Source organism: Poecilia reticulata, chromosome 6 (genome assembly GCF_904066995.2).
Source record: "Poecilia reticulata chromosome 6, P_reticulata-male-v2, whole genome shotgun sequence".
NCBI lineage: Eukaryota > Metazoa > Chordata > Actinopteri > Cyprinodontiformes > Poeciliidae > Poecilia > Poecilia reticulata.
This window is the reverse complement of record NC_088835.1, coordinates 22,209,905-22,453,697: the sequence shown is the minus strand read 5'-3', so window position 1 is coordinate 22,453,697 and position 243,793 is coordinate 22,209,905. Positions and strand designations below refer to the sequence as shown.

Below are 243,793 nucleotides of genomic sequence, written 5' to 3'. Positions count from 1 at the left end.
TTCCTATTATCAACAGCAAACCATGGACACCAATAGAAACATATATTTCCACGCGCAAGTGACAAAAAAATAGCATTTTCTTTTTTATCCATCACTTTTTAATTGTTGTAGTCCTATGGGTAACTGTCCGTATTGCCCATATTAAAAACTTCTCAGCAGAACTGTCTGGGCACCAATGGGGCTGAATGTCTGGTAACGCCCCTGGTAGATCCACAACATTCAGTGAATACAGCCATCCATTGTTGCTATGCCTCAAGTCAACACTAAAACAGTCCTTTAACAGCGGTCGAAAACACACTGGAGGATTTTTGGACAGTTCTATATTTTTCCCTAAAGATCAGAGCTGAAGATGCTGCACAGCGCCCCTAGCGCAGGGTTGGTGCTACAGACAGACCGAGGGAGGAGAGCAGAGACAGGAGGTAGGGAAGCAGACGCTCAGCAGCCGCTGCGGGTGAATGTCCCCGTCAGTCCTCCGCCGCCGGAGTTAGGAGAACCTTCACCGGCCGCTACAACCCACAAAACTCTGCGGCCCAAGCATGCGACGTGGCGGAGGTTTTTATGCCGGCGGTTCACTCGTGCCTTTGGAAAGCTCACATGTTTCTGCGCGGTGTCGACGAGGTAGCAATGTTTAGCCGCGGAGCAGCGACAGAGCCCCGCGGAGTTTGGATTTGCGCTCCCAAGCTTGTCAGATGAAAAAGCCTTACAATTTGTTGACTTAACGAGACGCGGCGCCAAGTAGAAACCCTCGGATGTAGCCTCCACGGGTGGAAGACAAAAACGAAACCCTGAAGCTGCCGGCCGGTGTCTTCCTCCGGTGAACATTCTCCACCTCTTCCTCCTCCCCCCCGGCGAGTGTTTCGGGGAGTCCTAGGCGGCGGGGATGCAGGTGAAGAAGCACCGGGACCCGGGGAGCAGCAGTGGCGGCGACATGCTGGAAAGCGACGCTCTCCGCAAAAACTCATCATGCTTCTCCAACATCAAGATTTTCCTCATATCGGAGTGCGCTCTCATGTTGGCACAGGGCACAGTGGGAGCGTACCTGGTGAGTACCGCACAGCCGGGGCTTCATGCAGCCAGGAGTCGGTCCTGTTACTGTACAACACAGTGAAAGGCTGCAGCTGCAGATTTTCTGCTCCACTCTGGGCTTTTTATGAAAGGGTTGCAGTGACAGAACCCAGAAACCGGCTGCTGGACAGATGTTTGGCTTCTGGTTCTTGTCACGTGGGTAAAGAAAAACTTCAAAATCATTTACAGTTCTGATATTAGGCTAATTAGTTCAGAGGAAAAACACCAATTGGCTAAATTGACCAAAAATGTCATTCAAGGTCAAGACCCCAATCCTTCTTTTTCCTTATTTCTTCCAATCTTCCACACGTGCTCACTCTTTCATTTTCACATTTACTCACACTGATTACAGACAAACGTATTTTCCTGTCTCTCTACACATTGTGCCAGTTGAATTAAAAAGTCAAAAAAAAAAGAGAAGAAACACACAAAGGCATGCGGAACGTTCTTATTTTTTGGAATTGGTGGAAGAAAAACTCCCTCAAATGCTCCACATTATTTATCAAAGCATCTCAGATGAGATTCACAGCCTCAGGCAGCCGCTGTGAACGTTTAGGCTCAACATTAGCAATGTTTATTCTCTTGAGGAAAGGCAGCGTTGTCTCTGCTTGTTCCTAATTAATACACCCAAACCCAAAATGCCTCAGCCATATTTGGACTGGAACATCTTATCTTCTCTGTAAGTGAACCTGCTGAGCATCTTAGAGCTTGAGGATGGTGGTGCCACACTGTGATAACTCTGACAGCAAGAAAGAGAGTGAATCCTCCTTTGCTTCTCAGATAGGACAGGACTGGCGGCCGTTTTTAAAAAATAATTTATGGCACATTAGTTCTGGACACCTGTTCAAACAGTGAGTGAACTGTAAAACTATAGCAGACAGTGAGATTTGCAGTCACCTCATTGGATAAACACAAGCGCTTTTAATTTCCATGAAGTTTCCTTTCCATGCACAGGACATTGGGTACCTGGCAAGATGTCAAGCTGAAAAGCTGGTGTTGACTTAAATGTTCAACTATGGCATCTCTGATTGGATCATTGTGCTTACAGTAAGAGAGTTTGCTGGCACCAGAGAGGGAAAGTTCAACATTTATGGCTCCTTGCCTTCCTGTGAGCTCCTAAAGACAATCAGCAACGTCCTAAGTATCCCGATATAGCAACTCGAGTGCAATAGTGACACAAAACAGACAAAAAAGCAAAAATGTTTTTGAGCTTTTTTATATATATAAAAAAATATATATATTGAAAGTAAGCTGGCAATCAACTCCTGGGACTTTAGATTGTAAGTAGTGAATCATTTTGAGTTGGTAAACACATTGTGTTGGCCAATACAATGATAACGCATATCACAAGTATCTGACACCATTAATGTTGTTTCATTCCTGATCGCCTCTACACCAAAGCATATCCCCATTTCACACTGCGCACGGCCACTTCGTCTTCATCACTTCCTCATTTTTTTGCAGGTGTTTTCTTGAAATATTGAAGCAAGTGGTATAAGAGAGTAGGCTACCAACATTTGAATGTATACTTTATTTTTAATTATTTATTCTAAAAAGTAAACGTTGTATTTAACCTTATTTCCATAAATTTTTGTTCTGGTGCTTGTTTGGACCTAAGTAGATCGATCCAGAATAACTCAAAACTACCCCTTGTTAGGTGATAATAAATGTATCATTAAAATAACCAGTGTTTCTTACATTAGATTGAGTAAATGACCGAAAATTACTTTAATTTGTATGTACTGAGATATATCATTTCTCCACGGCATGGTTGTTATTTTAACATCTAATGGCTGACCCTTTCGCACCTGAAGAAGTTGTGTACAAAACAACTTAAACTACAGGTCCGTAATGGTGACGGGGACAAAAGATGTGCAGCCATAAAGATGACTGTCCTCATATTGGAGAAAATTGTGCAGTACAGTCTGTAAATGCATCAACAAACCTGATGTTCACTGACTAACTTTGTTTTGAGTTTAGTAAAAAAAAAAACAAATCTGATGAAGATTAGGGAAATACTATTGGTTGGGGATTTTCGGATGGATTTATGATAACTACCTTTATCAAGAAACCAGCAGCACATTTAGTCTTTTTCAGTCAAAGTTTCTGACATTTATTTGCTGAATTAACACAAAGATTCCACAGAAAAACTTCTTAGAAAGCACTCGCTTGAAAACACCTAATTAATATCAAGTCAGTAAAAAAAATAAACTTTTATCAGTGCATGTATGGATAAGTTATTTTGAATTTATGCATTATCAATTTAAATGATTGAAACTGTGAGAAAAGCTCGGGTGCATTAAAAATGTTTGCAGCAATATCACAGCATCTTATCTTCAATCAATTACAGGCAGAAATTTATATAGTCTACTAAAGTAAAATTAGAAATGAGGACGTTTTAAACGGATCTAGATGATGGGCATTAGCCAACACTAACAAACGAAGTGTTGTTGAATAGAACATTACAATTCATATAAACTGACTGGGGATGTTGAGCAACTCATCTGTACAGTTTAACAAGAGGGTATGGGTACATTCAACATTTTACATAGATTTAAGACAAGACAAGATCTGAGCTTAAACATTTGTGAAAATTTATTTTAGATTTTTATAAAACTAAACTAAAACAGAAACAACACAGCACTTCTCAACGAAACGTTTGCTTCAGTGAGAAATAGTCTTTTTTTTTTTTTTTTGTACAAGAACATTTTGTATCACCCATAGTATTTATGCCTAACTTTGACTAAATAAAATTTCTGATCTCGGTTCATTTAGTTAAGTGCAGTTTCTTTATAATACTTAAAAGTAGTATGCGGTGCTAATTTCTCTGTATGACTCATGTCCTGACATAGCTGCTGAGAATATCTGGTGTGTTGGGCGTAGCTGCACCTCTGTGACGACAGTCAGATCTGACACTTAAGAGCTCAAGTTGGAAAGCCAAACTAACACCTGGACCTCAACTGTTATGTCCGCAGTGACGTGTCACACCGAGGCAGCCTTCAACCCACTGGGCGCTGAAAGGGGATGTGGAAGCTATTCACTGCCTAACAAAACCCTGTTTATCATTTCCAGCTATCCACTACTCTGCCATTGTCAGCTTATTTGTTATGTTAGTTTGTATTGGGTATATTGGATAATCATGTCAATTGGTTCTCTAGGGAGTAAATATTTAGGTTTGAGATAATGAGGACATAAAAAATAAAAATACAACACCACACCTCAGTAACCTATTACTGCGATTAGCATCTGGCCTTTTTTTTTTATTAGTTCAGCTATTAACAGAGGACTTGACAACAGGCAATAATAACAAAGCTTTAAATGTAAAAAAAAAAAAAAAAAACAACTAAATGGACAACTGGTTGTACTTATGAGTTCAGTCAGAATTATTTTTTATATGTAAACAACGCTATTTGTGTTTTATTTTTTTAAAGCATATTCACAGGATTATTGTTCTTTTTACTTGTGTGCTCATGCTAACGAATGCTCGTAACTAATTCTTAACCTGATTGTTCTCTGCCGTTGGAGTAAAGGAAACCAACAGTCAGTAAGTTCCACCTCATAAAACAGAGAGGAAATTATTCTAAATAGTCTCAGCTCCAGTTAAACACAGCTGCTCAACCATTGCAAATAGCATCATTTTAGCATCTCTGCCTTAGAGCTAAAACATAATGTTATACAGGGGATGTCAGCTGCAGGAGGCCTTGTTTTCTTTATGTATATTAAACCCATTCCGGTTAATTCTGAAAAACGTCTCTACAGGGAAAAGTGTCTTGTTTTTCAGATGAGACACACTGCTCAGTGTTACGAAGTTTACTTGTTGCTGTGCAGCAGATTAAACATTTCCACTGTAATCTGGGCAAAACATGGCTGGGACCACTGACGGAATGGTTTCCATTTGCTTACTTTTTCCTGTATACTTCACGGTGGTTTAACTCCTCCTGGAAAGCGGCCTATTGAGGTCAGAGCTGAAGAGACGAACATGTTGAACCTATCGTACTCAGAACGGGTTTCCCTGCATAGCTAGACTCGCATTTACTCAGATCTTCCATAGCAACTACGGCTCTAATTGGATTTTTTTTTTCTTTCTAAACGTGGGATGAGACTCGACGGGAGGAGCCAGTCCTGCCTGTTCTGTTTACTTTAATTTATGACAAATAGCCACCCAAGGGGCCAAAGTTTTCCATTCCCTAAATTCAGTGGAAGACTCTGGACGCTCCCTACAGTCATTCTCCGTTTGCTTTGAACTTCTGGGAGGGGCATGCTGCACTTAGACTGAGAGCAGCTGCAACACTGACCTGTATGCATCACTTGTGACATCTGCATATCAAAGAAGAAAAAATATTTTAAACTCCTATTTAAAAAAAAAGCCTTACTGTATTATTTGTGACAGTCGTATCACCTGCTGATCTTTTCTGCCTTCAGTAGTGGGCCAGCTGTCATGCTTCTGCAGTTTTAAATCTTTGCTTTGTTTACCTAAGACCCTCGGCCCTGTATCATTATGTAACAAGACAAACATCCTTCACATTCCAAAGGACTTAGTTAAAACTTAGACTGTTATTTTTAGATGCTGTCTGTTGCCTATATAAGTAGCTAAAATGCTCAGCTGAACACAGAACTGCTAATGTAAGAGTTTATTTCACAATGTTCTTCAGAGAAGATTTTGGCATTTAACGTGAAACAGAATCCCTGTTTTTTTTTTCTTTAGATGTAGTGTTTGATCTGTTTCCAATAAGGCTTGATATGAAGCATAATAAGATACTGAATTTTAAGTCAACTATATAAGGATGTCAAGTGGTGTAACGGTTGAACAGTTACTCCATATACTCAATGTGGCGGTTATGTGTTTGATTCCTGACTTTGATTCCTGCATTTATTCTACTGTGCCCATTTGCTGTCCGGTAACTGTCAATATAGGCTACAAGTGCCAAAAATATTTTTTTTAAATTGATATATGATCCAAGATCATCTGTGTTTTGTTTTTTTTGTTGTTGTTTTTCACGTCCAGATGAAAAATTATGTTGAAATGAAAAATGATAGGGTTTGATTTCTTACCATTATCATTCGCAAAAAACATTTTTTTAGTCTACTTGTTATTTCTAGGAAATATCCCAAAATGTTTTGCTGTTGAGTTTTGTGGGAAGGTAAAAAAAATAGCGAACGTAGCGGAACTAGTTGGTATCTGTCACATCTCCTGATGCTGAAGTAGCACTCCACTGTTGATTGCCGTTTTAGATCATAGTTGTACCAGAAATCTGTTACTCAGATAAACATGTTGTGAGTTGACATAAATAATCTGTCCTGTTATCTTTGGAACAAACACTAAGCAGGAATGGACAAAGGGGACAGTTGACTTTGTGCCCCATTAGCTGAAATAACTGCACTGTGCTCCTAACTGGAGGTCTTTCATCTATGTCACCCAATACATTTGTTTTCAATCCCTTCATTCTGTCTCAGCCTAGTTACATTTGTAAACACAAAAAGCAGAATTTTGGGGTGTGCCTTAAAAATCAACTCTGCTATGACAAGCCCCATGCTGTTTATTATATTGGGATGGATTAATAAAAAATATCTGTTAAAATAGGAATGAAGTCTCTAAACATTAGGATGCCATATAAAAATAATGTCTCAGTTAAACACCTGTGCAGTATATTTCTTGTCTCAAATTATAACTTAAAAATTACTATGTACCACTCTGGATGTCAGCTGCTCAGTCAGCTACTCTGTTAGCTCACTCTTCCTGGTAGTGGAGTATTTGTAGGCACTGGTCATTTTGTCATCAGAGTGAAGCAATTAAAGAAAAAGTTGATTGAAAAATACTGAAAACATTTTTTATGTACAGCCATATGTTGTATGTTCTAATATAGGTGAAGAGAAGTTATGTTTAAATGCTGAGTTAGATCTCTCCTTTGAGTTTACAGAAACACAAGAGTTAAAAAGTTCAATCAAATATAAGAATAGGTTAGCATAAGAGCTGTAATCAAAGCCAGGATTAGCGCCTTGCTGCTTTGTTAAATGTTAAAGAAGTAAAAGTGGAATTCCCCTAAATTTTCAACATTTAAAAACATGCTGGGATGGCTTTACTGACACTGTTGCAAACAACCAGTCTGCTGTTTTTTTTTTTCCCTGTTTCTGATAAGTTTCTACTTGGTTTTAAATTGGAGTGTGGATGACAGCTGGTGAAAGACAGAAGCTGGTGGTGAAAGTAAATGAGTAGAACAAAGGTCCAACCTCTTTGTTAGCTTAAATTTGATTCCCTGTGCTCAGATTTGTCGTTTTGTCTTTCAGGTGAGTGTGCTGACCACCCTGGAACGGCGGTTCAACCTGCAAAGCGCCGACGTTGGAGTGATAGCCAGCAGCTTCGAAATCGGCAATTTGGCACTGATTCTGTTCGTAAGCTACTTTGGGGCCAAAGCACACCGGCCCCGTCTGATTGGCTGCGGGGGCATAGTGATGGCCTTGGGAGCTCTCCTCTCAGCTCTTCCCGAATTCTTGACAAAGCAGTATGAGATAGAGAAAATTCACAGGACCAACTTGGGTCGGGATGTTTGTTCCAATACTAGCTCTGGTGAGTCTGAAGATGAGATTCTCTGCTCCAACAAGGCCAACACCAACATGATGTACCTGCTGCTCATCGGGGCCCAGGTCCTGCTGGGGATTGGGGCCACTCCGGTGCAGCCCCTTGGAGTTTCCTACATTGATGATCATGTGAAGAAGAAAGATTCCTCACTCTATATAGGTGAGAAACTTTTTTCATCCTATTAAAAAAAAAAAAAACGGAGATTCAAAGTCTTTTTGCCATTTCAAAATATATAATCTGGTTCAGGTAAACTGACGTGCAGAAAAACGGCATAATTATCACTGTAAAAGTTAAAAATAGCTATCCGCAATTTCTCAAACATCCAACGTGGCTGTGTTTGGTCACCGCTATCAGACGCAATTTCTGCACAGTTTCAGTCAAGCAGGGACACCTGCAAGCTATTCCTTTGTGGCAAGTCGGGGCCTGTTGATGCTTGTGCCAGGTGAGCATTTCTCTGAGCTTTTAATCTCCATTTAAGAGGCGAGGAGGCAAAAAAGGCGGGGGCCTACTTTGTCCGATACTCTCTTAAAGGGAAAATGCTGCCGATGTCAATTTTCAAGGTGCTTTTCAAAGTGCTTCCTGTGCAACATTCAGATTATACAATGCTGGGTTTTTTAATACTTTGTGGTTATGTAGGTATTTTTCAATATTGGTATTGTCAAGGCACTTTGACTACTTTACCCAGTGCACAAGGGACAAGGGAACTAAAAAAACTCTTACTTGGATACTTGTGAAACTGAATGGTTTAGATATGAATTATTGTCTATATACAGTATATGTATATATAAATATGACAGTTTCCAGATGTATTTAGATCCTTTAACTTTTACACCCCTAGATAAAATCCAATACAACCCATTGTAAACCATCACAAGTTCTCCTTGTCAGATTCAAACGTAGATATTCTGGGAAGGACCCCGTAAGGTTTCTGTAGACAACATAGTGTTATAAAGATCAAGGAACACAAGTGCAGAAAAGGTTTTAAAGGTTTGAACATTGCAGTCATGACATCATTCCAACCTAACAAAACTACAAACCTACCAAGACATGACCATGAGCCTGTGCTGATAGACAGAGAAGTGACAGAGGAGTAACTCTAGAGGAACTAAAGAGATCCACACCACCAACTATTCCACTGCACATACACTCAGAGCTACAGTGGAATGGCCTAGGTTAAAGCATATTCATATGCTTGAATGGCCCAGTCAAACTCCTGACTTTAATCTAATAAAAGAAAATTGATAAGACTTGAAAACTGCTGTTCAAAGATCAGATCCAATCAATTAGGGATACATTTGTTGTATTTTCCTTTTCTGTCACACCAGTCCCTCTGAAATGCATCAAAGTTTATGTTTTTGCAAGGTACCGTATTACGATTACTACATCCATCATAAGTCCTTGTTAATGTTTTTCGTTAAACCACACAACCCTAGAATGAAGTTCTGATAGTGCCAATAATTTAGTGTCCAGACTGTCGCGTCCACCTGTGATGGAGTAGGTGTGTGAACAGTGCGGGATGTTTGCTATCGGTGTCGAGCAGAGACAATGAGTGCTGGCACACACCCTTCCTGATCCGTTCTACAGCTGCCTTTTGTCACCCAGATGCAGATGTCACCTGTAAACAATGGCAGATCTGTACTCTGTTATCTAAAGCGTAGCGCAGATTAACCTAACTGCCCGTCTTTGTGTTATTTTATTTTTTTTTGTACCAAATATGAGGGGTTTTTCTAGAGCAACGAGTCCACATTCGAAACCACATCGATCCTTCAAAAAGCACAGCGGAAGGCTTTGACTTTTTTTGTACCGTTTTTTTTGTGGCTTAACAGTTTTATGTTTGGATGTGGGCTGTAGGTGATTAAAGTTTGGCAGGCATAAGTGGGGAGAGATTTGGGTCTGGCTCCTCTGATAAGCTGCAGGGAGAGTTGGAGGGGGAAAAAACAAGCGGTGAACTGTGAGGAACAATGTGGTATTGAGTCTTGCTCAGCTGATCGTCCTAATCCTTCTGCTGCAGGCCTGTCATGTGCCCCCGACTGCATGAATGGTGCAGATTGTCTGAACTTATGAGAGATTCTCTTTCATATGCAATTGATGTGTTCTGATTGTTGAACTTTTGTCATGGCTAAATATTTACATATTTCTTGCAAATTTTGCTTTGGGCTTGGTTTCATTTTCCATGTGAAACACAGCCAGGTGGCAAAAAGTCATCCCGACCTATGACCTATAAGAGTTTGTGTTGGAAATGTGGTCAGAAAATGCTTAGCGGTCTGGAAATTGTGTCAAACAGGAGTTATAGAAATTAACACCTTTCAAGCCGAACACTTCATCATAAACCACATTTGTTACAAAAAGTAGTAGACGGCATGAGTAATTTCCTCTGTTATCATTGAACATTTGCATCAACATGCTTTGACCCACGTAGATTTCTCCACTTCGCCATGTGCTATACAAAAAAATTAGGCATTTCTTTAAACTGCATCTCATCTCACTTTCAGTGCTTCCATTTCAAAGAGGTTGATGCTTCTAGCTTCTAACAACTATATGTCCAAAATACATGAAAGAAATGAGTACAACACAGCCACAAGTTTCCTGAGAGTAAAAGTTTTAAACAGCAGTACTCGGCACCATACTGGTTGCTATGACAATTTGGCCCACAATTAGAGGGAAGTTCAAAGAAAAGCTTTCTTAACGCCAAAGGTTGGAGATCTGACAAATCAGCACAGAGAATTAAAAACCCTGTGTTGCCAGTTTAGTCTATCTGTAATTCACCACAAGGCAGAATGGTTACTTTGTGACAGAAAATGTATTTAAAAAGCAAACAAACTACATTTTCATCTAAAATGATCACTTTTCTGCACCACTTCTGACCAGCATTGCTACTCTGATGTGCACAGGCAATCACCAGCATTTAATTCTTTTCCTATTATCACAAGAATGTTTCAAAGAATGAAACACAAGGGAGTTAAAGTCAAACAAACTGTCAGCATTTGTTTAGACAAACAAACCCTTCATTAGACTCTTGTAGTCTGTATGCAAACTTTAAAATCAAAGTTGTTCCTTCATGTTGGAAAGGAATGTTTCCAAAATCTCTATAGTAGTACAAAGCTTTAAGAATACCAAAACAAAAGATATAAAGTTCTGTCGTGTTATTATATAAAAAATTGATTAATTTTGCATGTAAACACGTGGTACACTTTAGCAGCATTTGTCACATTTACAAGGTTTTAAAAAGTACCTTGTTGAAGATTTAGTGGACTCGGGTGTATTGGTGTCAAAACAGAAACATTCGTTTTTCAAGTTTCACATCATTTTATCTTTTAAAAATTAAGTTAGAAACATCACTATTACCTCTGATTTTTGATGCACGACGCCGAGTGCAACGGTGGGATGCTTTTTATCTGCTGGCCATATTTACCAAACTAATTGTATTCTAAGCTAAATGTCCAGGAGAATCGTTGGTGGCTAATTGCTGTAAGTGTGCATTGGCGGTGGTTGGGGAAAGATCGGATCAGAGAATAGCAAAGCAGTCTGGAGAAGAGCCATAATTACAGAGCGGGCCAGGAATGCCAACCAGCCAGCCACGAGGTGGGCCGGAGTGGGTTGAGGCGCACATGCATACCACACAGGCCTGTGAAAAACAACTCCTCCCGAGGCCTTGGCTGCCTGTTTTTACTGCATATTCTTTAGCGAGCATGTCTCACACACTCCAGCGAGGTCTGCTGTGGCTCCTCACCGGAACCTCATTAAGCTTACTGTCATTGCTTGAGTGGATTTTGGACCTTCTATTCTAGAAGTGGTACGTTTTCTCCTTTGAGGGAACCTCTGCCCTGTTGCACTTTAAAAGCAGGAGCCCACCTTCAGCGTTGTTTGGGTTTGTCTCCCACTTCTAGCTATGCTGACACTAAATCGCAGGATAAAAGGAAATAAATATTATTGGACATGTTGCGTCAACAGGATCTGGCCCTGCTAAGTGACCTATTACTACCCTCAGCTAATTCCGGCTCTTCCCACCAGACCCCCTGACTACATAAATACACAAGCCAGGACGCACATCCCAGGTTTTAGAGCTGCACACTGTATTTCAGAGCACAGACCTCACCCAGCTGCCTCTCTTGGTTTTAAAAGCTTTTAAAACAGCTTGGGATTCCCTCATCAAACTGTAATGTAAAGCATGTACTGCCTGCAGCATCAGACGTGTATGACATAAATCTATTAACACAATTTGAGGACCTCTTATGTAAAATCACACACGTTTTGTACACGTGAAAGCTTTTTTTGTGTGTGTGTGTGCATAATCGATGTAGTGTACAGAAGTGGTTAGAGGGCATATGTTTCCGTTTTCTCAACTTGTTTCTCCTCATGGAGAAAAAAATAAGAATGGTTGGTAACCCATTCTTAAATGACCTTACATATGCTGACAAATATTATTCATTGCAAATTTTAAATATTCAGCATGAAAATAGCCATAATGTTGTTACATAATGTGATTTTGAGCGTCTTCATTCTGCATAGTCTTTGTTTACTTCTCTCCTACACACTGTGCTCTCATGAATTCAGCAAAACTACCCAAAAAGCTTCCATGATTTGCATATATTTATCCCTCTGCTGTCAGATACAATAATGAAATACGGGCTTATAGCAAGCTGCAAAGTATTCAAAGTCATCAAGTCATCCTGAGAATTGTAGGGGGGAAAAAAACAGTTTAGCCTTAGTTTCTAAGACTTGTGTGTTAGGATATTTGGCAGCTGATATGTCCTGGACAATGCTTGCAAAGCAAAAAAGCTTTATTGTTTGAATCATGTTAGTGAAAGTGCAAAAAGGTCCATTCACCTGGTGGTTTGACCAAACCCCTTGAACTTTTTTGCATATTTTTGCTACATCTCAATGGACTTCATTTGGATTTTATGAAATAGACCAACACAAACCACTCCAGCAGTGAAACAGGGAGGTGACATTGTCACAGTTACAAAATAATTTTCTACATTCATTGTAGACACATTCATAAGTTTCATTGAATCCATCAAGAGTGTGCAAGGGTGGTCCTAGCCTGTTTGACACCCTGGGCGAACAGCATTCAAGGCGGCCCCCCCAGTCAAAGTCGTGACATAATTCCATGTGAGAATCTGAATCAAAATTTGAAAACTGATTCACACATATTCTCTCCATCCAATCTGTCTGAACTTGAGCTATTTGCAAAGAAGAATGAAGAAACAACTTTGGCTCTAGATGTGATAAGCTGGCTGAGAAATCATTAAAAACACTTGCATCTGAGGATTACCAAGATTCATTTGAGCTAAATACAAATACATATCACACTTTTCAGACTGAGTTAATTTTTTTAATGGAAAACAATGAATAATATATCCCTTTCATTCCACACTTGGAAGTGTTGCTTTACTACATAAAATCTCAATAAAATGCATTACAATCTGAGGTTGTAACTTTTTAACATGCTAACTTAAAAAGGATTGAAACAAACTGCCACATTTAGGCTATTTATTGTTCTCAGAAATAGAATTGACAAAAGTTGTATTTATTTGACAAAGCACCCTCAAAATCATGACTTTGCATGTAAAAATCTGGGGTCGTTAAAGCCAGGCTTCGAGGGCAGGTCTCCTGCAACTTTTAGATTTTTCTGTTTCAGCATACCTGAATCAAATGATGGGAGTTTTTTTTGCATAGCTCCAGAGAACTGGCTGCATACCGAGGAGGTAATTAAGTCATTTGATTCAAGTGTGTTAGAGCAGGAACATCTAAAGCTTGCAGGACACCAGCCCTTGAGGATTCAATTTAAAGACCCCTGGTATAAATTATCCCTTGGAGGAAAAGTTGGTCCAAACATGCACAGTGTTGCTTTCAGGCCAAATAAATTTGCTGCTATCTCTCATTACTGAGACGGGATACAGAAGGATGGGGAAACTATGTTGAACTGGTAAAACAGCATGACGGAAAACACCCGCTAGACAAGTATTTCCTGGATATACAGATCAAACTCTTGAAAGACTGAGAAAATTCTATGCGATTAAACCTGGAAAGCTTCAGCCTATGTTAACCGATGATAATGATATACATTTACACTGAATTATTTGAAAACACAGTTTATATTCAGTTCTCATCCACATTATGTAATGCATGTGTCATAAATTCACCCAAACTTTCCTTGCCTTATCCCTGAAGGGCGCTTGGCATATTGTAGCAATTTAGATAAATCTGAAATCTTCATCTGTGAAGTCACCATCTGAGCTTTGGTCCTTAAATTTTAAAAGTTAGCTTTTTTTTTTTCCTTACAAACCTCTGCTAACTGACATATCTTCATTAACTTCTAAACACATTTTCTCTCCAATTCAGCTGTCAGTCAAATGACTAAAGCAGTTCGCCCACTTATGGGCTGCTATGCTGCAGGAGTGTTTTCAGTGCCAAACCATCTACTTTATTTAATAAGTGCACAATGACATGGTTTATATAAAAACACACTGCCTTTATAGTTTTTGACAAACAATATAATAAGTAAGCAATTATGATTATAGCCCCCTTGCCAGGAAAAGACAACACTCTACGCAACATGACGGCAGGAGCGAACAAATTTCCTCAAGCACTGGGGAACTGAACAATAATGGCAGGCTTCAGCTTTTTAAGACCTTATCACCTTTCACTGAAAGCAGTGTCAGAGAATTCACTGAGCAAATTCTCTGATGCGTTTCTCCATTTCTTGTTGCTCTTATCTCGGCAGCCTCAGGTTTGTCGGGAAAACCGACGCCATCCTTGAGAGTCTTGTCAACATTCCTGCTGAAGCTCTCTGACTCCAAGGGAATGCTGCAGCAGGTCCTTAATATAAGCTACTTAAACTCGAAGCATGTTAATGTCATCTTGAAGGATTAGATCCTAAATGGGTTTTTCCAGCCCCGCCATAAGCTGCATGCTGAGTTTGCCTAGCAACGGTAGTATGGGTTATCTTAAGATGATAAATGGGAATGCAGCAAATGCTCATCAAACACCCGCAGCTCTTGTGCATCGCTGTAAAGCACAGTACAGTGTGAGCTTGGTGTTTCCACCGCAGCTTACTGTTCTGCAAGCTGCGTGACCCTCGCTCAGCTTGGTTACCTTTTCCGGAAGATGTCTTGAGTGTGAGAAGGCAGGGAACATCAGCTTGTTAAAGAAAATGTTGTAGAGGATGGGGAAATACTGGTATGTACTCCACACAGTGAGGTCATCTACGCAGTTTGGAGTCTTCTCATATGGTGAACTGGTGAAAGATTCATTAAATCTAAACACAAGGAAGTGGAATGTTGTGATCATTGTCTTATCAGTATTACTGATGAATGGAAAATTATGGTTTTGTTTTGTTTTTTGAGCTGAGGATGTCAGATACTTTTTAGTAGTCTGTATATTGTATAAATACAAATAAGCTATTTGTTTTGTGTTGTTTTTGTGGCTCTAAACAAGTTTCATATAGCTAGACCAAAGACAAAAATGGCAGTAAGGGGTTGTAAAGGCTGCCGATCCCTGTGCTAATTTGAGAAAAGTCAATAGCCTCCAGCAGTGTTTTGCTCCTGAAAGCTTTGGCCGATCTGAATACTCAAGCTTTGCTCGTCCATATAATGTGGTTTTTTTTAAATGTGTTTTTTTTTTTGTTTGTTTGTTTGTTTTTAAGCCTTTCTAATTCTGAGGTGGAAAATGCTCCTTTTTTATCTTTGCCTACATTTAAGTTTTCATTCATTTTAAACTGTGTTTTAAAAAGTTTGTTTGAAATTATCCAGTTCAGGTTGAATCAGTCTTAGTGTTTTCTATTTTCAGCTATGATCAAATGCAGACCTACTGAAAATATGTGAAATGGTCCTTTCGTTCAAAGACAATAGGAACATGTCACTCTGTCACAGTTGGTTTTGTCTGCTGCTGCTGACCCAGAATCTACCACCCAAACAAATTAGCATTGGTAGGACTTCTTCGGTTCTTTTGTGGCCGAATGTTGTCAGTAGGCGTGGGGCATATGGTCATGTGAGATAAAATATATTACAATACTGTAATTAAGCAGCCGGCTTTCATTGATTATTCAGATCATTGTGCTGTGTTTTAGTCTAAGTAACTGCTTGCTACACAGAGCCTGCTTATTTAGTGTGACAAGTCTTTGATCCTTAGTTGGATCATCAGGACACTGAAAAAGTGTGTGAGCGCTAAATAGGTCAAACCCCTGTATGATCTGGATCATCACAGATGACAATTATGACACCCTCTGGTCATATCATCACAGCCTATTAAACTAGATGTGAAAGCTTCTGGCCTTTGCCAAGATTAATAATCAGTGTTCCATCTGCTACTGTCAGTACAGGCTGAAATGACTGCTGTGTTTAGCTTCCTTTTTTTTTTCTTTTCTTTTCTTTTGCCCAAGCATGCCTTTGACACCTTTTAGTCTTTATCGTAAATTCAAGTAGCCTATGCAAACCTTACTGTGGTGCCAGACAGTCTACTTGAATCAATCTGGGTCAGGCTCTGTCACTGCTGATTAAAAAGGGGATTTTTTTTATGTCATCCATTGAAGGAGGAGCCCGGGGATAAGGGTGGGAGGAAACGAATCATAAACCCAGTGGCATCAGGAAACTGTAACCACAGAAACAGACTGTTATTTGGCTGTTGCAACTGTCAAGGATACGTCCATCACTCTGCTTTTCAGGTCTTCACTGTTTAAAACAAACAAAGACTTATCTAATGTGCTTGTGACCTTCCATGGATGCAACTGCTCATTAAAAAAAAGCCCTTGATCTTAGCAAGTGAACATGTAAGCAGTATTTATACATCCACCGCCAAGCCCCGGGCCTAATTGATTGGATGGTCTCTAAGAGCTTTGTGGACCTCTTGGATTACTGGCAGCATGGTCAGTACTTAACCCCCATATCAGTAATAGTATTGTGTTCAACATAGCTGTACCTTATCAAATGGACTCTGATCAGTAGGTGATATCAGACATAAATGGCTGAGTGCCATATTTTATTTTCTCCATTGAAAAATAACAAACATATTTTATGATTTCCAATATGTACTTAAATGTTCTCCACTTGTTGAGTGTCTGCTTACAATTGTGACAATTCAGTTCAGATTTTGAAATTGAATTGACCATGTGGAGATGGGTAATATTAAAAAATATATATTTACACTGGAATAGTATTTTGATGATTCTGCAACCTTAGCTTGACTGATTGCATTGCATTAATTGCTTTAATTTTTGGACATTTTGCTTAATTAGAGAATAATTCCTTCCTCTTTATAATGTGAATATATTCAATGTGAATATTTTTTTTCTTCTTTTGTTATAATAATTGTTTTCCCACAAAATATATGTGATAATCATAATTTCCTGCAAACAACTAACCAAAATAGATGAGTTAATTCCTTGGTGTTCACCTGGACAACAGACTGGACTAAAGTTGCTACAGTAAAATTTTAAATTGTAACTTAAACTGTAAAAAAATTCAAGTAGAAAGTGTACTTTTGTAAAGCACCTACAGCTACTGCTCTAAACCCACTAGCTATAGGTTTGTTTGTTTTCTGTTGTTGTTTTTTTTCCTTCAAAAACACCTATTTTCTGCTCTTCAGCACCGATTCCATTTAGAATCCATTTCCTCAGCATGTAGCACAGTTTTTGCAGCATTTTATTTGAGCCAGACATGTTGGTGTACAATCAGTTGCATTTTATGAGCCCACTTCTCTCGTTTTCCTGGGAAAAGAGGGGGAAAAAAACTGGCTGCTGGCATCTCTGTCCTGATAATTAGGCCAAACCACCTGCAGAGGAAGCTGTTACCAGCTGCTGTCAAACAGTCTCAAACCTCTTCCTGCTCTCTGTCTTCAATGGAGCAGCTGCAGCTCTCCACCAGTGTTCTGTTCTGATGCTTTAGCCTCTGCCTCCTTCCCACCAACATAGCCACCCAACAATGGAGGCTGTGTGAGGCTCCATACCACTTCCAGCATCTGAAGATGGTTACAAACATCTCACTGTGTGGCCGGCCCTTGCTCTGTCACGTTAACTTTCTCACACTGACCCTCCATCACCGTCCCCTTCTGTTGCTTTCTGTTTCTTTTCCTCATTTGACCCGGCGCCAACACGGTTGGCTGTCTGGCCAAGACCTCGGAGCGTCCAGTATCACACCGCTGCTCAGTTTGGAAACATGCCCAGCCTTAGCGTGTAATCTTATGACTCAGGGAAGTCATCAGCATTGTTATGACTGGAGTCGATGCTTGCACCACATATCAGTTAAAAATCTCTTGATGACCACCTTGCAAGTGAAGCGAATACTTGTAGCGATGATTTGTAGAGGCAATGAGCTGTACTTATATCTGCAAGTAATGTCTGGTTAAAATGACAGTTGTTACATTAATTATGAGTTTGTGTTGCGATTCAGGCAACAAAAACTAATCGACTTAGGTCAGTGGAATCTAATGCTGGATCCGTTTAGGTTATTGAGCACTCTGAGCAGTTCCTAGACTAATTTTATGTCTCAAAGCTATTTGGAATTAGAGATTAGGGTACTCCATGTCAGATTAAAGTGCCCGATTGGCATTGACCTTCAAGGTGAGAGGAGAAAGCAATTACAAACATGAGATTTGACTCATTCTTGTCATTTTGAGCTGCAACAAGTGTTCACCGCATTGAATGAAAACTCCAGGACTCACTTCGTTCTGCACTGTTTTATCAGAACACAAAACCTCCATCTACAGATGACTGCCTCAGTTTTGTGGTTTAAGTTTTGTTGTTGTTTTAAGTCACAAAACGGAAGCATAGCAATGTTGAAAGCATTTTGAAGCCATACAAGTGTTAAAATAAATGTTAATAATTTTTCAAGTAATAGTTTTTGCTCAAATTCCTTTTTTAAATGTAAGTCATTTCAGAATTTTGAGAACGAACAACTAGGATATATACAGACTTGGTAAGAAAGTGTGCCCCAACCAGATTTTCTTTCCTGTAAAATATCTACTATCTCTATAGTCTACTTCATAAATGTTTTAGGGCCAGATGTTGATTTTTAGATTACAAAATCATTTATATCTGTGAAAGGCCCTTTGTTTCTCTTTTTCCATCCCACCACAGGGTGCTTTGGCAAAAATCATTTTTTCTCTTCATTGTCATCTAAAGGACTTAGGCAGCTCTGCTGTCGCAGCCAATGAGTTATAAACTAGGACAAAGATCTGTGAGGCACAGAGGATTGCTTTTATTTTGTTTATTTATTTTTTGCTTCTTAGAGCTACTTCATCGTTTCCTTAGATGGACTGCAAGGCTTTTGTGACATAAATATCATCATGTGTACCAATCCTTGTGGATCGTTTGGACAAACTGAATGTGCGGATTACATAGGACTGCAACTTCTGAACAAAAGCATGATGCATACATACAAAGTTAAACACTATCAGCAATATAAGAATTTCTTGTCTTAATTCTAAAGCCGCAGAACTTTATATATTTTCTGAAATTTATATTTTTAGGTTCTATTATAGTCTCTTATTTTTCTTGGGGTTAGCAAATGCATTGTGCTTTCAAATCTATTGTGTAATCATTGAGTAATAATAGTGAGGCCAAAAACTTCAGAAATGGTGTTTACAGTGTCTTTCTATGTTTCCATCCATATGTTCATCATCGAACCATCTAATCATTCATTCATTCATTCATATTTTGTTTGTCATCAATCAATTCTCTTCCCTACACTCTGGAAATTTAACAAGCACCATTCATTTCTCTGAGTTAGTTGACCGGCTAATTAACCAACTAACACCCGCATGTTAAACTATAAATGGGTATTTCACAATGTAAAGTTTGTAAAGCATGGATGCTGGAAGTCCTGGGCTGTCTTTTGGATCCTTAAAGTTGGAGAGTGGTTGTAAAAAAAAATAGAGAAGCAGATATTTGTTTAATTTTGACAAAAGGACTGAGTTTCACAAAAGATTGCAGAAGAATATTGACTGTTGAAGTAACGTGAAACAAAAATCAAGCTCATATTTCAAAACGGCCCACCAGCAGGATTCTTATTGGTTCCCATCAGGAACCGGCTGCAAGGTGTTGCTAAAATGCACTAATGACATAATCTTGGTTGTCCTTAAATTGAGACAAAATTCAGTCTACCATCAGTTTGTTTAGGAAAAAGGGCTTGCTAAAAGCCTGCGCATAAGCCAAGTCCATGACGGACTTTGTTCTGCAGTAACCTCACTGCTCATCCTCAGAGGGTCAAAAGGCTAATAGCATTAAACATGTCCTCAGGCTGCAGTTTTTATTCAGCAACCATATGGCATCAGTGAAACTGTTTGTACCCTTATCTGCTGTGGTTGAGATGGGAATGTCAAACTGTTTTTTTACTGTCCGATTATGTCTCCCTGTGTGCCAATGGCCAGTTTGAAATTTTAGATGATTTGACGTAAGCGGAAGTTAATGTCGGATGATCCTGACGTAATGGCATTTGAATGTGAGTTGAGAGCCGGCGATAAGCTTTGGCATGTTATATAGGTCATGACTGTGTGCACTCAACAGGGTTACCACAGGATACGGCAAACCTGTGTACCTCTGTTTGTATTTTTGTTATTTTGGATATTCCAATCTCATAATCAATTAAAGCCTCATTTTAAAAAAAAAAAACTCATTTAAAGAACTTATTTGAAAATTTTACTGCAAAGATGAAGATACGTTGTTGTTTTTTTTTTGTTTACCAGTATAAATACCTTTACTGTTATGGTGGGGCTTAAAGTTTTCAGGTTACAAAGAAGCTCTTGCGTGTTTTTAAAATGTCCAGATGGTGAAGATTTTTTTTACTTTTTTATGAGAGATTTTAACCTTGATTCTTAAAGCCTCTAAGGTGGGTCGAGGCTTTACTTTCCTTGGAGAAAGCTGCTGTCTAATGCTGTTAGCTCTGAAATTTGGGAGACTGTTAATCTCTTCTGTACTTCATCAAAATAAACCTTGCCTTAGAAAAGAAAAGGGTACAACTTTTATCTGCTCATGTTCTGACAGCATGAGTTTACAAGCTGGATGTCCCGTTCTGATTTGTTTAAATTAATTATTTTTGATCAACCTTTTTTGTGGATTTAGATGGATGCTTGGTCTCATTGTGATCCTTAAAAATATTTTCTGTCGTCTTCTTGAAATTCCTGTAGATTTGATCTAGATCTAGGTTTTATCGGAGCCTATTTTTTTGTCGGGAAAAATCTAAAACTTCTGTTCTAGAAAGCCCACTCTGTTTTCAAGATATAACCGGTGTTCTTACATTCTTTTAAACTATCTATACCGTTATCTATCAGATGCAAATTTGCTAATCTCAAGAAGATTTGTTGATATCAAATCAAAATGTGCTTCAGAAATGCTTGGTGTATATGCTTGTGCAATTAGACACAATTTAATAAACAACAAACAGAACATACATTACATTAACTATGATAAACAAGTTTTAAAATAATTAATCATTGTCTTATTTTCTAACATAACAAAAACCCTGTTACATTAACATGGGAGTGAACACTTTTGAAAGCCACTCCACATATTAAAAAGGGACTTTTTACTCAGTTTAGTCTGTACTGTCGCATATCCTGTCGGGTAGTTTCATGTTTCCTGTCGTTCAGTGGTAGTCACTCTTGGTGTTAAATAAAAGCATCTTGTGTTGTCAAAACATGTTTGCGGCTCCTGAATAGTCTTAGAGAAATGTGAGATCAGAATGTTTTCATTCCTGTCAGAGTGAATGAGGGGACAGTAACTTTGAGTCTAGATGGTTAGATGGAAAACAATAGACGTGTCTGAAACGTCTTCCTGTGGTGGATCAAAACCACTTTTGATCTTTTGCAAAATACGGTGTATTTCAAGACTATGGTAATATCTATTTATATAATTTTTAGAGAGTAGGTATTTCTATTATTATGTTTGAGAGACAATAAAATGAATGCAGGTAAGACTGGGAAATGGTGAACTAGTTTCTATGTATTATAAAGTCCACATCCATTTTCTCACATACATCCTGCAAAATAAGGATTATACAATTACAATATTTATGTAGTCTTTCCATTTCTGCCCCTCATCAAGTTAAAGAAATACCTTTTAAGGAGAAATGGGTTTTCTATTTGCAGCAAATTACTCTCTGCAGCATTTAGTCATTATACAGTCAGTCAGTTTCTTCCATATATGATGACTTCTTTCACAATTTAACTGACAAAGGAAATTACATCAACAGATTGTTTGATACAATTGTCTACTTCTCACTTCTTCCTCTTTAGGTCAGTCTAGTTGACTCTTATGAGTCCACACATTATTCATTTATAAGTTGTGGTATGTGTTTTATATAGACCAGAAGTAGTGACATATTTAAGACCTTTCATCCTTCTTGATGGGGTTCTTTTGTGAGAAACCATGCAAAGGTTGAGAAAGTGGCTATTTAAGGCATTCAGAGTGAAGCATGTCACCAGTTTCTCACATTTATTGTAACCGTTCAAAGCAAGTCAGTTATACAGAAACAGCTGATGTCACTGGCTGAAAGCTGAGATGGCACTGCTTCACCAAGAAGCCAAAACTTTTTTTTTGCTACCTTTTAGATTTCAGTGAGAATTAATAAATAAGCCACTTTCTTTAACATCACCAGAAAACATCAAAGATTGACGTTGAGTTTGCATGGATAGAAAGTCATTAAATGTACATGTTCACCAAAATAATTTAAGATATGAAAAATACAACTTGTTGTAGCCAATTAGAGCACAAATATATGTATAAACAGAATCAACGCTTCTATTACTCACGTGACAGTTTATTCTGCTGACGCCTCGTAGAACTTTATAGTAATTTTGATGATATGTTTGGTTTAACAGAGGAATGGCTATTTTTGCTAACACCAGTTAACAAGTAGCATGTCCCATATGTACACGTGTTAATGTACGTCTGTATGAAAACTATACATGGACTGTGACTAAATTAGTTTATTCTTATGTTTTGACTGTAACCAGCCAATGACATTCACTTGTTGAAAAGATAAATGCTGCAGAGACTCACTAAAAACTGACATTCTGAGTCAAATTCGTGCTTGGACATGTTTGAGTTAGGAATCTACATTTCGTGAACCTTCCAATCAGGAGGGTAGGTTGATGCTTTGAAAAGCCTGTGAGATGTAAAGGGACACATGTCATTATCAGGAAGACATATTCAGGGATAGCAATTAATGGAAATGAGCACAGATAGTTTTTTTAAACTAATCAATCAAATTTGTAAATTAAGGCACTGTAGTAAAAACATTGTTTATTACAGCAACAGAGGTGAAAGACTTGATTGTTGCTGCTTGAGTTTTTGGCCACTATGACATTATTGTACTGGAAATGGCAGCAATGCTTTCCCCTCGTCTTACTACTGGTTGTGGCTTCTCAGCTTTAGGACTTAATTCTTGGAGACAGTAGTTTTCATGAACTGCTATTAAGCAGAAAAATTTCATAGTATTTACTGCTAAAAGTCAGTCTATCTGAAAGTAGCTGTATTCAGTCATTCTAACCCAGGAGACCCATCTCCTGCTGCCTATTATTGATTATGTGACAAAACTCGTGTTCAGATGAAACACTGGCTCCTGGCTTATCTTCAGTAATCATCTAGCTCAGCCTCAGTTTCTTAAACTGGTCCCGGTTGTGAAAGTGACACGAGCTGCTGTCTGGCCATCCACATTACTCCATCCCTTGGCTCCTATTTAGCTCAGAGGATTACTGAGCCAACTTGAGTAGGATTAACAGAGGAGAAGGAGGAATACCCTTTGTGCCCTGAGAGCAGGAAATTAACTGAGAGTTAAGTTGCATTTCAATCCTGAACTTGGATAAAAAGATAGAAATGTATAAATGCGGGTTGTTATGGGGAGATCCTTCCATAAACGCAATAAATTGGCCTCTCTGGGCTGTCGTCTGACAAAGTTATCTTTTCTTACATCTCAATCCTTGCTTTAATGATCTGGGCGAATGATTAAAGCCTGATGGAGTTACTTGAATGTGAATGTTTAATGTTTACTCTAAACTCCCTTTTCAGCTGCAGTGCAGGGGCTCTGCGATCCATCTGCTGGTTAATTAATATCTTGGAGAGGACAGGCCTCATGCACAGTGGCTCTGCAGCCCTTTCCAGCGGTTTCTAAGTAAATTAGTGAGAGACAAAAACTCTAGATGCAAGCTTTGTTATTGAATTACTTCTGACATCCTCCCCTGAGACCATAATTCACAGCGTACTAAAAGGCTTAGGCAAAGTACAGCATGAACAAATTAGTTTGTTTTGTTCTTATCTTGTAGTGGGACTGCTGGAAGGGGGAAAAGGGGGCTTGGAAGTTGTTTGGAAAGCAAGTGTATTGCGAAGATTACAGCCAGCTCCGTGTTGTTCCTCACGGAGAGTTAATGGGCTTAATTTAGATTTTCTTATTTCCTGCTTAATCCTGCTTTGAAATACGCAAAATGTGTCCCTTTGCAACATGTGCAGACAGGTTGTAGTCTTATTGGTAAAGTGCGGACAAAAACAAGGGTGGCTTTTGTGGAGAAAAACATCTGAAGCACTAGGATGACGGGGTAGAGAGAGTTGGGGAAGGTGAAAGGGCAGTTGTCAAACAGAGGCTGTTTTACAACTCAGAGAAAATTAGTTTATAGTTAGCAGCAAACTATAAATAGTTTGATGGGAATCTTCAGTTAGGCATGGTAGTTTCCAAATCTTAGCTGAGTTTTTACTAAAAACGAATAAAACAGTTTACCTATTGTATCGGGGAGTCAGCATCAAGTCCAAAACATGTAGATCTGTTGACAGTGAGATTCCGATCATTTACCAGTTACACAAATGTAAATCTCTCTCTACAGTTCAGAAGATAGATAAACATGACAGAGAAACAATGAAAGAGTCTGTTTATTGTGTCTAACTCTGTTATGAGACTTCTGTAATTGGTTTAGCTCCATGTAAAACTACAGCTTCTCAGCAAATTTGAACTTAAGGCATCTAACAAGACAAACCGGTCCAGTTTATACAGGTTACAATTCGGTTGAAATTCAGATTAATCAATTTAATTCCAAGAGAACTTTGTCATATAATCAATTCAGATCCAGTGATGTGCATTTACATTTATTCCTTTTGATAATACAATTGAAACGCATTTAATCATTAAGTACCGATAGGTAAAAAGTTATTCTTCTACAGAAGTCCAGGACAGCATGAGCAAGCATGTGGTGACTGTGGAAAGGAACCATTATTTCTAAATGGGAAGAAAACTGCCAACAAAACCAGGCTCAGTATGCGGAGATCTCAGTCATCCCAGCTTGAAGTTTAAAAGGCAGAGAGAGAAAATTGAAAATCAAGAAGACACTGATCCAAGAGAAGGTGAAGCAGAGTAAAAAAAAGGTTGGACACTAAAAGTTCTGTTAATGACTCTTCCAAGAATGTGTCAATTAAACACAGAATCATTGCCTTGGAGGTCTGTTCTATGTCAAAAACAGCATGAAAAGTACAGCAAATTAATGGGAACAGTTCCTCAGTGAATGGTTCCATTCAGGAAAGATGCACAGCTAGACAAGGAAACTGGAAGCCAATAGTGGTTTCTGCAGCAAAGGAGGAATGGGAGCTTGCAAAAATCTTATAATATCTTTACCAATGAACCGCTCTGGGCAAGAAACAAACACAAAACCACAGGGCCAGGAGTACCACCTAGAGAAAGAAAAAAGTGTTGAAGCAACACAAAGTTAATAGCGCCAATAGATCTGTTTATGGCTCTGCCTAGGAATGAGGCACAACTAAACAAAGAAGCATGAGATGGGAGAAAAAAACAGAGTTACCAAAATTAATTGCCACTATAGCTCCATGAAGGGTATTTTTGGAAAAAAAGATCAAACTAAACAAAGGTGCACTTACAAGATGTGTACCATGTACTTATCAAAAAAGAGAGAGAGAATCAAGACTAATGACTTTTTTGCTCTATTCCGCTGGGCAATGAGTACCCTTTATGGAAATAAAAACATTGATACCACACAAAGTACATGGCAAAAATGGTTTTGTTTCTCTTTTACAGAGAACATTCTTTGTCAAAAAAAAAAGGGAAAAAGAAAGTACACAAAAATAATAGTAGCCTTATTCCACTAATGGGTCACAGGCAGACGCACCGGGCCATGTGTAGTATCAATGGAAAAAACAGAGGCTGAGAGAGTGCAATGTTAATGGCAGCAGTAAATGAGTAGTCCAAATTACCTCCAGTAGCTGAAAACGGTTTCAGCATAACTACAAAGACAGCTCAGGCTAATCTAAGCCAATCAAACTGTAAGTTTATCTAAAACGAAAGTCTGCTGTTAAAAGCAAGCAGAGTTTCTGTCTTACAGACAAAGACTGGAAGAAACTTCAGAACTTCAGAATCAGACTGCACTCTTAATTTAGGTGCCTTCACTAAATCAATGCAGTTTTACAACGTTTGGGCAACATTTCAGTTTGGTTGGATTAGGAGAGCAGGAAGAACACGTGATCCAATCTTGCCTTCTATCTTGCATGAACATTGAATTCATAAGATGAAGATGAGCACCGCCAATTTCAAAATCGCGGGACTCTGTTGTATTCTGGCAAAAAGCGTCAAACTGTTATTATGGGGGATAATGTTATCACCTAGTCAACCGTAAAGCAACCGTGTGTCAGAACGAATCTCAGTGGAAACATTTCTCCTCACAGTGGTCGCTGACTTGCGGTTTAGCTGGGCCATCACCTCCCTGAAGGTGATTTTTTTTTTTTTTCTAACTCAATTTCCTCCTTTACATTTCCCATGGTGCAAGCGATTGTGATGTTGTCAGCACAAGAAGACAACACTTGGTTTCTAAGGAAACTGAGCACACCAACCTCATTTGCAACACCACAGGCAAATGTGGTCGTCACATTGTGGGTGCAGTGCCCTTATTGAGTTTTTTTTTTTTTTTGTCTTCTCTGGAAGCGCTGCTAAACTGCATTTCCTGTGTTTTTCAGTGAAAACTCTTCTTTTGTCCCGCTGCCACAACAATACTTTCTTGTTCATCAGTTTGCTTTCGGACTTCAGTGTCTTTCGGGGCTGTTGACCGGTTTGTTTTTTTGTACTTCTTGTCGTTGTGTCTTGTCCATGTAACAGAATCTCAGAAGCCACCGTGTTGAGGAAGGAGGTTGAGATGTGTACGTGTGCTCTGGCGCCTCGTGGATGCATCTGTGTGTACTCGTTTCCGTGCTGGTTTTGCTGTCGACATCAAACGTGTTTCAGTTGTGGTTGTGCGAGTGTTGGACGAGTGTTCCCATCCCATTTCTTTTTCCACTCGAAGGAGCTGTCTGTAGCACGTGTGTTGCTACCGAGCTCCTCCTCGTGAATTTGTGAGTCATTTCCTTCATGTGAAAAATAAACTATGATGTGATTGAGGGCGCGTTTATGTGACTGCGTCGCCTCCCTTCCTAAGTGGGTGGTCAGGGCAGGAAGCAGACCATTGAGTTTACTCTCGGCACCAGGAGAGCAACACAAAGCTTAGTCACAGTTTCCGTGCTTCATTAAGTGGCTGCTTCTGGAATCAGATGCTAAGAACAGCGATCAGCAGCCAACTTGAGGCCAGTGAAATGAATTTGTTTTGGCTTCTGCGCAGCCATCGATTGTCTCCGTTTGCTAGACCCTCTAAAGGAAAGTCTTATATTGCCACACATCAGAGGAGTTAAAAGCCCGGGAGGAAAATTTGCCTCCCAAATTGAGCTTGGGCTCTTCATTATCTTCCTGCAGTCTGAGTCACAGGTTCACGCTCGCGGCCCGCTCTAATTAGAATTTCGTATCAAGCTCAGAGATTCCATCTTCGACTGCCCGCTGGAGAAGATAGGGGACCTTGTCTGCCGCTATGTGTCTTTCTCTTCCTGTCTGTGGTTTAATTCTGAGTGCTCAGTGCAGTTTTTGAAGGGGATAAAAGCATGCGAGCATCACCGACAGCACCTCTCATGCTACACTTGCCTCTTGGTTTTTACACCAGCTGATTTGATCTTTGCTGACAGCCGAAACAGTTCCCTGTTTGCAGTATTGCTTCTCACTTTACTTTTTCTAAACAAGGGTATTTTAAAGTTGAACGCAACACGTTATCAGCAAATTCATAATTCTGGCTTGAGGACGTGACGAGTTGAGTTCAGTCTGTTTGTTGGACCTGCATGCATTATGCGGGCTGTTTATGTAGTCAAATGATGACGAGTTAGGCCCTCGAGAGTTTGATAGCCAGCTTAGCCCTACGTCCTGAATGCTAACATTAACCTAGTAGTTAGCAGTTTCTTGGCAGATTTTGTAATATTGTGGGGTTCTGTTTTATTGCTGTACGATATTACAAAATCTTGCAATGATAATATCAGTTGAGAGATTTGCCTGTTTTCTTCTTTCCGCTTCTTGTCATCTGTGCTTCTGACTCTGTGAAAATTGACATTTGTGTCCACTGCATCTGCTGCCGTGAAACTCGGCCCAACAGGCAAAATTTTACATTAGCATGAGAAATGCAAGTTCATAACACTTAGAATATAATAGTCAAGAATTTTTGCACCTTGAGCTAGCCCTACTCTATATTTTGTGCAGCTGCATATGAATAAATGAGAGTACAATTGAAAAGTTAATTTTACTTCAGTTGTTCACTTCAAAAGGTTGAACTCAAATATTGCACACACAATGTGATGTATTTCAAATATTTATTTCTCTAAACTTGAATGAACATTTCTGAAAGTTAGAATGTTGTGTAACACTAATGTCTACTCTGTAATAGAAATGTTGTGTCTACAGTATATGCACTCCAGACTTGATGTGGGCTGCATTTGCATGGATCATGACATCAGTGGGGCGAGGCATGGAGGTGATCAGCCTGTGGCACTGCTGAGGTGCCACAGGCTGAGGAGAGGTGTCCACTTCCTGTGGTATTCAGGAAGTGGACAATACTTGTCCACTTCACAGACAAGTATTGTCTATGAAGTTGACTATACTTGAAGCGCAGTGATGCTGTGGTCAGTAAACCAAGTGATGGCACTTGTGCGAATGGGGCCACAATAAAATCAACATCAACAGAAAGCTTGTCAGCATAGGGAAGCATGCAGAGCTTTAAAATGTGTTGATGGAAAGCTACTATGTCTTTAGACTTGTTAAAATTGCAGAAATTTCACCCTGGACCCTTCTTGTGTCAGCTCTGGCTCAGTAGCATGTTAATACAAGTTTGTGAATCTCTGAACTCCTGAATGGCGTCTGCTTCTCTATCCTCTCCAGGCAGTGCTTATCCATGTTGCTTGTCCAATTTTTTCAACTGTCTTATTTCTTCCATGTAACTTTCTTTGACCAAACACTGTGTGATCATTTAACTTCTTTTGCAGTGACCTTTTGTGTTTTGACCTCCTTTTGGAGAGGGTCAGTGACTTTCAGTTCAGCAGATTTCTCCGTAATTGTATTAAAAATCCGTCCTTTTCATGTAAAGAAAAGAAACGTATTTTTGAACTGTTCTTGCTTGTATGTTTTAATTATCACAGTGTGCAGAAACACACGCTTGACATATACTCTGCCATGAACATAATGAATTTAATTTTAAACCGAATCAGTGAAATAAATCACACTTTTGATGAAGCCATATACGTCATAACAGATCTGACTAATGTGAATAATTTAAAAAGTTGTTTAAGTAATCAAAGTCTGTGCTTCTCCCTTTGCAGGAATCCTCTTCTCTACGCTGGTGTTCGGACCCGCGTGTGGCTTCATCCTCGGATCCGTCTGCACTAAATTCTATGTGGACTTCATCTTCATAGACACTAGTGAGTTCAGTGGTCCAGAGGTTTTTTGTGTTTTTCTTTTTTTTTTTCTGTTTTTTTCTGTTTCTCTCATACAGCTCATTGACTTGTTACGTGCTTTTTATCACAGGTAAGCTGGGCATCACTCCAGATGACCCGCGGTGGATCGGGGCCTGGTGGGGAGGCTTCCTGCTGTGCGGTGCCTTATTGTTCTTCTCAGCTATCCTGATGTTCGGCTTTCCTCACTCACTGCCAACCAGGGAGAGAGACGAGGGAGCTGAGAGCGAGCAGGTTATGCTGCCTCCTTCTCTCAGCCAAGAGTATGACACTCCGAAGCCCAGCAACGGAGTAATGCTCAGCCATGAGCCTGCCAACAGCCCCACCTGCTGTCAGCAGCTGAGAGGTGAGCATTGGCTTTAAACCAGTGGTTCTTAACCTTTTCTGAGGTACCGAACCCACCAGTTTCATATGCGCATTCACTGAACCCTTCTGTAGTGATACATTTTTTATTCATTTTTTTCTCCAAATTCAAGACATGTGGTGACCCAACTAGGCTCTAGTTGGGTCACCCCAAGATCACTAAGTCTTCTTAAAAGGTAGAGTCTCTGAGAACAGTTCTTCAAAATATAGTCGGTGTTTTCAGCAAAGTTGAGCTGACTGTCCAGGAACGACCCAAGGTATTTAAAATTTGCCACAGTTTCAACAGGTTGGCCATCGAGAGAAACTGGAACTATTTTAAGGTCTTGTTTAGATCATTTAATTAGCTCCACATTCTTAAGAGAATGAAAAATTAATAATAAATAATAAAGACTTTGTGGTATTCTGATTTAGTAATGTAATTATATTAGTTGTGTTACCACCCCCACGGCACTAGAGGCAGTAGCAACCCCGAAAAGATGCGACTAAGGAGCAGATTTAGAGACACAAGTTCAAATCCATGCCAAGAGTGGAACTCCTTCAATCAGTGCTCCTCCGCAGCTCTGATTGGCTAAGCAATGTAACGTGATCCTCTGCAGCAAGTGATGGCAAAGCGGGGGGCGTCATCATGACTTTACACAAGTGTGTCTTTACCTCTGCAGCAGAAGCTCAGCCAAACCCCTGAGACCGACTCATCGAACCCCAGGGGTTCAATCGAACCCAGGTTAAGAACCACTGCTTTAAACCATGTGAAATGCATATGCTACAACAAAGTCTTCAAACTGGCCTGGCATTTTGTGAGAGCACATTGACGTTTTGTTTTTTTGGTTGTGCTTTAGAAATGAAGTGGAAGGCAAAATGTGCATGGTTTTAATTTTATTTTCAAAATAAACAAAATAAAAAATTGCATGCATTATATTCAGCCCCTGAGGAAAGACTTTCTAGAATCACTTTTTTTGCAGCTTTCACCAGTAGAGGTGATAATTTTGTGAATTTGTTTTTACCAAGTTAGGTCAAAATCTAAAGAATGAACGACAGTTTTTAAGTCGTGCCACAAATCCTTTCTTGGATTTAGGTCTGAACTTCGACTGGGTCTTTGTAACACATGCATATTATTTATCCTAAACCATGCCATTGTATCTCCGGCTGTATGTTTATGATTATTGTTTTGCTGCCCTACTCTCAAGTCTTTTTCAGCCTTTAACATACTTTGTTTAAAGTGTCCCTTCTATTTATCTTCATCCATCCATCCTCCCATCAACTCTGACTAGCTTCCTTATCCCTATTGAAGAAAGCATTCCCAAAGCATGATGTCTCCTCTGCCTTGCGTCATCATTCGGATGTTATATTCAGGGTGATGTCAGCTAGATAATTAAATTTCTGTCTTATCTCTCCAGAACATCGTCACGTTTGCCATGTCCTTTTTATGACTTGGGGCACATTCAATGATCTATTTTTAGTTAGCATTGTCTCTTCATTTAGGTGAACAGCCACATGTTGGTAGGTATAAAGTTGTGCCCTGCCCTTTCTTTTTAGATGATGGAGCACTCTGCTGTTTTATAGCAAAACTCTCCTTTAAACATTAAAATGTATATTTATTATCTAAGTACTTCTGGGTTATAAATCCTGTGAGTTGCTTGTTCAAACCACAGCAAATCAAGAGTGCATGTCCCATTAACTAGTTTGTCATGATATTAACGCTCATGCTGTCTATTGTGTTTTACCTCCAGTGATCCCCAAGGTGACGAAGCACCTGCTGTCAAACCCCGTCTTCACCTGCATCATCCTCGCTGCCTGCATGGAGATAGCAGTCGTGGCTGGCTTCGCAGCTTTTCTGGGAAAATACCTTGAGCAGCAGTTCAACCTCACCACCTCCTCCGCAAACCAGCTGTTAGGTCTGTTCACTGACAGCAAATGTGACGTGCGTAACTCAAGCATGCATGAATAGCTGTGACGTAAACATTGTATCACCTTTTTGTTGTTAAGGCATGACGGCCATTCCATGTGCCTGTCTGGGAATCTTCATGGGTGGCCTGCTGGTGAAGAAGCTGAACCTCTCAGCGCTGGGAGCCATCCGCATGGCCATGCTGGTCAACCTGATCTCCACTGCCTGCTATGTCTCCTTCCTGTTTCTGGGCTGCGACACGGGCCTCGTCGCTGGAGTCACTGTACCATACGGCAACGAGTAAGAGGGCATTTAGTGATCACGGCAGGCTGGCCGGCTGTATTTGGAGTTAGACGTGTTCATTAACTTGGTTGGTCAGTCAGTCACAATGGCAGCTATTCCATAACACTTTGGAATATCAGCTAACCAGTACTTATTTATTTGCTTTGACTTGATCAAAGCTGCAGACATCCTACTGAAACCAGTAGGAAAACAATGAAATCTTTGCCCATTCTTAGCCCTAGCTTTTTAGCTAATTTTAGCTTTTACATGGGTTTTTATAACAACAAACGTCTGAGGCCTTTACAGAAAGTTGTATATTATACTTGGATTGCATACAGAGTCCACATAGCTGCACTCCATTTACTATTTTATTCCACTGAACTTCTGTGTATCAAACTAAATTTAAATGTCAAACCAATCAGAACATTTTCAGATCACTCATCTGTGACACTTTGTGGCTAATGTGAGGTTATTTCTTTTGGCTTACAGGAAAGCCTAGCTATTGACAGACCTTTTATTTCTGATTTGACAACCCATAAACTTAGTTATGCAATTCTTTAACCCATTACATGGGGCCTTCGATTGACAGGAGCACAAGATGTGTCCGATAAGAAAGACCAGATGCCACAGATGAGCAATGAATATTTACGATTTCCTCAATGTAATCGTTGAGATTAAATAGGTTTTGTGTCGAATGATCAATTCACTGAAATGACTGTTGACCGTAAAAGCAGGTAACAACATAAAGCCTTCTACCTTGGATAGCTAGACTTTATTAAAGGTGACCTGCACAGTAAAAATGCAATTCACCTCTGTCTGTTAGGGTGCAGTGGGCTTTCCATTTATATAAACAAATCTGCATCACCTCATTTCATCTATAAACAGGATTTCTATTCAGCATGGCTTTACACTCCAGAGGGCTGCATGGACTGAATGCAAAGGCGTTATTGAGGCAGTAATCCCATAAAAAAGAAAAACTTTGATGGAAAAAAAAATGCGCTGACTTTCATAGAAGACTCTGATACAGTGATTGTCAGGTTCTTCCAGGCACACAATGTTTCATTCTAGTTTTAAATAAATCCTTCTGAGACTCTCAGTTCTCCTGCTACCTGTTGTTTTTTCTGCTTTCTGTAGTGGCTTCACTGGTACATAGGAACAAGCAATAGAGATATGTTAATGTAGTAAAATGTTATATTCCTATATTTTAAAATCTATGAGGAAGTAATTTATATATTTATTAGTCAGTCTCATGTGAATGTAAGGTGAGAAATACAGAGGATTGTCGCAGAAATGTACTTTACAAGGGATCAAATATTTTACTTGCTGAAACAAAACAAACTGAGCTTTATGACCCAGTTGTAATTTCTGCTTTTCATCGTGAAAAGGACTGCATCAAACTGTTATTGGTAATACATCTTCATTCTAATACATCTACACATACTTTTCTGTACATCAGCTTCAGAATAAAACATTTCTTCTAACTACATCTAATTTTTGCTTTTGGATGTAGACGGATAGGCTTCCCCAGAGGGAAATAGTTGCATTACAACGGCATCAGCAAAGACATTTAAAGCAGACAGAAGACAACTAACAATAAAATAATTTGCATGTATTCATATGGAAATAATGTGTATGTATTCAAGTTCAGTTGTTACCGTTTCCTTCTTGCAGTCAGCATTCTTTAGACACACTGTGCTTGTTCCTCTAAGGTAACTCTATCTTGCCTTTTTGATTTTACAACCTAGACTCAACGTGTTAAAAATAAAGAATAAATCTGCTCATAACAGGGTTTGGGCTGTACCTTCACTTTGGACAGATGTTATCTGTTAAACACTGAGGTAAAAAGTTGTTTAGATCTCCTGTGTTTCTGTTCAGGACACTAAATGTGGGTGAGAAACCGGAGGCTCAGTGCATCAGCCACTGCAGCTGCTTCACCTCGTCCATCAGCCCCGTGTGCGGCTCCAACGAGGTGACCTACCTGTCTGCCTGCTTCGCCGGCTGCACGGGGACAGGAGCGTCTCAGTCCGCATCAAACATTTCGCAGGTATTCACCACTGCTGTACAAGTTAAACACATTCCCATGTGCTGCTGTATTTATGAAGGCGGGTTTGTGGAGCAAGAAGTAGGCATATCATTTTTATGTGCTCTTGTTCTGAATATGGAATGTCTATTGGGAACTTGAGTGTGGAAATCCCACACTATTTTGTTCTGCTAAATTTGCCACGGCTTCACAGTCTTGTTTTATTCACACATTCCTTCATGTTTAAGCATCAGTTGACTGTTCTTGAGTGCCCACAAGTGGTTAGATAGTTGTTAGGCAATTTAATCAAAATCTGGGTCGAGCTGTGAGTTTCTTTTTTTTTTTGTTCCAAGCATCCTGAATACCTGAAGTGAAAATCTGTGGGGCTCTGGCTATTTTTGTGAAAAAAATTTATATATGTATTTATAACTATTGCAAGTTTATCATGACAGGTTGGCTACAACAAAGTAAACTGGGGTATAAAGAATGCACCTCGCTATTATCAATACCCAGACCTCACAAACATAGATATGTAACCTGAACATCACCTCCACACACACACACACACACACACACACCCAGCAGTTAGCAGGCTTTTACATTGGAGGTTAAATGTCATATCCTTTTTCTGTTTGTAGTGGCCAAGATTTGCTCTCCCCCAAAAAGTTAAGCTATGATAAATTATAATGTGCCTCAGGAGAATTGAGAATTGTGGGCAATGCTCCAAAGTTGATTAAATGATGCAATTTCCTTCTTCCAACCAGCTTAGCATTCTTTGTACTCAGTATATTACATAGTTATGTCATCACCGTGCTCATATTAGCCAGTCAAGTACTTATTTAAAGCTTTTACTGTCAATGACTGTCAATTTAAGAGAACTGCTAAATGAAATGTCCTGATTCCTTTGGTTATGAGTTTTTTTTTTACTTTATTTCCAAACATGGATGTAAATCTACAGCCCTGTGCTGTTTACAAATTAATTGTTTTTCTTTTTTCCATATTTACAGAACCTGACTGGCTGCACCTGTATATCTTCCAAAAATGGTCCTGGCACTGCTACTCCCGGGAAATGTCCGTTGCCGGGTTGCCAGGAGGTTTTCCTCATCTTCCTGTGTGTGATATGTGTCTGCAGCCTTGTGGGAGCCATGGCCCAGACTCCCTCTGTCATCGTGCTGATCAGGTAAAATTTGCTGTTCAATTCGATGTGTTGGCTGAATGCATCAATCAAAAGCACCTTTGAGAAATTAACATGTTATCTTTTTTTTTTGTCTGCTTCCCTTCTAGGACCGTGAGTCCTGAACTGAAATCGTACGCTCTAGGAGTGTTGTTCCTTTTGTTACGACTCCTCGGTAAGAATTGACAGCAGAAGAATTGATCAGACCGTCTTTCCCTGGCTTCCTTCCTTTTCTGTTTTTATATTAAGAGAGGGAATCAAGTCAAGTCAAGTAGTTTTCCCAAAGGGAACAACTGTTAATATTGTTGAGGTCCAAAATATGATGACATTTACTTTGTGTAATTCAACTAAAGAACATACAAATTTGTAAGAAGTATAAAAAAGAAAAATGGTTGAATAATCTTGTTGCATTATCTGATTTGTAGCTGCTGATATTTCTCATGTCACCAGATTTCATGACGCTGTTTGGTGTTTCTGTTTGCCAGGATTCATCCCGCCTCCTCTGATCTTTGGCGCCGGGATCGACTCCACCTGCCTCTTCTGGAGCTCCGACTGCGGCGACAAGGGCGCCTGCCTTCTTTACGACAACGTGCAGTACAGGCGCCTCTACGTGAGCCTTGCCATCATCCTCAAGGGTGTGGCCTTCCTGCTCTACACCACCACGTGGTACTGCCTGCGGAGGAACTACAAGAAATACATCAAAGGAAACGAGGGCAACCTGACGGCGACCGAGTTTTACCCGTCCCTCAGCGACGGGCCCAAACCCGTGGACAGGACAAAGTTTATATACAACCTGGAGGACCACGAGTTCTGTGAAAATATGGAGTCTGTTTTGTAAGAATTTTTGCTTCGTCTGTTGAAACGATAAAAGGCCATACGGGTCTGAGGTGCACTCCATGAGCTTTTTCAGAGGGTCCATTCTAGTTCTTTGAAACCGTGAGGTGTTGTCAGTGAATTCCTGCGGCGACTCTGTGGTAGAAGACGACTCCACAGCCCTCGCTGGGTCAGTTCTGGTTGTTTACTAGTGCATGGATGAGACGCTACTACGGCTATAGTTGCCATATTGTTTAGGTCTTTCATGACCAAACTAATCTGTGTTGGTAAATGACAGGCTTCCTTCAGTCAGCACTGTGTTCTGTCTTACTCTAAAAAAAAAAAAAAAAAATTTTTCTTCAGATGTTTAAAAGTTGCCAAGTGTTTACAAACTAATAGCTGATGAGTCACTGTACTTTACTTCAAAACAGGAGAGACCAGATGCACCTGGACCAGACTGGACCGGGTTATTTTAGTGGCCTGATAGAACTTTGGTTTTCGTTTTTCTTGCTGGATCAATAAAATAAACAATTTTTAATACTTGCTTGGACTAGACTGTAAAGTCTTGCCACATAGGTGCAATTCAGATCCAATTTATGTGTTAACTTTTTTTTTTTTTTTTTTGAGGACTGCAGGGTTTTTTTCACTGTAGCAGTTTTTCATATCAATTTGCAGAGTGTATTCAGCCCAATTTGTCTTAAAAGGGATTCAACATATATATTGTTTTCTGCACCCATTGGAGATGCAGAGAAGAAAATCTATAGTAAATATTTTATGTGGTTCAGAATTTGTGTTAAGATTAGGAATCACATGATTGGTTCATTAGGCTCAGGATGTTTTATTGGATCATATGTGAGCTAAGAGCTAATAATTACATTTTTGTGGTGTGTCTGTCTTATGTCACAAATGATTTATGAATATTTATATTGAGGATTAAAGTATGGTTCACTATTGTGAACAAAAGGTGTTCACAAAATGAATGGTGTGCTTATTCCTGTATTTAAACCTAACACAGCACTTCAGTTCACTCCACTAGCAGTTACTGTTTTGTCCCTTTCTTACACTTTTTGTATGGCAACATATCATTTATTTTACTCTGGAAATAAATTATTTTTCAGAAAATTCAATCAAACTTGAATCTTTGGTTTATTTATTAAAAAAAAGCAGCCAGCGTTGATGTGTTGTGTTTTACTGAACCAAGTCGTTTTTGAAAAACAACATTTATAAAGATCTTCTAAGAACCCTTGTGGTAATAAAAAGAGGTAACAAATCATTATAAAGATCCATTGCACAGGGAGTAAGTGTGCTTGTGTCACTTGAATTCAGAGTGTGGCGGTTGTCTGGTAAACCGCCTTGTCACCTGAAAATGAACCTTGCTTTCCCTTTAGTATTCAACCTTTTCTAGAAGCCAGTCAATGTGGCTTTCAACTTTAACGCCTGTCATTTTGTTATTAACTGAGTCTTTGCCTCTGTGGTCACTCTTTGACCGATTGGTTTACACCGTGTTTGGGCACTTTATGTGCATTGAATCTAAAGATTTGTCTGAGAATGTTTAACTTTAAATTTTAAAGAAATGACATCCCTGAAGTATTATGATGTCTGTATATTCCCAAATATTACAGACATCCCTGTAATATTTGGGAATGACATCCCAAATATTGCACAGCAAAATCTAAGCTATTCCTTGTGGGGCATTGCGGGGGAGCAGGGGTTTTAGTCACTGATGTTTATGAGAATATGATCAAGATGACAAAATGAAATGCAAAAAAAAATGTGACTTAAGTAAAACTACCACATCAGTTAATAATCAGTGTAGCCTATGTCATTTATTCATTCATCTAAAAAAGACTCCCGTTAAAACAACATCTTGTAATAAATACTATAATTTCTGGGCCTTTCCGAGTGTAAATAGAAGATGCTTTAAAGTGCAGTGTGATTCCATTCGTATATCTGTGTCTGTTTTGTCCTCGGCAGCTTGTGAAGTCTAATTATAGACCAATGACACTCTTCATGAAGACAAAAGAAGCATCCCCAGTCTGCTGACAATACTCTGTGATACACACGCACAGAACGCAGCTTTGAGGTGTCCTTGTTGAAAGTCAAAAACGCACAAAATAAATCCACCAGTCCAAACAGAAACAGCTGCAGTCACGGCTCGAAAGCTGTCAATTAGCCTAAAGAGTGCTTTATTGAGATAAATTGTGACACAAGCAGAGCAGGAGAATACGAAGCAGTAAATCGACTCTGGGGTCCATTGACTGCTGTCTCGCCGGGTGCCGTTTGTTTGTCCCCACGTTTCAGCGACTGTTGAAGAAAAATAAAATGGTGACAAACTGAGAATTTAACATCCTTCACACAAATCAGAAACTTTAAAGAGGATATAAATGTGAGCTGCAAATTTAGGCAAAATTCCAGAAGCGAGTTGACACAAATTTACATATAATGCATGAGAAGGATGATAGTTTCAGATTTTCTCACCTGGATGCAGCTCATTATGTGTCTTGCCAGCTGCACTTTTCAGTTTATGTAAATCAGACCTTTACCCCGGCTGCCTGCTCAATTGAACTCATCAGATAATGTATGCATGGATGGTGAAAGCAGGGAACACTGTCACTGTAGATTTGTTTTGACCAAAAATGTATTCCTTTTCCCTGAATAACCATGGACAAATGTCTGCCATGTGTCTATGTGAATATGGTTTTAGGATGAGACAGACCAATGGTGTTAACAAGGATGCTGGGTCAATATTGGAAGATACTGTTTAAGATTTTTGATCTATTTCTAAACACAATTTGCTCTCCACTACAGACGGTTAATTATATTGACTATAATTAGTCAATGTAATAATATATTGAGGTTAGGCAGATTCATTTTGCATGGCTAAATAAAAACTTTAGCTAAACAGTTAGCTAAACTTTAGCTAAACATCATGTTTTGTTATTTAACTTTAAGTGAAACAGTCACAGTCACTGACACATTTTCGACCTCTTATGCAAAAAGCTGGAGGTGTGAATGGAGAGGTTTATATATCTGCTTGTATTTTTTTTATTTTTATATATATTTTTATTTATTTTTTGTCCGTCCTCTGCGCCTTTAAGGCTGCATGTGGTCTCGCAGCTCCGGCTGAGAGCTGTGTAGGTGCACGCTTTCAAAGTTTCACTGGGGGAATTGAGACAACGGGAGACTGCAGCGGCACATCGCCCCGTCGGAAGACAGAAGCGCACAACATCCGAGGAGGAAGAGGAGGATCGGAGGAGAGAGGAGGACCACGTCTCACTCAGGGGAGTGTCCGATAAGAACAAAGAGAGAGAGAGAGAGAGAGAGAGAGAGAGAGAGAGAGAGGGGAAAAAATATGACAGAGAGGGTCCTGGGTTAACAAATGGGAACTAAACGGAGGTGGATGTAACGCGGAGCTCGCTGGAAGGAAGGAAGGAAGGAAGGAAAGAAGGAGAGGAAGAGGGACTCCCGGGCCGGCGGCTGCAGCCCACCTCCCCTCAGTCATGCCGCCTGTATTCCGCTCTCTGCTGTTCGGCTTTCTAACGCTGCTGGTTGTGCTTTTGATAATTGATGATATTGCAGAAGTGGAAAAAGAAAGCGCGTAAGTAACCCGGCGTAATTCATCCAATCAGCGTATCCCCTCTCTGTGTGTGTGTGTGTGTGTGTGCCTATTGTTTGCAGTCCGTCAGGTTAGATTTAATCCATCTGGGATGCATGGAGGAAGAATCAATGAGAGGAGAAAAGCGAGTGGTATTAGATGGGGGAGAAAAAAATCAACAACACTCACAAAGCGAGTTACTTTCACGAACTGACTGAAGTTTGGAGTTAAATTTTGAGCTTCCCCCCCTCGTCCCCCCAGATTTGTAACAGTGGTGTGCAGCTGCTCCTACAGCAGCCCGCCCCCTGCCTGCCTGATCGGGTCTCCTAGGATTTGGCTATTTGTCTTGCAGCACGCGGGATGTAGGATACATTTCCACTATACGAGTGTGCATAGAGGCTTTGAAATTGAGAAACTGCATGTGTGCGGGCGTGTGTGTGTGTGTGTGTGTGTGTGTGTGTGTGTGTGTGCGTGCGTGTGTGTGTGTGTGTGTATGTGTGTGTGTGTGTGTGTGTGTGTGTGTGTGTGGGTGTGTGTGTGTGTGTGTGTGTGTGTGTGTGTGTGTGTGTGTGTGTGTATGAGAGAGAGAGAGACGTTGAAGAGGAAGGAAAACCAGACTGCAAAATATAAAAAAACGTTTTCTTATTTTCTTTTCACTGTTAGACTTTGAAATTCTGAGCAGTGCAGTATAATCATTCCAGATCACATCCATGTTTTCCCCCCATGCACTTGGCCTGCAAGAAATCTTTTTCTATTATTGTTTTGGTGGTCATAAATAATAATAATAATAATAATAATAATAATAATAATAATAATAATAATAATAATAATAATAACAAAAACCCTTGTGCAACACTTGACCAAAAATTATTTATCCCATTTACTTTCTGTGTGACACTTTCTATTCCTCACATTTTCTTTTCCCTTCAGCAAGAGCATTTCTTGTTTATAACATAATTACCCGGCTGTGGCTCATTTTGTAATGAGGTCACATTGGTCTGTGATTCACTGAGGGAGAAGAACCAGAACCAGCTCTGCATAAATTCAGCTTAATAGTAGATCGTTTATAGGCCACCAGGACTGGAAAAAACGATCAGGGAGTTCATCACTCCTGCATTTAGACTGATTCTGTCAGACTGACATGAATTTGTCAGACGTGATCAAGGTCATGGTTTTCAGAAGTGCCTGATGGTGGAAAACCTGAGTGCACATGCTGCATATTTACAGTAAATGCATGATGGAGGATGTGTTTAGGGTCCCTGGAGAAAGCCTGCTCACTTCCCTGTGAAAAGAAAACCTCCCCTCAACTCTAATAAGGCTCCATTAAGGCCAGATTTCTCCTTATTACATCAGCAAATGGGCTCACAGTGGGTTTCTCAAAGTGAAATGAAACCCAGAAGAGTTCTTTTCACTTTCACTCTCACTTCAGAAGCAGTAAATGCTGAATCCAGTCAAGACCTTGGATGTAAAAGTGTGAATATGAGCTGCCTGGAGTGAATTGTTATTCAGTCTGAATCTCTTTCCCACCCTCAGAAATATTGGGCTCACGAAGAAAACCAACGTATACCAGCTCGTCCCAAAACCTCACAGGTCAGAAATATTATCTTTTTACATTATTTATCTTTACTTGAATGATGACAACTTACAGCCAAAGAAAACCCAAAATGTTGTTTCTTGGTTAATGTGAAGATTATATGAGGTCAAATGTATTTTTTGTGCAGAAACATGTTATAGCTAACAGAAAATTTGGGTGAAAACTAACCAGCACCCACCACTATGAAAGTTAAGCCACAAAAGTTCATTGCCAAAGAAGCTGACTACGTGTCAGCATACCCGTGAAAGTTTAGTGGAAGGTAAAACGTGTGGTAGAAAAGGTGCACAAGCAGCAGAGACAGCTGCAAGCTTGAGAGGATTGTAAAGCAAAGTCACCTCATGTGTTCAGGATATATTCACAAAGCAAGAACTATAGTTGGAGAGACACACAAACATATCCAGAACATGGGCCACAATTATTACATTATTTGCGTTACTGAACCACAGACAACAAAACATCTTTTTTGAGTCAAGGGAGAAAAATCATTTTTACTGTCGCATTTTCGATTTATCTATTTTGATATATTTAAATTTGATGAGAAACAGAATTTTAGGTTTTCATTTGCTATGAATGATACCCACCAACATAAGAGCAAATAAAAGCTTGAATATGTGTGTCTCTTTCTGAACTGATCTAAATCATTTAATTTTTAAAGGATATTCTAGTTTATTGAACTGCAGATGCTCACATACCAGTTGACCACCAGCTGGGAGCCAAATGGTCTGTGTGTGTGCGTGTGTGCGTGCATGCGTGTGTGTGTGTGTGTGTCTGTGCGTGTGTGCGTGTGTGTGTGCGTGTGTGCGTGCGTGTGTGTGTGTGTGTGCGTGCTGGTGTGTGTGTGTGTGTGTGTGTGTGTGCGTGTGTGTGCGTGCGCGCGCTCGTGTGCGTGTGTGTGATGTTTAAGAGTCCTTTGCAGCCTTGATAACACGGTGAGTCATTGACAGTGGGTGTGTCGTAAGTTTTTAAGGCAGCTGATAAAAATATCCAGCTATGTGTCACGCAGCACTGTCAATGAGATACATCTGCAGGAAGAATAATGCTGAATAAACTCTGCAGCGTTTCATACAGCAACACTTCAGTGTTAGTTACACAGCTGAATTAAAATCAATATCTCCACGAATGTGTTAGGGCCACATAAACTGACTGCTATCAATATTCAGACATATTAAGTGGTAGAAATTCCAAGAATAAACTAAACAAATATGCTTGAACTTTATGAATCTCCTCAAAGGAGCTAAAAGAAAAATTCCCAAATGCTTATTTGAAAAAAAAAAAACATACTGCATACCAGATATCCCGCTGTGGCAGCTTCTCTGAATGTGATTGTGCTTCATTTAAAGTAAGGTCTGTTTTAAACAAAACGATGACTAAGCCTACTCATGGCACAACAAGAGAGAAAGAGCCTCAGATTTGGGTTAATATTTCTGCACTCTATAAAAGCTATAAAACCAAAGCAAGAAGGAGATTTCAAGAAAATACAGGGTACGCAAAAATATATTTTATCACTATTTAATGTTTTGTCCAACACGAAGACCTGTTTTGGGCCTGTGACGATAAAGAACAGCTGCATAATTTGGACAGAATAACCAGACTCAGTTATCAGACTTAAAGGTCATTGTTCTCCTTTCTTCCTTTAACTTAGAAAGGCGGCGGCACACACGGATCCGACTGCGACAACAGCAATCGCCAAATATCCTCATGCTCCAACCTGTAACGCCACCACCAAACACTCATCAAACAGCTGGGCCTTCAACAAGACGCTCTCCAACCTCATCAGGTAGGTTCTGGTCCCGCGTCACGACTTGCCTCTTCAAGGTCCTCTGAGACTTTTAGCCTTTCAAGCAAGGAAGGCCTTGTATTCTCCCATTCGCAGAAAGAATATCCTCAGATTCCTCGACCCAGAGAGAGACATCTCAATTCTAAAGGGCACGCTGAAGCCAGGAGACATCATCCACTACGTGTTTGATCGTCAAAGCACCACAAACATCTCGGAGAATCTCTATCGTCTGTTGCCAACCGCATCGCCGATGAAAAACCAGTATCACAGGCGCTGCGCCATCGTGGGGAACTCTGGGATCCTGCTGAACAGCAGCTGCGGATCAGAAATCGACTCTCATGATTTCGTTATCAGGTGGGTAGATCGTGTTTTTTTGTTGGTTTTTTTTAAGCTAAAATGACATTAACTCAAATATGGATAAAATACACTTGTTAAATAGTTTTCAGTCCTCCAGTCGCACAATGTGCTTCTCTGGGAAACTCTTATGACTCTTTCCTGCTTCTTTTCCTGCTCTGATTTCCAATCAGGGCTGTGTTTGTGAAGCCATCAGCCTGTTGTGTGTTTGTGTGATTTATGTATCACCATTCCCAGCTGCCTCTGGAAGAAAAATACACCTGTTTTCAGCTTTGCTGCAACAGCAGATACAAAAAAGAAAAAGTGATTCTGGACAGAGTTAGATCGGATCTAACGGAACATGCGGAGGTAGCAAAAAACTCCCTCTCATAAATCAGCCACTTATAATGATGGTGCATAAATAGAGAAGCGAGCAGAAATGACCGCTTCGGATTCTGAGTGCACGTTTTCCGTGTGCAGAAACTGGCTCCGCTGCCTGTATATGCGTGCTGATGTGGATGGGTCATGGTTATTCTCCAGCTGCATGATAATAATATCAAATCTCTGCAGTAATCATTGGCTGAAAGCGGCGAACAGGAAACGTGTCATTTTGAAGAGCTTAGGAATTTGGTTTGGCACTCACACATGAGATGACAAGATAATGTCTCAGCTAAATATAGGTCTCTGCCTTCGCTTGGTTTCCACAAAGTAGGTTGATGGTTGAGGTATCAGGTACAGAGCAGCAACAGTGTTTGCATACAAATTTCTCACTCAACAAGATGCCTGGTTGAATGCTAAGCAGGCTTGAAACGGTACAAGACTACCTAAATGTTTGCTGTTAAAAAACATTTTATTTATTTAAAATCTCTTGTTTTTGAATATTTCTGCATAAATCTTAATGCTTCTCCTACATGTCGATACGTTTTACAGTTGCTACATTGTAGAGTAAGAAGATGAAAACAAATCATAGATTGGTTAAATTGAAATAAATCAAAATTAAAATATTTGAACTGTGATGAGACTTCCAAAATCTCAATTTTAGGACTGTGAGAATATTTCCTGTGCAAACCCTCCTCAGCCCACCATGGGTTAGGGTTACGATTGGATATCGACTGGAGAGCTTTGTGTAGTCATCTTGCATAGTTATGGTTATAGTTACTCCGAAAAACCTGCTTGCATTTGCAAAAGCAACTGACTCCTCAAAGCAAGCCCATCAGGAGAAACATTATACAAACCAAGATATGAAACCGTTTTATTTGAATCTAAATGATGTGAGCCTGTAAGTGTCTGTTTGCTTAGACTTGCTTTTGATTTAATCTGGTCATTTCTGCAGTTTCCTCGCTCCCTGTTGACGCGATGTAACGTTTCCCGCTGTCAGACTCGGCTGCACACAGATACGCACAGAAACATTTATGCTCAAATGACTACCTTGTGTCAGTTTTTGCCACAGTAGGTGTCACCTGGAGCACATTTTGCTATGATTGCACACCACGGAAATCAAAAGGTGAGAAAAACACCAGCCTCAGAGTTGTGGCTGGCAGCTACGACTAATTACATCATTTACCCACTGAGATAATAACCAGTTTAGAGTTCTGGCATTTTCCTCAGAGAAGACGCCAGCTCGTTTGCTCTTCTGTAGCACAAATTGGAGGGAAATGAGCAAAAAATAAAAAATAAAAAAAGCTTTCACTATAACCTTGAAAAGCTTTTTGAGTCTGACTCCATTTACAGTCAAAGAGAATCAGCTTTTTGCTTCTTGTTTTAAGGTGCAACCTGGCCCCCGTGGAGGAGTATTCTCAGGACGTGGGCCGGCGGACCAACCTGGTGACCATGAACCCCTCGGTGGTGCAGCGGGCCTTCCAGGACCTGGTCAGCGACGAGTGGAAGGACCGCTTCCTGCGGCGCCTGCAGAACCTCAGCGGCAGCGTTCTGTGGATCCCGGCCTTCATGGCGAAGGGCGGGGAGGAGCGTGTGGAGTGGGCCCTCCGCCTCATCCTGGTGCATACTGTGGACGTGCGCACGGCGTTCCCGTCGCTGCGTCTGCTCCACGCTGTCCGAGGGTAAGATGAGATGCGAGCACAGCTGCTGCGTTTCGCGGGAGCACCTGTGAGCAGCATAATCAGGGGTGTTGGCAAACTCTTAATCTGCAGGCCCAGGTGGCTATTTTTAAGCTCACAGCTCATCATCAGAGACACTCAGAGAGGAAGCCGTCTCTTTTCTTTATCTTGGCTCCAACTCCTCTGGTTATATTTGTTTCCTATAAAATCAGTCTTCTGTTTGTCGTTGTTAATGTCCCTGTTGTTCAAAGACGTTTGACATTTGGTGCAGCATGCCTATTTTCTGTACCCTTGAAGAAATTGATTTTTCTGCTTATGGTGTGTTTCAATCCGGAACTTGCAGGCAGTCAACAGACAAAACCTGTCATTTGGAACATAAGTTTTTTTTTACCATCACCACTAGTTTAACTCACAAAAATATTCAAATTATTTTCTCATGCCACAACCATAAACCTCCGTATATTTTAATGGGATTATATGCAATAGGAAGGTGCAGTATTGTGAAACATAAAGAAAATAATTCATGATTTAAAGTTTTTTTTTTACATTGAATATCTGAAAAGTGTGGCATACATGTGTACACACCCTTCATTCTCGCCACGCTAACAGCTGTGCACCTACCGCTGGCAAACTCGCCCACATACTCAACACAAACGCACTTATTTCCAAACAAACGCTCACCCACCTCATACACACACCGACACCAATAATCCAAACGGTCGAAGGTCATACAAACGCAGGTTACTATTACAGAACTGAGGTTGAAATGTTGGATGCAGATTTGATGTCATTTTGTCTTAAGACCTCAGTTTTCTTGTGGCACATGAAGGTGACCAACTTCTCTATGTGCCATACCTGAAATACCTAGACAAGACACATGGAAAATAAACAGAAATACTCCAAATGTCTAATTCCCTTGAAGCAATAATCTGTTAGATTTAGTGACACCCAGTGGTCAAATAACAGATGGCAGCTAACTGAATACCCATCAAATCTGTACTGCTTCTCCAAAACATCCTCAAGAGCCAGAACTTGATTTGTCACAAACAAAAATTTTGGCTGACGGCACAATTACAAACCACCATCAAGGTGGAGGAGTTTGTCCAACCTATCGTGAAAGTCCACTGTACGGAAAATGCTTTCAGAGTTGCACATTTTCACTCATAAACCCAAAATCTTGATTGAGCTTGAAAGATTCAATCTAGGCAGTCTAAATCAAAGCATAAATATGCGCCTTGCTGTGTTAAAGTTGGGTCAGGTTTTGTGAAATGCGGGCTGAAGCGCAGCACCGGTGATTTCCACAGAGGCAAAGCACTCAGATGCTCTGACTTTATCTTGGTGGAAAAAAAAACAGCAGGATGCAGTGGGTCCTGTCGTCACTGGGAGATTGCCAGGCAACCGGCAAGAGATGCGGGATGAAAGCTTTTGACAGATAGACCTCATGTTGTCTGTCCAGTTCACACCGAGGAAGCAAGCAGCAGACAGTTGGCTTTTCACGTTCCTGTTTCACTGAGCTGCAGCTGCAATCCGTTTTTCAGCCCTATTGCTTTGTGTTTGTGTATGTGTTGCTTCTAAAAAGATTAGTTTTAAGTTATTAATGAATTAGTGTTTTTTTCTGTTAGCAGTAGCTTTCGGAGGGATTAGAATGGACATTTTAAATCCAGTTAAGCTTTTCTTAGCCCATCAATTTAATCAATTAATTCATAGCTGCCATTTGAGTGCAGACCCTTTTTTCTACACCTGTTTGTTTCCTGGTTTGTTTCCCCCGCAGCAATTGTTTTCTTCCGCTCTTGGCTCTTTTATTCGGCAAGACTCTGCTCTGAATCAATCCAGCCTTGTTAAATGCCTAACCTCCTCTGCTGGTCAGTGACCAAATGATGCCATTTTGTCTGCTCCAACTAACTCTCTGTATTGCAAAAGCATAAAAAAAAAAAAAAACAAGCCGGGGCTTTCTGCTCCCTGCTCTTACAGCGAAATTCGTTTTTTTGCTGCAACATTTGGCCTCCTCACATCTCAGCATTAAAATGAGTTGCTGTTAACTTCACCAACTTGTTCACTAAAAGTAAATTTTTTCTGAGTAATTATGGTGCAAAAGCAATTAACTATTCTGAATATTAACATTTTAAAATTGTGTGGAGAGACTTCTGGGAGAGCTTAAGAGGGCGATGATAGCATCAAGGCTAGACGAATGGGCTTTTTCATTTAAAGAAGGGAAAATGAAGGTAAAGGCCACGGGACCTTCTGTCGTTAAAGCTGCTGCCGCAGAGGGAAGGATGTAGAATATCACTATCAGAGCGAAGCTCGTCTAATGATGGAATCAGCAGTGGTGCAAAACACCTCCAATGTTTATTTTATAGAGAAAAGAAATGCAAACAAAAAATTTTTGAATTAAAAATTATTAAGTGAAATCACCTCAGAATTCCCCTTCAATAACTCACCATTTGCACTAATGAAATTCATTAGGCATTACTTCAGGCTTGTTAAAAAACAATACATGTCACTTTCAAAAGGTCTGCAATAAACCAGAAAAGCCTTGTTTCGAGTTGCTTTTTTAAAACAAAGCCCCTTCTACATGGCAGACAGAGAGCTGCAGCAGCCGAAATGGTCTCTATTTTGAGAGTCTGAAGGCTCAATAGCAACACAAACTCACAGTAGCAGTGATGGAGTCAGCGGGGGAAAACCCAGACTCTTTATGAGTGATGTACAAACGTTTTACCACTTGAACTAAAACCTTCAAGTTTAATCTGGATTTTTTTGTTTAACTGTTTAAATATGAACTAGGCACACAATATTTCAATGGGTCTCTTAGAAAATACTTGCTTTCCGTAGCCAAGCTTAAAGAACAAGTGTACCAAAATGACTAAAGGTTTGTGGTCTAATTTGTCATGCAAAAAAGCTAAATACTTTATGAGGTACATAAGAGTTTTTATTTAAATGTTTTAATTTGTCTGCAGACATGAAATCACAGATGTTCAAAAAACCAAGCATTATGTGTTGAGTTTCATTAGTATTTTTTTTCTATTGGAACATCCGTAGTTAAAAGAAAAACAAAAGGCTTAAAATACTGTAAGTTTTAGCAGTTTAACCTTTTATCTTTAAATTTATCTTAACATCCATGGAGCAGCGATTACAAATATCAAAATGTACGTTTGGAGACCTTTGTGCTAACTTTCAAGCAGATAAGTTAAACTCGAATGAATACTCCGTTTTTCCTTTTGCTTCCCGCAACTAACGGCCGCTCATGTTAACAGGTACTGGCTCACCAACAACGTCCACATCAAGCGTCCCACCACCGGCCTCCTCATGTACACGATGGCCACCCGCTTCTGTGAGGAGATCCACCTCTACGGCTTCTGGCCATTTCCTCTCGGCCCACAGGGCAGGCCAGTCAAATACCACTACTACGATACTCTGAAGTACGAGTACACATCCAGCTCCAGTCCTCACACCATGCCCCTGGAGTTCAGGACCTTGAGCACTTTGCACAGACAGGGGGCGCTGCGGCTCCACACGGGAAGCTGTGATCTGGACCAAGGAGCACAGAAAGATCTCAGCTGAAGCCATGATTCTGACTGGGCAAAATGTTAACTGCTTTTTTTCTGATAAAACTTGAAGGAAGAATTGAATGGGAACACTGTCAATTACAGCCTTTTGTATTGGCTCATTAAGCGTATTTTACCTTTAATGAGATTTCTATGGCAACCGATATCTCTTGGGGGTTTATTTGTGAGCTTCCACAAAATGCAGCAGATGGTTTGTGTTTTATACCTGGGGCTACAGGTTCGGAGAAGACACAAAAATGGGCTATTTTCCTGCTGTTTCCAAGAAAAATGACTCTAATTCCATTTTAAAGTCAACTGTTTGTATTGTAACACAGCAGGTACCTGCACACAGGGAAAATCTGTCACTTGTACCCTGCGGTGCTGAATTTATACAACACTGTTTGTAAAATAGATATTTAAAGAAAAAAAATGAAAGCAGAGGCATGACAGAATTACTAAGGGGTCATTTTAATGCCAAGTAGTTCATAATCTGATGGGCTCCATTAAATCTGTGATCTTAACTCTGGCATGTTCGCCGCATGATGAGTGGCTGCTTGGTGGCTCTTGCGATGTCTCGTTGGGCCACAAGATGGAAGCACTGAATAATCAGGGACAAGAATGTACAAAGTTCCAATCTGAGCTGCTTTGTTTCTATCATTCTTAAAGAAGTGAAATGACTTTGAGATTCTTTTTTTTGTGCTTTTCTAACTTCACATAAAGCACCTTAAATTCCAGTGACCCCCAGTGAACTGGAGCCGACATTTGTCGAGGTTGCCTTGAGAACCAAACGACTGAATGGAAGCATGCGGTGTTGTGTGCACCGCCCGTGAGGATAAAGTAGCGGTGTGCCAGCTGTTCACATATGAATGTTTGCTCAGCCAGCACTAAACTCATTTTGCAGAGTTCCCTCGAAGTTTCTGCACTGGACATGTGAGATGTGCGAGTACAGGAAGTTGTTTGCTGTTAAGAAGGAAGCGCTCAGCATTTTAAAAATGAATGTATCAGTGACTTTCTGACAGTAAGTGAGCCACAAGAATGTGCTTTAAATTAAGCTGTAACTGAAGATGTTCAGTGCAATAACACTCAAACAAGGTAGAGCATTGTGATCTTGAGGTAGTGTTTTTTTCTTTTTTTTTTTAAATGGATGTGACTTTTTCTTGTATAGGGACTTTTGATTAATATTAAACCAGTATTTATAGAGAATGATAGATTTATTAGCATATTTAATTGTAGCTGACACTGTTCTGTGCCTATAATCAAAAAAATGCCAGTGTATTAAAAGGACCACCTACCTACATGTTTGTAAATACAAAGTTTCAGGATCAGAAAGGGTCTTACATACAGCCTTGGCCAGAAGCTAATAGGGTAACACTTTATTTGAAGGGGGTGAATAAGACTGACACGACACTTTCATAAACATGGCATAACTCCTGTCATGAACATGAATAAGCCTTCATGAATATTTATGACTGTTGTCATAAAGCGTCATTTGGTAAATTATGACACTTTTAATACAAAGTTGACATTATTCAAAATGTTTTTGTTATGACAACTTGACATTAACCAAGATATCATTACTGATATAAATTTGTTATAAAAGTATTATTGATTGCACTTTAAAAATTAGGTAACTTTTTTACCTAATAAATCTTATTAAAGGTTTATTACCTTTAATAAGGTAATAAACTTTACCTTATTAAAGGTAAAGTTTAAACAGTAATGATTTCTTGGTTAATGTCAAGTTGTCATAACAAAGACATTTTGAATAATGTCAACTTTGTATTAAAAGTGTCATAATTTACCGAATTATGCTTTATGACAACAGTCATAAATATTCATGAAGGCTTATTCATGTTCATGACAGGTGTTTATGACAGTGTCATGTCAGTCTTATTCACCCCCCTTCAAATAAAACGTTACTGCTAATAGAAACTGATAGTTTTCAAGAACGTCAGATTATTATTATTTAAACAGTTATTTTCAGGGTGGAGTGATTATACATCATCCAACTATGATAAAATATAATTAGGTGCACACCTTATTTTGTTTATGGATTTTCTATAATTGATACATGGTCATAAGTATACATACTGGCTCAAATATATACACCCACTACTATATCAAGAATAACCCACCAATCTGAAATCCCAACAAGGTACTGAATGACCAAATTCCTTTTTTTTAGCCATCAGGAAACTTTTAGAGTAGCTTAGCAGAAATAAGAAATTTATCTAACAAATTCAGAAATGTTAGATAAACAATTTAGAATTGTTTATATAAAACTAATCAATTGTAAAATAAGTTACATTTTAAATCAACTAATTGGCTGAAGTTTAAGTCATTCCATAAGCTTAATTTTAGCCAATTTTATTCATTCCAATACCAGTTTTGATGTGTGCTTGGTCACTGTAGTATTTGTGTACATGACCGTCCAAGTTTTTACCACTTATAGTTGGTGATTTGACATTAATGTCCCTTACTCTGACTGAAGAGAATTCACAGTAAAGTGGTGTGGAAAAATTCTTTTTTTTTTTTTTTTGACCTTATCAAAATTGTGTTGTATAAATGTTTCACCCTGCAAAAAGAGCTCTTTAAATAAATCAATAGTCCAGAATTAATGGAAATCAAGACCAATGTGAGGGATGTACACTCCCCACTGCATCTATAATTGTCTTGAGATTTCTATAAAGAAGTAAACAGACTGTATACACACAAATACGCAAAAAAGTTCTGAATTGAGGGCTGACACGTTCTTTACGTCACCAAGTATTTATTGTAACGGCTGTAAAGCCAAGACAACATTTTGTGGCTTGATTAATACTTTTGTACTTCCCCTGATGTTCCGCTTCAGCAAAAGGTTTCTAGGAGCTGTTTTTTTGTATTCCCGGTAATCAATTTGTGTATTTTGCTGCAACAAAAATGCTCCCATTAAAAAGAATTAGCGGAAGCATCTGAAATATTCCGGGATCTTCTCTGCAGCCCAACAAGATGCCTCTCATGCGCTCGCAGTCATGTGATTTTTTTCTCTGTAAAAAAAAAAACAACTGTTTTTTAGAGGGTTTTTGACGAGATGCGACAGCTCGCTCGCATGTTGGCCTTATTACCCCGCCAATTAAGTTAAGAATAGACATGAAAGTTGCACCAGAGACGTCAGCAGACTGGAGCAATGAAAGGTTTATTTGTTAGAGGCTGTCTGAGGTTGGCAAATATAGAAACATTCTGTAACCAACGCTATTAGGGTTAATTAACCCAGAATCTGCAGCTTGCCACAGTTTGAACACTTTCTAACATGTTGCTATTCCTTGAATGATGTGGAGATTCTGTTTTGAATGTACAGTGTCTGTCATTTTGCATTACTGTGTGAATCTCAGCAAATACTATCTTTTGCATGGTCGTCTTGCCTCGTGCACATTTTAATCTTTGTAATCTATTTCGTAGGACTCATGGACACTTGGACTGCTCAGTTGTGACAGTGTGAATGTAACAAAAGATCCAGACTAGGAAATATTCGAGCCTCTCTCCCTTTAAAGAGTCAACACTTCAAAAAAGGTTTTATTCCAGTAGGGTTGTAAAGACATGGAAACTGAGGAAACCGACCGTTTTACACACAACATCTGTGTCAAACTTGTTTTCCAGAAACTTATAAAACTATTTAAACAGCTTTTTTTTTTTAAGTCTTCACAGCTACAACTGATTTGTTTTAACAAGAGTAACTTTGTGTAGCAGATGACTCAAAACTAATAAATGTCTATAATTAAGATCTCTGCATGAGGAGGATTTTTCCACAGTTTTACACACATGATATACTGTATATATGAAAAAGAAAAGACTATGTGACAATAGCAGTGGTACAAGCCTGAGAGAAATTTAGCTGTTCGCCAGATTTCTGGTCATGGAGGAGAAGAGTATGATTCAAAACAAAAAAAAAACAACAACATATAAAGTGGTCATGCACATTGTCGGAAAACAAGAAATTATAATATGCAGTTTACAAAAGATAGACTAAAGAAGTAATTCAGCATAGTTCTGCATACATTTTTGGTCCTATGTGGATTAAGACAGAATAAATTTTCTCTGAACATGTCAACAATTTTCTTGAAGGAAAAATAAATAAGATTAGAGTGGGGCTAAGCAGAATTTGATTTAGGCCCCTCATTCCAGTTCACTTTGCTTAAGTAAATCAATTGTGTTAGAAGGAACAGCAACATTAAACTTTGACTTACGATAATCATCAAACTACTATTTTTCTTTATGTAATTATTTAAATCCTGAAGAAATGCAACTTCAAAAAGAAGCTCTTTTTTGTTTTTTTCACTCTCAAAAGGTTTTAGCATTTAAACCAAGGCTTCGTCCAAATAAAACATTTGCTTAGATCTAGGAATTATGTCAAAGTCAAGTTGAGGGCTTTGTTGTTGCCAATTGTAAGAGCAGTGGGAAACCAGTTGTGATGCTGTAGCTTCTATTACCAGTATAAATCTCCATTTGAAGCATTCAAACACTAACTATATGTTGGCAATTAGAAATTGTACCCTCCAACCAAACACTTTATACCTGCAATTTTTAGCATATCTCATATGCATGGCAGCCATATTGGATAATGGATGTCTAGTTTTGAGATCAATTTTCACTTTAGAGGGCCCCCTACTGGTTTAGGAGCAGCTAAGCAGAAGCTGAGCCTCCCGTTGCCAAAGGCTGGTTCTGGTGTTCTTTGTATTAGACCAAAATTCTGAAGCGGTGCAGTTATGTTAGATGTGAAATGTTGGTGGCTGAGTGGTGTGCTATCAAGTAACAGCTTGAATTAAAACAGAAGGTCACCTACACTCACGTCAGCTGTAGAAACGTATCCAAAGTCAGTCTTGTTGAATATTGTGCAAAGAGGAGAAAGATTTTGGTGTATTTTGCACATTTGGATTAAACATATACAAGGATTTTAACTCGAGGAGGTTACTTGTTAAAGGTGTATTTTTGTTTCTAAAAGCATTTTGGATAAATGGAAATTTTATAAGCAAGTGTAGCTAGCAGCTTCAGCTGGTTTGTGTTTCTGTAAGCTGTAACTGATCAAACAGCCCATTAATTATGGACGAGAACAAACCCATCGCATTAAACTCAAGTAATAGCTATCAAAGGAGGGAGACACTTCATTTTTGATCAGATATTTGCAGCAACCTTTATAATTATCAGTGAAGCCTTAAAACGAAGTCACATTTTCTTGCAGTAGCATAATCTTGAACCCTCTTGACGGGAAAAAATAAAACATCTTGTAGGAATTTGTCCACTTATGACAATCAAAACCCATTTGCCTGATTTGAAACGTATGCTGTCTTGTCTTTCTAGTCATGAGGAAAATTAAACCCATGTTTTGTCATATTTACACCCAACTGAAGCTTAAAGTTTCTGATAACCATTTAAAAGTTCCACTCTGACTGATTTCAAGTCACACATGGCACAAGACCCATTTAAAAAAAAAAGGGCGCCAGCTGATTGGCTTTAATCGTGCGCCTTGTGTGATGTCTCCGACCCAAATACATAAAGAAGAATTAGCAGCTTTTTAATTGTGTGAAATTCTGCAAGGGAGATCCATAACTACTCTGTAGTGCTATGAATTTTACTCTCAGTACATTTAACGTTTTTTTTTTTCTGCTAAATTATTAAAGTATACCCAAACTGAAGAATTTTAGTTTGAGAGGATTTTTATTTTCTAAAGTGATTATTATGCTGCTGCAGAACAAGATCCAATCATTTTCAGGCTTTTTTTTTTTTTTTTGCATCCCTATGATTGATGCTAACAGGAGTGGAGAGAACCTTTTTTGCAATCTCATACTAAACATGACAGATTTTAGGATCATAAAGAAAACTTCATCTTGGTTTGGCTCCGTAACACTGGCGACATGTTGTCATGGTGTTTAATCGCTGAACCTGCTGCATTTCCCGCACGCTTCATGACAACGTACTCCATTCACATTTATAGCAAACAGATTTAAAGAAACATCCTGAGAGTATTCTTAAGTTAAAATTGACAACACTGACTGACATCAGCTTCATAGCAGCAAAATTAAAACTGAATCTGAAACAACACAAACACTGCAGACAGAAAAAGTTAGTAAGCCTTTAACAGTACATATGCACAATAAAGTGGTTAGTCGGTAGAAATAAATGTGATACTAAAACTCACAAAACTCTTATGAGGTTTATAGACAAAGCAACTATCCTGCCTTATATTTTGTGCTTCTGATCTTTTTAAAACGTTAACTGATAATGAATAAACTTTTCCTCCAGTTACAGCAAGCCATGCTTAAAAACGTTGGTTCCTTCGACCTCCACCTTAGTTTAACATGTCGTACTTCAGGTTTTAAAAAGAACGTCCAAGGATTAAATTCAAAATTAAGAATTTTGTTTGTCCAGACCACTTAAAGTTTGGTGGATATGTGACGTGTCTTATTTTAGAAACACTGAGCATGTTATCTAGAATCCTTGCACGACAGCAAACAAATGACATCTGTTCATTTTCAACGCAGGTAAAACACGAGTGAATCGCTGGCGTGACGACACTTGGATGGCAAAATCGCTGAAGTTTAGTTGAGGTGGAGGAAAAAAAAAAAAAAAAGGAGTTACCAAAACAACAGTTGTCCGACGTGGGATTCACCTGAAATGAGAGGAGAAACTGTTCTTAGTCTGGGAGGTTTGATTCATTGTAACACATGAACGCATGATGAGAAGGAAGTAGGCTCCCGTCTGATTTGGAAGTCAGGAATGTCAGGTAAACAGGACGTCATATCTTCCTTTAAGGAAGTGAATTTGTGTGTGCTAGCTGAGGAACAATTGAAAGCGCGGAAGGGTGAAACCTAAAGTCAACAGCAGAGCTGAACCAAAACTTCAAAAGAAGCATGTTTATTTGAGTGCATGTTAAAAAGCGCTGACTTTAATTGTTGCCGGGGGCTATATTACTTTTCCAAACGTCCTCGGCGTAATTAAAATGATCCAGAGTAACAAAAGGAGGCGGTAGAGGTGTTTCAGTATGCCAGGAATTTTATCTGCAAACTTTCACAGTCAAAGCAGAAGTACGAGTTGCTTTACATGTAGGCAAACTCCACCTTATACAGTGATAAGACAACAAGAGAACTATTAGTAAAAAGTAAGTAAGTGCAAAAAGTAATACAGCTTCAGTTTATTCTGGGTTTGTCTTCAGGTTTACTTTGTAGGAGCATGATGTGTTTTTTTTTTTTTGGGGGGGGGGGGCGTTCTCACATTTTTGTTGGGGAAAAAAAGATTGTGACTTCTAAAACTCCTCAGTTGTGACAAACTTTTCTTTCATTGTTTACTCGTTTACTTAAATTAGCAGAACAACTCACTTAGCTTTGCATGTCTTCAGAAAATTGCTAATTTGTACTTAACTGAAACTTGGAGTGTGCATTTAAAAGCTAGGGAATTTTTCTGCCTAGTTTTTTTTTTTTTTTATGTTGAAACAATGCATGTGTCCTATCATCTGCACGGAACCGACCTGTATTTGACATCAAAGAGGGTCGAGTCGTCTTCGTCATCATTCTCCTCGTTCAGAGGGGCCATCTCCACCCGCTCCGCCGGTGTGGTAATGATGTCGTATTTTCTCGTTTTCCTGATTTTTCGGCCAGACCTATGTGACAGAAAACATGTGAGAGGGACTTAGAGCACTAAAGGTAGTCAGAGCATCTGTTTATATAAAACCAGATAATCACCTTCTTACCCAACCATTCAGTTTCCTAAGCCGGCATTAGCAAATTGTAGTAGCAAGTTATGAACCAAAAAAATCTATTGACCTTTTTAAGAAATCTCAAAGTATAGAGGGGTACAGTTTTAAAACTGCTTAAAATTTGATTCATCCTGTTCCGTGAATCATTTAGGTTTCAGACTTTAGAGTAGTCTGTATGTTTTAGTATCTCTGGTGTTTATCTCAGATTTTTGTTTGTTTGTTTACTTATAGTTTGATCACCTTTATTGCGTCTTTATGAGAGTTTATCTGTTTTTAACCTCTGCAGAGCTCTTTGTCTTACACTCATTGAAAAGTCCAAATTAAGTTTGGTTGACTGACTGATTAAAGTAAACTGTCTGCTGCAGGATCTAACCAGCTTAATATCAGTCTGTTTATTCTTATATTAATGCAGAACCACACAAATCTACATTATCTGCAATATGAAATTGGAAATTATTACTATTCAATGTTTATTACATATTTTTGTTCATTTGTATGTAAAGAGAAAAACGGTTTATTGATTGCATTATTATACTTTCACTTTAATTACTAATTTTATGTTGTGTTTTATTACTTTAGAATTGTTTTTCCTTTATTACCGTTTACATAACACAGTGCAAATATCCTAATGACTACAAACGTATGAATTTGCAAGAGCTGCATGTTAAGCAACAGTGTACTCCATTACATGACAAACAGTTCTCTGTCATGCTTTTCTTTTGATTTAACAATTGATTTAAAAATCCCCCGTTCCTCATCCACATTATATCCCAGAGGATATAAAACAGTCACAATAATACCAGGTTATCACAATGAAAACAATCCCTCTAAGCCTCAGAAATGGTTTGGGAGAAGCTTACCTTATCACTTTGATGACCAGGCATGTGATGAGGACAGCTGTCAACACGCAGATGAAAATAACCACGTTTTTCAGAGTTGGCAGGTAAGTCATCAGAGGTGAGATCCGGGATCCCACGGCACCGTGCGTGTCGTTTTTACTCGTCAGTTCATCGTGACCGAGGATGATGGACGTGGATGTTGAATTCTGCGTCGCAGATGAAGAATTCGGCTCGCCACTGATCAGACAGAGAGCCGCCGCAATAAAAGTTAAAGCAAGACTGTGCGTCACAAACATGCTGCCGAAATGATTAATATTTATATGCGTAGCAGAGGCTTCAATAGTTTGTTTTTGGTTTTTCCCCCCGCAAGCAGCAGCTGCTACATTATACACTCATCAGATTATCTATATACACCAAAACGCGCAAGGTGAGACGCAAAAATCCATTTGTGCGCAGGTCCAGGCTTCTCTCTAAGTCGTAACTTGCATGAGCTTCCGGAAGGTGTCTTCCTGTAGGTGAGTTATAGCAAATCCCTTCTCGAACTGCGAGTAGAGATGAGGGGATTATCCGCCTCCGGAAGAGCTCTGCGGGCTGGCCCTCTGCTCCCGGTGCTGAAGAGGAGAGTTATGTGGGCTGGTGCTGCCTTCAGGTCGGTCACGTACATCCCAACTCCTGCTTAGCCACACAGAGCAGAGTTTTGGTTGATTTAAAGCCTAAAACAACAAATAACACTTGGAAATTTCTATATTTACAAAAGGTTGAATGCTTTTAAGAAAACATTTCTTAAAATAGGACCTGGATTTTCCCATTTTGGATCAAACCTGATACAATGAGACAATATTCATTATTTTCTAGCTTTTCCCACTCCAAATGTTCTTTCAAGCTTAAAATGCTCTAACTAAAACAAAACTTTTTTTTAAAACTGTTGGCATAGGTATTCACCTGCAGATGAGAACCTGAAATAGAGCTGTTGTCATGTCTTTCAAAACAGTTGATCCTGATACAAACCAAGAGATTATTGTTTGGTTTTTTGCGCTTTCCCTGTCATCTTGCTTTCTGTGTGGTGACAAGATAAATGTTAAGTCTTCAACCAGCTGTAATTTCTGATTGATAAAATTAACAGGCCTCTTAACATGCCATGTTTATAGTTCGGGTAAACAGATAGTTGTAGATTACCAATTATAAATTCCAACAAACTTTATTCAACTGAAAGAAGTAAAGTTATATTAATTTCAAATGGATTCTGAGGGACAGCTGAAATAATTTCAACATCATTTTGTTAAAAATGTGTGGTTCCTCGCACTTAAACAAAACAAAGCAATGTTTCTCAACCCTGGTCCTCACATATATATATATATATATATATATATATATATATATATATATATATATATATATATATATATATATATATATATATATATATATATATATATATATATATCAATCAGTGTTGCTTCCTAAGTGGACAGTATGATTTCACAGAAGTTTGATTTACTTGGAGTTATATTGTGTTGTTTAAGTGTTCCCTTTATTTCTTTGAGCAGTGTATAAAAAAGGTTGACAGGCCTTTTAGAAATTTCCGACAGCATTTGAATGCACCAACAGTGTAACCATTAGCGAGCAGAGAGCAACACTGCTTCCCAGGGAAGACTTTCAGTTCACGATAGTGAAATCCTTTTATTAAATTAGAGGAAATCATAGACCGGTGTCTACAAAAGACCGATACAGGTCTAACAATTGACCTGCGACTATTGGTAAACAGTGATAGAGGAGACATATTTTGTATTTATTACACTTACACTTGCATCTCACTTTTCAGTAACATTCCCGTTAATACTAACCGTCACAGCTTGTTGGATAAGATGTTTTGTCTTATCCAAACTATCTATGCAATTTTCAGATTAGCGTAACGTGCTTCTTGCTTAATTCCAAATAAGCAAGAAGCTTATTTGGAGTTCTATTTGGATCGCTATTTAATCCAAATGGAGTTTTTTTAACCAAGGCCACCAGGTGGCAGCACAAAATAATAATACAACCTGTATACATGGACTTTGAACATTTATAAGGAAGTTGACCTTCCAAAACTGCAATAATGAAAAATAACAATAAATTTGCTAAAGTTGCAGTTTTCTGAAAGGCTTTAATATTATTAATTCTTTAGATTTTAGAATAAAACCCCTGCAAATATACACATCCATCATCTTTGATAATGGTTCCTATTTATTTATTTACTTGTTTTTAATTTATAAAAAAGTTCTATAAATATTAGGATTTCAAAGTACAGTGTATAGATATCAGGTCTACATCACAGTTAATTTGTTTCCAACAACCTGTTCAATAAATAATGACATTTCTTCTGATACTTCTAAAGGCAGCCCAAAAACCACAAGCAGAGGTACTTGTTACCCCTAGTTAAAGACCCCTTATCTTAAGCCATTTGTATAAGCCATTGTCATTGTTGTGGTGATATTTGATTCAGTTTTATCCAATATACACTGATTAACACTATAACTAATAATAGGTGAGGTAAATGATAACGATCTTTTTATCGCATCACCTTTTAGTGGGCGGGTTATGTAGACAGAACAAGTGTGAGGATCATAGCATCTCCAAAACTACAGCTCTTTTGTTCTCCACTTGTCAGTTCCTATCACAAAAAGACTAGTGGTGAACAGAGAGGGTCATGGAGGGGGGAAGGAGGTCAAGATTACTCATGCATTTTTTTTATTAAATGAAGTATGGCCTTTAGTCATAAGACAAGAAGTTAATGCTGCTTCTGACAGAAAGGAGTCAAATTACATACTGCATCACACTTTGTTCCAATTAGGACTGAAGACCCATCAGGTTGCAGCCCTTAACCCTGTGCACCACTGAAAGCGCTATCAATGAGTGTACGAGCATCAGAGCTAGAGCACAGGGCGATGGAAGAAGGTGGGGTGAAATGATTATTCGCAATTTATTTTATACCACATGAATAGCCAGGTATGGGAAGAATGTTGGGTGGCAGAAGTAGCGCGATGCTTATAACAAACATCGGATGTTGGTTTGACACATACCTGTGTATCGTTGCAGAACATCCACACCCTTTCACGTAAACAGTATTTCCTGATGACGGTGGCCTGCCCCTTACTTTAAAAAGTAGCTCAATGGTTGTACAAGGGGCACAACCAAAAATATAACCTGCTGTTTTTACCTCCAAAGTTTCCATATCATAATGCAATGAAGCATCAGTTGGATGTGAGTCTGATCCATGAAGACCCAAACTAACATCTTGGTGCCATGTCCTACCGTACACTTTCACAGGTATAAAAGAGTACTAGCCTCACAAGGTCAGGGTGTTTTTTTACACACACTACTGAGCAGGTTGTCACAAAGCTGTGCCTCATCAGGACAAATGTAGCTGGTGGTGTCTTGCTTTGTTCACTTTAGTTGGCTTATACTTGGTTGTAAAGGCACCGATCCTGTCGTAGTTGAGCAGTAAAGCCAGTAATAGCTCAGTTCAACATTACTCAGTACATTAAATAACACAGACGTTTTGATTTTGTTCATTTTGACACTCTTGTTTTAAATCAGTTAAAAAAAAAATCTAAAGATGTTTTATGACTTCAATGGCTTATTGAAAAAAAAATTAGTCATGCATGTTTTGAGACGGCAAGAAATGTTTGCAGGGTGAAACAGTCAACCTAAACGCCCAAGAAAGCAAACCTTCCTGTTGTCTTTCGTATTTTCAGCAGGCTATGCAAGGCACGCCCTTTTGCAACCGAGTTCAGAGCTGTAGTAGAGATAAAACGACTGCAGTTCCGCCATCCTTTCCAGTAAAAAAAAAAAAAAAAAAAGTGTTTCCCTGTAAGTAGCAGCATGTGCTGCTGAGCCACGTGAATACCAAGGTTCACACAGTGGTTGTAAAGCTGAAGTCCACAAAGTTTCTTTTGTGGCAATGATCAGATTAAGTCTATTTCTTCAAAAGATTGAATGTACAAGCTTCCACTATATGACTTTAAGAGCTGCATCAACTGCACAGTAGAAAATGTGTCCATCCAGAAACATCCATCCACACAAAAATGCAGCATAATGTCCCTCAGGACTCATAACAACCCTGAATTAAAATCAAAACATGTTCCTAAGAAGAAACATTGCTTTACTATCAGGTAGTTCAATTTTATATCTCCAACATAACAATTTCAGATGTTCTTGTAGACAAGTTGGTGAAACCTGAAGTCACTTTATACATCCAAGCTCTCAGTTAGTAGCAGTACTCATATAACTAATGGTGTCAGGATTTGTTCTGATTTTGCAGGGTGCTGCTGTTGCTAGGCTGTGGATCTTTTTAAAGAAATCTTCCACCGTGAGGAGCATGCGCTCTGATTCATGTGACTCTCATTGGCCAGTGATGGGGGAGGAGTACATTCCTGGGGCCTTCATAGACTGCTGAACAAAGGCTGCACTGACTGATCAGCCAAAGTTAACCAAGTTTTGGGTTTTTCTTTTTTATAGGACAGTGCAGAGTTTCTCCCTGAAAGGCTAAGATTGATGAAGTCTGCCATAACACAAGAAGAGAGAATTTTATCCTTTGTGTGATTTATTGATTTTCTTTATAGCACACAACTCTTAATTCTACTTTCACAGATTATGCACCTGCAAATATGAACATGTATTTCAAAACAACAGCTTTAATATTTCCCTAAATAAAATGTTGATGCTGCATCTTCTTCCAAGCACCGGATGGCATCAACAATGCCATCCCAGAGAGCCACTAGGAACTGGTGTTACATTGGTTTTGAAATCTGTATGGTGGCAAAACTATTCAAAAAGAAATCATAAAGTAAGGCCCAGGATCACCTTAGTCAAACTTGTCAACATTTCAGCTTGGACAGCTCATGCAGTCATGAGACTGAGAAGTAAAATACAACCTGAAACTGGAATAAAGATGTAAAAAAAAAAAATCCCAAAGGTGGCTTAGTAAATCATAGTTGATATTGTCAATACTTTGTTTTAAAAACAGCTGAATATATATTACATGGTTTTACTGAAGAGACAAATGTCAGTGTTAAGGTGCATATTTTCATTTGCTCTTTAAAAATCACAATTTTTCTGGGTCACCACATACCAAAAGGTGTCCTCTCAAATTTAAATGACCGTGGAAAACCTCATCCTATATAACTCAATATAACTCGAGTGAGTCACTAATAAGAAGCATATAGAAGTAAGAAATCTAGTGAGCAAATCTCTCTTTACCCCCAATAAAACAAAAGACATGGTTATGGCCAAGAAGACATGCAGGACACAATACCCTAACAACTAAAGGGCTGGGATAGTTTTAAAGAGAGAGCAAAATCTGAATCCATTCTACTGCTGCAGCATCTAGAGATACCTGACTAAATTCATCACTATGTAGGTAGAACTGAGGCTCATTACCAAAATAGTAGTCTGGACTGTCCAAGTACCACCCCTCCAAATCCGTGACTGCCCTGGATATCGATTGCATGGCTATTTTCAGGTTCTCTAGCCCTCTTTTTTATTCAGTCAGGAAAAAACAGCCCCTAGTTCCTGCATATTCAGTTCAAACAAAGTTACTGAAAGCAAGTTCTGATCAGCCCCAAACAGGTTTCAACTAAAACATTTAGAATTCATTTTCTTGTGAATGCAATCTCCCCTATTTACTTTGGATCACAGTTTCATGTTCATGTGGAAGGAAGTTTAATCTTTTTATATCTATTAAATTAAAATTTGCATAAGGAGATTGTTTACAAAATCCCATACAAAAAAATTATTAATTTCTGTCTTTTCTTAAATCTCTGTTTTGTATCATTCCATGCAATTTCTTTCCATCCATACATCCATTCCGTACTTAGAAACAAAAATATTTTATAACAATGTACTTAAACAAGTGATATATGGAATTATTTTTTTGTTGTGGTTAAATATTGTTATGATTCTGGGTGAAAAATTGTAATAATTCAATTGGACATTACCATTTGAAAGCAAAATTTGAAACTCTCCTTCCATTCTTCCATTTGTTTTAGTTCTGATCCCTGTTCAGAAAAAAGGACTGATATCAAACATGAGAGATTATGACTCCCACTCATAAATCATTATGTGTCAATGTGTGTGTGTTTTTTTACTTTGGCATGAACAAACTAAGTCATGGTAGGTGTTCGACAACCCACAGAGGACCATACCATTTTATACCTGAAAAATGTTAGAAAGGTATTAAGGTACAAAACAACCAAAACTGCAAAGTTTGAGTGCAAGCCACTTATTGATTTGTCATGAGAATTACCTAGGCAGAGCAAAAGAGTGAGATAGAGGTAGTTGGCAACCTTGGGCAAGGTTGCCAACTGCAGTGAACTCACTCACTGACCATGAGTGAGTTCACTGCATTTCTGACTTTTTTAAATTCATCAGTCAAATTATTGTACTGGTCCTATATTAAAAATGCAATTAAAATATTGACTCTCACATATATTTTTTAACCACAAAACAATACCATATAAAACAAAAATATTAATTATTATGGTAAGTAAAGTCTTTTTTATTATGATGTGTTCAGAGTATCAGTAAGCACCCATCCAGCCACAAATGAGCAGTGATGTCATTTGCTATAGTGCAAATTCAGATGTGGAAGGTCTCAGAATATCTGAAAATGGGCCAAATTTCTGCTTACTCCTTACAGATTTTATATTTACACCTATGTGAAAAGAATGTTACACCAAATTCAAATTTATTATACTCTGGTTATGACCAAAAGACTAAAATGAGTTGCACTTTAATTTAATACTTTACTATTTTTGGTTTATCTTTTCTTTATTGGCCTCTGGTGAGAAAATCAATTTACTCAAACCCAGTTAAACTTAATTTTGCCTTTACAGTTTGGGTGCGAAGAGATTTTTCGACAAAAAAAAAAAAAATCAAACAGAAAAAAAACAACATATTCGTTGTTATAGGTTTTCATGTTAGTACGAATGTTTCTAAAGAAAATATTAAACTTGTCCATGGTCATTAAATGCTAGTTTTTCTGGCCTTTCTCCGGTTACTTGGGTTGCCCCAGCTGTCTGGATGGGGCTGTAGAGGAAGTGAAGTTTGGCTTACGTTGAGAGGAAAGTGGGCAGAGCCGTTGAAGGATATGATCGCAGGCAGAGGCGGAGAGGACAGACACAGCAGAGAAGCGAGGTGCGAAGGACGGGCAACATGAAGAGGGCGACGGCGCAGGTCAAAACCCCACCAAAACGACGAAAATCTCCCCTAAATGCGACGGTGGCGGCGTTAGACGATGGGGGGTAGCCACGGATGATGAAATTGGTAAGAAACTGCGAGAAATCCTGTATTATTAGCCGTAAAATATGAATCAGGCGCGCATGGCAATATGGTGGATAGAACGACAGTTAGGCGCAGTGTTGTAAAAATGGCCATGGTGTGTTGTCCTCGAAGAATGGAGAAAACCTTTAGCATACTGTAAAAAGCTTACAATTATGTTTTAGTTTACAAATTTTGCATGTTTGCTATCTGTGTTTTGAGCTAACTCGGTTCATGTGTGGAGAAGTGCATTTATTCTTGATGTATTTGGAGTTATTTTAACCTACGCATTTAAAATTTGCTTTGTCCTTGAGAGGGCAAAATACTCTTCTCTGGTTTTACTCGACAAAAACAGGACAATTGCCTTCATCTTTCGTTTTTTAAACGTTTTATTGACATCAGTTGGAAACAACACAACAGCCTTAAGTACATTTTTGTTTATTTTCAGTTTATTCCGTTTTTGAGCTTTTTCATCGGATTGGAAATAACAAAAAATAAATAAAATCTTTCTTTTTTCGGTATAATCATTTCATAAAGATTGCAAATGTAGTTTGCAGCAGATTTTCTGGAAAAGGGTTTTTCAAAATGCTTAGTCATTTTAAACAATAGTAACAGATAGTGAGAACTTGTTAAAACGTTAAAAATATAACTTTTGACAATAATTCTGTACTTTTGAACCCCACACATTACTATGTTTGACCTGATTGCTAACTAAAGGTTCTTTATGTTATAAAAGCTTAGATATATGTCGAAATACAAAATAGGGTGTTGGCTTTTAACCCTTTGAGGTACTGAATAGAGAAGTAATATGGATATTTATCATAAGTCTTTCTTTTTTTGGGACATTCCTGCTTTAGTTTATGTCAGTAAAGAATTTTAAGTTAGAAATTCTAACCAAACTTGTTAATATGAAGAAAATCTATTTGATATATAATAAATAAATAAATTATTTTCTCTTAATAATGGTTTCTCTGTCTCACAAATAGGGATATTGAGACATTTGCTTTTAAAGTCAAACAGTGAAATAGATTATATCAAGTCTTAAATTAGTTATTTGAATCAGGCACTACTTTAAAATCCAAGGGATTAGTATCACCCAGCACATAGACAAAATGTCGACTGAAGGCTGTTCTGAAATGGATGCCACGGTTTAAGGCAGATTTACTTGGGATTTTGAACCACTAAGTACATCAAAAATCAAACCTTTCATTGACTAAATAAACAAATACTTTATCACTATTCAATAAACCATTTACCAGTTAAAATGTATGTATGGTAGGCATGAAAATCGGTTACTGGTTTTATTGGTAATAAGAATTTGCAAATTTGTTTGGCATGACTAATCACAATTATGCTTTTTTTTTTTTTTTTTTTTACAGAAATTCCGATTGATGTTTTGCAGAGCGTCAAATTGAAGATTGCTTTGAACATGTAGAATGGTATGTTTTATTTTATGTAATTCAAGCTGTCCTGTGCAGTTACAATTTTCTGTCTTTACTTCAATACATTTATATGTGTAACCAGTAGGGTGTGCTGTTTTCTCTTTGTCTTTTCTGAATCGTTATGTTTCTGTTTTAAAGGTTAGGCGCCGCAAATTGAAGAACTTTGACGGATTCATTCTGCATTGGAAATCTGTAAGTATTATTCTTGACACAAATTGAAAAATGTTGTTAGATGACCAAATGTATGTTATTTGTGTCATATGTTTCGTATTATCTTAATACGAAAGATAAATCAGCTCCTGATTTATCTGTCGTATTATCTTAAAGAAATGTAAGCTCTGGCAAACGAGTACTTGTAAGTGGTTTTATGTGTGACAAACTATGTATTTCTGGCAGGCTCAGGTACTGGCTAGCTTGAAACTAGGTTACCCTGACTACGTCTTTTTTAGTATAAGTATTTATATTACAAAACATACGTTTTGCATGGTTCCAGCCATAGAAACGGAAACGTCATATCAATAACCTCTTGTCAAAATACAGTTTCGCGATAAATTTGCGAATTTAAACAAACTTTTACAACTATCGATAACTCGTGGTGAACCACTTGGCATATCTCAAAACAATTTGCTACTAAAGTTGTGTAGCCAATGAATGACTGAACTACCATTTATTATAATGTATTGATGCCCCTCACTTCACGATTTCAGGCAACCTCAACTATGTGACTGCCTCCTTTGGCAGGTCCAAGGCATAACAACAAAGAGTCAACTTCAGCACCCTATTCCATGTCAAAAATCAACATCTGATCTCATTTCAATTAATTGAGAATGTATTATAAATAGCTAGCCTGCCATGCACATATATTTATTAAAATCAAATTTGACATTACTGATAAACTGGTTCAACACTTACTTACATTGAACATGTTTCACAATAGAAAGTGACACTCAAGTAAGATGTATGTTGCTTTAATAAATCCAGGCTACCTATGGCCAAACCAAAAGTAGTGGGGCATGGCTTTACTTAACTGGGGATTTTTTAGTTTGTTATGAATGCTCTCGCCTTAAAATACATAAACCGCTGTGTTACACAAAACCCTTTTAACACAATTTTCATTCGTTAATTTGGAACTCCACTCTGCTACAGATGATAAATTCGGCTATTTATTTTCATCCAGCTGTGTTGCTTTTTCACAATGACGTAATATGCTTTCAATTAGCAAGTTAGCTTAACAAACCCTTTACAAAGACAAGAGTACTCTTATCAGGCAAAATTTCACTTGCCCATTATTTAATTATCCCTGCAAATGTATGACTACCAACTTATCTATCAAGATAATTGGACTAAAAAAAAGCCAACCCCTCTGCTGACTACAAATATCACTGATTCAAAGCAGCTACTGTAGCTTTGTTGACTATAACATCCCAACCCCCAGTCACACTTACTGACCAACTCTGCTCTGTGACTACTTTACCAACTTAAAGGCATAGCAGTGATTGACCTAGATTGGTTACTGTCAATTCACACATTACATTAAGGTAGGAAAAATTATGGCTAGCCCTGGCTTAAAAAGTGTTTAAGTTTGATTGCCCCCTAGTGGTGGCTTTAAAGTCCCAACAACCTATGCTCCCAATTTTGTTTTTCACCTTAACTCATATCCATATTTATAATGTAGTACAAAAAATAGTTGTTGTTGATCATTTTCCGATCATACTGAGCTCCCGTCTTCTTCAGTTCACCTGTTGGCGGAAACGGGGATTTTCATAGTACAAAAATGTTTGGAAATGTTAAATTGGCTGGTTACAATTTAGTAAACAATAGTTTTGCACTTAAATGAATACAATCGGTTGTCAAAACAGAAGTACACGTGATGGAAATGTTAAACGTGTACCAAACGTGTATTTCATCAAATGACCGCCATGCTGTAAATTCTGTGTTCCGTGGAAATTGTTTTAATATCGTCAAAACAATAATAAAAAAAAAATTAAAAAAAAGGTTTTACTACTGCATTAATAGTTTGTAATTAATTCAGTAACCAATTTACTTCAGTTTCTCAGTTGATCATGGATGAGTTCCATTTGTCTTCAGTATCGTTGAGTCAGTCTTTAAGACCAGTGGTTACAATTTTCCTTACAAAATGACACTCCTTTTGAAAGCCTATGCCATACTCACATGGCTTCGAATATCCGAATGGTTTTTTAACATGTTAACACCTACTTGTGTACAAGAGTATGTTTTTGTGCTGATTAAACACCTATCAAAAATGGATCAAACATAAAATTGTTTGTCATTTGAATTAACTTTGCCCAAACAGTAACATTACGACTACAGGGTGTTTGGGAAAACACTCAGTATGTGATTTTGGTTTTTACATCATTATCACAAAATCTCTTATGATAAATAAAAAATAAGTAAATGGTGTTTATGTCTTTCTACTTTGAACTCAAGCCATACATCAGGGGCCTTCAACTCCATTCCTCAAGGACTGGTGTCATGCAACTTTTAGATATGGCCTTGGTCCAACACACCTGAATTAAATGTTTGAGTGGCCTCCTCAGTATGCAGTCAAGTTCTCCAGAATCCTGCTAATGATATACCTATTTGACTCAGGTGTGTTGAAGTAGAGACGCAAATGATTTCTACCAAAAATTAAAGTTCTGTTGAAGAAGTTGCTTCTTGTTGACTTCTGATTTTTTGGCAATTCAAAAACTACCATCTTGGCAACTCTACAACCTCTAAAATACCTGGTGTCAATGGATAGATTGCAAACACAGAAAAGTCTGAATTCATACTACTTAATTAACTAACATTAACTTCAAGCAGTTCTTTGCAATAGGTATAATGCAAACTGTAACAAGAAATTTGCAATTTATCATGTAGCCCCACCCAGTCCATCCACCTTTTGGACAGAAATGGTATAATGTTTATATCATAAAGTTATAAAAATGTATTGGCAATGTGGAAAACTGATACATAAAACGCAATATTTTCTGATTAAGTCAAAATGTCAAGACAAACAAAACTTGTTTAAAGAAGTTTTGGTTTTGTTTGCTTGTGTTTTAAAAAATATATATATATATATTAAGTGGGAATTTTTACAAGAAGTAACCCCAGTATGCCCCTTGACTCAAAATTTCTTCACCATGGTTTCTTTAAATTGTTCAGAAATTTTGTTGACCTTGTAATGCAGAGCATAGGAAAGAAGAACAAATGGAACTAGTTTTAAATGTTGATTGGCAGCTAGGTGTATTTTAATGTAAACTGGAGTCTCAAGACAGTCCAATGGGAAACCTCATAGTTGTTTCTGCCTTAGGATGTAATATTTTTTTTATCTGAAGCCACACTATTGATTCAAATATACATCTGACATATTCTTTATCAATTAAGACGCAACTGTGGCACTTGTATTTATCACGTTGACTAGAATCCTTTTTGATTTTTTTTATTGTGAACCTAAAAAGGGAAATGTTGCAGACCTCATGTAGGTTAATGGTTATCATTAATTGTTTCTTTTTTCAATTCCACAGCAAACAAAGAAGACTTGCAAGAAGATGTCCCAAATCTGAATAGAAAGAAGACAACTTTGTAAGTTCCTCCCATTTCAATATTGAAATATGAGGAAGTTTGAATACCTATGCCATTCTATTTTAATAGAGTTAGGAAATCTGGCCCAGTTATTTTATATTAACTGTGTCTTGGCCACATTGAGTTGTAGATATACAGGCTTGACCAAGCAGTACATATGAACTGGGGGAGGCATTCTAAAACCATGTGTTGTTTATCAGTGTATGCAAAATGCAGCTAGCTCAACTGGTTTAACTTTTGATAAAAGTTAAGTTTTTTTCTTGGATATTAAGATTGTATCCTTGTGGCACTCGTAAGAAAAAGTTAATTTTTTTCTTGAGCTGCCATTATTTTGCTGAATAGTCAAGTAGTTAGTTGTGTCTTAAGCAAGGCTTGAATACATAAATTCTTTGTTTCTTAAAATGTCTTCCAAAACAACAACACACTCGTTCTGATGTTAAGGCATACATTAGGTTTTCCACACTCAGAACAACATCTTTATCGAGCGTGCTAATGTGTTGGTGGTCGGAACTTGGTTGTTTGAAAGTTAACCCTGATCCATTAAAACAATAGATTTTATTTTGGTTTTAATGTGTGTTGTTTGCTAATCTGCTGAGTTTATATTTTGTGTAATTGTAATTTGATTACAACTGTTGCTCAACCAACGTTTCCCACAAAACAAAAATGTTTTTGGTGTAAAATGCTTTGATGCATTTGCCCCTAGTGGCCACTTAATTACTTCTTTTTTATTTTTTTTTTATTTTGCTTTTTTTTGGTTTTTACTTAATGAGAACTATTCAAAACTTTTCATGGCCCACCAAATGTAGCAAAGTAAACAGTGACACATGCATATTGTTGCATTATACTTTAACCTAATGCTAACAAGTCCCATGTGCAAGTCTTAATTTGTTAGTTCTTATAAAATTTTGTGTTGTACTGGAATTTAAACGTCTGCTAAAATTTATGCGCGCATGAATCAAAATAAGTTACTACAAAACTCTACAAACCCACTTGTACATTCACTACATTGTCATACTGACTGTTAATTACGGTTAATGACAAAAAAATTTTACTTGACATTTTACTTTATACATTTATATTCTATTACAGAACACCAACAACTTTTGCTAACACAACTCAAACCTAGCCAAGTAGTTCATTTGTTTTTACTGTAGTTTTTTCATGCGTTATCTGTTAGCAAGTCAGTCAATCATATCTTTTTAGTTCCACTGTGGGCTTACAATTCTTCTGTTGTTTTTTTATCCTATCAAGACACCAATCAACTGGATATTGCTGCAGTGGAGACAGCGTTGTTTAACGTGAAGATGGCAAGCGATTTGGCAGTTAGCCAAATATTGTCAAGATGAAACCTTTTTTCTAAATGGATTTTGGGAGTGGAATTATTTTTTTTTTTTTTTACATTTTTAAATTATTTTTGTACCACAACATGGACACTATGGATCGCCGATGCTAGGAGGAAATCGGAATTGTTTCGAAAATCAATCTTTGTACATTTAACATTCAAATGTTGTTTTTAAATAAAGTGTGTACTCGTATGTATGTACATCAATGGCCTTGTTTCATTAGTTGAACAGTTGGAAAATCAAAAGTTTACCCGGCACGTTTTGATTCTGACATCGCATAAAACTCGGAAGCAGATTATAGTGTTGCGTTTTAAATGCAATTAAGGTGGTTTCCCTTTCTTTTGTGTCCAATGTTGATGGATTATTATAATTTAGTCTTTTCAAGTTTTGATGTTTAATTGGTAAATTATGTTATGGTGCTGTTTATTTTTGAAGCTTTCTTATTAATTAATAAACGTACATAATTAATCAAAGAGCTTTTTTCGCAATTCATATGGTTTCCTAAGCACATAGTGAAAGACGTTATAAAATGGCTACTGCTTGTCCTTCTTCCTGGCTGAACAGGAAGTGATGTAATTGCTGCAAAATATATAGTTTTTACAGTCTAGTATAACCTTTTGGCAATTGTGAATAAAGGGTTTCATTTTGGGGTTTGTTTGCCAAGTTTTAAATCATCTGTTAGTTTATATAAAGTAAAATTTAAACATAATAAAAGGGGTGGGACTTAGGCATCACCTGAGTGTGGGGTAAATGGAAATAACGTCAATCAAGAGCAAAGCTTTCAGAGCAGGGAAGGAGCTCTAGATGGCGGCTGAGCCTTGGGAAGGCTGCGCTGGGTTTTGTCAGACATATTCTCTTGCTCGTCCTCGATCGATGCCGGCTAGTTTTCATGTAAATTTGTGCTCCGTGTTCACGCGGTCGCTTTTTAGGGGGATTTTGTGCGTTTTGTGTCTCTTTTTGGCTGATTTTGAGAGCTGGAGGAGCCGTCTGTTCTGGCCGTGTGCTTGTCGTTGTTTTCCATACTGGGCTCCGGCAGCCATGGCGCGCCTCCATTTTTAGTGTGCTGCTGCTCTTCGCCTCTGTCGCGTTGTCGGGCATTGCAGACTTCAAAGGCCTGAAAGCTTTTCGAAACAAACTCGTTTTTGTTATTTGTAAAGTTATAATTTATACTTCTTATTTTTTTTCTTTATCCGAGTCGGATAAATATTTAATCTGCGACCAGGCGGAAAAAAAAGAAACTATTAGATGTCTTGTTGGTTAGCACGTTTTCTCATTGATTTGATTTGTTTACATTTTGTAAGGGATAAGTGAGCGATTTTGTAGTCTGTATATTTTCTTTTTGTAATGCTTCATGCGATGACGCAGTTAAAATTCACGGCATGCGGCTGTATCTGTGGACTATTTTGGAGAATATACGCATAATACTTGATTTGTTATAACGGTATCTATCACTATTGTTACCTTTAAATTAATGATGTAAATTATGATTTTCAAATCAGTCGATTTATTATTTTCTCATTTCGTGTCGCACCGTCTGGGTTTTATCTGCCACCTGAGAAAAGGCAGTCTGATGGGACTTCTATGATAGTTGATGCTACCTTGAACTTTTTGACAGTAAATACAAGGACAAATCATCACCATCGAGTCTTAAGGATATTATCATGATGAAGAATAAAAATAAAAAACAAGAGGACGAAGGATCGACCCAGAGTAATGCTTCAAGGTATGATCCATTATACTTTACACTACATTTTTCCCCCAAATCTGGTTTGTTTACCTTTTCAAGCATGGTTGATCATCTGTGTTACATTTGCAACTTTGCTTTTTAAAGAAGATCACTACTGTCATGAATGACCTTGCTATTGTTTAATAGCCACACCCTGATTTTTCCTGCCATTTCTTACTCTCGGTACTGAGGTTTTTAGGCCTGTGTTCAGACATCATTGCCCACAAGATGTTGATGTTTGACCACAGGAAATCTTATATATCCTATACTATAGTCCAAATTAAATTATGTAATTTAACATATAACATGACCTTGTCTTAAAAGTCGGTACTGCAATGCACCAATTTATAAATATTTAGATTCCTTTTATTTTTCAAACCTTGCATTACCTGTGAACACGTTTTTAAAATGCAGTATTGTGGATGTTGTACTGGTTGTTTTAACAAGGTACTTTTTTAGAGTGTATTTTTTTATTTTAAGTGTATTTCAACAAATATATAAGTTTCAGATATTCACGTCTGATTATTAAAATCTATTTTTGTACGGATTAGAGGCTTTACTGAACAGTACATATTTTAATTATTTTAATTTATCTGCTGTTTTAAATACATGCTGTTTGCAATATTTGACATTAAGTTTCAGCTTTACATCTGTGTCCAGTCAGATGTAACTTATACATGTAATTTTTTTTTTTTTTTTTATTCAACTTTTTCCTCTCAGGTAGTGGTCATTCATGTTTGTTGTGCTAAAAAGAAGTGTCAAGAAATTTAACAAGGAAGATAATTTTGCATACAAGATTATCTGCAACCTTTGCTGTAAGATTCTGCCTTTGATATTTTAAGGGTAACGTTTTAGTTGAAGCCTTTTCTGCAAATGTTTTTTTTTTTTTTTTTTTTTTTTTTTTTTAGCTCTGTAGCCAAATAAATGTTTTGTTCTTTATTAAATATTTACCATCATACCAAACTGTACACTTTATATGGTGACATTTGTTTTTTTTACTGTAAAATTCCTTTATGTCTAGATATCGTGACTAAAAGTTTCAAAAGAAGTGGAAACATACTTTAATCAATAAAGTTTTTGTTTGATCATTCTATGGTGTCAGGACAATGCAGTAAAAGTGTGTCAGACCTGATCAGCCATTACCCCACCCACAAATAACTAGTTTCTTTATTCTGACCTTTTGTCAGAATAAATAACTATATACTTGCCTTTAGAATCTGCTTGCTTTGCATGCCTGTCACTTTGCTACTGATTTTTACAAAATAATTTCAGTTTTTCCCCCCATGGAGGGACAATAAAGAATATTTATATTCCACTGTAAATGAAGACACCACACATTTGTAAGCTAAATGCAGCTAATTTTCCTCTGTCTTTCACTGACTATGCACTGCAGCAAGTTACATCACCCTTGTAGTCTTCTGCGTGATCTTCAGGCAGCCATTTTAGTATTTTTAAGATGAGAGTAAAATGGTGTCCTGTGATTTCAGCTCTGCATCTTTACACAATTATAGATCAGAACAGTGTGCTATCAGATAAATTGAGGCAGCAAAACAAAACTGAATGGATTTGTGTTTTATAAAACAAAAAGCACAGCTTACAAATACTCATAGGTCACAAAATGGCCCTTTGTGTGGCTACTTTGCTCACTTGTCTGTATTAAAACTGGGCTCAGAACTACACAGAAGGAACAGGAAGTACCATTGCTTAAAGGAGCCTGCGTTCAGTTCTGTGATTGGCTTGACGTCACACAACAGCTCACTAGCCAATAGTAATTCAGGAAGAAAGCCATGTCCCACCCTCTTCATCTAGCTCTTAAAGGGGCAGTAGGAATTGAGGCAAAGGCTTGACTACCGCCACATTATTGCATTTTCTATCGTATTATTTCGTAGTTTTTTTATTATTATTGTTGATCCCCTCTTGTAATTTCATAAAGGGAAAAGATTCAAACATTTTGTTTCTTTAAATTATGCTCAGATATTCTATATTCTATATATTCTATACTTAGATTTATTCACTGTGGCCGATAGTGACTCCATGTGAGCAAAAGAGGTACTGCATGCAGAGAAGGATACGGGCAAAAGCTAAATAGAGCTAGACCTTCGATGTACAACTCTTACTCCTATGTCTACTGTTGAGGAATTTATGTGCAAGGAGACCCAAATAACCCTGACATATTCCCTAAGAGGTTTCGTGTACAGTTTTCTTGTTGATGCTGAATTCAAAGGTGTATTAATGTATCTCTAAACCTAAACAAAAAGGCTTAAGTTACCCTCCTCCCAATTAAGGACAACTTGGAAGTCATGTGATAAAGGGTCATAAGTGTGTCAGTTTAAAGAGTGATAAGAAAATATGTTTAAGAAAGACAAATGGTTAATACCTCTACTTCAGAATTTTTCAGGATCATTTCTAAAACTGCTCCTGTAAACAAAAGGCATCAGGCTTACTAAGAGCACAGGCTGAACTGCTTACAGAGCCAATTAATCTTTTTTTTGTTCACAATAATTGAATGCACAAGTTTGAATTTAAAGTGGATTTGATCAATTCAGCCATCAATAATTAAAATAAAGGCTCTAATATTTACTAATATTTGCGATGGCATCTCTCAATAAATTACAGAAAAGTCGCACACATATTTTATAGCAATCAAGCTTATGGATTAATTTTTCACTGTATGTTTGACCAGTCCACTTATGAGAAATAGTTCTGTTTATTTAAATTGAATGGCTTCTCTTATTGACTTCCATTTTAAGAATAATTCACACATTTTTGATAGGACTGAGTGCAGGGCCATTGCAGAAGCTTTATGATTGCCTCATTAATTCAAAAACTAGTTTTGAATGGAGATGTATTTTATCATTTAGTCATGTTTTGCTGAAATGTGTTGTATTACGAGTTCACCCTAAAACCAGAATGGTTCAAATGGAACATTGAGGAAGTAAAATCTGAATCATCCATTATTAGGGTGTGTGATCTTTACACCTTGAGTTTATGTAGAAAAATTGATGTTGGCAATTGTAAGAAATATAGGAAGAGGGGCACTACATGCTCAGATGATCAGTTTGCACAAAGTTTGTGAGAATGCATCCATTTGATCCACTTTGTTGGAAATATAAAACACACTTGCATCACACAAGCAAAGAATCAATATATTTTGTTTTTCTATAGCAATTCGGCTTCAGAGGAGTCCAACCGTTCGGCGTCCGAGTCTGGAAGTCAGTCAGAAAGCGAGCATGGCAGTGTGAGGCGGCGATCGCACAACTCTGAGTCAAACAGCTCCTCTGAGTCGGAGAGCCGCTCCGAGTCAGAGAGCGAGTCCGCCGGGTCCAAATCTCAGCAAGCCACTTCCGAGGCCAAAGACAAGCCAGTCAGGAAGAAGGAGCGCCTGGCTGATGTGAAGAAGGTAAAGGTCATTTGATTAGAACTCCTGGTGACGGGTGAGGATGATGGGAAGGAAGGATCAGTGTTTCTGAATCAGATTACAGGTCCAGCTTTCAGGAAGCGAAGGTTGACCTCTCTCGAATTAGGTAGTTGGGCTCTTAATACAATCAAGGTTGGATTTGCAGGACTCGTATGGTTTAACTCTTTCACAGGAACGGTTTCTTTTATTGTAAGCCAGTTTTGTGAGTTTTGGCCTGGAGCTGTGTCTGAAGCTGACCGTCCCAGATTGGTCTTGAATATGTTGGAAGATTGAATAGTTAAAGGCCAAAAGAAGGGATCCACAGGACACTTAAGTTTATCCCCCACAAACAGGATAAGACAGTAGCATTTCCATTTTTAGGCTTCTCTCACCTTGGTACAAAATAAAAGGTCCATTTGTTTCAAAGGCATGCAATTAGTCATTTCTTAATGTTTATTGGTCACTGACTAACTGACTATGATGTCATTTTACAACAACAAAACAGTTGAAGTTGACAAATGTCACTTAATAATTTAGTTTGAGATTTAGGAATACATTAACGGTGACACAAAACAGAAGTGTTGCCAATCTTTGGGAATTAGTCATGCTTTTTTTTTTCTTTTTTTACAAATGCCAGATACGTTATATCCTATCAAAAACTTTAAGTATTAGTCAGACAGACATTCAGTCAGCAGTAAATGAGAAGTGTAGAATTAAAGCATTTTTATTTTCCATTACCATTTCTGCCTTCAAGCATCAGATTTGTTTACAGATGTGGGAAGAACACCCAGATGTGTACGGCGTCAGGAGGTCGAATCGCAGCAGACAGGAGCCGGCTCGTCTCAACATCGGAGCTGAGGTAAGCAGATGTGAAAGAGACTAAAGGGAGAACAATGGAACCTGAAATGTAATACTTCATCTACTCATCAGCTCACCGTCATCGGTCACTTGTGCCATCTAGTGAACATTTTGTGCAACAACTCATTTTAGATGGGTTGTTTACTGACATGTTGGCTTCCTCTCCAGGGCAGCAGCGACTCTGAGAGCGAGAGCCCTAAAAGAAAATCTTCTCGAACAAAGAAAAAGGAGTAAGTAGGAAGGTCTGGAATATGTTTTCTGTTTCTTTAATATTCTGTCATAGTCATATTATTTTAACATCAATTTTGCCAGTGAGGTTTTTTTTTTTTTTAAGCATTTCATCCTTACAGTAGTCTTTTGTTTTCACGTCTGTGTCATTCCCCAGCCAATTTGACTCCATATTGTGATGCTTGTCACGTAAATGCTTACTTTATAAATGGGTATCTGTTTGTCTCAGAATGGGCTCGGTTTGTGCCCATCAGCCAGGTTGTGTTCTACATTTAAGTCAAATTTGATTGGTTGAATCAGCGACTCATCCCTGATTAAATTTGGTCACACTGAACACTTTGTGGCCGCCATTTAAGCATAATTTGGTCTGCGAGCATAAACAGCTATGACGGGCCTGGAGGGTGAACTTGTGGCATTTCTTTGTTATAAGAAATATCTGGAAAGATGATGACTCAATTGATGAAGAGGAGGAGGAGAAGGAGGAGACATCCGACAGTTCAGACAGTGAGCAGGAAGAGAAAAAAGTTAGATCCAGACGACTTCCTGCTAGAAGGTAAGAGTGTAACAAAGCCTGGCCCTCAGACAGCTACCCAACGGTTATCCCAAAATCCTTCTCTGTCACTCAATCATTTACTATTTATTCATCCTTTGATTTGAAAAATAGCAACAACAACCAGACTGCTGCATCTCGATGTATTGTGCCTTGAAAAAGTTTTCATATCCCAACCACAAACGATGTTGTATTTTATACAGACTTCAAGGGAAAGATCATCAAAATGTAGGTTTTTATTTTATGTTTTTAATCAGTCATTCAGCATCTTTTACTCTAATATCCCTAAGTTAAAAAAAACAAAACAAAAGTGGAATCAAATTGGTCACTTAATTGGTAAAACGTATTCATTCAGACCTAAATCCAATTCACCATTTGCTACAAGAGTTTAAATTGATTTGCGTCATCCAATATGACTGACCTTGACTTATTTTCTAAAGTTTGGGTAAAAAGTCTTAGTGTGCAAAGTTAGTAGAGAAATAACCCAAACTCTATTTTTTCCTTCCTCGTCACAATTATTCATCAAATCCCAGAAAATTGGGTCAAAGTTCAGTTTTAACTGAAAAGAAAAGGAAAGTCAGAGGGGTGTGAATACTTTTTAAAGGCACCTTGATTGCCTTGTTGTGTGTTTCTTAAGGCTTTTGTTTCTATGCTTATTTTTCTCCCACAGGCCTCAGACCAAATCATCAAAAAAGCAGCAGTCTCAAAAAGGAAGGAAGTTGAGAAAACAGGAATCATCAGCTGAAGACGACGATGATGACGATGATGATGATGACGACGACGATGACGACGAAGAAGACACTCCAAAGAGACAGACTCGAAGAAGAGGGGCCACAAAAATTAAGAGGTGACTTTATGGGTTTTTTCCCCCTAAAGACAAAGTTCAGTCAGAGATTTTAGGCATTTCACAACCAGCACACCTAAACTAATTTTAAAATATAAACAATCTGTACTTTTTCTTTCCTCCACACTTATCGATTCTAGTTGTAAGAAATTCAAGATGAACTGAAATCTCCCTTCATACTGTGTTATTTAGCTATAAAGAAGATCAGCATGACTTCGAAACTGACTCTGACGACCTGATCGAAATGACCGGAGACGCCGGTGAGGAGCAGCAGGACGACGACAGCGAGACCATCGAGAGGGTTCTCGATTGCAGGACCGGCAGCAAAGGAGGTGATTCCCTTTTGTTTGCTTCCTGAACAAAGTTGAAGTAAAAATAAAAAAAATTTTAAAAGAAAGCTTCAGATCAGTTTTCAAACTCAATGTTTGGCCGTTTTCAGTCACTGGTGCTTCCACCACTGTGTACGCCGTGGAGGAGAACGGGGACCCGTGTGAAGGTTTTGATCCCGAGAAAGATGAAGGAGAGACTCAGTATCTGATCAAGTGGAAGGGCTGGTCCTACATCCACAACACCTGGGAGAGCATCGACTCGCTAACGCAGCAAAAGGTCAAGGGGCTGAAGAAACTGGACAACTTTAAGAAGAAAAACGATGAGTTGAATGCTTGGTGAGAGCGTTTGTCTTTATGTTACTGTTGTTTATTTCACAAATCGTCTTTCCAGACCTGCCGCTTAAACCTAATCGAATCCGTTTTCAGGTTAAGTAAAGCGTCTCCAGAGGATGTGGAGTTTCATAACTGCCAGCAGGAGCTCACATCTGACCTGACGAAGCAGTTTCAAGTTGTGGAGCGAGTCATTGGTAAGAAGTTAGCAACAGCTCCTCAGGATGGGTCCTGCTACTTTCTGATTTAAGTTTAGTATTAGCACAGATCCTGTATAAACTGAAGAAAAAAAAAAATCAAACATTGATTATTTACTTAGTAGAGTGTGTTGGAATCCTGTCTTACAGACATGAGAAATACTTGACAAGATATTAATAAATGAAAATAAGGGTGATTACATTATCTGTTGTTTTTCATTTTCTTTTTTTTTTTTCTTTTTTTAAATAAATTATTACTGTAATGAGGCCAAAGCTAGTGATGATTTCAAAGTAATTTAAATATGTATTTGCATAAACTCAGGGACTGCTCGGGGTGCAAGAATGCAGACATTTTGTTTTTAGAAGTGGGGTTGCTCTCAATGTGCCCCCAAAAGCAAGGCATCTACCAGCAGTACATTTTAACACATAATAATGTCTTTTAAAGTCTGCAAATCTTTTTACCAGTCGTCTAAAATCCTGTTATCTGGCTGAACTCCTGCTGCATATCGGTTTACTCTGCAGCTTAAAGCTGCTTCTGTTCATGATTTATCAACTGTAGGTTCAATATTTAGAGCAAAGATGGCACCTGGTGTGACTTGATGAGGGTATTTATATATTTAAGCTGTAAATCTCACCAATGGCAGAGATGAGAGGCTGCTGTGTAGGCGTCAGCTTTATAGAACTAGTCTAAGAGTTTTGGGAGTTGATTGAAGGTTTTGGGTCAGGTTACACAGTAGCTAGGCACAGGCTTGAGTTAAAGTACTGTGGTTCATGGTATTTAAAAAAAAATCAAATTGCTTTTACATAAAATGTAACTATATTTAGGGCTGTAATAAATCCTCGAGTGATTCGAGTGCCTCGATTAATACAATTTCTCATGGAAAATTTATCAGACAGAGGCTTTTCTGAGTGTTCGATTTACTAAAATATTTGTTTACAACAGCTCTAATTGTATTAAGTGAATGAACTGTGCCTTTGGCTAAGTCTGCCTCGACACGTGGGGGAGGGGCAGCACTGACTCTCTCTTAGCTTCATCCAGCTGGTGGAAACTCTGGCAAGTCTGACATTTAGCAGAAACGACTCTGGACTGTAGGAACAGTACGATGGGTAATCTGAGAAAATTTAACCAGTCAGGTGAAGCTTGGTACATTTACTTAGCTCAGTCCTGATGTTTATGAACTGTTTGAGATTATGTTTGAAGTTCCTCTCTAACTCAAAGTTTCCCAGTTTAATGAAACACTTGATTCTGGAGATGTTTTTCAGCTGTAGCATCCAGTCGTTCAGCATCGTTGCTCAATCTATCGCTATCTATTCCTTGTTCAACTAGAACTTTTTTTTTTTCTTACCTACAGCAACCAAATCAGGAAAGACTCCAGGTTCCTCTGATTTTCCCTGTGCGTACCTCCTCAATTTCTGAATTTTAACTAAATTAACTTTAAAAAGGTTGCAAACTTGTTAACTTTAGTTTGATTGTTTCCTGTGTTTTCAAACAGCCCACAGTCACAAGACTCCGTCCTCGAACGAGCCGGAGTATCTGTGCAAGTGGATGGGCTTGCCGTACTCCGAGTGCAGCTGGGAGGACGGCGCCTTGGTCAGGAAGAAGTTTCAGCACTGCATCGACGGCTTCATGAGCCGCAACTCCAGTAAAACCATCCCGTCCAAGGACTGCAAGGTAGGAGGTTAAGCAGAGCTAACAAAACATGGCTTCGTCTCGGAAGTACAATTTTTAAGTCATATATATATATTTTTTTTGCAATCTCAGGTATTAAAGCAAAGGCCGAGGTTTGTCGCCTTAAAGAAACAGCCATCGTATATTGGCGATGAGAACCTTGAGCTAAGAGATTACCAGCTGGACGGGTTGAACTGGCTGGCTCACTCCTGGTGCAGGTAGTTTACCGACAGGGTTGATGGTTTTGTGTTTTAACAACAAGTTCTGATCCCAGTAAAAAAATCCGCTCTCCACTCGCAGGTGCAACAGCGTCATCCTGGCCGACGAGATGGGGCTGGGGAAGACCATCCAGACCATCTCCTTCCTGTCCTACCTGTTCCACCAGCATCAGCTCTACGGACCCTTTCTGGTGGTGGTGCCTCTGTCCACGCTGACCTCCTGGCAGAGGGAGTTTGACACCTGGGCTCCGGACATGAACGTGGTGGTGTACTTGGGCGACGTCATGAGCAGGAAAACGGTTCGTTTGACTTTGACTCCGACTGTTTTTTTTTTTTCTTAAGCATCTCGTGGCTCACATGTTGGTTCGTGTTTTAGATCCGGGACTACGAGTGGGTGAACCATCAAACCAAAAGAATCCGTTTCAACGCCCTCTTAACTACCTATGAGATTCTGCTTAAAGACAAGGTTGGAACATTATTTTTGATGGGTCTCTGTTTTGATTCTGTAACGTTGTAAAAGATTCTTAAAATGTGGCGATCTTTGACTCCAGGGCGTCCTGGGGAATATTAACTGGGCCTTCCTGGGTGTGGATGAAGCTCACAGGCTGAAGAATGATGACTCCCTGCTCTACAAATCCTTAATGGAGTTCAGATCCAACCATAGGCTCCTCATTACCGGCACTCCGCTTCAGAACTCCCTCAAGGAGCTCTGGTCTCTGTTGCACTTCCTCATGCCCGACAAGTACGTCCTGCTTCGCACGCTTTAAAATAAACAGACAGAAGGGAGACTTGTTTAATATCTGTTGTCACTTCAGGTTTGACTCCTGGGAGGATTTTGAGGATGTTCACGGAAAAGGGAGGGACAACGGCTATCAGAGTCTCCACAAAGTCCTGGAGCCGTTCCTGCTCCGAAGGGTCAAGAAAGACGTAGAGAAATCTCTACCTGCCAAGGTGGAGCAAATCCTCCGCGTTGACATGTCGGCACAGCAGAAACAGTTCTACAAGTAGGATTTTTTTTTTCCTCTCTAACCTTAATTGCATGAATCATTTTTTTTATAAATCACGTCTTACTTAATGTGCCGTCCTTGTTCTCCAGGTGGATTTTAACAAGGAATTACAAAGCCCTCTCCAAAGGCACCCGCGGCAGCTCCAGTGGCTTCCTAAACATTGTGATGGAGCTTAAAAAGTGCTGCAACCACAGTTTCCTCATTAAGCAGCCTGAGGAGGGAGACGGCGAAACGCAGCTGGAAACCCTGCAGGTTTGTCTCATCCTGAGCTTCCTTCAGCTCCAGGCGTCTCCTCAGGACGCCTCTGCTGCAGATGCTGGGTGTTATCTATAATACACAGTCAGAATGCATGGAGAAGTCTGAAGTGTTTTCCAGATTGGCACGAACATTGAAAAATTATAAATGTATTTCCTTTCTAATACTTGCCCCAACATCTAATTGTTAAATCCATTTGTCCTTCCGTTAAAACTTTAAATTCTTCCTTTAAGCTTCCTTTCGTTCAATCCCTTCTTGATCAAATCTGTCTTTTCTTGAATCAGATTTTTGTTCTTTTTCCTTTTCTGTTCCTTTAAACTTCTCTGTCTCCCTTCAGCATATTTTATTAATTCCTTTCTGTCTTTCTTCAGTCCTTCATTTGATCATTGCCGGGTTTTCTTTCCTTCCTTTCCTCCACTCTACTTCCTTCAGTGGTTTAAAACTTCCTTTCAGTCCTTTCTCCTTTCCTTCATTCCCTTTTCTCCGACCTGTTCTTCTTTTTTTCTTTTTTTCCCCTTCAGTCTCTCATCCCTTTTTAAGCCTTGTTTTCTGCAGGTCCTCTAAAATTTAAAGCTTAACCTGTGTAAGAATATCACTAAATGAGCTTTTATATTTATCCTCAAAAATTGATAAAAAATCTGTAAATGTAATTATTAGAGAAGTATGTTGAATTTTGACATAAATTCTTTCAAAACTTTATAGAAGAAATGTTCTTCATGTGTTTTTTTTTTTTTTTCTCATTTCTTTTCTTCCAGGCTTTGGTGAGGGGCAGTGGAAAACTGGTCCTGCTGGACAAGCTGCTGACCCGACTCCGCGAACGAGGCAACAGAGTCCTGATCTTCTCCCAGATGGTCAGGATGTTGGACATACTGGCCGAATATCTCACAAAGAAGCGATACCCTTTTCAGGTGAGATTTGAACGTTTCATCCATACTCTGCTCAAACGAGCTTTGACACAATATGGGAACCTCTATTCAATCAGTGAGACGTAAAAACAGAAGATACTGAATTTGAAACGTTGCCGTCTCTCTGTCCTGTTTAAAGTGAAGCTTCTTTTAGTGTCCCTAAACAAAAGCAAATGGCTTCTTTCTGAAAACAGATTTCGGTTTTTGACCCTTGCTTGTATGCATGTTTACACTGAAGGGTCCTTCAGAGGTTGCACTCAGCAGGATTAGTCTCAGATGTCAGCGTTGTTGGACACGGGCTTCGGTTTATTTATATCAACAAGTTATTTGCTGCTGCAGACCAGCAGGAGGTTCTGCAAGTCACCCGACTTAGATTGTTTCCTCTGACTCGGTCGCTGTGTTACTCTGTTGTGGTCGGTCTGCAGAAAATAACCAGAGCATATTTAAAATGCGAATCTCACTGTTTGCAGCGGCTGGACGGTTCCATAAAGGGAGAAATCCGAAAGCAGGCGCTCGACCACTTTAACGCAGAGGGATCAGAGGTACGCCTACTTTGAATTGCTGTTGATGAAAGTTGCAATTTCTCTCAGAATATTATAATATTCTGTCAAATCTTGACTTTAGACTCTAATAACACCATTACCTGCAGTGGAGTCTGACCCTGAATGTTTTGTCCAGAAATACTGATGTTTTTTTTTTGTTTTTTTTTGCGTTGCCTTTGTTTTGCAGGACTTCTGCTTCCTGTTATCCACCAGAGCTGGTGGTTTGGGTATTAACTTGGCCTCGGCGGACACTGTCGTTATATTTGACTCGGACTGGAACCCTCAGAACGACCTGCAGGCCCAGGCCAGAGCCCACAGGATTGGACAGAAGAAGCAGGTAATTTAAAGTCCTACATTTATCCGGCCTTTCCGTCATCGGTCTTAAATTTTATTATGTCGTGTTAAATTTGTGTGTGCATCGCTTCTTCTATTGGCTAGTTTTATTCCTTTTTACTCCATCTATTCACGTTTTGTGGATAAAATGATTGAAGTCATTTGTTTTGTGGTTTGGAGTTGATGCTAGCGCGGTAGCGTGCTTCACGCTGTGAGAAAACTGTAAGACTCATGAGTAAAGATGCACCAATCAGGTTTTTATTGGCCGATTCAGATTGCAGGGTGATTATCCCCACATATGCATGAAAGCATAAATCCTCCCAACCTTTTCTTTGATTTAATAAATTCACAAAAGTTGGCACAAGTTGTTTTGTCTGAAATGATAAAGGTATTAAATATAACCTTCTGAAATGGCTGTCGTACCAAGAGGAGTTAAGAGGATTGTTTTATTGTAACATTGTGTTTCCTCGCAGGTGAATATATATCGGCTCGTCACCAAAGGGACGGTGGAAGAGGACATCATCGAGAGGGCAAAGAAGAAGATGGTTTTGGACCATCTGGTCATTCAAAGAATGGACACGACAGGTCGAACGGTTCTGGATAACAACTCAGGAAACTCAAAGTGAGACTTGCAGTAATTGCAGCTACTCAGCTCTTGTTTTATATGTTGTTGTTTTTTTGGGGTTTTTTTTTTTTACATTTTTATCTTGGTTTTTTTTCAACAGTTCAAACCCCTTCAATAAAGAAGAGCTGACCGCTATTCTCAAGTTTGGTGCTGAAGATCTGTTCAAAGAGGCAGAGGGAGAGGAGTCCGAACCACAGGTAGGACAGTAAGGGGTTACTATGATTTGGACTGGAATGTTCTGCTACGTTTTTGACTGTTAAAACACATTTTCTCATTTTCAGGAGATGGATATAGATGAGATCTTGAGGTTGGCAGAAACAAGAGAAACGGATCAAGGCTCCAACGCTACAGATGAGCTTCTGTCACAGTTTAAGGTGCCTGCATTGGCTAGTTTTTCTTTTTTTTTGTTGCATAAAGCTAAAATGTATTAGGGCTGAAATTATAAATAGTGATTAATCTATTAATCAACTCAATTTAATTCAGAAATCAATTATTAACTTGAGTATACAAACTCCAAACAAGGCTATTTGCTGGAAGAACGGCACAGTCAGATTTAATTAAGCCAAAACTGTGCAAAAAATATAAACATTTTCCTTCTTCAGATCTGTTCTACTCAGAACTCCTCAAGTGGCATTTTTCTTTCACCTGGTTCAAATGATGTTAAAAAAAAAGTATATTAAACAAACTTTGCTATCCATTCATTAATTGGTTAATCCAAAAATAATCAACAGAATTAGTAGGCAGATTGTTTGTAGCTGCAGATGGATCTTTTGCTACAAATGATTTGAAAAAAACGTAATTGAATTATTTGCATATTTACATGTCAAAATCTGTTTCTACTATTGCATAAAAAAGGTTCGAGTGGTTAAATGGAAAATCTGCAGAATGTGCCTGTTTTGTTACTTAATTAATCGTCCGAATAATTGATAACATAGTCGATTACTAGAACAATCATTAGTTGCAGTCCTAAAATATATTTCTTAAACTCTCCTCCTTCCTTTCAGGTCGCCAACTTCTCCAGTATGGAAGACACCACTCCGGAGTTTGAGGAGAAGCCCATACGGGAATGGGACGACATCATTCCCGAGGAGCACCGGCGTAAAATTGAGGAGGAGGAGAAGCAGCGGGAGATGGAAGACATCTTCATGCTGCCCAGGAGCAGGAGCTCCAACAAGAGGGTAGGCCTGAGAGGCAATTTAGTCTTGTGTTCTTAGAATCAAGTAGTTATACTATTTTCACTCAATCATTTCAGAAATAAGGACAATTGTGCATAGTCATAAAGATCTCCTGCAGATATCTCATTTGGCTCAAAGCCAGTTTGACTCTTAACAACGCTGCTTTTTCTTTGTTTTTTTGTTTTTTCAGGCTCAAGCCAATGACAGCGACAGCGATGTGGGCTCGAAGCTCAAGCAGCGCTCGTCTGGCTCGGACAGCGAGACGGACGACAGCGACGACGACAAGAAGCCGAAAAAACGAGGCAGACCACGAGCTCGCAAAAACAACGTGGAGGGCTTCACCGACGCAGAAATCCGCAGGTACATCATTCAGCTGTCTTACATAAAATCAAAACGGAATCAGATGCACTTTGGAGGCTGATATAAATCTAACCCTTATCCCTTTAACAGATTCATTAAAGCCTATAAGAAGTTTGGATCTCCACTGGAGAGGTAAATTTAATGAGAAATCACTCATCGCTGGAGCTTCGCCAACTTTAGATTTGACAAACACGCTTCCTGTTTCCAGACTGGAAGCCATCGCCCGAGACTCTGAGTTGGTGGACAAATCCATCGCGGACCTGAAGAGGCTGGGCGAACTGATTCACTCCAGCTGTGTGACGGCCGTGCAGGAGCACGAGGAACAGCTCAAAGAGAACCCAGTTGAAGGTTTGTAGTTTGTGTTTATTTTGAAAATAAAACTTTGATTTTTTTTTTCCCCCACTTATCAGCCAAAAGAATTACAAAAAAAATGTTTTTCTTTCAGCCAAAGGTCCTGGGAAACGCAGAGGAATCAACATCAAAATTTCAGGAGTTCAGGTCAATGCCAAGTCAATCATTCAGCACGAGGAGGAGTTTGAGCCGCTTCACAAAGTCGTGCCGCTTATCCCCGCTGAGAGGAACAAGTGAGAAACTTTTGTCTTTATCTGCTCTGCCACATTGTAGTGTTTCTGAAGAGTTTATCTCTGTTCAGTTTAACGTAAATGCGCCCCCCCACCTCCCCGTCCCCCTTCTTTAGGTTCAAGCTGACTTGCAGGGTTAAAGTCGCCCACTTCGACGTGGAGTGGGATCTGCAGGACGACACTCAGCTTCTACTGGGCATTTACGAGCACGGCTTTGGAAACTGGGATCTGATAAAGACGGATCCTGACCTGCAACTGGCTGATAAGGCAGGTTTAATTATCTTCCACTGCTTTGAAGTCCCAGCACTTTCATGAAGAGTTTTATTCAATGATTAATTAGCTTCTTAATATTTAAAAAACTGAAATTGCGTTCTACCGTGACTAAAATAACGGGAAATGAATTATTACGCTCATAATTAAGCCTGTCACAATAAGCAATAAATCAATTTAATGATAAATTAACTGCCAAGACAATAGTTAATTTTAACTGTTGTTAAAGAGATTAATATCATTGAAAAGTCGACATTTTGAGAAATGCTGCAAACATTTGACTCTTGGTACAAAGCAGTTTGCACTACCTGCCACTTTTTCTGTTTTCCATGTCAAAACTGAATGATTTTTTTTTTTTTTTAAGTGCAATTTTGTTTACGGTCTCCATAATTCTTTTTATTTGTTGTTTTGTTTGTTTATTTTGGATATTTAAAATGCTTTCCAGTTCCAGTGTCGATGTTCTTTAGAAATGAAAGACAAAATGTGAATTGTAGTCCAGAAAATATGGTAGATGGGTTTTATTTTTAGATGTAAAAAAAAAAAAAATTGAAGAAGTAGCAATTTATTTATTTTTAATTAGTTTTCAAGCAAATGTCTCCTGTTTGTAGACTAACACTGAGAATATAATTAGCTGATATTAGCCGGTTAATTAGTTGATTTCCGTTCCCACTCCACTCATAACCTCCCTGCTCTGATTTTAAAACATTGACATCTGACCTGTTTGGTCAGTAGCTCTTTTAAAAAAACAAACGGGAATCGTAAAATCTAACATCTCTTGTCCTTCTGCACAGATTCTTCCAGACGACCCAAACAAGAAGCCTCAGGGCAAGCAGTTGCAGGCGAGAGCCGAGTATCTGCTCAAGCTGCTTAAGAAAGAGCAAGACAACGCGATTCTGTCTAAATCCGGAGAGGAGGTGAGCTGCCGGTCGTCAAATAGCAGTTTCTCCTGAGCGTGATTAACGTTTTCGTTTACGCCGCTTTGCTGTTCTGGTCTCTTCTTCCAAGGTTAAAGTGAGGAAGAGGAAGCCCCGAGCTAAGAAGGAAGCCAAGGTTCTCAAAGACGAGCAGGGCAACGAGATCTCGTCCCCCCGGCTGTCCGATAACCCGTCAGAGGAAGGAGAGGTCAAGGTCAGTCAGCTCCTCAGAGGCTCAACTAACTGATTTTTAATTTTTCTCACATTTGGAGTAGAACTTTAAATTCATTTTCTTTTGGGGTTAAAATTTGATTTTCATACGTAGAGTCATACTACATATGGATTTCAATAAGCTGCCTTTTATTTGTGCAAAGACAATAACTCACCTTTATATCTAAAATGCTGAGCGATTACAACCACAGTGATAGTTTTATGATGGGTTTTAAGCGCTGTAAACCTTTTTACTTAATGTCTGCATCGGCACACTAAAGAGCAGTTTAAAGTAGAGTTTAATTTCTTAATAATATTTGCATTCCTTGACCTTCCACTCATTGTTTTTCCTCGTGGCTTTGTGCTTTGAGCAGGAAGAGGGAGCGGAGAAGTCTCCTGTGAAGAAGAGGCAAAAGAAAAAGGATAACAAGGAAAACAAAGAAAAACAGGGAACACCTAAAAAAGAGAAAGACGGAGACAAGGAAAAGAAAACTGCCAAACCCAGAAAGGAGAAGGTATCTTAGAACATTACCTCTAGAATTCAGTGGCTTTTATGGAATAAGTCTACATATACATACCAGATAAATGATCTAGAAACATCCAAAGTGGCTTGTCAGCGTAATCACTTGCTGTTGTGTATTTTTGTTCGCCAGGCTAAGGGAGCCAAAGGGAAGAAGACTCAAGGTCCAGTTCACATCACGGCCGGTTCCGAGCCCGTTCCCATCGAAGGAAAGGAGGACGACGAGCTCGACCAGGAAACTTTTAGCATTGTGAGTTGAGCAACGATGCAGTGAGACGGGTTTTGTTTTCGTTCCCCCAGCGCAGGCATTAGTGTGTGACGTTCTCGTTTGCAGTGTAAGGAGCGCATGCGGCCGGTGAAGAAGGCCCTCAAGCAGCTGGACAAACCCGATGAAGGACTGTCTGACCAGGAGCAGCTCCAGCACACACGCACATGCCTGCTGAAGATCGGAGACCGAATCACAGAGTGCCTTAAAGCGTACAGCGACCCCGAACATGTCAAGATGTGGCGCAGGTAAAAAAAAAGTGATATCTTGGTTGAATTAAACGTCAGACTCCTATGGTCAGCTAATCGTTTTCTGTCCTTTGTTGTTTAGGAATCTCTGGATTTTTGTGTCAAAGTTTACAGAGTTCAGTGCCAGAAAGCTCCACAAGCTTTACAAAATGGCTCAGAAGAAGCGATCGCACGATGAAGAGGTAAGTTGGAGTATCTTGGTGGGAACACGAGCTGCCATGTGTTATCGCCACTAAATACATCGTGACGTTTTCAGAAGGAGCACAAGAAGAAGGACGATACCTCAGGGAGGATGAAATCTTTTAGACCAGAACCTTCGGGGTCCAGCCGAGACTCCACAGGGACGCCGTCCTCCAAAACCGGGCCTCTCCCGAGCCAATCAGGAACACACGGACACCACAGGGAACCGTACAACGCTGCTAACAAACGACACTTTGGCAACAACGGTGCGTGTGGACCAGCTGCCTTGCTTCAAGGCCCAAACGATTCTTTTTAAATTCCAAACAAGCAAAACTGTCGCTATTCAACTGTTTAATGTATTTTTTTTCCCACAGATCGGGGAGACTGGTCGAGGGACCGTAAATACGGTTACCAAGGAAACAGCAATCAGCCTTGGCAGGGAGACCGCCACCATCCATACGACCCTCATCGTTACAAGGATCACTACGGAGATCGACGTCCCCACGGAGATGCATATCGAAGCTCAGGAGGTTACCGTAACAACACCTCTCCTCGAAAAAGGCCGTATGAGCAGTACGGCAACGACAGGGACCACCGGGGACATCGGCCCTATTACGACAGGTGAGATGAGACCTTTTCATCTCACTTTTACTACATGATGGCTACATAGAGGAAATATATATGACAGCGGCCCAGGGTGGCATTCCATCAGGGGGTAGCATGAGCAAGTGATTTAAAAAATAAAAATAAAAAAAAAGGAATCTGGATACTCATCGTTGGTTCAAAATTAGAAACGCATTTGAAATATAGGAATGAAATATATTTATAAAAATATAGCATGCAAAAAATTACAGGCAGCTTACCCATGAACTAAAGATTACGTACTGATCAGGTTGTTTAAAACACTTTTTTTATTTCTGAATGTCAAAACATATTATTTTGTTTATGAGAACAAAAACTACATATGGACAAAAAAAAAAAGAGGGACTCGTGCAGGGCATGGTTGTATCTGTGAGGGAAGGAGGGATAAGGGGAAAAAATGGCAAACATTTTACTGGTTTAAACAAAACCGAGAAAATTTGATTAAATTTAGAGGCTTGGAAAAACTTAAAATGGAAATGTCCAAGTTTGGTATGAATGTGCTTCCTAAGATCACCAGCGTTCATCATCATTTAAAATTTCCACCCTTTTTGGCTGCTCAACAACAAAAACAGGAAAGTCGATTTTTTTTCCCTCAAGAAGCATCTGAAAAGTTGTTTAGCTGACTTTCTAAAACGTTGCGCTGTAACCTCCAGAGGTCACCAACACGCTTCACCATCAGAAGCCAGAAAAGGTCGATGCTGAAGGAACTTTCTGTTCAGAGTGCTCTATGTAACAATATTAGAGTTGAGTGGAAGAACTCTAATATTTTTCCTCTATGTAAAAGTGTGGTAGAAAAGACATTTAAACTATAGGAACATTTTATTGGTCTTTTGTAATGCTCAAATTTTATGAAGACAGAATTTTGATTTTTGTTTGCTATAAGCCATTTGGATCAATATGAAGAGGAATAACGTCTTGAAATATATCACCAATAATTCTAATTGTAACTCCATATGATATTTTAAACACATGGACGTGGAATCCGCAATCATGCGATCTTTTGGGGGTTTTTTACAGTTTAAAAAACCTGAATCCTGAATCATGTCTTTCAGGCACCCGGACCCCAAACGGAGACGTCCCGATGAGTTCCACCCCAGCTACCACCAGGGCAGGGACGGCCCTCCTCAGGACTTCAGGAGGATGCCGGATCACAGAGCACAGGGTCCGCCGGGGCCGGATCACTACAACCGGCCCTTCCACCCGGACAAACCCCTCCCGCTGATGGACCCCCGCTCCCCGCAGGCCCAGAAGTCTCCGCAGGACTCCCGCTCCCCGCTGGAGCGCCCCATGGATCCCGGCCTTATGCCGGACCCAAACTGGAACAGCAGGAAAACATAAAGCCTCCAGAGCCTCTAGGGGTCTCCATTGATTAGCTGACTGTTGAAGAAAGGGAATCAACATGTACTGTCTTTACCAGCAAACTTTCTCCCAGTGTTTGTGATTGTAAAACGGAAGAAAATGAACTAAATTGTGCATCTTTATTTAAATGAACTGCCTCCTCAGTTGATCATGAAGCAACTGAGTGGAATGACTGCAGAAGCTTAGTCCTATGGACTATTAGAAGGGAGATTTGGATCCATAAACTGATGAATGATCTCAATCCTAAAAGTGCCTGAAAGTGTTGGCCTTCTGAAGGGTAAATGTACGGGAATGTTCCCGCAGCAACCATGGACACTTGTTTTTTTTTTGTTTAGTTTTTTTCCCTGTGCTTAGCTTTAAGTATTGCAAAAAGATGTCACCAGAAGTTGAATGTGTTAATCATTTGCACCTTGGAAACATGTTGACCATGTAGCTGAAGAGAATCACGGAGTTTTCACTGTGCAGATGAAGAGGATTTCATCTGAGGTTGCTGGAAATTTGATTAAATAAGCCGGCATCACTCAGGAGAACTTTTGATTATTTTTTTTTTCTTCTTCTTTTAAATCCAATTCACATTTCTCATGTGTACCATTATGTACCATATCTGTAACTATGTATCTATTCAAATCATTGCCATCCCTTCCGCTCTGTTCACTTTAAAGTCTTTCCTTGCCAATATTGAAGCTATCAAAGCAGTATTTATTATGACTTTTTCAGGAGTTCATAACACTATAAATCCAAACAATCCTTTATTATGCCTTGCAGTATTATGACGGCTTAGAAATGGTACTTTGCTCCTTTAAGTAATTCACCTTTTCTTTCCTAATCAGGCGTTCTGTTTCTACCCACAGATGGTTGTACACTGCCGTTATTTGCTACTCCTCCTGTGCCAAATCTGCTTTCATCCCACCTTTATTCTGGTCTCTTTAAGCTACTTTAAGTACCATTTCTGTTTCCAGGATCAAACTGCAGAACGGTTGATGAATAGTGCTGGCAGAATATGAAAGTGCTGCTCTTAGCTAAATTATAAATCGATTAAAAGCTCCAAAAAGGATAACATATTCTGGTAATTTCATGTAGATTTCTGGTAGAAGTGATGATTTTAGGGGGAAAAGTGTAAAAACTATGGTATGCTTTTTTTTTTTAAATGTTTTATTTTTGGAGGGGGGCACTTACAGTCAGCTTCTTACAGTGAACAACCAGCTGTTGTTTTTCTCCCACTCAAAACAAACTACAGTTCCTGTATTATGTTCTGTAAGAAAGTTTAAATAATTTATATTTGTGATAAAACCACTCTTCATGAAAAACTTTGCTGTACATATGTTTGGACATATGTAATAAACTTTGTTACACAACAAATGTCTATTGTTGATACCAGGTTCAAACTAAAATCACATTTGGAACAACAATGTTTTTGATGCTCCTTAACAATTTTTTTTAACTTAAGTAGTAGACAAAATTAAAAAAATCAAAATTTTATTCAGATTTATTATTTCTCCAGCTGAAAACCAACTAAACGGTAGTTTTGCACCGTTGCCTTTTTCTATTTTCTGGGTCTAGAAAATGTTTTAGTTCATTTTTGCTGACATGAACAAGAAAATTACAGATCTTTCAAAACACTTGGTACATTATTGTGTTTAGCCAAGTTTAATGAGTGATCTAATGCTGAATAAAGGTGTTGGTGTTTGTGGTCCTATTTACCAGCAATAGTCTAAAAGAAGCCAAATTCTTTGTTTTCTACTTAAGTTGACTCATTGTTTTTCCGCTTTGGTTTAGAAATTGATGTTTGTTGCTTTCTATGCTCTACCCATGCTATCATGTTTCAAACACAAGTATCTTAAACTTTGTTTTTGTTGAGATGCTTAAACCAGCTGTTGGTTAGTTCAGCTAGTACACACGCCATAAGTGATTCCTAATTATTAACTGCTTTTGAGTCAGTTTTCCCTGAAAATGATCTCAAAAGAGCTTCTTGTGTGCCTTGTCCAACAAACAGCTGATCACGGTTAAACCTGGACTCAGTTAGGGATCAAATTTCATTAAGTAAACCTAATTTAAGGGGGAACAAAAAGACGAGTGAAGGAGGACAAAAAGTAGGACACAAAAAGAAGACTGAGTGTTCGAAAGAAGCAAGGAGTGACTAAATGAAGGAAAAAAGGATAAGTGGCAGAGGAAGGGGGGAAAAAGGAGTGACAAAGAAAGGATGGGAAGGACATCAAATTTAGATAATAGTGATGTGAAACTGGAAAAAATGTTTCTCCATACTCCAATACTCTGTTTTCAGGTAAAAAAAAAAAAAAAGGTGAAATCAAAAATAACTTGAGTGACATCATTTCCTACTGCAGCAGTAATATGCATGCTTATTTAATCTATTGTTCTCCACTGAATTTAAAAGTTTTGCTTATTTTGTAAAGCTACAGTCAGAGGTTTTACTAAAAAAACAAAAAAAAAGGTGGTAAGAGATTGGTATACCAATCATATAATCATATAATCATATAATAAGACATCTAGTAGCTCCATGTTTGAACAGGAGGGGGCAGTCAAACGCTAGAAATTATTAATAGAAGGTGATTTTTACTGGAACAGAACTGAGACAAAGGAAGGCAGCTCATTGACAAGACTTTGTCTTTTATTCAATAAATAACTTACATTATCAACAGCTGGCATGTGGGACCACATCAGATTTACATTAGAACACAGTTTGATCTTTCTGGCCTATCCCGGTCAGCTAGTTTGTACAATCTATTTTAAGCATCAGAATGAAAAGAAAAACCAAACATAAAGTGCATCAAACTCAAACACACAAACGCCACAGAACATTTTCCTACATTCTCTTTTTCAGAAAGGTGGGCTGCGTTAAAACATCTGCGGTAAACAAGAGATATTCTCATTCTGTCAACGTGTGTGCTGTCTTGAAAACTGTTCTATGGCGTTCGTGTTGCTGAAAAATAATTTTTAAAAATCCTCCTCTTTCTTTCTTTCTTTTTTTTTTTTTTTTTTTTAAGAATTAGAGGCTCACATTCACCGAAAACATTGTGTACAAATCTGAAGGGATAAATTCAAAAACACAACGGGTGATATACAAATCTAAACACAACAATGCACAAAACCTATGTACAATTCTCACAGAATACAAGTCGAACCAGATACTGTAACACACACAGTTACATCCATTAACACAAGGTTTAACACCACTACTACTTTGTTGTTGGAGTGTATTTAGAACGCATTTTCAGAACAGCAGTGAGAAGGGCCTGCCGCACACTTTCGGAGTAAACGATAAACGACTGTAAAGCCGAAAATCTAGTAAGAACATGGAGCAGATGCTGCAGCTGAAAGTCGTCCTCCAGCGAGAAGCATGTATTGACATGAACACACCAAAAAAAAAAAAAAAGCAACTATTTTCTCACTGTATGGCAAACACGAGTTATATACAACGAAGGTTCCCGTAAGAGCTTGAGGCTGAGAGATGAAAATTCAGTTAGGAGGCAAACGGCACAGGAAGGCGTTCTTTGGCAACAACTTCAGCCATGAGATCACCTTTTTTTTCTCTCTCTCTCTCTCTCTCTCTCTCTTTCGTACAGGACGTGCTTATTGTTTAGCCGGTGTGACTCAGTCAAGTCTCGGTCTGTAAATGCTTAAAACCAAACAGAGGTGACGTCTCCTGAGCACGAACAGCCGCCATCTTTACTGTCGTTAAAACGGAGCTGACACAGTCCTATCGGTTGATCGACCTCCTTCCAAAGCGCCAGTAAAGTTGCTTCTCTCTGCTGCGTTCACACAACAGGCTTAAAAAAAAACAAAAAACGAACAGTGTGTCAGCTTAAACAATAGCGGGGCCGCCTGTGTGTCACTGACAAATGACGCGTTTCTATTGATTCCAGTTGGTGATTTGGCAGAAGGAGACTATTTTGTCTTTTATTTCTCCAAAATATTCTGGGAGCAACACAAAGCCATGAGAAAGATTTCCCTCTGGAGATTTTTTTCCCCCTTTTATATATATATATATATATATATATATATGGAAAATCCTGCTCTTACAAACACACCAAATTAACCACAGATGCTGAATTCTTCACACACATTGTACTAATGCACACACGCACACATGCATGCACGCACGCATACATACAAAACCTAACAATATGACTCATTAATCTCCACAGCAGACAACTGGAGACATTGCTCTGACATCCTTTTGGCTGGGAGCTTCCTTCGAAAATCTCAGGCTTTCCCAAAGCTGGAAACTAATCAAACGTGGAGCTGCCTCTGGCCTTAGGTTAACAAAAGCCCCTGTCAGGTCCCAATCCCCACCCACTCCAATCCCCTACTCAGCCACATGAGCCATGGCTGGACCTGGCACCGATGTGTGGATCAGAGGAGGGAGGATCAGCAGACCCCTCTTTCTGCAGAAGATCATCTTGGGGGTTAGTCAGACGTTTTAATCCCAGGTGGACATCCTGAGATCTGGGCTCTCTTCAAAGAGTAAAAGCAGCTAAATGCACGTGATGACAGGCGGGCGAGGGAGTGGTGAGCGTCATCCTGTCATCAGGCAGATGTCAGAACCACCGAAATGAGCTGCTGGAGAGGCAGATATATACGACACAGCGATTGTACTTCCACATTCACTGACAGACACGACATGAGGAGAGCATGTCAGACAAACTACAGAAGAGCTGCGCTCCACAGTAAGACGGCCAGCAGGCTCAGGACCGAAGCCAAAAGTACATTTTTTCCCCGCCGTGTCGCGCTGTTTAGAGCATCCTTTTCATAGATGTGATATCTGTTGCTGTTTGAGTGGAGCATTTTCACATCCTCAAAAGCGTAGTACGCCGCCATGGTGAAGTTAATGTCTCCGGAGGAGAGGAGGTCAAACACGCAGGATTGAAAGTACAGATCTTCCACCGGAAGCCGCTCTTTGCACTTGACCTTTGCCGACTTGAAGGTGAAGCCATGTGTCCCGACGCCGCCCCTCGTCCTACCGGCGCCCTGAGTCGCCTCCGCCGCCCGGGCTCTGAAGTTCCGGAAGTCAATGCGCTGGTTGGCCGGACAACCGTGGAGACACAAATACAGGTCCTGGGTGTCGCCTTCCTCCACCGAATGAGCAACCTCCTCGGGCATGCGCACGGCGAAGGTCAGGTAGCGGCCCACCTGCCGGACCACGATGGTTGTTCCGATGTACTTGGCCTGGATCTCCACGTGCTGCCCGGGAACCTTCTCCACCACGCGCAGAGTGTTGGCCCCGTAGCGGTCGCCGCCATTCTTGGAGCCGTCGGCGAACGCTGCCGGCAGGTCGTCCGTCTCTGCGTGGTACATCTTCTGCTCAACGCATTCCTGGTAATTTCTGAAGATGATTGTCAGCTGCAAGAATAAAGAAAAAAATAAGCCATTGTCAGCAAAAAGAAATATTCTGTTTGAAGCTGGTGAAAGTAACTGCTTTTAGTAGCAGATTGTATAATCAGTGATAACAATCTGTGATAAATGTATAGCGCATTAAAACATTTTTTACACCCTTCCCATTTTTAGATTATGTCATATTATAATTTTAAAGTTTAATGTTTTTATTGGGATTTTAAGTGATTGACTAACAGAAAATAGAAAGTAACTGTGGAAAAAGATGCATACATGGTTTCCATTTTTCTTTCATTTGTTAAATCTGAAAAGTGCGGCATGGATCTACATCTAACCTCTCTGACTCAGTAGCACTAGCTCTATGGTTAGAGTTTGTGTTTTGCTTCAAAGTTGAACCTACAACCTTTCAAGCTCTAAATGTTTTTTCCCCCCCAGGATTGCCTTGCATTTAATTTCAACCACTTTTCAATGCTGAAGAAATGCATCCCCACAAAATGATAGTGTCACATCCATGATTTACAGTGTGGATTGTGAGCAAAGCGTACATCATTTGTTTTCCATCACGCATCCATTTTGTATGTAGATGAAAAGCTTCAGTTTTGGTACAATACATAAAATCCAGCATAATAAATACAATTATTTGCAATGTATCACAGTGTCTGTGGTTGTAATGTGCATGAGGAAATGTCCAAGAGGGATAAAGGCTTTTTGTGAGGTTGTGAACATCACAATTAAAAATGGAAAGGTTTTATAATTTTGCACCGAGGATAAGTTTGTACCACATCGACTCCCTTCTGCTCCAGCAAAGTGTCACATTTCAGTGCTGGCTCAACAAGGGGGGAGGCCAAGGTAAACGCCCTCCAAAAACACAAGTTCCTGGCCATGTAAAAATCAGGCCTCAGTTTGCAGACACAAAGACGATCTATTCATAGCGCTGAAAAACCTGCCTGTGAACCCCCACAACTATGCTCCGGGGAGTGGCGTCGGGCCAGAACACGGCGATAGACTCTGCAGCTAATTAAGCGAGGCCGGTCAGAACTCTCCAGGCTCCGTTTCATGGGACACCAATGGGGCATTGTCCGAGCAATGGTACGAGGACAGCCAAATGCTCTGTTGTCTGTTTCTGACAGGGGGGTCTACACAACACTCTATTAGCCTAACAATTAACGTGCTGCGGCCGCCCTGCACCCACCGTCCTACGGCTCATTTCTTAAACGTTTCGCTGAGGCAGTCAAAAGACATAAGCCTCTATCCGTGCTCCCTTTGAATGAAGACAGTTTTATTTGCTGCTGTGTGAACAGTGTTACTACCAACATGGCGCTCTTCTATTTAAAGCAGATCTTTCACCAGAAGGCTCTTGTTTGCACAGGTGGCACTTGCTGCTGCTTTGTTTCCCCTTTTATCCAGAACCGAGCACTCTTAAAAAGCTGTCTCCGTTTACTTCCAAGAATAGCAGCACAAAAATGTAATTCACTTAAAAGCTAAATAAGCCGCAAATGCTTAATAAGTGTCATTAAGAAGCCCTGATTACAGAAAATTACAGTTCCTACAAATGTGAGCCCTTCTATTCCTCCATCTAAGTACTTCAGTTTTGGGCCTCAATTACAATTGCTCCTAAGGCTCTAAGAAATCTGGGCCAACTCCATCATGATGCTAGAAGACAATTTTGCAGCAGCTATCCAAATTATCCACTGTGCCTTTAAGCAAACTAATAATCATGGGTGTTCTGCAGATAAAGACATGAGAAAAACCAAGTATGCACACAATAGCTAACTCCACCCCGAGCAGCAGAAACATCAGACTGAGCTGAAGTGAAAATAAATCCTTGTGTTAACATCTGATTCTGCTCTGCTGCAACATGTCGTTTAGGGGGCTTATCAAGATTTCAGCGATTGCAGACCGGGCTTGGACTTCTCGATGTGTTACTATGGAGCTAGTTCCAAACACTAGTCAGACGCCACGGTTTGACAGAAAGAAGAGAAGCCGCTCCGCAGCACTAACAGTCAGACAGCATCAAACAGTAGACGCATGCGAAAAAATCAATACACCCAGCGGCTTCACTGGACGTTTGGTTCAGCTCGGCCTATAAAAACGTGATTAAATGAAGGTATTCAGTGCTTCTGATTGATAAAATTGCACTACTCAGACTACTTTAGTGTTGTAAAGTAATTTATACAATAATTATGTTGTTCTTTGAGGGACTGTCTGTCTGTTTTTTAAATTATATAATTTTGTCAGTCTTTATCTGGAGTAATCTGCAATCACAGCCATATAATCTATTGCCAAAAACAACTGCAATGGATTTCTACAATTAATTTTTATCATTTGGAGTTAAGATTGTTTACCTCGTTGGGTTTGTTATCCATAAACCACAAAGCTGTATTTATTTCCATTGTGATAAAGGGTTATTTTTTAAGTTTTTTTGGCATCTAGGCCAACTTTGTTTGATTATCTTTAATACTCAGGCTTGTCAAATCTAAAATGCATTATTGTAGAGTAGACTAAATATCATTTTTTTAAGAACGGCTTGTAATACTTACTAAAACAGTTGATTGTTTTAGTAAAAAAATGTCGTGCTATGTTTGAAATCTCAATTTGACTCAGTTTATAAATCGCAAGACTGTTTTAAAACCCTGAACTAAATAGGTCTAGAGGCCCGAAACCTTTTTTCTGAAATTCGTCTTTTTAATCCTGATAATGGAATGGGCAGTAACGTCTTGAAACGTTTATCCTCAGTTGTGTTTCTGTTGCCCACCAAGAATTTAAACATGGCTAAAATCCAATTTCAAACTTTTTCCAAGACCATGAACCCAGTTACCTTTTGTACAGCTCATCAAACATTAACTGGCACCAAGTACACAACATATAATACCATTTTAGCCTTTTGTAATGCCTGAATAAAAAAACTGCACATTTGATTAGAATAACATGAACTCCAGAAGAAAAATAAGGCTAAATCAAAAACAGTCAAATTAACATTAAAATCACATTCTAGAACATGACACCTTTCTCTGTTTGACCTAGCTGTTTTTGTGCAAAAAGATTAAAGAAATTATGACATCAAAAACAATGTCAATCAGATGCAAAACTTGCTAAAAAGAAATCCCTGACTATGACATGAAACCTCTGTACAGTCCTTATGTCCATTTTGTAAAACCTTTTTTTTCTGCATAAAAGTTCATCAAAAGCTGTACTAACACACATAAACCGGGCTGTACTCAGTCATACATTTAATCCTCACCTTGCTTGTGGCGGTTGCCATAGACCCTGGAAGCACAGGCGAGTTGGTCACCTGGACCGACAGGAATTTGTTATGGATGAGGGGCCAGGCTCCTTCCACCTTGCACGTCTGAAAGTCATCGCCGAAGGTCCTGAGGTGAGGGTCTCCGAAGAAGCCACAGTGGGTGTAGTTAGGCGGGGCCGAGTTACGCGTCAGACTGCGCTCGTAGTGGCACACCTCCGGCCCGTCGGAACGCTCCTGGCTGTCGGTCACGACTGGGGGAGGCGGAGGAGGAGGAGGCGGGGTTCTGGCTCGCGGCTGGAACGTCGGCCCCTCCTTGGAGCAGTTCTTTTGGTTCATTAGGTCCTCTATGCCATGCTGGACGGAGTGATAGGCCAGGTCGCCCCTGCAGCTCCGCGCCAGTCGGCCCACGCAGCTTTTATACGCCCGCAGAGCCGTGCAGTACTCCTCCTCCCCGAGTCCAGAGTTTGAGGTGATCGCCAGATATTCAGTGGTGCACTTGATTACCTTGCACTGCAGACTCGCTGTCAGGAAGATAAACGGAATCAGAAAGGTATGCAGTCTAGAAATATGACGTTGACACACTAAGCTGTAAATTAAAAGTGAGTGGGTTTTGGGTTTTTTTTCTCTAAAACTAATCCATAATGCTCAGACAACAAATAAAACATTACTTTCTATGCACTTAGGAGGAAAGAAGTTTACTTGGCCTACACTTACATGCTGGAAGTTAAAAACACATTTTTGACCATCTACCTAATGCAAAAATAGATCCAAGTTTCTTGGTATAGCACAGGACTGGATTTCCTTAGCTTGAAAGTTTTAAGTTAAAACCCTTCTTTTGGTTCTAATCTCCAGGCTTACTGATGATTAATCACTCCTGTCCCAGAGATTGTTGAACTGTTTCACTGTTCAAACATAACTCAGGAAGCCTTATTGCAACACCTTGTCTGACGAGCATTACCTTGGGCTAATAAAGCATTTGTGTTTTATAAGGCTGTTTCACCAAATGTTACAAAGCAGAAGTCACAGCAAAACTTTTTAAAGGCGCAATTTAGACATTTGTGGAAAAGCTTTGCCACGGCTCCTCACTCAGCACTTAACAACCATCTGACATTATACAACAATCTTGATTTCAGCCATCATCTGTTTTGGTCGCTGCATTCCTTATCACCATTGTTGCTAAATGGTAAGTGATTTAGGTGGGAAGTTGATAACACTAAGAAACTTGTAAAGTAAACCGACCGAGGTATTTTCACCAGAATAGTTCAGTTTAGTTTATTCAGTTCAATTTGATCCTAATGTATTAACTCTTTATCAGTCCCATCAGTTACAAACTTCTACTACGCTTAGAGGTTGTAGTAACTCTCATTAACTAAAGAATAATTATAGATGGTAAAAGCTGTGACTCTAAAGGAAGTTAGGTTAGATTAGGTGAATTAAATCATTTCCAGGTATGGATGAAATATCCACAACTTGAGCACTGACAAACTGATTCTGACTCTTACAAGAGTTTATATTTAAATGCATGCTTTAACTTTTACATCGACGTCACGCATTCTGCCTCGATTTTTATCACTTTACCTTTCCTTATTTTAGTTTTGTGAAATACTAAATATACTCATTTGAAAGTTAAAACAGCCATTACACTATTTTTGTGGACTCTCGACAACTTTAATTGGGTTGAACGGGACATGCAGAACATAAAATAGGTCTACTTAAGACGCCAAACAAAGCACAGGCACTGTGGCTATTAGAAATTTTTACAAAGTGAATAAAGTTAACAAACATCATAAAGTGGACTTTACAGAACTTACATTCAGTGTAGGATAAACCATTGAAAAATCCAACATAAAGATTAGAAAATGGAGATGATTTATCTGAAGTGAGTCCAGATGCAAAAAAAAGGTTAGTCTCAGTGTTGTTGAACATTTTGTACACAAATGTCAAAGATATTAAAAAGAAGCAAAAGCGAAGAACAAACAAACAAAAACAAAGAAAAGGAAACAAATCTAGACATTTCAGGCTGGAAAGCTGTGGGAATTTGAAAAATGAAGAAGAGAAGAATCCTTAATCTAACATAGACAATAGCAGATCTGAATCTATGCAATCTGAAACTAAAATCAGAGACTATGTTAAACTCAAATTAGTAAAAAAAAAAAAAAAAAGCAATGCAAATACACTGATACAGATAATAAAAGAAGTAGTGCAAAAAGTTTTTCATCACCCGATGAAAATGAACAATAATGTATCTGTGCTGGTCTGCACTTAAAGACTTAACACCCAACACTGAGTTTCTTACCGGAGGGGAAAACAGCAAACAACACAGCGAGGACTCTGCACACGTCAAGCGCCGAGGGTCTTCCTCTTTCCCCCATAACCATCCATCCAGCTCGGGGTCGCGCTTCGCTCCTCTCCCTGGTCACATGGGATTAAACAGGGGAGAAAAGTTAGCGGCAGCGCCGCAGTGTTCCCACTGAGAAGACAGTCCACAAAACTGGTCTGTAGCCGGGCGCCGTCCTTCTCTCATCACTGCCAAGTTAGCAGAAGCTGCTTTTACTGCCTTTTCTTTTTTTTTTTTGTTTTCTTTCTGTATCCCAGTTAACAGACAGCGGCTCCTTCAGCCAACAAGTATGCGGTACAGAAGTCTCTAAAGCGCGGCGGGCTGCAGGGCTCTACTCTAGAGAGCGGAGAAGGTACAACCTCCCTCCGGAGACCGAGCGGACACACTCAGCCAATCACGACCGTCCGCACGCGGCCCTCAACCCTCCTTCTGCATCAGGGTCTCATGTTACACCTCAGTGTGCAGACTTGTTCGACTTTTAACGACCCACGAAGCTGCAGCCCGCAACGGCATGAGCAAGACACCTTTGTTTTAAAGCAAAAACCACAAGAAATAAAGACTTCAGTGTGAAAAGCTGATTGATATCAACAGAAATGGAGGGAAACCACTATCCAGCATGCAGGTACTGACTATGGTAAACAAACATTTATTTTCGTTTTGGTCACTTCATACAGACCCTCTGTGCCAGTGGTTCCCAACACGTTCTAATTCAGTACATATTAGTTGCTCTTGTGATCAATACTAGTGCAACAACTGCAGTTTTTCATTTTTATTGTGTTGTGAAACGGATATAAATAAATTGCCACTCTTTTAAGTGGTTGGAGAATATAGGTGTGTTACATCTTAATTCAGAAGCATAAGATTTAAACACTGAAGTGGAAAATTAACCATGCTCAGTAGAAGTTGAAATTACAAGTGAAAAGTCAGAAGATTCGCACTTTGATCTAATTTTCTGATGCGCCTTTCTCTTAAGGGTAGCTTCAGCAAAAACAAACAGAAAACCGTTTTAAGTCGCCCAATTAAACTTGGCCCCAGATTCCACCAAATCTGTCTTGCAGAGCTTTTAATGACGAAGATGTTCTTAAAGGGAACTGAGGCCCCAGATCAAATTCTGCTTAAAGCCCTTTGCAACCTCTTGCCAACCCTGTTACTGAGTACGTCAATTTCCAAATCTCAACTGCTTCTCAGTTGTGGAACATGAACACTTAATTTAGGCCTGATGTTATTAATTCCAACTATAGAAGTGAATGAAGCACAGCATGAGTATCCCTGTGCACTTATTTCTCCTTCATGGTCATCCGCTTCAGTTCATACTGGGAGTTCTTCAAGAACTAGTAACGGTACCCTAAATACCCCATTTTTGAGAACCATGGTTCCATGCCAGTGTCATTCAAAGTAGATATTACCTGAGTGAACACTAAGTTTTTTCCAAGTACCTCCTCCATGGTTTACTCGGTTGTGTTTTGTATTTTTTTAAAAAGAAAATCGTATCAATGGTTGAAGGAAATATAACATGTACGGTATTACAGTCTTGATCAAAGTTTATTGATGGAAAAACTAAAAAAATAGGTCCCTAGAAAGTGGAAATTTCTCACCAACCCCGACCTTAAAATCCCCATATGGCTGCTTTGCCTATAAAACTTAAGAGTGAGCCGTCATAAAAATGGATTTACTTGAACATTGGCCTAGATCTGCTGATTTCTTCTTTATTCAATAAGTAACCTCTGTGTGGTTCTACCCATAACAATTAGCTGCAGCAGGGGCTTGTCTCTTCATCGTCAGAGCTGAATTAACAGCATCGTATGTCACTATTATGACTTTACTCTTATCCGCCACATGTATGTCATTAGTTTGAAAAGACTTTTTAGGATCAAACATGTTACTGTGAGAAAACTAATGGTAGACGGACTTACAGAGTTCAAGTAGTGGGACAGATGGTGCCGTAACAAGAACATTTTGATAACCACATTACTGTTGAGCAGCTAAATCCACATACGTAAAACTTAAGCCCAATGTTTGGGGAAAAAAAAAATATTTTTACTTTTTCCATTCACTGAAGCTGTTTTTTTAAAGATTTTAGACCAAGTACCAATCTTGTAAATATTTATTTTTTCCAGTCAATATATTGAAAACAGTATTTCAGTGAGACTTTTTTTTAAGTTTGTTGTTACCACAAATGTTGGTTGAAGTAAGAATTTTAAATGGGAATATTTGGAGGTTTCTTACCAACCCCTAACCCTACGACCTCCTTGCATGTCAAACATTGTGACAGCGGCCAATGAAACGGCTTATTTGTACTTTGGAACATTTATAAGTTATTTGATCTTTTAGAAGCATACAATAATACATATGAGGATAGTTGAAATTACAAAATGCCTTGATACACATTGTTAATGACTTACATTGCTAGTAGTTCCTCGCTTTATCACTGAGCCTATCCGTTAGCAAAGCAGCTTATTGTACTTGACTAACATGAGTTAGTTGTCATTTCCAGATTCGACCTCACTTGGAAATACCAACTACCATCACTTGTTCCTGGTTCACTGTTGTCTGCCTCAGGTTGTGCTGTGAGTTCTCAAAGTTTTCTACATTGCACTTCTCTTTTGTGAGTTTCAAAATATTGTTGAAGTCTATTCGCCGCTTTGTGTGCTATAAGTTGAAATCAGCGGCTCTGTGCCACAGATATAGTTCATCAATCTTAATTTGTGTTTACAAGCCAAATTAAAATCTTCTTTACCCTCAAAGACTCACTGGCAGACCGGCCCTGTGAACCATGTGTGTGTGTGCAAGCTGATATTTTCATTTAATTAAAAACATCCATAAACATCTTCATGTCCAAGTGTTTCACACATTCTTCAATGAAGTGTTGGCACAAGATAACTCAAAATACAAATGAATCCCACTGAATATATAATTTTACATCAATGTCCTGGTTGTATTATCAATTAGTCACTTTGGTTGTGATGAGTTTCAGCCCCCCCTAGGACTGGTTTTTAGTTTATCAAAAAGCATAACAAATAAAAGAAAACAGGCCAGGCTCTTGGGTAATATAATGTAATATTTTAAGCTGGGTCATATTATGATAATGGTGCAGGCCTTAAAGTGTTGAAACAAAATTGTATGTATTAACTTAGAAATATCCAATAAACTGTACCGTGTACTGATCACCAGTATACCTCTTTACCTTTTCTCGATACCTTTTAAGTGTACCCTCCTGTTGTCCTCATTTTCTGTGTTGTCATTTTGACCCGAGGACAACAGGAGGGTTAAGTGGTGTTTAAGTGCATTTGGTTGAACTGCTATTGAAGCAACACATCATCAATGCAGAGAAAACTAACTTGACTACTGACAAGTGCAATCACTTTGAAAACTTTCCTCAGATAACCATTTCCAACTCCACGTCTACTATAGACATCTTCTTGATTAGCTTTCATTTTTCACCAATGGTTGCACTGGTGCTGCCTTTCATTGCCATTTAAGCTGAAACCCCACCTGATGGATGACTGCATGTACGCTCAGGTTGTGGCTGGCCGTACAGTACTTTTCCACAGGAGTGGAGAACGTCTGTGTGGTTGCTGTCCCCTCTTGCGGGTGATGGATATGTTCCCATACAATGAGGTCTGAGCCTACACATGTTTTTCAACAAGGGTGGCCCTGTGCAGAGGCTTACATCCAACACTAATATGCCGAGCGCTCACATCTGAAATGAATGAGAGCAGCTGAAAGCTCTAAGCTGCTGCACGCTGAAAATGTTTTGGTATATCATGGAATGATTTTTGGGGGGCTAGTGGCAGAAAGGCTGTGGCTGCTGCACAACCTGGGAGTTAAATTGTTGTTTAACACCCTGAAGGCTTTGATGTGAATATTTTTATGATGTGTTACTGGTGGACTGCTGGCTGGAAAAGCCCCAGAGCAAACCAAGTGATCATGTGTGTTCCAATTTTTTTAAGTCCATTGACATATAGTTTACTTGGACTCATTATTAGTTAACAAATTATTTTGTTAGAGCTCCTATGGATGACATAAATGTCAGTAAATGATTATAAGAAGATTCAAAGGGAATGCTGGTTGTGGAAAAGGCATAGAAGTTAAAGTTAAACATATCTTCTTGCTATTATCTTGAATGATATTAGTCCCAATTACTATAAACACTTTTTTTTTTTGCTTTCAGCTTTTATTTTGTAGTTTCACTTTATAAACTGATCTTTTTTTTGTTGTTGTTTTTTGCATTATCTGTTGTTTAACTAAAAGGGAATCACAGTTTCAGATAATCGCCAGTATCAGATACTCTGTTTCAAAACCGCTGATATTTTCCATCATATCATTCCTTGCAGATGGGAGTCATTTATGCCAGGGAATAAAGTTTTTATTAACTGTATATGGAGGAGCATAATAGACCAGTGTGGCCCCTCCTCTGCCCACTTGCTGCACACTGCCCTGTATCTGACTCAATGAAGGTTCCTACACATTTCCCTTGCTTACAAAAAAATAATAACAATAATAAAAAAACTTTAGGTGTTTGGAAATAAACACCATCAATATGTGATAATGTTGTTCAATGCTTATGTTTTACAAGAACTAAACAACCATGTTACTGAAGAGTGCTGATGTCAAGCTGGTTTAAATTCGAAGCTTTGACTTTGCTATATTGATCTTGAGCACAGTGATACACGGACGACGATAGATTCATTGTGCAGCCCTAGTGTGGAGGCTGAAGGAGCATTACACACATTTACAAGATATCACTGTTTTCAAACTACTACATATCTTTTCAGCAACCAAACAGAGCAGATAACCAACCTATACAACTGTTGTAATCTCATTGTTTCCTTTATAAGGGGTAAAAAGCACAATTCTGGTCAATAAACATGTAAAACTTGGCTATAAAATAGTAAATGTTGGGCAGAGTTTACATAATGTTAATTAGTCATTAAAAATATTATGTTGATCTAATTCGAGAAAACTACTTTGTAAATGTAATGCTATTTGTTGAATTTTGATCTTATTAACTGCTTGTTCTTATAAGAAGTTGTGCTTAAAAATGCATAATTCTAATTTAACTCAAGATGGTGGCTCAGACAAATGTTTTTCCCACTCTTTATTGGTTTCCAGCTGAGAACAGCATGATGTATATGATTATACTGGTTCCAGCATGAATTAAAATAACAAATAAAAAAAAAAATAAAGAACTGCCATGAGATTTGTGGTTGGGTAAATTAAGAATCTCTGTTTGCATCTTGCTTTTACAAGTTCAGCAACAGCACTAACGCTGAAGTCAGACTTTCTAGTTAACTTAACATCTCAGTGCTATAAGGTAGTAAGCAAATAAATGACATGTCAGGAAAATTCCACCTTGTTAAAAAAAGATGTTAATGTTTATTACTATTTTAATAACTCTTTTACTCCTTTCACAAGGAATTTTTTTTATTTTTGTATCGTTCTTAACAATGGAATGCAACCCAAATGACTTTATATAAAATCTCCAACTAAGTGGCCTTAGTTGTAGATAATTTGTGCGCAACAATAACTTCAATTTTAAAATTGTTACTCAAGCTGAGCCTGTTGGTTTCATCTTTTCTTGAAAAAAGACGAATTTTGGTTCAATAATTTTCTAATTTAAATCAGATTTCTTAAGTACATGCTATTATTCTATTGCTGAGGGTGACTGATTTGTTAAGTCCTTCAGAAATATGTTAGCATTAAAATATTCATGAAAAGAATGTTGAAACGCAACAAATTTTCGAGTGTATTTGATCATAAGTGATCATAAGTTTTTGAGTGATTTCCACTCAAAAATACTGAATAATATCTACCCAAATAAAATGTACACAAAATTTTTCACATTTTTTCATAGTGTAAAAAACATACAAGGTAAGTCTAAGCACTAAAAAAAAATCCAAATAAGAGTTAAATACTGTCACAAATAACATCAGTGTTATATTATTTACCAGTTGGAATAATAATAGCAATTTTTGAAAAGCAACAAATAAAATTAAAGCAAATCAGATTAAAATCGTGGTAGCTGGGGTTATCATGCCTCTAATGTTATACCATCCAGAAAGCACAATTGAATAACACAAGTCCAACTCTATTTAAACACCTTCTGCTTCCAGCATTTACAATCTCAGCTGAATGTCTACATAAATGGAGTATTTCACTGCTACATGTTATCAGTAAAGCCCACGCTCACAAAGGCAGTTTTAAATGTTGTGGTGGAATATTAAAGATCGATAAATCAACCTTAGTCAAACTAAATCAATATCCACAGCCCTAATTCCTGCCATGCCACCAGTCAGCTGAAGGTTAGAAACCTTCACACCAGCTGCCACCTCTTATCAAGTCATGTGTCACTTTAAGAAATAAAAATAGGTGACATGCTAATCATCTTAGTTTGATTCACTGATTTGATTTCGACAGTGATGTTTCACACCTTGATCCATTGCTGTATTTATATCCTATACAATATAAATAGAGATGCACCAATTAATTGATCTGACATTGAAATCACCCAATTTTTTTTTTTCTTGATTGGTATTACACCACATGCCACAAACAGACAGAAATTCCTTCCATTTATCAAAACTAAGAGCTGCCACCGTTTCTGGTCTTAGAGCCCATCATAAATGTACTTCATTGCTTAAAAGAATACATTCAATAAAAATGATAATGATTTTTAGAGACATGCTTTAATCCAGAAGCGGAGAGGATTTCGTACTTGTTTCACTTTCTTTTGAATTCACATCAGTGAACCTGCACCACGTTTTTATCGCTCTTCAGTGACGTAGCCACTAGAATAAGAAAATAATAATAATCTGCAGGTCAGACCTTATAGAAACCATTACAATCAGTAGTGGCCAGTTAATGCATGATGGGTGCATCTCTCTTTTTAAATATGGGCAGGAAAAAAAAACAGCATTTCAATAAATCTGTTGGTTTTATGCATAGGGCCACATACTATTTTTTATTTAAATTTTTTTGTAAAAACCATTCTTTGGCATTACGATACACTTTAAAATGAAAATCAAACATTAGTGAGCTGTTGCATTTTTTTATTAATAGAAGCCTGATCTACCTCGACAGCCTCTTCTCCCCAACAGATGGCGCTTGTTAGATCTGATCTGAAAGCAGGAATCTTGACACAAACGCACATGGCTTTTACGAGGGCAAGCAAACCTGTCATTAACTGTGAGCTGCACGGACAGCCCAGTTATTGTGCTAATTGGAGCTGTCAGACATTAAAAAGGAGAAAACCTGCATCCAGCGGGCGCATTTTTTAAAAACCTGTTACAGGCTAAAAGATCATCCTTTAATTCGTGTCCCATTAAAGTGGCTGTTACTGATATAAATGTTGCCACTCTAAAAGAAAGAAAGAAAAAAAAAAGCTCTAGGTGATATTTAGTAGAAGTAAACCTGAATTATTTAGATTTTACTAGAAGTTCCGTTTGTGTCTTGGCTCAAACTGAAGAATCCAAGGTTGCAGAAATTCACCTTTCTGGGTTGAGAACCCGGATTTTAAGGACAAAAATCGTAAAAGATCAATATGCAAAGGGACGTTTTTAGTGGTTAGCGTGTAAAACAAACGGAGGACATAGACCAACCTTTGCGGCTGCATGGGCTCTCCGCGAGTCAGGAGTTCTGCAGGAACCCGGAGGACAGCGAACAGAGAGAAAGCAGATTCCTGACCAAATAAATAAATGAAAAAGGACAAAATATTTCTTCAGACACCAGGCTGTCACACTAATCCTACATCACACACAGTCAGTGGCCCTCTGAGTGTAAAATCCTCTGCCCCTTGCATGGTGGTGTCCGTCGGATCAATTTCTCCCGAATCCGCTCTGCAGCCAAATCAAAGTGTCTCTTAATCTCAAGCAGACACCTCTCGCACCCGGCGGACTCGGATCTCCCCAGCCATCGCTTAACTCACTCCACATCAGTCGATCGGAAAGGAGACGTTATGAGAGATTAAGTCCAAGTAATTGGCCTCATCCAGGTTGTTAGTTATGGTCGAAGACGAAGGAGGAGGAGGAGGAGGAGGAAGAGGGGGAAAAGAGCCCCGAGGGCAAAGCTGCTGCCGTCTCTGCCGCTGCTGCGCACAGCCCGATCCGCTGTCTGGATGTTGTGAAATGGCTTGTTAGAAAGTGTGAGAGAGACAATGATGAGCTCTGCGTGACGCCGCACGAAGCCCCCCCAAAACCCGAGACCCCCCCCCCCCCCCCCCCCTCCTGCTGTTGTAGTTTTGCACTGGAGAGAAGTGGGCTTCACATCAGGTCGCAGCTGTTGAAGAGAAGCTGGGAAATGTCTCTAGCAGTAATATACTATATATATATTTTTTATAAACCGAGTGAAACTAAATCCACCCAGTCCTATCACCGACGGTGACACTTCAATTACACGTCTTCTGACGTGCGATGAGGCTTGGTGCCTCATATTTTCTACCCTATTTACTTTTCGCACCTTTAACAGAGTTGAAATTGATGCCTTAGTTTGATTGCCAACAAATAGCCCCGACTGTCAGATCCATTTGCGGGATGACCTCCATCAGGCTCGTCTTTGCAAATCACAGGTTTGGGAAAAGACAAATCCATAATAATCAGGATTTAACAGAGGATCAGATGGACAAACACTCTGCAGCTGGGGGAGAGGGGGTGAGGGGTGGGCTGCAGCTCAGGAGGAAGGCAGCACCTGTGTTTTAGGATCAGACTGCAACCACAACCTCCCCCTCCCTGCTTTAAAAGCTTTCCCAGCTTCAACAACTCAACGGATTCTCCCTATTCGCTCTAGTTTCCCTCTAACCCTCTGTGGCTGAATAAAGCAGCAGAAAAAAAAAATCAGGATTCTTGCAGCCCGCCCGGAGGTTGTCTGACTCTGATGCAACACAAACTTGGAGCTGTTCAAAACCTGACTTTGTCAAATGAGCCCATGCCTTCAGCTCCCATTAGAGGCGATGCTGCTGCTGTATCTGCCTAAAACTACAAAGTATTCATACCCTGTGCTTCATTTTGGAAGGGAAAAGAATTCCTATTATTTAAGAAATGTTTGCAAATAGAAGTCTGAAACGTGTATTTATGTGCTGCCCCTCTGAATTCACAGCTGCAAGTGTATTGGCTTCGCTTGTCAAGAGACTAAAATGGTCGAGTTCAGCTATTCTTACTTGCTAAGTAGCTTTAATCCTGTCCAGCTGGATGGAGAGGATTTGTGAACAGTTATTTTCAAATATTACCACAGATTCTGATTTAGGTTTAGGTTCTGACTTGTTAAACTTTATCGTACGGTGGGGGTCATCCACCGGGTCCGAGTCGTTTTTAGCCTCTAACAGGTTGTCCTGTAGGATTTGCCCTGTATTTAACTCCATTCATCTTCCTGTGAACTAACAAAAGCTCTGGCAGAGAAAAGTGTTCCCTCAGCATGATGCTGCCGCCATCATGTTTGACTGTGGGTGTGATGTGTCGACAATGTTGGGTTTTCTGCATGGAGCCCAAATGTTTAAGTCTTCTCTGATACTACCTCTTTCTTCAACATGGTGTTTTCTGTCTCTTTCATGATTTACGGCAAATTTTAAATTGGACCTTATACGACTTTCTTAGAAAAATGTCATTGATGTTGCAGTTCAAGCACAAAGTTGTCAACCTTTTCTCTTATCTGAGCCACAGATCTCTGTACATGTACGAGTATCCTTCAGTGTTACCCTTGTTTCTAGGCTTTATTTCCTCTGAGTTCCTCACAGAACGTCTGTATTTACACTGACATTAAATGACAATGTATTAATAATTAGTTGACTACTATGGGCAACTGCTTTAGGAGTATTACTGAGCAACGACAGTTAATTTGCCCTGGCCTGTTTTAAAAAATAAAATAAATGGAAGTTTGCGATTGTAGTGTGACAAAACTTTCATTAGACAAGAATACAAAGCATTCCTTATACTTAAAGCCAGAAAATCACCACTATGATCTACTTCTTCACTAAATGTCCTTCTCTCTCCCGTACGGCCGCTGACAGACTCTGAATTGTACACTGATGTAAGAGCAGAACATGAAAGAGCGACACCCCGGAGTGAAAAGAATGGCTTTAAAGGTGCAGGATGCTGGCTCCCATCTCAAACACAGCTGGTGCACATGCTGCCTTTCCAAAGGCATTACAGCCAAGTTAACATAACAGATGTGCTTAACGTGCCACTTGACTGATAAAATGTTCCTTCTGTATGCATGCGTCAGATTTTGGTTTATAGGTAGTTTTATAGAGAATCAATGACAATCGTCCATGTGCTGTAACAATTATAGCAACGTACGCTTTCAGTTATGCCTACACCCTTGGGAGCTCCTGAGTTCTTGATTATATAGCTGTGATTTGCCTCCGTATTGTCTTAGAATAAAAATCTGCAGAGCAGAGAATACCCAGGAGGCAATGTGTGGCAGAGATTACAAGCTACTTGAATCTACAGAAAAGTTTATTGTGTCAAAGCTTTTTATATGAAGATACATGTGCTGTATTCCAACACAAAGATTAACTTATTACCTTTGTCAAGGGTGGCATAGAGTTTTGACATTCTTCAGCTATATTCCAGCAGTTTAGTTATTCATAACCCAGTTCAGTAAATTGAAGGAAGAAGGATTACGTGAACAAACCTTAAAGCTGCCTTTCGTAAAAAATTAAGTATGATGACATAAAAACATCAACGCTGGTTGTATTTAAACAGGTTTATCAGATTTGTTCCTCTTTAAAGCATTCTTGGATCTAACGTCTGCATGTTGAGCTTCAAGTGAAGATGTTGCTCACTTGTGTTTTGTTGCAGTGCTTCTGAGCCGTTCCTGCTTCAGTAACATCATATACTCAGACTGACCTTTCTGTGGCTTTTTGAGCTCCAGGTGCATAACAATTAGCCCATCACAGTGTGTTGTGCTTTTCTTGTCAGAGGTGTCACACTGCATTGTGTTCACACCCACCTGGGATCACCACATCGCCTTAAAGAAATTCCCTCTAATTGCTCTTCCTATGTGGCGCTGATTAAGATCTCATGATCAAGAGCTGAATGATTTGTTAAATAATCCTTTAAAGCATCTGTAGGGTTTTGCAGCTCAATTATCTGCTTAAATAGCAATGTTTGCATGTTGAAGTCAGAAAACTTCCAAATCTTAGAGCATTTAAGCATAAACAGATCAAAAGCAGCATTTTCTTTGTCAAATCAGAGAAGTGATTTTAATGTACTTTTCTGACAGTCATGTCAGTGAAATCTTGCTTGGGGCTGCCTATAGTAATAAATGATTATTTTCTTCTCAGAATACATCTTTCAAATAGGCATATATAGAATGCTGGTCAGAACCAGTATTTCTGTTCACCTGAATGCTGTCAGAAATTTATTTTTGTAGTTATAGATTTTGTCACTATTTACCCTCAAACACAATGGGGAAGTACAGCACAATGGGTTCTGGTAAGAGGTTCCCAAAGAATGCTTTTAAGTGCAGAAGTAAGGTGCTGGTTTGTTACATCTCCAAGCTAGTGCTTATTGAACAATATTTCTTCTTATCTTCAAGTTCAGACTGAGCAAATCACTGTTTAAAATTTTGACCTACGAACTCACATTCTAACAAGAAACTTTGCTGTCGTTACTTTTGTTGTCATTGGTGTTTGTGTCATGCATGGATTCCTGAGTGTGATGTTTATATCTCAAATTAGGCTGGACTGCCTTTTTTTCTGTTTTTTTTTTTTTTTTTTTTTCATTTTCACCCCGTTTTCGATTTCATAAAAATGAGTAACCATCACATGACCAGTCAGACTTGAAAGTAAAAAAAAGTTGAAAAAACTTGGGCACATATTCCATTTTGCACTTCCCAAGCAGCTTAGAGAGTAAAAAACAAACAGTTTCCATTGAAGGAACAACAATTAATTGCAGCTCCAAACCTCCAGTAATTACACAGAAAATGAACGGTGCCACAGACTAGATGTCACTGGTTAGAAAAATGACTGAAACCCAAATGCACTTATTAGCTTAAAATGGATGTTTCAGAGCTTTTAGAAGCTTGTGCCTCTCCTCTGACAACTTGAATTATTGTCGCAAACGACTCCAACAATATTGCCAGTTACAATCTGTTTTGTAAAATTACACAAACCTCCCATTGTTCTCTGGTGGACTTCAACAATGGATACAATCCATCTATGTTAGAAACACAGACAAAATGATGTCTTCTGAGCTACATAGCGTTAGCGGTTTTGTATTTGCTCATAAAAAAAATATTTTTAGACTGCTTGTATGCAACAGACTGATGACCTGTCCAGGGTGAACCCGCCTCTCACCTGGAACGTTAACTGGAGATAGGCACCAGCAACCCTCCCGACCCCACTAAGGGACAAGGGTGTATAGAAAATGGATGGATGGATGGATGGATGGATGGATGGATGGATGGATGGATGGATGGATGGATGGATGGATGGATGGATGGATGGATGGATGGATGGATGGATGGATGGATGCTTGTATGCATTAGAAATGACCAAGGAATATGTTTATATTAAATTAAAATCTGAGAATTTATGAATTTTTCAAAAAATATTTTGGTATTATTGCAAATGAGAGTCCATTTGATACTCTGAAATATGATGAGATTTATGCTTCTTGTACATGACTGGCATTTGGAAAGCTATGTTTGTTCACCAGCATCACCCTCTTTGGTAATAAGGTGTGAGTATGAATCCACAAAATTCTATTAACCCAGATATTGTAGAGAATTACAGTCACCGTCTGCAACAGAAACAATGCTGGAAGGCTTGTAAATCGTCTGCTCATGCAGGCTGAGGCATAGACTTGAATGTGTAAACTCTCATTAAGAAATCCTTATTTTTCATTTTGAGCAGGGGAAGCATGCATTCCTCCTCCGCCCCATTTATTCCCCTTTCTAAAACCAGACTGAAATCCAGTGGAGAATTACTGCTATACGTAGAAAAAACATTGCAGCCTGCTTGGACCTCCTGACAAATAATTAGCAAGCGCTGTCTAGGTCTTAATTGAATGCACACTTGATCAAGCTTAATTTTAGAAACCATAGAAAAGATATGACTGACTCAGATTTGGGATTGATTCTCACAATTTACCACCTGACAGGATTTAAGGGAAGGGAGGATAACATACAGTAGAGCTTCCACAACTTGATTTGCATGCGAGATGGCATAAACGGGAGGAAAAAAAGAGAGGCTTATCTCAACAAAACAGCTGCCTTTTTAATTTCCGGCATCCAAGATTATGTGGAAAAAGTGAAGGATAATCTATATATTCATCCTATGAATGTAAGATTAGATGAGCTTTTACTCCTCACTACGAAAACAATGACAATGTTGGCTTTATTTGTCTCTCTAGTCATTACAGTCATTGTCTTACCTTGAGTTACATTGTACACAGAAAATAGGTGCAAAGTTTAGCAACAGTTGATTAGCTGAAATTCAAATTATAAAATATATGGCACATAGTGACTATTCAGACAAAATGAAGTAGCTGTGTCAACTTTTTAATTATATTTTTGGCTGTCACTAATGGTTTTACAGCATTGGTTTTATGCTTCTTGTCTGTTGCTGTGACAAATACAGTGCAACTAGTAAAAAGTCTACATAGGTCACATCTATGTTTTTCTCAGTTTTGACTTTATATATTTTAACCATCCTGTTTATAAACTAGATTGATGGCACAAGATTCAATTTTAACGACAAAAGTAAAACCATTAAAAAAAACGGTTGGTTTCATGGGAAGGCTCCATCCTTTGAGCACAGTTCACAAAATCAATAAAATGTAATTCTGTTTACTTGTGTAGCACCAATTTACAACACATCACCTCAAGACAAAAAAAAGGTTATTTCAATCTAATTATACATAGATTCCAACTGATCCGAGTTACTAAGCAATGCAGGCAAGTTCAGTTTATTACCCAAATTGGTTAAGACAGTTTTCTACATCAAGTCATAGACTTGCAGAATTTACCCCTCTTGATGAACATGTAGCACCAGTGGACAATCGTTTGCTTTGTGCCATTGACTTTGCAGCAATTCCTCATACGGGGCATGTGTGTTGAGACAGCAGAAAGGAAAAATTCCAGAAGCCTATTGTTTTTTTGTTTGTTTTTTTGAGTTTTGAAGTATTCATCTTTAGGAACTCCCAACTTGCATCCATGTCTCTACTATCTAACCAAAGCTGACATCCTCAATCAAAAGGAAGCACTGGTTAGGATGTTTAAGAACAATCCAGGACAACCGAGGCGCCACCCTGCTGTGAACTGGAAGCTATTGGAACACCAATATCACGGTTCACATTGAAGTAAATTTCACATCAATATGAACAACGAAAGCAAGCCTAGGAAGTAGACTGCTCCAAAAACTGTCACCTCCAAGCTTGACTGAAATTTGTTGCCTTCTGGGCAAACATTTTGTAGGCAGATGACTAAAACATTGAACTGTTTGTGTCAAAAATGACAAATATGTTTAAAAGAATCCAGATGAGGCCTTTTTGCATCTAACAACACTCTATTAATGTTCAAGAGAGCATCATGAGCAGAGTGTGTTTCACTGCAAAGCGTGCTTTCCAATAGTTCTCTCATCTAAACTCAACAGACAGTGCTGTAAAAGCAGACCGACAACGCTAAAACACGTGCGCAGAGAGAATGAACACTTTACTGTGGACCTAACAGGGAGTCGTAAATAAAAGCTACCAACTCTGTGGGGGGATTCTCTCTTTTTTTTTTTCTTTCTGAAAATAAGCAGCCCAGACCTGAATTCCTTACATCTCTTTTATGTTTTGGCTGCTTCTGCTTGACTGTTGAACTTTACTAGTTTCCTGCAGTGTGGTGATGTGTGCACAGCTGCAGGGGCTTCATTCGGACCTCGCTTTTTGTCACGTCTTGTTACAAAAGCTGTAGTGGTAAAGCCAGCGCAGGTGGACACCAGTTGTCGGCAGCCAGGAGTGAATTTGCCTTTGTCGCAAGTTGTCAGGAATTAATTTTAATTAAAGCAATATGAGCGGGAAAAGTTGTAGCGCTTAATTTGAACCCAGCTCAAACAGAAAAAGTTCATTATTACAGGATGGTTTTGCATAGATCACCTTTGGCCCAAGCAGCTCTGCAGCTCCTTCTTGTTTTCACTCTGACCACACACAGTGTCTTTACGTTTCTCCTGCCAAGATAGCAGCTCCCACTAATCCCACATCTTATTCTATTTCACATTTTATTACTCCAGTTCCTCTTTATTATTAAAGAAAATATGACCATCGTCAAATTTAGTATCTTGACAGTGTTCCCACTCCTAAACTTTATGTTAAGATGGATATTCTTCCGGTCTCTTCATCTATAAAATGAGGCTGAGTTTGACATACATTTACAAACCCATTTGAGTGAGAGAAAAAAAAAAAAAGCATTATCACAGGTCAGTAAAATCCTGCCACAATCTAGCCAAGAGCATAATTTCATCCGTAAGGAAAGTCCTGAAGAGGAAAGTGAATTTGCAATTCTAAGCCTAGAAATAGATCATTTCCAAGCTGAAACATTTATAGTCTCCTTTAAAATGCCGAAGAGTGGAATTCAGCCCTAACTAAAGGAACGGATTAATTTGAAGCTCATTAGGATGGATGTTATCCCCTCAGCAGCCTGGAAAAAAAAGAGCTATTTTGCATCCAGAATACCTCTATTGTCAGTGAAGATAGAAAGGTTGTATCACCCGAACTACATATCTGCATGTAGACTTGTCCACTTCATCTCAGTTAAGTGTGTTGTGGTTCTTAATGAGAAGTGGAAATGTCAGCGCCATGGGTTTTGAGTAATTGAAGAGCTTGTGGATGTTTAATTACAGGAGAAAAGATTCAGGGAGAAATATGATCTCTCTGAGACAGTAGGCTTCACCTCCAGGCTAAATGGTGTTGTTATTGACTGTGGATGTGTTACGTGATACAATACTGTAGGTGTCTACCATGGCCATAGCTGAGGAAGGTTAATTAAATCAGACCTATAGAAAGGATCTACATAAAGGACGGTGTTTTGGGGATTTATTTGTTGCATGCTTGAGACTGAGCTGGATCAGAAATGAGGTTACAAAAATATGTGTGGAACTAAAGATAGTAGCTGATAAGATTTGATCGGCTATTGGGTAAAGACTGGTGTACACAGCTGCTTTTCTTCAAGTCTCCTCACAGGTCATAGTAGAGCTATAGATCTGGGCAAAATAAACTCTGTTGTAGAATCTCCAAAATATGAGCAGATGATACTACTAAATGGTCGTGGCCAAAAATCGTTTGCATGAATCCCTGTCATTATGTCAAAGACTTACTTATACATACAAATAATCTCATTTGGCTAATGTTAGAAATTCAGATAGTTTTTCAATTACAATATCTGTTGTCAATATGTCCAAATTCAAATAAGAACCTGTCTTTTTTTATCCTCAATGAAATGACTACATGTTTGAAAAAAAAAAGCAAGGTGGGAAACTTTAGCTTAGAGAAATTTCTCTGACATATAAAGAAGCTGTTTTGGAGAAAAGTGAAGTCAACTCATGTATTTACCGAGCCTGGCCCTGAAGGCATGTTGTCCAGCATGATTTAGATGTTCCCACTCTTCAACACACCCGATTCAGACGACTGCAGTTCAGCAAAAGCTTGTTAATCAACTGAAATCATTTTTGTGCTGAAGCAGGGAAACATCTAAGACATGCATGGTGGTGTGCAATGAAAATCAGGGTTGAAATACACAGCTGGTCACACAGCAATGTGACCAGCTGTTACATTGCCCTTGCTTCACATTGGTTCTGATTAGCTGATCTGTCCCTGGTGATGGCTCCTACCTTAGCTGCTCATCAGTGTGAATTTCAGATTTTTCCACCATAGATGTTTGACCCGTGTTTGACTTAGTAACTTTCTTTAAGGCTTTTACCATTCATGTCCAACATACCATTCATGTCCCTCTGCCAGTGAGCCAGAATGGGAATTTAGGGACATCCAAAGCTCAGTACCAGCATTCACAGGTCAGGGCTGCATCCTAATCTGGGTTTTTCCTCTCATTTCCCCCTTTTGTATAAAAATAGATATTAGAAATCAGAATTTGAACATTAAAGAAATCAGTTTAGATAACATTACTGTAAAAGATTAATTCCTAGTCATACAATAGACGTGTAGAGCAGAAAATGTTTGTTGTTTGGGTTTCACTTGTCTGTACTTAGTTAGTCCTTAATGAATATATATTATTTTGATTACATATTTAATTTTTTATTCTGTTAGTAACATTGATATTTAATTGATTCCAAATAAATTCCAATCATGGGATGTATGCTGAAACCATTCATCTTTGATGTATAAGACAGATTGTTTAATGGAAAGCTTTTCCTTCTAGACGATTTCTGATAGATTACATGACCGGTTTATGTATTTATGATAATATAATGTAACAGAGCTTAAAATCACTATGATGGAATACTTGTTAATGTGTTACTGACATTTTTAAAACCACACCTTAAACACAGTGAAGCTCTCCTAAACAGTGTAGAGAAAAAGTGGGAGCTCACATCATAAAAAAGAAAGAAAAAAAATCAATATACTGTTGCCAAAATGGCAATTGAGTCATTCGTGCCTTTGGGCCACATTTACTTTAGCTATTCTGTCTCAACTTGCATGGAGGTTTTCCTACTGGTAACTTTAACTCAAGCTCAGACATCTCCTCATATCTAACCTCATCCTAATAGGTATCATAATAGATGTTTTCAGAAGTTGTAAAAGTGAAAAATACACTTTTTCTTTTTCTTGTTGACTATAATTAGAGGCTTAAAGAGAAACATTAGACAATTGTCAATATGCTTGATAGTATATAGGAGCAAAAGGTCAAAAAACAAGACAAAAAAGTCCAGAAACTTTGTAGTGAAGCATCCAAATTTCACTTCAGCTTTACTGAGAGTGTGGGGATCTGGGGTGAGTCTTAAAATAGCTTCTCACATTTGGACCGGCATTTATGTTATTTTCTATGTTACATTGTAAGTGGTATTGCAATGTAAAACACCCCAACTTTATGTAATTTAAATGTTGTTTTAGAAAAGGATGATAGCTTAATGACATAAAAGAGGCTGAATGGCGAAGGCTGAAAGCTTCAAAAATACTTTCAGTAAATGACACAGTAATTTCAGCATTATGAGCAAATATATTCAGCATTCCTCTTTCAGTGTTTTCACAAACACCGACAATCAACATGTTTTGCAGTTTTAAATCTGATTATATTGTCCATCCATCCATCCATCCATCCATCCATCCATCCATCCATCCATCCATCCATCCATCCATCCATCCATCCATCCATCCATCCATCCATCCATCCATCCATCCATCCATCCATCCATCCATCCATCCATCCATCCATCCATCCATCCATCCATCCATCCATTTTCTTCCGCTTTATCCAGGGTCGGGTCGCGGGGGCAGCTCTTCAGCTTATATTGTCATGATGATATCTAAAAAGAAAAGTAGTCATGCACATTTGAAAGTGACACAACATTGAATTTTGCAAAACTTAAAACTCTGGCTTTTGTGGCGACAGATTAAATATTATTTTGCAGAATTTTTCACTTAAAAGAAGAGTTTTCTAGATCAAGAGGTTCAGGATGAGAGGTTTAGTTTCACTGCATGCAAAGTAATTTTCTAGTAGACTAAATAAGCAAGGTTTTTTGCTTATTTAGCTATATTCAAAGTTCTCTCGTTATTCTCGTTTCTCCAAATAATCACCTTTTCTGTACAAATATATTATTTACAGCTGATTAAATTAAGTAACTTCGAATATCACTTCAACTTTCGCACTTGTTAGAAGCAAAACTAAATGCAATGAACACTTGCTTTTAGTCCAGGTGTAAAAGCCTCGCTTTTGTTCATGAATTGAATCAAATGCGTTTTCCACTATGAGTCAGCAAGTCAGGAGAAATAACTAAATAAATGTATCTCTTTCACAAGGGAGACTGCTTGCAATAATTTACAATGCCAATTGCCGTGGGGTGAAAAGACCCGAGGTTCCTAATCTAGTGACAAAGCAGGGTCTTTCAGATTTCTCTGAACGTCAGTCTGTACTTGGATGCATGTGAAAGGAAGACCAAGAGTGGCTTAATTTCACCTCTTCAGGGTTTTTCTTCTGTGATATTATTTCTGGCAAAGCACACCACCTTCTTCATTTATTTTAATGAGACCACTGAAATCGGCGGAAAGTGTGTCGACAAATGGAGAAATGCTGATGCAAAACGAAATGGCTGAGTGCTGCAAGGCTCATTGTTTTTGCCATTAAGGTGAGTGGGATAATGATAGCCTCTTTGCAATGTTTTGGCATTCCATAAACTTTGTATTTTCAGATTTCATTTTGTACTGGTGGCCCACAGCCAAATTCGTCATTCATTTTTCTGCTTCGGTTGTGCTGTCTTGGGTGGAAAAGCGACACTTAAACCTGTGACGTCTGCCCAGGGTGGCAGAGGGTGTGGGGCGGAGTGGTTGGATCAACTAGAATGTAAAAATAACTGTTGATTTCCCCAGAAACAGCCTTTTGATTACTTATTTGCATACTAGTCAACATGATTGCATTCCACTTCTATGTTGTGCACAGTGTAAGGGTTGCAGAAAAAATACCATTGTACCTTGTGGGTGTCTGGTGAAGCTGGAGGTGATGTTTAATTAGGATTCTGTGCTACATTTTTACTGGAATCTAGACTTTGACCATCTTCAGGACATACACTTCTTCTACATAGAAAAGAGATTCTTTAGAACCCAATCTGAAAAATGTCTTCTATAATAGAACGTTTTCATTGCTTTCTTGGCATTAGGACCACCTTAAATAAAAGCAAAAACAAAATTGCACATTATATAGACAGGTCAAAAATGTACAGGTGTATTCTGTATTACTTACAGATGCCTGAAAACAAAGCTTGTGATTATCTGTATAACAAAATGAGACTTTTAGTTTTATTAAAAAAGGTTGAAAATCTGGCTATCAGGCTGCTTAGCTATTTTATATCTGAAGTTGTGAAGATAAAAGTGCTTTTACTGCCAATGGGTTTTGCTAAGTTGTGTGTTTGGTTGTGTGTTGGGTGGCAGAAAGACGGGACATCATGCAAGAACTGTACTTATGGATGCAACTGTACTTATTGATGAAGATATTTTCAAACAACTTCCACATGGACAGATATAAAATACACTGGCAACATACTGTATCTAGACAACCAGTAAGCAAAATGAGGAGAGAGGACAGGAGGCAAGAGACGCAGTAAATTTATCATTGCAAACGAGAAAGTAAGATAAAAAAATAGAGTTTTCTGTTGGCTAAGAGACTGCGTATTCACACTGAATATTTCTCACATTGGTCACTGGCAGTGTCCCACGGTGGCCAATTGTCCACCTCAGAGAGGCCTGAGAAAGAAACAATGACAGGGTAAAGAAAAGATGATGCCAGAAGGTGGTGACATGGATGCAGAGTGTGAATAATATTTGCTTTGGAGTGATGAGCAAGAGATGCAATTGTTTAAAGCTGGCAGGGCAAGCATGGACTATAGAGACTAAAGAAATTTATTCAGAACCAAGCCAAGCCAGAGCCAACTGAGGGACAATGGAGGCTGTAAAAAGGCCCAAGGTAATAAAAGAAGCATTAATTCAGTTCCCTCAACGGAATCAGACAGATGCAAACTGAAGACAGGCGTTAGCATTGTAAACAGAATCCTTAACGTATTAAAAGGTGCACACACTCATAGAGGTACGGGACGATCAAAGAACTTGAAAACAGACGCAACAAAGAGAAGTGGTGTTAAAGGTTCAAAGTGGAACATTCAGAGCAACTTAAAGAATATGCACATAAATATCAGTGATCAAATCTCCCAAACGGTTTACAATTTCTGAAAAAGTAAAAGAGAATCTGCATAATCCCCAATCATAATACACAATAATGAAGACTCTCCAGAAAAATGTTTATATGTTTAGAAAGTGCCACAATAAACTGCAGTGTTGACAAAAGCAAAGTTAAAAAGTCTTTATCACTTTTCACCTAATTATTTACAACATAATTAACTAACTCAATGGATGTAAAAACATTTTTTTACGATCTGTGTTACATTCTGTGTTTCCATTATTTGGCTTGTTCTTATTTCTTATTTAGCTCAGTTGTTTTGTGGTTACTTGTGTTTAGTTATTGTTCCATTTCCCTCAGTGTTTCATATCAGTGTAATCAATGTTCTACTAATCCCACTACTTAGGATTTATTTTTCAGATTTACTCTCAGTTTTGCAATCCTCTGTCTCACCAGTTTACCTCTTGATTTTTTCCCCCCTTTGTGCCAATTACTCCTTAATAAATATCTATATATATTTGTAACTACTTTAAAATGATTGTGTATGTCTGTCCTGTCAAAACAGTGTTTTAAAGAATAATAATATGTCTAATGCTTCATTATGTATTTATGTTCTTAAGTTTAGTTCTGTTCTACACAATGCCACAGTTTTTAGCACTATTGCTTCACAGCATGAAGGTTTACGTTTAAGTTCACAGCCCTCTCACGCAGTTAGCTTAATCTATAATACAAATAAAAATGGAAAATGCTAAGGTTAAGCAAAGATGTTTGACGTAGTGCTCAAAATGCATAGCAGTCTGTGAGAGTTTTACAGATGATTGGATTATATTTATCTACCTCCCAGTTTCTGTTACTCTTGTTTTCCATGGTAAGGTGATCTGAACTTGTAATCTGAGCTGCATCTTTGCAGTAAATCCTGAGGTATTGGCTCCAAAAAGCACAGTGTGTCTTATCTAAAGAGACATGCAACAGAGAGCTGAATAGTGCAGGCTGGGTGGCATATATATTTATATATATAAAAAATCTTAAGCAAAAAATATAAAAGTATTATAAATGAAAACACTGGCAAGTTTTCAAATTGAAGCATCTTTTACTATAGCTTGCCTGATGGTGTGTTTATGAACTCGGAACATAAAATTTACAGAAGCCACAGCCAATGCAGGGAAACGCTGACGTCTCTCTGCCATTTCAGATAAGAAACTCAATTTCTGTCAGATCACAGAGCCAAGAAATCTGCTAGGAGATTCTGTCAAAACTTGCCCATGTGCATGTAGACGCTATCTGAATAACGCAAACCATTCACTTATTTCACCTTGAAATTAAAACACATGCATCGCTTTGCACAAGTGAAAACCGAACATCTTCATATTCTTATGTTTTTTTTTTCTGACAACCACAAAATGAAAAGTATTTATTATGCTTTATGTCACAGACCAGCACAAAGGAACTCAACAAAAATTATACACAGCCTAGATTTAGAAATAATATCTGAAATGTATGGCATGAATTTGCATCCAGTCCCTTTTACCTCCAATATCACTAAATAATAACCAACCAGAGAGTTTAAAAATCACCTAGTAGGTAAAGAAAACCTCTACTCTGTTTTGTTTAATCTAAGTATAAATAGAGAGAATCCTCAGTTCAGGGGGGAACATCTGTTAAAAAGACAACCTTTAGTTGTCCATTGCACCAATGTGGCCTTTATGCAAAAATAGCAACAAACAAAATAGCGCTGCTTGGCTTGTGTTGTACTATACTGTGACCATAATGATTTTTGATCACCTGTTGGTCACTCGATCTTAAAGGTTATCAGTGTTGTTTCTATTTTACCTTCATGTGTCTCTGTCACACCAGAGCAGATTGTTTCCAAAGCCTTTAATAGAGAGACTGTGTTTATCACACAACCTAAGGCCCAGTGTCACCTATAAATTTAGCCATAAATTAAAGTTTTATTACTTTGAAAACGGTGGGAGTGTTTTTTTCTACAGATAGTTTTTGTAAATATTTTCCCTACAATCATTATCTGCATGTTGCACTTGCTGGGGAAATAAAAATCAAGCCACCAGCTGAAGTCTTGAGCTCTCCTTCCAGCTTCTGGCCAAATCCTACAAATCCCTTTTGAGGAATTCCCCAAGACCATGTGGGAGAAGACTCTCGAGTGTCTTGGTCAGATGCCAAATGTTTTGTGTTGTGGAACAGTAACACCTGGTACAAACCACTTCTCTGCTGAAACACTGTGGTTGCAGAACGATGCTGTGGGAATTTACTTTAAGAAAGCACAAGTCCCTTTTGCAGTTTCATGGAGGGCGTGCAAAACAAATGTGGAAGAAAGTGCTCTGGGTCAGATGAGACAGAACGTTAATGCTTAGAGCTGCACGTAAAACACCATGTGGGAAAATACAGTTGCCATGAATGCACCACTCACACTGTGAAACATGGTGGTGGCAGCATCATGCTGAGAGGATGCACTTCCTTATGAAAGATGGGAGCTAAATACAAAGCAACTGTGAAATCAAACCCTATAAAAGACTTGAGACTTGGGACATAGGATCACCTTCCAGCAGGACATGGATCCTAAAACATTCAGCCATATCTACAATAAAAATATTTAGATTAAGTATATATTTGTATATTAGATTATCTCTCCATTCAGTCCAGATGGGTTTGAGCTACTTTCCAAATTAAAATGGGTAAAAAAAAATCATCTGGATGTGCAAAGACTTGCAGCAGTAATCGTAGTGAAAGGTTTCTTGATACTATAAAGTATTTATTCAGGGCTGAATGTATATGCCTGATACATATTTCAGATTTCTGAACATTCCACTTTGTGTTAGTACAGTGAAGTTTCACCACAGTGAAAGATTTTAGTGTGCCAAAGTTAAAGGGGATGTGCGTGTGTCTTACAACAAACACACTGTGATGAAGTTGTTCGTTTTATTTTAATAATTGATTATTTTTTCTTTCTCCCTGCCGTCTAAAAACTTTCCACAAAGTATTTTCTATTCATTAGCTTAATTCTACTTTTTACACCCGAGAGTCTTCTGCCACATTGGAACAGCCTGAAAAAGAACTGAAGCTGCTCGGTTTCTCACAAGCAGCTGTCAGACATTCCCTCCCCACACAATGACCTGAATAAAAAAAAAAAAAAAAACTCAGGCGTCCAACTGGATCTGCAAAGGCAAATGGTTCAAATAAAACCAGACTCAGAAGACAGACAGAAATGGAAAGCATGAAGGGTGCATGAAAAGAAGGGAGCTGAAGGATCCAGAGATGAGCACAGACAGGCCCAACAGCCCTGCTGACATCCATGCAGTTGGAGTCTTGCTTTTAATAGAACAAAAGAAAACACAGCAAACATTTCAGAGAGGAAGGTTTATTTAGTGTAGACATTAAAAATCATCCATTATATTGACAGTCACGCAGGCAGTGACAATAGTCTTAACTCTTGCCTAATCAGTACTTTCATGCCGCGTTTTAAGTCCTTTCAAAGTTCGACTTTCTGAAGCTTTTCTTGCAAACACACATCAGAGATTGATATATGATCAAGCAGAGGATAAAGCATCCTCCATAAAACTGTTTATTTAGCGAGTAAATGAAAGCTCAGAGAAAACAATGAGCGGGACTAAAGCACTAATCAGTTCCAAAAGATGGTCGGATTCTGAATAAAGAGCTTTTTAACTCACTACAGTAATTTTTTTTTTCTTCATTCTGCCTTCCTTCAGAGACCCTTAATCCTTCCCTGCTGCTCTCAGTTTGGCATTCTGAACTGCTGGGTCGCAGCATAAGTGTGCAACACTAATTGAACCTGATGGCTCGTGCTGTTCTTTGGTCAGAAAACCAGCTAGAAACGAGCAGAGGCCTTTTGTGCCGCACGGCACTGAGCTAAAACTCTCTAACATGTCAAGCTAGTTAAATTATTTCCTGATACTGCAGATTATCTCTTAAAGCACTCTCTATTTTTTATGTCGCTCTCTGCTACTGGAGTCTTCAAGCCTGTTGGGTGCTGCGGATACTTTCGCTGCATATCTGTGTCACGCTGTCAGGAATCCACTGTTCGCTTTAGCGGCGAGGGTATGTGGGAAAAACGGAAGCGGCAAGTTTCGATGCGTGTCTCTTTGTGGCTGCAGAGTATCTGCTCCTCTAATCCTTGACACAAAGCCTGGATGTGCAGCACCTTTATGTGTGTCAGAACAGCGGGCTTAGGAAGCAGGCCCTGACATGCTGTGCTGCTCACGGAGCTGCAAAACTGTAGAAAACTTAGCTGACACTTAGAAGATGCATGCTGAAATGGACGGTTAATGTTGGCGAGGGTGAGAACACACCCACAAGGCAAACACGGACTGTGTGTTTTATTTCTATGGCTGTATGGATAGGTTTTTTTGTTTTTTTTGTTTGTATATTTAGGCATGTTTCAAAAACTTTCCAACCTCTGTTTGACCCATCTGTGGACACTACAGTTTGAAAAAAAAAAAGAAAAGGGTAAAGGTTGATTCATAGCTGCTGCAGGCAGGTCATACTTTTTATTCAACATGAAATCATGAAGGCATTGTTTGGGTCAGGATAGAACTTTGTTGTTCATTTTTCGTTTTCTGTCTCAATCAATCAAACCTGCAGCAGTTATTTAAAATCTGAAAGGCATTCAGCAACTTTTCATTTTCAGTTTTGTTTCAGGGTGTGGGTTCTGCATAGGTTTTCTGCTGGTACTCCAGCTTCCTGCCTCAGTCCAAAAACATGACTGTTAGGTTAATTGGTCTCTCTAAATAACTCATAGATATACATTTGTGGATGTACAGTTGTATATGTCACTTTGTTGCCCTGAGATTTGACTGGCAACATGTTCAGGGTGTACTCTACCTCTTGATGGCTGCAGATAGACTGAAACAAAAAACAAACAAAAAAAAAACTAAATCTGCCAAAGGCATGAATAATGGTTATTTATGCACTTTAATGACAACTTGTCTGCAAAACTCATACAAACTCAGTCTGAAATGACACATTGCTTTGTTCAGAAACAGAAGTAGGCTATAATAAAATCACAATGCTGGGGTATGAATTGACCTTGAGCAAAGCATGTGCGATAATTACCAAGTAGAGAAGACATAATTGATAACACCCTGTTTCATGTTGAGACAATTAAAAACAGTCTGTGGTTCTATTTTTGTGGATTCACCTATTTGCAAGCTTTCCTGTGGAGCATAATTATAAATTACTTTGTGGAAAATTCTGAATTTTTGAATTTTTTCTAACATATATATGCAAAAAAAGTGGCTTTGGAAGCTGAAATACCTAGATGCAATGTTAGTCGACTTTTATCTGGAATTTGCAAAACAGTCGATCCAAGAGCCCCCCTTATTTTTGCTTGGTGCTGATTGACTTTAACCAGTTAAAAATAATAGTCATTAGTTAGTAGAGACATTATGGTTATGTGTTAATGTTAAGACAGTTCTATTGTGCATTTTATTGCATATATTGCACCTTAAAAGCATTTCTCTAGAGGGGGGTCTCAAGTATTTGCAGATTTTATCTATTCTAGAAAAATCTGGAACCTAACTCCCTCTATAATGGAAACTCTGAATAAAAAAAAAAAAAAAGATAATAAATAGGTCTTAATAACTGCTGCGATTCAAATAAGGATTTCCTCTTAAGGCTTTGTTGGCCACCTGTTTATCATTTTCCAGTGCTTAGAAAGAAAAACCAACGTTAGGTCAAATCCTGAGCACAAATTTAAAGCAAATGTCTTTGTCCCCCTAAAATAAACCCCAGATTTTACACTTTAACACTGTACTTCTGCGCATACAGTTCTTATTGTACAGCTACTTCTCTGCATCTACCTCCCATGCTGTTGTGAAAAGCATACAAAGTGTGACATCTGACTCCACGGAAGCTTAAAAAAGGCCAATCCTTAAAAAAGAAATTCCTTGCATGTTTCCACGCTGGCATCTGAGTCACACAGTTGTGTTGTTGCACCTGGGGGTGTGTGCTTCTGCTTCCTGGAGGTTGTGAGGTATTTAGAGCAGATCTCACTGTGACCCAACAGCACAAAGAGAATCTCACATTGTTGGTGATGGTTGGAAAGCTGCATTGCTGATCCACAAGCTTTTGCTTTTTTTTTTTGATGGTTAGACAAGCTTTACCCTATTCAACAGATAAAACATATGATGTAAAATTTTCAGAAGTAAAACTACTTGCATGTTGAATACTTTTGCTAAAACATCCCACTTATTGAATTCAGAAATATTTCAGGCTACAAATATCCAATTTTACTTTCTCTAACCTTTAGATATGTTCCTGTGGGCTGAAACATTTTTAAACGCTGCCTTTTTCATTAACGCTGGCTTGTTTCCACAGCAATCCCAAAAGGAAACTCATTTTGGCAACCAGAACGTTGGATCAGGCCACCTGTCAACTTATTTCTGCACATGGCTTCCTCTGTCAAACACTCGCTGACATTGCTCTCTGTGCCACATGCAGCACCTGTGATTGGCCTGTCTGTTGCCATCACAGCTGTCAGGCTCACCCTCAGTGTTAATTAAAGTGACAGACCTCCCAAAAAGCTGTTTGTTCCATCAACTCGCAGCTTTCAGCCGCAATGTATTACAACAAGATGGCCAAGTGTGAAGGACTATAAAAATGGAATGCGTGGAGTATGAAGCTAATCATTTAGGTTGATAGTATTTTTTTTATTAATTTTTTTTTTTTTACCAATAAATAATTAAAGTTGTAACTTTAATTAAATTATCTTCATATTGTATAAAAATAAGTTCTCCCAATTCATGTTAAAAGACAAAATGCATAAAAAAAATCTATATTTGACCTGAAAACATTCATGTCACTACCTTCACTATTTTATCATCATTTTGTATCAGATCAAGCTCCCATTGGACCTTTTATTGTAACAATGCGTCACTTGTAAACATTCTATCTTTTCATAAAGGTAAACAGGATCATAATCTGTTATACTAGGATGGAGTGCAAAAAGCCTTAGAAAATAGTGTACAATTAAATTGAACTAAGATTGAAGTATTTATTGGTTAATTGGTTCACAACTCATCAACCAAATTAAAATGTGTTACTTGATTATATTTAAAAGTTGCAAATTCATCCAATATCTGGTAGATTTTACAAAAGGTGCACTGACATTATGCCTGCACCATTAGGACCTGAACGTATAAGTTTAGATAAAAAAAAAAGAAGAAAAGGTAAAGATCAGCAAGTAAAAACCCAATATGTCTGCTGAGCTAAAATAGTCTGCAGTTAAATCAAACCACCCACATGTGTGCCTGTCTGTGCATTAATTCACCTTATGCATAGGTTTCACCAAAGTGTTATTGGATCCATCTCATTATGCAGCTTCAGCAATGGCTGTGCAAATGTCATCCTTTGATCTATTTTGTTGCGCTAAATCCTTAGTTAACACACAACTGTGTGGCCAGAAGAATACTCCTCTTCTTCCTTTCATTTTAAAGAGGGAGCATTATGCATTTTTCAGGCACGCAGTTCCATTTTATGCCACAATGAAAGTAACCGTGCTACCTTCAGTTTTTATGAAAATTCTGTCAAAAACAACTTTAAAAGAAATTTGACTTTGCATCATCTGACACCTTGAAATTGGGCCTCTGTCTCTTTAAAAGGCTCCTGTCCTTTCTGGTACTCCCCCTTCAGCATGTCATTACTACAGTGTTTCTCCATACTGCCCATTGATGATGTTTGCATCATAGTTTGTATGATGAGCTTTGCAGATGCTCAGTTCCACCAGGTGTTTGCTAGTTGCTGCTGGTCTGGTGGTTCGGTGGGGGACCAGCAGGGGCTCTCTGCAGGGCGGCAGCTTGGCTGGGGACTGAAGATTCAAGGTGGAGCTTTGGGTAAATAGGTGGCGCATTGCATGAGCAACTGTTAAGTCAACCTGAATTGGCTGCCAAGTGAAATTCAAGGATTTCTCAGACATTCTTGAAAAAATTCCAAACAGCACTCGCATGTATTTGACAAGGGAATGACTTTACAGCATGATACGAAGCTAAAAAAAAGTAAAATTTACATAATATTCATGTTTTGAGAGACAAATGCAACAGAAGATAGGGATGGAATGTTTGATGAAACAAAATGGATTGCTTGTATTTATTTGCAAAATGCAAGCATTGGTGAATTATATGCATGGATATGTAAAGCTTTGTACCAGTAACCTCATAAGGAGGCAGAGAGCAATTCCCAGAACCAGAGCTAGGTGACCGGTCAGAAGCAACATCGTTCTGGTTAGAAAATTGTAGCTCAAGGACTTGAACAGACAATATGAGTTTTCCCATTTGCACAAACCATATATAGTTGTAATAGCCACCTCAAGTATTGCATAAACAGGTTAAGGTTTATTTGAAAAAAGTACTTCCTCCCTACCAGGTCTGTTTTCTTGGATATCTATCTACCTACCGTGGAAACTGGATTTGGCTCTGTTGCTCACTGCCCCAAGGGTTTCTGCAGTGAAAACACACTTTCAGTTGATCAAAAGCTGAAAACTATAAAATGTTGTCACATAAATATACTGGATCTTAAAAATACTGTCTTAGCACTCAGTTAAACCAAAAATTCTATGAATGTAAAGAAGTGTGTATTGTTGCAAACTTCAAAGAAAATCCTTTGTGTTTCTGTTTGTTTCATTTTGATTATATTTCTCTGTTATTCATCTCTGACTCTTAGTACTTAGAGTTCAGTGAGTTAGGTATCAGTGTGTGACCCACTTCTGTTTTTAACCTTTGAACATATAAGGACGAAACAGCTGATCTCCCCTCCAGACATGGCATGACGTGGTTGTTACAGTTATTATTCTCATCTGTCACAATAAAAACAACAGGAGGCAGGGAAGCTTTAAAGAAGACCATCTTTTTATACTGGTGATGCTTCGTCAAGCTGCCTACTAATGAAGTTTGGCTTCTCTTGAGAGCCTGCAGGGTTTTGTTCATCCAAGACTATTGCTTAGAGTTCCTGAAAAAATGTCCGGTTTTTGAAATGCCTCCATTCATGTCTAAGGAAAGGACTTTTTTTTCCTACCCCCCCTCAGTCCACTTTTCACACACTTGTGCTTCCATCTCAAATAAACCTCCTATGGATTCCTCAGTTCACAGACTGGCAGCAGGGGGAGGGGAACTGGGGGTATTTTGAGCGAAGAGGACCAAAGAGGGGTTGGTAAGTATATGCCAGAAAAAAAAAAGAGCGAGAGTTTTATTTAGATGCTGATTTTGTATTCACTGCTCATCTGCAAGAACAGAAACCCAGAGGAATGCACGCTGAAAGCAACAGTTCTCATTCAAAGGGCCAGAATCCATCCAACGTATGTGAGCTGAAACAGAGTTTCTGTGGTGGGAAAAGCGTGACCCCCCGAACCGGGTGAAAAGATAGCTGCAGTTTAGGGGAGGTGGGAAGGCGGGGGCTCACAGAGGAGAGGTGAATTGTAGAGTGAGCCCACTGTTGTTTCTCACCTGCGCTGAAAGAGAGAGAAAGGCCTGTCAAGGTGTTTATACCAAGCCCGCATCTGCCTTCCCAGTCGAGCAAAGAAATAACAACATCAGTCAGGGCTGAAAGTGCGGAAACGCGTTCTTGGGAGATTATAATCGTGCCATTCACTAGAGGTGAGACTAGAACTTTGTTCCCTCTTATTTTATTTTTTGTGGACGATATCTTCCTTATGATTACTGTATTTTTTTTTTAACTTCGCGGTAGATTATTTCCAAGACAATGTGAAGCATGAAGATCGTCACAACAAAGAGCTGTCACACCCGATAAGCATCATAAAAACAGCATCCATATCAAGGCTGTGAATACAGGCTGAGGAAACACAAAAAGCAGATGAACCTTTTTAAACGTGTTGAGTGTCTTCCACAAACATTTCTACGACATCTGAGACTGCAGAGCCTTACAACTCCATAAAATTAAACCTGAGGAAAAAAAAACAAAAACATTTTTACGTATAAGTTAAATATGAACTCACTTGGTGATATTTTACAGGACTGAAAGCATGCAAAACAGTACCTTTCAAATGGAACCACGTTAATACACAGATGTATTTATTATCTTCCATCCATCCATCCATTTTCTAACACTCTTGTCCCTTAATGGGGTCGGGAGGGGTGCTGGTGCCTATCTCCAGCTAAAGTTCCGGACGAGAGGCAGGGTACACCCTGGACAGGTCGCCAGTCTGTTGCAGGGCACATTTATTATCTTACAATCCCATATTTGAATGCAAACTGGTGGGACATTTGGAAAAGATAGAGATTATTCCCTGTTCCAGCCAACAGCCGCTGTTAAACGGATGATAAACAAAAGACAGATATTCTCTGTGGAATGAATCCAAGAAGTGGATCTACACACTGTTCTGATGGGCACATGTATTCAGTATGTGCGTGAGAGGAAATATATGGTGCATGTTTTACATGAGAACAAAGCTGCTTGACAATAAGCCTGTGAATGCAGTGGACCAGCTGAAGAGTAATGACAGCATATTGGCAGCTCCACAGAGAATGAGTTTCCTGGGTGATATCAGTATTTGTGTTGGGATGCGCGTGTCACTCACATTAGCAATGCTCTTTATATGAAACCTCTGAAGAGCCTCAGCTCAATGGGTCCACAGTCTGGGGACTTCTTTGTGGAGAGTCAAAGGTCAGGGCTTTTTGCTACGGCCCCCTTTCTTACAGATTGTGAGGTTTTGCTGCTAAAGCTGCATGTTGCATCGCAGCTTCAGAGTCTCCATATTGCCTGTGTCACACACAGTCAAATGTTTTCATATGTGTGATTTTAGATATCTACTATTATACAGCAACAGCTTTAACCAGGGGTGTCAAACACATTTTCATTTTGGGCCACATCAAAGTTCACAAATGAACTCAAAAGGCAGAATGTATTGCTAAACCTACCCACTAATAAACTGCTAAAATATGAATAAACGTCTTTTTCTGCATTCAACAAGTACTTCTTGAAGTTAAACATGGTTTCATAATTAGGTATTCACTATACAATGAAAAAAAGAGCTTTGATTTGATTGATAAAAATTGTATTTAAGCTCAACTGTTATCTTGAAGGTCCTACTTATGCGTCCCACTGGAGTCTAGATGGCTACATAAAAAGTTATGGCGGACTGGATTTGCCCGGGCCTTGAGTTTGACACATGTGGCTTAGACTGAAAGTTTTACTTTTGCCCACAGAATACGATAGGCTGCTTGGAGATTTGGTTACCATTATGATTAACACAACCAGCATTGCTGTCTTCCTCTCCGCTACGACTTTCTCCATTTTACACTTAACCGTTTTACTGCTGCTGATTAGATTTGCAGACTTGAGAGCTTTATTCCAAAATGTAAACAGTACAGAGACAGCAAGCTCTATTCTACTCCTGACACTGGTGATTTATGGTTTGAGTATTGACTGAGGCTCAAGTTTTTGTCACAGCATCTTTCCATATGGGCTGATGTATTAGAAAAAGATATTCGTTTGGTCGAAACATGAGGAAATTCAGGGTATTTTGTGGACCAACAAGTCATGTCACGTGCTTGAACCATGTATGTTGTGTCGCTGTTCTGAATTGTGTGTGTGTGTGTTATACATGTATTGTATATTAAAACAAATCTTTTGTAACATTCCTTTCATTTCTGAAAGGTGGAACAGCATCACTTCATCATTCTATTTTAGTAATTTATCAGAAATTTAAAAAAAGCATAGCAAAAATAAAAATTCATGGATTTCTCAAAAATAAAATTAAAAGTATGGACAAAATTCTTACATGTCCTGGTGTTGGTAATTAATGAAATCAACACTTAGTTCTGCTACTGAATACATTGAGAAAATTGAGTTTTAGTCTAGATTTTAGGGCAAATATCTTAATACACTTGAAACAAGACAAAACTAACTTACAAGTAACTTTCCAGCAAGAGGTAGGAACGTGTTCTAGCCAATATTTCTTTAATATTGATGAAAAGTACTGAAAAATTGTTTCACTTACTACATGCGAAAAATGTCTAGTTATTAGTGAAATAATACATTTAGTGATGAACTTAACATATTTAATTTAATTTCCCTGTGGGATTAACAAAGTCATTTTGAATTGAACTGAATTTGCACTCATATATCACTGTCCAGTTCTAGATGCACTAAAGCTTCATTAAAAGGACTATTGGGATAGAGTTTGTCCTTTTATTGTGTTGCTATGTTGCAAACATCTTGACAGCAGCTGAGTCAGCTCCGCATTATGTATTTCAGTTAGTTTTGGAACAAAAAAAAAAAAATCTGATTTTGCAAGAGTGAAAGAGCTGTCTGTGTGGTCTTGCGTCACAAACGCTAACTGGAGAAGAACCAGAAGACAGAGCACTTGAGCTGTCTTCTGTTACTGAAACTGGTTTTATCACGAGCAGAGGAGGGTCCTTTTATATTTTTACCTCTTTTATAGTCTGTGAGGATTCATCTTGTATACAATCAGTAGTAGTATTCAGTAGTATTACTGATGATTTAGGGGTGGACAAAAATGTTTAAAATCTACTCACAGGAATAAATAATGTGTGTTAAACAGAAAAGGAACATATAGTTCCTGCAAATATTTAGAGCTTTTCCTGCCATGTCGTTCTTTCCTTCTCTTAAAATGATGCAATTTTTTTAAGTAAAAACTAAAATTTATACATGCATTGTATATTAAGACAAATCTTTTGTAACATTCCTTTCATTTCTGAAATACAAATGTAGATTTTTCTCCCTCTCATATAATGGGCAGAATTGCAACAATATTTTGGTTTAATTGCTTTTTTCATGTCTTGTGATTACTTTGACCTAATAATAATAGTGTATATTATGAGCTATGGAACCATGTGGATGTTTATATATATATTTCTTTTAGCAACATTGTTAGGCTACCATTCAAAGATCATGTATGCTGTGCCATATTCAGCCGCATATGTGACACCATAAAAATGGAAACCTTTAGTCCTATACTGAGAAAGAAGAGGGGAAAATGTGTGTGCTTAAAGATTTCAACCATAAGCTAACATGGTTCAAATACAACAAACTGTTGGTGTTAATTCAAGCGAGTACAGGAAACATACACAGACTATCTCACTCTAATGAGGCTTTTGACAAGTTGTTTTAGACTTATCTCTTGTTTTCTTTGTGGTATTTACAGCTTCCAATGATCTCCCGGTCTTAGTCTGTGCAGGTAAAAAAAAAAAACAAAGAGGAAGAACAACAGATGGTTTCAGAGAAAACTTGTCAGCAAGCATGAAGGAGAGCAGCAAGCGCTGCACACAGAGCTTCTCCCTGGTATGTTTGGGCTGGGAAAGTCATTAGCAAAGAATGCTGGTGCCATTTTGGTAAACTGACACATATGTGATACCAACAGGTGCTCAGATGGATTTCACAGCATGCAACCATGAAACTGTTCACATTTTACAGTAATAGGCGAAGCACATGGATTGCCTCTTTAAAAATATTTTAATACTTTTATGATGATTGCTATATTTGAATCTGTTTGCCATTTGTTTCTTGCTGAAAATGTTGTATGGGAAATATTTTGAGTATTAATCATTTGATAATCTACTTCATAAACTAATTCAAATATATTAAAATTTTTTAAACCAGTGACCTGTATTATTTTGTTTTCCAAAGCGTAATTTCCATTATTGTGGAAGCGTAGATTTTTCTGCTTTCTTTTCATTTCTATAGAAGCTCCAATACAGGTTTTTAGGTTCCAACCCAATGTTTGAATCTAAAGAGAAGTCAATACAGATATCTTTCAATCCATAGCTCTTCCAGCTATGGATTGATTTACTAAAGTTTGTTTTGGTACTGGTGTTTGAATGATTAAAATTGTGCCAAATGCTTAAAAAGGGCTTTGGAATATTTTTGACTTGCATATCTAGTTGAAAAATATATATATATGCTGCAAAATGAACATGTTGGTACTTTGAAAGACTTTATTTTACAAACGATCAACTCTTTGCTGCTTTTGAAGCCGGTGAATCGTTCCCTCACTCTTTCCCCGACACCATGCCGCGTTTGGTGCTTGTTTAACTGGATGAGTGAGGCTGCACAGTGAAGTGAAAAATACGGCAAATATTCAATCAAAACACAAAGGGAAACCTTTAGAAATTGTTTGTTTAACATTGCTCTGACTTCAACATACCTGACATTACTCTGATGAGGCATGAAGAGTCCTGACACCTCGCTTTTTTCCCCCTCCCAACCCCCTGCCTTTTCAGCTCTTGTCAGTCTCAGGAGTTGATGGATGCAACAAAAGGAGGCGGGGAGGTGGCAGACCAGAGGCACAAGCCTCAGGTGCGAACAGGTGTGTGGGTTCACTGCCATGCTGGAATGGGAGCAGTTCCAGGTGCACAGCTGCGGGGTGTGGCTCTCGCTCACACACACACACACACACGCACACACACACACACACACACACACACACACACACACACACACACACACACACACACACACACACACGCACACGCACACGCACACACACACACACATGTATATATATATATATATATATATATATATATATATATATATATATATATATATGTTTATACATCCAGCCTCCTGGGTTGTGTTGAAATACTGAGTCCCTGGGAAGGAAGGAGAAGCGGGTGGGGCGGGGTTTCTGTGCAAACTCAAGCCTGCATTGCTGTAACTTTAAATAGGACGTCTGAGAAAGTAAAGAGAGGGTCTGTTTGAAGATGAGGGTCAGAAGTCATGGAAGCGAAATCAAAGTTTTTTTATGCTTCTTAGTCAAGTGTAGACTCTCTTGGTGAGTCTCTATGTCTAAGGGTGAGTGATGTATGTATGTTTAAGAAACAGTTGGAACCAAAGCAAACAGCGTGACAAAGAATGACGTCGCGGAGTTTGCTTGTCTGGGCGGTAAATGTGTGTTAGTCAGGTTTCCCCGAGTAACTATTGTTCTTATCAATCCATGATTAAACAGCTTTGGTTATTTGCAGTCCTGCTGCAACACATCCTGGTGGAACCTCTGTCGAAAGGACAAGTCTGAGTCAAGCACTTCTGAGTCCAGGACAACATCGAGCTCAGTGTCAGGACAGATTAGCTGTCTTTTTTTTTTACACAGGCTGTATGATCTTTCAACCTCCTCTATCAAAGACAGGAGCAGCAAAGTGAGGAAGAGAATCTGGGAGGTGGATGGCTTACAATTTTCAAAGGGGAGATGAGTCAGTGGCTACAGCGGGTGGGTTTGCAAATCTAGGTGACCACACATTATCTGTCTAGCAGATTAATGCTGACAAAAACTAACTGAAAATACACTGCGGTGTATGTTGAACCAACCTTTGGATTCTTAGGTTTCATCTCCAGAGACTCTTTGTCTTCCAGCCCACTTCTGCTAGCCAGCTGGATTTTATGATTTAGTCATAACAAAGTTTAGAGAGGCAGCTTTCTGGAAAAAAAAAGTGTTTGTGGATTCTGAACTGTTGCATCATTTTATCACGTGATTGTCACTAATGTCATTGTTTAAATTCTGTTTTGCATAAATTGTCTCTCGGTTGTCATAAGGAAAGATACATTTTTGTAATGCAAAACCTTTTTGAATACCAGATTCTTGATTTTTGCTAAGCAATAACACATTAATGTCACTTAAAGTAGCTGCCATTCACTGCAACATGTCATATTTGTGGATTTAGAATGTGACATTCTGCAGTTCTACATCCCATCTTCTCTTGTACAGCGCGTACAGATGAGCTCCATGACCTTTCCTGTCCTTGCAACCACTGATGCTTTGTAATGTATTCTGAAGTTGATGCCATTTTTTTTAAGTCTATGAATGTTAACAGCTTTTTCTTGCTCTCCTCAGGTCACTGAGTCTTTCACTCCATGTCCCTGCACTGCTGGATATTACTCCTTCTATTACCTTTCAAAACCCCAATCATCACACATTCTGTGGCAATACGAAACTGCGAGACGCTGTCAAAAATGGAAGCTATATAAAGAATGTCAATTTCCTCCAATTGGCTCAGAAGATAGTGGCTTTTATTTTATTTTTTGGTTAATTTCTAATTTAAGATCAAAAGAGCTAAAAGTGTGTCAAAGACATTTGTTGAGGTGTGCACAGAAAAAAAAATGCACAGAATTATTCATATTTTAACCAACCTACTATCCCACAATGCCAATTCATTTCTTATTCTCAGTTGCCACTGATATTCCTTTTAACATCAAGTGAGCCGACAATAAGTCAAAGGAAGCCAAGAGTTTCCATTAGTCGTCTGTCACTAATTACCACTGACTCCGGGGTTGATTAAAAGAAATCACCAAGCAGCAGCACACACCATTATGCTAATGAAAACTCATTTGGCGAGGCAAAGAGGGGGCGCAGCCAAGTATTTGGATGACTTTACAGTGCAGCCAGGCTGGCTGGAGTAAATGGCTTCTTGGACAGCATGTCATTACAATACTATGTATAAAAGAAACCATGTGATAATGACAACGACGACGAGGATGATGATGTGGATGATGACAGAATTTTAATCGAGTGTATCTTTCCAACTCTCATGGGCTTATTAAATAGTGACTTTTTCTCTCGTCCTGCTTTTCATTTGCACATACATTTTTAGCCTTCATTTGCCCCATAGCACAAACAACCAAATATCTCACTGGCTGGAGAAGATAAGAGACGTAGCTTGTAATTTAATCGTAATTGATTTTCTCAACTAATTAAAAACCCTTTAGGGGGGGACAAGAAGTTTGAAATTACCAAATGGTGACAGCCAGTTTCGTTTGATGTCAGGAGCTCCAGTCAAATCTAATAAGTATTCATTATTATAGGAGCAAAATGAAAGTCTACATTCCCCTTTACACAACTAGATGCAACCTGAGGATGTATGATACCATATATCATTAAAAAAAAATACAAAAATGAAATGATAGTGACATCTTTTACAGTGATTTAGAAACTATATACGAGATGACAATGTTTCACTCAAAAGCAGAACTGTTATAATGCAAACCATAGAAGACACCTGCTGCTGTTTTTTTTCATATCCTACTTTGCTTGAGAATGGATTATTCTGACATCAGCAAGATAAACAACTAAAAATAAACTAAAAAGTCAACCAGGCAGCTGTATCTGGTCCATAATGTTGCTGCTGAAAAGTGTGGCATGCAACTGTAAATAGTCCAACTGAATTAGCACTTCAAAGAATATGTTTCAGTGACACTCAGCAGTATTTTTGGAATATGTGTCCACCAACTGTGCACATCTAGAGACTAAATGTATTATAATTTCCTCTTTCTTTAAAAGTTGCTCAGTTTAAGTTGATATCGATCCACCACGGCGATATTTTATTTTATTTGGTCTTCATTTTATGTCGGCTAACAAAAGTTTGGCAGTTACTGGCTAATTCAAACTAAGAGCTAAACAGCTAAGGCAACTTCTTAAAAAAAATAATAAAATTTTCAATTGAATCTTGATAATAAAATATATTTTCTAAATAATTTAAGAAAGTTAATCATTGTTTTTTCTGTTTTAAAAACAACATGGGAAATCAGCTTCTCCAAGCAAAATGTTTGGCTCTAAACTGATTTCACAAGCTATTAGCTTTGTGTCTCTTTAGTCTCAGAAGTTGTCCTTTCTCCTAATTTATTTAAGAAACTTCTAATATTCAGTTGAATTATGTGCAATTATTATTGCAACTTAATTAGCCCATCACTTTTTGTAATCAGTTTTATTTTCCACTGTGTCTTCCAAAAGCTCACTCCTCTGTTATATTTTCTAACATCTAGCAAGAAAGTCAGTTTGTTTATAACTCTCTCAATCCTCCACTTCCTTTTGTAGATAAAAAAAATAGCCCGGAGCTAAACAGGAGTTCATCCTCCTGATGTCCAGCAGATTCAGCCCTCACCCCCCTCAGCACCTGTTAAAGGCCGCCTCTCTTCTGCATTTCACAAACCACCCCAACTCTTGATCCTCACACATTTTGTGAAGGCCACATTTCGTCCTTCACATCTGTGATTCCTTGAGAATTTCCGAAAAGCAAAAAAAAATTCCCCTTGGCAGTTTAGTGATCTTTCTCAGCTGTTAAGAGTGCCCTCAGGCCATGGAAGCCTTGCTGTGTGCTCCAGCTGCAGGCTTTGCTGTGGTCATGGGGCCCGAGTGAAGGGCACTATTGTCCATTCATGGGGTTTACTGTGTGAAAGGTCAGATGAGGGAGAGCCTGTGCCGGGCCGTGGCAGGAAATGAAGTTGGAGTGGCAGTTTAGGTGATAGTTTGGAGATGGTGACTGAAAACACAAAACAACTGTCCAAAATGCCCCGATTAAATCAGGTGACTTTAAGTGTGTATGAAATTAACGCTATTTTGATCAAAATATGAAAATCATAATGTTCAAGTGTTTGTGCATGGACGTAATGTGAAAATGTGCGATTTCTGCAGCTGGAAGAGTTTTGACTATGTGAAGGGATAAAATACACAGCGTGACTAAGGACCCATTGCGCCTCACATATGTGCAGATAAATCTTCGTTTCTCACGCAGTTAGGTGATTCAGTGAGCTTCAGAGGCGGCTTGGCTTTAAACCAAAGGCACCTTACGGGGTCCAGACAAACTGCAGAACAAATTTGGGAATAAATAGACACACTGGGTCATTCACATTACGCTCAGCAGGCGACCTGGCTAAACCTAGAGGAGAACGCTCCCTGTTGAGCCTGAAAAAGGGAATTTTCGCCTTGAATCTTTTATGGGTCTTAATCTGCATTCTCCATTTTAAAGCAGCTAAACAGCTTTAATGAGGGGAAAACAAGTGATCAAAAACAGATAAAAAAAACAACAAACTCTAGTCTGCTGAATACATATCTGCTTCTTCATATAAAAATAATAATTTAAATGTGTGTTTGCAAAAATGAATAGCCAGTTGTTCTATGTTCATCATGTATGTTTAGTAGGTAAATCTTGGTAAATGGTAACAATATTGTAAAAAAATTGACATCATATTGTCATATTCAAACTAAGCATCAACATTAGTGATGTAGTCATCTCTAAACTATCGTCACAATTACCATTGCTAACTGTCGACAGCAGCCCCCCAATCCCTTTCTAGATTATAAAAACTCCTACCTCATTTCAAAGCCTTCCTTGTTTGTTATTTGATAACAATTGAAACATTACCCTCTTTCAAAATAAACTCATAAAAAAACAGAATATAATATTTTAAATCAACTGTTCAGCACACGCAGGAAAGCCACGAAAACAAGAGCAAAGATAACATCACAGAACCAAATTCAGAAACAAATAAGTAACAAAACTGTGGACATGATAAGAGGACAAAGAATCAATAACCACAAACCCAAAGCAGCATGACTTTGGGCAAATACTGTTGTCAGTATTAGCCTTTAATGACGTAAGATTAACAAAAACAATTTCACCTCTGGAGGGGGACAGGTCCGATTAAAAGAGGAAAACTTGCATCAAAGGGGAGAAGCTGAGTAAGCCTGGGGAAATTTGTTAAAGCTCTATGAAGGTTAGGAGGCTAAAACTGGAAAAAAAAAAGAATAAAACATACATAGAGGAAACCATGGTTTTCAGACAACGCCCCTCTGCTGAGGCTATTCGATTATGATGCCAAACATAGATAACGTATCTAAAGCGCAAGATAAGGAATGTAAGGATCTGTATTCTAAGGAGATACCTCAGCAGATTTGTTTCTACTTTTACTCTCCATTGATCAGTTAAGTGAAAACAGGAACAATTAGGATCCTGGCATCAACAGAGAGGAATAATGCCTCCACATTGCTCTGGCAGAGGTGTAGATGGGGGAGGGGATAAGAGCCTTCACAGGCTGCAGAGGGATTATGGGCCAAAGGGGTGTCTGAATGGCAGACTGACTGACCTTTCTTTGCTCTGAAATGGTGAGTGGTAATCAGGGACAATTATAAAGGGCCTCTTGGCCAACAATAACCTAATCCTGTTGTGGCAGTGAGAGCCAAATGTAATTACAGCTCTCTGGTACGCTGACCCATGTGCGTAGCAGAACTAAGCCCAGGAAGCAACCAGAACAACCTTTCAACCATGGCCCCATCCAGGGCAGACTAGTGTGCTCTCATTAAATCAGAACTATGGACCTTAGTTTTTATTTTGTATTTTTATTATAGATTCTGTATGGTCTTGTCATGTAAAAATATTACAAGCCCATAGAAGCATAGTTCTGCATAGTGTGTTTATTACAAAGATGGTTCAATAAGTTCATCACCATTGAATCACGTTTTAATTATAGATGACGCCATGGTTTTCTTGTTTATGAACCGAAAACACAAATTTCTTCATACAGGCATTTTAATGCTGATTTTCTCATACACAAAGTAATTCCTGAGGGTTGGGCTTACCAGACCAGCCAGTAATTGTTCAGTGATAAAACAACAGTCAGCAGCATTTTCACATGGAGTACTTGAATGCAGACTTTCAACTGTGCTGAACTTTAACATGCCTGTTGTGCCACTTTCTAATTGGAAACCTCTCCATCATCTTTAATAATGACTTATTACTGCTGTTAACATTACTTATAGAAGATTAACCGTAACCTTGTTGTTCTTGCCCTTAGCAATGACCTTTACGGCTAAAGAAAAAAAACAAGTCTCAAACTGAAGAAAATGACTGTGTTGACTGTAAACTTGAGATTATTTTCAAACTGTTGTTTGACCAGATATTGAAAGAGTATTTTTACATTGACAAAATAAAGAAATAACGAGTTAAAAAAATATAAAAAACACATTTTAACACCTAAACATTTTATTGTTATTGTTACTAAAACATGTCTGAAAAACTTTAAAAATGCAGTAAGTAGCCGCATTGATGCATTATTTCCAACAATAACCTAATCCTGTTGTGGGAGAGAGACTCTCTGATAAGCTGACCCAGCAGGCATTGAGATTATCTATTGGAAATATTTTGTAGAATATACACCCCTTGATAGCAATGTGACATAATCTTAGGCAAAAATTAAAAGGATTTTGTGCACATATCAAAACAGTAGACTGGTCCACAGCGAGTTCCACTATATTTTAAATAAAGTCCATTAAACACTGCTTTATGGCAACCCCTTTTTGATAGAGATATTGTGAAAAAATATATATCACAGTGAATATCCATCCATCCATCCATCCATTTTCTGCCGCTTGTCCGGGGTCGGGTCGAGGGACCAGCAGCTTCAGAAGGGAGGCCCAGACTTCCCTCTCCCCAGCCACTTCTTCCAGTTCCTCTGGGGGAATCCCAAGGCGTTCCCAGGCCAGCCGAGAGACATAGTTCCTCCAGCGTGTCCTGGGTCTTCCCCGATGCCTCCTCCCGGTGGGACGTGCCCGGAACACCTCACCAGGGAGGCGTCCAGGAGGCATCCTGACCAGATGCCCGTGCCACCTCAACTGGCTCCTCTTGACGTGGAGGAGCAGCGGCTCTACTCTGAGTCCCTCCCGGATGACCGAGCTTCTCACCCTATGTCTAAGGGAGAGCCCAGCCACCCTGCGGAGGAAACCCATTTCAGCCGCTTGTATCAGTGATCTTGTTCTTTCGGTCATGACCCAAAGCTCATGACCATAGATGAGGGTGGGAACATAGATTGACCGGTAAAACGATCTATGTTCGTAAATCGAGAGCTTCACTTTTTGACTCAGCTCTCTCTTCACCACGACGGACCGGTACAGCGCCCGCTTCACAGCAGACGCTGCCCCAATCCGCCTGTCAATCTCCCGCTCCCTTCTTCAGGATTCAAACTATGCTGACCTACCAAAATGTGTGTCTTTAAACTTATGAACTCGTGTGTAATCAAGTTTTTAAAAACCAATTATATTTTTTACTTTACTAATTGAACAACCATTTACTTGCACTCAGTCACATTTCTAGTGTCAGAAACCTCAGAAATTTTCCACATATTAATGGAAAAAGCAAAAAAAACAACAACTGTTGTCTCTTACATGGCTCGCATTTTAATATTACATTTTCAGAGCTGTGTTTTCCGTTTATAACAAATCTTTGACAATTTAACCGCATCTCTGTTTAGTCAAAATGATGGTGTAAGACGCACACAGAATCATTGAAACTCAATTTTCTGTGTACCATTAGCAAATCGGTGCAACTCAATCTGACTGCTGGCTAGAAAAATTGCGACTCCATTATACAACAACCAGCTATACGCCAGCAATCAACTGAGCAATTTGCATGTTGAAGCCCAACAGAATCTATTCCTATATAAATGGCTTTATTTTTAATTTCATTCAATGCATCAACACAGTCAACAGCAGTGTGTGTGAAAATAATTATTTTCTCAGTAAAGCCATTCTTCTATTATTCATAGAAGATCACAGTGGGTGCAGAAAAATCTGCTTATTTCCCTGAAAGTCTATGATCAGGATAAACAAAAAAGACCCTTGTCAGATTAGATTAGTGCTAATTCCATCAGCTCTCTTAACACCTTCTATTAAATTCACCTTTGACTCAACAACATAATTTATTTAGGAAAGCATTGATTTTACTTCACAGCACAATCACTTGATGGATGTGTTTGGTAGTCCACCTGGGTGGACATGAAACGACCACAGCCGAAGCCCACAGAGGTAAATCACTCCTGAGCTCCTCATAAATATCATCACATTGATCATCATGCAGCACTTAAACATTATTTCTGCTGAGTTCTGTGACTCTCCCCTGTGTGGCACAGAGAAACCAGTCGGTTTGTCAAGTAATTGCAGGCTGTCACACACAACGGTTATTAAATGAGCAGAAAAAGACCCGAATATAACAGCTGAAAAACAACCATTTACTCTACGAGAACTCGGGCATTAATTTGTGGGTTCTGGTTGATTTAATTATTTCCTCTGACAGAATTCTGTTTTTTGGAAGTGACACAATAATAGCAAATTGTCTGTCAGTTAAAATAATGTCGAGGTATTAAATGTCACTCAAACTGTGATGCCGTGTACCCGGTATTCAACACCCCACGCACACAATGGAAGCTTCCACCCACACTTGGTTTGTCTGTTCTATAACCTGACTCCAAAATGAAATAGAAATGGCAATCAATCATCATGCTGCAGGTGAAAGCCTCCAGGCACAGAAGCTCTGAAAAGAGGAACAGGTACTGCTGTCACTGGGGCAATTACACATAATGTATTTAATCAGATGTAACCAAAACCTTTTAGAGGACCAACAATTGATTTATTTTTCTTTTTTGTGAATTTTAGTTTTCCTGGTTTTAAACTCTTGGGCTGAATAAGTTTTATATTTCTGAATCAAACATGCTAAACTGAGTCATCTTTGCTCTTTAGTAACCAACACTTTATAGTAAGCCACACGAATCTTTTTCTTTTCCTTTTGACACCAGAAATTTACCTACACTATTTTAAACACATAACCTTACTTTTCTTCACTGTCTGGCATTAACTCAGTCTAAACATTTCCAAGAAGAGAAAAAAAAAAGATCTAAATGATGTCAGTTAAAGACTATTTACAGACAGTGAGAAAAAGATGGTTATATGATGTATGTTTTTATGGAGTGTATGAAAATATCTGGCTTTAACTGTAAGCTATTGTAGGTGAACTAAATCCTCACATCAATAAATGCAAATATGTAAACTACAAACTTCTACTTCATAAGGTTCTTTTCCTTAAACATAATCTTAAAGTGATTTTTTTTGTTTTTTACTCCTAATGGTATTTGAATGTTGACTCAGTTTTTATTGCTACAATTATTAAAATGTCACCAAATTAAATTGTGTGCATGAATATTTATGTCAGACTCATAACTTTCATAAGCTTCCTTAGCGGGACAACCTGCACCATCTGTTGTACATTAAAATATGAAAAAAATAAATAAATAAATAAAAAATCCTCCAATTTGCCATCAGACGGAGGTTTAAGTATGCACTAATGCTTTTTTGGATCATTTTCACACCAATGGGATGTAGCTGTGAAAAATCACTAATACCATATCGAATAGTGCAAACTATAGTCAGCTGGATAAAATCAGAACTCATATCTACATTTTGCTTTGTAGCATACACCAATTTACTATTTACATTTAACTATACAGTTAAAATGTAAAAATATGATAAAAAACAACAACAATTAAATTAGAATTACTGAAAGATAATGAAGGCAGATGTTAAAAACAAAGATGCTACTCGCAGTTTACGATCATTCAAGATGGGACCATCCTATTAAAAGTGATTTGATTGATCTTGATTGGAACCAATTATGTAATTATAATAATTACATCCAATCAAGCCTACAGAAGATTGTAACTCATTTGCATTTGGCTCAACAATTAAGAGAGAAAAAAAAAATCTGGAAAGTTAATCAAAATGTCAGCCCTTTACGCTTCACAGCTCATTGTATGATACGATGAAGAGTTAAAAGTCCCTCTTAGATCGCTGCATCTATTGGTTGCAGAAAAAGGTCTTTGAGGAATAAAGTAATGAAGGGTGAAGATGCAGTGGATGCATATAGCGTTACAGAGAAGTGCTCCCCTGAGCAACCGTGTGGATGTGTAGTCAGAGGGCAAACAGTGAGCTAATGACTGCAGGAAAACCATGATCATGCTTCCAGGCTCACTCATTCAAAGCATGTTTAAGTTCGAATCGCCAAAGGTCAGGATATATATCTGAAGACGGTCTGTGCATAATAAGACAATCACTCAGGAACATTACAGGTGCAGCTCTTAATCTTTGCATTTCAAGGAAAATAACCACAACATGTCACTGAGCCCCGCCGTCTTCATTTGGTGCTGGAGACACAAAGATTTGCTACATTCATAATCAGGTATACTAAAATCCTTTCACCTCTGGGGAAATCAGAGGCTTTTTGTTCTCGCTGTCTCTGTAAAAGGATTTTGTATAAGCTCTCCTGTAAGGGAACGTGAAGGTTATCGGATGACTGCAGTGATCCTCCTGTGAGAATTTCCAGCCAAGTGACTCCTAATAAGTTCTCAGCAGAAACAATTAGATACCAGCCATGCAAGACGCAAGGAAGTGGGCATCATGCAAATTTAATTTGGTGCAACGATGTGTAGCCATTACATTTCTGATGTCTTCTCATTCTGTTTCATTCTGATGAACTGGGAAACAGTTTAAAATACTCAATTTCTTTATCCATGACAAAAAGCACATGGGGTTTCCTCAAATAATGACTGACATTTATGTGACCACACATTTGTTCACTGATTTAATATGGAAATGTAACATCTTTGTCAGATGCCAAAATCCACTTGTTCTTTTCACTATTTTGGACACTGTGACGTTGGTCTGATACTCCTTTCGATCTGGTTATGGACACCAATTAAATTTGTACGGTGACCGTCATTTAAGTATTTATCTTTACTCCTACTGACACTAAAAGGCGTTTAACAACACTGTCGCAAAGTGTCAACAATTTCTATCACTGAAAGAAAAGAATTAGAAGAAACTACCAGCTGGACTCTCCACTGTTACTGCAGAAAATGTTCTCCTTGCTCTACATAAATCCATTGGACTTAAAAAAAATACCAAATGTGTTGCAGCATATCCATTCATTGTCTTCTGCTTATCCAAGATCAGGTCACGTGTGCAACAGGTCAGAGAGAGAAATCCAGACGTACCTTTCTCCAGTGACACTTTCCAGTTCATTCTTTAAGCTTTTCCAAGCAAGAAAGGATAAATAGTTCCTTCAGTGGATTCTAAAGCTCCTCCTGATGTGCTGAGAAAACCTGCAAACTGAAGTGTTTTGGAGGGATTCCAATCAGATAACTAATAATTATAAACAATAATGTAAAAGAAAGGAAAAGTTGCATTGCGAGTTATTCTTAAATAAAATTACGTCTTTGCTCAGAATGCCAATATCTAAAATGTGCAGACTTTTTCTTTAATGATTTCCCCCATCGTCCATGCAGCTTGTATCCATAAAAAATTATCTGAAATAACTCTCGTGCTTGTTTCTGAAACAAATGGCATGTTCGTCACAGGAGAGGCATCTATGAAACTTGTCTGCAGGTTTCAGTTGGCTATCTTATTGTAGAAAAAAAAACAAACATTTTGAAACAATCGTACAATAAAGAGGAAGATTTTCAAAGTATCCAAATGCAGCATGTGTAGAAGATGAGCTTTATCCATTTTGTTGAGGTGCATAAATCAAGTTATCATGGTGAACACTTTGTCACTTTCAGTCGAATCAATAATCTCTGACATTTGCCATGAGGTGAGGGGCAGCGGGGGTGAAACTGAAGCACAGTATGCACAAAGGATGAGCTTCAGAGAAGGCTGACAGACCCCAGAGTGACCATTAGCTTTTTGAGAGACCCTGCAGTGCTCTCTGATTGGGAAGCTGGCGAGGCGCTGCAGGCTTTTTATTTAGAAAAGACGACAGGAGGCTCAGATGAATAACTCAACCAGGGAACTGAGCATAATAGCAGGTTTCACTCAGAGCAAAAGCTCAGTGGGGATAAACAACACGGGTCTTACTGGAGCCCTTTGAATTGGGGCGGGGGGCAAATACGCATATTTTCTGCACCATTTTCAGCTTGTGTACTTCCACCTATGATGATTCATTCTTAGTAAATATATGAATACATCAGTGTGATAGATTTATGCTCTATTTTTTTTTTTTAAATCAAAAATCCATAAATAAAAAAACAAAAACAAGAACATACCAATTGAACCTATGCGGTAAATGCCAAATAAACATTTTAGTTTAGTTTATTAATGCAATTACTTGGGAGAATGAACAGCTGTGTAAATGGACCAGTCAAATGTTGTCCCTGGATAGGTGTCACAGAGTCAACCTGAAAATACAAGTGATGAGCAAAATGATTAAATAAAACAAGATTTTAATTCATATAATTTACCATTTGCAATATGAAACACTACATTTAAATAATAAATGTTTGTTAAAAAAATGATCTTCACCTTTTATTGTTTTGTTGTTTGCTTGATTTGTGGTGTAATTGGGCCAGTTCCATTGCAGTCCAATTACAATATTTCCTGGATTAACATGAATTAGTAATTATCTGAAAGAAGCAACAAGAACACTGAAGTTTGGCTTAGATTAGACAAAAATAGCAATTAGAATCACAAAAGCTCTAAAATTGACTTTTTTCACTTAAGCAAAAGGTGACAAGTCAAAATATTGAAATGTTTGCCCATTTCATACCTTTATATGTTTTCAAATTATCAATACTTTTTTGTGACCAGGTCATTAAACAGAAAAATGCATGTGAATGTATCTTGGAGTGCAAATACATCTTTTCTGATTCTATTTATATCCATTTTCTTTATGGATTTGAAATTTGAAAGGTAAAATCGGAACCTCTTTTCACATCGTAATGTAGAATCAACTGCATCTCACGATTAGTGTCATTCCAAAATGAGTTGTCTTTCTCATGATACAAAAATCATTATGCAAAAGATGCAGAAACACAATCAGCATAGGAAACTGTAAAAAAATAAAAATCAGACTGCTTTAAACACATGCAAGCAGCTCTACTCTAACGATGAGATCGTTTGCATCCTCAATAATACTTGTACAATGTTTGAAAGTTATAGTAGCATCTTCATACATTTGTTACCATTACAACATATATATGTAAAATGATTATTGGTCTTGATCAATTAGAGAAACAGGTCTGTCCATCTGTGTGCCAATCCATTTAGCTGCATGCAAAGACGACAGCTAATATGGCTTTGAATATTGATGGGTTTTTAAAAAATTCTTTAGAGGCTACATTTTTACTTGATTTGTCTTGTAATTGGGCCCAAGCCTTTGTTTTGGTCAAATTAAAATTCATAGAAAACTATGATTTTGTAATTAGTCCTAATCAACATCAGGAACTCCAACATTTTGCCTAATTAGATTAAACAAAAATGAAAAAAAAAAAATATTATTATTTTTTTTTAAAAGCTGTGTTGAAGGGCTAAAGTGCGATTTATTCAAATTTCCATTTTAGAGAAAGGTCACTTTCATCAGATTGTATTTTCTGATGCAACAGGATGATATTCAGAAAACTCTTTGTTCTCAGCCAGACTGATTGCATCTCAGGAAAAAGGACATTTTCTCTCAGTGACTGCTGTGTCTAATTCAAGAGACGGAGTAGCAGAAGTGACTCGTGGCTCAGAATATTGATTTTAGCTGAACAGGGACTTCATCATCGTTACCATGAGCGACAGAGCTCTGTGAACACAGAGCCGCCCTGCCATAAAGACTCTGCTGTGCCGTCTTCAGAGATGGCTTTTCAACAGTTGCTATAAAATATTGAGGATTTGAGCTTGCAGATTAAAGATGGAACATTGTTCCTAGTGTGCCGTCTTTGTTGGACTGTAAAATGTTACTGTATTAACATATTGCAGCAACGCGTGTGCCACTTTAACTCTACCAATAAAATGCTGTGCAAAAACACGGGGGATAAGATGGTGTAGGGATTCACCAGCACTCCGTCTGTAAATCTGCTGCTTCTTGTCCTGGCATTTAATATCAGTGCTTACGACTATTTGCTATTTATTCACACCAGACAGCACAAAACAATGGATGCAGTCTAAACAGACTGCTTGTATCGGTTTGCAAAAGTCTTGCAAATTGCTTGAAAACGCATCCAACTCTTTGTGCGCAACGCTGTTGAGGCTACAATATTTCACTCTCTGCTGAAACCCAGGAGATAATCGATACGACACGCCAAACAATAGAACACAATTATTTGAGTTTAATACCCCTGCCTTGAGAATCACTAATGTTCCTGTTGGCGAAAATTGATCTTCTCCACACCGGAGTGAATCTTACTGAAATTCAGTAAATGACAAGCAGTGAAAGCACATCACTTTAGACGTGCTTACGGCATAGCTTCAGCACATTTATATTTAATACGACTGTAATGTCTAGTTTTAATAAATTCCCGATGAACGCTTGCTAGAATAGTTAGGTTGTTAATATTATGCCTCGTTCTCAGATGTTATAATATTAAAATTTCTTTTCAAACACGAAGATCAGCTCCATTGTATGTGTGCAACGTCTGTTTAATGAAGTGATTTCTGTCTGAGCTCCCCATCTTAAGAGGTTTAGTGCATGCACGCCAGCTGTGCGAAACGCCATGTTAGGTCCTAATCGACGCTGCGTTCACGCTGAAACATCTGGAGTTTCGCCATGTTTCTAATTATTCAGATGTGAGGTAAGCATCTGGAAACCCTGTTCTCAGCAAAAATACTCGACTAGAACAATAGTTAGTCATCATCTTTGTTCCATCTTTCATCTATATCAGCAGCAATACACTTGAGACAGTTTTCTTAGTGGTAGGTTTTCTAAGACATTTAACATAATAGAAAGGTTACTTGCAAGGAAGATTTGCATGGTATTAATCATGTTTTTCCTCCCTTTTTTAACCAACAAATGGTTAGAATGCTAAACTGGTGCTAGAGATTGCTTAGCACCAGCGGATATGCGCATAAAAGAGTGCACAGCTTTCACAGTTGGCGTGGGGACAAATATTGAAAAGTGTGGCGCTTAAAAATATTCACATGTACAAAACTGTGTATGCACCTTTCCTACATACATCCCAATATGCATAAAATAGAGCGCAGCAACAGGTGCTACATGGATCGACCTGTCCTGCCCATAAGTAAATATGCAAATTAGTATATTACGTGACAAAGGAACAACATTCTGTTTGGCAAAACATACTAGTTGGTCATAAAGAAATAACTTTGGACATTAAGTAGCAGTTTGGTAAGTTTCAAAATGGTAAACTGTGTGTTTGATTTCAGCTCTGACCTGGGGGGAAAATCACAGCTCATGAACATGCTATTCACACACTATTGTTATTGGTTTTGACCAGTAAGAATAAAAAGTTGGAAAGAAACATGTGGCTACTCAACATCGCCACCACATCAGTCTAACCCACACCAGTAATGGGCAATTTGAAAAAAAAAAAAAAAAAGACCCCCTGTCTTGATCCAGTTATGGGTTCGGGAACAAATACTCACTTGTGAATCAGCTCTCAGATCTTCACTTTTCAAAAACCTGAATCATGCATTGCACAAGGCTGTCTGTAAACAAGTATAAACACAATTTTAAGATGTTGCATATATTCACACTTTACGGCTTATACAAAGTGTGCACCTCAACAACCACCGAACCATTGCTTTGGAACCGTTTTTAAATATTTGCTGTCCTCAAAGAATAAACCCTCATGCAAATGAACCCTTATGTTTTCCAAATTTGATACTAAAAACATAATTCTTAGCAAGTATTGACTGAAATATTTTTGAAAGGACAATCTAATCCACACAAAAGAATCATTAATGGCTTATGATAGTGGTGGCATTGCCTTTCATAGACAACTCCCACCGTTATCAATTTAGACACATAACCAATTTAGATAAAGATTAGGGACATATACTTTCATGCATAAACAAGGATACTCTTCTATTTAAAACATTTTTTTGATGTAAAAATACTACCTCTACCCATTAAACCCATTAAAGTTTTTTTCTTCTTCTTCCTTGTGTTGTAGTCTTAGAAATTGGTATTGACAAGGTTTAATCAGTGCAACTCTGCAAAAACTATTCCAGAAATGGACAAGATAAAAATCAAAAAAGTTCCTCTTTGCTTCAAGTAATTGTTGGCATCAGGTTTTGTATCCCTGAACTTATTCAAAGGTATTTTGCACTGTCAGCTCTCTAATTTATATCAACAGTACCACAGAAGAACACGCTGTACTTGGCTGAGAGTTGGATAAATCTGCTCCCTGTGTTCTGGCTACATTTCATATTCTTTCAGATAAACGCACACAGCTCTGTGACCGTATTGCTACAGAAACCCGTCCCCCATCCCCTCCAAAAAAAAAAAACTAGTTGAAATAAACTTGTGAAATAATTTGCAATGGTTTGCTCAAAGCTTTATCGCCAACATGTAATTAATTAACCATGTCCCAGAGGCTGATAATGACAGGCACATTTTAGGGCTTCTATTACCGGGTGTTGAATTGCATCCCTCAAGGGGAGAGGAGGCAGCCACATCCCAGGAATCTCTCTCCGTCAAATCAGATACGTGATAAATATTCAATGACACTTGGGCTTATGGGTAGCAGTAAGCTCCGTTTCCCTTCACTTGAAGGAAGCGGGTCTGGACTAGGGCAACTAAATACAGATCCTCAAACCAAAGTCTGCATTAACACCCCCGCGGGATTCTTCCTCTGATCTCCAAAACCATAGACGCCAGTGTCAGTAAATAATCCCTGCAGCACACTCCTCTCCTTACAGGTAAAAGTAACGTGAATGAGCCGTAATTCACACAGCGAGACAGATGTGTGATGTTAGCGAAAGCAGATGCTAAATATTGTAAAGATGTACACCACCCTCAGGTTATGAGATCATTTGATATCCTTTGTTTGTCTTTTAGGCCGAGAGTGAAGGGTTAATGTTTGCTGCGTTTTCTTGTGAAGCCACTGAAGTGTCTTTAATGATCAAGAGAGCAGATTAGTCAACACTGTCAGCGATCACCTCTCTCTCCTGGTGCTTCAGCTCAACGGCTGATTGAGGAAACTGCTGTAAGTGTTGTTTGGGGGCAAACAAGCCACAATGAAAGCTCCTTTTGGCATCGTAAAACAAAAACTATCTGCTTTGATAACATTTCACGAGAGCTCTTCTTAAACACAAATCGCATGATGAGAGGTGCAAGACCACGACGCTGATCAACTGCTTCACTGCAGAATATTGAATAAAGAAGAATGCTAATGAGACAAAGGAGGGATAGTCTGAGCTCCCACTCTGTGACCTCAATTAATTCACCACACTGAGCTACTTGACCACTGGTCACCCTGTCCTGCAGCTCAGACAGGACACAAAAACAGCTTTTACCAATGAGGATCACATAGTGTCTACGCAAATATAACCACTATAAGTTTCAAAAATAACTTTATGTCACTCCATGTCAGCTATGATGCAAAGGAAGCTGATTTCATCCATCCATCCATCTTTGTGGCACTGGTGATATTTATTTGGAAGTAACTTGACAGGAAGAATCCCAGGGAGAGAATGAGACGACTTTTCGCAAATGGTTTGGGGTTTGAAGTCGAGCCTGTAGCTTCCTTTTATGTTGTATTTGCTCTACCACTGAGCCATGTCACACTACATCAATATGTTTTATGTTTTTGTTTTTACACAAGCTTAATGAATCATCTGGTAAAAACAAAGCTTTTGCCAAACGACTCACCCTTATCAATGTAAATATAAATCCACCAAAGATATTTGCTGTTTATAGTGCCATGGAAATCTATGTCCCTGACGGATTGATTCAGGTTATCTTGTGTGATATAAAAATTTGTTTGATGAAACATTTAAGCGTGATTAAAACCAAAATAAAAATAAACAATCTCCTTAACATCTGTTAAAATTGCTTCATGAACATATTACAGATATGTTTTACTTTATTTAACATACCTCAATATGCAATTGTAAAAATTTGGGTTAAAGAAGGAATATATTCCTGTAATATGCTTTTTGTATTATTCTTTCGTAAACTCAAGGTTAGTCAAGTATCCTTTCATGTACATATTGACATTGTTCTTGTGAGAGGAAGAATTTGACTCACCACAGGAATAATTTGTCTCACCATTCATATTTGAAGATGAGTACCAAGATTAAAACTGTTAAAATAAGACGCAGTTCACAGTGAGAGAATTTAGACAAATATACCTTAAAATGGTTAAGAATTTGTCATTTGTCTTCTTTGTGTTCTGCAGGACAGTTTTCTCTCACGTAATTAGTCTTTGTGGAAGGTCCTTTTTCAAATTTACCTTGTTTTCCAAACAAACGTCCTTTTCATTCATCCATTTATTGTATCATTTAATGTCATGAGGGCTGGGAATCAGGGAGAAATGGGCAGGTTTTATTTACATCAAAGTGCTTACTCAGGGACATGCAAGATTATTTAGTATTGATACATGCAGAAACTAAGGGATATTTAACAGAACCTCTAGGCACACTTATATCCGTGTTTAAAATTAGTTCTGATTCAAATGGTAATTGAAGCATTTACCCTTTTTTTCATTGGAGATAACAAGCTGTGTCTTTTAAAGAGTCAGTATTTGATATGGCTTAATCCAAACTAGATTTTACATGATCATTTTTAAGAAGTTTGAATTAATTTGTGCATCATTCAGCAAAGGGTTGTGCAACATTCAGCTGGTGGTGAGCAGGCAGTGTTGGTGATAAAAGTTACTCATGAAAATGAAATCTTTGTGAGCATGAGCGGCCACACATTCAGTCAAACAGTACAACATGCCCTAATTCTGTTAAACTGGATCACTTACATTCTGCATTACACCTAGTCAATTGAGATACATGTAATGTCATTGCCTCTAAACCAGAAGGATTGGCCTAGAGATACTTTAAGTGGTATAAATTTCAGTGTATTGATGTCCTCAGAAGGCAATAAGAGTGATACCATGTCTCTGGAGAGACGTTTAACAGAGGAAAACAGTCTCCATTAATACTTCATGGGCTTTGGGTGCACATTTCTGCACATCCAGATTCTGTTTGTCCTGCTGAGACTATTTTTCTGTCACATCACCAGTGCAGCTTAAAGAAATGTCATGTTCATTATGTTCCATAGACTAGTTTGTTTTGAAATATTGATTAATTTAATATGTGGCAAGTTTACATAAACAGTCACAACTGAGTCGAAGACACTGAAACACTTAAGGTCATCACCCTGGCAACAGCGACAGTCTATGGTAACCTTGTGGTAAGGTCTGATTTAGTATCCGTTTCATAACTGTGTATATTAACCAGCAAATTAAGAGGATTTATATTTCATTAAAATGTTACCAGTTACAACCAATCAAAGGGAAGTAGATTTTACACAAAGACTGGGATGTCTTTCAGATGTTTTCATGCCACGGTAGCAATTACTTATATCACCATTGTCTTGCCACATTGGCTTTGGATCCCAGTCTGTGAACTTTCTCCATGGAGTTTCCATGTTCTAAGTGCATTCAAGGGCTCATTCTGGTTACTCCTGCTTCCTGCACAGTCCAAACACATGACTGTTAGGGTAAATGATTGCTCTACAAGATAGGTATGTGTGTGTGTGTGCATGGCCACCTGGAGCTGGACATCAACCCCCCAGAGACCCTTCAAGGATAAACGTATATAGACAACGGAGAGATGGATACCAATTACCTATTTCTTACCACACGTGAAAACTAAATAGATATCTGAAGTTCTTTGTCTTGTGAATGCATAAAATGTGTTACAAGATGAAGGATAAAGTTTTGCTTTTTTGAACACAATCCAAAATATAGTAGAGAAGATTAAACGGAGATGTAAAAAGGTCAGTCAGTACAATCAGAGGAGTGTGACATTTAAAACCATAATTATTTAATCAGTCATCAGAAGAATAATTTCCAAGAAAAAAAAGGTAAGAAGAAACTTCTTGCAAAACTCAAAGACTTTGCCTTTACTTTGAAAGGCAGATATCCTGCCTAACTCCAGCAGGCAAGCAGGTTACACCATTGATGGGCCACCACTCCATCACAAGGCGACACAGAGGCATACAAAACACACAACAATGTCACACACAGTCACACAAATGCACATTGACATGTAAGGGTCAAGTCTTTGGATATTTGGAGGAAGCTGTAGAACCCGGAGAGAAACCGTAGATGCACAGGGAGAATGTACCATCTCCTTTCATAAAGACCCCAGGCCGTGATGTAAACTGAGGACCTCCCTGCTGCAAAGCGACAGCACTAATCAACCTGTGACACAATCACAAACTAGTGATTAACAAGTCTTTTGCTCGGACTTAAAATCTGCAGATGAAGTACTGAAGTGAAGGAAGTCAAACAAAATGTACTTGTAAAGCAGCAGCAGCAGCAGCAGCAGCAGCAGCAGCAGCAGCTTGGAAACATGATTCTATGGAACAATTGAAAAGCTCTCTGGGATGAATGCGCTCTGCCTTTATTTCAACACTGACAAATGATCGCAACACTAATCACCTGACACCACAGATCACCTAACACTAAAATTTAGGCAGCATTAAGATAAATGTCATTTCTGGTCTGGTTCTGACCAACATTGTTGCTCTAATGTGAGCAGGCAGGCATCACAACAAGGTTCCTCCAAGCACTTGCGTCACCACAAGAACATACTTTAAACTCCTCAAGATTTAACTGCACCACAGTAAAGTAGCAGTCAACGTGTTATTTCGGTTCATAGTCACTGCACTGAAAATCTGTAAGCCCATTTACATTTTGTTTACTTACAAAAAAGTCAACCTTCTAAAACTTCAAGCTGGTGATACACACGTAGTAACAGGAAGGGGAGTGACAATACTGAGATGCAACCAGACTTCACCTGCAGCCAAACACTCCCTCCTGTCAGATCTTACTGTTGTCTAGCTATTCCTGCCTGCATGCTGCCTTTGTGTTCCTGCCGTCTCTCAGATGTGGAGTTTTATTTTCTGCTCCTGGCTTGACCGAGTTTTGTTTTACTGATTAAACATTTATTTAAATATGATTATACTTTCCTTATCTCTGTAATTGGGTCTTCACTGCACAAACAATACGACAAGGTGGAATACCATACAACATTGTATCAGCTTTTCTATGTAGCCTATCAACAGGGGAATTAATGTCTTTCAATCCCATATAGTATAAACACTAATTAGAGGAATGAGTCATTGATGTACCACCAATTTTCCACTACAATTCAATTTTTAAATCTATTATTAAAGATGAGCTGGACTGCACAGATCTGCTATCTGCGAAATAGAGGGAGATAAATTCAGTGCTTCAGTAAGACTACACTGCAAAAAGTCCCCTTTCAAAAACAAGAAAAAAAAGTACAAAAACAGGGTATAATTTTCTTAAAATAAGAAAAATTATCTGCCAACAGAACAAGAAAATTTATCTTGTCAAGATTTTCTAAAACAAGAAAAAATATCTTACCAAGATAAACCTACAATATCTTAAAATTAGTGTATTTTTACTTAAAACAAGCCAATTTTACTTATACGAGTAAGATATATTATCTTATTTTAAGAAAAATTATCTCAAGTAAAGAAAATGTTACTTGACACTGAATTTCTTAAAATAGCGTAAAATTTTCTTATTTTAAGACAAATGTTCTATGTATTAAGAAAATAAATCTCATATATTCTATTTGTATTAGTAAAATTGGCTTGTTTTAAGTACAAATACACTAATTTTAAGATATTTGTAGGTTTATCTTGGTTAGATATTTTTTCTTGTTTTGGAAAATCTTGACAAGATAAATTTTCTTGTTCTGTTGGCAGATAATTTTTCTTATTTTAAGAAAATTATACCCTATTTTTGTACTTTTTTTTTCTTGTTTTTGAAAGGGGACTTTTTGCAGTGATATACCTAAATCTAGTTTATTTTTATTGTTGCATAGGATTAAAATATATATTTTGTCACAGCTTTACTCAAGGTTCTTATGCTAAGACAAAAATCCCAAAATTGATCCTGTGAATACTGGAACAAGAGATGTTATTGGCTTGCTGAAATGAAGACATGAGTTCAATTACTTTTAACATCTTTATTACGTTTAAGTTTCACATAAACACAATAAAACATGACTACTGGTCAGAATTTTAAGTCTGGATGGGCATCTGATTCTGAAACAATCCTGTAAAATGACAGAACAATGACGATCTGACACATCTGCCGCACTCATAAGATGCACTAAGAGTCAAGCAAACCAAATTGTCCAAAGCAAAAAAAAAATCTTGGGATTAGATGTCAACAATAGGAGCTTCCCCCGCAATGAACTTCTTCCAGTAAGCCATAGCCTTTTATATGTGGAAGTCTTGCCTCAGTTACGGACGGCGTTCTCAAGACGTCTGTCAGCAGCACAGAGAGGAGTGGCCACAGACACACGGATGCTGAAAGGTGTAGTAGCTGTGATGTCCTCCTTTCAGAAGATCAGGGCAGGCATGGTTCCAATGGCCAGTAGAAAGTTGGTTTCACGATCACCACAGAGCTGAAAAGTGGTCTTGTTTGAAGTTGTTGGGTCATCTGCTAATTGGAGCACAGACAGAAAAACAGTCACAAAACAAACCACGTTTTAGGGACTAATCAGTGTAATGATGAATCAGTATCATGAATTTCTTACCTCAAGAATGTGAAGGATGCCGTCACTTGCATTTCCCAAAGTGACTTGTAGATGGTGCAATACGTGATTGGAGATGTGTCTGGCATAGGCTTCACCATGGCAACAGTTTGGTTTACTTGAAAAATAAAACAAGTCTTATTTTAGTTTATGTGCTCAATTACAATATTACATGAATTCAAGATGGCAAGAAAGTTATTTTAATTAAATCAAACTAGGACTACTTAAATTCACAAATCAAAAATAGTGTTTAAAATATCCTGGTAACAGTGTGGAATATCTAACCTAGGCTTTTAGACTCATTGCATTTAAGTTTTTAAATTACAGCACATCAAACACCCTCAGTTAGTGAAATACTAGGCGGAATTGCTCTTTAACCATTTCCCGAATCAAAAGCTACGAATGAGAAGCCATATTAGCTATGTTAAAAAACGGAAGCTACCAAGACTCGTGTCGATATTTTTAAGCCACAGCTATTGTGGTTAATAACTGTTCAAAGCTCATATTCACAAGAGCGGCTCTTTAACCGCGGATGAAAATTGGCATATCACGACATGCTAACTAGCTTCAGTTAGCTTATCTTAGAAAGACAGACAACTTTAAACTTACCTCTCAGTACAGCAGCTGTAGGGTCTATACACGTAAAAAAGTCCTCCATCTTCATTCATGTCCAACCGAGATTAGAGAATTTGCCAAAAGAAAATCTTATAAAAGTACAGTAGATAAAAGCTTAGTTAGGCTGTTACAACTGAATTAACCGTTAATCAGGGCAGTTAAATGATCTCTGGCGTTGCCGTTAGTGATGTGCGGATTGATACTGAAATATCGATTCTTCCGATACCAGAACTTAATTCTTTAAAATCTATTGTCAGATCCAAGGATCAATACTTTCAACACTTTAGTAATTTGAGATAATGTAGATTAACTAGAGTACGTTAAAAAGTAACTAAATTATTGAGATCTTGCCTAAATGAAACGTTGTTAATGGGAACTACTTTTTCTTCCGCCTGGTAAGTATGTAATGTGTAAGGACGTAATGCCCAAGCGCAGCGTGCTGCTGACGCTCACTCACTCAGAAATGAACATGCTGACAAGATTATAAAAAAAGTGACATGGAGCTATTTCAGCTGTCATTTTATAGTAGTTTTAATAATTAAACAAGGATGTATTTAGTAGGGTTATTACTTTACTAATTTTCTTTTTTTTAGTTTGCAACTCCATTTTCATATGTTTTGTATATTTCTGCTGAATTAAAATAGCTTATAGTAAACGAGATTGTTCTCAATGTACTTCTGAGTTTAAAATGAGTGCATCAGAGTACATTGTGTTCTTTTTATGAAGCCAAGATATGGATTACATTTATTTTTTATTTAATTAAGAAACAAATTAATTGTCTTTTGCACAAAGTATGGGATCTGTATTGCCAATACCACCTTAAATTTTACTCTGTATTGGATCGGAAAGAAAATCTGTTGTATCGAACATTAATACTATCTCACTGACATTTTGGGCGCTTTCCCATGTGGATTGTATGATGTCATAAAAGGGGTTACAAACATGATGAATAAAATATTGTTCAAACTAATATTAGTAACTTATAAAGTAAGAATTTGAAATATAAACCAAAAGTTAAAATATTTATCATGACATTGAGCTAATCAATATTGTTGATTCTAATCTCATTGTGTGGAATACCAGCCATTTCAAATCACACATCAACAGAAATTTCATGACATGTCAGTAAGAGGTCCCACATCTTGCATCAAGAAGATCAGATTAAGGTCCACAGCAGACGGAAACATGCCAAGAATTATCTTGATATATAAACTGATATTGTTTCTGAAATTGTTGTGTTAAATGTCAATTGTTTAAATATTAAATTACAATTTCCTGTACACTCTGCCAACTTATACAAGAATATAAGTTCATGGGTTTTTTTAATTTTTCATTGACAATAACACAAAGGATTCCATTTGGACATAGTCTGTTTTAATTATCTGAATACATTTAATTAAGTATGTGATTTCACTTTCTGTGCTTGAAATAAGAAATTTTTACTTGTATAAAATAAGTTCTAGACTTGAAGTTTGATTGGTAAATATTGATATTCTAGATTCTAGCACATATTTACTCATAATAAGTAATATTTTCTTAACATTAAGCTTTTATATCTTACTGAGATAATTAAGTACAAAAACACTTAAAATAAGAAAAATATTCTTACATAAATCCCTCTTGGTGAGAAAAATTATCTTGTCAGAAAGAAAACAAGAAACATCTCCTTAATTTAAGATATTTAATCTTACTAAGATTTCAGTTTTTGCAGTGTACTTGATTTATCCAAAAACATAATATTAAAGAGTCGATCCCTCCTCCTTTTTTCAGTTAGGTATTAAAAGGATCTTGCAATTGATACAATTATACGTTGAAACAGTGCATCTTTTTTCCTCGCTGTTTTTTTTTTTTCTCTTTCCATATTAACAGCTAAGCAGGCATCTTTTTTTAGATTACTTCTGAAGTGTCCTCTGGTCTGCGTTTGATTCTTTTAAGAGCCTGGCCCTCAGTCGTGAACACAGAGCAGACTATTATCTGCAGCACTGCTTCAACAAACTGAGTCAGATACGGGCAGAACTCGAGAGCCACTCAGGCAAAAAAAAGGTAAAGAAAATAAGCGAGGATACGTATGGCTGTATAAGCCCTGTGATTTGAAATTTTCAGTGTATGTGAGACAAAGTGCAAAGCAAAATGAAAGAAAATGACTTGTTTTCCAGTCACTTTGAAGCAGGGAAGGGGCAGCCTTTCATCTGCATGCGCAAGCTTTTATCTACTAGCAACATGTGCGTCTGAAAATAATTATTGGACTTCGCTGCAAAGCTACAATTTCACATTGTTTTGTACCAGTCTGTCGTCAAAAAAATAAACTGTGAATGAATTAATGTTTTTTAATGAGTAAATTCAGAATTTCGACCACATACACCATAGAAACATCTGTTTATTATTAGGATTTTTGGCTTAAACGTAACGAAAACTCAAAAATTAAAATTCAGTGTCCAAGAATATTAAAATAATACACAGCACAACTTAGGAAAAATAAATAACTACTTGTAAAAAATGCAGCATGATGACAGTGTTATGGCCTACACAAATACGTATGAGGAAGACTGCTGACATGACAAATGCCTAGAAAACCGTCATTGTCACCCTCCCTCTGCAAGGAGGAGAAGCCACAAAAGGTCACAGCTAAAGAATTTGGTTATTCACAGAGTGCTGTATCACAAGGAATGTCAGGCAACATCCAGTCGAGAATTTGGGGGGAGACTTAGAAGGGAATAACTGAGCCACTATGCAGAGATGAATCCTGCAAATGGGCAAATCTTGCTTTCCTCATGTCATGTCACTCCTGAGCCGGTGACAACACTACCCGGGTTAAGGTGAAAAAGAACAGGAGTGCTCAGTGGTCCAAACTCCTCTTTTTCGACGAGTGTGTACAAGTATGATATTGTACGTGTGTATGCGTGTGTACTTTTCGTCTGTGCTGTGCGATTTTCCCAGTGAGCCTTAATAAAACAAAGGTCTCATCAGTCTGCTGTCACTCCTTACAGACTAAGATCCTCGGTTTCTTCCACATGAAGCACTTTAAAATGCAAATTACTTGTTAGCGCAGGATTTCTTACTAGGAAAGTTTAATGGTGTGAAACAAAACACAAGCCTTATTTCCATACATCAGCATAATAGCAATCCCTGCTGCATTTAACTGACTGTTTGAAATTTCCTTCCTCCTTTCTGTTTATGCAGAGCTGAGTCACTGCAGCTGCACAATCCAAATGTGGGCATGACTTGAAGAAATTATAAACACCAGGCGGAATATTGGTCGGATTCAAACACACACACACGGAATTATACACAATGTCATAAAGCAAGAACAAACACCATACGGAAGAAATTAAAATATTGATTTTATAATCAGAGCATTTATATAAAAGCTCTGGAAATCTCGGGCATCAATCATCACTCACTTTATGTAACAACATGGACTCTAATGTGTGATATTCTAAAACTGCACATGATACAGTACAAAACACTTTAATATAAGAATAAACTGAGTCTGAATGTATTTAGTCATAATTTCAAGATGCTACAGTGTCAATTTTTGGCTTTTTTGGGGGGGATTGTTACATAACAAATTGGGTGGAGATATAGAAATATGATTTCTGGTAGACTTGAGAAAACTATGTACACATAAGCAAATCCAGATTAGATTTTGCATAACAATAAATCGAAATGAAAGACTACTGAACACCTTCATTGTAATGCATGTGATGATTAAAAATAATCTGCTTGTGGAGCAGAAAGAAATTTGCAACTGGTATGTTTTCACATAGATATGATTCTGTTGGTATGGTGCCTATGAAACCTGGTCGTCAAATTAAAAATATTATGGATACAAAAGAAGTATCATGTATCATAACATAATGATATGAATTTGCTCTATCTGGCTACGATATTAAGTGATTACACAAAACAGGCAAATTTTGATTGGATTGAAAGAGGAACTAAATTGTAAATATGCCAGCTATGCACTGTAAAAATTAATTTTCTGGACCAGTACGGAAGAGGATCCCTCGATCGTGGAAAAAAAAAAGAAAAAAAAATTCTGAGATAAAGTCAGAATTCTAGTTTTTTGTTCCAGTGGTCCTAATCCTCTTCCTTAGAAACAAACATCAAACCTTTACAAATTACATACTTTAGCTGCTCAAGAAAATGATTAGAATCTGATCTCTTATTTTGTCTTTCTTCAGCATCATGAGTCTTCATCAATTTACTATTAACATAAAAATTAAAAATTAATCACTTTCCTTACCTTGACTTAAACTGGTTTGAATTCAACAAACTTTATGAAAATACTACAGGTAAAATAGGAATTAAACTATATCATATATATATATATATATATATATATATATATATATATATATATATATATATATATATATATATATATATATATATATATATATATATATATATACATACATATACAGTATATATATATATATATATATATATATATATATATATATATATATATATATATATATATATATATATACTGTATATTATTATTATTATTATTTTTTCTAAAAAGCCAACATATAATTCATGCCAGACATGTTGACATACAAAGATACTACTACAACTATAATAATAATAATAATGATAGTGATAATAATAAAGAAAAAATTGTCCATAGAAAAAAAGATCATGGTTAAAAAATGGAATAGGCTAGACAAAAGAAATGAATACGTGCAGAAAATGAAAAAAAAAAAACCAGCAGAAATCTCTCAACATTTCAAAAGCATTACTGCTGCTTTGTTTAAGTAAATATAGGTTAATTCTTAACTGAGTGAGAAAGAACAAAATTTCAGCATAAACCAGATGACTCTAGTAAGACATTCAACAGGGAAATCAAATGAATTAGCAAAAAGCCTTGGACAACTCACAGAGATCCTTTGAAAAGACTGGGCAAAAGCAGGTACAGTTATTTCCCATGAAAGCAATAAGTATTGCACTCAACCACACACCCACTGTACAGGACTCCATGGCTGAATAAAAAGGTTTGCTGCATACTGGGAGAATCCCAGTATTCTTCCAGAGAAAGTCTGGGAGAATTTTGTCTAATCAGATCAGAAGACTGTTTCTGCCATATTGTCAAAAGTACCATGTCAGTGTTTGGGGGTTAGCATCATATCTCATATGGTACTGAAAGACCCCGCATAATTCAAGGAAGGTTGAATGGAAAATGTACTGGGACATTTTAGATAAAAATATAAAGATGGAAAAAAGTGTGCAAGATAAATCACTTGCTTTGAGAGAAAGAAAAAAAAAACAGCTAAAATAGGCCAGTCAGCAACCTCAATTCCAGTTGAAAATCTGTCAAAAGAATTGAAAATGTAGTGCATAGAAAAGATCAATGCACTGAGCTAGTTTCTCCATACAGGGGAAATCCTGAAAATGTCATTATCTAGAAAGGCTTTTTTCACTAAGCATAACATGCATTTTTTATTATTTAGGTTGTTGCCAACATCTTGTGTAAATTTTATGTCACTGGCCCCATTAGAAACAGAGTGGGGAAAACGATTTCTTGTTTTTACAGGCGTAAAACATCATGTATAGCAGGTCTGGTGCACTTTATACGTCATGTGAAGCAGTAATTAATCTAATGCCCATTAAAAATGCATATTATGTATGATATACATATATATATAAAACCATTTAATGCAGATAATACACATTTATTGGTATAAATCACCTCTGTTCTGTGTCCACTTATAATTATAATTTACATAATTTATATATAACTCAGAGGGAGAAAACAAGCCTTTGGTCTAGATAAGCACTGGGAATAATCAAAGTCTGTTCTTAGACAGAGAATAAGTCATCTGAATTTCATGGCTGTATCATAAACTTAGGTGCGTATCTATGCCAGAGGAGAAGAAAGAAATAGATGGAGGTATTTATCTCCGAGGTGCTGCCTGCTTTGATACGCCTTTGCAATAAATCTGTCTGCAGCCTTCAAAGAGACAATACACTCTCTGTGGAACGTATTCTGTCAGCACAATGCTTTAAACTTTCCTCTAAGTGTTGTCTGAGTCACTCACACAGTGTCTTTAATTGTTTCTCGAACCCTTATTGGAGACTCGTGTGGCAGAATGTCTTGTACTTTCTCTCTCTGTTGCCCAGCTATTACACTGAGATGATATTTCATCGGCGTTAGGAACAAAGGGAAGAGAGTACAGCAAAAAAAATTAAAAAAAATAAATCACACATCTACTACCCCCAAAAGAGATTCACTTGAAGAAGAACAAAGGAAAACAGAGTCAGTTTCAGGTTAGCCTCTCAATGTGATAAGGAACAGATATTCAAGGAACACATTGGCTTTAAGGTTAGCTAATTACTTTTCAAACTGACCCATTTATCTTAATCTGAAAGGCTTCAAGATAAGAAAACCGAATTAGTTACCAGTACAGAGGGTCTTTTGTTATTTGTGGATAATTGATGGGGCCATATAAATGGTGAAATTTTAGAAGAATTGCAGAGAGATTTAAGGTACATTTCAATAAATCAAACTATTACGTGAAGTTCATTTATTTCAGGAATTTAATTTAAAAAGTAAATGTCACACCCTCATTATGACTAAACAAACACATACATTCCAAGTGCTTGTTTTGGGTCATTTTGATGAATATGTCTTACAATTTATGAAAAAAAATATTTTTCAATAAAAAATATGTCTAAAACTAAAATGTGTTTTAATACCATGTTGTTCATTTTCAGCAGGTATGCAGTCCAACATTGCGTTCAGTTTTGGGCTCTTTTGCCAGAATTTCTGCGTCGATGCTGTGAGGCACGAAGGCATTAACCTTTTGCCTCAGATGAGGCGTTAAGGAAATCTTTAAAAGCAGCCTCCAGCTCATGTATGTTGTTGAGTTTGGTGTCTCTGATTGTTCTCTTGACAATACTCTATAGATTCTCCGTGGGCTTCAGCTCAGTGTGATAACCAATCAAACACAAGGTCACCATAGCCACCACAGCAGATGTGGGCATCCTTGAGAATGTCCTACCGGACAATGAATTTAGCAACTTGTCAGAAGACAGAAGCATGCAGAAGTCTACACCTACACCATCTACCTCAAACTCTGACTCAGAGGTCTCGAACTGCATCCCTCAAGAGCCGATATCTTTTAGATGTCTCTCTGCTTCAGCACACCTGGCTCCAAAATGAACTTGTTAGCAGAGCTATGTAGAGCTTGACTGAATGCTAGTGAGGCAGTTTCACCATTTAGTTCAAGTGTGTAGGACAAAAGACTCATGTACTATTACCAGGACTCTGGTCCTCGAGAAAAACAGTTTGAGTCCACTGCTCTGAAAGATATGTGGTTTTTCTTGTGCACCTTTTTCTCTCATGTGTTATGGTCTCTTTCAGTATATTTGGATCCAGAATGATATAAACGAGCCAGAAATTCTTTAGCAGTGACGTTTTCTAATGTGAAGACATTTGTCTCACTCTGTTTGGGATGACAAAGTGACATGCAGATATTTTATTCATTTAAGAAAGAGAGAAAAAAAGAGACAGTTTGTCTACTTCAAATGGTAGCTTCTTGGTTTGAATCTTTAGATAAGTATTTCTGGATGATAGAAATTCCATCTACTTTTGGGATCAAGCCTAATTTTTTCCAGATCCTTTTTGTTGCTCGTCTTTCGATAGCTGGGAAAGGCAGTGGTCCTCAGTGACCAAGAAAATGTTAAAGAAAATTGATCACTAGAAAGACTGGATTCACTTTGGTTTAATTTTGTGTCATTAAACAAAGCCTGAGCAAGTCAAAGACACGATAGGCATTTTAATGGCTTTACGCTAAAGGACTCAGTCTTATAAATGACTCAGCTGTTGCATGAAAATCAAAATATTCTTCGATTGCGGATAAGTTTGCTGACGCTTGAAGATGCCGCCATCACTTCTGGCGATCAGATGCTAATTAAAGACTCTCTTCCCTTGTGTGACAGTGGCCATTTGTTTAGGAGTGTATCTGTTCTCCGCTCAGCTCCAATGTAATAAGTCAAAACATAAGAACGCCAGAAGAGACACCTGACAAATGACAACATGCACCTGCCTCACATATTGCTTCTGCCCTGGAAGAACAGTGTCCATTAAGATTCAATTTCCTGTCATGAACCAAAGCCACAACAAAAAGAAAAATGTCTGTGCACAAATGTGGATTGAAGATATATTGATATGTCAGCAATAAGTGTAACAGCAGATCATTGAATCACCTTCGGCACAAACAATGTACAACACAAATTTCTAATTAACACTAAAATGTGTCATTTTACTAACTAATTGAACAGTTTATTTTAAATTGAGACTAAAATCTCATTAGGTGGTAGGCTAATCAATTAACATTTTCTACTCACACCATCACTGAGATAATCAGACATGGACTTAAAAGCTGCGAAGGGTTAAGCTGCATTATCCAAATGCTTTCCGTTCTTCTGCTCCATTAAAGCAGCCTGCCTGCGGCTGTATCGAATGTCTGCTGCTCAGGATGTGGTGCAGCAATTAATCCTCAGATTGATTCACTTCCTATTGAATTGCCCCAAAACTCAAGATGTAATTCAAGCTGTCCTAGTTAATTCTAGATGCTGATTCATTCAGACGGCTTACGGAATAAAGTTGAGACTTCTAGAAACAACTGTTTGCTGATCAATTTGAGTTTTATTGTTTTTCGATTGGCACGCCACGCTGCTGCAATTAACAGTAGTTATTTAAAAATGCCCTGTTTGTAATTGGCTTTTTAAAACCAATTAAACAGGCAGAGAGTTAGACAAGAAGGTATAGAGATATACAGAAAACATCTGAAAGATGTTATATACAGTACTATAATTTTAATAACTACTATTACTTGTGATGATAAGAGAAAAATGAAAAGCATCACATTTTCATGTGAAAGTGCATAAAGAAGAACTTTCCATCTTCATACCTCCACAGCTTTTCTTTATGTGTTACCAAGTAGATGCCACACAATTGCACGTCTTCTCAAATGCAAAACAGGCAGCCTGCTGACAAAACTGTTGGGCTTTTTCCAGCATGGATGTCAAATATTTAAAAATCTCAGCCAAAGGTATCAAATGCTGCTAATTCGGCATGTCTGAGAATTGCATACACAGGTCTTTGGCATGCAACAAACTTTATTCTTTATTCTTTACTCTTTGATGTTGTTCACTGCAGATCGACTGCGTTAGTGAGTGCTTTAGATTTCTACCTGTTCTTATGTAAACCTCTCCAATTCCATGTTAACACAAATTGTGATTCAGCCAATCACAACTCACTGCATTTAGATGTCCAGACATGGTGAAGATGACTTGCTAAAGTTTAAACTGAGCTTAAGAATGGCGGGGAGGGCAGGGGGGGGAGATTTTGAACAAACTATCTTTGTTCGTTCACCAATTGCTGAAGTATAGGCAGCATCCTAAAAACAATCTCTGTGGTTTACAGACAATGGTCTGAAAAGGGGGAAAAAAAAGCTCAGCGAGCAGCAGTTCAGAGAAGAATGAGCAAACTGCTTTGAAAAGTGAGACAGGCAAAAGTACCTAAGATAACCTCTCGTCCAAGAAATGTTGCACAGCATCTCTGAAGCCTCTACACTTCAAAGAAACACAGGTAACAGCAGCAATTTCAGCTCCAGCATTCTGATGGTAGGGTCCGAATTTGATATGAACATGAAAGCATGACTCCATCTTGACATGCATCAACAGTTGATGGCCCAGTGTCGTAGGGGGATGCGGAATTTTCCATGCTCAGTTTGTCCTTTCTAACTTCAACAGGGTTTTTCCAAACACCACAACCTGCCTGAGTTATGTTTCTGACCATGTCCTTCCATTAGGACCACAGTATCCTGATCCTCTGATGGCCATTTCCAGTAGAATGACGCACCCGTGAATCCCAGGCAAAGAGACTAACTAAAACAGAAACTATGTTTTGATAGTTTTAATCTCAGAATTCTGAGATTAAAGTCAGAATTCTGACTTTTTTCTCAGAATTCTGACTTTAATCTCAGAACTGTTTTATTTTTTTTCCCAGTGGCCCTAATCCTCTTCTGTAATAATGTGCTGTTTTACATGCTAAATTAGAAAAAAAAACTATGTATGAGAAATTATCCAGCAATACATTTCTTCCAGTAAATAACTAAATCACTTCCTGTCTGCCTATATTTGAAACAGAAAGAGGCTCACTGAGCATCAGCGGATAGGGAGGGATGTGATGAATATTTCACATGAGGGGAAGAATCATATTTCTTTTGCTCTATCAAGACAAAAGTATTGATATTCAGGCGTACTGAGGCTGCAGAATTTAGAACGTGCTGCTAGGTTGGATTGCCACCGATCACATTTCCACTGATAAAGTGATAGAGCAGCATTTCCAGACTGACATTTCATATCGCTATCAAGAGATAATATATTTATATTAAAAGGCTCTCAGTGCAATTGATCTTTCCTCAGGGACGTGAAAGAGGAGCCTAATAAGTTTTATCGGCAGCACCTTTTCAGGGCCTGTGTTGGTTCTGTTCATTCTGATTACACTGCTGCAACATAGGACTCTGGGGGCTGCTTTGAAATTATGAGAGTAAATATTCCACAACTAGGAAACGTGGACTGGCTTTAGCCAGCCATATAATTTAAACCCATGTCTTTTGCAGACAGTATGCTGTGAGATTCCCACCGCAACGTGAGAACGCTACAATGCCGAACCGCTTCAAAGGTCACAAGTCCCTTCAGAAGCCCAGTCAAAAAATAACCACAGGGAAAAACCATCAGACTTTGCTTTGATCTTTGCCAGGTTTATCAGTTTTGATAAGATTACACATAGCGAATGAGTAAAACATTGCCATTCAAGATGCACACTTGCCTCTGCGGCATGTTAATTAATGTAAACTGCTGGAAGCTGAAACGGCACTGCACAGGGCGCAAAATTACTAATTTGTTTATTAGTCACTTTGGCAAATATGTCAGCCTTTGAACATCTGAAAGCAAAGTCTGGATAGTTTCTAGCAATCTATGCAAGCTGTCTGAAGATTTGTATTTAAATGATGTAAGAGATGATGAAGCAGGGTATTGCAGCAGATTGATAGAAACATGCATGGGACGCAACACCTAATTTGAACTGATATCAATTATCTCATCAAGAGAAGGAATGAGTTGGACATTTTTTCTGGCGAACTAGCTCTACCAAAACTTAGCTGAGTTTATCTATAACAAGATTAAAAATAGCATATACAGGTATGAAAGAGGTTGGAGTGTTTGCTGTTTTACACCTTTATAAAGTGTATTGGAATAAATATAGAAATCAAATGATATATATCATAATTTGAGCAAAAAATGTTTTTTAGTTGTGTCCTGGCTTGGAGGTTACTAGTCGCACGTCTTCTTTCAATGTCAAGAATCAGGAAATATGTAAAATATGTAGAAGGCACAAAAAAGGCAAGGCAACTGCAGGAGAACACATGAAGATTTGCTATGTATTTTTGATGAAACCACTGGCTGGCAAAGCACAATAACAACCCAAGACAAAAGTAATAATAATAAAGTCTCCAACTCCAAAAAGTGAAGATTTACTTGATGACTGGTTCAGTGAGGAAGAGAAAGTGAGGAGCAATGTGGTCTGAGAGCAGTTGCTTCAAAAGCTAACCAACAGGCCCCCTGTCCAGGACATGTAGAAAAATATTATTGGCATCTAAAGCGAAACCGTGAAAATATCAGGGAGAATTGTTTGAAGAGAATGGTTGTAAATTGAATGTAACATACAGAAATTGAAATTCTGTACTGAGTGATAGCACATAAAAAGTAAAACCTGCTGTAAAATGAAACATTTTTATTTGGTAAACTTTATGGTCACCGACAGCTGCAGTACCCCCAGTGGTCTGACTTATTCCCTGCTCAATCTGTTTAAACCACAGATTGAGTTGTCCTTATTCCTTGGACAGCTTCTTTCTTTTAAGTAGAAAATGTCTACTGTTTCACAATCATGGACCATTGTGCTTTTAGAAAACACAGCACTGTATCTGACTCACACTGCCTCAGTTACTGACCATTTTTCACTCGTTGTGTGCTGCACCGTTTCTGTGTATCCCTTGCTAAACATCATTACTATATCTAAACTGAACAATAATGCAGAAGAAGTGGAATTTAATCTCGGATTTAAAGAAAGGTTGTGTCAGGATGCGAGGTAGGATCAGCATTGTCAACCTTGTGTGCACAATTCATTTTTCAGCCTTAATATGGAGAGTTGAACATCTGCTGCTCTGACTGTAGCTGGGAGGGACAGCTGCGTGAGGACTGGAAATACTTTGAAGCAGGGACACGGGCGCATGGCGGCATGAGTAGAGTAAGAATGATATGATGTTTCTCTAAAAATCCCCAATAAGAATAGAAAAAATATCTAAAGTTGTCACTTGCTCTTTATTATTAGAAAAGTCTAGAAAAGACCATCCAATGCTAAAAGTTTAGTCTTGGAGTTTTAAACCAAGTGGACAAGTAAATATTGGTTGAATTAATTAGAAAAGAGCTGAACTGCCCTCCTGAGAGGGATTCAGCATGTCAAAAAATATACCTTCATACACCACTGGAATGCATAGCAGATATATAGATATGGAAGAATTTGAAAGGGACCTAAAAAATAAAATTTTAATTGTGATCAAAATATCAGATGTTCCAACAAGGATGCTGGATGAGAAAGTACTGCCAAAAACAAACCTAGTTCAAAATCAGTTTAACTTACTCATTTGTTTTTTAGAACAAAGCTGTTTTTCTTCTTGGGCAGAAAACAAGGATAAAAAGAAAGGGTTATGTTTTTCTGTCACATTAAAGAAAGATGTATTTTTTTCTTATTTAAATATATTTTACTTTTTCTCAATTCATGTGTCCTCTCAGTTCTTTCTCAGAATACCTCAGGGTTTTTTTCCCCCTTCATGTTATTGTAAAGATTTCCAGAACCCCACAAGTTAATCTTGAACAAAGCCCAGCGATCTTTCTTTCTGTTGTCCAAGTCAATATTCTTGAAGCTTTGCAATGCATTCTTTAAAACGTTTAAAAGGGAGAACTTCTGTCGTGGGGACACATACAGTCAAATAAATCCATGAGATTGGATAAGAAGCAGGAAATCTTGAGCTGCAAAAAACAAACAACAAAAAAATGACATCTGCTACATTCTCTCTTTTAGGAGAGCACAGCTTGTATTGATTCCTGCTGGAGACAAAATGATATTTTTCCAGCCCTTTATGTTTCTTTACTTTCAAATCTAATTACATTGTTATCGATTAGCTGTTCCTGACATTACAAACATTTAGCTCATTCTTCAAAATATATCTAAAAAAAAAAGAAAAAATCAATTCACTCCTATAGTGAAAAATTATTCATATCCCTGAACATTTTCAAGTGTATGTGCACCCTAATAGCTGCCACAAGAGATAAAAGGATTTCTAAAACACAGACAGGAGAATCAAAGGAACACAGAGAATAAATCAGGAAAGTTGATTTTACATAATGCAGCCCCTTTAAATCTGTTTCGCAACAGTTAATCTGGTAGTTTAGCGTCGCTGATGTTAAACAAATCTGGGATCCACATGAAATTCTTCAAACTTGATTGAACCAGAAAAATAAACAACAGAGTGCCAAGCTTTACAGACTATTCTCTTTCTAATGAGAGCCTGCAGAGTCAATCAGTACAAAACTGACACGCAGTGGGGATGTTTCTTTGTGTGACTGCTGAGCCTAAAAATTTAAATAGTCTTGAGGTGTTGACTCATTTAGATGAGACAGACGCTCCTCCCTTTGTGTGGAGGAGTCTTTCCACACTGGAAAAGATAATCAGTACAGAACACGTCGTACTCGGCCTTGAAAGTAATGCCTTGCCACTGGCACTGCATTTAAATTGTTTTGCTTAAAAAATGTATTGACCGACAGTCCATCCAGTCTGTGACTCTGAATTCCTGTACTCGAACATATTAGCTCTCCTTCATAAGTATCCATAAATAAAGATGTTTGAACAGGAGAATGCACTTTATGTTATTGTTCCTGAAACACACACTTGAATATCTTGTTCTGTTTTATAGCTGTGAAGTGGGACATAACACCGTGCAAGGACATGCAAGAACAATGAGGATGCAAGAGGAGACGAGCAACTGTGAACATGAGACGCATCAATCTCTAATCAATAGTGAGCTTATGACAGTGATGGACTGCAGGAATTGCAGAGAAACTGGAGAGACAAATTGTCCCGAGGTAATAATATGCAGCTTGTCTCAAGGTCAGTGTGAGCAGTTTAGCCGAATATCAAACAATGGCCGTCAGGCACAACCGTACCTGAAAATATATATTTTCTTTGAAATCTACATTTTTTAACAACAAAATACATAGGTTACTCAGGTTGTTCCCTGATAAACTTTGGTTGGATACATAAAATAAACAGTTTATATTTGATTTTGACAAATTTTGGATTTGGAGAAGGAATGTAAAATAAAAGGGCAATACGAGTAGCGCTATACATCTACACAGAGGTACATTTCTGATAAAATGTTTTTACTGCCAGGTATTTTTACCGTCAATAAATATCCAGCTGTGAAACACGGCTTTAAAAACTGTGTGGAAAAATAAATATGTTAAACCTCCTAGTTGATGGTCTGATTGTTCACAGCAAAAGAGTGTGCATTCCTACTGATGAGGCGTCCGTTTTTAACATCATTTAACCCTTGTGTTTAGAAATGGGGTCCAACCGACCCCACACATGTAAAACTTGTATTATTTGCCACGGTCCTCTACGTTTGCCTCAGTCCTCGCACGCACAAGGGTTAAAAAGAGTTGTGGAAAAATGTAATCTTGTTTACACTGTTTTGGTTTCTGGTTTCTTCTTAAATATCGGAGTTCAAGTAGAAATTTATAGAGCACGTAACAAATTTGAAAGTTGAACAAAATGCTGTGCTGAGGAAAATGACATCTTTCCCATGTTGTATTAAAAGCCACAGAGTACAGATGTGTTTTAAATGAAACCTCAAAACATCGACAGTTAAATCTTGGTACAGTTAAAAACAACTTATCATGATCTCAGGCTTCTAGGCTGCAGACGGTCGGACAGATTCCCACGAGCCTGTCTGCTTGGTGCTTTATGAATCAACAATGAGAACAGTGAGTCAGTAAAGAGAAGCAGGTACTGGAGAGATATATTAATTAATAACCTAGTAGGGATGTAATAAAAGCATGAATCCCCCCTTTCCATGATTTAAAGTGAAATACATAAAATTATATTTCACTTCAGATAAAAGCCTCAGTTAAAAAAAAAGAAAAGAACTGGCTGCACTTTTGTCTGTAACATTAGGCAAGAGTTACTATTGGTTCTGCAAAGGGTGAAGAGGCAAACTGACAGAACAGCTCAAAGCAGTAGTGGAAAATTACATGGAGGATTTTCAAAGCACTTCACAAGACAAGAATCGCTTTGAAATATATGTTCAAATTGATGCATTACAATCCAATCAGCACTGACAAACTCAAATTTAATACATCCCAGCCCCGTTTATGATGTAATGCAGTTATTAAAAAAACAAAAAATACAGTTAATCATCCATCCATCCATTTTCTAACACCCTTGTCCCTCAGTGGGGCTGGGAGGGATGCTGGTGCATATCGCCAGCTAACTTTCCGGGCGAGAGGCGGGGTTCACCCTGGACAGGTCGCCAGTCTGTCACAGCAGCTAAAAGGTTTTCTAGAGCCATAGAATTACCTGTTGCTGCTAAACAAATGGGATTTAATGACCATGTTATTGCTATGTTTGAGTTTTTTAAAAAAAATAAGTTGAGATACTGTTCAGTAATCTGATATTTCAAAACCAAACAAAATTATGTTGCTAGTCTTTACAGTCACATTTTCAAAGAAACCAAATTTTATATCATTTGCTATGATAATCCAACTTAACAGAAATAAATGCTTGAAATATATCAGTTTACGTGTAATTTATCTACATGACAAGAGGTAAATGACTTAGTTAAAACTATGCACAATCACACATCTGGTTCTTTTAAACAGGAGAACAACGAGAATTGGCATCAAAACTCAGGGGAAAGAAAGAGCATTGGATAAGGTAGACCTGATTATGACACATGAGAGTAAAACAGCCTGGCATGTGCCTAAGCAGATCTGCTCCTCTTTAAACTCCTGATTGGTCTTGATGAGCTGCAGCTGCAGAAAGACACCTGCCTAAAACTCCCTGAGAAGGAAGACATAAGTGGACACACATACATAACTGCACGATGCTTTGTGGATATAACAGGTGGATAAATAAAATGGAAGAAAAACTTCATAGATCCTGGGAAACACTTTTTTCTCCTGAAGGCCAGACAAATGAACACTAAATAAAATCATTGAGTACAAGCAGCTTACTTGTTCCCACCTTTCAAACGTACCTTGAGTGAAAGTCAAGGTTTCTTTGCTAGACTCCTGTAGGATGAAATTTACTTTGGGGAAGGGCAGTGCTGCAACACAGTACAGGAAAAAAAGAAACAGTAATTGTTGCACTTGTAATCTCACGAATCAAATATTTTAAAAACACAGCTATAACCAGCCATTTCACTGTTTAAGATTTTCTAATATATATATACTTTGAGGTTGTACTTTGAGGTTTATATAAAAGCTTCAAGCTTTGTTTCCTGTAATTTTAATGGTAGCTAGTGTATAATGTTTTACCTTGATTTCAATCCTATTGAAATCAAGGTAATTCTATTTCTATTTCTACTCTATTTCTATTCTATTGGCCATGTGTGCTGTTCTTAAGTTGATTTATGGTTGATTAGAGTTTTTGATTTGATTTAAAAGTTGTGATAGTGTCAACATATTGTTGCAAAACCCCAGTCAAATAAAATAAAATAAAAAAAAGCTTAAAAATAATTTTCCTTTCCTAGCTGTTTTGCTATTTTTATCCAAAAGACCAGATAACTTATTTGAGGCAAAACCTCCTGCTGACTTATTTTAGAAAAAAGAGATTATTTGTCTTTAGACTAAGAAGATTAAAGAAGAAACAACACAACCAACAACACAATCAAAAAAATAATACGTAATACAGTTGTTGTATTAAGAAAACTGAAATTACAGAAATAAAAACCTGATGGAGTCTTCTATTGCCTCAGAGGCACAAAAGCAATAATGCTCTCTGACCTGAATATGACATGTACTGCTTGACCAAAGTGGCTTCCACAAAGAAACTGTGCGCTCAAGGCAAGGAATTAATAATATCACTGCAAACTGAAACCAGTATGACACATTAATCCGATGCAGGAGGCATATAGGCAAATTCATTTAAAATGCATGTTGCCTTCGGTCGGTGCAACAATAGGTTCATAAAATATGTGTTTTGCTTAGAGAGCAATCAAAGTTCAGTCCATCCATCCATCCATTTTCTGTACACCCTTGTCCCTCAGTGGGGTCAGGAGGGTTGCTGGTTCCTATCTCCAGATAAGGTTCCGGGCGAGAGGCGGGGTTCTCAAAGTTCAGTGATTTCTAAAAAATATTTTCTTGTCTTCAGCTTAAAAGAGATCAGAACTGCTTACTGATACTTAAGAGAAGCTTTACACCTGCAGCGTGTAGCTGACATCAATATGTTTTCTACATATTATGCTTTTTATATATTTGTTAAAATTATCTCGTGACAGTATAATAATTTATTATTATTATTATTATTATTATTATTATTATTATTATTATTATATAAAGTAATATATTATTATGATATAATATTATATAATATAAAATAAGAGATAATCAGTGAAAAAATTGAGCTCCCCTCACACAGTACTAACTGCAGAAATACACCATTTAGTCAGAAACAACCAATCAGAACCAAGAGAGAGTTTTAGCGCTGATATCACTCCTGTGTACATGCCACTCACATCACTCTCCTCTTCCACTGGCTATGCTACAGTTGGTTCACCACAATATAGTCTGTCACAAATACTAAGGTTAGTTAGCATGCACATCGATAGACAGACAGGTTTCCTGTAACGGTAAGTTGTCCCTCCTGGCTCTGACTGTTTTATTTTTGATCAGGAGCGTTGCATTTCTTCAGACAGCAATGGGATCTCAGGAGGAGGTAGAGAAGCACAATTTTTTCGCCGATTATTTCTCAGATTATACCATACCGTCACGACCTGGTGAAGTCTTAACGAATATGGAAAAAAACCCATATTTTTGTAAAAGTTGCATGCTGCAGCTTTAAGGTGGTATTAAAATTGCATCAGTCAGACAGGAACTGATTTGAAGTATTTTATTCAGCTCTACTTCTGTTGATTCTGCATGGCTTGGTGGGTGATCCAGTGCAGCAGGAATCTCATCCTGAACTGTGCGGCAGTCTGTGGGTGATACATAAGGGCGTCAACCGCACTACACTCAGCAATTAATTCTCCTCACACAACTTAATCTGAGTGTATGCCTTTGCCACACAGAGAGAGAGAGAGGGCCTCTGCACTTTCCCAACATGCATATTGTGGCACACGGCCACATTTTTTGGCACACACACGTCTTGACATCAAGCAGAGGACCGTAAGTTGGAAGAGAAAGAGGAAAAACTTGGTAAAAAGTTTAAAATGCCCTCCCATTATAGGTTTGAATAATGCAAAGTAAGAGTTGGTGAAAGCAGTCTAGCCTGAAAGGAGTCATAAATACCACACACATGTCAGACCTTCATCATTTCTGCCACATCTGAGCGGCAGACGGCAGTGCTCAGTCTGTTGACAGAATTACAACTTTTAAACACTGCCCACTTATCTACACATTTAAGCCTTTGCACTTTCTCATCATTAATCACCTACTGATACTGGTAAAGGGCATCAAATTACCAACATAGACATAATAATATTTCCTAGTATGTGAGAAAGTTGAATTCACACTTACACTAAGGTATTAAGATGTTACTGTATGTTTTGTTGGGCCTCCATTTTACTCATACTGCACCTCCCAGCATTCGTTGTACTGGAAACCATCATTGCTGACATTACAACAGTTAGCTTCTGAAGCTAGGATTAAACACATGTTCGACTTTTATGACCCATTGTTGGTTTCCACGAAGGAACTCGCTAACCCCCCCGGATTCCTGTACTCATACACACACACTTGCACGCACGCATACATGTAACTCTGTTCTCAGTTAAAGTCATTGGAGACTTGAGAATTGACTCTGAATTGAGGACTTGACTTGGACTAAGCTCTCAGAGTCTTGAGACCTGATCTGGAAAAAAGTGAGTTCTCAACATCTGTGACTTGTGAAGAAGACTTTGGTAAATTGCAAATGACTTGGGGGTCATCAGAGTCAAACAAATAGAGTGGAACCCTCTATTATATTATATATAATATAATTGTAAAGCCTTTATATCAAAGGCTTTACAATCTATGATGAAATCTGTCAAAAGTTGCAAAAAGCCAGTTGATCAGAGAGGAACGGTCGGTTTTGTACGTGTTCTTTGTAATATTAATACCCCTTATTTTTTTAAATCTGGCCATGGAAATTTATACGTCATACACTGTGTTTAAACAGTCAGTGGAAATTTGATAGTACCATAATTAAAAAAAACTGGAAACTTAAGACTGATACAAACTGTATCAGTTGCTTTTGAATCAGCCTTTAAATTACTTACTCCATAAGAAAACTTAACATTTCAAAGAAGCTCTGGATTAGTAATGTAGTAACTGAATGAAAGCGATGACCAAGAAATGGAATTAAAAAGTCAGTGCTGAATATCAATTAAACCAGTAATAAAAACAACAGAAACATTCAGTCATTTGTTTATTTTATGGTCATGGGTTTTGCAGGTCACCACTGAAATTAGCATCACATTGCCTTCAGTGTGGCGGTTAGTTCTGTGTTTGACCTGCTTAGTTTTTTTGTTGGACTTAATTTTATCATTAATGTTCAACGTCTGCGCAGCTTTTTTTTGCTTTGAATAAGAGAACCCTCCTCTGGTTATTGACATTACCACCATCTTAAAGTCCTTGTCCTTAGCATTGTGTGTTACCTTGGAAACCTGACTGCTCTCTGTGTCTCTTGGCCTCTGATTTCATCTCTTCAAAAGCTACTACAGCAGCTGCTGATGGCACTCAGTTCACTGCGCTGACCTTGTTTTGGTAAATTTCCTTCCTTCTTTTTTCCCAACAGAGTAAAATATTTATGACTCATTTACGATGTGCATCTTTAGTTGAAAGCTATCAAAGCTTTAGGTTTGGTCTATTAATGTAAGGTTTATTTCATTGAAATAGGTACAAATAAAATGCAGCTCTTCAAGATCAGACATTATAACCACCATGATTTCTCAACGCAAGGTAGTACATTTCTGTGTTGCTCTATGAATACCAGTACAGAAGATAATACATGTTTTTTGTATTGCCAAAATAAGAAGTGCATTTTCAATCTCTTATAGGGGGAATTTCTAAAATGGGAACGAGAATGTTTAGTGAACAGGTGAATAGACTTGGCTTGTAGTTGTGTGGCACTTTGTCAAGTTCAGACAACCCAAAAGCATTTCACACTGGCTACATTCAGTCATTCACTTACTGAACGTGGGTAGCTGCAGGATTTTAGCCACGCCTACCTTGGAGCTGTCTGACCGGGGCGAGGCAGCTGTGCACCGGCGCAATTACAAATACGTAATAAAAGATCAAATTTTAGAGGTGAAAATTATTTGAAGCACACACTGTAAAGTAAAAATAAATAAATAAGTAAATAAATAATTTTAAGTAAAGCTAACAATTTAAATTGGTTACAGATTTTTCAGTCTACAGAAAAGATTCTGTACTATTGGCAATGCATAGCTGCGTGTGTTTTCATTCCTGTTGCATGGAGGAAAATGTGTTGAATTTAACCCCAGTAGAGACTGTAGAGCCACTGAGGATTATGTCAACAACTGGCAACAATGAAATGCTTTCAAAAATCTTATTTATACCGTCCAGTTTTTTTTTTTTCTGTTTTGATTTGTTTTTTTTAAAACAAAAAAAAATCAATAGTTAAAAATTGCCTTGTTGATAGAAATTTGGGAAATATATTATGTGAACCAATCAGACAAAAGCAGAATTTATTGGAAGGTGTGTGTCCTACTACACTATGTGTACATCTAACACAGTATTTAAAAAACAACAAAATAGTGGCTGTCAAACGGAGGGGCAGGAGGTTGTGAGTGATGGTGTGGGATATCTTGGTTTTTTCAGGACCTGCAATTGCAGATGTGTAAAGTGTTTTAACTTTCCCTCTGTCTTTGTAACAGTATGTTGCTGAACCTAAGCTGCTGATATTGAAAAACGTGTGGCACAGAGAGCCAAGTTGCCCTCAAGCATAAGGTTCTGGGAATAAAACCACTGCCTAAGGTCTTTCAGCATAGAGTTTGCAAGTTCTCCCTGGGCATGCCTGGGTTATGCAGTCTCCTCCCACACTCCAAAAATATACTGTACCTGTTGGGTCAATTGTTAACTCTAAATTGTGCTCAGTCCTGTGTATTTCTGTGTTGCATTTTGATAGACTGGTGTCTGGTCTGGTTGCCCAATATGATCATTGAAGACAGGAACCCAACTCCCCACCACACTGCAAAGATAAGCTGGTACCAACAACAGATGAATTGGTGGATGATTATTTGGGTCTAAACAACAGAAAATGTTCAGGAACATCGAGTCCTTTTACATGTTTGAAGTATGTGTGTCACTTTTGATCCCTTTCTACTGCCTGTTTATTAGAATCAAAAGTGATTTCCTTGGACATCGTGTCCCCCTACTTTAGTGAAACAACAGGAAAAGACTCAATGGAATGACAAGCATACTGGTGACTTTTAAGACTAGAAGAAGGTCCATCACTTTTCTTTTGTTCAGCGTAAACAAATATCAAACTTATCTAAAATATGGAAGGACTGTAACATATTTCAGAGTTTAAAGAGTTAGATAAAAAGTCTGTTTTCATTAATTAAAGGGGTGAAACTATTAAATTAGTTGAATAGGTAATATGAAAGGATGTTCAGATGTTTAAAACACTGAAATGCATTTCTTCTGCTGCTACGCCTGTCTTAGACTGCTTGTTTAATATAGTTAGACTGCTATCACAGCATAACATTATTCTCTTGTGAAATGGTATGTGCAGTCCCTCTGGCATGTTGTTCGGAAATAGACCGAGCCATCAAATCAAAAGGAGCAGAGTCTCCTTGGCAACAAGGTCACACACATTTTGAGCCTCGCAGAGGAACTCTGACAGCTTTAGATTAGTTTGTGCACCAAACAGACTGAAGACTGTCTCAAAAAGTAAATAAATAAAATAAAACCAGAACAAAACGGAAGGACCTGTTCTGACATGCTTTGGATGCATGATAAATTAAAAACGAAAAACGGCGACACAAGCACTTTAAATATGTTGAATTTAAAACATGAATAAACGGCCACATTTTGCACAAATGTATACAGACAAACATACACCCTATAGGTTTCTCAGAGTAACAATTTAACAAGTATAATAATTGTGATTTCAAAGAAATTCTGATTTAATTCAGATTTGGAAAGTATTTTCTTCACAGACTTTTGAATTTTCTCTGTTATAGTTTAACCTCCAGCATTTGTGGGGGTTAGGGAATACCTGAGACTATCTAAAAGTATTTATATCTCTCTGATTTAATAGTACAAACACCAAATATACCTTCATCTGCATCAACGGGGACAGTGGCACTTACGCAGAATCTAACATCAACAGTCTTCCGGAAGACTGGCAAGAAAAACAAATAGGGTTTGTATAGGATAGGATATCAAGTAGCATTGAACCAAGATATTCCATATTTCCAGCTATGTTTTCCTTAAAATATTTAATATATTAATGCTAAAGATAAGGACTAGATCGTATTTTGGACCTACACCACCATGTCATTTGGTCCACAGTGCTTTTTTAAACCCAAGGTAAGTACAGCTGTCCAACAAGACATTTTAGAAAACTCCCTGCTTCCCTCTGTTCATCTGCTTTATGGAGATCCTGATTATGTTTTCCAGCAGGACTCTGCAACTGCCTACTCTGCTTAACACCCTACTTTAAAGGCAATTGTATCACTCTGTTTGATTAGCCAGCAAACTTACTTAAGCTGAACCCCAAGGAGAATCTATGAAGTATTGTCAAGAGGAAAGAAACACCAGACCCAAAGAGGCAAACAATCTGAAGGTTGCTAATGAACCAAGCTGGACTTCTCCAGCAGACTTCAGCAGAGCCACATGCTGATCACCACCTGGCCACATGGCATTGTTGAATTATTTTAAACAACATGATCTCCTAATAAAGTATTACATTCATATACTGTACATACATTTCAGTGGACTGACATTTTTGTATTAGAAATTATTTTATGTAATGACTTGTTATAGTTTTTATCAATAAAATTGACAAAAATGAAACACTGAAATAAATCACACTAGGTGTGATAAGACTCCCAATGACTGAATTATTTCTGCTTCCTGCCAAGTTTTTATCCATTTCACTCTCACATGTCTGGGTTATAATTATGATGGATGATACTTCTTCTATTTTATTATCTCTGAGATGAGGCTTGAAAACTCTATTCAACTCAGTGTTTACGAGCACAAACACAAATATGCAAAGAATGAGAAAGAGAGAGAGAGAAAGAGAGAGAGAGAGAGAGAGAGAGACAGAGGCAGAAAGAGAAAGAGAAAGAAGAAGAAGAAGAAGAAGGTGGGGCACATATTGATTTGACAGCCAGTTAATTCAGGTCTTTTGTTACCAAACAGAGCCTAATCTAAATGTGATCAATCATGTTCTAGAGCCGGGTACTAAATGTAGTTTATATCAAGCATGTCCATTCTCTTTCAGTGGGACACATGGGGAAAGAAGAAGAAACAATAAAGAGACAATCTCTGTAAACAATGAAACTGATAACCGATCTCTTCCAACAGATTCTTCATGACACAGCCTGATCCACGGAGAGGTATAGCAACCCTAAAGCCCACCCTCCAGAGCTACCACTGTGCAACATTGTTAATATTCAGCTTGACATTGTTTCACTTGTGTGATTAAGCTTAGTGCAGAGTAAACTACCCACCACACTGACTTTGAAAATCAATGATAAAAAGCTTTGTTTTGGTCTGCCTTTCTTCCTTCGTCTTTGCTATTGCTAAGTGAGAAACCTTAGAACCTTAATGTTCCAAACAGCAGAGTTTATTGATCACTGAGTCTTCATGGTTTGTTTTTACTTTGTGAAGTTGTGTGGTGGAACTCAAAAGTCTGCACAATAGTTATTCACATTAACGGTCTGAAGAAGCGCAGGTGTAACATAATGTTGTATTTATTCAATACTTGTGGCTATACTCTGAATTTTCTATATGAATACATGCAGCATCTGAAGAAACGGATGGTGCATCCTTTCATTGCTTTTACCCACTTCTCTCTGCATGGTTGTGGGGAATGCTGGTGCGAGGGGCAGGGTCCACACGGGACAGGTCACCACCCTATCACAGGGCTATACAGAAGCACACAGGACACAACCATGCACACACATATATACACTGAAGCTTATCTAGATTCTTTAATAAGCAAAAGAAACATATTTGGGTCTCAATTGTATCCATCTAGGCAGGTCTTATTGCAAATAAGCTAAGTCTAGAAGTGTTTCTCTTGAGACTGAAGTCAAATATTCAGCTTGTTAACAACTACCTTGGTAATTACTTTTGGATTTTTACTTAGTATTTGGTCAACATGATCAAAAATGATAATACTGTTACAGTAACTGTTCAGAGCCTGGAGAAATCTAGAGGAAGGGAGACATTTTCAATTCAAATATTAAAGTTGTGCTATTTTCTTTCTCCCCATGATGCCAGAACAGAATAAGAAGCCCATAGTTATTACAACAATTATGGCAAACAGTAGTTAAACTATCATAGCTACTGGAGGAAATCTAAGTCAGACACAGAGTAACACAGCATTGTGGTCAGACACTACACACCAGGAGAAAACCCACAGGCGCATGGAGAACATGTAAACTTTAAACAAACACAAAACGCTGTTTCTCCCACAGTGCTTTGCAGTTCAACGTTAATACAACAGAAAATATTATGGCCTAACTGCATATTTAATTGTAATGTTTACTATATACAGATAAATACTGGGCAGACTTAAAAGTACATTGTTAGACTATATCATAAAAAGGCATCAGGCTGTACTTGCAGCAAATGAAAAACATTCATACAGTGAATGCTTTCAGTCCCTTAGAGAGCCATATACAAGCTGCTTTTCAAGCAGTTTTGTCATAACATAAACCAGATGCATTTTGGAGGTTGCATTTAACAAAAAACAAAAAACAAAAAAAAACACCTCATTGGTGCCTCAGTTTTGAAACAGCAAAAGTGCCAGCAGTGACTTTCAAAACTCAAGTGAAAAGGAAAATAAGACAGCATGCACTGCTGTTTTAGCTTAATAAATCATTACATGCTAAATAAAGAAATAGTGCTGTTTTGAGTGAGCCGAGCAGCTCTGCTCTGTCTGTAACCTACGCAGAGTGTGTCTGGATCGCGAGAGAATTACTCGCACTCTGTTGTGGTGCGTCCCTTGGCTGTTTGGGTTTGGATATTTCCCAGACAAAAGCCTGTCTAAATAAGATCAATGTGTTTGTGCTTTTCTTCTCAGAACAGAAACTACCTCCCTGGTCCATGACTGTGGCATGTGGAATTAACATGTTTGAGGGTAAAGAAAAAACAAAAAAACAAGTTTATCTAAAACCAACACTCCAACAGACCCATTCCTGCATTATTCTGCGTCCAAAAATGTATTTTCTGTCTCTAAACAATTGCTGTGCTTGTAGAAGTCTGCATCCGAGAGACAGGGATGATTCAGTTAAATTTGTTCTTTATTATTATTTATTTTTTTATTATTATTTCCTCAGTCATGTCAATGTGACAGAATGAGGCCAGCAGAGGAGAAAAGTGCCGTCTGATACTTTTGCAGCTCCATTAAGACAGTGCACCTAATTGTATTGCTGCTAATTACAACGTGGCAAACACCAGGTAATAAGAAACCTCCATAATGATTCATTACAGCTGAGGAAGATCACCAGAATTTCTAGCACCTAGCGGACTTGCTCGCTGCTGTGGTTGTAAACATATAATAGCTTAATGGTGGGACAATTTGGAGGCAGCTGGAGGTAACACTGCCAAGCCAGCTGTTTCGTTTCAAACCGGCAGAGGTGATGGGGCAGGGGGGTGGGCGCACTGCAGTCCTCACCCTCGGAGCTGCATTAAACCCTGCCCCGTGGGAGCACACACATGCTTATCCATGCACATGCAACTCGCTTATGCAACTTGATATTAGAAAGACAAAAAGTTAAGGGTTTGAAGCCAATTTGTGGTAAATTATGAGGAATAGAAAGCCCCGAGCTGTGGCAAAACACCATCTTATTGTTTTGCATTCGAGGCAAACCCATAATGCATCAATTATGACTAAAACACATGACAGAAGATGTTTTACTGCAAGCATTAAATCCCAGTGCAGCTGCAGAATGCGTCTACTCCGCCACAGACCAGACTTCGGATTCAAACGAGAAACCGTGGAACACTTTTAGCAGGAGCTACAGCACCCTCTACTGCCACTAGCTGCCATTTCCAGTCTGTGGTCCATGAAAGCATACTCCAGGTCCACAAGAAAAACCTTCAGTCACATTCTAAAGCCCACAAGCACAGAGGCTATAATTTTGTGGCTTGAGCAAAGTGATTTACTCATCTGAGGTTTTTCTGCTCCAGCTGATTTCAGGGCCTCAAACTGAATTTGTTGTGTTTGTTGTCAGTCTATGAAAAAATGGGATATAGTACACCATGTGTTAAATTAAGCAAATAGTTGTTGTGTTTTATATTACAGGGTTTTCTTCCTCGTGTTTTCTTTGAAGGCTGGCTTCAGCTGATCACAAAACAACCACCTAGCCGCGTTCCCGCTGCCTGCATGATTCACACTTTGTTACAGACTGTGATTATAAACAATGAAGCTTGTGCAGCTCTGCTTTCAAGTGTGTGGAGAACCACTCAAATTCACTCTCAGCTAAAGCACTTATTGTACACAGTGGAGATTTCCCCCTTCCACCCCCCACACCTGTATAAACAAACCCACAGAATCCTAACACCTATTTTTAATAAAGTGGTCCTGGAAAATGTCAAGGAGGCAAAAAGTGGAACAGAAATTTCTGAATTATTTGATTAAACATGCAAAAGCCATGCAAGAGAAAGTGACTTTACATTGTCCAAAGAATCATTTAGCCAAAAAAAAAAGAGAGAGAGAGAAAGAGAGAAAAGTGGAAATGGAAATATCTGATGCCCAAACTCCAACATGGTGAAAGCTTTTACACAGCCATGACATGGCAGAGAAATCCCACAGAGCGCTTGGCAGGCTCTTAGTTAAAGTCCTCTCATAGATAAATTCTGTGTACATACACATGAGCTCTGTGGATGAAGCAATGCTGTGCAGAGACAGGGGCTGGCAGCTAAACTACCATACCTTCTGCAGCAAGTTTACATGAATACATTTTTTTTTTCCTGAAGGGGCTTTCCTTCTATTTTGCCAGAGATTGTGAAAAATATGGTAATGTTTGACCCGTGAATGTGACAAATAGGAAGCAGACTCTGCTTTACACCTGTGAGCAATTACAAACAGTGGAATGGAATGTTCCCCCACTGCTACAAGAAATATGCCTTTTGTCCTCTAAAAATAATACAAAAAATAAACAGTGGAAATGGTTGTAGTTCATGCTTTAGTGATTTGATGTGGTCAGTATAATCAATCTTGACAACTGTGAAAACTCCAAACATATCCACCTTCTACAGTACTTAGTCATTTCAGCAGGCTGTGTTGAAAACCAAAGTTTATAAGGATCCACTTTGAAATATTACAAGACCATGTGACTGCTTGGAAGGAGGATATGAAGAAAAACTCAGGAATCATCCTCATTATTTGTGCGTTGTGAAGGCAGTTGTAGAAAAAAAAATGCAACATCAATGTTCTGTTTGGATATGATACATAAACATGTCCAAAGTTGAATGTTGCCAGTTAGCCAAAGCCTTTATTTCACATTTAGATGAGAATCTGATTTCACAAAAAGAACAAAGTCAGTTTACTAAGAATAATTATAATAATAACGTATGTATTTAGACCAAGATTTCAAACACTTTCTCACTGTTTGGCATTAACTCAGGTTAAACCTTTCATGTTTTAGGTCAGTTAGGTTTACCAAAATGTGTCTCATGTTCAAAATGCCACAATAATGAGAGGACATTTTTAGAGATGTTTTTTTTTTAAGTCAGAAGTTTACAAACACTAACTGTGCATTTAATTTATTTTGTAAAGCCCAGATGATGATGCTATATCTTCATTAGCTTCTGGTTTGTATCAGTTGAGTTACTGGAACATTTGAATTAACCTTCACAAGTCTGGTTCATTCTTAAACAGTACAATGTCCAGGTGCCTGAAGGTGCCATTTTTGTCTGTTCAAACAATTGGGGGACACCTAAAGAAGGACGTTCTATGTCCCAGAGGTGAATATGACATGTTCATCAATCCAAGAACGAAAGCAAAACTCTCTGTGAAGATGCTGGCTAAACCCGTTATCCACACTGACACAAGTCTTGTGTCAACATGGCCCGATAGAGAGGAAGAAGCCATAACTCCAATATAAGAAGCCAGATTACAATTTGCCAGTTCAATCTGGGACGGTGACAAAAGCCTCAATTTTTGGAGATGTAATCTTAAAGTCTAATGAAACAAAAATATAAATGCTTGGCCATTGTTTAATTTGGAGTAAAAAGTTAGACCTTCGTAAGCTTGAGAACATCATCCTCACTATGAGGTATGATGGTGGCACCATCATGCTGAGTGTTTTGCTACAAGGGAGATCAGTTCACTTCACAAAAATGTTCCAAGTTTATGTCCTGCACCTGCAGAAGTTCACAGGGTAAAATGCCTTCTGCCTCTGAATACCTTCAGCCTCAAGTAAATCCAAGTTGTGATCAGTCAGTCTGACTCTTTCATATTAACTTTTATATTCATATTTGTGGTCTGTGGTCATTTTCCTCACCAGTCCAAAGCATTACATTTGGCCCAGTTCAGGGATGCTGAAAATCCCATCTGAAGGATAGCAAATCTTCACAGATCATATTTTTTCCCTGTAATAACCATAATAATACATAACTTTTAAAAAAGTTTTCATCTTAGTTTTTCATCCTAAGACGAAAAATTGTTTTCAGACTAGCAATTATATGGGATAAACTTTAGCTCATGGGCTGAGATGGAACCAAGCGGGCTGCATGGAACTGGTAAGTTTCAGAAATCCTTATCGTTTTAGTCAAAGTTGTGAAACAAAACAGACCAGAAACCAAGAGGTCATTCTAAAGCTCTGATCACAGTAACGTGGCAGACTCATCCATGGACAGATTGGATTGAGTTTCTACTAAGCAGGCAGATTTTGTTTGTTCTTTTTCTGCATTTTTTTGTTATTCTTGTGTTAGAGTCTAAATCGATGTCTTGTAGCTGCCCTGGTATCTACTGAACATAGCTTATATTAAAAATAAATGCATGAAGGGTGCTTGAAAGAAAAAAAAAACCTTTTGAAACATGAAATTGATGAGAGACTGTTAAAGTTTAAGAAGCCATCTGTTGTATTCGTTTGGTTATAAGCACTATATGAAGCTAAAGTGAGATTTCAAGGACAAGGTCAAAGTGAAGTTGAAAACAAAACCTTCAGAGCTAGGATTTGCTTTCTAAAATGGTGAAATGCGACCTCCGGTTCTCAGAAATGGCAGACTGCATTAACGTTTCCACAGGTTTGAGAACATAACATAAAATAAACTCAGTTGAGGAATTGCAGTTAAGTTGAAGCTGATGGAATTTTTTATAGCTATTTGGCAGAGAGTCCCAATGACATAGAAGGACACAAAGTGTCAGTCAATGTAAGCAGCAGTGACAGACTCTGAAAACAACGCCCACTGAGGGGGAACAATCAGTGCAACAACGTGCAACCAAGTTTTGAAACACGAACAAAATATCTGTTTGAGAAACTTAGGTTTCACCACATCAAAGGATTTTCTTAGCAGTGTAACTCACTGTGTCTCATTAGGATTTATCTTCCATTTCTAAAAGTTATCATTTTTCAAGCAAAAAACTAAATTTCGGGAGGAATTCTCTATGGGCTAGACCTTGCAGTCCAAATTAGGTTTGCTCCGTTTTTTTCTTTTTTTTTTTTTTGCAAAAAAGAAAAACAAAAGACAGAAAAGAAAACCTGACAAGTTTAAACAAAGCAATTTCAGGCCCAGCTGCACCTGCAGTATTGACGTGCTGTGTCGGGGGTGGTGGGGGTTGGGGTGGTGGTGCGGGTCTAGCAGGAAGGCAATAATTTGTCTTGTAACAAGACTGAAATGAGCTCAGAGTCCACACGCTGTTGGCTTGGCGGTGGAGGGACGCCCAGTTGCAGACTGGATTTATGAAGCACACCTCAGACACGACAATGTAGCGGATCATTTCCGATAAAATAATGCTTTAAAAAGCACATTTTAAAGAACAAAAGCACAAAAAAAATTACAGTGCACACTTAATAATAAATGAAGGGTATGTTTTCATGGTAATTTTTGCAAATAAAGGCTGGCCCTGGAGCGTTCTAGCAAAAATAAATGCAAATCAAACCAAATTAATTGATGTCTTTTATCATAATCATAAAACCATATAATGGTGGTTACTCATCCAGCTTGTTTTAATTAACTTTGTTTGCTGTAGGGGAAAAATAAAAAAACACCCTAGTCTCTTTTGTCAAGTTCAGAAAAAATAAATCTGTATAACACGTCAGAATTTTCACTGTTTGAAAAGATCAATTATATGAAAGAGGATCAGCTTTCACTTTGCTCTTCCGTCGTCGGGTCTGAGGGCTGAGGCTGCTGGGCGATGGCAGCCGTCTCTGTGGTGATGTGATCCCCCTCGGATCTGATTCTCACTCGTCGCCTCCTCAGGCAGATACAGGGCACACGCACGTGGACCTGGACAAACTGACAAACACACGCACACGCACATACACACTGTGACCACAGCTATCCTGGGTCTTTCTTTCCCTTTCCACTCTTATCTCTGGGAGGCTGTTGTCACTCGTTCATTGCTGTGCTGAGAGGAGCTTCAATGGCGTGACCTGATGAGGCTCTGAAAAACACCCCTGAAAGCTCTTAGGTGTCGAGGAGAAGCAGATGGTGACAATGAAGAGGCCCTGGGAGCAGGGGAGGCTCAACACCTCTTCTGTTCGCTGCTCAAACAAGATGTGAGCACAAAGCGCCGATAATTCTCCAAGCATGGAAGATTTATTTTGATTTACCTTTGAAACTCTACGTTTGGCTTTGCTTTTCAAGCCTGGATGCGAAAATCTATAATTAACGGCTCCTTCTGGGTTCATCAAATCCTTGCAAGCTGATTGAGTTTTGTACAGTTCAGTAAGAGACGTTATCCGAATCAATGATTATTCAAGTGAATAAGAAACAAAATAATTCTGGATGCAACAAGAAGTTGAGAAATTGTCCCGTTTGCTGCATAGAACAGGGAGATCCAGATTTGTTTACCGTGAATCACTCTGAACCCTTGTGGAATGAGGTATATGTTACTCTGTGACTTTTTCTCCTCCTTTAGCTAGAGTGTGTGGGTGCTATCTTTAGCTACTCCAAACCGGGAAATTTGAAGAATTTACGTTAACTCTGCTCTGGAAGGATGGGTGCCATTGATGCAAAAACTGTCAAAGAGGGAATGTAGCACAGCTTTAGCTCAAACCTCTACTCATGTGTACTCGCCAGACGGAGTTTTGCTGACAGACAACTTTAACCAAGTAACTGGCACAGGAAGAAAAGAGCTGTAGTTTGATTTCAAACTGTAGAGCTCAAATCCAAAAGCACAAGCTATTTTCAACAGTAGAACAAAATCTGACCTTCTGCGTCAGGTTACTGTGTGTTGGGAGATGTCATTGTCAGAACTGTGAGACAAGCACGCAGTTTGTGTACACAATCCCTCTGAGTGGAGAAAGGAATCAGGTTTTCCATTGCTCTACTCTTCTGCCTCCATAGCTGTATCCATGGGAGCACAAATCAGGTCAGAAAAACATATCAGCATGGGAAAAAATTACATTGCGTCTGCAGAAAGCAGAAACTATGTTTGAATGTGATTTCGTATGATGTGCATAAATCAAGGCAGTGCAGTGTGCTAAAGACAAATTAAAAGAAACCAATCCATTGACGTTTGACATTTAGCTGATACTAAGCTTGTTTGGGTAACTTAATCAGTTAAAACCAGTAGTTTAGATTTCTGATTTATTTTTTTATTTTTTTTTTAAATAAGGCATCAAAATTCTGAATTAAAAGATCACCCTGGAAAAAATAAAAGCCTATATATTAACACCAGTTGTTGATTTTTAATTAAGTGTCTTTGGTTTCACAAAACTCTTAGTCATGTTGACAGTTTAAGGAATTAAGATAAATATTTTTCAACTCTGTTCATCGCATTTCAATATTTGCACTTAAAAATTCTCTACATATTGGAACATGCTTTAATGTTTAGTTTCATCTGTGGCATTCAGAAGAAAACCACAACCAGTCTGAGGCTTAATGCAGCTCTATGATCTTTCTCTGTACACAAGTCTGAGGCTGGGATTTATCGCGGAGCTGAGAGGGCTCTGGGAACATAGGGTGCTTTGGGGTTATTATTTTCCTATAATCCTGATATTAAGTGTGGTGGCATCTTCACATGCAACATGTTAAAGAATAACTGATCATATCAAACCTGAGAAATGTCTCCAATGCTGGAGAGGTATTTTCAAGACATGTCGAAGCAGCACTGATTAAAAGAAGATTGAGGGGAAAAAAATACCTTGTAATAAGTGACTCTCTCACAGTGTACAACAGGCCAATAAATCCCTGACCTTCTTTTATACTTTAGTTCCTAAGTCAGATTCTGCTGCCTGTTACTAGCTCTGACGTTACTAACTGATGGGGTTGTGACAAGAGGTGACCAGGAGATGATGGATCTGGTGGGGGATGTCTACCATAACGCCTTCTGTCTTGAAAGCGTTTAGTTGAAGAAAGTTCTGGCACATCTACAGCTGACATACAGCAAGTTGAGTGATTGTGATGTTGAAGACGGAGGTACAGATGAATGAGGAGAGCCAGCAGTTGTTTTGAATTGAAACTAGAAGGAGATTCCATGACAGTGGATAATGCTCGATGGGGAAGGAGGTAAAGCATGAAGAGGACAGGCCTGAGAATTCACCTTTGAGGGACTCCCATAGTGATTTTTCATGAAAGTGACCCAGAATCTCCAATGGAAATGTTTCTGTTTGATTTGTGAGGCTGATTTGTGATTTGTGATCATCAGCCTCAATATTCAGCTGCCGTTGGTCTGTCACCTTTGGTTAAATTGTTGTCTGAATGAACTTTACAGCAGAAATGCAAAATGGGCTTTGCCATTTACTGCCAGCACAGCAAATCAAACTGTCTAAAGCAAAAAGGTTATTCATGATGTCCCTTATATAGACATTATGTTGAATAACTTCCAAATGTCATCTTCTGCTCACAAATGTGAAAATCTGCGCACATTGCTGAACTTTTCTTCACCAAATACTTTCCCCTTGAAAAAAGCCTTCGACAACATCTGCACTGAGCATCTGGGAAAAGCAGCAAATTTGGCATCTCCAAGCGTGACAAGCATTGATTGTTTTTCAGGCACTTCAGAGCGACTAGCAGAGCGCCGAGGCCCTGTAACCTCCCAAATCCTGAATTTATGGAGTCCAGCAGCAAGTGGTTCTTGTTAGCCATGTCATCTTCTGAACAAATTGCCAAACTGAGCTCACAGATGGGGAGTCTAGATGATTTTTGTCTCCTGGCATAATTACTATTATTTGCTGCTTTCACAATGTGTCCACAACATTGTTCCACTTGCTGTTAACAAAACACATGGTATGACGTGACGACTGTGAATGAAAGGAGGGTTTGCATATTATCACTTCTATGCTTTCCTGATCCCACCTTCTTTTTTCTTTTTTTTTTAAATCCCAAAAGCCTTTGTGTGGTGGAAAAAAAACACAGACTACTAATGGCAGGAATCCCCCACCCACTAGTGTAAGTGGAGGGGGCTGGGGGTGAGGGGGCACTGCAACTCTGGCTTTAAAAAGCTGTCCAATTTTAACAGTGTTCATCTGGCAGCAAGAAGCAAAGAATTATCTGCCAGGAACTGTGGAATAAATTGTGCCGGGGCCTGGAGAGATGAACCGACTGCACCTGGTCTGACACAGCTGCTTAACAAACAGCACGAGAAGCAGAGGCAGAATCTTCGGGTTCAGGCCTCCAAAGTGTATTACAGACATAAATAGTCAGCGTGAACTAGTGAGACATTATTGTTATTTTTACAATCTACAAGAAGAATACAAAAAATAATTTACGGTCCTTAAATAGGAGATGAAATGTTTTCATTAAAAGTAAATAGTTGCATTGTAACTTTGAGTTATTATTAATCATCCAATGTGAAGGCTAACATCCGTCCGTCCGTCCTTTCATCCTGTTACAGATGTGGTTTTGCTGATAGCATATTTAATGGTTAATCAGATTTCAGTAGTTGCGTAAGTAGTTTCCGTATTTGAAATTAAATAAATTCTCTGAGAAGTGGAAGGTAACAGCTAGTGCACTGCCACTTTCAGCTCAATTTAGCAATTTAAATGGGGTATTGGGTAAAATCAACTTTTTTGAGCTTCACATCAGGTAATGATAATTTACATGATGATCATTTTCATGTTCTCTATGTGACGTGCAGATGATCACTTACACATCATGGGATACCATGCAGTGTTAGCTGATCTTAACACTGCACAATTTTAGCAGAGACCATAATGATGTCTGGTGTTGTTTTGTCCAGCCAGTCAGCTTCATGTTGCTGTTTGCAGCTCTGTTGGGTGAGCATGTGGACTGTATAAACCAACCTGATCAGCTGAAACCTAACAGGTCTTTATATCTCTGCCAAGTACAGAGCAAACTTTGTACGTTGTTTCACGGGTTTTGAACTTGTTTCAGCGTTTATTTGATAATTTGATAATTATATAATTACCTTGACACGGCATATGTTTGATTAATTTCGTAGCCTTCCACCGCTTTGTGAGGAGTTCCGAAAAGCTCAGCCTACAATAGGGTTAGGGAATCATTACAAATAATAACAGGACCTTGATTCAAAAATCTGAACTAACATTTTAAAGTCTCATCTCTGAGGTTTGGTGACTATGAGCTCTAAAATAATCAAATCAAATAAATCAAGGCTTTAGACTCAGCAGCACAACAGAAAAGGTCCAGGGCCAATATTATGTTAAGCCATCCTGTATGCTTGTGCATGCCCATACCAAGCAGGTGTTCAGCCGAGATGCACCCAGTAATTCCCAAAAGCATATCCAACCCATTAGCTCCTCTTCATCCATGCCTGTCTCAGTGGATTCTTCCTTCCTCCATGGAACTTTGTGTTGTCCTTTGCTACTATAAAGAGCAGCATCAGACAAGAAACCCCCTCCCCCAAAGAAAAAAAACAGTACAGTTAAAAAGTATATCTGTCATTTGAAGAGACTACAAAATAAGCTTTACAACAGCTCAAGTTTATTTTCAAATGTTTTAATCAAAGTAAAACTCGCATTACTCTTCACATGAGCCAAACTTATAGCTTTTAAAGTAGATCAGTTAACAGCCACCACGTATAAGATGAGATGAGGTGGACAAAAAGCTGCGTTCAGTGCTGAATATGTCATGGCAACCATGCCTCCCCACAATGCAGATGATTAAAGCTCTCTGTGCCGCTGGATTCAGATCTCTCAGACCAGCGCAATATTCCAAATCCAGTCCAATAAATTCTGCGCAAACTTCTTTTTGATTGGTGTTTGGTCGCAATAAAAAAAACAGCAAACAACAAAAAAAAAAAATCTAATAGACTAAAGCTGTTTTCCTATTATTTTATTGTAAACTTTAAAACATGTATGTGTTTTATTTAAACACATAAATGTGTGTAACTACACATTTGCAGATTTATAAATGCCTCCCAACATTATCATTTTCAAAACTTTGGCTTTTTTAATTTACCGTTTTTTTAAAGGTATGTTATAAGGTTCCCATTATACAAAGATGTGTCTTTCCTGATAAAAGCAACTATAATGTGATGAATTATTTACCCTTACACACCAGCACTCACATAAAATTGGCCAATCACTGTCCCCACATGCTTGTGTGTAACTGAATTTAACTGTATTGTAATTAATAAGGTGAATTGTTTTCTGTGTAATTTTTCCTGATTTTAACTGTGGTTATATAGAACTGAAATTAAACAGATTGATATGAAATAAATTCAGTGCAAGGAACAATGTTAATATTTGACCATTTGTCTACAAGTAACTTGGAATGATGTTTGTTGTGAACTGGCTCTCATTCTCTTAAGTAAGTTATAGAAAACACTGCATCAATAGTGACCAGTTAGTGTAAAGAAAGAAATTAGGATATCAGCACTTAATCTTTTAAAGTATGACAGAAAGTATGGCAGATCATTGTTTTTATTGTAAAATAATAATCTGGAATAAGCAGCAATAGCAAAGAAAAACAAAAGCGCCCCAGAAATTTGTTTTTCCTTTTTTAAAGTGTTTACTAAATTCCACCATTTAGTGACCTTTGTTAGCATATTCATTCCTTTCCAAAAGAAAAACCTTATTATGAGATCAAGTGACAATGTTTAATGGGTCTGTGTATACGATACAATAGTGGGCATAAAAGAACAATGCTAGGCGTAGGCTCGTAGGTGTCTGGAGGCTAACATAGGGCGAAATAAGAAAAACCGATGTAACTTTACACTTTTCCTTTAGTCTGCATGTGCTGCTTCAGTAGGACCATCTCAGCACCAAAAACCCCGAAGCACTAAGGAGAATCTAAAACAGGTGCCGCACAGTTGGTTCTTCCACAGTGGGGGAAGAAAAAACAGCCACGAACCCCCCTCCCCTCCCGCAGGAATATTACTGACACAACATCACATTCTCCAGCCAGCTGCGCAGTGAGTCCGCGGATAACTTTCAGCATATGTGCAATATATTCAGCATCCACATTCAGCCGACCCCGCCGCTTCAACAAACTGCATTCTAACTTTGGGAGCATTTTTCTGTGCTGGATTGGTTTAGAATTCTTAATGTGAGACAAGAGACGAGCAAATGAAAGTGCCTTAGCTCGGTTTTTGACACCTTGTGTGTTCTTCGAGTGACGCCACAGCATCTGGAGTGGATTTATACAATAAAATTCTGGCTAGAGATTCAAAGTTTGAAGTATTTTTAATTGTATCCACTCCACCAAATCTGGGAAACTAAAATGTCTCCTGGCAGGAACGTTCAACTACATAGTCATGCTGATCTGCAATGTTCTTTTTCCATATTTTTTTCTTTTCCCATCTCAGTCCTACGTTAAACAGGCATTGTCTTCTTTTGGTCTTCTTCTTTAAATGCACAGAGCAAAAAACGTCTTTAAAAAATTCTGTATGTTTTTTTAAATGTTTCGGATTACAGTCATGTTGATAGCAATGCATATAAAACTGTATAGTTGGTATGGCTAGATCTCAGTGCTATATGTTATAACCACATGCACTCTGATTGACTGGAAATTGGTTGGATTGTCTGATTCTGTGCAGAATTGATTTTCCGGGACTAGTTTGTTTGACAAGGTAAAAATAACTCAAAACCAAATCACCTTTGTTCCTCAAGCCTCCATTCTCAGGCCTGTTTCCTTAACATCCTCTATGCGTCTCGTAGCTCAGATTATTAAGCAGTACAACATCTAACACCAACTTAGCCAACAAAAGGAAATAGATCATATCACCCCTGTTCTTAAATCACTGAAATGGAATCCAGGTTTTGAAAGAATGCATTTTAGAATTGGTGCAAGGCGCGAAATGGATTTGAGTTGCTTGTCAAGTAGGAACCACGTGTACTCCTCAGGTCATCACTGACCATTGACTTAAGTTTTCCCAGGATCTGAACTAAACAAGGGAAGGCAACTGATCGTTTCTATGGAACAAAGTTCCTGAAAATTTTAGACGTGCAAAAACTGTGGGGACAAAAAACATGTTTGCTTACTGCAGCTTTCCTATAGACATCAACAATCATGGCCTAGCTATTTATCTGTTTTAAATGTGTATTTAAATATTTATTCAGCTTTATCTAGTTGTTGCATCTGATGTGTAACATTTACTGCTAAGCATGCTGATTATAACATGCAATTACTTTAAGGTTGGGGTCTCTTGTTGTTTAATGTCATTTTCATTACCTCTGATCCTTTAGCTTCCCGCAAAGCACCTTGAATTATCATTATTATTACTAATAATAATGTTTTTTCTTGTTCCATGACAACAACAATATTCCAGCCCCAAGCGTGGGTCATACCTGCACAACACTAAACCCACTGCTGTGCAACAATGCACACATTCACATCCCGCAGACAGCAATTTGCTTCTCTCATTCCCCACCACGCCCTGCTTTCGTTCTCAGCCACCTGCAAAACAAACTGCGCTGGAAACTTCACTACAAATTACCCTGTGTCTGCCAAATCCCCCGGGAGCACTGGAAATCAAAACCCCGGATCTCCCTGCCCCCACAGAGACAGCCCTCGGAACCTCACACACAGTATACCCTGACTACATTTAAGCTTATTTACAATCCTGTTTTAGAATTTTATTATTTTCTAAAGGCACTTTTGGGTAGAGGCCAGCGGAAAGTGACATTATAAAAAGAACGACTATCCTTGTTTAAAGGTGCATTTATTTAAACTAGCCCGTAGATGACGAATAAAGAGCATATAAAAGTTTGCCGTCATTAACTCCACATGCCTCTGTTGGTTTCAAGTCAATGTGACACCATGAAACTAAGCCCCCATTGCTCCTTAGAAAGAGTGAAAACTGAGACCTGTTTCACTTCATGTGAAAATCAAAGGAAGGCACATACCTTAGCAGTGAATAATGATCAACCTCATATACCCAGCAACTCTGTCGTTTTTGGTGCGACAGCGCCTCTTGGTGACGGCGTTGTGCAAGTTCAGCCAGTCAAAGATTTTAGTAAAAGAGAGAGAGTCAATGGCCGATGTGCCAGAAAGATGAGTGCTGAAAGCTCTTTGGAAAAGGGATTAGGAGTGTTTATGTTGGCCAAGTGGCCCACTGCCAGCTGCTCAAGTGTGCAAACTTCTTAAAGCTGCAGAGCTTGGGTTTGGCCATGAATCTTTTCACTCTATTTACCCTCCTCCTGGACTGTATGGATGTGCTTTGTTAGAGCAGAGCCAGCTCCGCTTCGACCCCCACCTCAAAACAGAAGTATAAAAAAAAGAAAAAAAAAAGTGCTGGAATAAACCCCAACTTCCGGCCCTGTGAAACCCAGGCAGCCCCAAAGTGTGAACTCTGATGGACTCACGACACATTTGTTTATATTCACCCTAAATACACAAGTAAATTCTCCTCCATTAAAAAAACCATATATATACATATACATATGTGTGTGTGTATGTCAGCATCAGGATACGTTCAGACTGGGAGCTGGCTGGGTGCCAGAGCTCTGTGGCCTGGAGCTAGATCAGAGCAGGGTTTGTGAGCTGACGTTATGAAATGGGGGTCTGAGGTCAAAGAATAATAAAAGGCAGTCTCAGCCGCTGAACAGCAAATTCCAACTTTTGTTCTTCAGGCTTAGAGGCTTGTTCCCCCCCACTTCTAGTACTTCTGTTTGAAGTAGTGCAGTCAAACATGCATATTCAGTAGCTAAATGGAAATTTACCATACAAACCTAGTTATCTTGATTAAGTTTCTTCATCTTTTGAAAATACCAGGACAGCTTAAAATCTGAGTTGCTTTTCCATTATAAAAAATATATTTTATTAGGTTCCATGCAAATCTAGTGCTGACTTGTGCCTTGATTTCTAAATGAAGTTTTCTATTCGTTATTCTTAACAATTTGAGAAGAAAACTATTCCTTTTTCAGAAAACCTATTGCATAATTAACAGAGGAATGCATTAGATATAAGTGAGAATCAATATTAATACTTTAGTACAAGCTGAATTATTACAATTGAACTGTCAGCATAATACATAATTAAGCTACATTACACATACTAATCTAACACCAGCAAATGACATGGAATCTGCTGTACTAAATATACTTTTAGCACTGTTTGTAACACACATATTTTTAGTAATAATTAACAGACAGATGATAAAGCTTCAAACTGTCAGCTAGAAGAAAGGTTACTGTGTTTCCTTCACATGGCAATAAAGACAAACTGTGGTGTTTGAAGCCATTTCTCGTTGCAAACAAAGATGGTGAAAGATAACATTATTACATTACTATTTCAGAGAAAATTTCAGACACTCCCACTTTCAGTTTGAATTTAATCTGGACCAAGCAGAAAACAATATTACTTTCACACAAGTCACTTTTCCATGTAAATGTTAATGCTAAAATGCTTATTATTATTATCTCAAATACATAATGCTAAAAACATGATGTATTTGAGATATCAATCTAATTCTAACAACATTCTTATATTGAAACACTTCAAAAGTTAAACAAACCAGTGAAACTGAGCACCTGTCCATTCTTCATTCAGGCTGGTTAAGCTCAACTCACAAAGAAGTCGTCAGGCACTTAATGTGGCTTTGATCATCAACGAATAAATTATTTAGAAATATACCCCATTCTGTTTCACATGTAGCAGGAGGTAAGATAAAGATTAAATGGGTTACACATATTGCACACCTAGTTATTGTAAACAATCACACTTAGCACTGTCAGGCTCTGGACAAATAGGCATGAGGTGCATTATGGCAGCTAAATAACAAATACAAACAAATGCATTAAAATATCTTAAATACAGCTTAAACTTGAATGGTTCTAACAGCTTAGAAGCTCAAGTTTATTGTTCCTGGTGGAAAAGTCTAATATCTTACTGTAGTGCAATAGATCTAAAACTGTGACCTAATATAGTTCAGATGAGATCTGTTCATGATTGTGAAGCTGTATGGAGGATTTGAAATTCACTTCATGAAAGCTACTAATGGATCTGAATCAAGCTTCATGTTGTACTTTGCTGTGAAACAGTTATTTGTCCTCGTAGAGATTTCTGTGTCACAATGTTTTAAGTTATCAAACCAATTTCATAGTCAGAAAAATGTAACATTAGTGAGTACCATTCAGTTTTACAGACCATACCCAAGCCAGATTACTGCCACATCATGTCTGGTTGTTAAGAATTCGTCACCAGATGAAACAAAGTTTGTCACGACAGTAGTCGTCAGTCTGGAAAGGGTTTCAGAGCCGTTTCGGTGGTGTAATGGTCTGGGAGCGGCTTCGCCGTTTTAGGATCTGAATGATTTAACATTACTGATGAAATCATGAATCATCTCATCCTGAGGAAGAATTTCTGTCCATCGGCTCAGGACATTAAGCTTCGAGTGCACTTGGAGAATGATTGAGAAGACACCACTAAGTTCACCTCTGAATGTCTAAAAAAAATAACAAATTTACTCATACAGCAGCGATTATTGAAAAACTAACTTTGAAAGTACTGAATTGTCTGATAGCGACATAACCAGGAGGCATAACCTGTTATAAGGTTTAAGGTGAATTACGTTTTCACATAGAGTCAGGTTGGTTTGGGAAGGTTTTCCCCTGAAATGTATTAAATCAAATTATATGTGACACCCCCTTCAAATATTCCATTTGTACAGGGTGGGTTTCTTTTTTTTTCTGACAATAAAATGAGCTTGCAGCGCTGAAAAATGAGAGACAACAAAAACTAAAGTCAAAGAAATCTGTAAGAGGTTAAATATACTTTCACTGCAATAAAGTTTTGATTCAATTAATTTAACTGAAATTCACTGCTGGTATTCAGACACAAATTTTCTTAAGCAAAGACTTTTAGCTCCAGTCTTATTTTCATCTTGTATTTCACCCAAATATAAAAGGATTATAGATTTTTCTTCACCTGATCTATCCAGGTTCTTAAAGTTGTTTAGCTACGGTGTGTCTGTGTTGTGTTGGAAGAGGAGACGGACGACTGAGAAACAGTTGGCGAGACTACTCCGTTAACCCTAGTTTTGAAGTAAATCAAATAAAATAATGGCAGAACAATCCCTATTAAGAGCATGGCTACTAAAGCGTTCCACCACTGGATTCCCCAGTCCGCGCCGTGACTCTTCACACGCCGTCTTCCAAAACCGCATCTCCTCCACCTCCCAGCGTTTTCTGAGAAATCTTCTTCATGGTCAGGTGTGGTCTGAATCAGTTTGTCCATGTCGCTGTCTACCTCCATCAGAAAGTCTGTGACATCCTGCACACGTGGCTCAAATGGAGCTCTATCATGAGCGGAGCAAGGTACTTCCTCTTGAGGATCATGTTGTTCTGAGAGCGTTTCTGTCAAAAAGCTGTGCTTCTGAACTGGTATTTTGATGACTTTCAGTGCAAACAAATCTTGTTCTTGCATAAGGTTGTTAACCCGTTTTAAGTCAGCAACCTGTGGAGATAAATGTGACCTGTTAAAACCCTATTTAAAAAAAAAAGAAAGAAAGAAAGCTACAAGACTGTGTGTTTCATTTTACCTTGCAGCCATATTGCAGGGCAAGCTTGTTGAGGCTATCGCCGTCTAAAACCTCTCGCTCCAGCAGCTGGACATTCCTCACGTTGTCTCGCTTCATCTGCCTTGTCTCCACAACGCTGAGCTCCTCATCGTCCGAGGACACAGCGGACTCATTTGTCCTCCTCTTGAACATGTACACCTGCCCTTCTGCACTGGCATGTACATCCACAGGGGCCTGGAACGCCTGCGGGTCATGCTCCCCCCTCCACATAACGACACATCAACCTGTAAATAAATAACCCGAATCACTACAGCGCGATTACTCCAAGATTTCACAGCCTCATAATTTAAATGATTTCCTTTTAGTGATTATGTGTAATGTAATAATTTGGTACAAGAAAGCATATCTGCCAAATATTGGGCTTGGGCTGGCACAAGTGACAGATGAGGAAGCAACTTTTAAATTTATTTGTTATTTAGCAACTGCACAACGATGGTTCATCTTGAAATAAAGCAAATTAGATTTGGATCAGTTTATTTTCACATCTCTGTGGTCATACTAACTGTCTTACGCGCTTCCCAAATAGAGCAGCTCAATCCCTGCTGTGGATTGTTATAAAAACACCAACAGGGAGGCCTGAAGTTGGTCCTTCAAAATAAAAGTAAATTTTCAGCTAATGTTAATAGCATATTTTTACAAAATATACATAGTACTATGCACATTTGCATTTGGAAAATATTACTATAAAAGATACAGCTACAACTACAGATTCAAGTCTTCCAGAGACCAGTAAAACAAAAACAAATCATACAGAAAATAAGCAAAAGATTGACCAAGGTAGTTTGAATACAACCATGTCATTGATTAGTCTACCTCAAAAACTATTTTGCATAACCTAAATACCAAAAAATTATTTCAAATCTGATTTTGGAACAGGAGAGCATGCTTAATTAGCTCGTGTAGCATCTAAATTCCATCCAACAGAGTTAATTTATTTACAATTACGTCACAAAGTATTTCTATTTTTTTGTAACTGTTGGACAACATTTTTGTATATAAACCCATAGTTGAAACTATAAAAACTGTACCAATTTTAATTTACACACAGAATCTTGGTATCGATTGTAGATTCGTACAATGCTCTGAAATAACAAACTTCATTTGAAATGCCACTCGTTTGAACATTTTGCTGACATGCGGTAATTTATGGATTTTATTCACAAAGTAGGTATTTAGCTTTGCATTTGATTAAACGGTGCCCACACCTTATTCACTTCTATCACAGCACGAAACTCTAATTTAAGACGTCTATTATTGCTTTAAAAGCTCTAGGTAATCATTAAATTCAACCAGCAACCCGTGGACTTTCAAAGTTATTCGTACATGATATATGAGGATAATTTACCCGCAAAAAGATGAGTTAAATTGAAAATTTATAACTACATAAAAGCAGGATTTACTGTGATTTGAATTGCCAATCGCACTTGCTGCTTGGGGCGCTAATACGTGATAAAAAATAAAGTGACTCGATAATGGAGAAATTCCCGGAGCTCTAACGGAGCATTTGAATGCAGCACAAACTTTGGCCAGCAACTTTAGCTTTAGCTATTTCTCATCTGTTGGCGAACTTTCTGCCACATCGACCTGTCTATTTCGGCCACAAATACAGCCTAGCCATGTAGTTACACCATAAGGAAACGTTCTAATTAACGGTAACTAGTTCTTTAAATCCATACTAAGCCAGTTGTACCTCATTACCTTGTGCTTTGGCAACTGTAGCAAATCGCTCCTTCCAGGTTGGCCTTGTTAGCTCTGGACGAGTTGCTACTGTTGCTACTGGTTAGCCCACTTTTTCGGGGGACTGTCACATCGAAGAAATATGCAATGTCGCCACCTCCTGGACTCCAACTGCAAATTACAAGCCATTTCTATATCGAACAAAAAGTACATTTTTCTGTACATTAAATATGTGAATAAAATAATCATAGTTAACAGAAATAAACAAAATACGATAAAAAAATTTAGAAACAACATATAAGTTTTACTTTTAAGTAAAACCAGCAACCCCATAGTTGTTGAAATAATAATAATAATAATAATAATAATAATAATAATAATAATAATAATAATAATAATAATAATAATAATAATAATAATAATAGACTTTTAAAATACTTTCTTGTTCATTTAGGTCCATGTACTAATATCAAACTTTGCACACATGACTCAATTTGTATTCATAAAATACAATCACTATTATGACAATGCAGCTCTCTTTCAATACACACAAATATTTCAAAACACTACCAGTTAAATGAAATGTGCATAAAAAGTAGGTACTACCACTATGACGTTTTTGAATAGGAGTCTTATTCTGTTCATTCTTCTTGTCAAACTCTTGTTATCTCGTTATAAAAACTTTTCTTTACATCTTTTTAGGCAATATATGTTCATTGTGTCCATAAAGTGACGCACACTCAGACACAGAGAGAATTCTTCAGTGAAGTTAGCTGTCAGCACTGCCATATGTCAACCCAGAAAAAAAAAAAATAACTCACACCTCCTGGTGAGAACATATCAACAGTCTTGCAGTATGGCACACAGACAGGTACCAGCTGTCCTACATCAAATAATCTAAGGATCTGGTTGTTGACTTAAAAAGGTGGCAAAGATAAAGTACCTCTCTTTATATATTTTAGTGGAGGTGTAGGAGGTCAACAGTTTTAGGTTCCCTTGAAATAACTATCATAGTGAATTTGATCATCTCATTTCTCCGCCAAATGCTTTGAAACAGATGTATGTCTCGAAGAAGGCACGCCAGCTAAGACACACAAACTCACTTGCAAAATTTAACTTCTACAAAACAGTGACTCAAAACGTCCCAACTCAGAACTACTGCAATAAAGGCTCAACAGTAGGCATAATTAAAACTGCCTGGAGCAGCTTCATATCATGCCCAATAAATATCAGAGATATCAATGATCTGAGGGGGCACAGAGCCAAGAAGACACAAATTCTTTTCAGTCACAGCCTCTTCTCATTGCTGAACTGTGCATGCAGAATGACCTACTGCTGAAGCAGATATCATGTTTACATTTATTTTCTGCTCTCCACCATCACTATTACAAAAGTTCATGTCTTTGATTTAACAGTGTATTCACTCATTTATGAGTTGGACTGAGGGGGTGCTAGAAACTGACCGTCACAGGACCAGAAACCAGGCTACTGGTGAGTCCCTTCTTGGCCACTAGGTGGGGGTGTTGACCTTTCATATGAGTTACTAGATTGCCTGCATGTTTTAGATTTTTGCTAAATGCTAATGTTTGTGTCATATCATACATTTTTTTTATTCTACACAGTATTGAAGATGTTGGGTTTAAAACTGCTAAATATAGGTGTCTTTTTCAAGACTTTTTACCACTGAAGACAACATAGAAAATTAGACATAACTCACTAAATTCTTTGTTAGTTTCTTTTAAATGTATATCATTGGGCTTTGATGTCCTGGGAGTGAATTTAGCGGCCAACATAAGTTTGTATTAGCCTCATATACAAGACTGTGAATATTTTCAAATATGTTCCCATGCTGCCTAAAACAGTAACGAAAAGTTCAGTCTACCTTTGAGCAGATTCTAGTGGAAGTTAGAAAAGAGGATATTTAAACCTGCCTTGGGCCATCATTTCCAAGGTGACATATTTCAGATCATTGATTTACTAAACCGTTTTGATAAAACCAAAGCATAGTCCACAGAAGTTGGTTCAGATCTTCTGAAACAACCCATGATTGCAGAGAATCATGGGTCATGTTAGCTAAACATATTCTGTCTTTGACATTTTTTTTATATTAAAATAGCAATGGAAAGATCTAAAGGTTATATGCCATTTTAATAGATTACAGATTACATTTCTGATCATTTGGCCCACATGTGCAGATATTTCCAACTTTACACACCAAATATAGGTAACTAAATCAATTGAAGATTCTGATGAAAGCACCTGAGCCTCTTATCAGACCTGGAGACCATATTCCGTTCATCTCAGTATTCAGGGACTGACAGTGAGTTGAGTTATGGAGGCTTTGGAATGTGTGCAGTAGAAATTCCTCCTGATGAAGCGAGTGCTTGCGGGATCAGGAAGTCCCTTGATCGGAGAGTCTTGCTAACTTCTAATCACTTCAACTGGAGAAATGTTCCCCGATTTGGCTGAAGTGGCACCCGTAATTTCAGTCTCCAGAGTGTCAGCCTCCAGAGCATTAAAACACCCATTAAAGTTAAGTCCAAAGTCTTGTGACAAGAGCCTCTGCAGCAATCTCTTTTGAGACATTTGATTACATGGGTGCGCCATTCAGTTCCATGCAGACAAGGAGGACGTTGTGAGACTGTATATTCATGCCACCGCAGGTGAATCAGTCACAATTTAAGTTGAATCATTGATTTAATTGTTTATATGTAGTTATTGGAGCCACAGTGGTTTTCGTCAGAAAACATTACATTCATCTGCTTGATGTGTGATGACAGACTCATTGATCAGCTTGTTCAATTTGAATATTAGTTCAAATGAATACAAATTAAATACTATTGAAGATTTTACACTACCAGTCAAAATGACCTCTGGAGAGGATACTACCTAACTTTCTTGCATGAGCTGTAAAATTTGAAATGTGATTATTATCCTGCATTCAGCTCACAAAGATTTTTCTCCTTGCCTTCGATAATCAATATCCTTCATGCCATTTATGTTGGACCATCTCAGAAAGCTAGTTGTCAGTCATTCTTTTTGCACCCCCAAATCCACATTAGAGTGCAACATCTCACCTTGCAATTGTGAACAGTGCGCAAATTTTTTTTGTTTGTTTGTTTTTTTAGTGATTTGGTAATCGAACAGTAATTGAGTCACACTCCACAAGGTGTGTGCTAATGAAGGTTAATTAGACTTGAAATGCATTTAAAAACTTAATTTAAACCATTTAGTTGCCCACAAAAACATGTATTTGATATTTATACACCCCTGTGGTCAGTACACATACATCTTAATGAAAGGAAGCCCAGGATGAACCCATAATGTGATTTTATTTGCAGGTTTCTTCCAGTGATCAGCACCTCACCACTCTGCTCAGATGGTATTACTTCTGGCAGGTACAGAAATGGCACCTTTCAAAGGGAGTGAAATATGGTCAGTGCCAAGTTCAGGTATGAATGGTGCCCTGGCCAAGTCCTATTTTGTTGCTGTCCCCAGATCAATTAAAATGCAGGAAATTATTTCAGGTCTTGGGAGGAGAAGGCAGGATAAATCTGCAGTTCCACCCAAACCCTGTATCCTTGTCTCCCTGTTAGAGGGCTGTAACTCCTCATTGGCTGGAGTCAATGAGGAGTTGTGATGCTCCTCATTAACTCCACTTGTGATGCCCTGACTGATCAACAGTCAGGGCATCACAACACAAACCATCATGCGCACGCATGAATCCTGGCACCGAGCTGACACCTGTCTCCAGGGTTCATTGGGCAAAAGACTGTGCACACCCTGCACTGTTGCAATTCAGCAAAGGATAACACAGAGACATACAGGACTCTTGTAAGAACTTTAAGAAAACCAAGATAGCATGCATGTTATTTGGAGTGTGGGAGGAAGTCAGAGTACACAAGACGAACATGCAAATTCCTTGCAGGGATTTTAACTTACTGTCCATTTTGACCCAATTTTATTTTGCTTTTGTTTGCGCCTAACATAAATAGTTGCTTTGTTGTCTTGGGCATCTAAAGAGGGTGTGGCTTTCTCAACTAAGGATGTCTACCTTTTTGGTTTAAGCCATTGATATTTATTGATATTATAATATCAATCATACATGCACGTCATAAAGAAGGTATAGTCTGCAGTAATATATATATATATATATATATATATATATATATATATAGTTATATTGTTATATTGCTTGTTTTGTTATTTGGCAGTTTAATCAAATGACTAGTACATTGCTTTTGATATTTTGTACTTTGTTAGTATGGCCTCTGCATTGCTTTAGAGTGCAGCTTGCTGCCGAGTTCATTGTCTCATGGCAGAACACTTGATTGTCTCATGAAGTCAACCTTTGCACTCGAAAAAGCTGAATGATGGTAAAGTTAATGTTGCCTCAGAGGGAATCATCATATCATTTACATTGCATTCAGATTCAGGGTGTAGCACCGAGCGATGATCAACAGAGCGGCATGATGCGCCATATTTCAGGGCCACTGAGCAGCTTGTCCAGCTCATGGAGAGAGAAACGAGAGAGAGAGAGGGAAAGAGGGAGAAAGAGAAGGAGAGGGGGCCGGAGGACGAGGGTGGGAAGTGAGTTTTAGCAGATAGAGAAGGAAATCATGTTGTCTGCAGAGCACCAGAAAGGGTTTGGTTTTAAATGATTTAACACTAGGATTAAATATTTATTGAGGTGAAACATTCATGCACACCACATTGCTGAACTCATTGCTTTATGACCATATTATATCATGTTCCTGTGTGTCGGGTTAAAAATAATTTTAATAATTTTAATTAAAATAATAATTTTATCAGTTGGGAAATATTTTTTACAAATATTGAATATTTCTGAAGTCAAAGAACTACACTTTTACAAAAAAGAAAAAAAAAATCTACAGCTTGCACAACAAAAGCAAGTGGAAAGCAGAGCGTTTGACTAGAATGACACCACATGTTAACAGTGCACAAGCTGTTCAATATTTGGTGGTGACCTGAAGTTAAACCCTGACACCAGATTAGGTCGGCTCTGGTTGGTTTATTGTTGCGTTGTTACATCTCGTGATAGATCCTTCTGCTCTTAGTGACACTGTTTAGCCTATTTGATACTTTACAACTCCACAATTTGATTAATATTTCAACTTTAATACAATTAGATGTAGCAATATATACATAGCTTGTATACAAAAATAATATAAGGCCCTTATCGAACTAATGTGCAGTCCTATTTGAATATTGATTTTTAGCTCTATAAAACCTGGTACCAAATGTATTAAATATGGAGCATTTTTAAACATGTAAATAAAAATTTTTACTTGGATACACCATGTATACGGCACATGATTCAAATATCACTGCTTCATCTCCCGTTCTGCAACATTGTCTACTCAACTGAAGATTCACTAGTCTGGCATGACATATGCTTAACAATGACACTGGAGGGTCTGCTGGATTTTCTAATTAATTCAGCTAATTACCTGGCGACTTGGGGGCACTTATCAATTTCACTCCCAGACAGTAAGTTCAACCGCTGAAAAAAATAAAATAAAATAAAATAAATAAAACAAGACAACGGTGGGATCATAAAACTAACAAAACTGTCCTGAAGTAGAATAGGACATTGGAAATTCCACATGCAAATGCAATACAAATGCACTATTCAGAACAGGAGTGCATCAGCTGTGACACTCATACCTCAAAGATGTATTAGCACTTGATGTTCCTGATCACCCCTTCATTTCCTTAGATTTTGACCAATGTAAGCCTTGATTTGATTTTTGATGTGCCAGAGCGCAAGGGAAGATCAGAAACATTGTGACAACAATCATCCTCATTCAAAAATTAGTCATAATTTTTATTAAATGTTTTATCTTGAACACATTGCTATCAAACGTTTTTGCAAAATTCTTTAACATGAACGAACAGAAACCAGACAAAAATGTCAACATTATGGAAAGGGCAGAGTGTTTATAGTTATTTTCATTCTTGTTGAAGTGTTGACACAAGTCTGATTACAACCACTTGCTAGGCTGTGTGGAAAACATTGACAACCTTGAATATCTGACCTGTAAAAGAATAGGGCATAGGATTTTTTGTTTGCATGCGGTGGGTAGATGTTGAAAATGAAGCGGAGATTACTAGATGTTTTTCTCAGATATCCGCAGGTGTCCTGCAGCGGTCGGTGTTGGGGAAACCAAATTGAATCCCCATGGCTAAGGGTCATGGCACAGTTCAGATGTTTATTGATTAAACGTCAACTGCCCAGGTGAACATGATTCACAACTCAGAAGGGCCTAATTCAACAATCCATCACCAGCCGAGGGACGTTCAAACCAAAACGTCATCTCAGCGTCCTCAGTTCTCAGGCAGTAACACCCCATACCAAACTGCGAAACTGATGGTGGCCTTTAGCTGCAGTATTATTTGAAACTTTTACAAGTTTTAAAGCTTTAAGAGAAACATGTATGTTTGTCTGTATTTGTCTATCTATCTATTAAATATAAAATACGTATTTCTGGCCACATTTTACATCATAGCAATCAAAAACATCACTGAACACACTACAATAAAATGAGTGGTAAACAGTGCTAAGATGATGTTAACTAAAAACAAAAAAAATCCTTCCATTGATTGTGTGTCAAAAATTGTGTGGTGCTCTGGGAACAATATTAGGCAACAAAGAGATTCACGGGGGAGACTGAGGTTAAAATTTGCTGATAGGTGCCATGGAACTGTAGTTGGGTATATTAATTTGGATTGCAGACCCTAAGGGTGACCCTTCACATGAGACAGAGGTCTGGCAGCTCTGGTCTTAATGCAGGCCATGAGCGAACTGTGACACATAACCTTGCCCTGTCACCACCCTCACCAGTGTGTCAGGTTGCATTACTAGGATTGACGTTGAGCCAACACTCCAGTCCTATGAGATCTGAGGCTCTGTATAACCTCGCCTTAGCTATGTACCAGGGCTAGGACATTTGGGGCATGGTACTGGATTGGGATGCCATCTGTATTTGTGGCTTTTACCATTTTTGTCCAAGGGCATAAGCTATTTTAACCTTGGATAAGAAGGAGCTGTTAGTGTTTTTCAGCCAGAATGAATAAACTGTAAATGTAAAAATGAAATATTTGGGACTTTAGGGGGTTGTTTTTGTGGCTAGTGTGCTAATCAAGTTTACACAGTCACAAGAATAGTCCTCATTAGCATTTTCCACATTCTGTTTGTTTCATATTTTGGTGCAAAAGGAGGATGGATTAGCACCACTTTAAGAGTGGAGTTTATGGATGCAGTGGAAAATATTCAGCTGTGAGTAAAACTGTATGCACTGCATACTTTAACTCTGTGAAAGGTGATATCAAAATAAACTACATGAAGATCAGAAACAGTCAGTTTGTGATATTCCATTGGTAATCCAGACTTTTATTATGGCAATTTTTTGTTTGCTTGTTTGAAATTTGACAGACCAAAATGGAAAATTAAACTTTGGTGTTTTAAATATGGCCCTCTCCAAGATTTGAGTGACTGCTGTTCTCAGGGCCGGCCCAAACCATAAGCAAACTAAGCAACTGGATAGGGCCCCAGGGCCACCAAGTGGCCCTTTCAGTAGACCATTTTTTGTTTGTTTGTTTTTTAAATAGCGATTTCTATGTCATTACAATGACAAAAACACACAATTTCATCATGAAGTGATTGGTTTTTACAATAATATATTTGATAATGTATGTAGAAATCATTATTTTATGGACAAAAAGGAAAAAAAAGTAATTGCTTTTGAGGGGCCCCTGGTGGGCACTGTAGGTATTGCATGCTTCGCTGGTAATTTGAGCTGCCGCGCAGAAATACAGTGAGCAGAAATACAGTGAGCAGAAATACAGCGAGCAGAAATACAGTGAGCAGAAATACAGCGAGCAGAAATACAGTGAGCAGAAATACAGTGAGCAGAAATACAGCGAGCAGAAATACAGTGAGCAGAAATACAGCGAGCAGAAATACAGTGAGCAGAAATACAGTGAGCAGAAATACAGCGAGCAGAAATACAGTGAGCAGAAATACAGCGAGCAGAAATACAGTGAGCAGAAATACAGCGAGCAGAAATACAGTGAGCAGAAATACAGTGAGCAGAAATACAGCGAGCAGAAATACAGTGAGCAGAAATACAGTGAGCAGAAATACAGCGAGCAGAAATACAGTGAGCAGAAATACAGCGAGCAGAAATACAGTGAGCAGAAATACAGCGAGCAGAAATACAGTGAGCAGAAATACAGCGAGCAGAAATACAGCGAGCAGAAATACAGTGAGCAGAAATACAGCGAGCAGAAATACAGTGAGCAGAAAAGGGAGAAGCAAAAAAAGACAAAACAAAATATCTATTTTTCTTGACAAATACGCATGTTTTGGGGAAATAAGAAAGAAAATATATACATTACTTGACAAAAACTCATGTGTAAGGAAAAGGAAAAACTAAATATTAAGTTTTTATTCTTATCAAAATATATATTTAGGTTTTTATTTCTTATCAAAATATATATTTATGCTTTTATTTCTTATCAAAAAATATATTTATGCTTTTATTTCCTATCAAAATATATATTTATTATTTTATTTACATATTTATTCTTTTATTTCTTATTATGTCAGTTTTGGTCCTCCATAGTTTCGGGGAAATGAAAAAGAAAATATACACATTACTTGCCTCCACACCTGTTCCTGTGGCTCAAACCTGTTCCCCCTTTTTGAACAGGGGGTCCAGCACCCCAGTCTGTAAATTCAGAGAAACTTCCCCCGATGTCCATGCAATATTGCAGAGTTGCGTCAGCCAATGTAACCCTTCAACATCCGAAACCTTAAGGAACTCCATGCGGATCTCATCCACCCCCAAGGAGCTTTTAAACCACCTCGGCGACTTCAACCCCAGAGATTGGAGAGCCCAACCCAGAGTCCCCAGGCTTAGCTTCCTCAATGGAAGGCATGTAGGTGGATTTTATTTTCGCTCGATACTTCCTCAGTATCGAGCGAAGGTGTTCATCAGTCAGACGACTCCTGTGAGATGTTTTGGTCATCTTCATCGTGGGGAAAAGTTGCTCACACAGATAAGTGCTGCCGAACATGGAAAGCATTTGAGCAGCTTGGGTGCGGAGCTGAGGTTTTGTGTCAGGGATGAACTGCGGAAACTGCGGCTTCATACTTTGACTTCAGCGTGTCATTACAGTGGAGTTCAATCAGTTCCATTTGGAGGCTGGTTGGTGTATTTTCCACATCGACTGTGAAGGAATTACTTAGCAGTTCAAATCTACATTTCTGGTCATCAAAGTCGGCAAATTGCCGGCAAAACTCAACGCAGAGTACATGGAGTTTTTCAGCAAACTGTGTGCACGGGAACACGGCGCTAGAGAGCTGCGTTTTTATGGTTTGGCAGCAGGGAAAATAGCCAAGGTTTCCGTGTAGCATTGGATTTTCCCACAGGTGCAGTTTAGTTTTAAAAGCTCTCACTGCAGCGTATGTGTCTCTGTGATGATGCGTCCCCACCCGTGAAGCTGCAGGTTCAGTGCATCGAGATGGCTTAAGATGTCATACAGAAAGGCCAGCTCACACAAAAACGTCTGCTTCCTGGTTTTCATTTTGCTTTCCAGAAACTCACATATTTCTTCCCGCAGCTCGAAAAACCTGTGCAGTACTTTCCCTCGGCTTAACCATCTCACCTCGGTGTGATACAGCACGTCTGCGTGTTCCGACCCACACTCCTCCAGAAAAGACTTAAACTGCAGTGATTCAGACCTTTGGCTCTTATAAAGTTCACTACTTGTGTCACTGTGGTCACAACATGTTCCATCTTTAGGGATTTGCCACACAGTGATTCCTGTTGTTTGATGCAGTGATAAACAGTTAGCTCACTTGCACAGTTCTCTTCCCGGATCTTATCCCAAACCCTGCCCACCAGTCCACTTTTTTTGACCGGACATCGCTGACGCACCATCTGTCGTTAATCCCACGAGTTTATCCCACGGCAGCTTTATTTCAGTTACACATTTGGGAACCTCTTCAAAGATTTCCTTTCCTGTGGTTGTGCCATGCACATATTTTAATCCCAAAAGTTCCTCCATAAACACACAGATTTGAGTCCACTCCCGTCGCTGCTTTCATCCACAGCAAGGGAGAATGCCATCTTTTTCCTTTTCCATTAGCTGGTCATACAGATTGGTGGCAAGATCACAGGTGCAATCAGCTACAGTGTTTCTGCTCAGGCTCACATTTGAGCATGCTTGTTTTTTCTCTGGGCACAACAGGTCACAAACTTTCATCATGCACCTTTTTTTCAAACTCTCCCTGATTTTGCAATCTCTGCTGCCACAATATAACTAGCCTATACAGCAGCTTCACTTTGTGATTTGGCTTTTTTGAACATTCTGTTGTTCAAGCTTCAAGCTTCCATTTTCCTGCTCCTTTGAGTCATATCCAAGTCTGTTCTACATTCTTTAGCTTCTGACCCAGGTGTTTTTTTTCTTCTGGTTCATCAGGGACACAGGGAAGTAGTGATGGCTTAGCAGTAGTTTTTCATTCCTAGAACCAGAGTTTGGCGTTAGTGGAAACCATAAGAATAGATGCTAAGTAAAAGGTAGTACCTTTTGAATTGGAGTCAGTATGGTGGAAAAGGCTCTATAAGTTTAGAAAACGCCATATACACTATTTGTAATTGTACAATCGGAAAGGGGGGCTGCCAACATTGATTTTCTCCCACTGAATAAAAACTGGATTAAGAATAAAAAATCCTGACATTATGAAACGTCATCATTGCAACTAAAGATGAATGAGTTTAAAGCTGTTTTATCATCTGTGTTGTCAAATGTGACTGTCACTGTATAAGACTGTGTACAGTGTGTCTTCAAACTTATTGTAACAAGTCATGTGAGATTCTACCTTAAGTTAAAAATGTTATTGCCATCATTTCTGTGAATCGTTGTTTATATTTTATGATGCCGACTTTTTTTTTTACGTTCCTAAAGAAGATGCTGGTGACCTCTGCATGAACCACAGTAAAGCATATCAGAAAGAGTTTGCATGCATGTGTGTGTAAAGAGGGTGTGGAACAAAACAATTTTTGAATCACTTTAATCCAAAAACATTACTAGAACTCTTAATACCACAACTCATATGGGTAAAGATTAAATCAAAATTCTAAGCAATATATTTAGATCAGATAAAAGAATTTTATTTTTTTTTCTGGATTATCATCCCACATATTTCCAGAATGTTTTACATGGAGTTATCAGAGGTGAAACACAATGGTACTCATCTTTCCTTTCAAATTATGTTTGTTTTTTTTACAATACAATAAAGAACAAAAGTGTTTAACCTTCTGTAGAGAATGCCATGACCTACTGATAAAAAAAATGTGTCTCTCTGTTATGTGGTCATCCACTGGGAAAGATGGAAAAATGGTCAACACGGGGGAAAACAATACTTTCGTTTCCAGTGGTGGTTTCCCCTCTACCACATTTTCAAGAAGACAATAAAAGAAGACAGGCAAAACTGAGAGTCAAATCGAAGGTTAATTGGAGGCAGGAAAATGTCAGCCAATTTTACCGATCACCCACAAGGGATGTGCAGCCCTTGGTGGAAAAAAAAGATGCCAGAATATCTGCACAGTGTATTAGCTCCCCTTTCTGTAATGGTCTCCTGAAGAGAGTGATGATGACATCCTTTCCGCACTCTGCAGCTTCCCCCCCAAAGCATTTATGTGTGCACCAAAGACAAAGTGAGAAAGAGTGTGTGTTTGTGTGTATTAGAGTATGCTTATATGCATGTGTTGTATGCTTTATGTCAAAGCCTGTATTGTTATTGCAGATGCAGCCTCCCCTGGAGCCGACAGGTGTTGGCACCAAATCTCTCACACCTCTGTTGTCATGACAGATCCATCCCCTCCAGTTAGTTTTAGTGAAACATGCGGTGGTTTGACACAACAGCATTTCATTTTGGGCCTGGTGAGCCATGTAGTACAGGTACATCAAACATAATAGAGAAGGAAACCTAATTATCTATGCAGTCCGGCTTATGACTTCAAAACTGTGTCTGGAAAACTTTTTAACAGTGATTTTCATTTTTAAAATCTCATGTGCTAATTCTGTGTGTTTTGCCAGTGCCTTGGAACTACTAAACAGGTAAGGCGTAGGCCTTTAATAGGGACTTAGTAGATGATGTGTTCATGAAGTTTGGAAAAAGTTTCTGTGGTAAGAAAAAGCTTCTTTTTTATTTCTTACACAAGAAGGAATTTTGGTCCAAAATGTCTCCTGATTGTGAAAATAAAAAGAGTCAATAACTCCTCTTGTTATTTAGCTTGACTCAATGAAATGTTTTTTTAATTTGAATTCAATTGGAATTAAAGAATCTCCTTAGTCTTTTTTGCATGCAATAATTATATTCAGCTGCAGTTGTTTTCAGCTGCATTATGAACTAAATGATCAGGATTGCGTCTTCATCTGCTGGCTTATTTTATATTAGCATTTTAACTTCTTTTTCAAACACCAGAAGTGAAGCTTGAAGGCAAGCTAAAGATAATTCATTCTTCAATAACTATACATTAAATAAAAATTAGACAAAACATAATATAGTTTACATAATATAGTTAGTACTGTCCCTAACTTACACAGACACATGCAAACACTGATGCCTTCATATTTAAGAAATGGAAGAAAAAGGGATGTTTTAGGGCCAAACTGCATAGTGTGACAAATTAAAGAGCTATTGTAGCTATTGGAAAAGCTATTGCAGGTTAACCCTCAAGAGAAAAACAGAGATTGATTAAATAATTTAAAAAAAGACTTTCCGCTGCTCCTGGTTACAGTTGCAATGCTAATAATGATCATATAAAATAGACTACATGATGAAATGAATGTTCTGAATTCTGTTCCACTGATCTTCAAAAAGTAATTGCAATCAATAAGACCTATGTGATGGTGCAGTTGTTAGCCTCGCGACAAGAAGGTCCTGGGTTCAAATCCCTAAATGGAGATTCAAACGGCTTCCTCTCATATTTGACTCAACATGACTATGATGTTAAATGACTACTCTAAACAAAGCTTTCAGGGTCCTGCATGGTTTTGTTTCTCTGTTGCCCTTTGATAGACTAGCAACCTGCCCAGTGTGTATCTTATGTCTCATCCAGTGACCAGGAGAGTGGCACTAGTCCCCCTCAACTTTGCAAAGATAAGCAGGTACAGACAAGTGATGGATGAATAAAATTATTTAAATAACAGAATTTCATGTTTATTGGAACTTTGCTGATCAAAGCTGGATTGTTGCTAGCTATCAGCTGCGAATTTAAGCATTATAGTCTATTTAGCATTGATCTTGCTCATAGAACTAAAGAGAATAATGGCAATAAAACAATTACTTTTGGTAGAAGAAAAGGTGGTGTAGTCTAGTCTTAATTGGTGGGTCGCTTTGCTAAGCTGATCTAGTCTGGAGGCTGCCAGTCAATGAACTGGTCAATTAATCTTTCCTTGCTCATAATGAGGTGAGGGATTTCCGATGGCTGCTCTTTCACACAAAGACAGACAATGTGCCCAGAGGATCTTCTGTCCCTGCAGCAAGTGACCTGGCAATTAAAAAATGTACCTCCCTACTTCCCTCACCCCACCAGGTGGCAAATTGGTCTGACCCAACATCATATCAAAAGGACAAACCATGACTTCAAATCAACTTCAGAGGGACAAAAGGAACAAAGGACATCATCTTCCATGAAATAAGATTGTTGTATTAAGGCTTATGGCCCCATATCATTTTGTCCTCCTCATTTTGAGTTAAATGAAAAGAGACTAGTTGGATCCACCCTGCTGGGTTTCGCCAAGGTTTATCCTCTCAGAGGCAAAGAAAGAAGAAGAAAAAAAAACGTGTCATAGCCTGATATTAATTTGAAGATACAGATGTGTCAGTAGGATAAGCTAAATGTTAAAGGTTAAATGTGCTTGACCTTGCATTGTAGCAAGCTTTAAATCTATTTATGAACAAAGATGACAACTGGAGAATAGGTCACAGTCAGTTACAACTATAAACCAAGGATCAAAAACAGGATATATGACCTTTGTATGGATGCTGTTTGTGCTAATCATATATGATGCTAATCCAATGAAAAGAAATAGAAAGCTAATGAATGAAGAAAATAAAACATTGTACTCACAGAAATACTGAGATGTTATTCATACATTATGAAATAAACACCACATTTTTCTTTGCACATATCCACTACTAAATATTTCACAAACATTGTCTATGTGTACTGTGCTCAGGAGTAGAGGGAAATGTAATAAATTAGAATAGCATCAAAAAGTTACATCCAGTACATACAAAGAGATTTAATGGGTCTATTAATTGTGAAAGAATTCAAGAAAATTTTTTGCTGAAAATATATTTTTTGCATATGGTGTAATTTTTTTTTTTTCTTTTGCGGGCTTAGGGAGATTTGCACATTCATGTTATATTGTGGTCATGTTACGGCTCATGCACACTTGACAATTAACCAGCAGTTTGTCACTGACACCCTCCAGGAAAATAAAGAGTGCTGTATCCAAGCAGATCAAGGGGAAGTTTAGTGGAGGGAAAGTGTGATAAATAAGGTGCACAAGTAACAGTAGAAACAAGAACCTTAACTGAAAGTTAGTTCTAGAGTTTGAGAGACATTCAAAAAAAGAGGAGTGTTGCTGAAGTCCAAGCTTCAAAGACCACCACAGAAGTACCCAGGTCATGGCCTAGAAAGGCTATATTCCTTGTGTTAAGTCACTCCTGAACCTGAGAAAATGTCAAAAGCACAAGTTAAGGAGAAAAACAATTGAGCTGTTGGTTAGTGTCCCAAAGGAATCTTTTTAGCTAAAAGTACATTTTTCATTCTGTTTGTTGGTCCACTGTGTTTTATCAAGTCCGAAGTAAGAAGAGCCATCTGCCAGGAAAATTCACAGCAATTCAATGACAAGCCTAATGGAGATTCATGTTTTCTTGTGCAGATGGTACACCTGTCTCCATCTTTTTGCTTTTAACCCTGTCTCTCTACTAAACAAGTCAGGAAGCTATTGTTCCAACTGATTGTGGGTTCTGTCTTTCATCCAGTAGGCTGCAAAACTAGAATAGAACTTATCTTTTCTACTCTTTGTCTCCCTTATATGTAGTTACTAGAGGAGCATCTACTGATCCTGAGCTACTACAAATTTCATTTTACAGCACAACTTGGTACATGTACACAATTCCAAAAGTGCAAAGACTTTATGTAATGACCATGGTATAACTGTAGGGGATCCCCAGCAAACGAAAATGAGAGACACCAGCACTCACAATGCAGATGAGTTGAAGGTTAAAACATACTGGGCTTTTTCACCATCAATGATGCCTGGCATGGAGACTTAATGTCCCCTTGCCAGGCATATAATTCAAGCAAACAGAGCTCTGATTTTGTGGGTGTGCATGTATGGTATAATGCATGAACATACCTTTTTATATCAATAAATCTTCTATTAAATATTCTTAGTATCTGAAAGAAGCACAATATTAGATTGGCATTTTCTATAAGCAATTTTCATCCAAATTAGGATAAAAAACATGAAATATACCACTCTGTATAACAAATCTATTATATGCATTAGAGTTTAGCATTTTCATTTAGATTAACTTTTTAGTAAATCATAATTGTATACTCCATATATCCAAGATTTAGAACTGTACTTGAAAATCCTTGAAAAGTGTTACTATGAGTGATTAAACTATGTATGAAAATAGAGATGAACCACTACCAAAATGCATTTTCACTTTCTCTAGTCAACTATCATTTTAGCCATTTTTAAATCAACCACTCTTTAACTTTTGAGCTTTACTTTTTACACAGCCAAATAACTTTTTTTTTTTTGAAGAAAGGGCAATTGTACATTTAAATTCACTGCACCGAGTCATCTGTCACAATCCTCAGTGATCCATGACTACCAAGTGCTGCCATGCAGAATGGTGTACAAATCAGGAATCAGCCGACTCAGTGCTTCAACCTGATAGCTTGACCCTTGACATTTAGATATCAGTCTGTCATATTTTAAATAATACAGATGTATAAAAAGTTGTCTGCATTCAGTTTTTTTACCTTTTTTAGTAAGTATAAATGAACAGGTAGAGGATGTGCTACGCCCACATGATCCATGCCTTATTTTTACTCCTTTACTTAGTGGAAATTCAGAGCTAGAAAATTATGGGTAATGTACAGAGATCACCCACAAAAAGCAAATCACAATTATCTGCTTTTTCCTTGACTCACTGTCAAGATGCCTATATTTTGATTTATTTGCTCAAGATCTGCAGGAAGATATGGGGCAGAGAAATATGTTCTGCTCAGAGGAACTTGAGCAGGACTAGTAAGAGGGGCACAGGAGGGAAAATAATATAAACAGAAACAGATAAAATACACATAAAGCTGAAACACCCTTATCCATCCATTGTCTTACATGCGTATCCCCAGTGGGGTCGCGAGGGGTCCTGGTGCCAACCTCCAGCGTTCAACAGGCAAGAGGCAGGGTACACCCTGGACAGGTCGCCAGTCCATCGTAGGGCAACACAGAGACAGACAGGATAAACAACCATGCACACACACACACGCACACACACACACGCACACACACACCTGAGGAGAAATTAGAGACCAATCAACCTGACAGCCAAGCTTTTGTACTGTGGGAGGAAGCCGGAGTACCTGGAAAGAACCCACGCATACACAGGGAGAGCATGCAAACTCCATGCAGAAAGACCCCGGGCCAGAATTTGAACCCAGGACCTTCTACCAGGATCTTCTACCACTGCGTCACAGTGCAGCCCCAGAACATCCTCATTTTGATCAAACAGAACATACACCCAGAGGTGTCTGTACAGATTTATTGTTGACAGTGATCTGATGGATATTTCCATTTCAGAAATTTTACTTAAATATAACTGTAATTACTGGTGTTATTTGCTCATTCCTCCACAGGACTTTGGGGAATTTAGTAAAGACTAATGAGTGCTGCTTCTATGTATGGAAAATTGGCAGCTACTTTTATTACTGTTTCTTATCCAAAAATCTCTTTATCAACAAAAGGAACAATTGAGAGCACATGTTTTAAGCCATCAAGTTGACTGCTACCAATCATCATAAGGGGAATTAGATTTGGCTGTGTTTTTTCTCCTCTTCACATGGTGTGGGATATCACTGTTCTTTTTGGGGTTGACTATAGTAAACAATGTTTCTCAAAAATTATTTGGACAGAAAAGCTAACTGTGCTTAGTGTGTATTAAGCTAACTGACATAAAAATAGGCTAAACAAATTAGCAACCAATAAACTATCTTATTCACATTCATGTCTTATACACTTTACAATATGGCATAAAGAGTCACAAACCTGTCAGGCTTTGGCTTTAATGTGATCTCAGCGTTACGTTCTGAGTTATTTCTGTGGTTTATATGATGTGTTTGCCTTTTGCTTTACCCTTTGTGCTCATTTCTGTTCAGTGATATTCTGTCCTGAAATTTTGGTCACCAATAGGCATTTAATTGAACCTTGTCCCAATGATCTTCCTCTTGTGTGTTTATTCCCCTGCTTTGTCTTCAGTTTTTGTCAGATTTTCCTGTTACCTTCTTCCTGTTCCACCACTTTGCTTCTTGATAACTTTCTTTTAACTTCCAACAGTTTTGTCATTCAACTTTTGTTTTTATTTTGTTTTTCATTAAAATACAACTTCTTCATGAGTCAGTCTGCAAGCTGCTTGGATTTGAATCCCACAACCCCATGAAGCATACCAGAAAGAAAGCCTCAAAAACTTAGACAAGTTAAGCAGTGTATCCTTCTCAACCACAGGCTACACAAAAATATTATCAGTCTCCTTGTTAATATAAAGGCTTAAAAAATACATTTTCAATCAATCCACAACTTTTCATTTTTAATTCTTCAATTCTTTTAACAGTAGCAAGAAAGTATTTTGGGTCTTCTTGTTGATCATAGTTTTGCTTAGTGTTTTTGAAAGTTTTTTGAAAACTACATTTGGGCAAAGAAGCAACAATATAAATTAATACCCTTATATTTTTGCAAGCAACACTTAGTCCATAGCTTCCAGCCACATTTGACTAAATGTGATGGTGACCTTACTCAAACACTATTTATGGAGTATGAGTTATTATTTATTTATTTTTCATAATAAACCCCCTGTGAAGGCTGATTTAATAGTGAAAGTACCTTAAGTATGGGTCAAGACCAGAGTCAAGTTTTTTCCAGCAATGTCTTGTGGAGTGCAGACTCCACCGAGAGTAATTATTTGTGGAGGGTTTAGGGCCCTGGGGGTGACGGAGCGGGCGGGAGGGGCAGAGGGTGCGCTGAAACGGAAAGCACGCCAGTCCCACTCACATTTGATGCTCAGTGAATCTGAAAGGTCATGTCATGTTTTCTGGCAATTGACTCAATTGGTTTGGATTCTGCAACATAAGGCCAGGACAGTGGAGTGGTGCATGTGTGTGTTTGGGCATGTGGGTGGGTTAGTGTGTTTGTGTGTGTGTACTTGTGTTCTGCACATTTGCTGGGAAATGTGCCCAGGGGATATTTTTTGCATTGACCTTATTACCCTGCACAGTGACGAGCTTGCCACATAACTTGCTCCCTCTGACTTTTTAACACACAGACACATCCAGACACAGATCCTTTCATGGCTGTTTATTAATACATAGTTAAAACCATTTAAATAATTTAGAAAAAAATATTTACAACTTAAACATAGGTTCAGAGTTTTATAAATTGAACAGAAACTAAAATTGCTGCACTGTTTTATTTTTAAATACATTACTATATGTGGGTGTAATCACACCAAAACAATTGTATGTTGGACTTCTTGAAGTCTCCACCGTTATAAATACTGTGGTAAAGAGACTAATTTTGAGCAATCAATTAAGATTGACTGCAGAGTCTGAACAGAAAGAAGTTCAGACATATTGGACATTATCGTCTTTATGGTTTTCTTTTGCTAATATGCCCTCTGCCTTACAGCCATTGTCTACAGTAATCTATGCAAGCAGCACAATTCTAACCTCTCCCCTGTCTGGAAAGCACAGCAATAGCTATGAATAAATATGGTTTATATTGAACTGACAAATATAAGTATTGAAGGCAGCAGCACATTAAAAAAACAGTTTTATAACAGTCAGTTCAAATATCCTGATTTTTGTATTCTGACAGTTGCTTATTGACATAAGTATGTAAATGATCTATGTGACAATAAATCTTAGTTTTATTTTACTCTTTACAATATATAAACAATTATAAACCATTAAATAAGAAGTAACCTGTATTTTATGTACTTTGTGTTGTACTTCATGCATTTTAAAGCATGCCCATAAATTCACCTCTTCACCTCACCCTTTTCGTCTGTTATGGGAAACCCATAAGAAATCAGGCAACATACCAGGAAGAAATCTGTGAACCTACAAGTACGGTTCATCTTTTGATGCAATTTCTGGATGTCTATAGTTCTGCATTCATATATCTAAAGAGTTTTATACTCTGCTTGAGGTATTAATGGCAAGGGAGTTTCCAGCAACATTGCATGAAGGATGTGATCTCTGTCATAGAAATGAAACCAAGAATGAAAGAGAGAACCTACTTTCTGATTTTGTGAACTACTTGGGGGAACTCAGAGAGCATTGATGCCTCATTCCCAGATGGCCAATTAATTATTTAATAAAACATAAATAAAATGAGACCATGAAACATTACTTTTGTTACTTTAACACTAAAATAACATGTCAAAAGCAACGTTTGCGTTAAACATTACTTTTGACACACCAAACACTGCATAATGTACATTGTCCTTATGCAACAGAATATTGTGAATTACATGTCATTAATTCCAATACCCATCATGCAACACACATACTTTAAGGATATAGCAGCTTGTGTTTTTGAATAGATCAGCATACACAAACCAAGAAGCAGTGGGACAGCAGCTTAATGAAAATATCTGAGTAACTGATGAAAACTGAATTACTTTTTTCTTTCTTCTCAGATTTGTCAGGCACTTTTATTTTGAACATGTTCCATTTATGAAAGAATAAAAAGTACAAAAATCAAAGTTTAAAAAATTATTTTTGCAATGCCCTATAGGTGTAAGCACACCACATGCAATTTGATCACCAAATCCTTTGCCGGTCTTCATTTCCGGTGTGCCTACACCGTGGACTCCTGCAGTCCAGCGGATCGGTGGCAGAGGTCCAGACTCACTTAGATCATTTTACCCGGGGCACATGGGGGGCAGTGAGGAGCCACTGACCCTGCACTCGTCAGGCAGGGCTTTACGCCTCGCTGACTTCCCTAGTGTGACATTTCTCCTGTATTTGCCCCTCTCCCCACCCCCCCGACAACTCCCTATGTAACCACCACTGTGGTGCAGAAAAAAAGATCATTGTCTATAAAGATATCAATCAAATGAACAACATCTGAGGTCAATCTGCTGTCAGTGCTCCCTCTTTGCTGTCGCAGCTTTCATGTAAAGTGACAATAATGACAGAATGTCAGGAATGTTTCAGGCCGTGGTCCGTTAACTCAAGGCGACACTCTGAATACCAGTGTTCTTAAACAGAGATATAAAACCTGTCTCCCGCTCATCAGCCATCACCAAACAAGAGTGCACCCTTTTCGATTTGCTTAACGCGATGCGTGCATGTGTGCATCTGTGGACTCCAGCCATCCCCATCCCACCCCAACAAACACACCCCCTGCTTAGGGTCATGCAGTGGTCATGACATTATTAAAGGATCAATTGTGCCTTAAAACACTGCCTCCTCTCTGTGGGGATATGTACCAGAACAGATGGGGCTTATGTAGAGCGCTTTAACTTCTATTTAAAGTGCTTTCGAGACAATGATGTAATGAGACATTTACATTTTGTTCAGCTGGGCAGGGAAAACTTAGACCAAATCAGCTGTCATTTCACTGTACAAACAAATCTACGGTTTGAGATACAAGCAAGCACTTTCTGCATTGAAACAGAAATACGAAGCTTAATGTTGAAAAAATTGCGTTATAAATTGTGTTTGTTTGGTTTTTTTTTTCTTGACATTTACGCTAAAAATTCACGTAAGCGGACGGATGTGACGGTCGAAAGAAAAGTAATGTATCAGGACATTCCCACTACCTATAAGCAATTCTCAGGGGAGCCGCAAAGAAGGGTAGGAAGGTAAAAGCGAGGGCATGCTGTTCTGGGATCAACACGTGTCTGCGAGAGCCTGGAGGTTCCACAACAATCTGTTCCAGTTGGTTCACTCTGGTGCTGTGACCTCAATTTCTCACTGCTGTTGGAGCTTCTTTGCACTCCAGTTTGACACAAGAACGTTGCAGGCAGAGCTTGCACCCGCCCTGACCGAGTAGAGAAAGCCACTCGGATATGAAACGGTGACGACGCTGAGAAGGAAAGTTGAATTAATATCTCTGCTCATCCTTGGATACACAAGCATTTCCAACTCGGCGGTGCTGTGAAATGACACTTTCAATTGGGGTCAATTGGACCCGTGCCTCTGGATTTCAGGCGGCTTCTCCTGCCTTGGGGTAATCAAGGGGTAGAAATATAATTAGAGTAAGTGGAGTTCAGGCAGTGTAAGTGAACGTTTGAGAAACACTAGGGGTCAGTGACAGTCCATGTAATAATGGAGTGAAGAGGCCCTTCAAAAAGATGTCTAGAAATTGTTTTAGGTTGAATCAGAACCCAGGAAATGTTGCATCAGACCAAAGGGCTGAGAAAATTAACAAAACTATTTTTGGTAATTCCTTGAAATCTTTTGTTGACCTATAATAATTTTTTATTCAGAACAGTTGCATGTATTCTCTAAACACCCAAAATAACTGCTTCATTCATTACTAATCAAAGCAAGAATCTGTGTGTGATCATGGAAAACAAGGAAATATAATGTGGAATTCAGCAGAATCAACATAAAATACAAGTAAAGTGTCAATAGACCTCAAACTAAAACACATCATTGGTGGCAAACCCCTTTTCTATTTTGTTCTATTTTCAAGAATATTGTTGCTGAAACCATTATTTCCTTAAAGTCCTACGAGCTGCTCTTTCTCCAGCCAGTTAGTGCAACTTGCCTCGTTTATTTTTATGGTAAGAAACTATGGGCCTCATCTTCAAAAGCTCTGCGTACAAAAACAGGTGCAAACTTGATAGACACGTGCAAATCAGATCTGTATACAACAAGAAGCAGGGATTACTTCACCAAAATAAACAGCAGGGACAATCCATTTAGCGTGTCTGCTATCATGATTATGCGAAATATATTTCTGATCATCAGAGAGTGCCACATGCCAGGAGGAGGACATGCAAATGTAATGACTTACTACCTGCAATGCGATTTATTAAATTAGAACCAGATTGCAGGTGCTGTTTTTGTTTTATATTTAGCATGTTTGAAAAGCAGGTGCAAACTGACCAATATGTCTGAGGTTGCTGTGGTGAGCAGAAGATATAGATACAGTGACAGAATACATTGCTCATCAAATATTTTGAACATTAAAAGTATAAAAAACTCTCTAACCACAGCAATTTTAAGCTGCATAATTACCAAATCATTCCAGCGCACCATCACTTTATGGCAGCACACTATTATTGTATAATCAATGTAATATTCTTCAACAGTATTGTAGCATTACCAGTAATAATTTATTAGTCTGTGTATCTTGTTAGTTATTGTATTTATTCTACACAGAGCTACTATGTGTTGGAGGTGAAGAAAAAATGTGGAAAATTGTTTAGCTCAACTTAAGTATGCTGAAAACTTAAGATAAAAAAAAAAAAACGACAGACAATTATTTTGGTTTAATGTGGAAAAAGTGTGAAGTTACAATGTTAACAAACTTGGTCTGTTACATTATCCAAGTTGCAAAATTAACTTAATAGTTGTCAACCTAAAACACAATCCATGCAAAATGTTACCTAATTTTTAAGTTTAACCAGTTTCTTTTTCCTTAGAGCATTCTTTCACTTCTTTCTGTTACTGACAATGCGAAGCATCCCTCCAGCCGTGACACTGTGGTCCAGTAATTATCTAATTGTTTGAGCTATGTCTTCCTTTGATTTATGGTCTTGTATCAGTGGCTGACCTGATTTATAATGATGCCCCCCCCCCCACCCCCAGCTTGAGAAAATATGAATCTGAATTATGCGGCACCGGTCCAATTATCTCTTTGTTAGGATGAAACTCCCGACATTGACAGTGTGCATCACAAACAGCGACCGCTGAAGCTTTCACCTAATCACAATAATATGATCCATCATTTTAGATTGGCCCAATCACACCTCCCCCTGTGTTTTAGACTTCATTTATTCCAATGCATGAGTGCTCTTATACCTCAAGAGTATGTGATCAAAGTTCATTGGACAGTTTTTATGGTTCACAAAACATCCAAAACCGAATACAAGTAGTAGCAGCAGCAGCAGCAGGAGAATACCAGAATTGCACCTTCCATTAATCCAGCAGGCCCCCCCATTATCAAGTTCAACCCACTGAGTGAAAAACTGGGCACTAAGTGGAGCGAGTTGCTTGGCACAAGGACAAAGTTGACAGAAAACATAAGGCCCCCACACACCGTCTGGACAGCAGGAGGCATAGGTTGAAGAATGGACCCCGCTACAGGCACATCCACCATACAGATGAGTTGCCCCCTCAAATTAGCACTGAGCACAGAGACTGTCGCTTGTGTCTGATGAAAAGATGCACGGCTGCCACTATTTGTGCCGCTAAGGCATTCATCAAATTAATTACTAGTGGATCCAAACCCCTCTCTGATACCTCTTTATTTTGAGTCCTGTAAATGGGAGCTCAGACTAGAGCTGACAGAGAGGCCTAATACACCAGTCTTTGGCTGCACATAATTAATTGAAATCTTTGGTAGTTTGACAAATTGGAATGATAAATCTATCTTCTATGAATAGCTTAAAAAATGCATAATCAGTCAAAACCTTACTGTAGAAGCAAGATCCTGCTCCCTCTGTCTCACTCACTCTCTCTTTCGCTCTCTGCAGCATCGTGTGATCCATTAGGCAGAGAAAGCATGGCTTGTTGGGAAGACTTTCCCTCCCTTCACCACCTCGATTGATAACTTTGGCTTCTTACTTTAATGGAGTGGTCAAGGTGGAGAGTTCCTTTGTATAGTTCAATAAAACTGGGGATAACATAAATCAAACCACGGTGCGCTTCACCACTGAAAGGAGAAATATTGAGTAATATGATGTCTAATTTCTTAGTTCAAACTAAATGTTTCATAGGTTATCTCATTCATGTAAATTAGGCAATTTCACCAGGAATGGCAATTGACTGATGATATACTTAGAAACTCCTTAAAATAATACAGATTCAGTTGATCCTTAATGTAAAGTGTTTGGCTATATCAAGGAATAATTATCATGAGTAGTTTTGGTAATATGATCTTTTCAGTATTCTAACCTTCATTTTTAAGACACTACAAATTAAATATGAATATACAAAGCTTTTGTTGTAAAAAAAAAAGGGGTGATAGAAAAATTTGTTGTAACAGGCTCTAATAATTTTAATGTAATGTATCTAGATATTATTTAGACAGATCAGATTTCAAACTGAAAACTTTTTTTCCCCCCATTCACTCTTCCAAATTTTGACAGAAGAGTCACAAAAAAAAAAAAAAAAAAAAGTTAGGACATATTGTTAGAAAGATGCACATGTTATGAGGATTTTATAAATGCAAGATTTGGTTATAACTGGCTATAAAGATTCTATGACAGGTCTAAAAATATTTATAGCTTTGGAAAGACTGCTCTATCTGCTGCATAAACACAGAAGTAGAGTGTAATATATATCACTAAAAATGTATTTTTATCAGGTCCGTGGAACCTAACAAAGTATTAAAACTTCGAAAGTTCTTTTTTTGGACCATAATAAAGAGGGAAAAGAAGAGATTGTATATAATACTGAAAATTAGATTAAATAGATCTTGTAAGAAAAATAACACTAGATTATGCAATATATTGGTTTGGATAAACTATATTTGCATGCAGTTTTTGAAAATGTTATGATTTAAGTTAATTTTTTATTACCAGGAGGAAACATTGACAAGACTTCATTATTAGCAAAATCGTAGCATTGGTGATTTGAAGTCACATAAGATGCAACCTTTTACATGAGGACACAGCATTTATACTTATTTATACTAGGTAACTCGGGGAAAAGTGCCTTGCCCAGAGGCACATCGACATGTGACAGGAGAAGGAATCTTTAACCTTCTGACTGCAAGATAATAACTTTACCCACTGAGCTACAGTTGCCTCTTCTTATTAAAATAGTTTAAGAAGGAGCCAGTTAATAAGCAGTTTTTGATATTAGTTTATCTTATATTTGAATGAACTTTTTTTTATTTTCATCTTTCAAAAAATACACACTAATTGTTTAATAACTATTACCATGCCTATGTACGTTGTTTTCATATTCCGTTATTACTTTATGATAGTTGGGTATTATTGATATTTGTATAAGTTTCAGCTTCAATTACAATTTGCATACAAAGATGTAAGTGGGAGATTTTGAAGATTTCAAGGTTATAAAGGTTGTTTGAAGGAGGGACTCGTGAAGCAGCAATAAAGACCAAAGAAATATGCATGCACAGCACGTGAGTGTGTGTACGTCCATGTATGTCTCCCTGTGGTTCTGCAAAGATTGAGAATACACGGAAAGTGAAGGTTGCCGCTGTGAAGGACATATCTTGTCTATGGTAAGTAGTCATCCTTAATAGGTTTGGTTTGCTTGTGAAATATTGGTGTGCCAAGTGGGTATGTGACATTAGCGTTGTCTCCAGGGAAAACTGCAGACTGATCTCAGTTCAGCAAGTACTGAGACAGGATAGGGGGCTAAATAAAGGCTCAGATAGATGAAACTGCACCTCAACCTTACAACCTCAAGACAATCATTTTTCTTTACCAGCTGTGATGGCTATGATTTTTATATGTACAGCATTTCTTTTTTTATAAACAGGCTATTTTCATTATTTTGTGTACTGACATAATTTTGTTTGCTCTTTTCAGATCAGTTTGGTAAAAATGCATTCAATTAAAAAACCTAAATCACTATAAAGAGCTTTCTTGTAATAGTAATCAAGGTGAAATTACATTGAATTAAGCCTCAGATATGTAAAAGCTACATTAGTATACAAACATGGCTTTGTTAGAAACAGTCATACTCAATCATGATATTTTAACTTATTGACTGAAGTAGTCCTGGCCTGGGTTTTGGCTGGTGCCAAAGCCTGCTGAAGCATTTGATGGATTTTGGTGAAAAAGTTAACTCATATTGGACAACCCTGTCATAAAACATAATAAAAGGTACTATAAGGTGACATAACATCAGTCACAATAAATGAAAAAGCTTATCCATCCTCACTTGCAGTGCTGTGCAAATTCATTCTTTAGTGAAACGAATGAAACTTCACATAAAGAACCGCTTCAAGATATCAAAATCACAATTCACTATTTGAACACAAATAGTGAATCAGCCAATCACTTGACAACAACTGAATCCATTTAATTAGATTTGGTGAAGATGATAGAGCATTAGAATTGGGAAAGGAAAGAGATTTATCATTCAAACACCCAAGTGCGTAGGAACGAGTCTGTCATTGGGGGGGCTGACAGATCAGTTGAGTAGAAATGTCAAACAATTATGCCATCAACACATCAGTAATGCGTTACTCTAATCTGACCCTTGTTTCAGTAACAAGTATTCTAACATGTTACTATTTACAATCCAATAATCAGATTAAAGTTATGCATAGTACAATGACCGTCATTCCAGGATGAACACTCACTTTAGCATTTGAAATATCTAAATAATATAATATAATATAATATAATATAATATAATATAATATAATATAATATAATATAATATAATATAATATAATATAATATAATATAATATAAATACATGTTAAGTGGTCAAGTATGATCAGGTGTTGCTCACTTAAACTAATAAAAAGGCAAATTTTGCTGCTGTTTCAGTCTCATTAAAATCATTGTGACTATACTAGCTAACTTAAGAAGTTAGCAGTACAATTTTGGACATGTGACTATCCCAGAATTAAAACGGCTTAACCAAAAAGATTTAGTTCTATATATGAAAGTAAACTGACAAGAAGATGTTATAAACGAGCGACATTCATGGCAACATTCCTGACAGATCGTTTACTTTATTCAAACGGAGTTTCTCTGACTCCGCCTGCTGCTGCCTTTACTCTGAGCCATTCAGAGGAGGGAGGGAGGAAGTGCTCTGCTGAATGCGCTGTTGTGCGTCTTCAAAATAAAAGCATGCGAGTGGAAGATTTTTAAATTCTTCGCAACTGCGGTGAAATTATTGGGGGGGACGAATGTGGCTCTCTCCAATATTGAGGGGGACATGTCCCCCGCGTACCCCCCGCTTCCTACGCCTATGCAAACACCACAGCCTACATGAATATTGTAATATTGTTGTTGACCATATCTAACCCTTATGCCTACAGTGTACTCATTTTTCCAACAAGACAATGCTTCAAGTCACAAAACTCAACTTATCTCAAACTGGTCACTTGAAAAGTTCACTGTCATGGTATCCACAGTCACCAGATTTCAAATTCAATAGAATTCAAATAGCTTATTTCATTACACTTTCCCAAGCAAATTGTAAAGCATTTTTGTTGTGTAATGAAAAACGTGTAGATTTCCAGACAAACTTTAAATATTACCTCATTCTGGATATGTGCAGTTTGGGTTCTTTTTTTACTTCAAATCATGCATGTATTTTGATGTAAGACAACTTGTAGCCATCAGTGTTACTAAAACAAAAAAGCTACAGGAAGCTGGGGGTTTCCAGTTGTTTTTGAAACATTGTCTTTGATTGAAATCCTTGCCATGGAGCATGACATGAGCATTTCCTCTTCGTTCTCCTATTATCAGCCAAGCTTGTGGTGAACAACCCAATCCTTCTTCATCAAAGTGGTGTGGGCAGCAGTCAGTGAGATGTGACCACCAATTAATCACCCGCTATCCCCCAGACCAAGCTCAGCCCCTGCACAGATGTGAGGCCTCAGTGGTTTTAAACATTCTCACTGGGAGATCCGCAGTCGAAGGAAGAATGCCACAAACTGGCTTTGTCAGGCGGCTTCTGCGGGTGACAAAGCTGTCCCCACTTGTGAGTCAGACTGCTCTGAGGTCAGTGTGAGAGAGTCCAATCAGATTAACCTTTGAACTATGTCGTAACTACTTCCGCTTTAAAGTCTGGCTTTATCAACCTAACTTTTTTTTAATTGAACGGAATGCCCTATTGCTTCTCTTACAATGACAATATTCCACCCTGAGAGCTAAGAACATCAACTGAGATCATTTAGTCAATCTCACTCTGAGGGTTTCACGTTTCTGCAGCTAAGCTGCTTTTCCAGCAGCCCATTGTCTTCTGAATATTGGATAAACCATTTTTCCCAAAAGCCTAATACCCAATCCTGCCTTGGCTGCCAAATTTCCTTTATACATGACAGATAAAATAATAAAAATGTGCACATAGCATTCATTAAGCACAGGTAAATGTCATAACAAAGCACATACTCACTCAGCTCTATGCTTTAAACTTCAGATGCTCTGAACTTTTTGCCAACTACCCATATAAAATTCCATGTAAATTTAAGTATATCTGAACCAGTAACTTAGAGCACTGCTGAACATACAGGGTGCTGAGTTCATAAATGAGTAAAAATCTCCAAATGAGTTTGGTGACCTCTTAAACTCCATGAAATTAATATAAGCAGACATCCTGCTCGCTGCAGGCTACTGCTGGGCGGAAGAAGATTACTTAAGTTCTGCAAGTTCTATGAAAATTTTATAAAGACACTTTCAAGGCACATTGTTGGGGTTTATTAGTGATGACAGGGAGTGACATGGAAACAAACAAACCTTTGCTCCCTTCACTTAACCCCTCTCACCAGAACAAAAACACAGAAATGTGACTATCAAAACATAAAACAACACCAAAAAAGAATATTTCACTATTTTCGTTAGATTTTGAAAGATGGCTGGTCTTCATAATTTTTAGTACCATTTATTATTGATTAATGTGTTTCATGTGTTAAATTGTTTACAAAAATATATTTAAATGCTTTATGGGGTTGTGCTTTTTTATGTAACAGTATCTGCTACGCTATGGTAATAGAGTTTGAAGTCCTAAAAATAGGCCAAATTCTGAAGCACCCTCGAGTTTGTTTATTTTAAAGCACAGGTGTCAAACTCCGGTCCTGGAGGGCCAGTTACCTGCAGCTTTTAGATGTGTCCCTGGTCCAACAGACCTGAATCAAATGACCAAATTACCTCCTCAGTAGGCAATCAGAGTCTCCAGAGTCCTGCTAATAACCTGTTTATTTGACTCAGGTGTGTTGAAGCACATCTAAAAGTTGCAGTTGTAGTGATTCCTCTGGCCATTTCTCAGCTTTAGTATTTATTTATTTTTTTTCACACCAGAACATTTTATTATCCCGATCCACACTCCATTCCAGTAGATGGCTGCAATGGACATTCAGTGAGTTTGCTTGTCAACCGCCATAAAAATAAAAAAAAGAAGAACATTTTATTACAATAGCACTATTTTGTAAAACTGGTTTATAACTATTTGCGAGTTGGTATATGCATTTGGTAAATGTCACTTATATTCGTTTAGACCATTGACTGTCTTTATTAATTTCTGTTGAAATTTAATTCCATTCATTTAATCCAGGTGTACAGCAGCAGGGAAACATGCAAGACATTGAGCCCTGAAGACCAGGGTTGGGGACTTCTGATTTAAAGAACTGATTCGCTGAAATTAGATTTTATGATGCAACACCAGGAAGTGGAGGAATTCATCAGGCTGCAAAACGCCGGGGGCTTGACTCTGGAGAATCTACCAAATATAACAATGTTCTAATGGTTGGAAGCATATTTGTGTTACGATGTTGTAACATTAACATGTTTTTGTAGTTAATAATTTCTTAGCTTGAATTAACTCGCTTGATTTATTGTTGTTTGTCTTCATATCCTCCTTCCTAACAGGTTAGTGCACTGAAAGAAATATTTCTTTGAACCCGCTTTAAAAAAATAGAAAAAAGATTTTCAATCAAATCAGAATTATAGTTAGAGCAAAACTAATAAAATAAATTGTAATAAAATTTAAAAAATGCTGACATTTTAGAATTGCCTGCTCAAAGGTGTACAGTGATGTCAGATATTTTCCTCAGTCTGACTGGATGGCAAGAGTGATTCTATCACCCCAAAGTTTTGCTCGCAAAGCATATTGCCAGCAATCTGCGCTGCTCAAATTAACACGTGTCCACCTTGTAATCAATTTTCACGGCGTACTATTTCTGAACAACTGGACATCATTAAGACTAGAAAATCTTAGCCGGGAACTGCGCTTACAGCCTCTGAAGAGCATTGCAAATTAAATGCCTGGGATTTGCCAAGAATACAACAAAGAACAGGCCATAAAGAAGGACTTGTTATATATAATTTTTTGTTCACTATGCTATCGGTGACTGGTACTCTCAATGTCATAGTGGTGTATTAAATTGGTAATGTCTCTCTGAAGAGCCATTTGGCAGGTACCAAATGCATGGCCCACCACCATATAGTATACACTGAGAATCATAACTATTTTGTCACTTTATCAGTAAACGTTCCACCTTAAAAATTGCACTTAACTTTTTACCTTAAGATGCATAGGAAGCTCCTATAATTACCACTGTTAGCCTCAAAGGGAATATGCTAAATCTGTCTGTTACATTTACTGGAGCCTCCCGCATTATTACGAACCTAATTTCTGATCTTCTACTGTAATAAATCCCTTGTGTCCCAGAGTGGGACTCTCTAAGCAGTCAGTGGGATACTAATCTGAAAATGCCTGTGGAAGATAAGAGAAACTGTGGTGTTTAAAAATGATCAAGCACCATTTTGCTATGGGTGTATGCTGGAGGTTATCTCCTACATATGGGTTAAGCAGCATTCTTTTTTATAAAAAAATAAATAAAATCAGCCAGGAGAATAAATCTATGAGGAAAAAGCTGAAATCTCCTTTAGGATGTTCATAATAGATGTTAACCCTAATCCTAAGGAAACAACTTTTCTCAAGTATCAGAAAGATGACCAAATGTTTCTTGGATTTTATTCAAAAGGAGGGGAACTTCATGCAGGTGAAATTGAATTTCTTTAATGCCATATAAGTATCTAAAAAGATATCGTGTAAAACGAAAGTGTATCCTCTAGTATCCAAAATGTTGTGTTACACAAAGCACTAAATTGAAGTGCTCCTTGTTTTGTAAAAGGGTTGATGCTGCAAAAGCAACCTGTCTCGGTTGACTCCTAGTCATCAGCTTATATGGAACCCAACTTTGTGGGTTGAGAGAGTAAAGTAGTGATGACATAAGGTTTGTGTGGCTGGAGTGTTTTAAAGCCTAAACCAGGAGTCTTTAACTCCAATCATAAAGGTTAGGTGTTTTTTAACTTTTAGATGTGTCCCTGCTTCAACACACATAACGAGGTTCTTATCAGGACTCTGAAGAACTTGACTGCTCTGAGGAGGAAATTCAGCCACTTGATTCAGGTCAGTTGGACAATGGATACGTCTAAAATTCACAGGACTAGAGTTGAAGAACCCTACTTTATCCATCCATCCATTCATCCATTTTCTGTGCACTTTTCCAGATTTTAGTTGTAATTTTTTTGCAACATTAGAAAATTAGCCAATCTCTATTCTACACTTTTCCCAGACAGCTGCAAGATGTTGTAAGTTCTAGGTTTGCCTTAAGGCCTTGTCCACTGGGACATGTGTGAAAATACTAAAACACCCAGAAGGTATTCTTACCAGCCAAGCAGACAAATTAAAGTAGTTTTAGTGCAGCACAACAAAGACTCAGAGTTGGTCTCCTAACAAAAACTTCACTCCCTCACCATGTCCTTGAGTGTGAGACCACTCATCCTTCCAGTATTAAAGTACATTGTCCCTTCATGTGGCTTTTATTGATAATGCCAATACTCACTCATTTTTCAACATGTCTTCATCCATATCAAAACAGAAAAAAACAGAGCACCAGATATTATCACTGCAGACAGTGGAATAGATTTGCTTACACTGTTAGTACACTTCCCCACAAACACAAAACAAAAAGCAAAATGCTGAAAATATGCATATCAAATAAAGGCAATAATATGGATCCGTTATACCAACATGTGCTATGTTGCACATCTTGGTCTCTAAAAATGACATACTGGGCTTGCTTTGTCTATCTCAGTAAACAGAAACCATGTACTGTAATATTGCCTGCAGAACAATATCATACTTATAGCTGTAACTAATTAGTTCACAACGTTTTTGTGACCTTGCACTAAAGAGAAAAAAACATTCTTTTTGGTAAGCCAACCGCATAAACCATAACCTGTGTGCCACCTCAAATTAACACCACTTTATGTTATCTAAAGACAGAGGGAAGATAACTCTCTGTCATCTCAGGAGTTAAGTAGGAGGTGATTACATCACTTGCCCTCGGCCGCTAACAAGACTGTCACACTGTGATGAGCTCCATGTGACTAAATCATCTTAATGCCGATGTCACGTTTTTCCTACAGTGTCTCCAATAGGGATCTTAAAGAGTCTCGTAACATTATATTTATGGGCAATATTTATATTTAAACGAATGAGGAATGCAGTCAAACTCATATTTATGATTCGTGTTCCAAAAATAACCTAGTCCTTCACATGCCCAATGAAATAAAGGATAATTAAATGTACTGTGTCACACAAACGACCTCATAACTGCAGTGTTGATTCACAGTTAGACTTTAATATAGAGCAGCTTTTTACCTTCAAATCAATATTGTGTCCCCTATAACATGGTTAGTACCGTGGAACCTTTCTTTAAATTCTCACTTGTGTGGCATTTTTAGAATTATATTTTCTACCGTTGTGTACTCAAATATTTCTCAGATTTTGCTAATAGATACTGACTGTGTCTAATAACTTTATAAATTGTAATCATCATTGCCATTTGTAAATTGTTCCTTCTTCTTTGCATTACAAGTAAATAAAATAAACTGATTTGGTTGTGGTTTAAAGAAACACAATGTGCCATACTTGATCTTTGTCACTGTATTTTTCTAACAAAGCAAACAGATCTTTTCCTTGCTGATATATCATGAAAATATAGAGCTGAGAAAAGCATTTGCCTTCTGATACCACCTTTTTTTATTTATATGACTGCATCAGTAATATGAATGTAAAACTGTATTTGCTTTTTATAACAATTATTTTCATAACATCCTGTGAAGTGTGGCTGGCTAACAGTTATTAACGGAAGGATATTTTCAAATTTTTCTAAAAATAACCAATCTATGATGCTCTCTGTCAGTAGTATATTGAAATTATGCAACATAACATGTGCAAATCTATAAAATATAGATCTGCAGATGACGCATTCTGACTGATACTCAGGCCTTCATTTTGTTATGTTTTTTTTTGCCATTTCTAGCAGAGAAAAATGCAACCATATTCTCCTCGTCACAGCCGATTATATCATCACCATCATTGTATGGCTATTAGGAAAAACTAATTACTTTTGACTATTTTCATAAAATGTCTTATTGCTAGATAATGGACTTTTTTTTTGTTTTTTTCCCCATTTTCCCATTTCATTATTTCATTTTGTGTCTAAAAATGTTTGATGATTTGAAATTTTTGGTGTGATTTAATAAAAACATGGGTTAAATATATATTTTGGAGCATTCTACATTATTGCCCCACCATTTGTTTTTATCCTTTTAAAAATGACCAGTTCATTAATGTAGTTTGAATATATATATTTTTTTAAATGTCTAACTTTAAATTGTCTGTGGTCAGTTGTTTTCCTTCAGTCTTTTGGCCTGTAGAGCTTTGCAGTAGAGCGATAGTGCATGTTATGAGATTATTAGGCATGAGTGAAAAGGAGAGGTCAGCACCAGGGCACTGTATGCAATAATCTCAGTTACATGCATCATCAGTATGGAAAATGTGTGGGTGAGCAGCGCACCTAGGGTGTGTTCTTTCTGTGTTGGAAAGTGCGTGCTTATATCTGCAGATGTCTATGTCCGAGAGTGAAAAGAATGAGAGAAGGGGAGAGGCACACACACTGGATGCTGAAATCTCCCCTGTGGGCTAATAGATTCGAGATGACATGTTCTCTGCTTCCATGCCGAATGTTCACTGAACTTTCTGGCAAAAGAGGCTGCTACTAAAGAGAGTTCAACCAGAGGTTAATATAAACAAACAGCAGAAAATGGAGTGCAAAGGATTTTTAAATACACAGATGACAGAGAAATGCTTCATTGCTATTAGCCCCTGGCCTCCATATATGTCCCCTGCCAAAAATACAGTGTCAAGCTATTGTTGTCATACTGACCCTTGTGATGAAGTCTTCACTTTCAAATTAGCTGATAATGATAATCATCTGTAAAATGGCAAAATCATGGATATAACTTCCAAATATTGGAATGGAGTAATTTACTATGGTACTGCAAAATTACTCAAATTATTTGTTTGTTATATTTACCAAAGCATTAATTACAATTCAGTATAGCATTATTTTCTAAATAGTAATTTAAATGGTAATTTCTCAGACTCTCCCACCAAAAAAAGTCCACAACATATTTTTGAAACAATTGTTTGTAAATTTACTAAGACAATATTGTGCATAATGAAAAAAAAGGCAGCACTGAAAAGCCAAAGGCGGTTATACTGTATACTGCCCTCCAGTGGTTATTGTTATACATTGCTTATGGAGTCATTTTGTCTAAGTGTACAACCTTATACTTCTATCTCTAATGTTACAAAATACTGTTTGATTTGTATATTACATCTTAAAGATATGTTCAGTTTCTTGGGTTTTCTAGTAATTTTAGCTTGAAATTATTTATAAACAAAAAGACTCAATAAGTCTAGATCTGGTTTTCATTCAAATCCTTTATAATAAGGTTGTAAAACAACACTGTTGTAAAGAAACAGTTAAGTGAACACTAGAACTTGTCCCTGCTGGGATATAGAAATTTATCACTGCCAGCATTAATGTGAAAATTTTCTGATGTTAGCTGTGCATTGTTAACTGTGATTGTCATCTAATTAAATTGTGGTCCTTCTCAAGAGATGCTTTTAATGGCCAGATAAGCACTGGGAGTCCACTGAAGCATTCGCAGGATCAATAAAGATGTTACAGTCTGCAGTATGAATTGTCTTAGGGGTTACATGGGCCAGTTGAATTAATTAATACTCCAGTTTAATATCCTCCACTCAAACCTTCTGCTCAAGCATTTGGTGGGCTATGGGATATTTAGAAAGCTACCCAGCGATATGCTGGGTAGCTTTATTAGTAGCCATCAGAAGATGGGTGCACTGGCCATTGCATCTAATGTGTTTTTGTCTTCACTTAAATGTACCAGGAATCCAACTACTCATTGGACAGATATTTTCAAAACGATGTGTGTTTCGGGGACCTTTGTTAACTTGCTATATACATTCACTGACCACTTTATTATCTATACGTTTGCAGTGCTGAGCTGGATCAACTCTTACCCTCAAACCTCTTAAATTTTTGTATCATACATACAAAAGTGTTGGAATCATACCTCAGAGATTTTGATCCCTGTTGACCTCAAAGCATTTATGATGCAAACCCTCCTGTCTCGAACAGTTCAAATGCAGTTTAGACACAAAACCAACTATAGCGATGTCTTGTTCTAAAACTTGTGACTTTAACAGTGCTGACCCTAGTGTTCTTTACTAAATCTGCTTGTGTCACTTTAAGGAGCCACTGGCTCAACTCAGAGGCTCAGCTCAGGCCACCTAACTGGGAGTCAAATCAGAGGCGCTCAGTTGTCACCTCATGCCTGACTGGCCTATGACCCTGGGGGCCAAGACCCTTGTCTGGGTCACGTACAGTCCTGTGACCCACTTATGAATTGATGGGAGTATGACAGTTGTGTTCCTATGAAGTTGCATCAGCTTCACCTTAAAATACCCATTCTGAGCTTTGCACCAGTGTAACTTGTCGTCATGTTACACTGGTGATGAGTTTGATCTCCCATTGCCAGGTTTTGCACGATTGATTTTAGATTTGAAAACTGGCAAAACGAGATCATTTCTACGCTGCAACCTTGAAATGCACCGAGGGCGTAATTTATTTTTACAATTACAGTGAAATTAGAAAATGAAATAAAATAAGTACCGTACTTAACATGAGGCAAGTTAATGCTGATCCATTTTTGTTAACATAAAGTTTATCCACTAAATATCTTGTTTTTGTTTCTAGAACAAAAAGCAAGATATGTAATATGTTTCAATTTAGTCTTTGCTTGAGAGCCTACTTCTGGATTTGATGGAGACCTAAATTTAGAGATTACAACTACATTGTGATCTGAGCTGTATATGATCACATCTGACATCTTGTACCTCATGGGTGTAAAGGCACCCACTGCAGGCTGCAAAGTGATGGAGGGCCACTTGGAGCCCATCACCTGCTTCCCCTGTTGTCTCTCTTTTTCTCGCAGCAATGAGATATCAAAGGGCCAAGTTTTTGCTCTATGATCCAACCCCAATACAAGTCATCCCTTTTTGGCTCTTTAATCAAACATACATATTGTTATACTTTTGCATCTGGCGAAAAAATAAATAAAATCTATATTTCAATCTCCATCTCAGTAAACATATTTCAGTAGAAAAATTGACATTAAATGCATACCATTAGTTGGTTAAAGAAACAGCATAACCAAGTCATACAAAAAACCAAAATGAAGTGAAATAAGATGGGGAACTTGTGCTAAACACAAAAATACAAAAATGCTTCAAAAAGACAGTACAACGAGGAAAAAAACTGAAATCTTTCAGTATTTAGAAAGCAATCCTGCTCCATATCAATGCAAGTGAATATCGGCTGTTAGATCCTAACTGTTGGGTGACAAAAGATTTCTTCATACACCATAAGGTCATGCATAAGAAGCATATCATCATGTGTAAAAGCAAAAGGCTTTCTCCAAAAACTTGTTGCGGCCTTTGTAACAGTGAAACATGTATTTCTGACAATGTGAATGCTTCAGTGAAGCCCTGCTGGGAAGCTGGAAGTGCAAAGAATATACTTTCACCATAAACGAGTTTGATTAGGTGCACAACACTCCACAGCTGAAAGAAAATCATGCTGAGGCTTACTTAAGTTTTGTAGCACAACATTTTTACCTAATGGGTTACATAAATACATGAAGTATAGTTTAGACCAAATATTTAGCTCTTATATTAAGTAAAGTAGGAGGCAGTGCACACTCTGTTTTTTGGAATAATTTAACTGCTCGTCTTCCCATGAACATCACTTTAAATTTTGTATGTCATTATTTATGAACAAATTTGTTAAATTTTTTTGTCTGAAATATTTGGCCAGTTTTATAATTAAAGTTTCCTAATTTATTTGTCTACAGAAATAACTGTCCAAATCACAGTCATGAATTTGAATTTTTCACCATAAATTAGACACATTTAAATAACAAATTAATACTATTTTGGCTACAACTTTTTTTTTTTGATAAATTATAAATGCAAACATTTTTCTTTCAGGTTTGCACCTTTTTTTTGCTTAACTTGTTAAACTGTGTCATCTCCTTGTGAGTTGGGGTGTATTAGCTTACCGCCACGCTACACAGTATGTCATTTGAGTCTGTTACAGTGGCAAACCGCCTCTTTACCCTTGTGCCTTGTTGTGCAGGCTGACCAATTACTTTTGAACCTAAGTGGACATGACATTTGTAGGTTTTGCACTTTGGAATGACTGCACATGTTAAAAGATGCATCATGCCTTTTCCCTTGCAAATAATTTATAGTGCTCGCCCCCTTCGAGTTGACTCTTTGAACTTGAAGATACTTTAAATATAGCACTGTTTTCGGAAGAGAAAAAAAAAACATTTTGATTTTTCAGTTTGTGTCCACCAAACTGTATGCAGAGGTATGTTGAAAACTTGAAATGTATATTTATTTTGAATCATAGTGCAAGTGGTCTTTTGTAGAAACAAAAGAAGAAAAAAACACCTTGCAGTAAGGCAAATACATGTTTTGATCCATCAACACCCTGCACATTTTGGTCT

The 243,793-nt window shown here is 38.2% G+C and overlaps 6 protein-coding genes, 2 long non-coding RNA genes and 1 pseudogene across 13 annotated transcripts; 4 read left to right on the top strand and 5 right to left on the bottom strand.

The window, feature by feature from the left end:
• Positions 1-402: 402 nt before the first annotated feature.
• slco3a1a (solute carrier organic anion transporter family member 3A1a) lies at positions 403-37,083 on the top strand. Its single transcript, XM_008412356.3, has 10 exons — positions 403-1,042; positions 7,351-7,801; positions 29,286-29,384; positions 29,491-29,763; positions 31,508-31,672; positions 31,764-31,962; positions 33,820-33,988; positions 34,972-35,144; positions 35,249-35,313; positions 35,624-37,083. Exons 1-10 carry the CDS (start codon positions 881-883, stop codon positions 35,974-35,976), a joined length of 2,109 nt encoding a protein of 702 aa, XP_008410578.1. The 5' UTR covers positions 403-880; the 3' UTR covers positions 35,977-37,083.
• A 1,635-nt stretch (positions 37,084-38,718) lies between these two features.
• Positions 38,719-52,784, top strand: st8sia2 (ST8 alpha-N-acetyl-neuraminide alpha-2,8-sialyltransferase 2). Its single transcript, XM_017305224.2, has 6 exons — positions 38,719-39,549; positions 41,080-41,136; positions 42,783-42,917; positions 43,014-43,271; positions 45,017-45,310; positions 48,559-52,784. Exons 1-6 carry the CDS (start codon positions 39,452-39,454, stop codon positions 48,863-48,865), a joined length of 1,149 nt encoding a protein of 382 aa, XP_017160713.1. The 5' UTR covers positions 38,719-39,451; the 3' UTR covers positions 48,866-52,784.
• On the bottom strand, positions 52,357-64,608 carry fam174b (family with sequence similarity 174 member B). 2 transcript variants are annotated; one of them, XM_008412359.3, is made up of 4 exons: positions 64,507-64,608; positions 57,436-58,086; positions 56,348-56,479; positions 52,357-55,492 (listed from the first exon to the last, which is right to left on the bottom strand). In XM_008412359.3, exons 2-4 carry the CDS (start codon positions 57,708-57,710, stop codon positions 55,489-55,491), a joined length of 411 nt encoding a protein of 136 aa, XP_008410581.1. In that variant the 5' UTR covers positions 57,711-58,086; positions 64,507-64,608; the 3' UTR covers positions 52,357-55,488. The 2 variants fall into 2 exon arrangements, with proteins under 2 accessions (XP_008410581.1, XP_008410580.1); XM_008412358.3 differs by lacking the exon at positions 52,357-55,492 and having other exon boundaries at positions 56,314-56,479.
• chd2 (chromodomain helicase DNA binding protein 2) lies at positions 64,575-93,294 on the top strand. Of its 2 annotated transcripts, XM_008412360.3 has the most exons (42): positions 64,575-64,716; positions 66,090-66,149; positions 66,291-66,344; positions 69,680-69,737; positions 70,989-72,803; positions 75,972-76,206; positions 76,976-77,062; positions 77,230-77,291; positions 77,720-77,842; positions 78,510-78,686; positions 78,876-79,015; positions 79,123-79,348; positions 79,439-79,539; positions 80,892-80,933; positions 81,033-81,211; positions 81,302-81,426; positions 81,509-81,725; positions 81,803-81,892; positions 81,978-82,168; positions 82,242-82,430; positions 82,523-82,685; positions 83,444-83,596; positions 84,064-84,135; positions 84,323-84,472; positions 84,942-85,090; positions 85,194-85,290; positions 85,375-85,467; positions 86,098-86,271; positions 86,459-86,628; positions 86,719-86,760; positions 86,837-86,976; positions 87,074-87,212; positions 87,326-87,476; positions 88,271-88,393; positions 88,485-88,607; positions 88,978-89,118; positions 89,257-89,373; positions 89,458-89,636; positions 89,719-89,818; positions 89,893-90,082; positions 90,191-90,437; positions 91,511-93,294. In XM_008412360.3, exons 5-42 carry the CDS (start codon positions 72,742-72,744, stop codon positions 91,794-91,796), a joined length of 5,445 nt encoding a protein of 1,814 aa, XP_008410582.2. In that variant the 5' UTR covers positions 64,575-64,716; positions 66,090-66,149; positions 66,291-66,344; positions 69,680-69,737; positions 70,989-72,741; the 3' UTR covers positions 91,797-93,294. The 2 variants fall into 2 exon arrangements, with proteins under 2 accessions (XP_008410582.2, XP_008410583.2); XM_008412361.3 differs by lacking the exon at positions 77,720-77,842.
• Positions 93,295-94,422: 1,128 nt separating this feature from the next.
• rgma (repulsive guidance molecule BMP co-receptor a) lies at positions 94,423-110,933 on the bottom strand. The gene is made up of 4 exons (XM_008412362.3): positions 110,347-110,933; positions 102,707-102,822; positions 100,408-100,931; positions 94,423-97,175 (listed from the first exon to the last, which is right to left on the bottom strand). The coding sequence occupies exons 1-4, from the start codon at positions 110,358-110,360 to the stop codon at positions 96,480-96,482; spliced, it is 1,350 nt and encodes a 449-aa protein (XP_008410584.1). The 5' UTR covers positions 110,361-110,933; the 3' UTR covers positions 94,423-96,479.
• On the top strand, positions 102,992-140,116 carry LOC103466642 (uncharacterized). 3 transcript variants are annotated; one of them, XR_014087915.1, is made up of 4 exons: positions 102,992-103,370; positions 136,710-136,846; positions 137,785-137,870; positions 139,392-140,116. It is a non-coding gene; the product is annotated as an uncharacterized LOC103466642 (long non-coding RNA). The 3 variants fall into 3 exon arrangements; XR_533965.2 differs by lacking the exon at positions 102,992-103,370 and adding an exon at positions 131,193-131,424; XR_014087916.1 differs by lacking the exon at positions 102,992-103,370 and adding an exon at positions 132,637-132,736.
• A 19,957-nt stretch (positions 140,117-160,073) lies between these two features.
• Positions 160,074-161,736, bottom strand: LOC145551996 (uncharacterized). 2 transcript variants are annotated; one of them, XR_014087913.1, is made up of 3 exons: positions 161,271-161,736; positions 160,665-160,779; positions 160,074-160,570 (listed from the first exon to the last, which is right to left on the bottom strand). It is a non-coding gene; the product is annotated as an uncharacterized LOC145551996 (long non-coding RNA). The 2 variants fall into 2 exon arrangements; XR_014087914.1 differs by having other exon boundaries at positions 160,074-160,567.
• Positions 161,737-201,660: 39,924 nt separating this feature from the next.
• lysmd4 (LysM, putative peptidoglycan-binding, domain containing 4) lies at positions 201,661-205,939 on the bottom strand. Its single transcript, XM_008412364.3, has 3 exons — positions 205,624-205,939; positions 203,887-204,149; positions 201,661-203,801 (listed from the first exon to the last, which is right to left on the bottom strand). The coding sequence occupies exons 2-3, from the start codon at positions 204,133-204,135 to the stop codon at positions 203,301-203,303; spliced, it is 750 nt and encodes a 249-aa protein (XP_008410586.1). The 5' UTR covers positions 204,136-204,149; positions 205,624-205,939; the 3' UTR covers positions 201,661-203,300.
• Positions 205,940-214,115: 8,176 nt separating this feature from the next.
• Positions 214,116-215,999, bottom strand: LOC145551868 (general transcription factor II-I repeat domain-containing protein 2-like; annotated as a pseudogene).
• Between the last annotated feature and the right edge of the window lie 27,794 nt (positions 216,000-243,793).

What these genes read in the sequence shown, in the direction of transcription:
- slco3a1a (XM_008412356.3), top strand. Translation starts at nt 881, where the DNA reads ATGCAGGTGAAGAAGCACCGGGACCCGGGGAGCAGCAGTGGCGGCGAC. An exon ending in GCACAGTGGGAGCGTACCTG is followed by an intron (nt 1,043 to 7,350) that starts GTGAGTACCGCA and finishes TTTGTCTTTCAG; the next exon opens with GTGAGTGTGCTGACCACCCT. An exon ending in CCGCATCAAACATTTCGCAG is followed by an intron (nt 33,989 to 34,971) that starts GTATTCACCACT and finishes CCATATTTACAG; the next exon opens with AACCTGACTGGCTGCACCTG.
- st8sia2 (XM_017305224.2), top strand. Translation starts at nt 39,452, where the DNA reads ATGCCGCCTGTATTCCGCTCTCTGCTGTTCGGCTTTCTAACGCTGCTG. An exon ending in ACGCTCTCCAACCTCATCAG is followed by an intron (nt 42,918 to 43,013) that starts GTAGGTTCTGGT and finishes TCCCATTCGCAG; the next exon opens with AAAGAATATCCTCAGATTCC. An exon ending in CTGCTCCACGCTGTCCGAGG is followed by an intron (nt 45,311 to 48,558) that starts GTAAGATGAGAT and finishes TCATGTTAACAG; the next exon opens with GTACTGGCTCACCAACAACG.
- fam174b (XM_008412358.3), bottom strand. Translation starts at nt 57,710, where the DNA reads ATGTTTGTGACGCACAGTCTTGCTTTAACTTTTATTGCGGCGGCTCTC. An exon ending in CTGGTCATCAAAGTGATAAG is followed by an intron (nt 56,480 to 57,435) that starts GTAAGCTTCTCC and finishes TCTGTCACATAG; the next exon opens with GTCTGGCCGAAAAATCAGGA.
- chd2 (XM_008412360.3), top strand. Translation starts at nt 72,742, where the DNA reads ATGATGAAGAATAAAAATAAAAAACAAGAGGACGAAGGATCGACCCAG. An exon ending in AGACGACTTCCTGCTAGAAG is followed by an intron (nt 77,843 to 78,509) that starts GTAAGAGTGTAA and finishes TTTCTCCCACAG; the next exon opens with GCCTCAGACCAAATCATCAA. An exon ending in CATCGGCCCTATTACGACAG is followed by an intron (nt 90,438 to 91,510) that starts GTGAGATGAGAC and finishes CATGTCTTTCAG; the next exon opens with GCACCCGGACCCCAAACGGA.
- rgma (XM_008412362.3), bottom strand. An exon ending in GTTTGCTGTTTTCCCCTCCG is followed by an intron (nt 100,932 to 102,706) that starts GTAAGAAACTCA and finishes TCTTCCTGACAG; the next exon opens with CGAGTCTGCAGTGCAAGGTA. An exon ending in TGGCAACCGCCACAAGCAAG is followed by an intron (nt 97,176 to 100,407) that starts GTGAGGATTAAA and finishes TTATTCTTGCAG; the next exon opens with CTGACAATCATCTTCAGAAA.
- lysmd4 (XM_008412364.3), bottom strand. Translation starts at nt 204,135, where the DNA reads ATGTGGAGGGGGGAGCATGACCCGCAGGCGTTCCAGGCCCCTGTGGAT. An exon ending in CCCTGCAATATGGCTGCAAG is followed by an intron (nt 203,802 to 203,886) that starts GTAAAATGAAAC and finishes TTATCTCCACAG; the next exon opens with GTTGCTGACTTAAAACGGGT.